This window comes from Mustela nivalis (assembly GCF_964662115.1).
Source record: "Mustela nivalis genome assembly, chromosome: 11".
NCBI classification, from domain to species: domain Eukaryota; kingdom Metazoa; phylum Chordata; class Mammalia; order Carnivora; family Mustelidae; genus Mustela; species Mustela nivalis.
The window spans coordinates 99,706,883-99,971,827 of record NC_139030.1 but is presented as its reverse complement, the minus strand read 5'-3'; the positions used below and the strand labels follow the sequence as shown (position 1 = coordinate 99,971,827).

At 36.3% G+C, this 264,945-nt stretch overlaps 2 protein-coding genes and 1 pseudogene across 26 annotated transcripts in view; 2 read left to right on the top strand and 1 right to left on the bottom strand.

Moving 5' to 3' along the window:
• Positions 1 to 24,289, top strand: part of CARF (calcium responsive transcription factor) — a 78,079-nt gene extending 53,790 nt beyond the window's left edge. For 3 of the 12 annotated variants that reach the window (XM_082688864.1, XM_082688867.1, XM_082688866.1), the window contains 4 exons: positions 755 to 818; positions 5,079 to 5,209; positions 5,589 to 5,961; positions 10,694 to 11,549. In XM_082688864.1, coding sequence (XP_082544990.1) covers positions 755 to 818; positions 5,079 to 5,209; positions 5,589 to 5,961; positions 10,694 to 10,839 — 714 coding nt within the window. In that variant the 3' untranslated portion in view covers positions 10,840 to 11,549. Of the gene's footprint in view, positions 1 to 754; positions 819 to 5,078; positions 5,210 to 5,588; positions 7,636 to 8,345; positions 11,550 to 22,671 lie in introns of those variants that run through there. The other 9 variants (XM_082688868.1, XM_082688869.1, XR_014300114.1 and 6 more) reach the window with 8 other exon arrangements.
• A 33,633-nt stretch (positions 24,290 to 57,922) lies between these two features.
• On the top strand, positions 57,923 to 264,726 carry NBEAL1 (neurobeachin like 1). 13 transcript variants are annotated; one of them, XM_082688842.1, is made up of 56 exons: positions 57,923 to 58,132; positions 59,154 to 59,437; positions 83,448 to 83,539; positions 88,198 to 88,359; positions 103,765 to 103,846; positions 104,393 to 104,520; positions 114,397 to 114,479; positions 119,867 to 119,952; positions 123,672 to 123,978; positions 125,392 to 125,498; positions 135,803 to 135,889; positions 137,946 to 138,029; positions 141,231 to 141,329; positions 141,417 to 141,997; positions 142,717 to 142,849; positions 143,464 to 143,583; positions 145,473 to 145,776; positions 148,124 to 148,209; positions 152,137 to 152,226; positions 155,053 to 155,221; positions 155,679 to 155,812; positions 156,249 to 156,408; positions 156,514 to 156,616; positions 157,162 to 157,318; positions 159,252 to 159,410; positions 161,508 to 161,667; positions 165,579 to 165,667; positions 167,693 to 168,268; positions 168,609 to 168,784; positions 169,502 to 169,655; positions 170,154 to 170,282; positions 174,739 to 175,044; positions 175,142 to 175,291; positions 180,076 to 180,233; positions 182,536 to 182,660; positions 187,632 to 187,758; positions 197,335 to 197,483; positions 198,305 to 198,438; positions 206,052 to 206,153; positions 207,605 to 207,700; positions 208,091 to 208,215; positions 210,303 to 210,443; positions 214,078 to 214,208; positions 216,705 to 216,814; positions 225,106 to 225,223; positions 227,640 to 227,737; positions 236,388 to 236,504; positions 239,640 to 239,729; positions 243,809 to 243,918; positions 245,317 to 245,489; positions 247,772 to 247,866; positions 249,648 to 249,764; positions 250,423 to 250,584; positions 252,146 to 252,294; positions 254,124 to 254,259; positions 256,713 to 264,726. In XM_082688842.1, exons 2-56 carry the CDS (start codon positions 59,387 to 59,389, stop codon positions 256,812 to 256,814), a joined length of 8,169 nt encoding a protein of 2,722 aa, XP_082544968.1. In that variant the 5' UTR covers positions 57,923 to 58,132; positions 59,154 to 59,386; the 3' UTR covers positions 256,815 to 264,726. The 13 variants fall into 13 exon arrangements, with proteins under 13 accessions (XP_082544968.1, XP_082544966.1, XP_082544958.1 ...); XM_082688837.1 differs by lacking the exon at positions 256,713 to 264,726 and adding an exon at positions 58,759 to 58,916 and having other exon boundaries at positions 57,930 to 58,132; positions 254,124 to 255,743; XM_082688840.1 differs by lacking the exon at positions 256,713 to 264,726 and having other exon boundaries at positions 57,923 to 58,041; positions 254,124 to 255,743.
• LOC309843458 (large ribosomal subunit protein eL8 pseudogene) lies at positions 97,229 to 100,794 on the bottom strand (annotated as a pseudogene). The gene is made up of 2 exons: positions 100,791 to 100,794; positions 97,229 to 97,984 (listed from the first exon to the last, which is right to left on the bottom strand). The product of its transcript is annotated as a large ribosomal subunit protein eL8 pseudogene (transcript).
• Positions 264,727 to 264,945: the final 219 nt, after the last annotated feature.

Here is a 264,945-nt window from a genome sequence, read left to right as displayed (position 1 = left end):
GGTGTTCATTCTGTATGCCGTCTATGGACATCAATTTTATCTCATTCTGTGAAACTCTAATTTCCCCCAGAATATTGGTCAGTTCTGTGAAAATTTTGCTTACTCTGAAGAGTATAATGTAATTATATAAAAACTACTAATTATAATACAGGAAGTAATTATAGCATTAAAACCTTTGTAGTGGGGCACCTGGGTGGCTCAGTCAGTTAAGGGTCCCGACTCTTGACTTCAGTTCAGGTCATGACTTTCTGCCTCTCCCTCTCCCCAGTACTTACATGTGCTCCCTCTTGCTCTCTAAAATAAATAAATAAATCTTTCAAAAAAAAAATCTCAGTAGCAATACCCTTTGCTTCCCAAATTTTTACTATTATGTCTTCTTACCTAAATAGATTCAGATTATAAGCTAGTGCTACTATTCTTTTTCATCTCTTAATTATTCACTATCTTAATTATTTTCCATCTCTTAATTATTCACTATCCAAAGTTCGGGAAGTAAAATGGATTTGGTTAGCAATAATCTTTGCCATCTGTACTTGCTATCCAAATTCTTGCTATCTGAACTTGGGAAGCTATTGTATTTGGATAGTGAAGTATACTCATGTTTTGAGAATGTAAACAATTGAAGAGTGTAATTACTGAATAAAACACAGTTACGCTATCACTGAATAAAATATGATAGTTGTATTGATATTTTAAAACATTTTTTAATATAAATGCTTTATTGTTTTTACTGAAATATATGTTCCCATTTTAGCTTCAGTGGACTGCAGATAATGGGCATATTCTCAGAGAGACTGTGACAGTTACATTTGCAGAAGGTAGGTTATTTTGAGTATCTTTAAATAAAATCAGTATTAAAACTGGAAGACACTGAAGATTATCTCATCTAATCAAAATTTTTTCATGGATAAAGAAACCATGGCCCAAAGAGACAGGAACAACTATGTTAGGATTTGTCGAAATAATTCTAGCTGTTTAAACATATATACTTACATGTTACTCACATATACTTCCTCATAAATGTTATTTAGCTGTAAAAAAGGATGACACATTCCCTTTTATAATGACATGGATGGACCTAGAGAGTACTATGCTAAGTAAAATAAATCAAACTTCTAATGAGAAAGACAAATACCATATGATTTCACTCATATGTGGACTCTGATGAACAAAACACGTGAATAAACAAGAAGCAGAATCAGACTTATAAATACAGAGAACTAGCTGATGGTTGCTGAAGGGGAGAGGTGGTGTGGGATGGGCAAAATGGGTGAAAGGAAGTAGGAGAAGGCTTCCAGTTATGGAATGAATAAGTCACAGGAATGAAAGGCGTAGGTCACCTGGGTGGCTCAGTTGGCTTAGAAACCTTTTTGGTTTCACTTCAGATCATGACCTCACGGTCATGAGATTGAGCTCTCCATGCTCAGTGGGGAGTCTGCTTAAAGATTCTCTCTCACTTCCTTCCCCTCTCAAATAATTTTTTTTTTTTTTTTAAGGCACAACATAGGGAATATAGTCAGTGATACACAATCACAATGTTTGGTGACAGTTTTGGTAGCTATACTTGTGGTGAGCATGGCATAAGATACAGGGAAGTTGAATCACTGTTACACACCTGGAACTAATGTAACATCGTGTGTCAACTGTATGCAAACAAAAGTGAAAAATAAGGGGTACCTGGCTGGCTTAGTTGGAAGAGCATATGACTCTTGATGTTGGGTTTGTGAGTTCAGGTCCCACAGTGGGTGTAGATCTAGACTACCAAAAATAAATAAATAAACTTAAAAAAAAATTTCTTCATATAATCAGCTTTTGTGCTTTATGATTAAATTTTGAGGTTGATACTAATACAGATCACTATAAAGCTAGGCTAATTCCAGTAATAATAACCTTAAGATACCTTGATCAGGAAATTTTTTCCATTTTACATGGTTTGCTTTTTCTCATATGCTGCTTCTCCTATGTTATCTTACTATTCCAAGCTGTCCTTGTGTGAGAATAGTGACAGAGACATGTAACTTAATCTAAGGAGTAGGGAAATAACGCTTGAGAAAGTGGCTTTTAAACTGAGAACTGGGGGCGCCTGGGTGGCTCAGTGGGTTAAGCCGCTGCCTTCGGCTCAGGTCATGATCTCAGGGTCCTGGGATCGAGTCCCACATCGGGCTCTCTGCTCAGCAGGGAGCCTGCTTCCTCCTCTCTCTCTCTGCCTGCCTCTCTGCCTACTTGTGATCTCCCTCTGTCAAATAAATAAATAAAATATTTAAAAATAAAAAAAAAAATAAACTGAGAACTGCAGAATGGATAGGAATTTGTCGATCCAAAGAATACCATGTTTGAAAGCTAAGCAACAAAGAGCTTGTCATGTTCAAGGAACTTAAGAAAGTTGGTGTGGTTTTAAGCATAGACAGTGCTTGGAGATAAAACTAGATATGCAGAATGGGCTTAGGAGGCCCTTTGAGCTGTCCAAATGAAAGGTGTGATAGTGATTTAGTCTCCATTTAGTGGCATTTATACTAGAATAGGACAGATTTTAATTGTTTTCAAAGGTTTTGGTTATTGATTGAATAGGTGTGGGGGGTAAAAGAATAGGAATGATCTGGGATGACTCCTGAGTTTCTTCCATGAGCAACTGATGGGTAGTGGCATTTACTGAGGTAGGCAATACTGGTTTAAGAATAGGATTTGGTAATGACAAGGGGAAAGAAAAAAAATTCACGAAATCAGGTTTGGAAAGCTTAGGTATCATAGCCATTTCAATTGAGTGGATTGGGAAGAAGCCACATTGGGATGGTTGAAGAGTGAATGAGTGGTGAATGAAGAAGTAGAGACAGTGTGCTAGGAAGAGAATACAGGGTTGAGGGAAGGTATTTTCAGATAGAAGAAATCTGAAGAGAGAGATGAAGATGAAGGTACTAGATAGCTTTGATGATGAGAAGTTGAGGAAATTTCTGATAATTTCTCTTTTCTCTTTAAAAGTGCTAAGAGTGAAAAAGATCTTAGGAAGTGTGACCAAGTTTAGACATTTGAAATCTTCTATAATGTAGAATGGGAGAGGGGCGCCTGGGTGGCAGATGCCGTAGAGCATTTGCCTTTGGCTTGGGTCGTGATCCTGGGGTCCTGGGATCAAGCCCCACATCAGGCTCCCTGCTTGGTGGGGAGCCTGCTTCTCCCTCTCCCACTCCCCCTGCTTGTGTTCCCTCTCTTACTATGTCTCTCTCTGTCAAGTAAATAAAAACTTTAAAATATATATAGAGAGAATGGGAGAAACCTTGTAAGGTTGTCAGGTACAGGTAGGTGAAGGTCCTGTTGAAGTTGGTGATCATAAATTGGTATTAGTAGTAACAGTAAGTTTCTTTTTCAGTGGCATTCAGCTTCGCACGTACAGGCACTGGAAGCCATTTTCATTCAGTGCTCAGATTGTACCAGGTTGTAACAAAAGTACAAAGAAGCAAGGGAGATTAGAGGATTTTCAGGATAGTGACTGAAGCTGTAACCGTGGGATTCGACTAAACTGGATGGGGAGAGAAGTTTATTAAGTGAGAAGTTGATGTATCTGAAGAAAACTGAGGAATCAAAGGCCTGGAGGTTCACCTGAGGTCGAGTAATTGTAGTGAAGTACTTAAGCAAAATCCCTGGAAGAATAAGAGGTTATGATCAAAGAATGGGATATCTGAAGTAGAGATTTTTAGATGTAGAAGAGTGGAGGGTATGATAGTAGTAGTGGGTGACTGCAGCAGAGTGAAGTACAAGGACAATTAGAAATGAAGATGCCAGAAAGTGAAGTCAGTCAGACAGAGAAAGACATATACCATGTGACTTCATTTATATGTAGAATCTGAAAACCAAAACAAATAAGCAAATGAAAAGCAGAAACAGACCCATAAATACAGAGAACAAACTGATGCTTGCCAGAGGTAGGGGAGTGGTGAGAGATGGGTGAAATGGGTGCAGGGCAGTGGGAGATACAGGTTTCGGGTTCTGGAAGGAGCAAGTCACAGGGATAAAAGGGAACATAATCAATGGTACTGTGATGGCCTCGTATGGTGGCAGAGAGTAGCTACACTTGGAATGAGCATAGCACAACGTATAAACTTGTGGAGTCATTATAGCTGAAACTGTTGTAACACTGTGTATCACCTATACCTTAATTTAAAAAAAAGAAGTAGCGAAGCCAAGAAATGTGAAAGTATTGTTTAATCTTCTCAACAGTCCCTTGAAGAAGATTCTCTTACTATCCTGATTTTACAGATGAAACTGGGGTTTACAAACCAAGTAGCATTTTGAAGGTTACAGAGAAAAGCGAGCCTAGTGCATAATTCCATCCCTGTCTCATGCCAGCGCCATTTTGAAAAACTGCTTAGTTCCAATATGGAAGCAATAAACAGTTGTTGATAATTGGTTTTTAATTGACTTAAAGAGATTAATTAATTTTAATTAAATTAAAATTAATATTAATATTTGGATTAATACATAGAAATTACTTGAGAGGGATTATATTCCCTAAGGACAATCACTTTAGCAATTGAGATAATAAGAAACCAGAGAGATTTTTACTCTTAGTCATTTATTCCAAAATGAGTTATTGGAAGAAATTTAGTGCTGCTATTTTGGAGGACCCACTTCCTGTCAGGCATTGTCCTAGGCATTAGGGCTACCAAAGATGAATTAAGTTTGGTCTCTGTGACTGAGAGGCTTCATAGGTTTCACACATCCAGAGAAGTTTACAGGTAGTCTAGCATCATAGCACGGAAAATGGGCTAGAGTAGAGCTACAAAACATAATCTTTCAAGGAAAAAACTACTGTTTCTAACATCACATCCTAGATATACTGAATTAAAATTAATGGAGGTTGAACCTCAGAATGTATATTTTCAAAAAGTTCCTGAGTGATTCTGATTCTACCAGGTCTGGAAACAGTGAACAAAAGAACTTCTTAAAGTCCTTTTCAAACCTTTGAATTTATTTCCTATTCTAATTGTAATAGTAAGTGTTGTAATAAAATGTAGTGTCATATAACATAGAAACCATAAACATTATTTTGTTATGATAGATGATTTTTTTATATATATATAACTTAGGAAATTCACCGGGGGAATCAATTAACACCAAAATGGAAACAAATCAGACAAGGGGTTCTTTGTCTCCAGAGCCGGCCCACTTGCTTTCTTCACTTTCCTCATTTCAACCAAAAATATTTACACAATTACAGGTAGGTATCCAGTGAAATAGACAAAACTGAAGCCCCTCCCTTTCTTCCTTAATCTCTCTTCTTCTAGGGATGTTACAGAATTATTATAGAATTATAATAATGATCACAGATGTTTTTATTATTAATTTCCTGATGTTTTTGTATCTTGATATAAGATCATTTAAATAATACATTTTTAAAAAGTTGGAATTGACTGTGCATGCAGTAAAATTTTAGTTGTACTACTTTTCCTTTGATTCTTGTTTCTATCCTTGATATTTGTTAGTAATTATATTCCTCTATTTTATTTCAATTATGTGTCAAAAGAATAATATATCCTATGAGAAAATTATACTTAGTAAATTTAAACATTTTGATGTAACTCTTTTCGGTTTAAAAGGGTTTGCAGTTGCAACCAAGATTCACTTCTCCTGATGGACCATCGGCTGTGATATCAGTAAATAACCACCCTTCCTCCAGTCCTTCAAGACTTCTGGATTCATTAGAAAGTACTGTACTGAATAATAATTCTCTGCTGCTTGGTCAAAGTCATAGTCTTCAAACAGATACATGCCTAACCCCAAACAGTAGCATTATTGCTTCTACCATGACTAGCCTTCCAGGACCAGATCAAAATCTGGCTGCAATGGACCAGCTGGTGGAAGTTGGAGATGTTGAGGATGCAGAGAATATGGAAGGAGGTGTTCACCGGATTCTGCTGGGAAATGGGCAGACCATCCCAATACAGATTATAGATAGCCACCCAGCTCTTAGTAAGTTAAAAGCAACTTGTGATTTTATTTTTAACCTTTTTGGACTATCATTACTGTTACACTACAGAAAAAAACAATCATTTCTACTCAGGGGTTTATAAAATATAAAGAAAGTGAAACTAACTAGAAAAAGGGAAAAATATCAAGAGCATAATAACTCCTAAGCTTTTTAATTTTTTCTTCTCCATCAAAATTGTTCTCTAATTACCTCAGTTTACATAGAAAATCTGTGGTGATACAAAATCAGAGGGTCATTGTAGAATGCATGAAAAAAATGAGAAACTTTATTCTTTCAAAGATTATGTATGTATGTATTATAGAGGGAGAGGGCATAGGCAGGGGGGAGGAGTGGAGAGAAAGAGAGAAGCAGACTCCCCACTGAGCAGAGAACTGAGTGGGGCTTAATCCCAGGACTCTGAGATGATGACCTGAGCCAAAGGCAGCCACATAAATGACGGAGCCACCTAGGTGCCCCATAAAATGAGAAACTTTAAAAGGAAAACTTACAGTGTAAAGGTTACTGTGGAAAAAATGTTACAAGGAAAAATGGAATGAAGTGGACAGATATAAATGTTAAAGATTTTGAGTTATAAACTTTAATGTTGAGTTCTATGGAAATGGAAATGGAACTAGTTAAGCCTTAGGGACTTGGGTTTAATCCAAGACCTTGTTAACTTTACTTTGTAACAAACCCAGTCAACCTACTCCTACTTGACCTACGTCACTCCCTTTCACATAGATTGTTTCGGATTGCGAACTTTTGTGGAGAAAGATATGCAGTTTGCTTTGAACAACCAAAATCTTCGTAGAAATCTTCATAGAAATCCTTAGAACATACAAAGTATTTACCCTAGATTCTTAGACTTCATTCTTCTGGGTAAGGAAAAGTGTAAGTTAGTTCCTTCCAGAAAAGAATCATTTTCTTAAAAGTAATAATTCCAAAAGATTTTAAATTTTAAATTTTTAAAAATTTTTGGAATTGTTACTTTTTTATTCTAAATTTTTTGGAATTGTTACTTTTAAGAAAATTTATCTGGAGAGCTGTGGTTCAGTAGTTGTCACTACTGAATAAGTTTAGTAGAAGTTTAGTAGAAAAGAGGGAAAGGAATATACGTGAATTAATCCTCAGAACTTCATGTAATAGTTGGTGGTGTCCCCATTCTACAGATAGGTTAGTCAAGGCTCAGAGAGGTTAAGTAATTACCTAGAAGTGATAGAGCAGGGATTTGAACCCAGATCTTCTGCCTTCAAAGTTTCTTTCCATTCTAACATGCTTCCTCCCTCTGTGTTGTACCAAGGTATTTCTGGGAGCTCTAATCAGATTGCTTTAAAGGAGACCCTCTTGGAATCTGAAATTGCATGATTTATCAAGTTAGATCATGATCTGAGGGACTACTTCACCTGAATATGAATCCTAAGGGTCACTCAAATCCATCTTCTACTGGTTTTCTTTATGGTGTGGGCTAAACTCCTTAACACATCCATATGTGACAAGCATTAGGGGTGTTAACACACTTGCCTGAGCAAATATTGGTCCCCTTAATCTTGGTTCCCTTTAGCAACTGAAAAACTGATATCCCTGAGAAAGAGACATCTCACCTGCCAGTTCAAGATAGTGTCGCTGGTATGCTGCATTCAGATTAATCTGGTCATAAGTACTTTAAAATCAGAATGGTAAGTGCCTTGTGCAGTGTTTCAGATAAGCAAACATACAGCTTGTACAGCTAAGTCAGAACTCTCCATGAAGAGGTGGCATATTTTTTTCTAAAGTACTCATGTAGTTGAGTTTCTTTAGGGAGGGAGTATTTGCCTTGATATATGGCTACATATGGAGGCCATAGTAGACTGGTAACAAATCTGTAAATTTGTAATACATATACCTACTGTTTGCAAAACATCATTTTCCAATAATAGGAGGCTTCCTGACTTTTGTTTACTCATAGTTTTAAAGGTAGTTAAATTTAAATATGAGATAGTCCTCATACTTTCATGAAATTATGGACTGCTTTTTTATCAAAGCATCTGTAGAGGAGAGGAACTCTGGTTTTCTTAGTCTTTTCTTGTTTTCATTACCAGAAGCATACTGAAGAAACTTTTTTTAAACTTCTCAACATTTAATTTTTTATTATTGTTCTTTTTCTTTAAATTTTTTTATTGAAGTTTAGTTGACATACAATAGTACATTAGTTTCAGGTATACACATCCTGAAAGAATTTATTATGAATGACTAAGATGTCAGAAGTACTGAGTTTTCAAATACACTGACTGTTTTTTAAAAAACGACTGTTTTTTGCTTTGCTTCTAAATTCATATAATTATAAGGATTCCAGTCTTGTAAGTTTACATTAACCTTTAGGGTTTTTCTTTTATGTTTGGTTTTAAAGTTGAAGAAAATCCAGAAGGTACCATTTCTCTGAGCCAAGTTAAGCAAGAACCCAAAGAACCAGCATTGTCTATGGAAGCAAAAAAAAATTTGGACTGTAAGAAATTATCTGCCACATAAATTATTGAAGCTTTTCAGAATTTATAACTTGGGTAACTTCTGATGTCATAAAAAAGAAGGTGAATATTGTCAAAGTGCAGTATTGTGATAGATGGACTAAAGACTAGTTCAATGAGCAACTTTGATTTAAAACTGATATGTTTGTTGCCAAGTCCATATTTTTGGAAGCTATTTTACTGCTGTCATTTTGTATAATTCTTATGCTTTTTGATTATCTAATGAGGCCAGTATTTCAAAAGATCATCTGAATTTATTCATGACAATATAGTCTGAACACAAATAGTTACATAACTCATCTCTTGAAAATATCTAATTTGGGTTCTGAAAAGACAAAAACAACAAAAAATTGTGTGTGTTTGTGTGTGTGTGTGTGAGAGAGAGAGAGAGATTATGTGTGTGTGTGTGTGTGTGTGTGTGACTGTGTGTTGACTTTTTATTTAAAAGTGATAAAAGAACTTACTGCCTCTTTAAAGTTGTGAAGAAATTCTTTACATTATAGCAGACAGGTGAGAGATTATTTGTAGTCTGTCACATTAGGGCAGATAAAACAGTCGTAGATTTGAATCATAACATGAAGCCCAGCATTCTCATTTGTGGAAACAGTAGTTGCATTTTGGCTTCTTCCATTATAATTTTTTATACTTCAGACTACAAACCAATAGCATACTAATGGTCATCTAATAGAAATTTAAAGTGTCTTGGTAAGTACTTATAATTTTAACTTGAATTAATCAGATAAAACACAGAAATAAATGTATATTGCATGGATTTATATAGTATTGTAGGTAAAGCACTACTTATGGATAGGAAAATGTAGAAATTGAGAGAATTCAGAAAAAATAACAGACTTTCCCTGGTGTTTACAGATGATTTGGGGGACTTTTTGGTATCAGCAGGGGATTTTTTTTTTTCCTATTTTGTATTGAAGATTCAGCTCTGGTTGGAAAACAATTTGAGTTGTATTTATTTTTCTATGCCAGAGTTCTTACTGAATTGGTGGTATTAGAATTTATGCTATTTCAAGGTAAGTATTTGTAGTTAAAAAATTAGTTCATATTTAACACTTTAAAACAGCCGATGTGTATGTATATTTACTTGTTGAGTAAGTATATTTACTCGAAATACTGAATAAGCACTGATCACTATATTCATTGTAAGCTTCTGTTTTCTGGAAGGTTGGCAAACTAGAAATGTCAATTATAAACTGTCAAGAAATCAACATAAAGGCTTTTTTTTACCCCAGGGACCATGTGTGGGTATATTTAAGCCTTTATTTTAAAATAATAAGGATTTCAAATGGATGTGAATATTTAATATTCAAAGGATATGAGATATAATATGAAATTTAACCTTAATATTTTACATGAATATGAGTCATTTTTAGCTTTTCTAAATCCAGTCTCCCATTCTTAATTCATTTTAATTGTCGCAGGTACATATGTATCTAAGTATAAAGCATTGTTATATTAGAAGTGAGTAGAACTTTAATAAAAACATCTTGCTCTTTAGATTTATACCCTATTTAATATAAAATGTATTATTTATGCCCCTATTTAATACAAAGTTAATATTTAATTACATATATGATTTTTAGTTAGAATAGCTAACTGTTCTAAGAACTGAAAATATTTGATGTCAGCATTTTAGAGGCAGGCTGCCAAATCTGATTATGTTACTCTAAGTTAAACACAGCTCTTAATTACCTCAAACCCAGATTCCTCTTAGTCTGTGTGTACTTAAAGGGTATAAGTCTAAATTTATATTGTAGTGTTACATTGTAGATAACATTCTTTTCATTTGTTATTTCCAGTTTATGGAAACTGTTTTCAAGATTTTAAGTAATCTTCACTTTTTATTAATGGCAATAGCTTATTAAATATTTTACCAATTTAACTATATTCCTTTGGAGACATTCTTTTCTTTTTTGATGTTGAGTTGTTAAGGAGAAATGCTTGTTAAGATACAAACTCTAGTGAATTACCTACGAGAATGAGAGATGTTAGAGGATTCAGACTTTGGCACTTAACAAAACACAGTTTTAACAAAACACAGTTAAAAAATATTTCTCTCACTTCATTCTATGTGAATGTCTCTCTGGTACCCATTTTTATTTTTGTTTTTATGAGGACAGAAAGTTACAGTGCATCCACCTCACAAACAAAAAGCAAAATTAAAAAAGAGCATGAAGGAAGGTTTCAGTCCCTAATTGTATACTCTTTTGGTTTTTAGGTAGAAACTGGAACTATCAATATTTTCATGTAAGTATTTCAATGAGTAGCTCTTTAAAAATAGTTTCTAAATTTTTAAAAATTCATGTGTCCTCTAAATGCATGTTCAGTCACAATATATCAGTATTGTATTTTAAAGGTGCTTAGCATCGCTTTTTTAAAAGTATGTTTACATATTTTAAATATTCAGTTATTTTTTAAATGCACAGGGTATTAAATACAAGTGCATAAAACTTTCAGTATCTATATTTCGCATTCTCCTAACAGCTCTACAGCAAACTTTGACATCTGCTCTTTTGTATGATGTATTGCAAGGTGTAATATATGTAGTAGTGAGTTGGACATTCGAAATAAACAGTTAGAAATTCATAATTACAGCTGAGCTTTTTTCATCATTGTAGTTTCCATGTTCCAAAGCCTCCCAGTGAACTTTATATATACTACAGTGAGTTGTAGATAAACACTGCCATGGTGGGCTTTTTCCTTCAATATTAATTTCTCCATAAGCAGTTAACATGCTTAAAAGAAAAAGCTTTTATACTAAGTACCTTGTCTTATCCAAGGTAAATGTTTTTTAAAAGTCGCAAAAACAATAGAAAATAGATTTGGGGAGCTGGTCCTGCATTGCAGTTTCTGATTTTGAGGCCCACCAGCTTGTGTTTCATTTTTATATCCTGTCAAAATACAGACTTAATCATGTGAGTATGTGAAAGATGTCATTTAATTTGTACCAGATTTTTAAAAAAGTTTTAAAATGTGTGTGTATATACATATATATATATTGTAACTTAATGTATAGTGTCCTTGTTATAATGTAATTTTTTTCATTAAAAATCCTGTGTTATTTTTTTCTTAAACTTGGTGGTAGTTTTCTTTTTATACTTTTTCTGGGGATAGTGGTAGTTTTGTTCCTCTTAAAGATGTTAAATAAACACTTTAATTACCTGCGAACTTTGGCTAGAAATTTATGGTCAATTTGGAACTTGAAAGTTTTCCAGCATAACTACCAGTAACTCCTGTTATCATTCCATTTAGGAACATATATGCATTTAGTACTCTCAGCTCAGCCAACCATCAACATTTTAATATAATGCATGTAATAAGGTATTAGTAATTCTTTTTCTCACATCTTGGCATTGTGATATCTTTAAGTACAGCTTTATATTTCTTGGTTAAAAAGGAGGGATCATCAGTGTTTTCCATTCTGGCTTTTCTCTTCTTTCTATTCCTTTTCTTTTCTTTCTTTCTTTCTTTTTTTTTTTTTTTCCGCTTTATTCCACCTGCTCTTTGTAGTACTATAGAAAATCTTACTGTCTCCAGAAGGGGTACTGTATTAACTGTTCCCTATGAGCTGATTTAGCTTCAGACATCTTAAATGGTGTATTGCTTTGGTATCTAAATGTCTGTTATTCTACTTAACTTAGTTGTAATGGCAAAGCCTTAGTGTGCTTTTGCCATATACACATTAACTATGAAAACTATTGTTAAATAATGCAAATATTTGTTGCTGACTGAAGTCTTAAAACTTTAGGAATAAAATCAGAATCTTAAAAAAACTCACTAGTGGATTCTAAATTTGATTCATGAGAAAAATAAATAAGTTGTATGGTTAATATTGAAAACCTCTGAAAATGTAATATGGGTATAATTGTGCAGAGGAAATGTTCAAGGGTAAAACTTGAAATCAATAAATAAGTTTGAGAATTCTAATGTACAGCATAGTAATTATAATCAATAATACCTCATTATAATATTCAAAGTTGCTCAGAGACTACATCTAAAAGGAAAGAATAGGGGGTAATAAAAGGGAACAAATAATTGTGTGACATGATAGTGATTTTTAGCTAACTCTATGGTGGTAATATATTGCAAAATATAAATTACCAAATCAACATATTGTATACCTTAAACTTAATATGTTAATCATATCTCAATTAGGAAAAAAAAAAGAATTCTGAAACCAGAGGACAGAGTAGGAGTCTGATATTAGAGTTTTTAAAAATATTTTTATTGAAGTATAATCGACATAAAATAAATTGCACATATTTAAAGTACATAATTTAGGAAGTTTTGATATATGTATACATCTATGAAACTATCACCACAATTAAGATAATGAACATATCCATCACCTCTAAATCCATTCCCTCTTCTTCTGTTTCCCATTCCTACCTCACCATCCCCAAACAACTACTGATATGCTTTCTCTCATGAGAGATCAGTTTGCTTTGGCTACAATTTTATAAAAATTATCTGGTATGAACATTTTTTATGACTCTTGTCACTCAGCATAGTTATTTTCAGATTAATCTGTGTCAGAATATATGAATAGCCTGTTCCTTTTTACTGCTGATATTCCATTGTATGGATATACCACAATTTGTCTATCCATTCACCTGTTGATGAATAGCTGGGTTGTTTGCAGTTCTTGGCTATTACAAATAAAGCTGCTATGAACATTTATATGAAAGTCTTTTTATGAATATATGCTTTCATTTCTCTTAAGTAAATAGTAGTGGAATACCTGGATTATGTGGTAGGTGTATATTTAACATTTTAGGAAACTCAAGTGATTTTTCTGAAGTGGTTATGCCACCTTACATTCTTGTCAGGTGTATATGAGAGTTCTAGCCAACACTTGGTAGGGGCTGGCTTTTATATTATAGACATTGTAATAGGTATATAGTAGTATCTCACTGTGGTTTTAATTTCCATTTCTGAGATGACCAATGCCGTTGAACATCTTTTCATGTGTTACATGCCATCTGTATATCTTCTTTAGTGGAGTGTCTGTTTGGATCTTTACCTCATTTTTTTTTTTAAACAACTTATAATCCCCAGAGGTTGGGCATTTTTTTTAAAGATTTTATTTATTTATTTGACAGAGATCACAAGTAGGCAGAGAGGGAGGAAGGGAAGCAGGCTCCCTGCTGAGCAGACAGCCCAATGCGGGCCTCGATCCCAGGACCCTGAGATCATGACCTGAGCCAAAGGCAGAGGCTTTAACCCAATGAGCCACCCAGGTGCCCCCTCTTTACCTCATTTTTAAATGGAATTGTTTTCTTATTATAGAGGTTTAGGAAGTATATTCTAGATACAAGTCCTTTTTTTGTTTTTAAAGATTTTATTCATTTATTTGATAGAGCATAGCAGCGGGAGTGGCAGGCAGAGGAAGAGGGAGAAGCAGGCTCCCCACTGAGCAGGAAGCTGGATGCAGGGCTGCATCCCAGGACCCTGGGATCATGACAGCTGCACCACCCAGGCACCCCATAAAGAGCAGTTCTTTTTTTTTTTTTTTTAATATTTTATTTATTTATTTAACAGACAGAGATCACAAGTAGGCAGAGAGGCAGGCAGAGAGAGAGGAGGAAGCAGGCTCCCTGCTGAGCAGAGAGCCAGATGCGGGGCTCGATCCCAGGACCCTGGGATCATGACCTGAGCCGAAGGCAGCGGCTCAACCCACTGAGCCACCCAGGCGCCCCTAAAGAGCAGTTCTTAATTGTGATTAAGTCCCAGTGTATCTTTTTTTTCCTTTGTGGATCATACTTTTGTGTAAGAGATCTTTGCCTAACCCAAGATTAGATTTTTCTCCAGGTTTTCTTCTCAGAAATTTTATAACTGAGTTTACATTTAGGTGCATCATCCATTTTGAGTCAATTTTTATATACATAGTACACGATCCTTTTTGCATATGAATACCCAATTGTTTCAGTACCATTTTATGAAGACTGTATTTCTCTATTGAATTAAATTTATACCCTTGATGAAAAAATTCATTGATCACGTATATTTGGGTGACTTTCTGGAATCTGTTCTTTTTCATTGATACATTGTCTATCTCAGTGGTCTCAAGCAGGGCAATTATGCCACTGGGGAACATTACACAAAGTCTGGAGACAGTTTCAGTAGTGATAGCTAGGGAGATACTACTGGTTTCTGATAGAAGCCAGAGCTTCTGCTCAACATTGTACACTGTATAGAACAGTTCCTACAATAAAGAATTGTCTGGTGCAAAATGTCTGTAGTACCAAGATTGGAAAAGTTGGGTCCATATTGATGCCAGTAGCACATTGTCTTGATTATTATAGCTTTAAGATAAGTTTTGAAGTCAGGTAATAGAGCCTTTGTTTTATTAAATTTTTTATTAAGAAATTTTTTTTTAAGATTTTACTTACTTGTCAGAGAGAGAGGGAGAGAGAGCATAGGCAGGGAGAGTGACAGGCAGAGAGAGAGGGAGAAGCAGGCTCCCCACTGAGCAAGGACCCCAATGCAGGGCTCAATTCCAGGACCCTGGGATCATGACCTGAGCTGAAGGCAGACACTCAACCTACCTACTAAGCCACCCAGGCTTCCTGGTAATGCAGTCTTTGAACCTTACTCTTCCTTTAAAATTTCTTCTGGCTCTTCTAAGTTCTTTGTTTTTCCATGTGAATTTTAGAATCTCATTCTCAATTTCTTTTTTTTTAAATGCCTGATAGGATTTTGACTGGGTTAATATAGAATATATAGATCAAGTTGGGGATTATTGAAATCTTAATATTGATACTTAATTTTTTCCTTGACAATATCTTAGAGTTTTCAGTGTATAGGTTTCACATATCTTTTGTCAGATTTATCACTAAGAACTTCTTTTTTTTTTTTTTTAAGATTTTATTTACTTGGGCGCCTGGGTGGCTCAGTGGGTTAAGCTGCTGCCTTCGGCTCAGGTCATGATCCCACGGTCCTGGGATCGAGTCCCGCGTCAGGCTCTCTGCTCAGCAGGGAGCCTGCTTCCTCCTCTCTCTCTCTGCCCGCCTCTCTGCCTACTTGTGATCTCTGTCTGTCAAATAAATAAATAAAATCTTTAAAAAAAAAAAGATTTTATTTACTTACTTGACAGGTCACAAGTAGGTAGAGAGACAGGCAGAGAGAGAGAGGGGAGGAAGCAGGCTCCCTGCTGAGCAGAGACCTTGATGGGCTGGATCCCAGGACCCTGTGATCCTGACCTGAGCCTAAGGCAGAGGCTTTAATCCACTGAGCCACCCAGGTGCTCCTCACTAAGAGCTTCTAAATGACATTTTTTTAATTTCAATTTCTTATTTTTGCATAATATGAAATACAATTGATATGCTTTATGGGTCTTTTATTTTGCAACCTTCTTTTTTTTTTTTTTAAAGATTTTATTTATTTATTTATTTATTTGACTGACAGAGATCACAAGTAGGCAGAGAGGCAGACAGAGAGAGACAGAGGGAAGCAGGCTCCCCGCTGAGCAGAGAGCCCGATGCGGGACTCGATCCCAGCACCCTGAGGTCATGACCTGAGCCGAAGGCAGCGGCTTAAACCACTGAGCCACCCAGGCGCCCCATTTTGCAACCTCCTTAAACATTTATTCTCATAGATTTTTCGTATACTCTATTAAATTTTTTTTCCGTAGACAATTAATGCTGTTTTACATCTTCCTTTCCAATCTGGATGCTTTGTATTTCTTTTTCAAAGCTGTTACACTGACTGGAATCTAAAGTACAGCTTTGATTAGAACTAGTTAGAGTAGACCTTGCCTTGTTTCTGATCTTAGGGGGAAAGCATTTAGTCTTTCACTATTATGAGGTTAACCATAATTTTAGAATATGGCTTACCAAATTGAATGAGAGTCATCCTGTTTTAGTGTGCTGAGAATTTTTGTTAGGAATGGATATTTGATTTTGTCCGGTGCTTTTTCTGCATATATTGAGATGATCATTTAGTTTTTCCTTTTTTAAGTCTCACAGTATGATAAAAGACTTTGACTGAATTTCAAAGGGTAAAACAGCCTTGCATCCTTGCATTCCTGGAATAAATCATACTTGTTCATCAAGATGCATTATCCTGTTTTATACATTGTTGGGTTTCAGTTGCATTTAATGTCACTATTGATATGGTCATGTTTGAGTCTTCCCTTCCATCTTGTTATTTGTTCAGTCTATACTTTGCTCCCTTTTCTTATTCTGCCTTTTGGTGCAATTGCCCTTTTTTAATGATTCAGCTTTACCTCCTTTATTGACTTATTAGCTGTAACTCTTGTTATTTTAATGATTACTTTAACATTTATACTGTACTATACCAGTCTACCTTCAAATACTACTCCATCATTTCACATATAGTATAAGAATTTTACAATAATATACTTAAGTTTTTCCACTTCTTTGTGCTATTGGGGTCACATATTTTATTTCTATGCATCTTGTAACTTCACAATACATTACTATTCATACTTTAAATAATCAAATAAAAAATTTATATTTTAAATATATATCTTATATATATTATTTTTATATATTTTCCTGCTTTTTTGCATTCCTGGTAACTTTTGATTGGATGTCAGACATAACTTCTGCCTTGTTGGGTGCTGGATATTTTTGTATTCCTATTCCTATTCTTGAGTTTTGTCCTAGGTCACAGTTAACTTTCTTAGAAACAGTTTGTACCTTTAATATCTTGCTTTCAAGCTTTGTAGTGTTAATATTGTCTCATTATTGAAGCAAATCCCTTCTGAGTGCTCTACACTGCTTTTGAATTAATGAGGTTTTCTACTCTGGCTGGTGGGAATAGGCACTCTTCTGAACCCTATGAGCCTCAGAGGGTTATTCTCCTTCTAGTCTCAAGTAATTTCTTTATACTCATGCACTGATCATTAAATACTCTGTCGAATGTTAGAGAGTGCTCTTTTGCAGAGCTCTGGAGTTTTCTGTGTAGCTCTTTTCCCCAGTACTTTATCCTATAACTCTAGTTGCTTTGGCCTTCCTTGATTGCAAGTTTCATGTCCTCCCTCTCAGAGGCTCTGCCTAATTTTCCACTCTGTGTGCCACAGCCTGGAAACTCTTCAGACAGCAGTCTGGGATGGCATAAGCCTCATCTCATTTGTTTTCCATCTCTCAGGGATCACTGTTCTCTCTTGCATAATGTCCAGTGTTTTGAGAATCATTGTTTCATATATTTTATCGAGTTTTATAGTTGTTTCAGGCAGAAGGGTGAATCTGATTGCTTGTACTCCATCTTGACTAGATATGGAAGTTCTCCAGACAGTGTTGACATCATGTCCCATTTAGGTTTCTGCAAGCGGTTGAATTGGGAGAGGACATAGAGGCTGTAAGGGAAGCATAAGGATAGATCGTGAGATGGAGTAAGGTACCTCAAATCTGGGTGAGACAAGTAGGTATCATGGTGGGATTTAGGGTATAGGATTGGTCCAAAGTAATTCTCCAGAACAGCCTGATTGTATAGGGACCACCTTTGATGGCATAGTTTCCAGTCCCCACTGCCATGGTTCCACCAATCATAATGACTCAGCCTTCTGTGTACCTGACAGAGTTGGGCCATGCAGGATATCAAAATGAATGATTTAAAATTTGTCTTAAAGGAACTTACTGTCTATTACAGACAATATATAACTTTATACAAGATAGAAAATGGTAAATTTGATCATAGGGATATGGATAAAATCATATAAGAATTAAGAAGAAGGGGCGCCTGGGTGGCTCGGTGGGTTAAGCCTCTGCCTTTGGCTCAGGTCATGATCTCAGGGTCCTAGGATGGAGCCCAAGTCGGGCTCTCTGCTCAGCGGGGAGCCTGCTTCTCCCTCTCTCTCTGCCTGCTGCTCTGCCTGTTTGTGATATCTTTCTCTCTGTCAAATAAATAAATAAAATCTTTAAATTAAAAAAAAAGATTTAAGAAGATGACATTACTTACAAGGAAGAGAACTGACAGTAAGCACCAGGTATTGTACTTGGTGCTTTGTATTGTTTGGTTAAAGCACTTGGCATTTTGCCTGGCAAAAAGTAAGTCATTCCTTATTTTTATAGCTAGGATCGGTGATAAAGAGCATGTGCTCTGAAGTTGGACAGTTAGATTTGAATACCACCTCCTCTTAATTACCTTTGTAACTTGGTCAAACTACTTAAACTTTCAGTTCTTCATATTTTTCTTTCTTCTGAAGAAATAGTAGTAGCTACCTAACTATTATAAGGATTTAATTAACTTTTGTTGAAATCTTGGAATCTGTGACATATCAGTCAATGTATGTTCATTTTTATAATTAATATTAATAATAAAATGTTAAGTCCTGAAAGGTAAGTGTGATCCTTATTTATTTTTTTTAAGTAAGCTCTACATCAAATGTGGAGCCCAACATGATGCTTGAATTCCTGACCCTGAGATCAAGACCTGAGCTGAAATCAAGAGTTGGAAGCTCAACCAGCTGACCCACCCAGGCACCCCATCTGTATTTTCAAGATGATGTATCTGTTAGAGAGCGTCTTGGGCTGCTTGCAACAGACACATGATTGTGGTGGCTTAACAAAATAAAGAGGTCTAACCTTTTTTATGGAACCAAATCTGAAGGCAGTCTCACCAGGGCTGGTATGGTGGTTCCCTGTGCCCACCAGGAACCGAGCCTCCCTTAATCTTTTTATATAACCATGTCTAACATGTGGCTATCATCTGTGTATTTGTTGCTTTTTTGTCCATGACAGTTGCTCTACTTGCAGCACGGATGAGAGTTCAGATTGTAAGAATGGAATGGGCAAAGGCCTATGCTGGGAGAATGAGCCAAAGGTCTTTTTTGGGAGACCCATCCGCAACTTCCACTTTTATCGGATTGGTTAGAAGAGTTACATAACCATCCCACTTATAAGGGCTGCTAAGAAACGTAGTTCTTTTGAAATCTGGATACCACCCCAAGAAAAATTGCATTTTAGTAAGACAGAATTCATTGACTAACATTTAGGCCACTAATGATGTCTCTCACAAATGGGAAAACTGAAATTCAGAAATTCAATTGTTTGAGGTTGTTAAAACAACTACAAAGTGATAAAGTTAATATTGATAGCAAGGTGTGTCCAGTACCATTCCACATTCCTTTTGCCACACGGTCCAGCAAACAAGTGATCTTTTCATTATAGGATCTTTAAGTTGGATCTTTCATGACATGGACATGAGATTAAAATGCAGATGTATAGAATTCAAGGAGCAAGTAGAGGGAATTATATGGCTCTTTTGGGGATACAAACACAACGTTCATTTTGATGAGAGTTTTAGGAGTCAATGAAGGAAAGAAGTTGGGGAAAAGACTGGAAAGGTGAGAGAAAGCTTAAATGGTAGAAATTATAGAAGGCCAGACAAAGAATTTTATATTTTGCTTAGTATGTGTTACATTTAAAGTCTTATTGAAATGATCCATTAAAGGGGCCCATTGACTCAAAAACCTTTTCTAGGGGTGCCTCGGTGGCTTGGTCGGTTGGGCATCTGCTTTTGGGTCATGATCCCTGGGTCCTGGGTTTGAGTCCCACAGCCCTGTATCTGCTCTGCTCAGCCAGGAGCCTGCTTCTCTCCACCTCTGCCGGCTGCTCTCCCTGCTTGTATACACCCTCTCTCTCTTTCTCTTTGTCAAATAAATAAAATCTTTAAAAATTAGAGCACTTAATCCTAAAATTTGGATGAAACTTAAAATTTTGCTGGTTTCTGAAGGTAGGTATAATGGGCAAATGGAAGTGCCAGAGTCATTTTTTGATTATCATAATAAAATTGTGTAACAAATTTCTGGCCTTGACTATTGTATCTATAATTACTTTATAGAAGCTGTTGGGTTTTTACATTTATGTTCTACAAAGACATTCAAAAATCTTAAAAATGGACATTCATTCATTCTGCAAAGCAGACATATTTCCTGCCCTTTTGGAGTTTACATTCCAGTAAAGGGAGAAAGATAATAAACAGTAATAAGTATATATAAACATAAGCACGTTGTATATGTTTATATGTAAGTATATGTACTTAAATGTATTATTGTATGTATACGATATGTTTATACATCAGGTTGACAAGTGAGAGAGTATAAAAGTGGAGCAGAGAAAAACATACAAAGTATGGTAAGAGTTGCAGTTTTTAAATAGGGCAGCCAGAATGGGCCTCATTGAGAAGGTACCTGCAAGCAAATTCTTCAAGACAATAAAGAGGGTCATACAGATCCCATGCAGAGCAGTTCAAATAAGAGGGAACTGCAGGATCAGGCAGTATTCGCTGTGCCTGAAGGTCAGAACAAGGCTAATGTGTTGGGAGTGGAGAGAGCAAGTCAGAGAGTCCTGGGAAATGAGGTCAGAGAGATAACAGGGGTCCGGTCACGTAGTGTCTTAAAATCCTGATACTGGCTTTTATTCTGAGCAGAAATGGAAAGCTGTTGCCAAACTTTGAGCAGAATGACAACATCATATGACACCCTTTAAGAGCATAATTTTGGGGATGCCTGGGGGGCTCAATTGGTTGAACATCCACTCTTTGATTTTGGCTCAGGTTGTGATCTCAGAGTCATGAGATCAAGCCCTGCATGGGCTTCCGTGCTCAGCGTGTAGTCTGCTCAAGGTTTTCATTCCCCTTCTCCCTCTGTTCCTCCCTGTACTCTTTCTCTTTCTCTCTCAAGTAAATAAATAAATAAATAAATAAATTTGGCCATTATATTAAGAACAAACTTTATAGTTTATCTCTCTCTCCCTACTCGATTAAAACTGTAGGGGCAAGGATCTTTGTCTTTTTTGGTTTGTTGATGTATGACAGTGGCAGATGCTGAGAAAATATTTTTGAGTGAACATCCAGCTTTTAGAGTTTTTTATTTTTTTATAAGGATAAAAAAATAAATGGGGAACAACCTAAAGAGAGTAGGGAAAGTTGTTGAGGAAGCTGCTGAAGATATATTTTTGAGTAGGAGAAAGGGGATCTAGTCCTTAAGGAAGGGGCTTAACTTTAGATAGTCCCATGGATACCTTATATGTGGATAGAGGACAAAGCAGACTGTATGGGTAGAGATGCTGGTAGGAGACTACAAGGGAGAGTCTGGGAATTCTCTTGATTGCTTCAATTTTCTGTGAAATAAGAAGCAAAGCCCTTAGGTAGCTGTGAAGGTGGGTGTGTGGGGGAAGCATGTTGAGAAGAAAAGCTATTATGAGAGTAATGAGGCAAGGGAAGTATAATATTAATGGGTCTACTTGACTAAGGGTTCATTTAAGGTTCATGTTCTTAAATTGAAAATCAGATTCGTCAACTTGTTTGTGTGTTTTTGTCCAATCATGATCAGCAGTGGCTGAGTATTGAGAACCAGACACTGTGTTACCTGCTGGCTGTATGAAAGGTTAGCAAGACCTAATCCTAGCCCTATAGAGACTCACAGTTTAGCGGCAGGCAGGTTGTTTGGTTTGGTTTGGTTTTTAAGATTGATTTATTTTAGAGAGCACGGGCGCAGGAGGAGGGGCAGAGGGAAAGGGAGAGAATCTCAAGCCGACTCTGCTGAGCTGGGAACCCTACCTAGGGCTGGATCTCACTACCCAGAGATCATGACCTGAGCGGAAATCAAGAGCCAGCCGCTTAACCAATTGAGCCACGTAGGCACCTTGTGGCAGACAGTTTTTTCATCAACTAGTCATAAAATGGTGTGATAAATACTTTCAATTCAAACAAAGGAAAAAGCGTTGTAAATCAAAGAAGTTCCAGCCTAGTGGACAATTGAGGTTATGGAGGAAATAACAGATTAGTCTAAGAAGGCGAAAGATTATGAAAGAATCACTTCTAAACTCTGACCTCCCACTGTCCAATCAAAAAGGTATTATGTATAAACTTTGTGTCATTCTAGTCAGATCCTCTGCCTTGCAACTCATCTTAAAATAGATCCCAGAGGGGCACCTGGGTGGCTCAGTGGGTTAAAGCCTCTGTCTTCAGCTCAGATCATCATCCTAGGGTCCACATTGGGCTCCCTGCTCGTCAGGGAGCCTGCTTCCTCCTCTCTCTCTCTCTCTCTGCTTCTCTGCCTACTTCTGATCTCTGTCAAATAAATAAATAAAATCTTTAAAAAAAAAAATAGATCCCAGAACTCATAAATACTGCACCACTAACTTCCCCTGTGAGATGCTAAGACTATCCAGATAGTATTCTCCCTTACTGCAATAAGCAAAAACCTCAGTTTTGCTTTATCAACAGGTTATTTTGGAGGTATTTTAAAGGAGCCAGCATTTGACGGTCTTGGAGTTCTAATCAAAACTGGTCATCTTGGGAACAGCATGCTTTTCTGAGGCGTTTTGAGCCTCCTGCACAGGGTCTCTCCTATGGCAGTGGTGAGGTAAGTTCATGTGGGTTTGAGCTCTGATTTCTAATTTTTTAATCAAATACTCCAGATGCTAAATTTAATTTGTTTTGTTTAGTTTGAGCGTGGTATGTCAGAATAAACTCTTTAAAAATCCATTGATTGGGGCGCCTGGGTGGCTCAGTGGGTTAAAGCCTCAGGTCATGATCCCAGGATCCTCGGATCAAGCCCTGCATCGGGCTCTCTGCTTAGCGGGAAGCCTGCTTCCTCCTCTCTTTCTGCCTGCCTCTCTGCCTACTTGTGATCTCTGTCTGTCAAAAAATAAATAATATATTTTTTAAAAAATAAAATAAAAATCCATTGATTGATCAGAAAAACTTTTACTTGGTAGAAATCTGCATTATTACTGTCAACACTACTGTTTGTCCTTGTCATTTCTTCGTTGCGGATCTATGAGAGGAAGTGCACACGGACGAAGATGGGTGCACACTTGCGGGTTCAGAAGGTTTCTCTTCAGACTGCCATCCTTTGGAAAAACTGTCTCAAGTCATTTATGAAAGTTTTATGAGAATTTTGCCCACTCTTTTTTGTTTTGTCCATGAAAGCCTGATTCTCTTTAGGAGGGAGTCCCCAAGATTCAAGACTCACATTTGGCTAAGTGTTGTCAGACTCATGGGTTTATCTTTAGTTTGGTTCTGCAGCCATTCTGGACTGGACTCCTGCATCTTAAATGTATTTATGCTAGAATCAAAATGTGTCTTGTTTGCTTTCTAAATGATAAAAAGAATTATTTGGAATTATAATTGGTTTATAATTACATATACATATATATAATTACATACAGTTATATAATTATAATTGGTTATAATCAGGGAAACTTTTGATATAAACAAAACTTTTCCATTTGGGGAGGTACTTTGAAGCAAAAAGAAAGCAATATCCCAAACACACACATTTTAAGGCAAGAGGAAAATTCCAAAATATATTGAAGGGATTGTGAAATTGCCTCCTTAAAAGATTCTTTGGCAAAGGCAAGAGAAAATTTTGAAAAATTTAAAACTGTCTTTTCTAAATCCTTTCAAATCACAATTTGACCATGATGTCCTTTATTCTTCTATTCCACTTCTTTGTCCCATGTTCCTCCATTTCCCTCTGTCCTGTCTCTCCTTCTGACTTTTTTTTCTTCCCTTCAAAATGCCCCATAAAGAGAGAGTTTTACTACTCTAAAAGAGAAAGATCACTTTAATATAAGAAATACCCCTCTCATTTTTATACTTAAGGTATTAACAATTATTGACATTTTTATCATATAAAATCAAATTATCAAGGGGCCTCAATTACAGTTTAAACCAGTGGTAATGACTGATTTCCCTCCCTCATCCTCTCTTGTGTGCATGTATGTCAAAATGGGTTTTCCTGCATCTAAACTTTCCCCTCGCTTTAATTAAGCAGAGATAATTAGTCTTTTATAGTGATAATTTTGTATTTGACTAAAGCTGGCCACTCTTATTTTTAATTTCTTTTTTTTTTTTTTAAAGATTTTATTTATTTGTCAGAGAGAGTGAGCGAGAGCGAGCACAGGCAGACAGAGTGGAAGGCAGAGTCAGACGGAGAAGCAGGCTCCCTGCGGAGCAAGGAGCCTGATGTGGGACTCAATCCCAGGACACTGGGATCATGACCCGAGCCGAAGGCAGCTGCTTAACCAACTGAGCCACCCAGGCGGCCCTTATTTTTAATTTCTATTCCTCTTCTTTTCCCTCCCTAGGGAAACATTAAAGATTAATTGATGAAAACAATTATTCTCTCATTACGTGTACAGTCCAGGAATGTCTAGTAAAGAATTTCTAAAATAGAAAAATCGTTAAACTGTGTTGTGCTTCTGTTTCTTCAAAATTGCTTTTAAGAGATATTTCTGGTTAAAACTACAGGAAAAGAGACACTTGGGTGGCTCTGTCACTTGAGCATAGACTCTTAATTTTGGCTCAGGTCATGATCTTAGGGTCATGAGACAGAACCCTACACTGGGCTCCGTGTTCAGCACAGAGTCTGCTTGTCTCCCTCTCTTTACTCCTCCCCGTGCTCGCTCATCCTCTCTCTCTCTGTGTCTCTTGCTCAAATAATAAATGAAGTCTTTAAAAACTGCAAGAAAAGAAGAAAAAAACCTTGATTCCAAAATGAAGGGCTTTGAGGCAGGATTTAAAAGAGTTTTTATAATTTCATTTATGAATACAAAGTTTATCTGTCATGCAGAAAATGTTCATAAGATATTCCTGATAGAGGAATCATTGGACAAATTAGAATGAGTTAATCACACTGGTTTAAAGGATTAAAAAACAATTATCTTCCTAACTTTAAAAAGTCACATTAATGAAAAAAAAAGTCACATTAATGCCAACAGGATATGCTAATTTATAGAAGAAAATTGAACATCTCATAATTTAAACTTTATATAATTTCTTGCATTGGATTTATGGGACAAATTATTTTCATTTCTACAAATTATTTATGCTTACAAAAATTTAGAATCATGATTAACTAGATAAAATTGTAATGATAGGTATCTTCTAAAAGTTTATAATCTTATTTCTACAATATCAAAATTCTTTTTTTTTTAAAAATATTTTATTTATTTATTTGACAGACAGTGATTCCAAGTAGGCAGAGAGGCAAAGAGAGAGAAAGGAGGAAACAGGCTCCCTGCTGAGCAGAGAGCCCGATGTAGGGCTCAATCCCTGGACCCTGGGATCATGACCCAAGCTGAAGGCAGAGGCTTTAACCCACTGAGCCACCAAGGCGCCCCTATAATATCAAAATTCTTAAAGACTTTATATTTGGGGCACCTGGGTGACTCAGTCAGTTAAGCATCTGCCTTTGGCTTGGGTCATGATCCCAGGGTCCTGGAATTGAGCCCTGACTTGGGGCTCCCTGCTCGGGACAGTCTGCTTCTCCATCTGCCTCTGCCCCCTAGCTTGCTTGTGCTCTCTTTCTCTCTCAAATAAACAAATAAAATCTTAAAAAAAAAAAAAAACACACTTCATATTTAACTAAAATGGTAATTTCTAGCTCCTTAGCTAACTTAAAGACCTTAAACAAAGGCTAAACTGAGTTAATTGATACATGATCTTTGAATACTTGGACAAACTCTAAAGAAAAAAAATGAGTGACATTGGTCACTGAACAGTTTTATTTTACTGCTATTCTTACATGTTTAAAAACAGATATCGATTGGGACTCCTGGCTGGCTTAGTTAGTAGAGCATTTGACTCTTGATCTCAGGTTTGCAAGTTTAAGCCCCACATTGGGCCTGGAGCTTACTTTAAAGAAATAAAAATAAAAGTAGATGCAGATATACAGGATGTGAAAATAATTTTGGAATTTATTTATTTATTTATTTTTAAAGTAATCTCCATACCCAGCGTGGAGCCCAGCTTGGGGCTTCAACCCATGACTCTGAGATCAAGACCTGAGCTGAGATCAAGAATCAGCCTCTGGTGGTGGGTATTAAGGAGGACACATATTGCATGGAGCACTGGGTTTGGTACATAAACAATGAATCTTGGAACACTGAAAAAGATTACCAAAAAAAAAAAAAAAAAAAGATACACTAGCAGGAAAAAAAAAAATCAGACACTTAACCAACTAAGCCACCCAGGCATCCCTGGATTTTGTTATATACATAATCTCCTTATAATTTATAAAGACAATATGACAAACATACTCATTAGAAAATGAACTAAACAATTCTTATTTTCTGTCTTCTAGTTTTGTCTAGGAAGAAATAAAAGTTGGTCATCTAGGTTAAATGGAGCAAGTAAGACTATATTCTGTATAATTACATGTAGGCAAAACCATGTGTATGGTTTGTTTCTCAAAGAAATTGTACTTAGTATAATATTTTGATAGAAGGCTGAAGTGGCCTTCTAAAAGCAGAGCTTCAGTGTTAACTCAGAGGCAGCATTCTGAAAGGATTGATGCCATCCTTGAAGATGTAATATATGCCTTATTCCAGAGAACTCTGTATGTTGCTGTGTTCCTGACATGGGTCCAGTCACCAAATAGCCCCGATGACATTCCCAGTGACACACTGAGAGATTTTATTCTTCCCATCCCTTGTAGGGATGGAGGTCCTGCTCCCCAAAGGGAGCATACTCTGGCCAGAGGGACCACAGTGTTTTTGTTCAACTATAAGATAAGGCTGCTGTTAGTGCACTTTGACATCCCTGTGTCTGGGCACCAACAGGTAAGAAGAGGCATCAGCATTGTGGCAGGGGTGATCAACCCGGTTCAGCAGGAAGACATAGGCAGGGGGACTGCAGGTGGAACCCCGACGATTCATTTGGACACCTTCTTGTATTTCCATGCCCCACTGTAACTGAATGGATGCATGCAGCAGTGTCAGCGTAAGAACAATAGCTCAGTCCCCTAAGGGGACTGCTGAGGTTCCCAATTTGAGTCCTACTGATGTGGGAAATGAGGGCAAAAGAAAAATTAAAGATCCCATTGACAAATCCTTGCAGTAGGCCAAGTGACATTCCTCTAGGAATTCAGCTGCCTCAATGTTAATATTTTGCTATGGGGAAAAGACCGTGTTAGCCTGACCCCCAGGATCCTGTAAGTCTAGTTTAACATACAAAAATTCCTTTGGAGGGGCGCCTGGGTGGCTCAGTGGTTTGGGCTGCTGCCTTTGGCTTGGGTCATGATCTCAGGGTCCTGGGATCGAGCCCCGCATCGGGCTCCCTGCTCCGCAGGAAGCCTGCTTCCCTCTCTCTCTCTCTCTGCCTGCCTCTCTGCCTACTTGTGATCTCCGTCTTTCAAATAAATAAATAAAATCTTTAAAAGAAAAGAAAATTAAAACATTAAAAAATAAAATTTAAAAAAAAAAAAATTCCTTTGGAAACTTCCTTTATCTCTCCACCCCAAGATACATGTTGGCAGTCAGATATACATCTGAAGGGTCTCACGACTAAGGTTTTATCAGACAGTAATAGATGACCTTTTCCTAGCAATAGCCCCCTCAGTGTCCTGGAAACCTTCCGATATTGCTTAGAGCCTTACACTATCCCTAACCCCCTCCCAACTTGAAAGTATAGAATCACCACTCCTCATGACCCCAGTGCTGCTTTTTCTGTGCATGGGTCCTGTCCCTATGATTTCATAAAACCACCTTTTTCACCAAAGATGTCTCAAGAATTCTTTCTTGGCCAATGGCCCTGAACCCTAACATCTTTCCTACATCAGTCCCACCAGTAAGCCCCCAAGACCTGGTGAGGTAATAGCTGAGGGTTAGTTAGAATAAGCATAAATGCCAGTTGTGACTCCAGAGATCCACCATAGTGTCAGAGGTTCCTTCTGAGTTTCCTCTCGGGAAGATGGACCCAGAAGAACCACGGAACACTGGCCCTCTGACCTGTAGGAAGAGAGAAGTCTGTTCAGCACAAGAGGTCGGCCATGACAGCTGTGAAAATGAGCCGCTGCGGATGGAGTAATTGACAAATGGTCCCAGCCACTATGCTCTGGATCTACCACCGTGCTTGTGCAGAAGATGTGCTTCCCGCAGGCTGCTCCCAGACAATGGCTGAGACGGCAAAAGTATGAAAATGATCCCATTTCTGTGAGAAGGAGGACTCTCTGACATGAGGTTTCCCCATCAGCCTTGCAGACTTTACTCAATACTAATGAGGCCCTTGCATTGAAGAACTGAAGTTGGACTCCCCGCAACCCAAGACTCATAAATATCTTACGTTTGCCCTTCTTCCTCAGAGACACCACTAAGGTCTGTCAAGGTGGTGTTCTCCTTACTGCAATAAGCAAATAATTAGTTTTTCTTTATCAATAGGTTATTGGTAGGGGCATTTTTAGGCAGGTAGCATTCAACAGATGAGAAGGAACCATCATTCAAAATTAGAGGGAAGAGCTTCACAGGTAGGCGGAATAGTAAATGCGAAGGCCTTGAGGTGGAAAAAGGGTATTAAAGGACAGAAAGGCCAGTGTGGTTTTAGCTTAGAAGCAATAGGGAAGGTGGTATGAGATGAGGTCAGTCAAGTACAGAAGGCCTTGGAGTCCATGGTAATTATGGTATCAATATCATTCAGAGTAAAACAAAACCCATTAGAGGGTTTTTAATGGAGGCGTGATTTACCTGGTTTATATGTTGTAGAGGAATGTGTTATGAAGGGACATGAATGGAAATGGGGCCAGCAATTCAATGATTGGAATAGCGCAGGTGAGACCTTAGGTCATTTAGCTCTAGAGCGATAGCAATACAGGAAGCAAAGAGAAATGGACAAATTCAGAAGATATTTTAGAGGTGACATCATCAGGACTTGCTGACTGGTTGGCAGTTGGGGAGGACATGTGGGGATGTGTGTGAAGGAAGGGAAGGAATGAAGAGTGACTCCAGCCAGGGTTTCACCCTTGAGCAACTGTGTGAATGGTAGTGAATTTTACTGAGTTGAGGAAAACTGAGGGGAGGAATAGATTCAGATGAGAAAAGCAAGAGCTCTTTTTTGAACCTGTCTGGTTTTGACTTCCAAATTGAAATATTAAGTAGGCACTTAGAGTTCTAAGTCTAGAGGTCAGGATTGGAGGTAAACATTGTTGTGATTGATGAACATACAGATGGTAATGAGAAACTAGAGAACAGAGACACCACCTGAGGAAAAAAATCCAGATAAAGAAGAGGATTGCCCAGGATCTAGCCCTGAGGCCTTCCAGCATTCAGGTTAGCTGGAGCAGGAAATACATGTAAGACATTAAAAGGAACACCAAGAATACTTAAAACTGGTAAATTGAGTCCACTTTGGAACCTGTGAGGAAAAATTGGGGCAGAAAGTATCTCAGATTACGTTAGTTGCTAATTAAAGCAATCTGTTCTACCCTTCAGTTAACAAATACGTATTCAGTGTATTATAACAGAGGTGTCCAAGAGACATTACAACATAAGGTGGTAAGTCCAGTCTGAATGGCCCTTAATAAACCATGTTTATATATAACACTCCCCTACAAGTGAGGCATGTCAGATTTTTAGACTTGATTGTAAAAATATTTCAGAAAAGTCTGTCTTTCTGCTTTGTAGTCTTTAATTTTTTTAATTTATTTTTTAACATCTTAATTTTATTTTCTTTTTTTCAGTGTTCCAAGATTCACTGTAGTCTTTTTTTAAAAGGATTTTATTTATTTATGAGACAGAGAACTGTTGCACAATGGGGGAGGGGCAAAGGGAGAGGGAGAAGCAGGCTCCCCACCGACCCCAAGATCATGACCATGATCAGAGCATAAGGCAGACACTCAACCAACTAAGCCATCCAGGTGCCCCTGTTTTCTAGTCTTTTTTCTTTCTTTCTTTGTTTTTTTTTTAAAGATTTTATTTATTTATTTGACAGACAAAGATCACAAGCAGGCAGAGAGGCATGCAGAGAGAAAGGAGGAAGCAGACTTCCTGCAGAGCAGAGAGCCTGATGTGGGGCTCGATCCCAGGACCCCGGCATTATGACCTGAGCCAAAGGCAGAGGCCCTAACCCACTGAGCCACCCGGGTGCCCCTTCTAGTCTTTTTAAAACTACCTTTAACTCTCAATTTTTATCTTTTTTATACATTATTAAACTTTTAATTTAATAAACATTAAACTTTTTTATTTAAGATTTTTATTTATTTATTTGATAGAGAGAGATCACAAGTAGGCAGAGAGGCAGGCAGAGAGAGAGGGGGAAGCAGGCTCCCCGCTGAGCGGAGAGCCCGATGTGGGGCTCCATCCCAGGACCCTGAGATCATGACCTGAGCCGAAGGCAGAGGCTTAAACCACTGAGCCACCCAGGCGCCCCTAAACATTAAACTTTTTAACTTATTTTGCTTTTGACTAAAATATGTTTAGGTGGCAGTAATAAATTCTGCCTTTAAAAAAGATGATTAGAATTATATAAATATATTAACTATCTTAAGAAGACACTTCTCAGTTCAGGCTGGATTAACATGTAAAAATACATTGTAATGCTTTGATATTCTTCTAGAAGGGTTTAACCAAATGATATAGGAAAAAAAATAACAACTAGCTTGTAGTAGCTATAAAAATACAATTTGTGGCTTTCAAAATAACAGCCTTCTGTATCAGTTGCGTAATAGTGATTATTTATTCATGGAGTCTTTTTATTTCCATGGAAACACAGATCATTTTAATTTTTAATTACACTAGAGTTTACAGTTCCATAGACTTTAACTCTGTAGTAGCAACTACAGAAGCTAGAGTTTTACCCATTTCCACTTTAAAAAATATGAAGGAGGAAGAGAGGGTTTTAAATGATCATGAAGTTCATTTAGTTACAACCTTTAGCTGCATAATTTCTCCTAAACATGCCCTGCAATTTGTTGTTCAATTAATTCTTCATTTTTTGTCTACACCCTTTGGCTAGAAGTGTTTTCACAGGAAATTACTGCAGTGTGAAATTCAGCAATGGGTGCTGCTAAGTAGTTTGTGAGATATCTAAAGTTGTGAAGTAGTAGAAACAGAAGACTATCTCTGCCACTTAAATCAGCTGAATTACCTTAGGGGAACCATTTCATTTTCCTGGCCCATGATTTCTTCCTCTGCAACCTGAAGACTGATTCTCTGAAATAGCATGACTATGTGGTGCCCAGGACTTGTGGCAACTATCCACATGGGCCTTACAAATATGGTCATAGTATTTCTCATGACGGGAGTATTTGTCAACAGGGACTGGATGCAGAACAGTAATAAAAAGTTATTAAACCAAACATTTGTTCACGAAGTGGATCTAATGAGGATTTTATAGATTGGAAATCTTTCTTTTAACCCCCTTTTTGTATCATTGCATTTCCTGATACATAAGTTTTACAGGTTCGGTTCCTGTTTGATCAAGGTAATTTTCAGAGTACAAACGTTTTTGCAGTCGTTCTAATTTATTACTAGTTGTTGTTACTCTCTTACTGTGCCTAATCTATAAATTAAAATTTATCATAGGTACATATAGGAAAAACATAGTTTGTTTGGGTTTAGTATTGTCCATGGTTTCAGGCATCCATTGAGGGTCTCGGAACATTTCTCCCACGGATAAGAGAGGACTGCAGTAATTTGTCCTCTTTAAACATAATTTGGATCATATACAGTTATAAATCCTGCTTTTTCAAAAAATGAACACTATATCGTATTGAAAGTTTCTTCACAATTGTTTTTAATTGATGCATAATATTGCATAGCATGTTTTTCACATCCATTTTATTCATCCCCAGATTGTTGAACATTTAGATATTTTCAATATTTTAATGCCAAATATTTTTTGTATAAAAGTCATTTTTTGCATCTCTATGTTTTTGACTTGGATTCCTACACATAAAATAACTGTTCAAACAACATAAGCATTTTTAAATTTCTTTTTTTTTTTTTAAGATTTTATTTATTTATTTGACAGAGAGAAATCACAAGCAGGCAGAGAGGCAGGCAGAGAGAGAGAGGAGGAAGCAGGCTCCCTGCTGAGCAGAGAGCAAGTGTGGGGCTTGACGTGGGGCTCGATCCCAGAACCCTGAGATTATGACCCGAGCCGAAGGCTTTAGCTTTAACCCACTGAGCCACCCAGGTGCCCCGAGGATGTGATTTAATGCACAATCAAAAACTACTTTGAATAGACAAACAGTATAACATTAATGGGAAAAAAATTGATAATATTAATAGAAGTAAAAATGCTTATGCTGGGGCGCCTGGGTGGCTCAGTGGGTTAAGCCGGGGTCTTCGGCTCAGGTCATGATCTCAGGGTCCTGGGATCCAGCTCTTCCCGCTCTTGCTCTGTCAAATAAATAAATAAAATCTTGAAAAAAAAAGTGATTAAGTCTCAAATGGAAGATCATGAGAGATGTTGATTTGTGATCAAGTGACTTCACAAAAGCAGTTCCTTATATTTTAATGTGAACAGAGACTCATTTGTTTAAAGATGGTAATGATGGGTACTGAATTTCAGGAGGGCCCACTAGTTGATAAAAACAATTTAGTGGGAAAGTATCACTTTTTTCTCTTCTCCTGTCTGTAATAGGACACATTGAGAAACATTTATACTTAAAAACTAGAATGTTAAACTGAAAAGAAGGAGCAAAATAATTCAGGTCACCACAGATGAACCAAGTAGTTAAAATTTCATAGATACAAAGCAAGTGGAGAAGATGCTATTTTGTGAAATATGGCATCAGCATTCACTATATTTATATAGTAATAAATTTTTTTTAAGTAGGCTCCATGCCCACAGTAGGACTTAAATTTAGGACTGAGATCAAGAGTCACATGCTCTATAGACTGAGCCAGCCAGGCATCCCATAATATATTTACTATTAAATATACTACCGAATACATTATAAAAATTGGCTACTATTGCATGAATTATAAAAATCTGCTCTAGACTCTGACTTCCTACATTAATCTTACCTTTACGTACTATTATATTTGGTTAATACTTTATAGTAATAATAATATTTACAACAATAAATATAACCTTCCCCAAGTTATATAGCATTCAGATTATCAGTAATGGTGAATCATAAAGTCATTGCTTATTTTGTTTGAGTAGGCAGGCAGTTAGGTTCTAGCAGGAGGCTCCAAACCCTGCTTCTAAGAGATCCTTGCCCTGAGTAATGAATATGCCACCCCCTAGTTAATTGCTGCTACTAAAAGATAAAAACCCAAACCCAAGAGTCAAAGCTCCCATACTTGCTCTTTCTTTTTCATGCTCACTCTCACTCTCTATCTTATTTTAATTCCAGTATAGTTAGCATACAAGTTTATATTATTTTCAGGTGTAAAATGTAGTAATTCAACAATTTTGTACATTACTCAGTGCTTATCATGATAAGTGTACCTTTTAATCCTCTTCGCCTATATTACCCATCCCCCTACTTCAGTCTCCTCTGGTAACCACCATTTTCTTCTCTATAGTTAACAGTCTGTTTCTTGATTTGTCTCTTTTTTCCCGTCTTTGATTGATTTGTTTCTTAAATTTCACATGAGTGAAATCATACGGTATTTGTCTTTCTCTGATTGACTTGTTTTGCATAGTGTTATACTCTCTAGTTCCATCCATGTTGTTGCAAATGACAAGATTTCATTCTTTTTGATGATTAATATTTCATTACACACACACACACACACACACACACACACACACACACACACACCACTTCTTTTTCCATTAATCTGTTGATAGACATCCGGGCTCTTTCCATATCTTGGCTATTGTAGACATTGCTGCTATAAATATCAGGGTGCATATATCCCTTCAAATCAGCATTTTTTGTATCCTTTGGGTAAATACCTAGTAGTGTGATTGCAGGATCATAGGATAGTTCTATTTTTAACTTTTTAAGGAATCTCCATACTGTTCTCCAGAGTGACTGCACCAGTTTGTGTTCCCATCAATAGTGCAAGAGGGTTTCCCTTTCTCTGTATCCTTGCCAACACCTGTTGTTTCTTGGGTTGTTGATTTTATCCCTTCTCACAGGTGTGAAGTGATCCCTCATTGTAGTTTTGATTTGCATTTTCCTGAAAATGAGTTAGGTTGAGCCTCTCTTCATGTGTCTTTTGGCCATTTGTCTATCTTCTTTGGAGAAATGTCTATTCATGCCTCCTACCCATTTTTAATTGGGTTTTTGTTTTTTTAGGTATTGAGTTACATAAGTCTTTATATATTTTGAACACTAACTCTTTATTGGATATGTAATTTGCTAATATCCTCTCCCATTCTGTAGGTTGCCTTTTCATTTTGTTGACTGTTTCCTTTGCTATGCAAAAGAAGCTCTTTATATAGTCACAACAGTTTTGTTTTGTTTGCTTTTGTGTCCCTTGTCTCAGGAGGCATATATAGAAAGATGTTGCTATGATTGATGTCAGAGAAATTACTGCCTTTGCTCTCTCTTCTAGGATTTTTATGGTTTCAGGTCTCACACTTAGGTCTTCAGTCATTTTGAGTTTATTTTTGTCTACGATGTAAGAAGGTGGTCGTGTTTCTTTTGCATGTAGCTGTCCAGTTTTTCCAACACCATTTGTTGAAGAGATTATCTTTTCCTCATTGGATATCCTTGCCTACTTTGTCAAAGATTAGTTGTGGTTTTATTTCTGGGTTTTCTATTCTGTTCCTTTAATCTATGTGCCTATTTGTGTGCCTGCCAGTACCATGCTGTTTTGATCACTACAGCTTTATAATATAACTTGAAATCTGGAATTGTGATGCTTTGAGCTTCAGTTTTCTTTTTCAAAATTGCTTTGGCTATTCAGGGTCTTTTGTGGTTCCATACAAATTTTAGGATTGTTCATTCTAGTTCTATAAGAAGTGCTGTTGGTATTTTGATAGGAATACTTTAAATCTGTAGATTGCCTTGGGTAGTAACGACATATTAACAGTATTTTTTCTTCCAATCCATGAGCATGGATTGTCTTTCCATTTCTTTGTGTTATCCTCAATTTCTTTCATCAGTGCTTTATAGTTTTCAGAGTACAGGTTTTTTACCTCTTTGGTTAGGTTTGTATCTAGGTACCTTATTATTTTTAGTGCAATTATAAATGGGATTATTTTCTTAATTTCTCTTTCTGCTGCTTCATTATTGGTGTATAGAAATGTGACATATTTCTGTACATTGATTTTGTATCTTGCAGTTTTACTGAAGTCATGTATCAGTTCTGGTAGTTCTTTTAGTGGAGTCTTTTGAGTTTTCTGTATATAGCATCATATCATCTGCAATAGTGAATGTTTTACTTCTTAATGATTTGGATGCCTTTTATTTCCTTCTGTTGTCTGATGGCTGTGCCTAGGATTTCCAGTCATATGTTGAATAAAATGGTGAGAATGGCTTCTTTGTCTTGTTGCTAACCATAGGGGGAAAGTTCTCATTTTTTCCTCCATTGAGTTGATATTAGCTGTTTTTCATATTCAACCTTTATTATGTTGAGGTATATTCGTTCTAAACCTACTTTGTTTAGGGTTTTTATAATGAATGGATATTGTATTTTGTCAAATGCTTTTTCTGCACTTATTGAAGTGATCATTTTTTTTATCCTTTTTCTTAATGATGTGCTGTATCTCACTGATTTATTTGGGAATATTGAACCACTGTTGCATCCCAGGAATAAATGCCATGTGATCATGGTGAATGATTATTTTAATGTTTTGTTAGTCTTGGTTTGCTAATATTTTGTTGAGGATATTTATGTCTATGTTCATTGGAGATACTGCCCTGAAGTTCTCTTTTTTTGTGGTGTCTTTATCTGGTTTTGGTATCGGGGTGATACTGTACTCAGAGAATGAGTTCGGAAGTTTTCTTTCCTCTTCTATTTTTTGCAATAATTTGAGAAGAATGGATATTAACTCTTCTTTAAATGTTTGGTAGAATTCGCTTGTGAAGGCATCTGCTCCTGAATTTTTTGTTTTGGGGGAGTTTTTTTGATTAATGATTTAATTTTAGTGTTGGTAATCAATGTGTTCAAATTTCCTATTTCTTCCTAATTCAGTTTTGGGAAGTTATCTGTTTTAAGGAATTTATCCATTTCTTCTAGATTGTCCCAATTTGTTGGCATATAATTTTTCATATTCTCTTATAATTATTTGTATTTCCTTGGTGTTGATTGTTATTTCTCCTTTCATTTGTGATTTTGTTCTCTCTCTCCTTCTCTTGAGCTCATCTGCTCTCACATCTAAAGAATGTACTTTCAGTTTAATAAACCTTCCTGCTTGTGTTGCTCCTTTGCTGTCCTGGGTCTGTCCTTGAGTTCTTCCTGGTGATGAGAAGAAGGATCTTCAGCAACATCTTTGGGATGGGTGGGGTGGAGGCCCCAGGGCCTGGGGTCTCTCAAGTTCACCTGGCAACAATTTAATTTATATTTAGTTTAGCTGGTTCAAAAATATGATAATAAATAACATTTATTGAGTGCCAGATGCTTTGTACTTATCAGTTAATCCTCACACCTGGCCTGGATTATTATCCTAATTCTATGGAAGAAAATCAAATAGGTAGACTAAGTACATTGCCCAAGATTATATATATCTAGGAAGCCAAGAAGCCAAGAATCCTATAGCCATATAGCTATATAATCCTTCCTATAGCTAGGAAGACAAGAATCAAAGATCTAAACTCAAGACCTTTTTACCCCAAAGTCTGTGTTAAAATCAGATTTAACTCTAAATTAAACAATTCATGAACCATCAGAATTCACCACATGGAAGAATATACTTCCTGCCAATCTAGAGTCTGTAAATTAAAAGATAAAGGACTGTAGGATATGCATTAATATATTAATGGGGGAACTAATATTTTTTCCAAAGTAGTATTAACACTTTAGTTTTATTTGCAACCTACCTTGATATTCAAAATATCTTGCAGGAAAATATTTAATTAAAAAGATATTATAAAGATTTGATAAACAGAGGGATGATATTTAAGTTTTCTTTCTTTATTTATTTTTAATATAAGTTCTGTACCCAAAATGGGGCTCAAATTCAAACCCCAAAATCAAGAGTTGCATGCTCTACCTAGTGAGCCAGCCAGACACCCTGAGGGCAATTTTTAAGGAACATTGGCACTGAACTACTGTCTTAGATTTTTTTTTTTTTAAGATTTTATTTATTTGTCAGAGAGAGAGAGAGAGTGAGCACAGGCAGACAGAATGGCAGGCAGAGGGAGAAGCAGGCTCCCTGCTGAGCAAGGAGCCCGATGTGGGACTCGATCCCAGGATGCCGGGATCATGACCTGAGCCGAAGGCAGCTGCTTAACGAACTGAGCCACCCAGGCATACCCTGTCATAGATTTTGTAAACCAAATAGTTCAAAGGATATTTAAGTTGGAAAGTACGCATTACATTCTGTAATTCATACACATTTGAAACTCTCTAGATTTTAGATCTTTTCTAGTTTGCCAAGAGTTTATGAGTAGATGTTGACTTTTGTCACATACCATATTTTTTGAGATCATTATATGATTTTCCTCCCTTAGTCTGAGACATTTGTGAAATGCATAGATTGTTTTTTTAAGTTTTCATTTTAATTAGTTAGTTATCATATAGTATTGTGTTAGTTTCAGATGTACAGTATAGTGATTCAACCCTTTCATATAATACTCTTTGTTTATGACTACAAGTATACTCCTTAATCTCCATCGTCTGTTTAACCCATTTTTCTACCTCTCCTCCCCTCTGGGAGGAAAGTTTGTTTTCTATATAAATTGGTGTTTAAATGATACATGTCATACATATCTTCTGGTCCATATGCACACATTTTCTCCAGCTACATAAAGATAGTTGGATCATTGGATTTACATATCTTTAGCTTTCCCAGATACTGCCAAACTGATTTGCAAACTGACTGTACCCATGTATATTCTCACTAATAGTGTATGATAATTGCAGTTTCATATCTTTTGTTGTCAGACTTCCTAATTTTTCAAAACTGATAAATATTTATTGTGTTTTAAATTGTGGCTTTAATTTTCATTTCCTTAAGTGCAAATGAGTTTGAGTACCTTTGCAGTATTTGTTCACCATTTATATTTCCCTTCCTGTGAATGGCCAATCCAAATATTTTGCCCATTTAAAAACTTAGTTTCTTCTCAAGAAACAAGGAAAGTCTCAAATACACAATCTAACCTTACACCTAAAAGAACTAGGGAAAGAATAGCAAAGAAAGCCTAAACCCAGAAGGAGAAGAGAATTAATAAAGATTAGAGCAGAAATCAATGAAATAGAAGCCAAAAGAACAGTAGAACAGATCAACGAAACTAGGAGCTGGTTCTTTAAAGGAATTAATAAGATCAAAACCCCCTGGCCAGACTTATCAAAAAAGAGAGAGAGAGGGAGAGAGAGAAAGAGAAAGGACCCAGATAAAATCATGAGTGAAACAAAAGAGATGACAATCAACACCGAAGAAATACAATTATAAGAACATATTATGAGCAAATATATGCCAACAAATTAGGCAATCTGGAAGAAATGCATGCTTCCCTAGAAAAGTATGAACTACCAAAACTGAATCAGGGAGAAATAGAAAACGTGAACAACCCATAGCCAGCAAGGAAATTAAAGTAGTAGTAAAAAAATCTCTCAATAGGGGTGTTGGGGGCGGGTAGGGATAGGGTGGCTAGGTTATGGACATTGGGGAGGGTATGTGTTATAGTGAGTGCTGTGAATTGTGTAAGACTGATGATTCAGAGACCTGTGCCCTGGGGCAAATAAGACATTATATGTTAGTTTAAAAAAAAAAAAAAAAGAAGAAGAAAAAAAAAATCTCTCAACAAACAAACAAGAGTCCAGGGCCAGATGCATCCCAGAGGAATTCTACCAAATGTTTAAAAAAGAATTAATACCCATTTTTCTGAAGCTGTTACAAAAAAAAAAAAAAAAGAAAAAGAAAAGAAAGAAAGGAAAGGAGAAATGGAAGGAAAGCTTCCAAATTCTTTCTAGGAAGCCAGGATTAACCTTCTTTCCAAAAGCAGATAAAGACCCCACAAAAAGGAGAATTGTAGGCCAATATCCCTGATGAACATGGATGCAAAAATTCTTACCAAGGTACTAGCCAATAAATCCAACAGTACATTAAAAGGAGTATTCCCCACAACCAAGTGGGATTTATTCCTGGCCTGCAAGGGTAGTTGAACATCTGCATATCAACCAATGTGATACAATACATAAATAAAAGAAAGGACAAGAACCATATGATCCTCTCAATAGATGCAGAAAAAAAAATTGATGAAATACAGCATCCTTTCTTTTTTTTTCTTTTTTAAAGATTTTATTTATTTATTTGACAGAGATCACAAATAGGCAGAGAGGCAGGCAGACAGAGAGAGGGGAGGAAGCAGGCTCCCCACTGAGCAGAGAGCCTGATGTGGGGCTCGATCCCAGGACCCTGAGATCCATGACCTGAGCCGAAGGCAGATGCTTAACCCACTGAGCCACCCAGGTGCCCCAAATGGTTGCTTTATGCCACCAAGTTTTACTAAGTTTTTTTTTAATGCATAGCATAATTGTATTTTGCTAAAAAATATACTTGCATCATTGAATACATTTGGAAAAATGGGGGGAAATGCACCCTGAGTTGTAATGGTTGTCTCTGGTTCACACATATTTCCAGAAAATGACACAAAGTTGCCTAAAAGGAAGAGAAATTTTACTCAAATTTTAAGATATCTGATGATCTTTCCAAATATTTATTTTTTATTTCATTTATTTAAACAAAAACAACAACAACAATTCATCCATTTCTTCCACCCCTCAACCCTGTCTCTGGCAACCATCAATCCATCCTCTGTATCTATGAGCTTGGTTTTTGCAGTGTTTGTCTTTCTCTTTCTTATTTCACTGAACATAATGCCTTTGAGGGGCACCACTAAGTTTTAAGGTGGTTTGTTATATAAGAATTGTAGAATAAAAAGACCATAGGAACCTTTCAAAAGAATGTTGTGATAAGTGCAACTTAATAGTTTTAAGTCTCTGGAGATAGTAAGAGAATCAAACAAGCCATGTTCAGTCATCCTGATGACATTGGGAATTAGGGTCTTATGGTAAACTGCAAGTTGTTCTCCCCAAATCCATCTCATAGTATTAGCTAGACATATGGATTCCTAATATGAAATAGAATTTTCCAGGATCCTTTCCAGCTAGATGTAGGTGTTGACTAAGGTCTTGCTCATGGAATATGAGAGGTGAGTGCAACTTCTATGTTATCTAGGAGGTCTTTCATTTCCACTTTCTATTCCTTTCTATAAGCTGATTAATGAGGACAGCATCCTGGGGGCTGGAAGAGCAGTGAGAAGGGGAGAACTAGGGTCCTTAAGTCTTTGTGGAATGAAGTTGCTTATTACCTGGGCAGTTTTCCTCCCTTAAGACTGTTACAAGAGAATGCTTTAAATTCCTATCTTACTTAATCTGCTGCATTTTGTGTCTGTGCTGGTCTACTCCACTCCCACCCCCACCCCTTAACTTAAACGGGTAGTTAAAAATAGGAGTGGAGAGACAGAAAGATAATAGGATTCCTAGGAGCACAGCCTAGGAAGCTGGCAAGATTGGAAATTATCAAGATATCACTTTATTTTTTTTAAAGATTTTATTTATTTATCAGAGAGAGAGAGAGAGAGCGAGCACAGGCAGACAGAATGGCAGGCAGAGGGAGAAGCAGGCTCCCTGACGAGCAAGGAGCCCGATGTGGGACTCGAACCCAGGACGCTGGGATCATGACCTGAGCTGAAGGCAGCTGCTTGACTAACTGAGCCACCCAGGTGTCCCTCAAAATATCACTTTATTTTTTTTAAGATTTTTATTTATTCATTTGACAGAGAACACAAGTACGCAGAGAGGCAGGCAGAGAGAGAGGAGGAAGCAGGCTCCCTGCTGAGCAGAGAGCCCCTTGCGGGGCTCGATCCCAGGACCTGGGATCATGACCCGAGCCGAAAGCAGAGGCTTTAACCCACTGAGCCACCCAGGTGCCCCTCAAGATATCACTTTAAAGCAAAATCTGTAAAGGGGGGATCGGGAAGCTAAAAGGGAAAGGAAGTTGCTGTCTTTTAGTAATCATATGCTGACTCAGCTGGTCAGTTATTGGTCACTCAGGTCTCTGGAATTTATAATCACTTTTATAACCTCTATTGTTTTTTGTTTGTTTGTTTGGTTGGTTTTTTCTTCTTCTTCTTCTTCTTTTTATTAAATTGATTTATTTATTTTCAGAAAAACAGTATTCATTATTTTTTCACCACACCCAGTACTCCATGCAATCCGAGCCCTCTAAAATACTCACCACCTGGTACCCCGACCTCCCACCCCCCCACCCCGCCACTTCAGACCCCTCAGTTTGTTTTTCAGAGTCCATAGTCTCTCATGACTCACCTCCCCTTCCAATTTCCCCCAACTCCCTTCTCCTAACACCCCTTGTCCTCCATGATATTTGTTATGCTCCACAAATAAGTGAAGCCATATGATAATTGACTCTCTCTGCTTGACTTATTTCACTCAGCATAATCTCTTCCAGTCCCATCCATGTTGCTACAGAAGTTGGGTATTCGTCCTTTCTGATGGAGGCATAATACTCCATAGTGTATATGGACCACATCTTCCTTATCCATTCGTCCGTTGAAGGGCATCTTGGTTCTTTCCACAGTTTGGCAACCGTGGCCATTAACCTCTATTGTTTTTTAATAGTTATTACAGCTGACTGATGAGAAATAAAATTCATAATGGATAAAATATTACACAAAATGTCCTAACTGGCTTTTAGAATTCTTGCCTTTTGTCCATATCCCAGTCAAGTGGAACAACTGCACCTCTCTCTCTAATGATAAACTATACATAAGGAGAAGTTTATCATTCTAACTATTTTGAAGTGTACAGTTCATTACCATTCAGTACATTCACACTGTTGTGCAACCATCACCACTATCCATCTCCAGAACTTTTTCATCATCTCTAGCTTTAACTCTATAACCATTAAAAATAATTCCCCATCCTACACCACCCTTAGTGGTCCTCTTTTTTTGGTAATAAATTATTAATAAAACATCAGAAAACCTTTAATAAGACTGAGTGGTTAACTGTAAACAGTAAGAAGATATAATTGGAAAAGTAGACTTTTGTATGCCATTTCTGTTTGTGAAATTATTCAGATGAGGATATATTCTCTACAGAGGCTGCTTGATTTCTCATCTGGAAACCTAAAAACTAAATTGAGACATTTTTTCTTTAATTTGCTACTCTCCCTCTTGATTTGTACTGAAATAAGCTTTTCTTTCATTTGTGCTTATTTCTTCAGGGCACTATTTTCCATCTGCTAATTCACAGCTGGAAACCATAATCTTCTTGATCTGCTAATGTGTTTCACCATGATGAATCATGTGAGAAACAAAAGCTAATGATCCTTTTGGAGATAAATATGAGAATATAATGCTCAGTAAACAAAGATCTTTCCCCTTAATTAAATCAATTACAATAAAATAGGTAAGGTGAAATAAGTAAAAATATATAACTTTTTTCAGAAATGTCTTTTAAAAACTGTGAAGCATTTCATATTTTAATCATTGTTGAGTTGACTGCCTTTAATATGTGTCAAACTATCAATTTAAGTAGGAACTACTCAATCTCGGATTTTTAAAAAATGTTACCTTTTTTTTTTAAGATTTTATTTATTTATTTATTTATTTATTTGATGGAGAGAGAGAGATAGCAAGAGAGGGAACACAAGCAGGGAAGCAGGAGAGGGAGAAGCAGACTGAACAGGGAGCCTGACATGGGGCTCTAACCCAGGACCCTGGGATATGACCTGAGCTGAAGGCAGAGCTTAATGACTGAGCCACTCAGGCACCCCATTCTTTTTGGTTACTATTAAAATTTTGTTGTAATATGGGAAAGTAAAGCCATATGAGTCGTAGTGCTTTACCTCTGACACTATAGATCTTATAACCTTAATTCCAAATAAGCTGATAATTATTAATGTACTTTATTACTCAAACAAAAAATAAAAGCCAATAAACCAAATGAATATACAAATCAAAAGAATTATCCAAAAAAACTGAAATCCAGTGCCAGATGTAGTTCCTAAGAATGCTACTAGATTAATGTCAGAAATATCACACGTTTTTTACTTACTATAAAGAATGTATGGGAAAAAAGTAATTGAGATGTATGGTTGTACCACATACACGGGATAGAGATTACATGGAGGTTTTTTTCTTTTCTATTTTAAGATTTTATTTTATTATTTTTAAAGAAGATTTTATTTATTTATTTGACAGAGAAAGGGATCACAAGTAGGCAGAGAGGCAGGCAGAGAGAGAGGGGGAAACAGGCTCCCCATTGAGCAGAGAGCCCGATGCGAGGCTTGATCCCTGAACCCTGAGATCATGACCCAAGTGGAAGGCAGAGGCTCAACCCACTGAGCAACCCAGGCACCCCAAGATTTTATTTTTAATTAATCTCTATGCCCAAAGCGGGGCTCAAACTTAACAACCCCAAGATCAAGAGTCAGCCAGGTGCCCCTTATTCTCTTTTAAATTCTTATTGTATTGATGTAAGAAAGAAATAATACTTGATATGTAACAACAGATCTCAGATATTGATTAACTTGTATTTGAATGAGAGCAATTGGGTTTCAAAAAAAGCTGCTTTCTTAGACAAAGAACCCTCTCCTAATCTCAAAATTTTCTTTTCTTCACATTTAAGTAAAAGGAAATAATAATTTAAAAAGAGAAAATGTTAATTTACAAGTAAAATTTTCCTGTAATTTCTTTTTTCTTCTTTTTTTTCTTTTTTCTTCTTGATTAAAGATTTTTTTCCCTCTACTGTACACTATGGAAGTCTTAACTTTCAATTAACTTCCCAGCTACCATAGAATGTTCATTATAGATGAAAGTGAAGTGGTTTTCTTTCATGTTTCAACTGAATTTTAATTACTGTATTCTGTGTGTTAAGAAGAGTTTAGGATTACATGTTGCCTTGGGAAAGATATCACAAGGTCTAGGACAACAAATGAAATTTTAATCTTCTGAGGGCCTTGCTTTAAAGCTCTCATTTGACTTGGAATGAAATCTCAATAATTGAATCAGCATTCAGGACCCAATGTGAACTAGTTGCAACCTTTATGTTCCCAACCTCATCTTCTTCCTTCTTCCACCCGAGTTAGACTGCTCAAGTAAATCATGATCTCTTCAAAATTCAGAGGAGAATTTCCTTAGGAAATTCTTGGGAGTCAATCCTTTTCAGACTTCTTTTTTTTTCCTTTTTCTGACATTCTTTCAAGATCTAGTTCGGGTACCACTTCCTTCCTTAATTGTAGTAATCACTTGGTGGTATCTCCCTGCACATATGTCCACTGAATGGCCCCACCCTTTAAGAATTCTCTTTATTCTAGGGACGCCTGGGTGGCTCAGTTGGTTGGGCAGCTGCCTTTGGCTCAGGTCATGATCCCAGCGTCCTGGGATTGAGTCCCACATCGGGCTCCTTGCTCAGTGGGGAGCCTGCTTCTCCCTCTGCCTCTGCCTGCCATTCTGTCTGCCTGTGCTCGCTCTCTCCCCCTGTCTCTCTCTTATAAATAAATAAAATCTTTAAAAAAAAAAAGAATTCTCTTTATTCTATTTATATTCCTTTCTCTGTCTTATGTTTCTGAACTGGCTCTTCCTTCTTAAGTGCTGAAGAGGTTGTTAGAGAGACATAGACCTACATAGAAAATAACATTGGTGTAAAATTCAGTTATAATTAATATATATGAATTTTGCATTTCTCTTTTGCTAGCCTGCTCTGTGACCTTGTGCCAGTTAAACTTCCTTGAACTACAGTTATCTAATCTGTAAAATGAAGAGAATTCCATTTGCTTTGCAATGTTAGTTTGAGAATTAGAGATAAAATATGTAAAGCACGTTGTATTATGTACATAGTAAACATTCAACAAACTACTATGTGTACTTGATTTTTGTCCCCATTCTAGTGGTAGCCACCAATAGGAAGCCCTGTTGAGTTAATTTCCACGGTTGATTTGCATCTACCTTTCCTCTTATGGGGATCCTGAAGGACATCTTTTATTTAATTATTTTTAAAGGGTTATTTGAGACAGACAGACGGAGAGAACACCCAGGTGGGAGGAGGAGCAGAGGGAGAGGGGGAGGGAGAGAAGCAGACTCCCCACTGAGCGTGGAGTCTGACATGCGCTTGATCTCACAACCCTGAGACTCTGACCTGAGCGGAAATCAAGAGTCAGACACTTACCTGACTGAGCCACCAAGGCCCCCCCGAAGGACATCTTACATGCTTAGGAAATCCGGGGAATCTGAGGTTCTCAGCTGGGGATGATTTTGCCTCCAGTTTTTCCCCCAAGATGTATGGCTTTGTCTGGGGACATTTTTGGTGGTTCCAGCTGAAAGATACTATTGGCATTTACTGGGTAAAGGCCAGGAATGCTGTTAAACAGTCCACAATGAGCAGTGCAAAAAAAAAAAATTAGTCCAGTCCAAATGTCATTCGTACTGAGGATGAGAAACCCTGCTTTAAACTCATCATCTTATGGACTCTGAAAAGGCAGCACAATATAGTCCAAAAAGTCCAAGATTAAGGAGTTTGGGGTTCTAGTTCTAGTTCCTGCACAAATGGTGCATTGCAGGACAAGTAATTTAACTTATTCTTCTATCCTCTGTTAGCTACCATGTAAATTAGCTTTAGAGCTACACTGTCCAATATGGCAGTCATTAGCCACAGGTGTCTATTTAACTTAAAATTAAGTAAAAGTAAAATTTCTCTGTTGTGCAGGTCACATTGCAGTTGTTCAGTAGCAGTGTATGGCTAATGGCAACTGCACTGAACAGCACAAATGTGGAAAACTTCCATCATTGCAAAAGTTTTTATTGAACAGTCCTGGTTTGGAGGCTTCACTACATTCAGAATCAAGCCTTGATTTTTCAATATTTAAAATGGAGATATAGAATGACATGATCTCTAAGGTAACTTTCAGTTCTCCAGTTTTGTGATTCTAATTTTTTTAAATTTTATTTTAAGTAAACTTTGTGCCATACGTGGGCTCAAACTCATGACCCCGAGGAGCACCTGGGTGGCTCAGTTGGTTGGGTGTCCAACTCTTGGTTTGGGATCAGGCTGTGATCTCAGGGTCCTGGGATCAAGCCCCGCATTGGGCTCCACACTTGGTGCAGAGTTTGCTTGTCCCTCTCCCTATGCTCCTCCCCCCGCCCCTTTCTCAAGTAAATAAAATCTTTTAAAAAACCTCACAACCCTGGGATAAAGAGCCACATGGTCTGCCAACTGAGCCAGCCAAGCACCCTTAGTTTTGTGACTCTGAAGGAGAATACATAAAATAATGTACCTTACTAAAAGAATGGTAGATGGGTGGCTAAGAGACTTTGGAATTACCTATATTCTAATCAGTGCAATCATAATTAGAGCATTTGTCTTTACATGTCTGACCCTGAAGCTTAAACAACTTTATGGTACCTACCACAAAGATAAGGACTAGACTTCCAGTTTCTGGTTCAGCATGTAAAGATCTTCAAAGACACGGGGCACCTGGGTGTCTCAGTTGTTACGTGTCAGCCTTCAGCTCAGGTCACGATCCTGGGGTCCTGGGATAGACCCCCACATCAGACTCCCTTCGTGGTTGGAGGCCTGCTTCTCTCTCTCCCACGCCCCCTGCTTGTGTTCCCTCTCTTGCTATGTCTCTCTCTGCCAAAGAAAGAAAGAAAGAAAGAAAGAAAGAAAGAAAGAAAGAAAGAGAATCTTTAAAAAAAAAAAAAAAGTCCTCACTCTATCCTAATACCAAGTAAAATGCCAAACAAACTGAAAACTCAGTTCTACTTAGCTCCATCAGAGATGTGAAGTCACAGGTCAAAACAGTACTCCCAAAACTGAAGAGACAGGTGAATATGAGATTTGCAAGTTATCAGAGCAGAAATCCTTCACAGAATCTTCACTAGGGACCCAGACTGTGATGCAAAAACTTAAACTATAATTGATGAACTGCTGGAGGCTCAAAGTGGGTAAGTCTGAGAGTTAAAAAATTTAGAGGGTCCCAGTCATGGGCAGGCAGCACAATTTCTAGGAGCTTGACGAAGTTCTCAGAGTAAATATTAGAGAAAAATCCCCTCATGCTTCCGGTACAGGACGAGGAAAAGGAACCATTTCAAGTAACCAGAGCATTCTGTTCTTTTTAACAAGACCTGACATCAAGAGAAGCTATTTTACCAGAGCTTTACTGATCAGGGGTCAGGAAAATACCCAATTCCAGCCCACTTGAGCCTTCCTTTCCCATTGAAGTGGGGGAAAAGCTGGGAAACACTCCTGAAGTTCACAGTTCACAAACACAGTCTCACTAAGAGACTGAGACCTAATCATAGGACTGTAGAAAGCTTCCCGTATCCTAACATCTTCCCACCTCACTACTGAAGGCCTATTCATTGCAGTTCGTTTTACATTGCACATCCTGTCTGGTTATCAAAAACTCATTAAGGCATACTTAAAGGCAGAAAACACAGTTTGAAGAGACAGAATAGGGATCAGAGCCAGACTCCTATATGGCAGGGATGTTGAGAATTATCATACAAGGAATTTAAGGCAATTATGGTTAATATGCTAATGGCTACAATAAATTAAACAGCATGCAAGAAGAGATGGATAGTGTACACCGAGAGATGGAAATTCTGAGATTCAAGAAAAAGTGCTACAGATCAAAAGCACTATCACAGGGGCGCCTGGGTGGCTCAGTGGGTTAAGCTCTGCCTTCGGCTCAGGTCATGATCTCAGGGTCCTGGGATGGAACTCCGCATCGGGCTCTCTGCTCAGCGGGGAGCCTGCTTCCCCTCTCTCTCTGCCTACTTGTGATCTCTCCCTCTTTCTCTGTCAAATAAATAAAATATTTTTTTTAAAAAAAGCACTATAACAGACATGAAGAATGACTTTATCAGTAGACACAGTTGAGAAAACACTCTTCAGGCTTGAGGATATGTTAACAGAAACTTCCAAAATGGAAACACAAACAGGAAAAAAACTGAGAAAATAAAAACAGAATAGCCAAGACCTGTGGAACAACTACAGAGAGTGCAGCATATGTATTGGGCAAACCAGAGGAGAAAAAAGGAACAGAAGACATATTTGAAGTGATAAAGTCTGAAAATTTCCCCGAAGGAAGGACAGACACCAAATCACAGTTCCAGGAATCTGAGAGAACACCAAGTAGGATAAATGCCCAAAAGAGCTACACCTAGACATATCATATTCAAATATTAGAATATCAAAGATATAAAAGGTAGAGAAAAAAAATTTTTTATGATTTTATTTACTTTTCAGAGCAAGCACAAGAAGCCAGGGGAGCAGCAGAAAGAGTGAAAACAAGAAGCTTAATGTGGGACTCGATCCCAGGACTCTGGGATCATGACCTGAGCTGAAGGCAAACGCTTAATCGACTGAGCCACCCAGGCTTCCCAAAGATAAGAGAAAAATCTTGAAAGAAGCTAAGGGGGGAAAGTACCTATTTATAGAGAAGCAAAGATAAAAATTATGTCTGACTACTTTTCAGAAATCATTTGAGCAAATAAAGAGTGGAGTGAATTATTTAAAGTACTGAGAGTAAAAACACCTACCTAGAATTCTGTACCTTGTGAAATTATCCTTCAAAAATGAAGGGGGTAAATACCCAGTAGTGCAATTGCAGGGTCATAGAGTAGCTCTATTTTTAATTTTTTGAGGAATCGCCACACTGTTTTCCAAAGTGGCTGCACCAACTTGCATTCCCACCAACAGTGTAAGAGGGTAGAGGGTTCCCCTTTCTCCACATGCTCTCCAATACTTGTTTCCTGTCTTGTTAATTTTGGCCATTCTAACTGGTGTAAAGTGGTAGTGAAAAGAAGGGCCATCAGTACCCCAATGTTCATAGCAGCAATGGCCACAGAGACAAGATGACCTACAACAAATGAATGGATAAAGAAGATATGGTCCATATATACAATGGAATTTTATGCCTCCATCAGAAAGGATGAATATCTAACTTTTGTATCAACATGGACAGGACTAGAGGAGATTATGCTGAGTGAAATAAGCCAAGCAGAGAGTCAATTATCATATGGTTTCACTTACTTGAGGAACATAAAGAATAACACGGAGGAGATTGGGAGAAGGAGAGGAGAAGTGAGTTGGGGGAAATCAGCAGGGGAGATGAACCATGAGAGACTATGGACTCTAAGAAACAAACTGAGGGTTTTAGAGGGGAGGCGGGTGGGGAGTTGGGTGAGCCTGGTGGTGGGTATTATGGAGGGAACGTATTGCATGGAGCACTGGGTGTGGCATAACAATGAATCTTGGAACACTGAAAAAATAAAATTTAAAAGAAATGAAGGGAGTAGAAATAAAGCCTTTCTTAGACAAAATACATAAATAATAAAAAAGAATTAAGGGAAATTCTTGCCTTCCAAGCAATGTCAATAGTTCTTCAGAGGAGCACCTGGGTGGCTTAGTCTACTAAGTGTCCCATTCTTGATTTTGGCTTGGGTCATGATCTCAGGGTTGTTAGCTTGAGCCCTGTGTCAGGTTCCAGGCTGGGTAGGGAGCATGCTTAAGGTGCCCCCGCCCCCGCTCTCCCCAGCTCACTCTCTGTCTCTCTTTAAAAAAAATTGTTTTTCAGAGAGAAGAAAAAAAGATACAGGTCAGCAACTCCAATCTATGTAAAGAGAAGAAGAACATCAGAGAAATAATAAGTGAAGATAAAACCTTTTATTTTTCAATGCTCTAACAATTATTTAAAATAATATCAATAATACATTCAATTATGTGTTTTTATATATATGCATTTACATGCTTATGTAGGTGAAATGAATGGCAGCAATGATACAGGGGATGGAGGGAGGAATTAGGAAATATTTTGTTATTATAAGGCTCTTGTAATATCTGTGAAACAGTATATGGTTATTTAAAAGTGGATTTGCTGAAGGGGTATGGGCACCCGAATGTTTATAGCAGCAATGTCCACAATAGCTAAACTATGGAAAGAACCTAGATGTCCATCAACAGATGAATGGATCAAGAAAATGTGGTATATATGTACAACGGAATACTATGCAGCCATCAAAAGAAATGAAATCTTGCCATTTGCGACGACGTGGATGGAACTAGAAGGTATTACACTGAGCAAATTAAGTCAATCAGAGAAAGACAATAGGTGAAAAAAAAATTTTTTGTGTGCTTGCCATTTATTTATTCATCCTTCCTTCCAGTGTTTTGTACCTTCGTAGGGGGCCAGGTCTTGTCCCAGGTGCTGCAGAGATGGTCAGTCATGGCTCCCCCGACCAAGACAGGGAGTTGACTAATATGGGAGACAAATCATTTAAAAGTGCCTTGTATGAATATGTCACAAGTGCTAGAGTAGAGGAAGAAATGGACTGGTCACTGTGACATTGTGGGACCGTCTGGCATTTTCTGGCTGGGCTGGGAAGCCTCTGCAGAAGGAGTGGCAGTTAGACAAAGTCAGAGATCCTGGATAGGGCTGGGGAGACAGTGTTCTGAGGCGGCATGTTCGCAGCCCTAGGGGGATGGGGGAGTCATGCAATTTGAAGAATTGAAAGAGGTTTGGTGTGGTTGGAGGGTGGGTGGGGCTTGAGACAGAGCTTTGAGGGAGATGAGGGAAGAGGAGGTGGGAGCGGTAGGTTGTGGCCGAGTTATAGAAGGCTGAGGGCGGTGGGGGCCCCAAGGGATGTAGACAGGTGAATGGTGGGCTTAGATTTGCACATTGCAAATAACAAACCAACTGCAGGGTCGAGAGTGGATTGGGCACTGGGAGCAGGGAGGTGACTAGGGAACCGATTGCTCTCCTGTAAGCGAGAGCTCGTGTTCACTTGGACTGGGAAGGTCTTGGTGCTGGTGGAGAGAGTAGATCTGAGAGCCATGTAGCAGGTGGAAGGGCTGGGCTGGTGACTGATGGGGCTGGAGAGAGTCATGAGGCCGTGGCAGTGAGGGACAGGGGAGAACCAAGACTGACTCACAGGTGGCTTAGGCATTTGGATGGATGAACAGAAGCCACAGGAAAGACTTGTGTGGGGAAGGTCAGGAGCTGGACTTGAACATGCCCTTGAAGAGCCCATGTGACATCCGGTTGGAGAGTTTGAGTGGACAGTTGGACATTTGGACCTGGAGTTCAGGAGTGAGAGAGACAGGGCTGGGCGGGGAACTCATCAGCGTTCACACAATGACCAAAGCCATGTGAGGCTGCAGAAGAGAGGGGGCCTCAGAAGATTCCTGAGGGCACGGCCGTTTAGGCAAGGGATAGGTGGTGGGGCCTGAGGGAGGGGCCTGCACCAGAGGCCAACAAGAAGGGGCTTGAGATGTCGAAGGGATATCAGCAGAGGAAGCACCCCGAGGGCCAAGGAAGACGAGCTTGCAGAAAGAGCAGGCAGGGATCACCAGTGGCGAATGCCACTGGGCTGTCACACAAGGCCAGAACTGAAATTGCCCACTGTGCTTCGTGACTGGCGAGGATGGTCTTCGAGGGAGCGCTGGGGCCAGGGCCACAGTGTGGTGGTCCAAGCCAGAGCGTGGCCAGAAGGGAAGGGGGAGTGAGAGCAGAGCCGTGAAGCAGGGTGAGGCTGGAGTCCGGACACCCTGTAGACAGCCGGGTCCCTGCCACCAGATAATCAGAGCCGATGGGAAGAAGGAGGACCTCTGGGACCCTCTCCGACTCATCTCTAAAATTACTCTCATTCAGCCCCAATTCATGCATCACCTCCTAAAACTTCTGCTTCCGGTCGTGATGGAATAACAAATCTGGACTAACCATCCTGCCATTCAAGCTTTCTCCAGGGGTGTTCGAAAATGTCCCCAGCCTTGTCGACGAGGAAGTGAAGGTGGCCGTGATCATATCTCTCTGATATGAGGAATTTGAGAGGGGGGATGCCATGGGGGAAGGGAAGGAAAAATGAAACAAGATGGGACTGGGAAGAGAGACAAACCATAAGAGACTCTTAATCTCAGGGAACACTATTTTAAAAGACAGAGATTGTCAAAGTGGGTCAAAAAAATAAGACTCAACTAGGTTGTCTATAAGAAGCAAACTTTAAATATAAAGACACATATAGGTGAAAAATAGATGGCAGAGAAAGATAAACCATCCTAACACTGATCAAAAGAAAGAAGGAATAGCTATATTAACCTCAGACAGAGCAGACTTCAGAGAAAGAAAATTTATCAGGGATAAAGAGGGGTATTACATAATGATAAAGGGGCCAATTATCCAAGAGGATATACAAATTCTTGGGGTGCCTGGGTGGTTCTGTCAGTAGGCACACGAGTCTTGATCACAGGTTTGTGAGGTCAAGTTCCATATTGGGCATGGAGCTTACTTTAAATAAATAAATTAACTAATTAAAAAATAAGCAAATTCTTGGGGTGCCTGGGTGGCTCAGTGGGTTGAGCCGCTGCCTTCGTCTCGGGTCATGATCTCAGGGTCCTGGGATCGAGTCCCACATCGGGCTCTCTGCTCAGCAGGGAGCCTGCTTCCCTCTCTCTCTCTCTTTCTGCCTCTCCATCTACTTGTAATTTCTCTTTTTCAAAAAAATAAATAAAATCTTTTTTTTAAAAAAGCAAATTATTTTTTTTTATTTAAAAAAATTCTTAATATGTATGTACTTAAGAAGAAAACATCAAATGTGAGGAAACACTGATAAAATTGCAAGGAGAAATAGATGAATCTGTTCCAATTATATAAAAAAAATGAACAAATCTTGCAGGCAGACATAAGGACAGAGTTGAATTCAATGTCACCATCAATCATACTGGATACAGTGGATGTCTATCAACTGCTTTACACAACAGCAGAACACATATTATTCTTAAGTTTACATGGTAAATGTGTCAAGATAGCTCCATTCTGTGACTAAACAGACCTTCACCCATTTAAAACAATAGAACTTAGGGGCAAAACTGGGAGCTTTTCACCTAAGTTCAGGAACAAGACAAGAATGTCCATTCTCACGAGTTTTATTGAACATAGTACTAGAAATCCTAGACACAGCCATCAGACAACAGAAAGAAATAAAAGACATCTAAATCATTATGGAAGAATTAAAATATTCACTATTGCAGATGACATGATACTATATATAGAAAACTCAAAAGACTCCATGGAATGAACTACTAGAACTGATGAATTAATTCAGTAAAGTTGCAAGATACAAAAGCAGGGGGGAGGGGCAGAGGAAGAAGCAGATCCCCCACTGAGCAGGGATCCTGACCTGGGGCTGGGTCCCCGGACCCTGAGATCATGACCAGAGCCGAAGGCAGATGCTCAACTGACTGAGCCACCTAGGTTCCCCTAAACAATACACTTCTAAATAATATATGGTTAAAGAAGAAATTCCATGAAAAGTTAAAACATATTTTGAACTAAATGAAAGTGTCAATACAACTTATTAAAACTTGTGAGGTGTGGGGGCGCCTGGGTGGCTCAGTCTGTTAAACATCTGCCATCTGCCTTTGGCTCAGGTCATGTCCCATCACGGAGACCACTTCTCCCTCTCCCCCTCATCCCTGCTCATTCTCTCTCTCTCTCTCTCTCTCTTTCTCTGTCAAATACATAACATCTTAAACCGCACACACGCAAACTTGTGAGGTGCGCAGCAAAGTCAGTGCTAGAGGGAAATTCATAGCCCTGAATGCATTAGAATAGAAGTAAAATCTAAAATCATTCATCTAAACTTTTAGGAAACTAGAAAAAGAATAGCAGGAACAAATAAGAAAAAATTAAAGCAGAAATCAATGAAATTGGGAACAGGGAACAATATTGAGACTCAATAAAACCAAAAACTGGTTTTAGGAAAAGATTAACAAAACCAACAAGGCTGTAGCCATGCTGACTGAAAAGGTATGGATTCAAGCGAAATGGGCAGGACAGAACTCATGAACGGGGAAGTTCAGAGCAATAACTTGTTTGTGTTTCCAGCTTTGCCCAAGTGAAACCTTGTTCTAACACAGTTGAGTATCTGCCTCAGTTGGCAGGTTGTCCATAATGGGAATGACTGTATGCAGGTTTTTACAAGATATCACTAACTATCAAGTTAATCTTACTAATTTTACTGGCTTTGAATTATGGCCAAAAAGCAATCCAAGATGGTAATTTACCTCTCTTCTTTTAAGCAAGAGTTTTCTTTTTTAAGATTTATTTATTTGTCAGAGAGAGCATAAGTAGGGAGAGCAGCTCGCAAAGGGAGAGAGAAAAGTAGGCTCCCTGTTGAGCAAGAAGCCTGATGTAGTGCTGGATCCCAGGACTCTGAGATCATGACCTAAGCCAAAGGCAGATGCTTAACCAACTGAGCCACCCAAGTGTCCCTATAATTTACTTCTTTATGTAATTATTTTTCTGGGATGATAATGCCCTGACTGATTTACATAAGTTATCCAATAGTCTTGGTAGATGTAATTTGCATTGTTAATTAATTTGGTAACAATCTAAGGTTATACACCTGAAGTGAACTGGGACTCCTAACCCTGTTATCAGATAAGAAACTATCTGAACTCAGAAACATCCAGTGGATTTAGGCAGACCCTTTTCAGTTCATGAGTATGCCTTTCGAAAATAAAGAGAATCCTCACTACAGTAGAGTAGGAAAGCTAGAAAGGGAGGTTAGAAGCCAGTGGGAGCCAGTACTATTCAACATCAGTTACCAGAAGAACTGTCAATTATAGACCTCAAAAGAAGAATCTTAAACAGGGGAGAATTATCAGTTACAGTCCCCAATAGGGAAAAAGGTACATTACATCTTCTGCAAGAAATCTACTACCCCTGCAACTTGGCCAGTGAGAAACCATCATTGTGCAGAACTCGTGCTTTTGTCCAATGGACTTTCATTCAGAGCAAACCCTCCCAACTTCCTCCCAACTTCCTCCTCCTCCATAAAATAAAGTTCCTCTCCTTTGTTTGTTGGATTTGCATATGGTTTTGCCTTAGAGTGCATGTTCTGAATTGCAATTCTGTTATTCCCAGATAAAGCCATTTTTTGCTGGCTTAAAAAAATTGTTTTTTAATAAATTTATTATTTGAGAGAAAGTGAAGGAGAGAGAGAGAGAGCACGAGTAGGGAGGGTAGGGGCACAGGGAGAAGCAGACTCCTTACCGAGCAGGGAGCCGGATTTGGGGCTTGATCCAGAACTCCGGGATCATGACCTGAGCCTAAGGGAACGGCTCAAATGACTGAGCCACCCAGGCACCCCTCTGGTTTTCTTTTTAAGGTTAACATCTTTTGTCAGGAAAATTAGGCCAGAAATATGATTTTAACATAAGGCCATGTTGTTTCAGAAGGCAACTAACAGTCTTAATAAGAAAATGTGTTCTCCAGATGGCAAATGTGTTTGCCTTGAGGTATATCTGAAGATAAAGAGGTTATAGCTTCATTAGTGGAGACACCTAAGTATTGGTTAAGGACCCACTCACAAAACTAAAGCTTATCCCCACTCCAGGGAGATGTCAGAAATCTCAGCAGTGGAAGACTTGTTTTCATCCTGCTGACATCTAGATGTCATCTAAATGCAACAGAATTTGACAGACTCACGAAGAGACTTAGAATGATACACAGACGTATGGCGAATTAGACTATTTCATTTTATAGTCTGCAAATATTTATTGGGCACTTATTATGTAGAAGACACTATTCAAGGACCTGAACATCTATACCAGTGAATAAAGTCCCTGTTTTTTAAAAATTTTAAAAAAGATTTTATTTATTTATTTGACAGAGATCAAAAGTAGGCAGAGAGGTAGGCAGAGAGAGGAGGAAGCAGGCTCCCCACCGGGCAAAGAGCCTGATGCGGGGCTCGATTCCAGGACCCTGTGATCAAGACCCCAGCCAAAGGCAGAGGCTTTAACCCACTGAGCCACCCAGGCACCCCAAGTCCCTGTCTTAATAGTGCTTACATTTTACTGGGGGGAATTCATAATAGACAAAGAAATTGTATGTCAGCTGTTAGGTGTTACAGTGACATATAGAGTAAGGGAGAAAAAGGGATGCTATTTTCCAAAGAAAAGGATGAGGGATGCTTTACTGATGTCTTAGAGTGTTTGGGCTGGTATAACAACTGCCACAGACTGGGTAGATTACAAACAATTTTTTTTTTTTTTTTTAAAGCTCTATAGGCTGGAAGTCCAAGATAGGGTGATTATGTGAATGCCATCTCCCAGATCTCAGACATCTCGTATTCTCACGCAGTGAGAAGGGCTAGGGAAGCTCTCTGAAATTGATTTCATAAGAAACTAATCCCATTCATAAGGACTCCTCCCTCAGCCCTATTTCCAAAGGCCCTACCTTCTAATACCATTACTTGGGGTGTTAGGATGTCAACAAATGAGTTTTGGAAGGACACAAACATTCAGACTATCCTAACGGAAAAGGTGATTCTTCAGCAGAGACGGGAAGATTGTGTGTGGACATTCGGGGAAGGAGCATTCCAGGCAGAGGGACTGCTTAAGTAAAATCACTGAAAATGGAGTAGCTTTGTGAATTTGAGGAGCAGCGAGGAAGCCATTGGTCTGGACTAAAATAAGGGAAGGCCAGAGTAGTTGGAGGAAGTTAGAGAGCGGAGTGTGGAAGGAAAACCTTGTTCACTGTTTTAAGTTGGATGGGAAACTACTGGAGAGTTTTTAGGAGAGGGGTGACATCTTCTTTCTAGGTTAAAAGGTCACTTTGCTTACTGGCGCTATTATAATAACCTCGAAAAGATTTAGTGGTACCTCACCCGGACTGCTAGTGGTGGTGGTATATAAAAAGTAAAGGAATGGGCGTGGCTGTGTTCTAACCAACTTTCCAACGCTAAAACTTGAATTTCGCCTGATTTTCAAATGTCACTAAATATGATTTTTAATCATTTTAAACTACATACCAAGCAAGACAGTCTGCAAAACCTAAAATATTTACTGTTTACAGTTTGCCAAATTTTGGTATAGATGAAACAAGATAGGACATGAGTTGGTAATCTTTGAAGATGGGTGATGGCGTGTGGAGTTTCCTTATACTAGTTTACGTTTGCATAGGGTTGACATTTTTCCTAATACAAGTTTTTACAACGTTTAGGTATACCAGAGGTGATTCATCGACGTGTCTTCCCATTCCATTTAGACTAATATCTCCTGAAAGTTGTCTGTGTCTGGGAAATGCAGCCTTTGCTTTTTGTTTTCATGAAAAAGCAAAAACCCTTTGAAGCCTTTAGTATTGTCAAAATCATCCCTTCGGATCGGACATTTCGCAACGTGGAAAGTAAAAAAGCACAAACGCGATTAGGGGAAAAGGACTTTTTGTTTTTGTTTTGTTTTCACATTACTAAACGCGCCCAAGACCGAGCCCCTTTTAACACAACATCAAGACGAAATCCCCTTTAGCGAGCGCTCCAGGATTCTCCGCCCCCGATGAATCCCGGAAATGACGCCGTCCGCCGAATGCTACCGTCCCCTGTAGTGGCGGGGCAAGAACGTCAGCACGTCCGTCAGCCTACACCGCCAGCCTGGGTACGACTCGCTGGAACGCCCCGGCTGGCGCCGGTCCCCGAAGCTTCGGGAGCGCGGTCGACTGCGACTGCGCAGGAATGCTGGGGCGGGTCTTCAAGTCACCCGCCCCCTTCCAGCCTGGGCAGCCAATGAGCAGCCTCTGCCCCGGGGCCGGGTAAATCCTTAGAGGCCGGAGCGATTAGCCGAGAGGACGGTCCCGCCCTTGGCTCCTCCAGGCCCTCGCTCCCCGCCTCGCGCCGTCCCCGCCCCGCCTCCCTCTCCCGCCCGCCTGTCCTGCTGCGAGGTGACACGGGGCTTCGGCTGGGGAAGGGGGCGAGGGAAGTAAGTTAGACGTCGGCCTGGCGGCCTTGGCGCACCCCCCCGACGTGAGCGCGGTGAGGGGAGCGGGTCTTGGGGACGACGGGGCTGTGCGGCAGACGTGGGAGGGCCCGGGGTGCGCCGTAGAGCCTGGGGCGGCTGCGAGGGGGCGAGGGGGACCCGGGTGTGTCCCAGGGCGGTCGGCCGGGCGTGGATAGCGGGTCGGAGGATGCCGCGCTCGCGTCGCCCCATTTCCAGAGCTGCTCCTCGCAGCTTGGCACACCTTAGGGTTGCCTCTGTTCTGGCTGGCTGGGATGCGAGGAGGCAATTTAAAGGTCCCTGAAAACCCGGGGAGGGTCTGTGCGGCTCCTTTCTTCTTCCGGGATGGAGAAGGTGTGAGGCCAGGTGGGCTGGTCAACTTTCACTCTCCCAGACTGTTAAAATAAACAGACCAGGAATTCTTCACCCTCCTCCCCACGCCCTGCCCTGCGACTGAACGACAAACATTCCCAACAAGTTTTGAGAAGCAGACTAGAAAATTCTAAGGGATTCTTTGTCTTGGAAATACAGCACTACTGAGTGTGGCTTTCTGTTTATAGAAAATAAACGAGTGGCAACGGGGTGCATTTTGGGTTGTGAGTACTCACCTTTCAGGATCTGCCCTAGGGAATTTTTTTTTTTTTTTAATTTATTTGACAGACAGATCACAAGTAGGCAGAGAGGCAGTCAGAGAGAGGAGGAAGCGGGCTCCCTGCTGAGCAGAGAGCCCGAGGCGGGGCTCGAGCCTGGGACCCTCGGATCTCGATCCCGGGACCCTGGGATCATGATCCTGGGACCCTGGGATCTTGACTTGGGCTGAAGGTAAAGGCTTTAACCCACTGAGCCACCCAGGCACCCCTGCCCTAGGGATGTTGGTGTGAAATATTGTGTTGGCCGCGATGTTTTCCTGAAGCACCAGTTTCTGTGAACTCAACTAGAAAAGCTTAGCTGGTTGTTTGCGGGAAGTGAAGTCAATCATCTATAGTTTTGATCAATCTACATTTTTAAAAATATGGTCTCTGTTTCTAGCAAACCTTTGCGTATTTTTCTCTTTCGCAGATTTATTTAATCGCCCAGCTCCCACTGATGAAGATAAGTTGGAGTAACTGCTTGAACTGAATTTTATTGGCCAGAAGACAGCCCATTTGTTTCACTTCTTTTTGTTTTCCCTGCTGCTTTGAGCTTTACTGTAACGGCTGAAAAACTTGGAGAATAAAGTGAACATGCTGTGGTCTTGAACACATTTTTTTTTTTTTTTGAGGAAAAATTAAAGTGCCAGAGTGAAAGCGAGAATGGCATCCAGAGAGAGGCTCTTTGAACTTTGGATGCTTTATTGTACAAAGGTAATTGCTTTCCTTTTTATTCCTAAGTTTTAAAATACTTTGTTATAAAATTTTGTGACTGGCCTTACTTTATTTAATGGAGTAGCATATTTTTATTCATAGTAGTGAGGTCAAATTTAAAAACATGGAGTTTTCTGTTTTCCCCATTTCCCGGGTTTGAACACATATACAATACTGACAAATTTTTAAATCCTATAGGTATGGTTTTGATATCTTTCTTTCTTTAACAGAGAGAGAGATCACAAGTAGGCAGAGAGGCAGGCAGAGAAAGCCGGGGAAGCAGGCTCCCTGCTGAGCAGAGAGCCCAATGTGGGGCTCAGTCCCCGGACCCTGAGATCATGACCTGAGCCGGAGGCAGAGGCTTAACCCACTGAGCCACCCAGGTGCCCCTGGTTTCGATATTTTTCTTAAGTGATCCCCAAATTATATGTGATATTATGACCTTAGGAGAAAAATAAAATATTTGCTTATGTGTTTTTCTTTTTCTCCCACAAATTGGAGGTGGGATAGAGATATTTTTATGAGAAGAGCATTTAGCATTTTTCCTATCATTAACCTTTTAATTGGCTTAAAAAAAAGATTATTCCTTATGAGAAAATGGTTATTGGTTTGAGGTGGTTACTATAAGTTTACTGCGATGATAGGACCTTCTGAGTGTTGTCTCATTTGAGTCACACAAAAATCCTGTGAGATGGGTTTTATAATTATCCCCTTTCACTGATATGAAAATTGATGCAGAGCTTAAACGGGCTATGAGAATCAGAACCACCTGAGTCAGGTCCATGCTTTTATCCATTATGACTCCTTAGTATATTTTATTTTTCCATTTTTTTAAAAGATTTTATTTATTTATTTGACAGATCACAAGTAGACAGAGAGGCAGGCAGAGAGGAGTAAGCAGGCTCCCTGCTGGGATTATGACCTGAGCTGAAGGCAGAGGCTTTAACCCACTGAGCCACCCAGGCACCCCTATTTTCTCATTTAAAAAGAAATTTTTGTGTTTGTCTTTATGTGAATTTTCACACCTTAGCTTTGATTTTGGTTTGTTGGGGTAGAAATATACTACTTAGAAACATGTTTTTCAAGAGAGGAGCTACATTAGTACTTTGAAGATATTGGCGACAGTTAGAGAAACATCTCTAATTTACTACTTGAGTTACTTTAAGTCTGGTGAAGTTCTCAGGTCTCAGCTTCTGTTTCTGCATTATCCCTCCTGGCTCCTTTTTTATTCAGCTTTTTAAAGAACAAGTTATTCTTTAACAAACAATCTCAGTTATCTCTAATACTAAATTTTAGAGATCACACTGGAATTTTCTTTGACTTCCTGGTTTGGCAGTTCTCAAAATTACTGAAGGACATCCACTTTGAAATGTTTGATATGGATTTTTAAAATAGCTTTTTAGTCTTGTGTAATTTAATGCCAGAAATGTCTTTTTAAAAATAGACCACTCTTCTAATAAAAAAGGAATTTAATTCACCACTTTTGAAAATAGTCACTAACATATGTCAGCCAAAAAATAAAATGCATTTTAGTGTGAATGTCTGGTGGTCCAAAAATGATTTATTTAAAAATACATTAAACTTAGTAGGTTTTACATTTTTAGGATGACAAAAGGTAAATGGCATTACATTGTCTTGTTCATTAATTATGTTGCTTGTAGGTGGAGTTCTCGTTTTGTCATTGTGCTTATTGAAAAGTTGGTATGGGCACCTGGCTGGTTCAGCTGGTAGAGTGTGCAGCTCATGATCTCGGGGTTGTGAGTTTGAGCCCCGCATTGGGTGTAGAGATTACTTAAAAATAAAATCTTTAAAAAAAAATAGTTTGTTGGCATACCCAGAGTTATATTCTTGATAACTTAATATAAATACGAATCTTCACTCTTTTATGAAGATGTCTAAGTAAACAATGAAGACCCTTCAATGGTCAAATTTTAGAGCCTATTTTTGGACAGGAAGATAAGTCACTCCCCCTTTTTTTTATAAATCCATTTTTATGTTTAAGATTTAAATCAGTTGTGTACATAATAAGATTTAAGATTTTTTCAACTATTTTCAAAAATTGTTATTAAAATAATGATTTAATGTTTTATCAGTTTACTTATAAGCTTGTAAGCTAGGTAACAACTTTGTTTTCTACCAACACCTTGAATTCAAATAGTTTCCAAGTATATATCCCAGGTTTAACACTTCTGCTCCCCTGTTGAGGAGGATTACCAAATGCCCAGGTCCTTATACCCTAGGCTTATTGTTCTCATTCTAGCATTTTGTCTTTCAAAACACCTGCCTTTTTTTCCCACCTAACTTTAAATACCATTTTTAACACCTCTAATGGGCCATCAGTCTTCTTCAGGATTGCACAGATCTTTTAACTTAGCTCCAACTTGGACTTCTCTGTGGGCTTGTAATTGAGAAGTCAAGTTTTGGTTCTGCTCCTTTTTATTTTGTGACCTTGAGCAAGACTTATCTCTTTGGTCTCATTTTCTCATATTTCATTTAAGAGTGTGTGTGTGTATAGGGAGAATGCTTGTTTAACTCATCCTTAAGATTTTCATTTGTTTTGACCTCGAAGTGAGGCGTATTTTGTCCTTATGCTTGTGGATTGTCATATAGACCTTTTTAAGTTCATCCTTAAGCTTTTCCTTATGGAAAATTTCAAGTGGACATAAATAAAGAAGATAATCTAATGAACACTTTTGTATCTGTCATCCTGTTTCGATTCATGTTCAGTAATGTTTTCAATAATCTACTGCCCCTGCATTGTTTTAAATCCTAGACAACATAATCTTATTTAATAAGTATTTAAAAGTATATCTATAAAACAAGAACTCTTCTTAAAAACAATCAGAATATGATAATTCTTTGAATCATCAAATACCTGGTCAGTATTCAAACTTTTCTGTGGTATCATAAATTTATTTTCCTGCTGTTTGTTTGATTCAAAGTATACACATCATATTTGTTGAAAATGTCTGTTAAATATTTTAACATGTCTGTTAAATATTTCTCCCTCACCATACTTTTTGTTCCTTCTATTTATTTGTTGACAAAACCAGCTTTTGACTTTAGCATTTTCCTCAGTCTGGATTTTGCTGGTTAAATCCTTGATTTTAATTGTTTTTCTCTCCTGGTGTCTGCAAACTAGCAGATCTAGAGACGTGGCTGATTGACATTCTATTTGGTGGGGGAAGCCTAGAATAATTTATGTGTCTCTGCTATCAGTGAGTTTTACCTACATGTATTGATTATTTCATTAGGAATTTGCAAAACTGTGATATTCCAATTCTGTCATTTATTGGCAGAACATACATAGACAAGTATTCCCTTGTCAGCTGTTTGACAGTTCCTTGAAGGGAAGGCAGGCAGAATAAATATTTGATTCTTTCTCTTTGTTTTAATAACTGGATTTATTAGCATCCCCCAAGGTGACCACTTATCTTTCTTAAGTATCAAGTTGATCTTTTTTTTTTTTTTCAAAGATTTTATTTATTTATTTGAAAGAGAGGGAGAGGGAGAGAGCACAAGCAGGGGGAGTGGCAGGCGGAGGGAGAGGGAGAAGCAGGCTCCCAGTTGATCAGGGAGCACAATGTGTGGGGTTCATCCCAGGATCCTGACCTGAGCCGAAGACAGACTCTTAACTGACCCAGGTGCCCCTCAAGTTCATCTTTAATGATTAAAATTTAAATATTGTTTACCATTTTGCTGCCCTAGTTAGTGTGCTATACATACCAAACATCGTATACATACCAGATAAAGAAGATGACTTTGAAAATTTTTTAAAGTCTGCTCTAGAGTGGTAAGGTTAGGACATCCTCCGTATTTGCCACAGTGATAACCTGCATAGGTATTCCACAGTTTATTAGTCATAGATCAATATTAAGATACTGTTCTAGGGTTTTTGTGTAATGCAATGTTTTAAAAGTTACCACTTAGAAATGTAAAATTTTAGTATGTGTTTAAATAGGGTAATGTCAGAAATAGTCCTTGGGTCATACTGTTTAGGTAGGCAAAAGAAAAGAGAATATATAAATATGTTTTCTATTAGTCTGGGTTTGGTTGTAAGCCTAAATGCTAGTGATTAAAGGCTTTCAAGTACAATTAAAATAAATTACTGGTTTCAGTTTTTAGCAGGTGGCTTCCCACATATTAAACTTGATATTTAAAAATTGGGGTAAAACACTTGGCTATTTGTTTTTCTCTTTTTTTTTTTTCTTTCTTTCTGCTTTTTTTTTTTTTTTTAAAGATTTTATTTATTTATTTGACACAGAGAGAGAGATCACAAGTAGGCAGAGAGGCAGGCAGGAGTGGTGGTAGGGGGAGCAGGCTCCCTGCTGAGCAGAGAGCCTGATGTGGGGCTTGATTCTAGGACCCTGAGATCATGACCTGAGCTGAAGGCAGAGGCTTAATCCACTGAGCCACCCAGGCGCCCGTTGGCTATTTTTTTTTCTAACCAAATTTTTCAGGTCTGATTTTTCGCTTTCTCCTTCTAGGAGTAGAAATTAATTGCATTGTTAGAAACATGCATCTTCTTAGTGGCTTATTTTTTAATGTCATGTAGTTATTATTACATAATATAGGAAGGATGATTTCTGAACACCCAGCATTCCTATGTTCTACAGATAATTTCACTAGATTATGTAGTCTGAACTTTTCTTACCTCCAAACGGTCATACCCACCCAGGATCAAGGATTTCATTAACAGTGCATTTCATATAGCTCTTATAAGTTAAACATTAATTTGAACAGGTTTAATCATGTATCTGTATTTTAGTTTAGTACTTAACTATTTCTTGTCTGCGCATGTTTTTCTTAAGTTTTAAAGACAAATTGATTTACATTTCAGTTCATATTATCTGTAGGAGGCACCATGTTATTCCCTGTATCCTTTGACTTTTTTTTTTACATAATGTGCTTATGGTAAGAGAGAGAGTGCTCAGAACAGTTTTCATCTCTATATTATCATACAACTTTTTGGAATTCATATATTATAACTAGCAAGATGTACACGTATCATAAAATCCTTCTCTCAACTCCCCTTGGATAGGCATTAGGATATATTTCTGTTTCACATTTAGCCTTTTGGGAGTGCTATAGCTGATCCCCAGAATACGCAAAAGAGAAACTGAGCTTCTCAAATTCTTAGATAGGATTAAGTTATTTTTGTTCCGTGTAGTGGAAAGTATCAAATGCATGAACTCACTAAAAAGATATAAGGTGACTCAAAAGCATCATGACATTTGAAATGTTGCAATGTGGGTTGAAAATTTATGGTCATTTGCTTTTTTTTTTTTTTTTGGATACTTATTTTACACTAAAAAGTTTTGTGAAGCTACAGAATTAGAGCCAAGATTTAGTCCTAGTTTTGCTTCTGAGCTTAAGGAAGGACCTGACAAGAGGGTTACATAATTTCTTCATCTTAACAGTTTTCTCATCTGTGAAATGGAAAGAAATAACTATTTTAGCATCTCAGAGCTGTTGAGAAAAGATGAATTGATTATATTAAATGCACTGTAAGGCTACGAAATATAAAATGTTATCTTTGTTAGTTTTGAAATACATGTATGAACTGGACAGTGAATCATTTCTTCCATTTTGCCTTTATTTAATATTACAGAACAATATTCAAATCTTTTTATCTAGTGATGAAGCAGTGCTCATCAGTGTCTTAATTTTTTTTTTTTTAAGATTTTATTTATTTATTTGACAGACAGAGATCACAAGTAGGCAGAGGGGCAGGCAGAGAGAGAAAGAAGCAGGCTCCCTGCTGAGTAGAGAACCCGATGTGGGGCTCAGTCCTAGGACCCTGGGATCAGGACCTGAGCTGAAGGCAGAGGCTTTAACCCACCGAGCCACCCAGGTGCCCCTCATCAGTGTCTTAATTTTTAATCTGTTTTTATTTTTCTTTCAAGCATAGTGCTTAATTATCCTAATATGAGATTTTTTTTTTTTTACTCTAAACCAAGTTTGTTTTGGACCTTGGTGATGCTCCATTTCCTGCTGTTGCCCTTTGTCCTGCTAAATCTGGAATATGACTGAAATAGATAGTTTTGCAATGAGCTCAGAGTAAACTTCCTTTTCAGAATAAAAGTTTTGCTTCATAAAGAAAATAGAACTTAGAGTTGTTTTATTCAGATAAAAAGGCAAGTAGCTCTTTTTTAAATGTAGATTTGGAAAAAATGGGATGAACATAAACTCTTCCAATGAGAAAATTTTAATTTAATTATAATCCAAAGTGAAGCTTTTAGTAAGATGCCTCAATATACATCAGCCCTTATAATTTAACCTATATTTAATAAGTCTCTGGTATGTGTAAAATAGAAAATGGCTCTTAATTTTCTGTGGCTTAATAATGACTTTGTATATAAGGGAAGTAAAGTTTGACTTGAAGCAAAACAAAAAAAAATGCTTAGCAGCTCAGTAGTAGTGGTTAACCTGTTTATGTTAGGGTTAGATGTGAAAGCAAGAAATGAATATTTTATATCAATAAACATGGAAGTAGCCTTTAGGAAAGGAATATTACCTTTGTGGTTTGACTTGAGGAGCTCATGCACCACTTGAAAAAGTTGTTAAGATGCATGAATATTTCTTACTTATTTTTTTGAGTATCAAAATTTGAACTTCCCTGGTAGAAAGTAGAATTGATAGCACTTAATTGTGTAGATAGGAGCATGAGTGAAAAATAATAGGCTAAAATAATTCTCAATTTTTTTCTTGGTAGATTCAGGTTTATTAGCAATTACTGAAGAGTTATATGGAAGTAAGAAGAGAAGAAGGTCATAGGGAGCCCTGGGGAACATGATCACTTAAGAAGAGAAGAAGAGTTTGTAAAGGGTTTATATAGGAGGAGGACCAGGAGTGAGCAGTTGCGTCAAGTAGAGGGCTTTTAGAAAGAGGGGACTAGTCAATATTGTCAAATTGAGTATGGCAATAAAGAAAAGCATTATGGAACATATATTGGAATGGATAGTTAAGAGATTATTGTTGGGGTGCCTGGGTGGCACAGACTCTTGGCTCAGGTAGTGATCTCAGTGTTGTGAGACTGAACCCCCCATGGGGGCTCTGTGCTCAGAGAGGAGTCTGCTTCCCTTCCTCTCCCTCTACCCCTCTCCTCGCCTCCCCATGCCTTCTCTCTCTCTCTCTCAAATAAATACTTTTTAAAAAAGAGATTATTATTGGCTCTAGCCAAGTAATTCTAAAACAAGTGGGAAAAATGTTAAAAATACAAATCCCCACTTCATTAATTTTTAAATTAAATGTAGCAGGCTTAAAATTACTGCCAGACTGCTGCTTTTAAGGTTTGAAAATGTTAATTTTGATTTTTGTACTTCTCTGGCCAAGGGACCTTTATTGCTGTCTGTACCACACTTTGCATGGCACTACTCTAGAATATCTGAAAAGTTTCAGATTGCCAAGAATCCATCTGTAATTTGAAAAATGTAGCTCTACAAATTGAAAAGTCACGGATATTTATTGGTAGCAGTGCAAATGTGACCACTGAAATTGAGTACTAGTTACAAGGTAGTCCACTTTAATATACTTAAATTAATTTGAAATAGAAATGTGAATACAAACTTCACAAACTTTTATATGAAACCTGTGGATCCAGAAATATTTCTAATAATCCCAGGGTTCTTGGACATGTTTTAGGAAACCTTGATCAGTATTGACACGTTGTTGCTACCTTACCTTTTCTATAGCTTCCTTTCCCTATTGCAAAATTACTTGGCAGGTTTATTACAAGGGGGTGAAATTTGGGATCAAGAATCTAGTCCACCACTTTCTGATTTCTTGGTTACAGTTATTCATATCTTTCCCATATACAAAATCTGTTTCATCTCCATTTTAAGAATTCCAGAAGTCTCATCCAATCATGGAATTAGTTGAAACCCAAGATCTTGTAATATGTATTAGTCTAGTTGTGGTTTTTATTGATACTGAGACCCGTGACCTCAGAAGATACTGTTGGTATCTGGCCCCGATCAACCCAACATACTGTGGTAACTGAAATAGGAATGCCACAATAAAGACTCTTGAAACAACAGAAAGAATGGGAGGCATATAGGAGCCTTTGGTCCACAGCGATTCTGAAAACTGGGCAAATGTGTCCTGGTCTCTTTACTTTCAGAGAAGGAATGTTCCCATGGTTCTGTTTGTGGGTGTAGTTGCACAGGCCACTGTTCTTTATTGCTCTTGGCTCCATATTCTTAGATGTTCTTTTGGTACATCTGAGGAGGGCACTGGAGACCATACTTTCTTATTACTGAACAACTCATCTGGCTTCCTGCGTACAGAAAGTCCCCTATAGAAAATGGGAAGTCCACTTTCTAATTCTTCTGCCTTCACTTATTTTCTCTTGTCTTAGAAACTACATTGTCTAGTAACTCCAGCATGATGTTCTGTAGTATTTGGAACAAAAGACGTATTTGTCTTCCCCTTCACTTTAGCGGGGAAAATGCTGGTGTTTCCTGTTAGGTTAGCTTCAGGCGTTGGGACTAAGACCTGATTTATGGTAGGTAAATGATAGATGTTTTACTTTATTCATTTTTTTTCTTAGGTATACTATTGATACTTCTAATGCAGGTTTGCTACTTTTACAATATATTATAAAACTACTTAGAATAGTTTTATGTGTGTACTTGTTAAGGTATGGATAATTAGACTATTCCTAAGTTCCAGAAAAATAGTAAAGTTGGAAAAAGTTATGAAAAAATCATAACTTACTTTAATCTTTGGTAGTTAGTGGTTGCCATTTTAAATATTCTCCTTTATTAGAATCATTATGAATTATAAGTAGGTACTTTTGGAATCAGGCACTGCACTTAATTCTTAGTAGTCCTTCATTTTAAAATAGGTAAAATATAATGCTTATAGATCAAAGTTTATTGCTCTGTAGCATATGAATTTAAGTGTTTGACCTACCTAACTTGCTTTTTCTGTTTATACCTAGAGGTTTTGACAAATTTTTGATTTATTTTATGAAAATGGTATTTATTTTTTCAGAAAATTTTATTCTGGTCATTCAAAATCTACTAAGATGTGGTAGCTATCTGAAATGACTGGCATCTGCCACAACTGTAAATCAGTTTCTTTGATGTGGTCAGAATTCAGACAAGAGTTAGCAACATTCATTTCCTCCTCATTTCCTTAGCTTTTACCAAAAAGAATGGAAGTCACCTTATTTCTTTTTCAATAAGGAAAATGAGGAGCTCTGCGCTTAAATATATTTAATATGTCCTATACTGTTTTTTTAAAACTTTTTTTTTTTTTTAGTAAAATGTGTGTGCATGGGCCAGCAGTGGTGCCTGGGGGGTTGGGGAGGAAGAGGGGCAGAGAGAGATGGAGAGAGACTCTTAAGCAAGCTCCACACCCAGCACCAAGCTCAACGTGGGGCTCAGTCTCACAACCCTGAGATTGGGACCTGAGCTTAAATCAAGAAACAGACACTTAACTGGTTGAGCTACTACACTGTCTTTTAAAATATTCAAAGTAATGTCTTCTTACCTATATCTAAGGCATATCAACATTTACTCTTTCTTTTTATTTTAAATTAAATTTTTTTGTTTTTTAATTAACAGTAATGTATTATTTGTTTCAGGCGTACAGCTCTGTGATTTATCAGTCTTACCCAACACCCAGCGTTTTACCACAACACATACCCTCGCCAGTGTCCCATCACTCAGCCACCCCATCCCCCATCCCCCTCCCCTCTGTAACCCTCAGTTTGTTTCCTAAGATTAAGAGGCTCTTATGGTTTGTCTCCCTCTCTGGTTTCATCTTGTTTTCCCCTATGGTTCTCTGTTTTGTTTCTTAAATTACAAATATCAGTGAGATAATATGATAATTGTCTTTCTCTGATTGATGTGTTTTGCTTACAGTAATACCCTCTAGTTCCATTGACCTTGTTGCAAATGGCAAGATTTCGTTTTTTGGTGGCTGAGTAGTATTCCATTGTAGATATATACCACATCTTCTATATCCATTTATCAGTTGATGGACATCTGGACTCTTTCCCTAGTTTGCCTATTGTGGACATTGCTGCTATAAATATTGGGGAACAGGTGCCCCTTTAGATCACTACCTTTCTATCTTTGGGGTAAATACCTGGTAGTGCAATTGCAGGAACCTCCATACTGTTTTCCAGAGTGGCTGTACCAGCTTGTATTCCCACCAACAGTGTAGGAGGGTTCCCTTTTCTCTGCATCCTTGCCAACATCTGTAGTTTCCTGATTTGTTAATTTTAGCTATTCTGACTGGTGTGAGGTGGTATCTCATTGTGGTTTTGATTGTATTTCCCTAATGCCGAGTGATGTTGAGCACTTTTTCAGGTGTCTTTTGGCCATTTGGATGTCTTCTTTGCAGAAACATCTGTTCATGTCTTCTGTCCATTTCTTGATTGGATTATTTGTTCTTTGGGTGTTTCAACATTTTAATTTATGTTTTGTGACTTAAATTCAAACTTAGAGTTGTCTATTCACATTGAACCAAAGCATTAACTGATTCATACATCTCTCAAAGTTTACAATTTGCCTCTAAAAAAAATTCAGTTTTGTTTGATATATTTATCAAATTACTTTTTATGACATTAAAACATTTGAATAGTAAGAAAGATAAGTACTATTTTAATTTATGATATCATTGTGAGGTGAATTTATACTTTTTTATTGAGCAATTTTGACTTAGGATTTTTGTCAAAATACAATATTTAAATAAGTTTAAATGAAAATTTCAATTTTCAAGTGACTGAGCTTCCTTTTAGGCATAAAAATACGTAAATTTTCTAATTTAGATTTATGTTCAAAGGAAAGTAGTGTTTTATGTTAGAATTAAAATTTTTTAAATTTAAGATACAATTAGTTATAGAAAATACAGACATGTTGAGAGTAAAAATTTCATTTTTCAGAGATATTTCAGTTAAAGTACTTTATGGGTGTCTATAAATTAATTACCTTTACTACTATGAATCATTAAGATACTAAATTTGAAAAACTTCAGCCTGACATGAAACTTCAACTTGAAGCTTTTAAGCTCCAATTAAAAAGTATCAGTGTTATATTTAGTTAATACATTCACAATGGTAGGCTTTTCTTAAAAGAATTCACTGTAGGTAGGGGTGCCTGATTGGCTCAGTTGTAAGAGTATGCAACTCTTGATCTCAGGGTCTTGAATTTGAGCTCCATGTTGGGTATAGAGATCATTAAATAAATAAATAAATTAATAAACTTAAGAAAACTTTAAAAAAACAAACAAACAGAATTCAGGGACTCCTAGGTGGCTCAGTCCATTTAGCATCTTTGGCTTAGGTCATGTTTCCAGAGTCCTGCATCAGGCTTCTTGCTTAGCAGGGAGTCTGCTTCTCCCTCTGCCTGCCGTTCCCCCTGCTTGTGTGCTCTCTGTCAAATAAATGAATGAATGAAATCTTAAAAGAAAAAAAAGATTTTATTTTTTATTTTTTTATTTTATTTATTTGACGTAGAGAGGCAATGGGAGAGAGAGAGAGAGGGAGCACAAGCAGGAGGAGCAACAGAGGGAGAGGGAGAAGCAGGCGCAGGATCTCCACTGAGCAGGGAGCCTGAAGTAGGGCTTGATCCCAGGACCCTGAGATCATGACCCGAGTGGAATGCAGACGCTTAAGGACTGAACCACCCAGGTGCCCCAAATAAATAAAATCTTAAAAAAAAAAAAAAAGGATTCACTGTAGTCCAATTCAACTAGTTATTGGGTGCTTACTGTATACAGATGGTATTTACTGTCATCTTATCCCTTAAATTGTGTATTTTTCTCTTTTTAAAAAATTTTAAACTAGCTTTTTTTAGAGCAGTTTTAGGTTCATAGCAAAATTGAACAGAAAGTACAGAGAGTTCGTTTGTATTTCCTGTCCTTACAGATGTACAGCCTTTCCTGCTTTTAGCATCCCATACCACAGCGGTACATTTGATCACTTGGCTGCCTTTCCAAAAACACCTGATGTCAGACATTTCTTTACCTGTCTACTGTGTGTGAAACTCCAAGGTGAACACAAAATTAATGCAGCAAGTCACCTTATACCTAACATTAAAACATTCCAGATGTTGGCTTTTCAAGTCTTGCTAAGTTGAGCCGAATTTTCTGCACTACGTTGATCAAACCTGGAACTTAATTATCTGAACAACAGGTTTGGTTTTTTTTCCCTTAATTTAAGAAATACAGGGACGCCTGGGTGACTTAGTTGAGCATCTGTCTCAGGTCATAATCCCAGGGTCCTGGGATCAGGCTCCTTGCTCAGTGGGGGGTCTGCTTCTCCCTCTGCCGGCTGCTCCCCTGATTGTTCTTTCTCTCTCTCCCTTTGACAAAGAGTAAGTACAATCTTAAAAAAAAAAAAAAAATTAAATAAATAAAATAAAAATAAAGATATACCTAAAGTAAAATTTGAAATCTTCTCTCTAGGGATTGGTGTATTCTACGCCTAATTTTTTTTTCTAGACCTCTGTTTGAATGTTGCTTTTTCATTTATGTTAAAATGACTTCCAAACCTTTTAAGATGTGACACATTTTCTTTTCATCAACATTTTGTCTCTTTTATCTATTTAATTGACTGACTTCATCTCCAAATAGTGAGTTTCCCATTTAGATTGGGGGCTTAGATGTGAGACCTTAGGGAAGATGAATGAAGTCATCATGGATTGCTTAAAGAGATAGCATTGGGTCAAGGTTTTAAAGAATGAATAGTAGTTTAATAGCCACAGAATATGTTCCAGGCTCATAGAAATCCTGACCAAAGGTATGAAGGAAAAGTGACCTTAGTTTAGACTTTACTTTTGGTAATAAATTAGTCTAGGTTGTTAGACCAACCCTTCTGAAAATCATTTACGATTCTGAATAAAATTAAGAAATATCTTAATGTCATTGAGAAGCTGGCAAGATGATGGTAAGGCATTATGAGGCTATATCTTAGTGAAAACAGGAACTTAGGTAGATGGAGAATAAAGCTACCTTTCCTGGCGAACTTGATCTTTTGTGTTTTTGTGGTCTTGTGGATGGAAGGAAGAAATCAAAGGTAAGGAACTAATCAGAGTGAGAAGTCTAATAGATTTTTCCATTATGACCCCTAAAAGAATATACCCGTGGGGTAAAGGTCAAGTGGAAACAAACCCACCTAACTCTTTGATCTTCACTTGGGGATTCCAGGAGAAAATGACTGTGTTAACATAGCCAAAAGGTAAAAGAGACCACCAGTTGATTCTTTCATGAATTTGCAAATCAAATTTCCCTTTCATTGTAGGGAAAGTCCAAAAGCCCTAGGTCTTGCAGACTAGTTTGCTTGGTAAAAGCAAACGCAAACTGAAGAAACTTCAGTTCAGATACCAAATATTTTTTCAAATTGCAACTTAATACTTTAATTCATGATGTGTGAATCAACCATACTAGACTCTCATTGCCTTGGGATTTCTTTCATATTTTCCAAGGGATTTGACAGATTCTCTAGTCTTTATTTGCACTGGTTGGCATATGGTAGGTAATTCTTTTGCATGTATTTCAGTTTCCTCTATTTGAGGGTATCTGCCATTATCAACTTTGTAAAGCCCTTAGCTGTTGCCTTGCCATAAAACATAAAATTGTGATTATTTCTACAGTAAGGAATAGGTATATCATTAATGTCAAATTATACCCTTGTGCTCTGTTTTCATGTCTTTTTTTTGTATACATGAAAACTTCATTTTATTGCATAATTATAATTTTTTGGCCAATTAAATTCAACATACAGTAATTTGTACATGAATCTAGTGAAAGGACAATATGAAACAGCTTTTACCAGGTTTGCACAGGCATTGACAAATAAGTCTTAATAGCAGCCTCTCTGGATAAGATGCGTTTTGATTTCAAAGATTTTGTTTTTTATTTTGTTTTAAAAACAAAACAACTTAGAATCAGAGAAATATGATATAAAAAGTGAACTAGCCATTTCAAAAAAAGAAACAGAGTATCTAGAAATAGGGGGGAAACCTAATAATAATTTTAACCTAATAAACTTGTTTAAGAACCAGTAAATGTGGTTGGTAAGAGTTTAGACAAAGAGAATTAGTTAATTGGAAGGGAGGTAAGTCCTTTCTACAGGATAAAGTAGGAGTCAAAGAAATGGAAGATAGGGAAGAAAGGTTAAGAGGTAGGAGGGCTAGTATGAAAAGGCTTAATCCATGTTTAATTGGACTCTGCAGTCAAATGCTCTGCCACTGAGCTGTACCTCCACTTTAATTGGACTCTGAAAAGGAAAGGAAAGGAAAAATGAAACAAATGTAATATTTGAAGAGATTACAGGTGAGAGCGTTCCAAGATTAATGAAAGTCCACTGAATTTCAAGCAGAATAATTAAAACTAATTCCATATCAAGATACATTGTAGGGAAACTGTAGTAGTTTTGCAGAAAACCAAAAAAAAAAAAAAAAAAAAAATCTTAAAAGCTGTCAGAGGAAAAAAAAAGATTATCTTAAAAGGGATGACAGATTAATAGCTGATTTTTCAGTAAGAATGACAGAAGGAAAAAGGTTGAAATTTTTAATCTATTACTTCTAACCAAATGAAATTTTTCCAAAGGGTAAAGTGAAATAAAGCCATGTTGACCAAAACAAAACAGTTGCGTTTACCAGGAAGATGTAATAATTTTAAATTTGTGTGTACCTCATAGTCTTAAAGCAAGCACAGAGAAATGAACATATGACAATTGTAAGGGTTTTTTTCTATTTAACTTGCCTTACTAATTAAGAAAAAAAGTCAGTACTAGATAGAAGGAATAGACGAGTCAGTAAAGATATACAGAAGACTCAAATAGAATTGATAAACTTGATGTTATGGATCTATGTAGAACACTATACCCAACAAACATTCCTTTCAAGCACACATTTACAAAAGTGATATAACAGACCTTAGAGCAAATTTCAACAAATTTCTAATGATCAATAGAGTATATTTAACAATGACAATGAAAGAAGATAACAATAGCGAAAAGATTAAAAAGGAATGTTTGGAAGCCATGAAATACCCCTTTTTTTTTTTTTTAAAGATTTATTTATTTGACAGACTGAGATCACAAGTAGGCAGAGAAGCAGGCAGAGAGAGAGAGGGAAACAGGCTCCCCACTGAGCAGAGAGGCCGATGTGGGACTCGATCCCAGGACCCTGAGATCATGACCTGAGCCGAAGGCTTAACCCACTGAGCCACCCAGGTGCCCCCATGAAATACCCTTTTAAATAAACTTTTGATTAGAAAACAAGCAATAAAAATTAGAATTTTGAGGGGCACCTGTGTGGCTCAATCAGGTGTCTGACTCCTGATTTTTGCCTCAGCTAATGATTTCAGGGTTGTGAGATGGAGACCCAAGCCTGCTCTCTTCCTCTCCCTCTGTCCCTCCTCCCCCCCAAAATAGATAAGTAAGAATTTGGGGGGACCTGAATGATACTGTATTTTAGAACTTTATGGGAAGTGGCTACACATTACTTAGGAAAATTTATTGCTTTAATACATCTATTTAGGGGCACCTGGGTAGCTCAGTCTGTTAAGCATCTGCCTTTGGCTCAGGTCATGATCCCAGGGTCCTGGGACTGAGTCCTGCATTGGGCTTCTTTCTCAGCAGGGATCCTGATTCTCCCTCTGCCTGGTGTTCCCCCTGCTTGTGTTTTCTCTGTCAAATAAATAAAACCTTAAAAAAAATACATATGTTTAAAAAAAGGCTAAAAATTAGTGAACTAGAAAGACATTTGTGGTCACCAGTCTTTAAGATCCTCACATCCTCTCTTACGTTGTACAGGGTTCTTTCATGACCATAGAATTTGGCAAAAGTGATGGTGTATCATTTCTGAAATTAGAAAAGACATTCTTGTTTTCATCTCAGTTATTCCTTTTTTTTCTTGGCTAATTGACTTGGTGAAGCCAGCTGCTGTGTTGTGTTCCGCCCAGTGGAGAGGCCCATGCTGTGAAGAACGGAAGCCTTGCCAGCCACCACATGAGTGAGGCTGAAAGTAGTTCTTCCAGCCCAGTCTAGCTTTGCTATGACTGTAGCCCTGCTTGACATCTTCATTATGATGAAGGCTCATGAGACATTCTGAGCTGGTTTTGAATTCGTCACCCAAAAAACTGATAAAATATTTGTTGTTTAAACTCCTGAATTTATTTAATTTGTTATGCAGAAATAGATTATTAATACACCACCCATTTCAAGAAGACAAGAATAAATAGAAAGAAGGTAGAGTGAGGGAAATTAAAAGTTTTTTAATGTGAAAATTCTCAAATTTATTGTTATTCAGTTTTTGCAAGAAATACACATATAAGAAGGCTGATATATATTAAGGAGTGTATTTAATTTTATTAAGTCACTATATAACATCTTGGGATGAATGGCATGAACTATATGTATATCATCTTAAGAATGTGGAGGTGAGATTGAGAGTATGTTATAGTAGTTTCTTTTGCAAGTCTGTTATTTCTGATTTTAATAGTCAATAACTCCCTTTTTAATTCTTTTTCTTTTTTTTAAATTAAATTTTTTTTTTCAGTGTTCCAGAGTTCATTGTTCATGTACCTCACCCAGTGCTCCATGCAGTACGTGCCCTCCTTAATAGCCACCATCAGGCTCACCCAACCCCCCATCCCCTCCAAAACCCTCAATTTGTTTCTCAGAGTCCACAGTCTCTCATGGTTTGTCTCCCCATCGGATTTCCCCCAACTCACTTCTCTCCTTCTCCCAGTATCCTCCATATTATTTCTTAATGCTCCACATGTAAGTGAAACCATATGATAGTTGACTCTCTGCTTGACTTATTTCACTCAGCATAATCTCCTCCAGTCCTGTCCATGTTGATACAAAAGTTGGGTATTTATCCTCTCTGATGGAGGCGTAATACTCCATTGTATATATGGACCATATCTTCTTTATCCATTCGTCTGTTGAAGGGCATCTTGGTTCTTTCCACAGTTTGGTGACTGTGGCTATTGCTGCTTTGAACATTGGGGTACAGATGGCCCTTCTTTTCACTACATCTGTATCTTTAGGGTAAATACCCAGTAGTGCAATTGCAGGGTCATAGGATAGCTATATTTTTAATTTCTTAAGGAATGCACCAACTTGCATTCCCACCAACAGTGTAAGAGGGTTCCCCTTCATCCACATCCTCTCCAACACTTGTTTATTGTCCTGTTGATTTTGGCCATTCTGACTGGTATAAGGTGGTATCTCTATGTGGTTTTGATATGGATCTCCCTGATTGCTAATGATGATGAACATTTTTTCATGTGTCAACCATTTGAATGTCTTCTTTGGAGAAGCGTCTGTTCATGTCTTCTGCCCTCCATTTTTTGACGTGATTATCTGTTCTGTGTGTGTTGAGTTTGAGGAGTTTTTATAGATCTTGGATGTCAGCCCTTTGTAGTGTCATCTGTGAATATCTTCTCCCATTACATGGGTTGCCTCTTTGTTTTGTTGACTGTTTCCTTTGCTGTGCAGAAACTTTTGATTTTGATTGAGTCCCAAAAGTTCATTTTTGCTTTTGTTTCCTTTGCCTTTGGGGACATGTCTTGAAAGAAGTTGGCTGTGGCTGATGTTGAAGAGATTAATTGTCAATGTTCTTCTCTAGGATTTTGATAGATTCCTGCCTCATGTTGAGTTCTTTTATCTATTTCGAGTTTACCTTTGTGTATGCAGTAAGAGAATGGTCGAGTTTCATTCTTCCATATAACTGTCCAGTTTTCCCAGCACCATTTATTGAAGAGATTGTCTTTTTTCCACTTTATATTTTTCCTGCTTTGTTGAAGATTATTTGACCATAGAGTTGAGGCTCTCTACTCTGTTCCACTGGTCTATCTGTCTGATTTTGTGCCAGTACCATGCAGTTTTGGTGATCACAGCTTTATAGTGAAGCTTGAAATCAGGCAATGTGATGCCCCCCGTTTTATTTTTCTTTTTCAATATTTCCTTAACAATTCGGGGTCTCCTCTGGTTCCATACAAATTTTAGGATTGTTTGTTCCAGCTCTTTGAAAAATGCTGTGGAACTTTGATCAGGATGGCATTGAAAGTATAGATTGCTCTAGGTAGTATGGACATTTTTTTTTTTTTTTAAAGATTTTATTTATTTATTTGAAAGACGGAGATCACAAGTAGGCAGAGAGGCAGGCAGAGAGAGAGAGAGAGAGAGGGAAACAGGCTTCCTGCGGAGCAGGGAGCCCGATGCGGGGCTCGATCCCAGGACCCTGAGATCATGACCCGAGCCAAAGGCAGCAGCCCAAACCACTGAGCCACCCAGGCGCCCCAGTATGGACATTTTAACAATGTTTATTCTTCCCACCCATGAACATGGAATGCTCTTCCATCTTTTTTCCCTCTTCTTCAGTTTCTTTCATGAGTGTTCTGTAGTTCCTCGAGTATAGATCCTTTACCTCTTTTTTTTTAAGATATCGTTTTAAGGACTCTCTACCCCCACTGTGGGGCTTGAACTCACAACCCCAAGATCAAGAGTTGTGTATTCTACCAACTGAGCCAGCTAGGCTTCACCTTTTTATTATTTCAATACTTTCTACAACTGCTTTACTTCTTACGCTGTTGTGCCTTTTATTTATTTATGCCTTTCTTCTATAGAACCATGAGCACTTTGAGGATAAGATTATAGGTGTTTTGTTTGTTTCTCTAGGTAAAATTGACTTAAGATTACATTTTAGTTGTCATCATAGCCATAGAGTCTAGTACTATTCTTTTTTTTTTTTTTAAAGATTTTATTTATTTATTTGACAGAGAGAGATCACAAGTAGGCAGAGAGGCAGGTGGGGGGGGGTGGAATGCAGGCTCCCCGCTGAACAGGGACCCTGATGCGGGGCTCTATCCAGGACCCTGAGATCATGACATGAGCTGAAGGCAGAGGCTTAACCCACTGAGCCACCCAGGTGCACCGAGTCTAGTACTGTTCTTGATTTATATGGTTAGTATGTACTTACTAAATGTTTTTTTGAGGTAGCTAGATTCTGTCAAGAAAAACTTGAGGACTGACCTGAAAGATGATTTATCCTTAATAATTGTGTTTCTATTGAGGGGAGATTTATCTTCTTTTGGTAGGAATTAGAAACTATATTATGAATGTAACTGACTTACATGAACTTTTATAAATGTAGCTCATATGTAAGTTGGGAACTGCCTAGTATTAGTTGAAATACATCTATGTATTTAAAAGTTTATAGTTTTAAAACTTGAAGGAATATTGCATTCCATTATTGCATGGAGGAAGTCAGGTGTTCCCCTACTTTTACCTGTAACCTTACCCCTTAAGAACTAGGTGAAATTGCTTGGATTTCCTAATTCCATTACCTACTAATGCTTTCCAACAGGGGAGTGGGTGTTAAGATAAAAGCCTTCTGTGCATTAATGTAATTTAAATAATCACATTTGGCTAGTGGCTACTGTATTAGACAGTGTTTAAACTTCATCCTGTGATAATGGGGGCCATTGAAGGTATTTGAACAGGAGGGAAGAAATGATTAGGTTTAAATTTAACAAATCCCATTAGTAACTGTGTATAGGGAGGAGAAATTAAAGCTATAAAGATCAGTAGAGGGTGCCTGGGTGGCTCAGTGGGTTAAGCAGCTGCCTTCGGCTCAGGTCATGATCTCGGTCCTGGGATCGAGTCCCGCATCGGGCTCTCTGCTCAGCAGGGAGCCTGCTTCCCTCTCTCTCTCTCTCTCTCTGCCTACTTGTGATCTCTGTCTGTCAAATAAATAAATAAAATCTTAAAAAAAAAAAAAAGATCAGTAGAGACCTATATAACAGTTCAAATGAAAGATTATTTTAAACAATGGCAGATGATTGAATGAATATTTGAGAGCAGAATCAGTAAAGTTGATTTTGTAGTTATTTTGTAAGTGCTTATTTTATTAACACTGAATCATGGCCAATTTAATAATGGTAACTGGCATGTTTTAAATAATCGCTAAATGACAGGCATTGTTGAATGCCTTGCATGTATTATCTTATTTAATGCTCTCAACACTCTATGAGGTAGGAAATAATATTATAGATGAAGAACGGATTGCAGAAATCAAGTAACCTGGCCAAAGTCACATAGATAATAAATGCAAAGAGATTTAAAAAGAAAAGAATACAATTAAAATCATTGGGCAAGGGGGATCATTTATATTTGTTGCATAGGGTATTCTGTTTTATGGGAGTTTCCTAATTTTGACACGTAGTGGGTTATAAAAATATTAATACTTAAGCATATACTTTGTGCGAGGAATTATTCTAAGTCCTTGACATGTATTAGATTATTTAATTTTTATAACAGCCCTGTAAGAAAGATACTTTAATTATATTCATTTTTATAGAGGAAAAAACTGATAGGATGATTTGTTCAAGAAACTGGCAAAGCAGGTATTAGAGTCCCTGTAATTTGGCCCCAGTGCTCCTGAGTACATAATACGTTTATGTGTTATGTTAATAGTGTACAAATGGTAAGATAGATTGTACTATGGTGTTTCAGTATACCAGACTCTTAACCATGAAAGTGACTAAATTTGAGATTTAATTAATATGGTTTCTGGGTTTGTGGAGATCTTTCCTTTTGTGGTTTTTGGCAGTAAAATGTAGATTCTCTAAGAATTTTATCAGGCTGTATAGGATGTGGCTGGTTTTTTGTGTTAAATTGTTTATGGCTTTGGGTTTGCTGACCCTGCTAACTCTTTTCCTCTATTTGCTCACTAAAGCTGTACTCGTATTTCAAAGATAGCATAGTGTAGTAGAAGGAGCACAGATGGATTCATGTATCTTGCATTTTAATCCCAGAACTATCAATTACTAACTGTGTGACTGGACAAGTTACATATTCTAGAACATCCCTTTTCTAACCTACAAAATGGGGAAATGAAACCTCTGGGTAGGTGTAAGGAGTAAATGGAATGATACGTATTTGAAAATGCCTGTTGTAGTACTTAGCACATAGCATATGCTCAAAAAACTACAACTGCTTTACTTTTTATTAAATGAAACATTTCCAGATTTAAGTATCATTTCTTTCAGTATAGTTGTTCGGCTTCCTAGGAGAACCTTGTACCTGCCAACCACTTGGTAACCCTGACCTTTAGACTGAACCAGATGCTGTAGAGTTCCTAAATAAACTATGAGGACAAATGCATTAATTCTTTATGGTGTTATGAGACTGTTTTGTGTCTAACTTTTACAGAGAGATAATCCTCTGCTTTATTAAAAATGATAGGGAAAACTCTAGCTATTTGTATTTCTGGATTCCTATTCTGAGTGGATAAATGAATAAATGAATCCTGTGCAAGTTGAAAATGAAAATAGCAAGTAATGGAACCCTTGAGAAAATTTCTCACATGAGAAATCTTTTTCGGAATTATTTCCATTTTATTTCTCAGTGATGATGTAGATAGTGGCAATTTACAATCTGATTTTGGAACAGTGTATTAATAGAAAAAAGCAAATACACAAAAGGTCAGCAGTCTCTGTACATTCTGGGAACATTCTTTTAGCAATTCTGATTTGTAGTGTAATGCTTTTATTTTAGGAAATAAATTACTTGAGTTCCCTTCTCAAGTGCAGTGCCTAACCAATAATATTTAATGACTAAGTAAAACTGAGAATTGTTGAAATTGACTGCAGTAAAGAAGAGTTAAGGAGAGGAAGAAAATAAATTTGAGCATCATTTTTAGTGATTTATATTTAAAAAGACATTTCTGAGGAAGCATTTTATTTCAAATAAGCTTTGAGATATAACTTACAGTCTGTGAAATGCACACATTTTAAGTGTGAAATTGCATGTTTTGATGCAGGCAAACATTGTGTAACTACTATATAAAAAAATAGAAAATTCCTGTCACCTAGGAAAGTTTCCTTTCTGTCCCTTTATAGTCAGTCCTCTGACAGTGATCTAATTTCTGTCACCATAGCCTGCTCTAGAACTTTGTATAGATGAAATCATACAGTGTATACACTTTAATGCCTGGCATTTCTTGCTGAGTCATGTTTTTAAAATTTCTGCTTGTCATTGTATCAACTTTTCATTTAGTGTTATTCCTGAATAGTAATCCACTGTATGAATATACAATACTTTCTTTGTCAGTGAACAGTTTGATGGAATTTTGGGCCGTCTCTAGCATTTGCCTATTAAAAATAAATCTTCTATGAGCATTTTTTACATTTTTGTAGTTCTGTGATTTTCCTTCTCTCATGGAAGGGCCATGTGACATGTCTATGTTTACCGTTAAAAGAAACTGTCAAAGGGGCACTTGGGTCACTCAGTGGGTTAAGCCTTTGCCTTCAGGCTCAGGTCATGATCTCTGGGTCTTGGGATCGGCACCCCGATTTTTAGGAGTTCTTTATATATTCTTGGTGTAAGTTCTTTGTCAGATACATGTATTAAGAATATTTTCAGGGGCGCCTGGGTGGCTCAGTGGTTAAGCCGCTGCCTTCGGCTCCAGTCATGATCTCAGGGTCCTGGGATCGAGCCTCGCATCGGGCTCTCTGCTCAGCGGGGAGCCTGCTTCCTCCTCTCTCTCTGCCTGCCTCTCTGCCTACTTGTGATCTCTGTCTGTCAAATAAATAAATAAAACCTTAAAAAAAAAAAAAGAATATTTTCAGCTTGTATATGGCATGCCTTTTCATTTCCTTAATGGTGTCTTTTGATGGATAGATGGTTTTTAATTTTGATTAAAACTTATTATTATCTTTTTGGTTTGTGATTTTTTTGTGTGCTCCCCAAGAAATCTACGTCTACCCCAAGGTTGCAAAGGTGTATCTCATAAAAGGTATATTATGTCTCCTATATTTTCTTTTAGAAGAGTTTTAATTTTTATGTTTAGGTTAATGATTTATATCTGATTTTTATTCATGTATCTTCTATTTCTCACGAATTCATTAAACACATATGTATTGAGCACCTGCTCGTTGCCAGGCACTGTCCATCAGTTAACGAAAAGAAGTCACTTGTGGGGGCGCCTGGGTGGCTCAGTGGGTTAAAGCCTCTGCCTTAGGCTCAGGTCATGTTCCAGGGTCCTGTGATTGAGTCCCACATGGGGCTCTCTGCTCAGCAGGGAGCCTGCTTCCTCCTCTCTCTGCCTGCCTCTCTGCCTACTTGTGATCTCTCTCTGTCAAATAAATAAATAAAATATTTACCAAAAAAAAAAAAAAAAAGAAGTCACTTGTGATAAGCCCTTAGAAAGGCCTTACACTTGTGAAGCCTATATTCTAGGGGTAATGACAGACAATAAATTAATAACTAAGTAAATGACATGGTATGATAGATGGTGAGAAAGCATTGCGGGGTGGGGAAAAGAATAGGATCAGGTAAAGGTTAGTAAGAAGATTTGCAGTTTTAAGAAAGGGTGGTAAAGTAGGCTTTTCTGAGAATGTTGTTTAAGGAATGACTTGAAGAAGGTGAGAGAGTTAGCCATGCATCTATCTGGGGGAAGAGTCTTCTGGGTTGAGAAAACAGCTACTAAAAGGAGTTGAGGTGGGAGTATGTCTGGCTGGTCTCAGTAACAGCCAGGAAGCCAGAGTAGTACAGGGTAATAGTGGATAAGGTCAGAGAGACAGGGGAGGGCAAATTGTTTAGAATCTTGTAGAACATTGTTAAGACTGTAGCTCTTTGTGTGAGTGACATGGGAAGCCATTTGAGGGTTCCCTGTACTTAATAGACATTTTATTATTTTTTTTTAAAGATTTAACTTATTTATTTGAGAGCGAGAAAGAGAACATGAGTGGCAGGGAGGGACTCAGGAAGAGGGAGAAGCAAACTCCCCGCTGGGCGGGGAAACTGATGTGGGCCTCCATCCCAGGACCCTGAGATCATGCTCTGAGCTGAAGGCAGACGCTTAACCTGACAGCCACCCCAGGCGCCCCTATACTTCATAGACATTTTAAAATAGCACATACGTTTTCATGAATATAACTTAAGAGATTTCATATTATTGCTTCATATCTGCTTATAGGAATGAAAGCATTTTTTTTTTTCAGATAGATATACTTAATCTTGGTTTTCTTATTTCAGAAAGATCCAGATTACCTGAAGCTCTGGTTGGACAATTTTGTTTCTAGCTATGAACAGTTCTTAGATGTTGACTTTGAAAAGCTGCCTACCAGGTATGTAGAAACAATTTCTTAACCTTAGATGAGTTTGTGAATTTGAGGCACAAAGAGTTCATTGAAGACCTGTTAGAAGAATGGCGATTATGTGACATGCAAAGTATTCCTGCATAACCCTGCTCTCATGGCAGACTTTATTAATTGATTATAGCAGGTTTTCCTGCTAATATGAAACTTGGCTCCTAGGAGTAGAGAGAACTAACTACTAGCAACTGGGTGTCCTGCAGTTCACTTCATTTCTAATGCTAACTACCTGGAGTTAGTGGCAGATCCCACAGATTAAGGGCAAAGTCCTCAATAAGACTGCCTTCGCTTCAGATACTAGTTGCAAGTCTTGGAAGCCACCCATAATCTCTGACCAACTGGATACAAATTTGAAAGCTTTCATGACTCAGGAATTAGTTCAGTAATTAGACTCACAGAATTCACTGAAAACACTATACTTAAAATTATGGTTTCATTATAGAGTAAGGTCTTAAAAAACATCTTGGAGGAGGTAAAGTATTCAGATTTTTCAAAGCTAGATTTAAAAATCATAAAATGGGGGGGAATTCAAATTTTGTGGAAAAGTGCAAGTGAAAGTATAAATCTTAGCTCCCATTGCTCTGTCTACTACCATCCTACATTACAGTTCCTAGGCCCATTTCCAAGAAAAAGTTTTCACCTTTTTCTCAGGCCATCTTGAAAACGTCATAGTTGTTACTCAGGTAAGAGAGGTTAGGTTGGCTGGGGTAAAAAGCTGGAGAAAAAAAGGAGACACTAGACTTTAGCCACAAAAGGAATCCATTTCTAGAGATATACTGAGATTGAAGGGGAGAAATGGGTGGTGATCGATGACGAGAAAGAGTATTTAGAGAATTATAAATCTTCAAGGAAGAAGTGTTTTCAGTTTGGGGATGGAGGTAGGCAGTAAGAGGGTGGGCCTGTGTGAACTGAGCCTAGAGAATCAGAAGCCAGATCATAAAATGCCATGTATGCATTGCTAATGGACTTACATTTTTTGTAACAGAAGATGCAAGGCTCTACTAAAGAATTTTCTGCATGGAAATGTCATGATGAATTTTGTTTTTTTAAAGTCCTTATGGTAGCATTAGGAGGTTGAACTGGAAATGTTTGAGACTGAAGGCAAGAAGCACAGTTAAGAGGCAATTTTAATAATTCAGAGAAGAAATCATTAGAGCTTTGGACCAAGGCATTGAACTTAAGATGTGCTTTAATGCTCAGAAAGCACTAGTGCTTCATTATTTATAAATACAGTTTTAGAATTCTTCATTAGATGATTTATAGTAGGTTTATAAAAGTTGAAAACTATTAAATCTTGAACTCAAAACAAGATTACATATTATTGGTTTCTACTCATAGACGTATTCTTGTGGTTTGTGCTTAGAAGTGCTTTTGTTTTAATAATTTGCAGCTCATTTAAAATCATGAGCCTAAGGATTTTATGAAGTCAGGATTTGGGCCTTTGACTACTTCGAATATTGAAATGAAGTCTTCTAAAGTTTGTAAGATGCACTTATTATACATATCTCCTTTCTTGGGAGGTCATATCTAAAAACATTATGTAGACTTACATTGCTACTATATTTAAAATAAGATAAAGAATGCCCGATGGGGCGCCTGGGTGGCTCAGTGGGTTAAGCCACTGCCTTCGGCTCAGGTCATGATCTCAGGGTCCTGGGATCGAGTCCCGCATCAGGCTCTCTGCTCCACAGGGAGCCTGCTTCCTCCTCTCTCTCTCTGCCTGCCTCTCTGCCTACTTGTAATCTCTCTCTGTCAAATAAAAAAATAAAATCTTAAAAAAAAAAAAAAAAGAATGCCCGAGCATTGCCTTTTTCATAACTTAGCTGGTTTATTTAAAATTTTATTTCATACCTGACAGAAAACTAAACTATGAATTTAGATTTTACTAATAGAAAACTTTTAGTTTTCCAAGTGAACATGATGTACAAGATGTGTAAAACTAGTCTATTCACCTTAAAGATAAGAAAGTCACAGATAATCCTCGTTTAAATTAAACTGACTTGGTAGAATTTCCAAGTTAGAGAATTCAAAATGCAAGGCAAGGAATGCTTTTCCCAGAATTTAAAGCCTTGGAATTTAAGCTGAACTTTTTTCTGTGTTAGATGGAGACAATAATGGGCAGCTGTTTAATACAGACATTTAGTAGCCAAACAGAGGAGTGAAACAGATTTCTGGGGATTGGGAAATTTCAGCAAAAGATGCTTAGAATTTGGGGGCGGTGAAGTCCTAATGATGGGAAAATGCTTCCAAATTCTTAAATCCTCATCACATTAGGAATATGGCCAAAACTTTCTCAACTTTATCTATGAGTCATGTTAATCAAAGCTCAATTTTATAATGAGTGTAAGTACAACAATAGATTTCTCTTTTAGGAGATAATTTTTTTTCTGTCTAGTAAAAAAAATTTTTAAAGATATTATTTATTTATTTGACAGAGAGAGAGATCACAAGTAGGCAGAGAGGCAGGCAGAGAGAGGGGAAAGCAGGCTCCCTGCTGAGCAGAGAGCCCAATGCGGGGCTCAGTCCTAAGACCCTGAGATCAGGACCCCAGCTGAAGGAAGAGGCTTAATCCACTGAGTCATCCCAGGTGCCCTTGTCTAGTAAAAATTTTTTTAATGCAAAAAAGAATGGGACAATGAAGGAAAAAGGGAAGAAATCCTTTAAGTAACTAGGATTGAATATTGGGAAATGTAATGTTTCTTTCTTGTTGACTTATGATTTTGGAAAAGTGAGTAGGAATAATTTAGCTTAGTCTTAAAAATCAGTTATATTTAAATTTAAATATTATTTAGAAGTTACTGTGGTTTTCCTCATCACCTCTTTTTAGCTCTTTAGCACGGAAAAATGTATATATAAAAATGAGAGTTTTTCTTATACCACCTATAAAAGAGAATGAAGGAATCCAAGTTATAAGTGAAGTGATTCCCAGACTAAAATGAAACATGTATTTTTGTGACATGGTTATAGAATTCTGCAGCCTTGGTAAGGTGCTTTATGATTTCTGTGTAATTAAAGTGATGTGTTTATTTTATAAAGCACTTTTTTGTTGTGGGATGATTCTAGAAAAGGCTAAAAACATTTGTCATACATAATTATATGACTACTGGTAAGGTGTTTCAAATTTTTCTGTCTACAGTGAATGAAGCTTTAAACTCAGGGTAAAAATAATAGTAAATCTTCATATTAACTGTTACCTGAAGAAGATACTGTTTAAAGTATGATTATCATTTAATCATAGGAGCTCTTCATGGTGCTCCTTTGCAATTAGGTATTTTTCTTAATAGGTTAGGAAAATTAGTATTCAGTGACTTTATGAAAAGATTCGTAGGCTTTAGTGATAGTATATTTAAAACATATTACATTTTTATAGTTCTTTACATATTTCATTGTTAAAAATGCACATTGACCTTTTGCTTTCAGAACCCTGTGAAATAGGGCAGATGATATTACAATGTTACAGATTAGGGTACTTCAGAGATTAAGTACCATACTTTATGGTACAGAGGTGGAACTTGGTACAAAGGTCTTCTCACATAGATTCTAGGGGAATCTCTCTAAGACAGAGTAGCCAGTCACATCTGGTCTTGGATTTGTCCTTAAAGATCCAGATGGTCGTCTTTTTTTTTTTTTTAAGATTTTATTTATATTTATTTGACAGACAGAGAGACAGTGAGAGGGGAAACACAAGCAGGGGCAGTGGGAGAGGGGGAGAAGAAGGCTTCTTGCAGAGCAGGGAGCCCCACATGGGGCTCAATCCCAGGACGCTGGGATCATGACCTGAGCGGAAGGCAGACGCTTAATGACTGAGCTCCCCCAGGCACCCCCTAGATGGTCTTCTTACCCAGAAACCTGTTGTCATAAAATATTTATGTATTACTTTAAAAAAATTTATTAATGTTCATGCTTAGGGTTCTCCATTCACCTTTCTCTTTTCCTTTTGCTGGTTAATTTCTCTCTCTCTTCTGACCACATGGCTTGGGAAGCCTATAGTAGGTGAATATTGTTTATTTAGTAAAGTAGTTGACAGATATTAAATTAGTTATAGGTACTCCATTTTTATTTGCTAGTTATTGTTCCTTTTAGAAATGGTATATACATTGGGGTGCTTGGGTGGCACAGTGGGTTAAAGCCTCTGCCTTCGGCTCAGGTCATGATCCCAGGATCCTGGGATCGAGCCCAGCATCGGGCTTTCTGCTCAGTGGAGCCTGCTTCTCCCTCTTTCTCTGCCTACTTGTAATCTCTCTCTCTCTGTGTCAAATAAATAAATAAAAATTAAAAAAAAAATAGAAATGGTATATACATATATATATACACACACATTTTATTTCTAAGTAGAAAGTAAATTAATTCTTAATATTTTCTTTGAAAATAGCACAATTGAAGATATTGAATAGATTCTCTCTCTAACTCTCCCTCTTTCAGTAAGCCTCTTCTGAAATGAGAGTAACTACTGTGCTCTACTAACCTTCTAAAGGATCACAGTGATCATCTGGTGGTGACTTGCAGAGAAGGCATAGAGCATCTGGAATAAAAGAGTTTCTTTAGGGTTTGAGGTGAAAATGCAATTCCTTTAACGTGTCAAAGATTTTAGTCCTGTATTTAATCAGCCTTCTTATTTTTCCCCCTTATAGGGTAGACGATGTGCCTCCAGGAATATCTCTCCTTCCTGATAACATTCTGCAGGTTTTAAGGATCCAGCTACTACAGTGTGTTCAGAAAATGGCAGATGGGTTAGAGGAACAACAGCAAGCTTTGTCAGTTTTGCTTGTCAAATTCTTCATTATTCTTTGCAGGTATCTGGTACAAACAATCTAGTTATATGCTTTTAAAAATTACCAAAATAACAATGCATTTGTCGATTATTAATGTTTGTTGTTCATATGGAGCCTTAAAGATGAGTGCGCCATTTTTTTTTTAAGAGTGTATTATTTTTATTTGAGAGAGAGGGAGAGAAAGAGAGAAGGAGCACAAGCAGGGGAAGAGCAGAGGGAGCAGGTGAAGCAGGCTCCCTGCTGATGGCAGAGCCCAACTCAGGGCTCCATCCCAGGACCCTGAGAATGGGGCCTGAGCCAAAGGCAGACGTTTAACCAACGGAGCCACCCAGGCATCCCTTGAGTGCACCCTTTATGAACGGCTTATGCTTTGTTATAATACTGGAAGGCTTTTTGTTTGTTTATTTAATATTTTACTTTATTTGAAGTACGTGCTGTGCTCAATTTTGGCCTCAAACTCAGGACCCTGAGATCAAGAGCTGAGCCAGCCAGGCGCCCTACTAGAAAGCCTTTTAGGTACCATACTTAGTTATAGAGAGACTCATCCAAAATTAAAAAAAAAAAAATTATTCTAAAGACAGTGACTGAAGTTTTTACCTAACCAAGATTTGTTGCACAAGTACTGTGTATTATCATTTGTGAAATGTATTTTTCTAATCGTTCATTTTATAATTTCACCAAAAAAAGTAGAATTCTTCTATAGCTTATATTTCCAGGTTTATAGATGATTAGGTCTGTGGCACTTAAATTTTGATGTGCATAAGTATCAACTGGGAAGCTTAATAGGAATACAGAGCTTGAGCCTTATGGAAATTCTGACTCCAAAGAGCTCAGGCATTCTGGTTTTTCATGAATTCCCTATTAACCTGCATATGCAAATTTAAGAACTGTTGGGTTAGGGGCATTTTATTCCTCTTTAAAGTCTATCTTCTTTTTGGAACCCATTTCCAATAATATATGCTATTTGATTTATAAGTATTTTAGAATTAGTAGACAAACAGGGACTTAAATTACTGTGCATTTATTTACCTTTCACATAATTGCTCATTGTATTTGATTGCAGGAATCATGGAAAGATTGAGCAATAATTGCTAAAATGTTTTCCCTGTAATTTAGGCTCTCCCAGAATTGTAGACATTTTTTTGATTTTGTGCTCTTTATTATCCTTAAGATTCAGAAAAATAATATAAGAATTAAAGGGTTGAGGGAAAGAGGGTTTATTGAGGCAATAAAACATGAGTTGGTTTGTTGATCTGTTATATTTTATCCTCTTAACTACTTAGTACAGTTTTATAGAAATCAGAAATCTATAGATAAATAACTGTCTTAAATTTAGTATGTTTAGGGGCTTCTGGTAGCTCCATTGGTTCTAAGTGTCTGCTTTCGGCTCAGATCATGATCCCAGGGTCCTGGGATCGAGCACTGCATGGGGCTCCCTCTCTAGCAGGGAGTCTACTTCTCCTTCTCCCTCTGCTTTTCCCACCACTCATGCTCTTTCTCTCTCTCTCTCTCACTCAAATAAATAGATGAAATCTTAAAAAAATAAATCCATGTTCAGCTCTTTTAAAAAAATTATTTATTTATTTATCTTAAAACAGAAAAAGAGAGAGCATAGGTGTGTGCATGCAACTTGGGGGAGGGGGAGAGGGGGAGAGAGAGAGAATCCCAAGCAGCCTCCGCTCAGCACGGAGCCTGATACAGGGCTTGATCTCATGACCTCGAGATCACGACCTGAGCTGAAATCAAGAATTGGAAGCCCAACTAAATGAGCCAAACACTGGAATATTCCAACACATCTTTTGGTTGAATTTTTTTTATTAGGAGATAATCTCATGATAAGTTTAAAGTTTATTTTATTTCAAATTTAATGTTTAATAGCTATCAATCACAGAATGTGTTTCTATTTTCAGAGACCTCATTTTTTAAAAAGAATTCTTTTAAAAAATTTTAATAAGTTTTATGTGGTATAGCAGTTTAGTTTTATATAAAAATTTGGAAAAAGTATAGAGTTTCTGTATGCTCTTTTTCCTTCCTCCATAGTTCCCCTATTATTAAGATCTTACATTAGGTTGGTACCTTTGTTACAATGATGAATAGGTATTGATACGTCATTAAAGTCTGTAGAGTACATTAGAGTTTACTGTGTTGTACAGTTCTATGAGTTTTGACAAATGCGTATTGTCATGTATCTACCTTTATAGTATCTTACAGAATAATTTCATCACCCTAAAAATGCCCCATGCTCCATCTATTCATTTCTCTCTGGTCATGCCCAACATTTGACAACCACTGATTTTTTTTTTTTATTATTATACCTATAGTGTTGCTTTTCCCAGGATGTTTCATATAGTGTGTACCATTTTCACACTGACTGCTTTCACTTAGAAGTAGATTTAAGGTTCTTCCATGTCTTTTAGTGTTTTTTTAAAATTTTCTTTTCTTTTTTTTTTTTTCTAATTAACATATAATGTATTATTGGCCCCAGGGGTTCAGGTCTTTGAATCATCAGGCTTACACACTTCACAGCCCTTGCCATAGCACATACCCTCTCCAATGTCCATAACCCAACCACCCTCTTCATACTCCCCTACTTCCAGCAACCCTCAGTTTGTTTTGTGAGATCAAGAGTCTCTTATGATTTGTCTCCCTCCCGATCCCATCTTGTTTCATTTTTTCCTTCCAAACCCCCCATGTTGCCTCTCAAATTCGTCATATCAGAGAGATCATATGATAATTGTCTTTCTCTGATTGACTTATTTTGCTCAGGCTAATACCCTCTAGTTCCATCCATGTTATAGCAAATGGCAAGATGTCTTTTCTTTTGATGGCTGCATAGTGTTCCATTGTATATATATACCACATCTTCTTTATCCATTCATCTGTTGATGGACATCTAGGTTCTTTCCATACTTTGGCTATTGTGGACATTGCTGCTATAAACGTTCGGGTTCTCATGCCCCTTCAGATCTCTACATTTGTATCTTTAGGGTAAATACCCAGTAATGCAATTGCTGGGTCATGGCATAGCTCTATTTTCAACTTTTTGAGGAACCTCCATGCCGTTTTCCAGAGTGGCTGCACCAGCTTGCATTCCCACCAACAGGGTAGGAGGGTTCCCCTTTCTCTGCATTCTCACCAGCATCTGTTTTTTCCTGACTTGTTAATTTTAGCCATTCTGACTGGTGTGAGGTGATATCTCATTGTGGTTTTGATTTGTATTTCCCTGATGCTGAGTGATGTGGAGTACTTTTACATGTGTCTGTTGGCCATCTGGATGTTTTCTTTGCAGAAATGTCTCTTCATGTCCTCTACCCATTTCTTGATTGGGTTATTTGTTCTTTGTATGTTGAGTTTGATAAGTTCTTTATAGATTTTGGATACTAGCCCTTTATCTGATATGTCATTCCCAAATATCTTCTCTCATTCTGTCAGTTGTCTTTTGGTTTTGTTGTCTGTTTCCTTTGCTGTGCAAAAGCTTTTGATCTTGATGAAGTCCCAATAGTTCATTTTTGCCCTTGCTTCCCTTGCCTTTGGCGATGTTTCTAGGAAGAAGTTGCTATAGCTGAGGTCGAAGAGGTTGCTGCCTGTGTTCTCCTCAAGGGTTTTGATGGATTCCTTTCTCACATTGAGGTCCTTCATCCATTTTGAGTCTTATTTTCATGTGTGGTGTAAGCAAATGGTCCAGTTTCATTTTTTTGCATGTGGCTGTCCAATTTTCCCAGCACCATTGGTTGAAGAGACTGTCTTTTTTCCATTGGGTGTTCTTACCTGCTTTGTCGAAGATTAGTTGATCATAGAGTTGAGGGTCCATTTGTGGGTTCTCTGTTCTGTTCCATTGATCTGTGTCTGTTTTTGTGCCAGTACCAGACTGTCTTAATGATGACAGCTTTGTGATAGAGCTTGAAGTCCAGAATTGTGATGCCACCAGATTTGGTTTTAATTTTCAACATTTCTCTGGCTACTTGGGGTCTTTTCTGGTTCCATACAAACTTTAGACTTATTTGTTCCATTTCTTTGAAGAAAGTTCCTGGTATTTAGATTGAGATTGCATTAAATGTATAGATTGCTCTAGGCAGCATAGACATTTTCACAATATTTGTTCTTCCAATCCATGAGCATGGAACATTTTTCCATTTCTTTGTATCTTCCTCAATTTCTTTCATGAGTATTTTATAGTTTTCTGAGTACAGATTCTTTGCCTCTTTGGTTAGGTTTATTCCTAAGTATCTTGTGGTTTTGGGTACAATTGTAAATGGGATCGATTCCTTAATTTCTCTTTCTTCTGTCTTGTGGTGTATAGAAATGCAACTGATTTCTATGCATTGATGTTATATCCTGATACTTTACTGAATTCCTGTACAAGTTCTAGCAGATTTGGAATGGAGTCTTGGCTTTCCCACATAAAGTATCATATCATCTGTCAAAAGTGATAATTTGACTTCTTCTTTGCTGATTTGGATACCTTTAATTGCTTTTGGTTGTCTGATTGCTGAGGCTCGGACTTCTAGTACTATGTTGAATAGCAGTGGTGATAGTGGACATCCCTGCCATGTTCCTGGCCTTAGCAGAAAAGCTCTCACTTTTTCTCAATTGAGGATGATATTTGAGGTGGGTTTTTCTTAGATATCTGGCTTTGATGATATTGAGGTGTGTACCCTCTATCCCAACACTTGGAAGAGTTTTGATCTAGAAAGGATGCTGTACTGTGTCAAATGGTTTTTCAGCATTTATTGAGAGTATCATATGGTTCTTATTCTTTCTTTTATTAGTGTATTGTATCACATTGATTTGCAATGTTGAACCAACCTTGCAGCCCAGGAATAAATCCCACTTGGTCATGATGAATAATCCTCTTAATGTACTGTTGGATCCTATTGGCTAGTATTTTGGTGAGAATTTCCCATCTGTGTAAATCAAGGATATTGGTCTGTAATTCTCATTTTTGATGGGGTCTTTGTCTGGTTTTGGGATCAAGGTTATGCTGACCTCATAAAATAAGTTAGGAAGTTTTCCTTCCATTTCTGTTTTTTGGAGCACTTTCAGGAGAATAGGAATTAATTCTTCTTTAAATGTTTGGTAGAATTCCCCTGGGATGCCATCTGGCCCTGGGCTCTTGTTTGTTGGGAGATTTTTGATGACTGCTTCAATCTCCTTACTGATTATGAGTCTGTTCAGGTTTTCTGTTTCTTCCTGGTTCAGTTGTGGTAGTTTATATGTCTCTAGAAATGCATCCATTTTTTCCAGATTGTCAAATTTGCTGGTGTATAGTTGCTTATTTTTTTTTTTAAGATTTTATTTATTTATATGACAGATAGAGATCACAAGTAGGCTGAGGGGGCAGACAGAGAGAGAGAGGAGGAAGCAGGCTCCCTGCAGAGCAGAGAGCCTGATGTGGGGCTCGATCCCGGAACCCTGGGATCATGACCGGAGCTGAAGGCAGAGGTTTAACCCACCCACCCCGGTGCCCCTGTATAGTTGCTTATAATATGTTCTTATAATTGATTGTATTTCTTTGGTGTTGGTTGTGATCTCTCCTCTTTCATTTGTGATTTTATTTATTTGGGTCCTTTTTCTTTTCTTTTTGATAAGTTTGGCCAGGGGTTTATCAAACTTACTAATTCTTTCAAAGAACCAGCTTCTAGTTCGTTGATTTGTTCTATTGTTTTTTTGGTTTCTATTTCATGGATTTCTGCTCTGATCTTTATGATTTCTCTTCTCCTGCTGTGTTTAGTCTTTCTTTGTTGTTTTTTTTCTCCAGCTCCTTTAGGTGTAGGGTTAAGTTGTTTATTTGAGACCTTTCTTGTTCTTAAGAAAGGCTTGTATTGCTATATATTTTCTCTCAGGACTGCCTTTGCGGTGTCCCACAGATTTTGAACCATTGTGTTTTCAATACCATTTGTTTCCATGAAGTTTTTCAATTCCTTTTTAAATTTCCTGTTTGACCCATTCATTCTTTTGAAGGATGCTCTTTAGCCTCTATGTATTTGGGTTCTTCCCACATTTCCTTTTGGGATTGGGTTCTAGCTTCAGAGCATTGTGGTCTGAAATATTCAGGGAATGATCCCAATCTTTTGATACCAGTTGAGACCTGATTTCTGACCCAGGATGTGATCTATTCTGGAGAATGTTCCATGGGCACTAAAGAAGAACATATATTCTGTTGCTTTGGATGGAATGTTCTGAATATATCTGTGATGTCCATCTGGTCCTGTGTGTCACTTAAGACCTTAATTTCCTTGTTGATCTTTTGCTTGCATGATCTGTCCATTTCAGTGAGGGGATTGTTACAGTCCCCTACTATTATTGTATTATTGTTGATTTGTTTCTTTGATTTTGTTATTAATTGGTTTATATAGTTGGCTGCTCCCATGTTAGGGGCATAGATATTTAAAATTGTTAGATCTTTGGTTGGACAGACCCTTTGAGTATGATATAGTGTCCTTTCTCATCTCTCATTATAGTCTTTGGCTGAAAACCTAATTGATCTGATAGAAGGATTGCCACCCCGCTTTATTTTGATGTCCATTGGCATGGTAAATTGTTTTCTACCCCCTCACTTTAAATCTGGAAGTGTATATTGGGTCTAAAATGAGTTTCTTGTAGACAGCATATTGATGGGTTTTGTTTTTTTAACCCATTATGATACGATGTATCTTTCAATTGTGGCATTTAGCCCATTTACATTCAGGGTAACTACTGAAAGATATGAATTTAGTGCCATTGTATTGCCTGTAAGGTGACTGTTACTGTATATTGTCTCTGTTCCTTTCTGATCTACTACTTGTAGGCTTTCTCTTTGTTTAGAGGACCACTTTCACTATTAACTGTAGGGCTGGTTTGGTGTTTACAAATTCTTTTAGTTTTTGTTGTCCTGCAAGCTTTTTATCTCTGCTTCTATTTTCAGTGATAGTCTAGCTGGATATAGTATTCTTGGTTGCATGTTCTTCTCATTTAGTGCTCTGAATATATTACGCCACTTCTTTCTGGCCTTCCAGGTCTCTGTGGATAAGTCTGCTTCCAGTCTAATATTTTTACCATTATGTGTTACATATTTCTTGTCTGAGGCTGCTTTCAGGATTTTCTCTTTGTCACTAAGACTTGTGAGTTTTACTATTAGATGACAGAGTGTGGACCTATTTTTACTGATTTTGAGGGGGTTCTGTGTGCCTCCTGCATTTTGATGCTTGTTCCCCTTGCCATGTTAGTGAAATTCTCCACTATAATTTGCTCCAATATACTTTTTGCCCCCCTCTCTCTTTCTTCTTCTTCTGGAATCCCAATTCTTCTAATATTGTTTCATCTTATGGTATCACTTATGTCTCAACTTCTCCCCTCATGTTCCAGTAGTTGTTTGTCTCTTTTTTCCTCAGTTTCTTTATTCTCCATCATTTGGTCTTCTATATCACTAATTCTCTCTTCTGCCTCATTTATCCTAGCAGTAAGAGCCTCCTTTTTTTTTTTTTTCTTTAAAGATTTTATGTAATTTTTTTGACAGAGATCACAAGGAGGCAGAGAGGCAAGCAGAGAGAGAGGAAGGTAAGCAGGCTCCCTGCTGAGCAGAGAACCCAATGTGGGGCTCGATCCTAGGACCCTGGGAACATACCTGAGCCAAAGGCAGAGGCTTTAACCCACTGAGCCACCTAGATGCCCCAAGAGCCTCCAATTTTTTTTTTTTTAAGATTTATTTATTTATTTGACAGATCACAAGCAGGCAGAGAAGCAGGCAGAGAGAGTGGAGGAAACAGGCTCCCTGCTGAGTGGAGAGCCTGATGCAGAACTCGATCCCAGGACCCTGGGGCTATGACCTGAGCCAAAGGCTGAGACTTTAACCCACTAAGCCACTCAGGTGCCCTGAGCCTCCAATTTTTATTGCACCTCATTTATAGCTTTTTTGATTTCAGCTTGGTTATATTTTAGTTTTTTTATTTCTCCAGGTTACTTCTAGTTTTGGGCAATTATCCATATGGCTACTGTAAACATTTGTGTAGATTTTTCCATGGGCATTAGTTTTCAACTTGTTTGTGTAAATACTTTCACTCTGTCAGCACCTCCTCCCTTTCCCTGAGGCAGCACAATCTGGTTTATTCTCCCAGTTATTTTCCTTGGAGCCTAAGGGGGGGGGGGGTCTTCATGCCCTGTCGCTACTTCTTTAGGGAATGTGGGTGTAAACCCAGGATTGGGGGCTTGTCTGCTCGCCCCCTCACCCATCCAGTATCTTAGATTCCTGCCCTCTAGCACAGCCTCTTTCTGCTCTTCTTTCATCTTTAGCTAAAAAACCAAGTTCTTTGTGCTGTCTCTTACCTGTCTTACCTGTGCCCTATCCTCCAGCTTGTATTTAAGTCCTTGTCATGCCCCCCCACCCCCCACTGTCAGCTTCCCCTCTGTCAAGTCATGTATTTTGTAAGGAACAGTGACTTGGGGAAAGATGGGAAGGACAAAATATCAATTTCCGCTGGTCCTTAGGTGTGTGAAGTGTTTATGCAGAGAAAAAAAATAAATAGAAAAATAATCCTGTTATGAACATGAATGTATAGATATGTCTGGTGAAGGTTCTTTGGGGTACATATCCAAAAGTGGACATGCTGGGTCATATGCTAACTGGAATCTTAAATTTTTGAGGAATTGCCATACTGTTTTTCATAGCAGTGTCTGGAACCTGTTACATTCCCATTGGCAGTGCTCAGATTTTTTTTTTTCCAATTTATTTGACAGACAGAGATCACAAGTAGGCAGAGAGGCAGGCAGAGAGAGAGGAAGGAAAGCAGGCTCCCTGCTGAGCAGAGAGCCCAATGGGGGCATGGTCCCAGGACCCTGGGATCATGACCTGAGCCGAAAGCAGAGGCTTTAACCCACTGAGCCACCCAGGTGCCCCCCCCCCTTTTTTTTTTAAGAGAAAATTCAACAGTGTCCATTCAGCTCAGTTTGGTGGCCACTTCTTTAGCCTTTGCCTTTTCAAGCTTGGTGATGCGAGCCACAGATTTCAGGCCCAGGATATTGCCTCCCCAGTAGCAGCAGATCTCATCGTATCTGTCATTATAATTGGTCCTGATGGCTTGCACCAGATTTGCCAGGGCTCTTTTGTCTTCCAAGGTGATCTGTGTGAAGGCGACAGTGGTGCAGGTCTTTCTGTGGACCAGACACCCCAGCCTTGCCTTCCTCTTGGTAATGCATTAGGGAACCCTCATATGATGACACAGAGCAAGCAGGAAAACCACTAGCTCAGTGGGATCCATCTCATGTGCAGCCACTACCAGCTGAGCCTTCTTGTTTTCCACCAGGGTGGTGACAGTGTTAACCCTGGCTTGGAGGATAGGCGGCCCCTTAGTGGGGACATCCACTTTGCCTACAGCTTTCTTCTCAGGCAGGGTCAACATTCTCTGATTCTTCTGCTGCTTTGTCTCTGGTCTGTGCTTATGGGCCAGCTTAAGCAGTTGAGTTGCTGTCTGGTGGTCCAAGGCCTAGGTGAACTGGTTAATCGCAGGAGGCACTTTTAAACATTTATAGAGTAGTCCTTTGTTGCTACAGCCAGATGTAACAGGGCCATCCTTGCCAATACATGTTGTTTTCTGTTTGGGTTTTAAAATTTTTTGTTTTTGTTTTTGTTTTTTTGGAAGGGGAGGGGAAAAAGGAGAGGAAGAAAGAGAATCTTAAGCAGGGTCCATGCCCAGTGTGGAGCCTGACGTGGGGATTGATCTCCTGTCCTGAGCCAAAATCAAGAGTCGGACACTTAACCACCTAATCCTTTCAGGCACCCTGGGGCTTTTTTGTTTTTGTTTTTTTATAGTATCATCCCAATGGGTGTGAGGGTGTACCTCATTATAATTTCAAGTTGCATTTCTCTAGTGATTTTTGATGTTGAGCATCTTTTCATGTGTTTATTGGCCATTCATATAGTAGTTCTTTGGAGAATTGTCTATTCAAGTCTTTTGCCATTTTTGAATTGGGTTGATTTTTTGAATGTTGAGATTTAGGAACGCTATATATTCTGAATATTAATCCCTTGTCAGATACATGATTTGTAAGTTTTGTGAGTTGCCTTTTTGCTCTATTAATAGTGTCTTTTGATGCATAAATTTTAAATTTTCATGAAATCCAATTCATCTGTTTTTACTTTTGTTACCTATACCTCTGTATCCTATCCAAGAAATCAAATCTACTGTCATGAAGCTCTTGTACTTTATTTTGTTCTAAGAGTTTTGTTGTTTTAGGTCTTACATTTAGTTTCTTGATCCATTTGAGTTAGTATTTGTATATGGTGTCAAGGTTCCAGTTTTATTCTTTTGCTTGTGGGTATCCAGTTTTCCCAACATCACTTTTTTGGGAAAAGTCTTTCCTTTCCCCGTCGGATTACATCGGGATCCTTGTCAAAAGCATACATGTGAGGATTTATTTCAGGGCTTTTTTTTTTTAAGATTTTATTTATTTATTTGACAGACAGAGATCACAAGTAGGCAGAGAGGCAGGCAGAGAGAGAGAGGGGGGAGAAGCAGGCCTCCTGCTGAGCAGGGAGCCCGATGCGGGGCTCGATCCCAGGACTTTGGGATCGTGACCTAAGCCGAAGGCAGAGGCTTTAACCCACTGAGCCACCCAGGCGCCCCTATTTCAGGGCTATTTTATTCTATTTGTCTTTATGCCTTTCTTTATGCCACTGTCACTGTTTGATTATTTATGCTTTGTACTAAGAAAAAAAATTAAAAAGTGTGAGTCTTCCAGTTTGGTCTTCTGATTTTGCTATATGGGGGTACCTTGGGATTCCATATGGATTTTTAGGAAGGGTTTTTCTGTTTCTGCAAAAAACATTAGGATTTTGATAAGGATTGCATTGAATCTGTAGATTGTTTTGGGTAGTTTTGATGTTTTAATGGTAAGATGTCCTCTGCTCTGTGAACATGACATGTGTTTATGTTTATCTCTTTTAAAGTAATCTTGCAGCAATTTTTTTTGTTGTCATTTTACAAGTCTTTCTCTTCCTTGGTTAAATTAATTCCTAAGTATTTTATTCTTAATGCTATTGTAAATGAAACTGTCTTCATGATAATACTTTTTCATTATTTATTGTTTATGTATTAGAATGTACTGGATTTTTATGTGGTGATTTTTTTATCCTAATATTTTGCTGAATTCATTTATTAATTCTCATGGTTTGTGTTTAATCTTTAGCATTTTCTTCATATAAGATTATATCAGATGCAAACAGATAATTTTACCTCCTCTTTTCCAGTTTATGTGCTTTTTCTTGCCTAATAGCTTTGGTTGGAACTTTCAGTACTATGTTGAATAGAGGCAGTCAAAGTGACCATCTTTGCCTTATACCTGTTCTTAGAGGAAAAGCTTTCAGTCTTTCACGGTAGAGTATGATTCTGCTGTAGAATTTTTATGTATGGCTTTTTGTTGAGGTACTTCATCCACGACCATTTAAGTTCCCTTAAAGTTACTTCAGCCAGAGAGCAAGGGGCTCCCAACAGTGGGACAAGGTGCACTAACAATGGCTGCCCATCTCTTTGTCTGCATTTCTGTATCAGAAGCAACAGTCAGTGATCAGAGCACAAATTCCTGATATTTGAAGGACAAGGTCCTTTTGCCCACCCTGGTTCCTTTAACTTGTTAGCTGGAGGTTCTGGGAAGATGTGCAGAGCTGCCTACCACATGAATGGTTGTTACTATGCTAATAATAGCTGAAATTTACCAAAATTAATGAACATTATCTGCAGTTTACTGTCCCATAGCTTCCCCTGGAATTGGCAGCATTCAGCAGACTTCAGAGTTCCAGAATAAGTTTTGCCCAGCACAGTTGTTTTCTAGGTGTGGAGACAGATTCCTGGTGCTTCCTTTTCTGCCATCTTCCTAGACTCCTCCATAGGGTCTATGAATTTTATCTCTCCTGTACTTTTTCTTTTCCCAAAGAAGTCATGCCAGTCTGACTTCTTATATTAAAAACTGTTAATTTTTTTTAAACTAGTCAACTTTATTCATTTACTTTTTTATATATTTGTTTAAAATTTTTAAATTAACATATAGGGGTGCCTGGGTGGCTCATTCGGTTAAGTGGCTGCCTTCAACTTGGGTCATGATCCCAGAGTCTTGGGATCAAGCCCCACATCTGGCTCCCTGCTCAGCTGGGAGCCTGCTTCTTCCTCTTCCTCCGCTGGTGGCTCTGCTACTTGCAATCTCTCTCTGTCTCTCTGTCAAATAAATAAATAGAATCTTAAAAAATTAACATATAATGTATTATTTGTTTCAGGGGTACAGGTGTGTTATTTCTGTTGTCTTTTGGGTTCTTTTAACATCTTTTGTATTTTATTTTATTTTTTAATTTAAATTCAGTTAATACATAGTGTATTAGTAGTTTCAGAGGTAGAGTTCAGTGATTCATCAGTCTTACATAACACCCAGTGCTCATCACATCACGTACCCTCCTTTAATGACCATCACCCAGTTACCCCATCCCCTACCCATCCCCTCCATCAGCCTCAGTTGTTTCTTCTGATTAAGAGTCTCTTAAGGTTTGTCTCCTTCTCTGATTTCATCTTGTTTCCCCCCCCCTTCCTCTATGATCCTCTGTTTTATTTGTTAAATTACACATATGAGTGAGATCATATATTGTCTTTCTCTGATTGACTTATTTTGCTTAGCATAACACCCTCTAGTTCTATCCATGTCATTGCAAATGGGCCTCTGCTGTATTTTAGATAAATAGTATTTTTTATGTCACAGTGTCTCAGAAGTGAAAATTAATAGACTGTTTTATTATGCTAAGAAGAAGATTGATGATGTTAGATGCAGGAAATGCTAGCATTATGTGTCCTGCCTTGTCTTGTAAAAATGAGATAACAATGAGGACTACGACCACATTGTAATTAAACATCACTTATTGAGCCACTCATTACTTTAAACAAGATATATACTACACATATGGAAAACCCAAAAGACTCCACCCCCAAACTACTAGAATTCATACAGCAATTCAGTAATGTGGCAGGATTCAAAGTCAATGTATAGAAATCAGTGGCTTTCTTATACCCTAACAATGAAAATACAGAAAGGGACATTAGAGAATTAATTCCATTTACTATAGCACCAAGAACGATAAGATACCTGGGAATAAACCTAACCAAAGAGGTAAAGGATCTGTACTTGAGGAACTACAGAACACTCATGAAAGAAATTGAAGAAGACACAAAAAGATGGAAGACCATTCCATGCTCTTGGGTCGGAAGAATAAACATTGTTAAAATGTCTCTACTGCCTAGAGCAATCTATACTTTTAATGCCATTCCGATCAAAATTCCACCGGTATTTTTCAAAGAGCTGGAGCAAATAATCTTAAAATTTGTATGAAATCAGAAGAGACCCTGAATCACTAAGGAAATGTTGAAAAACAAAAATAAAACTGGGGGAATTATGTTACCTGATTTCAAGCTTTACTATAAAGCTGTGATCACCAAGACAGCATGGTACTGGCATAAAAGCAGACACATAGACCAGTGGAACAGAGTAGAGAGCCCAGATATGGACCCTCAACTCTATGGTCAAATAATCTTCGACAAAACAGGAAAAAATATACGGTGGAAAAAGGACAGTCTCTTCAATAAATGGTGCTGGGAAAACTGGACAGCTATATGTAGAAGAATGAAACTCGACCATTCTCTTACACCGTACTCAAAGATAAACTCAAAATGGATAAAAGACCTCAACATGAGACAGGAATCCATCAGAATCCTAGAGAAGAACATAGGCATTAATCTCTTCGATATCAGCCACAGCAACTTCTTTCATGATATGTCTCCAAAGGCAAAGGAAACAAAAGCGAAAATGAACTTTTGGGACTTCATCAAAATCAAAAGCTTCTGCTCAGCAAAGGAAACAGTCAACAAAACAAAGAGGCAACCCACGGAAAGGGAGAAGATGTTTGCAAATGACAGTACAGACAAAAGGTTGATATCCAGGATCTATAAAGAACTCCTCAAACTCAACACACACAAAACAGATAATCATATAAAAAAATGGGCAGAAGATATGAACAGACACTTCTCCACTGAAGACATACAAATGGCTATCAGACACATGAAAAAATGTTCATCATCACTAATCATCGGGGAGATTAAAATTAAAACCACATTGAGATATCACCTTACACCAGTTAGAATGACCAAGATTAACAAGACAGGAAACAACATGTGTTGGAGGGGATGTGGAGAAAGGGGAACCCTCTTACATTGTTGGTGGGAATGCAAGTTGGTGCAGCCACTTTGGAGAACAGTGTGGAGATTCCTCAAGAAATTAAAAATAGAGCTTCCCTATGATCCTGCCATTGCACTCCTGGGTATTTACCCCAAAGATACAGATGTAGTGAAAAGAAGGGCCATCTGTACCCCAATGTTTGTAGCAGCAATGGCCAGGGTCTCCAAACTGTGGAAAGAACCAAGATGTCCTTCAACGGATGAATGGATAAGGAAGATGTGGTCCATATACACTATGGAGTATTATGCCTCTATCAGAAATGATGAATACCCAACTTTTGTAGCAACATGGACGGGACTGGAAGAGATTATGCTGAGTGAAATAAGTCAAACAGAGAGAGTCAATTATCATATGGTTTCACTTATTTGTGGAGCATAACAAATAACATGGAGGACAAGGGGAAATGGAAAGTAGAAGGAAGTCGAGGGACATTGGTAGGGGAGGTGAACCCTGAGAGACTATGGACTCTGAAAAACAATCTGAGGGTTTTGAAGGGGCTGGGGGTGGGAGGTTGGGGGCACCAGGTGGTGGGTATTAGAGAGGGCACGGATTGCAAGGAGCACTGGCGTGTGGTGCAAAAACAATGAATATTGTTACGCTGAAAAGAAATTAAAAATTAAAAAATATATATATAGACTATGCTCTCATGGTGAATGTATGTACAGATGCTGGCTTTTCTATCAAGGCCTTTCAGTATAGTTGAGAAATATGTCTAGATAAGGGAACTGTAATTTCAAAGAGCAAAATGAAAATTCTGAAACTATACATATGCTATAATGGCAATAATATGTGCAAAACCAAACTAAGAATCTGCATACAAAAATAAAACAAACCTGAAAAGAAATAATCCAGAATGTAAATAGTTGTGAATACTTGGGTTGTGAGACTAGTTCTGAATTTTGTTTCTCCTTTGTTTCTACTTTGTGATATTTTTTACTTTTTCTATAATAAATAATTGCTAATCAGCATGTACTTCTTAAGCATTCTGTTTAGAGTAGCTAAATGGTGCTTGAGGTGTGTTTCACATTCTTAGTGGAAAGCAGTTATGTAATATATTGATTTTAAGTTTTAATAAACATCATTTATATTTCCTTTACCAGCATGTATTTTCAAAATTCATCCTGAATAGATGAACATACATTTTTGGCACTATTCATATAATAAATATTCTTTTTTTCCTCACAGAAATTTATCTAATGTGGAAGAAATTGGGACTTGTTCATATATTAATCATGTCATTACTATGACAACACTCTATATTCAGCAGGTAGGTGACTTAATATATTCCTTTTGTTGCTTTACTGAGGGTAACTAGGTTTTACTTTTTAAAATATTATCGTAAAGTTAAATGTTCTTAGAGGAGGTAATCAAGAAATGAATTAAAATTTCCATTAGGTACTATATATTTCAGAAATCTTAAACATATTATCTAAGAAAATTAATTATTAATATATTTTATTTTAATTAAAAATGAAAGTGTTTTATAAACAGCTTTTTATAATGACATAATTTGTCAATTTATGTATATTATATATATCATATGTTATTTATCATCAAATATTCCTCTTATTGAAAACATATTCTGTTTTGCTATCCATTCAAAACTCTTCTTAGGCCATATTTAAAATTTGAAGTATTATGTGCAGTCCAGTCCATATGATTAACTGATGCTTTAAACTCCATTGGAACTTAGGTTTATTTGAATAAAAATGATTTATTAGATAATTAATAAAACATGTTGCCTTTAAATGATGTAGGTATGTTACGCAGTTTAATATTTCTGACTATAATTTTTTTAAAATTTTACTCCCAGTTAAAAAGCAAAAAGAAAGAGAAGGAATTGGCAGATCAGACATCTATTGAAGAATTTGTAATCCATGCATTGGCATTTTGTGAGAGTTTATATGATCCATATCGGAATTGGAGGCATAGAATTTCAGGGTATGTCTTATAAATCATAATGTTCACTTATAACCTGAATGTCGGGGCCCCTGGGTGGCTAGGTGGGTTAGGCCTCTTCCTTTGCCTGAGGTCATGATCTCAGGGTCCTGGGATCGAGCCCCACATCGGGCTCTCTGCTCAGTGGGGAGCCTGCTTCCCCCCAACCACCGTTGCCTGCCTCTCTGCCTACTTGTGATCTGTCAAAATAAATAAACTCTTAAAAAAGAAAAACACCTGAATGTCATAAATATATGTAATTCTTCAATGCAGGTCTTATTCCCTGTGAAAGAAGTATGTAAGGTGTGTATAAGATCCTTATCTTTATCTTTGAGATATAGAACCATGTTAGAAGTAATGAAATTTCCTATAAACTCTTGTTTTGGAATTCTAATAATCTGATAGGAAAATTTCAAAGCACAGTAACATCAAGTAGAGTGTACATATTTTTCAAGAAAGTTCTCTGTTTTTTTAAGCTCATTTCATGGGATGAAAATGATTTTAACAATATTTTGTCTCTTAATTGTGAAGCTTGTGTTTACTACGGTCTGGTCAGGAAAACGGAAATCATACCAGGTATTTTATAAGATATAATAGAAGGAAATTGTTAAATAGGTATAGAGGACTCAAAGAGCCAGTAGGGATACTGATGTAATACAGAGATAGTGACTTCAGGAAGCAGCTACTTCCCTGGGGATATGGGACAAAAGGAAGAAACTGGAGTTACCCGAGCTAAAAGTTTGGAGAAGAGCTCCTACAGTTGGGTCTCAGCCCTGTGTTGAAAGAGCATTGCTTAGTTGTGCGGGTATCACTGAGCAGCCGTGAGTAGGCTGGTGCTGGAATTACCAAAAATAACCTGAAGACAAAGAACCAGCTGTGAATGCTACAGTTAAGAACAGTTGGCTGATAAGAAAAGAAGGAATAAGAAATCAGTTTCTTTTTCACCCTTAGCCTTCCAGTCTCCGTTTAGTATGCACTATTGGTGAATCCCAACAGTGGAGTACCTGGAAAAAGAGAAGTATAGTTTGCAGAGTGCTTGTCACAGCATCACAAAGCAGATAGAATATAGGATGATGGGTTTGCAGCTTAGTGACAGTAGTATAAATACCAGTTTAGGGCTCACAGAGAAGAGTTTTGAACTCATATCTTTATTACCAGTGGACACAGAATAGGAAGAGTGGTATCATCAACTATAGTCAGGCTACTTTTTTAGGTCTCCCAAATCTGCTATGTTTTCAATCTCAAGATTTTTTGAGATTGGAAAATCTTGTTTTCAATTTTTCCATTTTCATTTTTAATTTAATCAACCTCCTTATACCAGCACACTTCCTGCAACTTGTCGCTACTAAAATGTTTGGTGTTTATAGGCTTATTAGGGTCCTATACCCTCACTTTGAGTTGCCACCATTAGATAATGGTGAAGAAGTGATTAACTGAGAGAACATTTATGTAAACTATATGGTGGTACTTTGTTCTGTGTAGTGATATTTTATTGAAATAACACATCCTATAGTTAAAGTAAGAAATAAAAAGTAGATATAAGAGGAATAATTACTGTAGTTATTAAATATAACAATCCTGGGGCACCTGGGTGGCTCAGTGGGTTAAGTCTCTGCCTTCGGCTCAGGTCATGATCTCAGGGTCCTGGGATCGAGCCCCACATCGGGCTCTCTGCTCAGCAGAGAGCCTGCTTCCTCCTCTCTCTCTGCCTGTCTCTCTCTCTCTCTGCCTGTCTCTTTGCCTACTTGTGATCTCTCTCTGTCAAATAAATAAATAAAATCTTAAAAAAAAATAACAATCCTATCTACTTATATTTACACGGTCTTTCCTTTATATGTTGAAAGAAGTTGTCTTTATTAGGTTTCATCATAGAAACAGAACCAGTAGGGGGTGTGTGCGTGTGCTCGGGTGTGTGCATGTGCTTGCGTGTGCACGCATGCATGTACACGCATAAAATGAGTTTTATTATAAGCAGTTGCTTCATGTGATTTTAGAGGCAGACCAGTCCAAATCTGCAATGTGGGCTCTCAGGTGTATGACCCAGGAAAGCCAAAGTACAGTTACAGTCTGAAAGCTGGCAGATAGAAAGCCAACGTTCTAGTTCTGGTCCAAATGTAGTCAGGCTGGAGACCCAGAACTGATGATGCAGATGAAGTCCAAAGACAGTCTGGTGGAGAACTCCCCCTTGCTTAGAGAGGCCAGTTTTTTTGTTCTGCTCAGTCTTTCCACTGACTAATTGAGCCATTTAGTATAGGGTAATCTCCTTGATCCATATTTGAGCAATTTGAATGTTGTAAATTATTTTTTTAAAGGTTTTATTTGATAGTGAGAGAGGGAACATAGCAAGAGGAGTAAGAGAGGTAGAAGCAGGCTTCCCGCTGAGCAGGGACCCCGATGTGGGGCTCCATCTCAGGATCCCAGGATCATGGCCTAAGCTGAAGGCGGATGCTTAATGACTGAGCCACCCAGGTGCCCCTGTATTTGACCAATTTAAATGTTAATCTCATCCAAAAACACCCTCCCAAGCTGACACATTAAATTAACCATCACATTGTCCTAATAATTTTCTTGACTGTTCATTAATGGGAAGTAAGTCATGACTTCTGAATGCTTCCTTGAATGCTTCCTTTTCTCCCCTTCCCCACCAGAGGAACAATATTGTGTTCAAAGAAATATTGCAATTTGAACCAGGGTTAAAAGGTGCTATCTAACAGGAGTCCTGCTTTAAAGAATAGATAAAAATAGTTTGTACTTATTATGTCAAAATACCAACATAAGCTGTACCTAGCTTTTGCTTACAGTGCACTTATGTTTTTGGAAATTCATGACTCTCAAATTTGTGTCAAGTAAACAGTTCTATTACCATTTACTTAGTATTGAATACTTCTTTTCTATTGAGCTTTAATATGTCTCTTTTCCCAGAGAGAAAGTGCTTTGAATTTTCCTTGACAAAGATGTTTTATCTGTCAGGATAAGACAGATGATGTTACAATAACAAACAAAGGGTTAGAATAACAAAGTTCTATTTCTTGTTCATGCTGTCTGCCATCTTTGGCAGGAAGCCCTCAGTGATCATAGTCCCTCAAGATCCTAAGCTAACAGAGGAGCAAGCATCTAAGGCTTTGCCAATTACCACTTGAGAAAAAAGAAAGCTCTGAAATGTCTCACATTAGCAATTTAATGCTCTCGGCTGGTCATGACACATCTTATTTTCATTCAGAACTCATTGGTCAGGATTAGTCCCACATCCCCATCTACTGCAGTGAAACCAAGAAGTTAGTTCTACTTTGACTAGAAGGGGTAGACATGGGAATCATTGGCAGACTGCACTGTCACTGCCTTTTGCCTCTGCTTGAGCACTGCTCATGACTCTTTGAAGATTGAAAGAGGCACATAACAGTGTTCATTTGTAGCCTTTCTACTCATTTATCACTATGGTTCTCAAAAAATCAGTGTTCAATTTTTTTTTTTTTTCCAGAAAGACTTATAATATACAGAGGGGAGGGGTTCCTTCTTGGCTGCTGCTTTCCTCATTGCTGCCAGCACATAGCTTAACTTCTCTTTCCTCTTGGCACGGATGTGTGTTTGCACAATTTTCTTGATGAACTTGAGGGCGCCCTTGCCCTTAGAGACCTTGAATACTCCATGTCACACTGCTCATATGGGGTGAAGCCACACACCTCTTGGATCATGTCCCGCACGAACTTGGTGTGCCTTAGGTTGCTCACATTCTTTGTCATCTTGTGGCCCTTGTTGGGGCCCATTGGCCATAGGTAGTGGAGAGCCTTAGCTTCTTCTCCTCCGTGGCTCCCTTGGTGGAAGCTAGTGTTCTCTCTATTTTTACATTGATGCTAGGGATTTCTTAAGGAAATTATATCTCTTCCTTTCATTCTTGCTACTTCCCCATCCTCTACCTTAGATCTGTCAGTAATGGCAAATCTAAGAAAATGTTTTAAGTTTTGAAATAATGACAGATAGTTTTTCTTTATAGATAGCAAGACGTATACAGAAAGAGGAACATGAGATCAGTCTGAAAATGACAGAGGAGAAGCTTTTGAAGGAATCTTAATAAGAACAAAATGAATTTAAAATTGGGGGAATGAGAGAAGATATAAAAAAGTCGATCTGACAACAAATTAAAACAAATAAAATTGGTAAATGAAAGCAAAAAACAACTTTTGAGAACCAAAAGCAAGAAGATATTGAAATGCTATGGTATAGAAAGAGAATTCTGCATAAATAAAGTAATAGGAAGAGGAACAAAGTAATGGATGAGTGGTGGCATTTCCTAACTGTGTCCAATATACATACCAGGAATTAGGCCGGAAGCTGTCCCCATATCTCTACAGGGCATAACAAATTTTGCTCTTAATAGTAGGAACTGCTTCAGAGGTAAACAGTATAGCAAGGGTTCAGACTTGGGTTTCTTTGACTTTGATAGGGAAATGAAGCATACTACAAATAAATCATGGAATTAGGAAAAATCTATAGCTCATGGGAGACCTATACAGGGGAGCTATAGCAATAACTTATATACTGATCTAATTCTGAAGTTAAGTGGAAACATGAAATGTATTTTCTTATGTATTATTTATGTTTGTTGCTTACTAAAACAACTAAAACAGATTAGAACGAATGTAAATTAGCATTATTCCAAATGCAGAGCCATTTAAAAGTATGTTTCTTAGGGTGCCTGGGTGGCTTAGTTGGTTAAGTGTCCCAACTCTTGGTTTTGCCTCAGGTCGTGATCGTAGTACAGTCCTGGGATCTGTCCCTGCACTCTGTTGTCCGTGTATGGTGGAGTCTGCTTGAGGATTCTTTCTCCCTCTGACCCTCCCCCTGCTAGCGTGCTGTTGCTCTCTCTCAAATAAATCTTTAAAAAAAAAAAAGATGAAATATATGGATTTTTTCATCTCTCCAGATGTAATTTGATTTAAGGAATAGATTTGATTAATCTATTAGCTCAATTTTGATTCTGTTTGTAGCATCTTACATATTTAGAAAGATTTTCTCAAGTGGAACTAAAATATATGTAGGGAAAGAATTCTTTCCTGAAAAGGCCTTATCATTCAAGAATTTATTTAAAAATATATTTATTGAGTTTCTACTTTGTGCAGTATAAGTACAGTAGGACTTACTACCTGCCCAAAGAGAAAAACAATTTAATTAGACTAAATTATGCCCTGGGGCTCCTTCTGGCCAAATCTGGGACAATGTATTTATGAAAATAAATAATTGCCATAAAGAACTATAAACAGGGCCACCTAGCTGGCTCAATCAATAGAGCATATAACTCTTGATCTTGGACTCATGAATTTGTGCTCCACACTAGGTGTAGAGTTCACTTAAAAAAAAAAAAAAAAGAATTATAAACCATTGGCGGGGGGGGGTGGGAATTAATGAGTCCATACCAGTGATAGATGATAGCTAGGCAGGTGGGTGGGTGGGTGGATGATAGGTAGGTAGGGAGGTAAATAGATAAAGGGAAAAGAGGATCCTTGCTTATAGTAGAAGGCTAAGTGCCAATTAGTAAATGTATAGGGATTGTTGGAAGAAAATCTGCATTTTACACAAATTATAAGAAAGATGTGGATCAGGATGGTAAATCTAGGGAAAGTTTTGGTAAAGAACATGATTTTTGCATGGTTTTCAAATGTTTCGCCACAGATTATTCATTGCAAAGGAAAAATTAGTAGTTATTTTGTATAGTACTGAATAGTACATTGACTGGATGATCAAAATTAGCATCAGTGACGAGCAGATGGACATCTGTGCCTCCAACTGTGATGCTCTTAGAGGGACATATCATTGCTTTTATAGTATTCCTCCAAGAATGCATAATCTGAATCTAATTATATAGAAACATCAAGCAAACCCAAAATAAAGAATATTTTAATGAATAAAAGGAAGGAGTGTGGGACAGTATTCTTCAAAAATGTCCTAAAGGCTGTAGAAATGTTTCAGATTGAGAGAGGACAAAGAGACATGACAGCCAGATGAAATATCTGGACAGGAAGCTGTACTGAGAGGGGGAGAAAATGCTGCAAAGGATACTAATGGGTCAGTTAACAAAATGGGATTACAAATGGTAGATAAATGTTTTATTTTAATATTAAATGTATTAAAATTTAGAACTATACTGTTATTGTGTAAGACCATATCAGGTATTCACTAAAGTATTTAGAAGTAATATACCAAAATATACATAATTTCCCTTTAAATGTTCTGGAAAGTGCTATTTGTGTGAATGCATATATATATAAATATGTGTCCTTTGTATAATAGGGAAAGGTGAACAAAAGATAAAGGATTTGGGTAAAATTTTCATGATGAATGTGGGAGAGATATATTTGAAGTTACACAATTTTTATTTTTGCAACTTTTGCAAGAGCTTGAATTTATTTCCAGATTAAAACCTTAAGAGAAATAGTTATGTCTTAGGCATGATGGCAACATAAAAAAGAAGTACAAAGTAATTGACCAAGGGACACGAACTTAGAAAACTAAGATGCAAACATGTTTTACAACCCTCAGAAATTGGTATGTGTTAGCCTCTGCTAGGTGCCACGTGCTTGACCCAAATATCAAATAATAATTTAACAAGAAAATACACTGTGATTTAAAAATAAGACTAAATTCATTTTTAGCTATTCTGTCTTAACCTGTTGCAAATGTGTAGTACAAAGTACTTATGATTCATTGTTTGTGTTACATATAATGATTTTTACCCCTTTTATTCATGTTAGTATATTAAATTTCACTATAACAATAATGATAATTAAAACATTTTTTTAATTTTACTTTTTTAAGATTTTATTTATCTATTAGAGAAAGAGAGAGAAAGAGAGACCTGAAGCAGGGAGAGGGAGTAGACCCTTGCTGACCCAGGGAGCCTGATGTCGGACTAAATCTCAGGACTCTAAGATCATGACCTGCACCAAAGGCAGATTCTTTTTTTTTTTTTTTTAATTTTTTCAATTTATTTATTTTCAGAAAAACAGTATTCATTATTTTTGCACCATACCCAGTGCTCCATGCAATCCGTGCCCTCTATAATACCCACCACTTGGTACCCCAACCTCCCACACCCCTGCCACTTCAAACCCCTCAGTTTGTTTTTCAGAGTCCATAGTCTCTTGTGATTCACCTCCCCTTCCAATTTACCCCAACTCCCTTCTCCTAACACCCCTTGTCCTCCGTGATATTTGTTATGCTCCACAAATAAGTGAAACCATATGATAATTGACTCTCTCTGCTTGACTTATTTCACTCAGCATAATCTCTTCCAGTCCCGTCCATGTTGCTACAAAAGTTGGGTATTCATCCTTTCTGATGGAGGCATAATACTCCATAGTGTATATGGACCACATCTTCCTTATCCATTCGTTCGTTGAAGGGCATCTTGGTTCTTTCCATAGTTTGGCGACCGTGGCCATTGCTGCTATAAACATTGGGGTACAGATGGCCCCTCTTTTCACAACATCTGTATCCTTGGGGTAAATACCCAAGAGTGCAATTCAAAGGCAGATTCTTAACCAACTGAGCTACCCCAGAACCCAGGAATTTTTTTAAATCACTTTTTTAAAGATTTTATTAGAGAGACCACAAGCAGGGGGAGCGGCAGAGGGAAAGGAAGAAGCAGGTTCCCTGTTCAGCAGGAAGCCCCACTGGGGCTTGATCCCAGAACCCTAGGATCATGACATGAGCCATCTGCCAAAGGCACCCAGGTGCTCCATAATCGAAATTATTTATGTTCATATGTTATATCTAATATAGGGCCTTTAGAATAAGTCATTATTCACAAATTGCAGGAGTACATATTCATTATATTACTAAAGTAAGAATGTATATTGTTTGTAGTACAGGATATTTGGATAGGATATATCCAATCTGTTAGTTCATACTATAACTTATAATAAATATGCCAAATATAAACAATGTAAGTAATATTATGGAAAGACCTAACTAAAAGCTAAATCATCATTTTAATTTTTTAAAAAATTTTTATAAACATATAATGTATTTTTATCCCCAGGGGTACAGGTCTGTGAATTGCCAGGCTTATACACTTAACAGCACTCACCATAGCACATACCTTTCCCAATGTCCATAACCCCACCCCCCTCTTCTGACCCCCCTCCCCCCAAATTGTCATTTTAAAATTAATTTTTCTACCACATTAATTTTTTAAAGGCATGACTGAATTTTTAATTCGAAACTCTAGTAATATTTGCATTATCTTAAAGACATAAGGAAAATCTCAGTACTGGTTTTAATTAAATAGAAAGATCCAATAATATTCTAGGATATTATGTTTGAATTTAAGATAAACACAAAATATGATAATTCTTCTGCCTTCTCCACAATGGAAATAGACACAGATTTGGGGGCACCTGGGTGGCTCAGTTGGGTTAAGTATATGCCTTCAACTTAGGTCATGATCCCACTGGGGTCCTGGGATCAAGTACCACATGAGGCTCCCTGCTCAGTGGGGAACCTGGTTTTCCCTCTGCCTGCCGCTCGCCATGCTTGTGTGCACACACTTTCTCCATGTCAAATAAATAAAATCTTAAAAAAAAAAAAAAAAAAGAGGGAGTAGGCGGAGATTTGGAAAGCATTGTAGCAAATGCTGCCTAATACAATTTCTAGTGAATCTGAATATTAGATCTGGATTTTAGTACTCTTTATTCTGTCATTATTGACCAGCTGTGTCTATCTTATTTGACTTATTATGTCGCCAATGGACTTTTCTTTCTAGCTTTAAGAAAACAATTTTAATATCTCAATTATGGTTGTCAAAAAGAAGTCCTCTTAATCTGTTGCTTTATCAGTAGATCATATTTAGACATATAGAAGTTCTTTGTGGCTGTTTTTCAAATACTTTCCTTTTTTGTTGGGTTTACATAATAACATTAAGAGTTTTTTTCAGGGTATGAAAAAAGTGTCTCAGTTCCTTGTTTTTTGTTTAGTTTACTGCAGTCCGCTAGTCAGATGTATCATTTTAACAGTAGCTTTTATTTCCCAATCCCCCATGCTCATTTAAGAGACTCATTTTGTGTTGAAATGGAATGATCTTGGTAAAAGCACATGATAACTTGTGTGCCTTACCAAAGACTATCGAAATATTTCAGCTATCAGAACTACTGGAATTGTCATTAAAAACCAAAATAATTCCCGGGTACCTGGGTGGCTCAGTCAGTTAAGCATCTCCCTTTGGCTCAGGTCATGATTTCAGGGTTCTGGGATCGAGCCCTGCATCTGGTCCCTGCTCAGCAGGGAGCTTGCTTTTCCCTCTCCTTCAGCCCTTCCCTCCCCTCCAGACCCACTCATGCTTGCTCTGCTTTCACTCTGTCAAATAAAAAATAAAATCCTTAAAAAAAAATAATCCCAGCCCATACTAGATCTACATTAATTTAAAATGGAAGAAGGCAGTGGAATAGGTTCTTTGTATTCAGATAAAGTTTCAGAAAGTGGCAGAGTGGTGTGATTTCTGATCAGTTTTATTTGCCCTGTGATAATAAGTTACAGACTTAGGTGTCAAATTAGCAGTATTGCTGAAAAACTATTTTTACAGATTGGAAATTTTTAAATGCCTAGCTCCTTTTTCTGTTTCTAGTTGTTTGGTGACTTAACCTGGCTTCTTGTTTCACCATTAAGCATTTAGAATTTTTTTTCTTAATTCAAAAGAAGAAATCTCTCATTGGTGAGCATTTAAATTGTAGGCCAGACTTTGTTTTTAAAATTATCTCAATCCTAGAGGTGTATTGTTCAGTATATACATAAAGTAATACATTAAATTTATTTTATAGTTGTTTCTGTAATTATGCCATCTCTACTCACCATGGTTATAATTTGGTATTAACTTCTTTTTAATGACAGACGAATCCTTAGTACTGTGGAAAAGAGCAGACAGAAATATAAACCAGCTTCTCTCACAGTGGAATTTGTCCCTTTCTTTTATCGTAAGTATCGATCCTAATTTCTCATTGATTTTGATGTTATTCTGATTATTCTTTATATTCTTATTCTGATTCTACTTGATTCATCTTTGTGTATTTGTAAACTAAAGATTATAAGAACCTATCACTGGAGTACTTGATTCATACTTTGCTATGATTATTGTTCTTCCTCTAGTTTATTGTTCTGAAAGTGTTTTTATTTTGAGAAGAGCTTAATATTGTAATGACTGTAGTATAGGCCTTCTGAATTTTTACTGAAATAAATGTAAGAGTAGCATGGGGGCCCAGCTTGTGCATGGCCGCTGCCGGGGAGCCCGAGGCCAGGGCCTCCTGCCCAGGCACTACAGAGCTGGGCTGTGAGCTGGTGGTGGACTCATGGATGAGGCCTCCCTTTTGCCAGTTGGGGCTCAATAGAGCTGAGTGCAGCCTGGGCCCAGGCCACATTTGGGATAGGGGGCTAACAGGCCCCCTCTCCCCACAGGTGGATGGCGTAGGGGTGATGGTGATGGACACCCTAGAGGAAGAGAGCTTTGCACTGTCCTTTTCCACCTCTGATACAGAATTTGATGCTGTGGTTGGATTTTATTATCATGGATGAAGAATTCCCGTTATTAAAGGAAATTTTTATAGACAGGCACTCCCACCTGTTTGTAATGAGTATATGTCTTTGGTAGAAAAGTATATTGAAGAACATCTGCTAGAGCAGATTCCTGGATTTAACATGTGACTCGCACAGCGTCTTTCTAGCACTGCGAAGATGAAGTAGCTCGTGATATATTGGACATGCTGTTCATGTTTACAGCTTTTCTGGCTTTTTAAAAGGAATGTTTCTGGGTTATAGAGCAGAAAAAGAAGGCTGGGGACTGGGTTTAAGGAGCAATTTAGTAGTGACTTTGTGATGCAACTCATCTTTATCAGCTTCCCAGACAGATCTGAGGCCCTAGGGCACATCTCTAGGCAGGGTGATCATTGTGGGTGTGCCAGCCCATTAGACTGGGGGAGGCTAAAGCTAACGGGACAGAAGAATACATCTTACAAAGAATGACTCTGTTTTGCAACTGTTCATTAATGTTAAGTTATTGTTGGGTTGAAAAGAAAATTACCTGACCCTCCTGGGACCTGTTTCTCCCGTAACACCTTTTTGTATTCAGTGACCGTGTTACTCCTCCCTGTAGTAGACACCTTTCTCAGGACTTTTGAGTCACGCTCAAAGGCCAGCATTCCTCCTGGGGGCCTCTTCCCCATTGTACATGTTGGTGTCAGTGTTTTTCACCATCACCAACCTTCTTTGGCCCAACAGGCTTTGCATGTCCCAACAGGCATTTTGTACACTCTGGTTTTTATATGTATCAGAATTTTAATCCTGCAGTCTCATTGGGGTTTTTGACTGGGAGTATTTATCCAGGCCATTAAGGCAGCTGATCATCCTGAAATTTCTGAAGCTTCTCCTGTAACAGTTAGTCTTGGCTAAAGAATCAAGTGAGGGAGGTGGGCCTTTACTCAAAAGCTACATGTGAAGATAAGTTTGTAGTCTTATATTTACAATCCTTGTGTCACTGTCTTCTGCTGGTCCTGATGTAGTTCCACTGTTAATTGAACTCATTGTAAGCATTTTGAAAAAAAATGTTTTTATAGATGAATACTCAGGCTAATGTAGTAGATGTAATCTTAGAACTTCAATGATCACCCACTTGAAGATCAAATTAATATATGCTGTGTGCTTTTTAGTTATTAGTACTATGAAAGCAAAAATGCTTTCTGCCTTGGTGTTTCTATGTTAATAAGCACCAGTAAATGTATACTTCTGCTGGAGGTAAGTTAAAAGGTATCCTTTTCTTATAGCACGTTAAGTGTTTGTGTAGGTTTGCTAAAACCCTTGCTGTATAAACAGGTTCATTAGGTTTTCTGTTGAGGTAAGGAATTCCTTCTTCCTGTCAAAATCTACCAAGATGGTTTCCATGGGTATAGCCAGGTCAGCATGAGTAGGATACAGCAAACAGCTTTACTGTTCATCTATTTGCTTTGATTCAGTTCAGTGTTTGAAAGAACATTACTGACCAGAAAACATGATGTCATATCTCCAGAAAGAAGAACATAGTTGTTGAATTCCTGACCAGACCCACACTTGTATTTGGGCTTTGTTACCGGAGACTGGTTTCCCAGACTTGCTTTTTTTTTTTTTTTTTTTAAGATTTTTATTTATTTGTCAGAGAGAGAGCGCGCGCGAGAGCGAGCACAGGCAGACAGAGTGGAAGGCAGAGTCAGAGAAAGAAACAGGCTCCCCGCAGAGCAAGGAACCCGATGTGGGACTCGATCCCAAGACGCTGGGATCCTGACCTGAGCCGAAGGCAGCTGCTTAACCAACTGAGCCACCCAGGCGTCCCCCAGACTTGCTTTTAAGTAAGCTCCTGGGTCGGTTTAAGTTTTACTGCATAAACAATAAAATGGCTGTTCAACCGGGGTGGGGCCACTCTAGCTGAATAGGCCCTTTACAGAGACTGTGGATTCTGAGAAAAAAACTGCTGAGGGTTTTGCAAGAGAGGGTTTGGGTGGGGGGGAAAGGTGAGCCTGGTGGTGGGTATTAAGGAGGGCATGTATTGCATGGAGCATTGGGTGTGGTGCATGAACAGTGAATCTTGGAACACTGAAAAAATTAAATAAAAAAATTAAAAATTAAATAATCAAACTAAAAAAAACTTAGAAGAGATTTGGCTATTATAGGTGTGATCTATGTGGATTTAATTTTCTTTCTTAAAAAATGGTTATGCCATAGTCAAGAATATGGAAAATATTGCAGAATATATACAAGGAATACCTTGTGTTTCCTACTCTCATTTGTCAGATCTTGCCGTAACATTTGGCCATATTTGCTTTAGTTCTCTTTTCTTTTTTTCCTAAGAATTTAAAACAAAACAGAAATAGCTCTTTTTTTTTTTTTTTTTGCTTTTGTCGATTGGAAATTAATATATACACATTAAAGGTATGATTTTTTAAAAGAGAGAGAGAAATAGTGCTTTGTTTGAGTGCCTGGTGAAGATGATTGCAGTGCCCACTCTGTTTGACCACCAGTAGTAATATTGGCTTCAGCTAGATAATCAAAATAGGCTGATTTCTGGATTCTATTTTTTTGTTCCACATAGCTGCCCTTATGATATTACCACACTATATTGATTGTTGTGACTTTATGCTAAATCTTGAAATCATGAAGTCCTCTAACTTTGTTTTTCTTCAAAAATTTTTTGGCTGTTCTGGACCCTTTACATTTTTATATGCATTTTAGAAACCAGTTTTTAAATGTTTTTTTACAAAAACGCCTGCTGATATATTTGTTTGGGATTGTATTGCATCTAAGAACTGTTTTAGGAGAATTGACATCTTGAGAATACTGAGACTTCTAGTGCATGAATCTGATAATCTCATTATTTGTTACTTATTTCTTCAATCAATATTTTATAGTTTGCAGAATATAGATTGTGCACATATTTTGATAGTTTATCCCAAAGAAGTTATCACAGGTACTTAGAAATGTGAAGTCTTTAAAATAAACTATTGTAGGGGCGCCTGGGTGGCTCAGTGGGTTAAGCCGCTGCCTTCGGCTCGGGTCATGATCTCAGGGTCCTAGGATCGAGTCCCGCATCGGGCTCTCTGCTCAGCAGGGAGCCTGCTTCTCTCTCTCTCTCTGCCTGCCTCTCCGACTACTTGTGATTTCTCTCTGTCAAATAAATAAATAAAATCTTTAAATAAATAAATAAATAAATAAACTATTGTAGATTTTATAAAAGGTGAGTTTCATTTTCATTTCCTATCTTTAATAATGACATTTCCCTTTTTACCCATAGTAATATTCCTTGCCTTACCTTGATAATATTTCTTGACTGTTTTGTCATATAATGACATAGCCCCTCCAGCATTCTTATGATTAACGGTTTACATGGTATATCTTTTTATATCCTGTACATATTTTCTGTGTGTCTCCTGTGGCTGATTAGAACTCTGTCTTCTTGCAGCTCTGTGTAAAATCTCACAGTTACTCAGCTTAAAACTTCTTGATAGGTTTTTTCCTGCCTAGTGGGATTTCACAGTATCATATAAGATTGATACTTTGACTCAAAGTGAGTCCTACTAATATTTCTGGAGTGCTTTCTCTTTATACCTTCCACTCCTGTACTGCATGCCTAGGCCTTCTCAAACGTTTCATCTGCCTCCTAACTCAGCAAAGAGTCATCTTCCTTTAGGTTTTCCCTTTTCTGTGCAGTTGTTCTGAGTGTATGTACAGCAGGAAGCTGAGATAATCATTGAGCTTATTTGTTTCTCTTGAGAGAAGGAAAGTTTCTAGAGTGCATTAATTTCTACCTATATTGTCTAATTTTTTAGTTATTTCTAGGAGGAGGCCATGGATAGTGACAGTTATTCCAGCATAGCTGGAATCATTTAATTTTTTAAATGTAGTTTTCTGTCAGTGTATTTACCTCAAAGCTGTTTGTTTTTGGTAATGTTTATTATGTATAAAATTGAAATAATTCTGTTGTTACACCTTGTCTATGATATATACAAAAAATATTCATTACTGGGTTATTAAACTATCAAAATGAAGAGGAAAATCATAAAAGTTTATCAGTAAAGAACTGGTTAAGTAAATTAAGGTACATCATTGTATTGGTCATAAAAATGAATAAGGAAGATAAAATATGTAAGATACCCAGTATATATTAGTGTTAAAAACAGAAAACATGATGCAGTGGTATATATACTTTTTTTTTTTTTAAGGTGTGGGGAGCATGGTATATTGAGGAATAGGTTTGGGGGAGACTTACTTTTGGTCACAGTTGTTTCATGCTGTTTTAATTATTCTTTGTCATGTGCATGTATAACCTTTTGAAAACAATAAAATACTTTATAATATTAAAAGAAAGGTTATTTTTGGTACCAGAACTTTAGAATGTTTGCCTTGGAATAAACCCAGGAAATCTTTTCATCCAATTATTCCAATTTTATAGTTGAATAATTATTGTCAATTATACTAATAAGAGGAAGTAGTAGTAGCAAAAAAACACATCTAATTTAATGTCAGATTTCAGTTAGCTTCTAGCCTTGTCACTTAGCAGCTCTGTAACTTTAAGACCTTTTACTTGCTCATTTATAAATAAGGGCAAAACATCCTCACATGGAGTATTATGAGAATTAAATGAGATAACATAACTAATCTAAACTACTACCTGGTAGATGGTTTCTGTTTTCCTTTATTATGAGAAAATGCGTATCAACCTTGCCTTTTAAGGAATTTTAGCCTTTTAATAGTTTTTAATGTTTCAGTGTCAGACATTCCTTAGAGATAAGTCATACTGTGAAGGAGAAATCTTACTTGTTTTATTTGTGTATTATATTCACAGAGTGTTTTCAGGAAAGTGAACATCTCAAGGAAAGTCTCAAGTGTTGCTTATTGCACCTCTTTGGAGCCATTGTGGCCGGTGGGCAGGTGAGGAAAGTGTTGAAAGTTAATATTTAAAAAAATAGTTAACAGTGCAAAAAGTTTTCCGTGGATTTTTTTTTTTTTTTTTTTAATTTATTTGACAGAGAGAGATCACAAGTAGGCAGAGAGGCAGGCAGAGAGAGGGAGAAGCAGGCTCCCTGCTGAGCAGAGGGCCCAATGTGGGGCTTGATCCCAGGACCCTGGGATTATGACCTGAGCCAAAGGCAGATGCCTAACCCACTGAGGCACCCAGGCACCCCGATTTCCGTGGATTATTTAATTTATTCTTTGATCTTTTATAACTTCATGAACCACACAGATATTTTTCCGAGTTTATAGCTTGTTTAAAACTAATCTTTTATTTAAAACGTCTTTAAAAACCTAATAATATTAGCACTAACAATAAAATTGCTAAATAAATAACCATATTTAACAATATTTTATTGTAAGTTCTTAGTTGTGTTGACTTTAGCTACTAGTTCTTACCTTAAATAAATAAAATCACCGCTTGTTATGCTACATGATGAAATCAAGCTCAAAATTAAGTATATCTGAGTTAACCACTCTTCTGTCTATGTAATTTCTAAATGCATATATACAAGGTTTATGTGCTTTTTTTTTTTTTCAACAAACCCAACCAGCTTTTTATTACTCATAAGAAAGAAATTTTAGTAATACTTACTTCTTTATTTTTGAAGGTGAGTATCTTAAAAGTTGTCTGTGGTAAACTTTGAGTATAAGTACTCATTGAAATAGAATTATAGTTCAGAAAGAACTTCCTCTATGTTTTCTTTAAGTACATAGTTTAGATCAGAAGTTTCTAACACCTTTTGTCCTGCATAAAGCCCTTTGTTGGAATATTTCAAATGCATGCAATAAAATACATAAGATTGGAAAAGAAACTAGTTATGCTAAAATGCAGGTACTAAAATATTAAAATAAATTTGTAACATAGTATTGTGTTTTTATAACACACTAAAGAGATAGAGCAGCAAGTCTAGTAATAAATGTGATTTCATAAAAAAGACAAACATGATGTTTCAAGACATTGCAACAACTATAAAAGATGGAAATATATAGGATTTCTTTTGGTTAACAAAATTTCCGATATTGCTAATAATAGTATTTGGGTTTCCTAGAAGCCTACCTTTCTTTTTCCTCTTCACTCTAGTAGAAGTCTTTTTTTGTGAGGGGGATAATGACTAGAATCTTACTTTTCAGTTTGTTTGTTTTGTCACCTTCCTTTATTAGTTGATAATCTTCTTTTGCATCAGTATCTACTCACTTCCATCATTTCTCTGCTACTAAAAATAAGAATTAACAAGTATACATGAATAAAATTGGAAATGACGTTGTTTTTGACTAGTGGAGAAGCTGGTTGGATCCCGTTACCATTTTGAACACACAGAGACTTGTTTTTGTTAGTGCCTAGGGGTTATCAAGCCTTGAGAGACCTCCCGTAATTAAAACTCAAATAGAAATCAAGAGACCTTCAGTAATTAAAACTCACACAGAAATCAAGTAGATACTTGAAGCCCAATTTATTATTTTATATAGTAAAAATACTCAAAATCCTTATAATCAGGTTATATAGCTGTACTTGTAGCTATTTTGAGGTCAGAAGTTTATTTATTGAATATAGAGTAAGTACAGGGATATTTAGAGAAATGTTTAGATGAATTGAATATTTAAAGGTGTAAATGGCAGGAAAATTGAATGGTATTGGCAAATTCTAAGTCCTTTCACTCCTAAATGGCAGGAAAATTGAAGTCCTGTGACTGGTCTCCTTTCTCCAAGCATCATGCCTGGACTTCCCGTTGACATAGGTGTTGTTTTGCATTATGTTAAGAGGATAAGCTTTAGAGACAGACTGACAGAGGTTTGAATCCCATGTCTGTCTCTCGTAGTGTGACCTTGGATAAACTATTTACGTGTGTTTTAGTTTCTTTCTTTACATGTGTTTTAGTTTCTTTATAATAAGAAAACAGTAACAATTACAAGATAGTCATAAGGACCAAATGACACATGATTTATGTAAAGTGCTTATAAGCGCTCAGTAAGTCACAGATCTATCAGATTTGTGATTCCCATAATTAGTGGTAAATACTAAAACTAGAACAGCTTAAGTTAGAATTTTTACCTTTTTCCTTCATAAAAAAATAAAGTAGCAGGAAGTAGTCCAGAGTTAATCTGGTGGCTCTGGGATCTTCAGAGGATCCAGGTTCCTTCTGAATGTCAACTTGTTATTATTTCTTTTGCTACATGATTAGCTTCTAGAGTTCTAACCATTTGCATTTGCACTTTGGGCACAAAAATGGAGGGGGAGATGAGGAGGGAGACTAATGGCACTGGCCAGCTATCTTTAAAGGAGACGCTGAAAGCTGACACTCATCTTTTTTAATCTCATTTGGCAAACTCCATGAGATAACTGCAAACAAGGGAAATACATCCAAATAGTAACTTCGATTAAAAAAAAAACAAACAAAACTTGCTTCCTCGGCCTCTTTGGCCACAAGGGAGGTTAGGAAATGTAATCTTTATTTCTGCTAACCTCCTGTCCACCAAAACATCAGGGATGCTTTTAATAAGGAAGTGGAGGAAAATGGATGTTGGGTGCTCTGTGGACAGTTTCTTCCATTGTAGCCCTTGTTACCGCTATTATTTATTATATTGATAATAATAAGCTCTAATGGCCTAAGTGCTGTTACTTTCAGTTGATTTTGCATCATTATGTTTGGATTCATTCTATATCAATTTAACAGTTTTAGGCAATATATATTATTTCTAAGTTTAATGGATCACCTTGAATAGCTACCAGTTATTTAGAATTTCAGAAATGTTTGTAGAACCAGAGTCAAGCCAGTCCTCTTATATCTCTATGTCATTTGGGATGAATTTGCTATAACCAACATAAAACCCTAGAGGAGCTCAGCCAAATTGAGAATTTTGGATTTTTTTGTTTGTTTGTTTGCATTAGAAATCTAGATGTAGGCAGTTCTGGGCTGGTACAGCAGCTCCATGGTATTGGCAAGGACTAAGTCCTTTCACATTCCTCTTCTTGCTCTCTTTAGCCTGTTACTTTAGTTCTTGGGTTTGTTTCTTCATGACTTAAAGGTGGTTCCAAACATGGTATCTGCATTCCAGGCAGGCAAAAGATGAAAAGGCCAAGAACAAAGGGTCCTTCTGTTTTTATCTGTCAAGTTGTATTTCCTTCATAGTCTACTAGCATATATTCTTGACCAGAACTATGACCCATGGCTACCCCAAGCTGTAAGGGAGGGTGGTAAACAAGTTTTCTATGTAGGCAGATTGCTACCGGAATAAAAATGAAAATCTAGTAATCTAGCAAGGAAATGAAAACTTAATATGCATAAAAACTAGCAATGTCTATCAGGTATGTGCTTAAAATTTTTTATGTTGATTTATTAAAAGAAAAAGTCTGCAGGGTCTCCTGGGTGGCTCATTCATTAAGCGTCTGCCTTCAGCTTGGGTCATGATCCTGGGGTCCCGGGATTGAGCCCTGCATCAGGCTCCCTGCTCAGCGGGAAGCCTGCTTTTGCCTCTCCCACTCCCCCTGCTTGAGTTCCCTCTCTCGCCGTCTGTCAAATAAATAAAATCCTTTAAAAAAGAAAAGAAAGTCTGCAGATTTATTAAACTTTAGTTTTACAAACATCCAGAACTTCAGTTTGGTTTGGGTTTCATGTTTATTATCTTTCATGTTTCAGAGGAATGCTTTGCAAGCAATTTCTCCAGCCACCATGGAAGTTCTCATGAGAGTTTTGGCAGATTGTGATTCCTGGGAGGATGGAAATCCTGAAGAAGTGGGTAGGAAGATAGAACTTACTCTGAAGTGCCTTACAGAAGTGGTCCATATCCTTCTCACTAGCAGCTCTGATCAACGTCAGGTGGAAACCAGCACTATTTTAGAGAACTATTTTAAATTGCTAAATTCAGATCATTCAGCTTTACCTAATCAAAGGAGATCCAGACAGTGGGAAAGCCGGTTCATAGCTCTGCAGATCAAAATGTTGAGTAAGTATTACATAAAATTTATATTACTCCATTTTCTCTGAGTCTGTTTTTTTAGACTTATTTGAAATTCAAGGCTATCATATAGAAGTATTGATTGTTTAATTCACCTATTATGTAACTTGAGATTATGACTTTAAAATAATTAACATGGAATCAATTTGTTTGTAGCATCTTTGCTTTAACGAAATTGAGCCTCTATTGTTTTTTGAAAGTGTATTCCATTAAAAGCATCACTGTTAAAAAGAAAGTCAGCTATTATTTTCAAATTCTAAGAAAAGTAAGTTTCTAGGTGATGGCATTTGTGCTGTCTAACTTATGGCAAGAGTAACATATGGCAATATTATGTGTCCTTCTATAAATCTCTGTAGATGTCACTTTAACATTTATCCTTTGTTCAGAGGGTCTCTATTTGGTTTTTCTCAGAGCCTCTATGTATGTGTGTCTTGTTTCTCTGCCCTCTCTTTGTTTTGTTGGTTTTTCTCTGTAAGCACTTTCATCAGTATATGTGATTTCTTACTGCATTCCTGTTAGATTGATAGTACAAGTATTATTAATTGAGTTTCTTTTCATAGAAATAAAATATTTTCATTACAGCTGTACTAGGAAATTTGGATAAGAAGTTTTTTATATTCTACAACCTAGACATAACCGACATTAATGGTTTATTATACAGCTCTAGAGACTTAAAAACATGGTTGTACGAGGGTGTGTGTGGTATCCAACTTAAAAATATTGGACATCAAAATCTTGGTGAAACTTGATCAGTGCACAACAAGAGACTTTGTTTCTGTAAGAAAATAAGATTCCTTTTATCTAGTTTCTGTTCTCTTTTAAAACATGTTTTATAATTGTATAAATTATAACTTTCTAAGAAAGTTTGAGTCTCTATTGAATGGACTTCTTATTTATTAAGGACTATTGTATTTACTTATGCCAGTTATCCCTTGATTTCTGAATGACAGTATCTGTTCAGTAGGAAACAAGATCAAACCATCATCATGAATGGATTGAATCCCTAAGTCTTATTTTCTGGCCACATGCTAATTTTATACTGTATAAATGAGACTGTTGCAGAATATAACTAACTAGGTGTTGCTTATTAATAGCGAGTTGGAAACCACAGTTAGTTATACTTGAGCATTATAATGGAAGAATAACTGTAATCTTTGGGAAATATATATCACTCTTATGTAGAAAAACAAATATTTTTAATAATAAACTATAAAAATATTCATTTTTCTTAATAAGTAATAAGTAGTTTTTTTTTCCAATCTCCATCCCTATTTCTTCCAATTCATTTTACATCTGTTTGTCACTGAAAAGCCTAAATTAAAAATATGGCCAGAGGGAAATGTTTCTGTGATCCCAAATTTTCCACTATATAAATCGATGATTTTGTTTTTATTTTCCTAGATACCATCACAGCCATGTTAGATTGCACCGATAGGCCTGTTCTTCAGGCCATTTTTCTTAATAGTAATTGCTTTGAACATCTCATACGACTGCTGCAGAATTGCAAGGTATTTTTCTATTATTATTGTCTTTCACTTTAAAAAGCTATTATTTTGTTTATGCTTTGATTCAAATTTAAACATATTACTAATTTTCTTTTTTTGATTATGGTAAAATATAAAATTTACCATCTTAACTATATTTAAGTGTATCAATCAGTGGTACTGAAAACATTCACACTGTTGTGCAGCTGTCACCACCTTCCATTCTCTATAACCCTCTACGTCTTATGGAACTGAAACTCTATACACATTAAACAGTTCCTCATTCTCCCCTCTCCCCAACCCCTGGCTACCTCCATTAAACTTTCTGTCTCTATGATTTGTAGTTACTCTAAATACCTCATGTAAGTACAGTCACATAGTATTTCTATTTTTGTGACTGACTTATTTCCCTTAGCATTATGGCCTCAAGATTCATCCATGTTGTGGCATATTGCAGAATTTTCCTTTTTTAGGCTGAACAATATTCCACTGTGCCTATATACCACATTTTGTTTTCCTAGTCATGTGTTAATGGACTTTTGTATTGATTATACCTTTTGGCTATTTTGGATAATGCTGCTGTGATCCTGAATATACCCATATCTCTTTAAGTCCCTGCTTTTGTTCTTTTGGATATATTCCAGAAGTGAGATTGCTGGATCATATAGTCATTAAATTTTTAGTATTTTAAGGAACCACCTCACTGTTCTCCGCAATGGTTGTGCCATTTTACATTCCTGTGAACAATGCACAAGGGTTATAATTTTTTACTCTCTCCTTGACAGTTACTTTCTTCTTTCTGATGATCTCTAATTCTAATGGGTATGAAGTGGTATCTCATTGTGATTTTAATTTGCCCTTAATGATTAGTTATACTGAGCATCTTTTCATATGCTTATTTGCTATTTGTATAGGTTCTTTGGAGAAATGTCTATGCAAGTTCTTTGTGCATTTTTTAATTGGGTTGTTTGTTTTTGTTGTTGAGTTTTAAAGTCTTTTGTTGTACATTGTTAAAGTTTGGTGTGAGCATTTGATGTATATAATTTTGTGCTTTTGTTTCATGTAAGATGATTTTGTTTGCATTTTCCTGTGTATGATTTAAATACCTATATAATATTAAGTAGATGTGCCATAATGTACCTATTTCCTGTAGCAGATACTCAACTTAATTTCCAACTTTTTTGCTGTTACATAGCTCCTTCAAGTTCATAGACTAGAATTCTATTTCTAGTAGAATTTCTAGGTCAAAGGGCATAATGTGCTTTTTTAAAGTTAGGGAACATTGTATAGAAACAATTTGTAAATAATTGGGGATTATGGAAAAGTAAGAAAATAGAAATACTGTTAATGTTCTTGGTATATACTGCCAATTTGCTATTATTTTTCTTTTTTATTAGTTTACACTTATAGCAGTTTTGTGTGTATGTAATAATATCTGATTATTATATTTTCATAAATTTCAAGATGGTATCAGAAATTATTTAGAGTGCTTCTTGAAAAGCCTTTGAAAATGGAACTACTTCAAAGAGCTTTTACTTTTCTGTTTGAGGTATTCTTTTCATGGAATCTGTGCTGAAAAAACTAGGGTTTGATCCTGATTTTGTGCAGATATCCCAAAAGGAGGATTTTAATATCAGCCCCTCAAATTTTTCCACAGTGTTAGGAGAGAGATAAATGAAAGCATTTATGTCACTATGTTGTTCTTAGCTTTCAGTGAAAAGTTAAGAAATGTCATTTTAAAAATAAGGAATATAAAACCAAAAAAACAATAGAGCAAATCAACGAAACTAGGAGCTGGTTCTTTGAAAGAATTAATAAAATTGATAAACCCCTGGCCAGACTCATCAAAAAGAAAAGAGAAAGGACCCCAATAAATAAAATCATGAATGAAAGAGGAGAGATCACAACTAACACCAAAGAAATACAAACTATTATAAGAACATACTATGAGCAACTCTACTCCAACAAATTTGACAATCTGGAAGAAATGGATGCATTCCTAGAAACCTATAAACTACCACAACTGAACCAGGAAGAAATAAAAAGCCTGAACAGATCCATAACCAGTAAGGAGATTGAAACAGTCATTAAAAATCTCCAAACAAACAAAATCCCAGGGCCAGACGGCTTCCCCGGGGGAATTCTACCAAACATTTAAAGAAGAACTAATTCCTATTCTCCTGAAACTGTTCCAAGAAATAGAAATGGAAGGAAAACTTCCCAACTCATTTTATGAGGCCAGCATCACCTTGATCCCAAAACCAGACAAGGATCCCATCAAAAAAGAGAGCCATAGACCAATATCCTTGATGAACACAGATGTGAAAATTCTCACCAAAATACTAGCCAATAGGATTCAACAGTACATTAAAAGGATTATTCACCACGACCAAGTGGGATTTATTCCAGGGCTGCAAGGTTGGTTCAACATCCGCAAATCAGTCAATGTGATACAACACATCAATAAAAGAAAGAACAAGAACCATATGATACTCTCAATAGATGCTGAAAAAGCATTTGACAAAGTACAGCATCCCTTCTTGATCAAAACTCTTCAAAGTGTAGGGATAGAGGGCACATACCTCAATATCATCAAAGCCATCTATGAAAAGCCCACCGCAAATATCATTCTCAATGGAGAAAAACTGAAAGCTTTTCCGCTAAGGTCAGGAACACGGCAGGGATGTCCATTATCACCACTGCTATTCAACATTGTACTAGAAGTCCTAGCCTCAGCAATCAGACAACAAAAGGAAATTAAAGGCATCCAAATTGGCAAAGAAGAAGTCAAATTATCACTCTTCGCAGATGATATGATATGATATGATATGATATGATACTATATGTGGAAAAGACTCCACTCCAAAACTGCTAGAACTTGTACAGGAATTCAGTAAAGTGTCAGGATATAAAATCAATGCACAGAAATCAGTTGCATTTCTCTACACCAACAACAAGACAGAAGAAAGAGAAATTAAGGAGTCAATCCCATTTACAATTGCACCCCAAACCATAAGATACCTAGGAATAAACCTAACCAAAGAGGCACAGAATCTATACTCAGCAAACTATAAAGTACTCATGAAAGAAATTGAGGAAGACACAAAGAAATGGAAAAATGTTCCATGCTCCTGGATTGGAAGAATAAATATTGTGAAAATGTCTATGCTACCTAAAGCAATCTACACATTTAATGCAATCCCTATCAAAGTACCATCCATCTTTTTCAAAGAAATGGAACAAATAATTCTAAAATTTATATGGAACCAGAAAATACCTCGAATAGCCAAAGGGATATTGAAAAAGAAAGCCAAAATTGGTGGCATCACAATTCCGGACTTCAAGCTCTATTACAAAGCTGTCATCATCAAGACAGCATGGTACTGGCACAAAAACAGACACATAGATCAATGGAACAGAATAGAGAGCCCAGAAATAGACCCTCAACTCTATGGTCAACTAATCTTCGACAATGCAGGAAAGAATGTCCAATGGAAGAAAGACAGCCTCTTCAACAAATGGTGTTGGGAAAATAGGACAGCCACATGCAGAAAAATGAAATTGGACCATTTCCTTACACCACACATGAAAATAGACTCAAAATGGATGAAGAACCTCAATGTGCGAAAGGAATCCATCAAAATCCTTGAGGAGAACACAGGCAGCAACCTTTTCGACCTCAGCCGCAGCAACATCTTCCTAGGAACATCGCCAAAGGCAAGGGAAGCAAGGGCAAAAATGAACTATTGGGATTTCATCAAGATCAAAATCTTTTGCACAGCAAAGGAAACAGTCAACAAAAAAGACAACTGACAGAATGGGAGAAGATATTTGCAAATGACATATCAGATAAAGGACTAGTGTCCAAAATCTATAAAGAACTTAGCAAACTCAACACCCAAAGAACAAATAATACAATCAAGAAATGGGCAGAGGACATGAACAGACATTTCTGCAAAGAAGACATCCAGATGGCCAACAGACACATGAAAAAGTGCTCCATGTCACTTGGCATCAGGGAAATACAAATCAAAACCACAATGAGATATCACCTCACACCAGTCAGAATGGCTAAAATCAACAAGTCAGGAAATGACAGATGCTGGTGAGGTTGCGGAGAAAGGGGAACCCTCCTACACTGTTGGTGGGAATGCAGGCTGGTGCAACCACTCTGGAAAACAGCATGGAGGTTCCTCAAAATGTTGAAAATAGAACTGCCCTATGACTCAGCAATTGCACTACTGGGTATTTACCCTAAAGATACAAACGTAGTGATCCAAAGGGGCACGTGCACGCGAATGTTTATAGCAGCAATGTCCACAATAGCCAAAGTATGGAAAGAACCTAGATGTCCATCAACAGATGAACGGATCAAGAAGATGTGGTATATATACACAATGGAATACTATGCAGCCATCAAAAGAAATGAAATCTTGCCATTTGCGACAACATGGATGGAACTAGAGTGTATCATGCTTAGCGAAATAAGTCAAGCAGAGAAAGACAACTATCATATGATCTCCCTGATATGAGGAAGTGGTGATGCAACATGGGGGCTTAAGTGGGTAGGAGAAGAATCAATGAAACAAGATGGGATTGGGAGGGAGACAAACCATAAGTGACTCTTAATCTCACAAAACAAACTGAGGGTTGCTGGGGAGAGGGGGGTTGGGAGGAGGGGGGTGGGGTTATGGACATTGGGGAGGGTATGTGCTTTGGTGAGTGCTGTGAAGTGTGTAAACCTGGCGATTCACAGACCTGTACCCCTGGGGATAAAAATATATGTTTATAAAAAATAAAAAATTAAAAAAAAAATAAGGAATATATATTGATGATGTAAATTGTGATGAACATTTATAGAGTCAATGAAAGTACTAAACTACCACTAGAGAGTGAACAAGCCTCCCCCCATCCCTTAAACTTGTTCTTAGGAAAGAAATCCTAGGGAGATGAAAACAGCATAAGAAAACTTAATAAAACCTTTTGTTTGTTGTTAAAAAGTATATATATATATATATATATATATCAGTTACAAAGGCAGCTTCATCAAGACAAAACCTCCCATGTATAAGAGAACCTGCCAGTCACACATTGTAGAAGGGTAAACCACTGGGATAAAATGTAGTTCTGCCAAAATTGATTAGTGCTTTTCTTCAATATGTGAAACTCAGGTATTTTTTAAAATGTCATATCATGGTCAACAATATCTTTTTAAAAAGTACAAAGCTTTTTAGCATAGCAGTCATGATGTTGAGCTAATATTTACTCTTTCTACTGTTGTATAGGCCAGAGTTTCTTGTAATTTAGATCTGGAGACTTGCTGACAGTCCTTGTGTTTTAAAATTTAATTATTTGATAGCACTTACCACATTTTGTTTTGAGACAGGAAATGCTAGAGTAGAAACCCATTTCAGAGGGGAAGGCTAGGCTTTGGGACCATTCCCAGCCTTCTCTGCTGGAGGTAGTGTCCTAGGCAGGATATTCTAGTCAGTATCACTATAAACTCATCACTAACCATTATGGTTATGGAGTCCTAACAACATGGAAGAACCTTTGAAGTAAATTGCCCAGTCCTTTCATTATACAAATGAAGAAATATGTCCTAAGAGACTAAATGATTAGCGCAAGGTTAATATGTTTCATGATGGAGGCAGGATTTCTTACCCAGGTATTCTGACCCTGGGTTCACTGGTTGTAAAAGTTTTGTTGTACTGGTACTTAAGATCAATAGGAAAATGTTTTCTGTATATTAAATATAGGAGGAGTACAGGTTTTATTGATGAATATACTTGATAGGGATAGGTTAATAGGATTCTTAAATATATAAAAATGGAATCTTATGAAAACTTTTTTTTTTTAACTTATTTCACAGACAGAGATCACAAATAGGCAGAGAGAAAGGAGGAAGCAGGCTCTCTACTCAGCAGAGAGCCTAATGTGGGGCTAGATCCCAGGACCCAGGACCCTGGGATCATGACCTGAGCCGAAGGCAGAGGCTTTAACCCACTGAGCCACCCAGGCACCCCAAAAACTTTGTTCCTAAATGTTTTACAGGGTGCTACAGATGATTGTGATAGACTTCTGTTTAAATTATTTTGTTAGTAAGGAATAAAGAATTTATTTTGTTTTAGAAAGTAATACAGAATAGAATCAAGACAACTGTTGTTTAAATATTCAGACCCAGAGGAAACATTGTCAACTAAAGCTTATTAAACAAACATTTTGTGAATTACATGGAAAACTTCAGGCTGACTGCTGTAGTTTCTATGCTTTGTTTTTTATGAGATTCGCCAGCCAGTTTATGCATTAATTTCCTTCAGTATTTATGTGAGGACCTTTGGCTTGTCAAAATGAGTTTCATCATACTGTGACGTACTTAGAATATAATTCAGTGGAATCATACATTTAACTTTCCTGATAGCTATGATGAATGTTAAACATTTGAGAGTTGTTTTTTTGTCACCATATTGTATTTTGGAAGGGGCATATCCTTTAAATTATTGTAAAATTATTTTTAGAAGCTTTCCAAGGTTATTTGGAGTAATGAGAAGAAAATAACAGCAAATTTCTAGTAGCAAAGAGAAGAATTCAAAACCATAACATTTACTTTAGCACTCTGCTTGGAGTTTTTTTGTTTTTTGGTTTTTTTTTTAATGAAAATATAATGTATTATTAGCCCCAGGGTTACAGGTCTGTGAATCGCCAGGTTTACACACTTACAGCAGTTACCATATCACATACCCTTCCCAATGTCCATAACGCCCCCCACCCTCTCCCCCCACCCCACAACCCTCAGTTTGTTTTGTGACATTTAGAGTCTCTTGTTTGTCTCCCTCCTGATCCCATCTTGTTTCATTTATTCTTTTCCTATCCCCCAAACCCCCCATGTTGCATCTCTACTTCCTCATATCAGGGTGATCATATGATAGTTGTCTTTCTCTGATTGATTTATTTCGCTAAGTATAGTACTCTCTAGTTCCATCCACATCATCGCAAATGGCAAGATTTCATTTCTTTTGAAGGCCACATAGTATTCCATTGTATATATATATACCACATCTTTTTTATCCATTCATCTGTTGATGGACATCTAGGTTCTTTCCATAGTTCGGCTGTTGTGGACATTGCTGATATAAACATTTGGGTGCACGTGCCCCTTCAGATCACATTTATATCTTTAGGGTAAATACCCCGTAGTGCAATTTCTGCTTGGAGTTTTAATCAGTTTTTTTATAGGTCTTTTTTTTTTTTTTTAAAGATTTTATTTATTTATTTGACAGACAGAGATCACAAGTAGGCAGAGTGGGAGGCAGAGAGAGAGAGGAGGAAGCAGGCTCCCTGCTGAGCAGAGAGCCCGATGTGGGGCTGGATCCCAGGAACCTGGGATCATGACCTGAGCCGAAGGCAGAGGCTTTGACCCACTGAGCCACCCAGGCACCCCAGGTTTTAATCAGTTTTTTAAAAATACATACATTGTGATGTATTCTAAATGTGTAAAGTTCTATTTGAGGACTTGAGTCATAAGATTCTGGAAAGTTATTGATACTGTTGTCTTGTCTACATTCCTTAATTTGTTTTCTTCACTTTCTTCCTTTTCTTCTCCACATCTACCTTTAAAAATCAACTACCAGAAAAAATTTATCATTAAGGCAGTCTTAGTAGGAATGATAATTTATGAAAGGAGCAACTAAGGGATGCTTTGTGAAAAAGAATGTTGGGAGTGGATACATAGAATGATATAGTTGAAAGGTTGATTTTGGGAGTTGTACTTGCCTGGATTCATACACATTGCCTTATTTGAACAAGTTTCTTTTTATTTTTTTAAAGTTCTAGAGCAATGATTAATAATAGATTTTAATGGAGGAAAATGAAATCAAACACATATTTTCTTAATCTTTTAATAAAACATGTCTGTATATATAAATATTTAAATTTTAAAACTGTGGCAAAATACCCATAACAATATTTCCATATATATTCTTCTTTTTTTTTTTTAGATTTTGTTTATTTGACCTAGAGAGAGAGAGACAGCGAGGGAGGGAATAGAAGAAAGGGGAGAGGGAGAAGAAGGTTTCTTGCTGAGCTGGGAGTCCAACACAGGGCTTGATCCCAGGACCCTGGGATCATGACCTCAGCCAAAGGCAGACACTTAACGACTCAGCCACCCAGGCACCTTTTCCAAGGATATACTTTTCTTTACAAAATTGGAATACCAGTGAATATTTTTGTATTCTCTTTTAAATGTATTATATCACCAGTCTTTCCCATATATTTTTCAAAAACATTGTTTTTAACGACTGCAAATATTACAAACCAGCATTTCTCAAAGTATGGGGTCCCCAAGATCATTTTAGGGAATCTGTAGTCTAATTTTAACATTTCAGTTTGAGGCTAGATTTTTTTCATAAACTTGAATCAAAACAACATCATCATAACAGTCTGAATGCAAAGTAGGTATTAGAGTTCATCTGTTTTCTATCAAGTCAGACTTTTTAAAGAGATTACAGAAATGTAAAAGCAGTGCCATTCTCACTAATGTAATTTATTAAAAAATAAAAGTTTTTTTATAAAGATGTGTTATGTCATCATATAATAGGTTTATTGTTTTTGAATGACTAAACAAATATTATTTTAATGTCTTGATTTTCATTTCTCATATGGTAAATATTAAGAGTTGTAACCCCATATAAACAGAAGTTCTTTGGTGTTCTCAATAATTTTTAAGACTATTAAGTGGTCCTGAGACCAAAAAGTTTAAGGACTTGCCTTTCAGTGTATGGTTGAATCATAATTTATTTAATTATCTCACTATTTAATGATATTTGGGTGGTTTCTTCATGTTATTGTAAATAAAGCTGAAGTGAGCATCTTGGTTCTAAAATCTTCATTTGAGTTTCTGACCACTTTTAGGTAGATGTTTAGAAATACAGTTACTGACAAGAGGTAATTTTGAAATTCTTGATACGGGTTACTTTCTGGAAAGCCTTTACTCATTTTTGCTCTCATCAGTTTTTAGCATTCCTGTGTTCTTACACCAGATAATATGGAGTATTACTATTTTAAAAATTTGGGTTGACCAGTCAGTTAAGCATCTCCCTTCAGCTCAGGTCATGATCCCAGGGTCCTAGGATGGAGCCCTCCATCAGGCGCTCTGCTCAGCGGGGAGCCTGCTTCTCCCTCTCTCTTTGCCCCTCCACCCTGCTTGTGTTCTCTGTCTCTCAAATAAGTGAATAAAATCTTTAAAAGTAAATTTTGTTGTTAATAATAAGAGCTTCCATTTATTAAATTCTTATTACGTGCTAGATACTGTGTTAATAACCTAGCGTGGATTATCTCATTTAATCCACGCCTCTATTTCATGAGTTACTCTTTTCCCTTTTGGGAAAGTAAACTTAGAGAAGTTTTTCTTAAAACCAACAGCTAATAATTAGCAGAACTACAATTCATATCCATGTTTCTATTCCAAAGCCTGTGTTGTATACACTATTTTTAGGTTAAGCTTTATATATGTTCTGTATATCATATCATACCTTATCTTTATTTTATTTTATATCGCATTATTTCAGTATATTACTGGACTTTTGTTTTCTATTTTTTGAAATGATAGAACTTCCTTCTTAGGATGCTCTTGTTAAATTCCTTTATACATCTTTTTTTCCCTTTCTACTTCCATTTGAACTTTCTTTTTATCTAAAATGTGCCTGAGATCTTTGCGAATGCTAGTTTTATACACTTACACCAAAATATTAGATTCCCTTAGCAATCTCCATGTATGTCAGAGATAATCCTAATCCCCTTTTGTGTAGAAACTAATATAAATTATACTCAACTCTTGATAATTTTGGAAAATACCTATCTCCTTTGTCAAAGCACATTAATGTACTTGAGACTGAGAAGTATTTTCAGAAAGAACTCTTTAAAGTTAAAGAGCATTTTACAAACATACTTGACTACAGAATCCTTATTGTACATTATTTACTACAGTATCTTTAATCTGTCTCAATAGCAAATTTCCTTTTTTGTGAGACATTTATTTTCTGCTGATTCTTTAAGAATTTAGAAATGTTAACTAATCTCCTTGTTGCTATTATTTTTTATTTTAGTATGAGTTCCAAGAGAGAAATAACTAACAATTAATTATATGGTGTATGAACTAATGTTAGTTTGTAACCCAAAAAGTTGATTGTCGGTTTAAAAGAGATATACTTCACCAGTGGGTTCTTGAATTTATTTTCAAGAAACATGGAAATCCACTTAAACTTCCATTTCTGCTTATAGGTAACTATTTAATGTTCTTTCTCCATTATTCTTGTCTCTGTTTTTAACAGCTGTTTTTAAATGCTAACAATAAGGTGGCAGACAAGAACGAGAAAGACCTTGCCAACAAATTACTGACAGAAATAAATGAGGACCAGGTATCTAAAAAACCTGCATCTTGTTTCAGCTGAAGTCCAAAATCAGTCAATGGGAACAACTATTCCTGTACTTTTCTTCTTATGTCTTAAAATACACAAACACTATCTAATTCTAATCTTCATTAGTTATTTTTGAAAATTGTTAAAAATTAAAAATAAAATTTTTTTCATCTAAAAGATAAATATGTTGAAATCTTGGTGGTTGATATAAAAGATCAACAGTATTCCATCTGTATATGTGTGCATCCATTTCAGTTTAAGGAGACACAGAGTACAGGAATGGGATCCCAATATCAATGCTGTCCACGTGGTGGTGACTTCATATTTTGGGAGCTTCTTTCTCTAAGCATTGCGGTGTATTGGGACCTTAGGCTTTGTTTGTGAGTTTGTATGGTCAATTTTAATATCTTGATTCTTTGCTTCTTTTTGACAAGTAATGATTATAATTCAGTGGACATCCAAATCCTGGAGGAAGGGGAGAAGATGCTTAACACTTTGAATCTTAATTTAGCATAAAACTTAACTGTTTTCCTTTCTTAAAGTCACCTCTATATGGATATAGAGGAGAAATAAGCAGTTTTTGTTGCCTTTCAGCATTAAGTAATTCAGTTTTGAAGATCTACCGATTAAAAATGCTTTGGTTTTTTTCCTTTTCCAAAATGTTTTGAGAGAGCTTACATGATATCTTTTATTATTATTTTAATAATGAGATTTGTAAATAGAGCTGTATTATAAAGAGACATGAAAATCTATTATTTTCTGTTCAGGATATAAAATACCGACTATAGAGTACTATTTTAGATTTCTCTATGTTAGTTTTAAGGCCTTCTTATTTAGATTAATTAAAATATTTAAAATGATATTGATAAGAGGTTTATATTAATATTCCTAATTGTAGATACTACTGATGTCTAGTAGTCTTGAACAAAGTGTAGGAAAGATCTTATTCATATGAAATTCTTTATACAGAATGATTAATGTAAACTATGTATATGTAGTAATATTTAATAACATCAACAAAATTCAAGATACTGGCTTATATAACTTGCCTAAAAGTGGTAGAGCTTAGCTTAAAATGACAAAAATCTAATGAGTCCCCTTTTACTCAAATCATTTTTAGTGGGAAGGAGAAAGGAAAATTCTATTCATGGAATAACTAGTTTTAAGTCATAGTAATATATTCCCAAAGGCAGATTTGGGGGACTATGAGTTTTTATAACTTTCTGCTTCTCCTGCTATGCTTTCATGGTTGATTAAACCTAATGATATAAGTCGTGTTCAGTTTTTTAATGTTATTAATGTTAGCTTTTGTTTTCACTTTTTTTCCCTCTAAATGTACAGCCCTGAAATTTAACACATCTCTTTATGATGAAGCTTAAACAGAAATTCACAAAATGAAGCTGAAGCTGGTTTTTATTTTTTAATTATTTTTTACAGCTTTTGACATTAAGGGCTGCCTTCTCAAAAATGTAATAATGATTATAGATATTTCATTTTCTATTCTGCCTCAAATTTTGCATTTTATGTTAAAAATAGATATGCCTTATGTTTACAAGTATGATCAGTGAATAAACATACCATTTCAATTATAATGCAGGGCTTGTAAATCAAATAGACAACACCATTTTAAACATCTTATTATACATGCTAATGAAATTTCAAACTAGGAAGTTAGTATATTTCTGAAGGGAAATTAAAATATGATAGAATTTTCAATGATAGACTTCCCTTCCTTCCTCTGGAGATTGTCCATTATTTTTTAAAGCATGTATTAAGCTTGGTGTTCTTTTTGGTTTTTGTTTTTTTTCCAAAACATTTCAAAGTAATGAGTGAATTTAACTTTATCCTTCTTGACACATGGCTTATTTTCTGTCAGGTAGGTAACTTTTTTTGCAGGTATGTCTCAGAAATCTGTTCTATTGGAAAAAGAATGTATTGCATGTTAAGTAATTATTTTTTCAGGTTTTCAGAACAAAGGTTTCCTAACAGAATACAAATCTCAAACACATTATTAATTTCTTACCCTTTTTTTTTTCTCTCTCTCTCTCTCTGGTAGGTGTTTCAGGGACAGTTGGATTGTTTGGCTATATCAGCCATTCAGGCTTTGACAGCAGTAATGAACAAATCTCCAGCTGCTAAGGTGAAACATGCATCCTCAATCTCTAAAATGTTATTTTATTTTATTTTTATTAACATATAATGTATTATTAGCCCCAGGGATACAGGTCTGTGAATTGCCAGGTTTACACACTTCACAGCACTCACCATAGCACATACCCTCCCCAATGTCCATAACCTCACCACCATCTCCCTACCGCCCTCCCACAACCCTCAGTTTGTTTTGTGAGATTAGGAGTCTCTTACGGTTTGTCTCCCTCCCGATTCCATCTTGTTTCATAAGATGTTGTTTTAGATAAACTAATTTTCACTGTATAATTCCCAAAGTAATGTATGAAAGTATGTATATAATACCTGTGGCTCTACACCTGAAGTGAAAAAGTCACAAACTATTTCAGTGTCAGAATCATTTTGCTAATAATTTTAGAGTAAAATACCTATGGGCACTACTTTGGGATTATACGATAGAACAGTCAACTAGTAGAGATTTACAGTGTCAGTCAACAAAGGTAGCACTGGTGTTGAAATGATCATTTTAGGTGATTCAATTGTTAGTGTGTCTAAGAATTACATTTTATATCATAGTTTTTCTTCACTAATAAAATAATTACTCTTTCACTATTTCTCAGTTTATGACTGCCTAGGTTGTGACAATTGTGAACATTTTCTACATGTGAACAGCCTTATCAGTTTGGGACTTGTTTTTCCAGATGGCCTTGGAAATTCTTTTTTGTTACTCTCAGGATTTTCTTTCTGTCTCATTCACGACCACTGACTTTGTCCTGCTGTTCACTCATGCTCGTTTTGTGCTAGTAATTGTCTCATTGAGTAGTTTTAAGGATTGGTGAGATCATCTGTGTAAAGTGGTAAACATAGTGCCAGGCATATGGTAAATGCTTAATAATTATCAGTGTCTATCATCATCATCATTATTCTTACTATTACCATTTTACCTTCTCTCTACCACCTCTAATATATTTCATGTTTTGCCTTTTTTTTTCGTGTTTTGCCTTTCTAATGGCAGACATGAGTGAACTATTCATTGTTCCCTAAGCCGTGCCTTCAGTAGTAGTCCTTGCTTTCCACTGGTTTTTTCTTAGGAATCTAACAATTGCTCTATAGTTGTTGCTATATATAACTCATGGCTGGATGCCTACCAGATAGGCTTTTACAACTTTTATAGGCTGGCTTGGGAATCAAATCCCATTTATAATAGTTGCTTTAAGAAAAAAAATCATTTTAAGTTCTTAGTAATTGGTTTATGAGTATAATGGATTGGCTTCACTGTATTATGATATTCAGACCTGGATTGATGCTCAAATCTAATTAAAATATAAATTTTTTTATTATATTATCCTTTGCATGGTTTGAAATTCAAAATGTTATTTTTAAAATACTCTTTTTTTGGGGTATCTGTGTGTTTCAGTCACTTAAGCATCAGACTCTTGACCTCAGCTCAGGCCTTGATTTCAGGTTATGAGATTGACCCCCACGTCTAGCTCCATGCTCAGCATGGAGTCGTCTTTAAAGTCTCTCTCACCCTTTCCCCCAGCTCCTCTGCCCACTCATGCTTTCTCTCTTTCTTTTTCTTTTTCTCTTCCTAAATAAATAAAATAAATAGAATATTTTACAAAAACCTCTTTTAAAAAATGATTGGTGGGCGCCTGGGTGGCTCAGTGGGTTAAAGCCTCTGCCTTCAGCTCAGGTCATGATCCCAGGGTCCTGGGATCGAGACCCGCATCGGGCTCTCTGCTCAGCGGGGAGCCTGCTTCCTCCTCTCTCTGCTTGCCTCTCTGCCTACTTGTAATCTCTGTTCTGCCTATTTGCAATCTGTCACATAAATAAATAAAATCTTTAAAAGAAAATGATTGGTATTCTTTCTTTTAAGTTTTTATTTAAATTTCAGATAGTTAGCATACAGTGTAATACTAGTTTCAGGTGTGCAATGTAGTGTTCAACAATTCCGTATAATACTCAGTGCTCATCACAAGTATACTTCTTCTTCTTTTTTAAGATTTTATCTATTTGACAGAGAGAGACCATTAGTTTGTTCTCTGTAGTTAAGACGTTGTTTCTTGCTTTGCCCCCTCCCCCTCTCCTTTTTTTTTTTTTTTTCCTTTTTTGCCTTTGGCCTGTTTGTCTTGTTTCTTAAATACCACATATAAATGAAATCATATGATATTTGCCTTTCTCTAACGGACTTATTTCTCTTAACATAATACTCTCTAGGTCCATGTGTGTCATTGCAAACGACAAGATTTCATTCTTTTTTTATAGCTGAGTAATATTACATCATGTATATATTTATATGTTTGTCTCTCTGTATCGATCTATCTGTACACACACACACTCTCACACTACATCTTCTTTACCCATTCATCAGTTGATGGACACTTCGGCTTTTTCCATAATTTGGCCATTGTAGCTAATACTGCTATAAACATAGGGCTACTGTATCCCTTTGAATTAGTATTTAAAACTGCGTTTTGAAAAAAGATTTTCTTCCTGCCCTTGGCTCACAGTCAACTAGTTCCCCTCTCCAGAGATAACCAGTTACCCATTTTGTTTGAATTTTTTGATTTTATAATAAGTGTATAAATTTATACCTGAGTTACTGGACCAATTTAGTATTACTAGCTTTTTTGGTTATCTTTTAATTTTACTTTATAGTTTTGTGTGCCCACAAGTTCAAAAATATATAGGACTTAGACCTTACTAAAATGAACTTGATATTCCAGATAAGACAGTCCATTTAGATACAAAAAGCAGAGAGAAAACTACCTATTTTGTTCTGGTCACCACTCAATATTGTGAGAACTCGTTAGTCTACTGAGACTGCTGTCTGACTCCTGTTATCACTAGAGTCTCCTCATTTTTTCTTCAGTTTTGTTTTTACTTCACGTATTACTGTGTGATTACAAATCAAGTGAGGAAAGGAAGTAATTGTACCCTAATCTGAAATTAATATAATAATTTTACAATATATAATTATTGCTTATTTCATTTATTTTACATTTTGGTGGATTATGGTCACATCGTATTTCAGGAGGTATGTGGAATCCATTTTAAGATGAAGAAGTGATGTAAGAAGCAAATATTGAACTCAGTCTTTTCAATATTAAGTTAATTAAACAGGTGTTACTCAGCTTTTTAAATATTCCAACAAATTCAGTCTTTGGAAATGTGCTTTGTTGGATTTATTTCCCTTTTTCCCTTCCTCTAGGAAGTATTTAAAGAAAGAATTGGTTATACACATATGTTTGAGGTTTTAAAATCCCTGGGTCAGCCACCACTGGAACTACTTAAAGAACTCATGAATATGGTGAGTTTTTTAGCTTTGTTAAACAAGTAACATTATCTCCATTTCCAAGGTGGCTACTAACCTTTTGTCTTTTATGTTACTTTATAGGCTGTAGAGGGTGACCACACTTCAGTTGGGATTTTGGGCATTAGCAATGTCCATCCTCTCTTGCTTCTTATCCAGTGGCTTCCAGAGCTAGAATCCCATGATCTGCAAATCTTCATCTCTGATTGGCTGAAAAGAATTTGTTGTATTAATAGGCAGAGCCGAACTATTTGTGTCAATGCAAACATGGGGATTCACATCATCGAAACCCTTGATTCCCATTCTTCCCTCCACCGAACTTGTGCTGAGAACTTGATTGCACTTCATGGTTCCTTGGGGAGTCAGTCAGTGAGCTCAGAAGAAATCCGCCGACTGCTAAGATTGCTGAGAGTGGATGAACCTGAGTATATTCACCCCTATACCACTCCCGTGACTCGAGCAATTCTGACAATGGCCCGTAAACAAAGTCTGGAAAGCGCACTGCAGTATTTTAACTTGTCACATAGTATGGCAGGAATTTCTGTGCCTTCCATACAGAAGTGGCCAGGGTCTGCCTTTTCTTTCAATGCTTGGTTTTGCTTAGATCAGGATCAGTTGACTCTTGGCAACGCTAACAAAGGAGGAAAAAGGAAACAATTGTACAGGTACTGTACAAGTTATGGAATATAAATGAATACTGTCATAACAGTATATGCTCTAATTCCCAAATAGGAAAAAGCTTTTTAAGCTTTTTAAATGCAGAACAGTTTATCTGAAGCCTCTTTATCCTTTGGGTGTACACAGTTTAATTATAAGTGTTTTATTGCTTTCTTGATATTGATTACATAGCTCAAATATTTTGCCGGTTCTTATGCTAGTTTGGGAAGAAAGTTCCTTCTTAAAAGTATTGTAAAAGTAGAGAAAAAGGAATAACAAATTTTAAAATGAATGGTGATCTTTGTGATCCATTGAAGAATCTGTGTATTTATATGAAGGATCAGAAAACCTTTGTGTATGTATATCCAAACTTAAGTTACTTCAGTAACTAATAATTTTTAATATGCCTTGTGATTTTTAAAGACTTTCATTTATGCTTTCTGAATCCTGTTTGAAAGAATTTTGAAGATTTGCAAGTTTATCATTTTACTGAAATTTTAATGGAATTCCACTCAATATGGATACCTTTTATAATTTACTAAACCATTAAGCCCAAAAAAGATTTAAGAATTATCTTTCAAGCAAGACTGGACTGATACTTGGCAATAGAATGTAAGCCACAGCATTACTGATAAAGATATTCATGATAACATGGTTTTGTGTGTTTCAGTGATGATAAAGCTGAACAACTGATTTCAAAAGTTCTGATAATATATATTTTTGATAGCTTCTTTACAGGAAGTGGCATGGGTTTTGAAGCTTTTATTACCCATTCAGGTATGTTGGTTGTGGCAGTGTGCACAAAAAGAGAATATGCTACAGTTATGCTTCCCGACCACAGTTTCTGTGATTCCCTCTGGGTAAGGTTTCAGGACATCACATTTAACTTTCTGGTTCGTTGCTTTAAAAACACATTTGGTGCATGTACATCAGGATTTGTCTTCTTTTTGAGAGTTGATTAATTTTTACTTTAAAATTCTATGAATGTTCAAGTTTATAAGGAAGTTAATATTACTTTCCTCATCATTATAAATTCAGCAGGAGTAAGTTTTCTCCTAAAAAGTTAAAAGGAAATGTTATCATTCCTTTCAAGTTTTCTAGAATCAGATTTGATTTTGAAATTAATTTAAAATGAGAACATACGTTATTGAAAACATTGCATTTCCGTTGCATAAGGTATAAATTGCTTCTTATTAGAAAAATTAATTGTAAAGAATATTCAGACTTGGGAAATGCAGAGAAGATACTCTGTTACAATTATGTGTAAATTTCTAGAACAGATTAAATGTCTTTATAGTACTACAGAAAAAATTGTCATTCACTTTAAGAACAAAATTTTAACCAGCATTTAATTATCTTAAACTCAATGTTCTACTGTTCACACAAACTAGTTATAAAGTAATACTCTGAAACAGTTGTCATTTCAAAGATTTAATGTAATTTTAGTCTTTAAATGTATATTTTACTTTATTAGCACAACATAACCATTGTTCACATGCCTGGAAAAAGACCCTTTGGTCAGAGCCTTGTCTTTATCTATGACAATGGACAGCAGAAGGTCTCTGCCCCTCTCAGATTTCCTGCCATGAACGAAGTAAGCACATCTAACTTACTCTTTTTTTTTTTTTTTTAATTTAAATTCACTTAATTAACATATAGTGTATTACTGGTTTCAGAGGTAGAGTTCAGTGATTCATCAGTCTTACATAATTGACAGTGTTCATTACATCACATGCCCTCACCCACTTACCCCATCGCTCCCTCCTTCCTCCCCCTCCAGCTACCCTCAGTTTGTTTCCTATGATTAAGAGTCTCTTATGGTTTGTCCCCCTCTCTGGTTTCATCTTGTTTTATTTTTTCTCTCTTCCCTATGAGCCTCTTTTGTTTCTCAAATTCCTCATATCAGGTAGGTCATACAATAATTGTCTTCTCTGATTGACTTATTTCGCTTAGCATAATACCCTCTAGTTCCATTCACGTCGTTGCCAATGGCAAGGTTTCATTTTTTCTTGATGGCTGCACAGTATTCCACTCTATATGTATATAAAACACATCTTTATCCATTCATCTGTTGATAGACATCTGGGCTCTTTCCATAGTTTGGCTACTGTGGACACTGCTGCTATACACATTGGGGTACATGTTTCCCAACAGATCACTGCATTTGTATCTTTGTGGTAAATACCCACTAGTTCAGTTGCTGGGTCATAGGGTAGCTCTGTTTTCAACTTTTTGAGGAATCTCCATACTGTTTTCCAGAGTGGCTGCACCACCTTGCATTCCCACCAACAGTATAAGAGTGTTTCCTTTTCTCTGTATCTAACCTACCCTTTATGGGACCCATTGATTGAGAACTTTTATAAAATTTCAGTTTAATGTAGAAGGTTCTGTTTATTTTAAATATGTGCCCATGAATTTTAAAGTGTTTTCTATATTCTAAGATATAGTAAGTTAATATTTAATAATATTAGTCTATTATTATTAGAGGAAGTCAGGCTTAAAATAGGAAAGCCAGAGAAATTGAGTAGAGCAGAGCAAAGGGTCATTAAGTAAAGCTCTCCAAGGGACGCCTGGCTGGCTCAGTTAGAAGAGCTTGGGACTCTTGACCCCATGTTGGATGTAAAGTTTCCTTAAAAATAAAATCTATAAATAAATAATAAAGCCCACCAAGTATACAAAATACTTAGAGACTCTTTTGTTGGACTCATTTCTATTCCACTGAATTTGAATTAATAATGAAGAAACTTTAAACCTTTACATATTATATTGTAGTCAAATATAAGATGGAATTTATTTACTGAGATAATTCTTAACATTAGTGTAAATGTTTTTTGAGAATTCTTAGATGATTTTGAAAGAGCCTTTATTGAAGATAACGAAATTTATTATTTCCCAAGTTCTTCTAGGATTCTAGTAATTTCTTTTCTTTTTTTTAAAGATTTTATTTATTTGACAGAGATCACAAATTGGCAGAGGTAGGCAGAGAGAGGGGGAAGCAATGAGGGACTTGATCCTAGAACCTTGGGATCATGATGTGAGCTGAAGGCAGAGGCTTAACCCACTGAGCCACCCAGGTGCCCTGGATTCTAGTAATTTCTAGTTGAAGTTCATCCTGATGCTCATTATAGGATAACCTGTAATTGTATTATTATGCTAATGTGTAGTTTTTTAAATAAATTTTAAAGGGAGAAAAGTAGTAATTTCCTCTATTTTAGAATATAGTAAAATAGTGGAAGTTTTTAAAAATACTCATTGAAACGTGAGTTATAAAAGTAATGCATCGAAATCCCGTAGGCCGAAAGTAATATCTATAATGACTTTGTGTATATGCACACGCACACACATTATGATCCAATAAAATTAAAACTTCCAGTTTTATCTTCCATCTATTTGTTTTCTTTATTTTATGTACTATTTTATTTTCAATATCAAGATAGAGATGTAATTAAAATTATGTGATTTATTTTGTTTCTTAATTTATAGCCTTTTATTTCCTGCTGCATTGGTTCAGCTGGGCAAAGAACCACCACTCCTCCACCTTCCCAAATCCCAGATCCACCTTTTTCTTCCCCCATTACCCCTCATCGGACATCATTTGGCGGAATTCTGTCGTCAGCCTCCTGGGGAGGAACACTTGAAAAATCAAAATTGATTACCAAATTGATATCAGCTGGAACCCAAGATAGTGAATGGGGCTGCCCCACATCTCTGGAGGGTCAGCTAGGGTCTGTTATCATCTTCTTTGAAGCACTACAGCCTCCTCAGGTGAAGGCATTGTATTTAGCAGGTGAGCATGTATAGTCATACTATTTAAACTTAAATAGTCTTTTTGTTGCCTACATATATTTTGAACAATATATTTGATCTGAAGAGTGTATTAGTATTCGTAATGAAAGCTGAAAGGGAAGAAGAAGCCTACTACATTCCATGCCCCCTCCCTCCAACTTGATTAGAATATTATTGACATACAACAGGTAAGTTTAGAAAATACAATGTAATGATTTGATACACATATATATTACAAAATGATTACCAAAATAAGGTTAGTTAGGACCTCCATCCCTCACATAATTACAATGTTTTACATGTGTGGTGATAACATTTAAGATCTACTCTCTTAATAACTTCTTGGGGTAAAATATAGTGTAGTTAATTATAGTACACCATAGTTTTTTTGGTAGGCATAAGTAAAGCAAATGTTTAGGAAATTTTTAAAAAATTTTATTTATTTGACAGAGAGAGATCATAAGCAGATAGAGAGGCAGGCAGAGAGAGGGGGAAGCAGGCTCCCTGCTGAGCAGAGAGCCCAACATGGGGCTCAATCCCAGGACCCTGAGATCATGACCTGAGCCAAAGGCAGAGGCTTAACCACTGAGCCACCCACGTGTCCTAGGAAATTTTTTAAACATCATCCATAATAATGTCTGTATTAGTCTGTTAGGAGTGCTGTAACTACATACCACAGACTTGGGTGGCTTATACACTATTTCCTTACAATTCTGAGTGTTACAATTCCAAGATCAAATTTCCTTCAGGCTTGGTTTGTTGAGAACTCTCCCTGGCCTGTGGATGGCTACCTTCTCACCATGTACTCACATGGCATCCATCTTCACTTGGTGTATGTACAAAGAGAAAGATATCTATTCCTCTTCTTATAAGGGGCCCTTTTGACGTCACTTAACCTTAGTTACCCTAAAGACCTCCAAATATAGTCATAAAGGGGGTTAGAGCTTCAACATATGAGTTTGTGGGGGGAACATTTTTCAGTATATAATATTGCCAATACTTTTGACAGATTTTAATATATCAGTGAAACAAAATATAAACCTGTATTTATAAGAAATCATATGACTGATTCTAAAATCATGTGAGTCTTGTTCTAAAACTTGTCATTTTTATAATTTATTATTAATATACCTGAAGAAGTGAGAACAGAAGAATTAGGAGACCTTGGATAAGATTATAAGCTAATTTTGTTTTGGCTTTTTCCTTTCCTTTTGGCTGTGATTTTAAAGATACACACTGATGGTTATTATTGGATCATAACTATTTTCAAAATTCAAAACCTCTAAGTATTCATATATATTAACTGCAGAAGAGCTATTTTATGTAAAAATGTCTTTTTTAGGTAACATAGGAGTTTTGAGGTGATTGGGACTGCCCAAACTTTGAAAGTTTATATTAGAATCTTATTACTTTAAAACTCGCCAAAGTATATGAAAGTGCTCTATAATCTAAATAAACTTAAAGTTACTGAGTCATTTAGTGTAGTCATTATAGCTTATATAGTTTGGATTTTATTTTCATAATTTTTCCAACTTATAATTCTACTCTTATAATAATTATTTGTTGTATAGTCTTCATAATGATTTGAATGGCTGCATAATAGTTCATTGAATCCATATTGCATGATTTACTTAGGTTGTTTATAATTTTTAATTTGATATAAACTTCAGGTATTAAATGAGATGAACTATTTGTACTTTTGGTGTTTTTCCTTATTTGGGTGGGTTTACTTATGATAAATTCCTAGGATAAATATTCGGAGTGTTAGAATTTTGGCCGGGGGTGGGGGGGGCTCTCAGTAATGTTGCCTAATCAGTTTCCAAAAGGTGCATACAAATTCACAGTGCATACTACTAAAATGTAGGTAATGCTAGTTTCACCACAGGCTCATTAAGATGGAATGATCAGTACTGTTTCCTCCATTTTTGGGGGGAAGATGGAACCTTGTTGTAATTTGTGTTTCTTTGATTTTTTTAGTAAGTCCTCTTATTTTACTGTTCGATTTCTATGTTATCTATTCACAGTATTGGTTGATTGTTTCGCTCTTCCGTCACATAAATTTAAATTACATTAGATAAATTAATAGGTAAATTTAGTTATATTTGATATTAGTTTTTAATATCATATAAAATTTCCTTTCTGTATTGGAGATCTAACCACCCCCCAGCTTTTCTAGGTTTTAGACAAACTACAGGTGGTATAAAAATAAAGTTCATTTTGGCTAGTACGTTTTAACTGTGTTAAGTGGCTTGAAACGACTTAATTTTAAATTTTATTCTAATTACACAAACCAAGGTGGCCATATATATTCAGTGATGTTTGTGTATATGTGTATAAATAATTTTCAGGTCCAAACTGTTTAAGCCCTTGGAAATTTCAGGAGTCTGACATGGGTGACCTGCCGGCTAACATCCTTCTTCACTACACCGCAAAGGTGAGTGTAAATGCATGGCGTGTGTCTAGTTGTGATTATCCTGTGGGCTACAATTCCTTTCTTGTTCCTTTTGTCATTTCAATGAATAATTAAGGACAGACTTGAATTTCCATTAAAAAATTATTAATTTTTGAAAGAAGAGGAAAAGCAATAAAATTAAAGTGCACTTCTCAACTAGGATTCAAATGTTAATCATTATGTCATCCCAGTAGTATGGGTGGGAATCGGGGTGGGAATTTTTACTAATGAATTGACATCAGTAAATGAAACCGTTTAAACTTTTTGTTATCCCACTTCTTTGGAAGGAGAGATTAAACAAAATTATGCTCAACATATTTTTGTTTATTTTTTAAAGTAATGCAAGAAAACAAACCCCCAAAAATGGAATGTTTATTTCAGAAGGAGGAAAAAGAAACTACGTGTATGCATAGCATGTGTTGTCCTTTTTCCTTCCAAGAGCCACCTGGTGACAGTGATTAAGGTCAACAAGGGCTGAGGGAAAGATCAAATGTAGAACTGGGAGGAAGAAAAAAAAGTGGCATAAACAATATTAGTTGTCTTTGTTATACTAAATGTTACGTTGACCCAGAAAGTGCTTTTTGTGAGATTATACACTGTAGAACTTTTTTTCTAGTTGAGCCAGCTAGTACCTGGTCATAATTTAATATTTTGAATACTTATTTATTATATTTGGCCTAATAAAATTTACCTATCATTTGTATTCCCCTAACTTTTTTTTTTTTTAAGATTTTATTATTTATTTATTTAACAGACAGAGATCACAGGTAGGCAGAGAGGCAGGCAGAGAGAGAGGGGGAAAGCAGGCTCCCTGCCGAGCAGAGAGCCCGATGGGGCTCGATCCCAGGACTCTGGGACCATGACCTGAGCCGAAGGCAGAGGCCTTAACCCACTGAGCCACCCAGGCACCCCTTCCACCCCAGGAAAATTATGAATAATTTTTGTACTATATGATTCATTCAAATTTTCCCAGGTTTTCCCAAAAATACTTTGTTTAGCCTTTTCAAAACTTAAATCTGGATCAAGGTTCATGCATTGCATTGGCTATAATGTCTCTTGGGCCTCCTTTTTTTTAGTGTTTGCCTTTTGTAACATTAACTTTTTTCCAAAGATATGTTTGTCTGCTGAACTAGGCTTTATTTTCTTGGCAAGAACTATATCATATACTTATTTTTACTCAATTATAAGTAGATAGGAAATAATTGAATTTAATCTCACTAATGTATTTGGTAGCATGTTCTAGACATGTGATAGCTAATGGAATCTTTTTGGCAGTATGGTTTTCATATTCTTTTTTCAGATTTAAACTTGATAACGTTAGGTTGAATTTTTACAATTGGAACTTCCAACAGTAAAAAATCTGTAATTAGAAAATAGCCATTCTTGTTTTTCATCTCACTTACTAACAAATGCTAGTCTGGGAGGAGCTGCTCTAGAGGATTTTTCAGACAGTCAACAGTTCTTCATTTTTGTACTCATTTGTAGGAGGTGTCAAACCATCCATTGTTGGTAATTTTTTGAGTGTCTTCTCCGAGCCAAGAATTGTGCGGAACTTTCAGGATATAAAGATGAATAAAGTGTCTGACTTTAAGAAGCTTATAACCTAACGTGAAGTAAATATGTAAAAAAAAAAGTGCTATATAATTTTATGAGCATTTTTCATTTTAGTTACCATTTATTGACTATTTACACTATATCAAGCATTATGCTAAATGTTTTACATGTATTGTTTCACTTACCCTTTACAAAAATCCAAGGGTTATATGATATTACTTGTGTCTTTTATAAGTGCTAGTTTTCTTAGGCTCAGTAAAGACAAGTAACTTGCCTAGCCGCATAATTGTAGTGAGTGGTAGTGCTGGATATAGAACTCAGCCTATTTAATGCATATCCTTAACCTATACAATATTTTTGTGTTGGAATTAGGTACAAAATACAGTGAGCAACAAAGGAGAGTGGTTGGTTCTTTCAGAAGGCTAGAAGATGATAGAAAAGATGGTTTGATTTCTGTTTTAAAAAGCAGAGTTGAGGGGCGCCTGGGTGTCTCAGTGGGTTAAGCCACTGCCTTTGGCTCAGGTTATGATCTCGGGGTCCTGGGATCGAGTCCCGCATCGGGCGCTCTGCTCAGCAGGGAGCCTGCTTCCCTTCCTCTCTCTCTCTGCCTGCCTCTCTGCCTACTTGTGATGTCTCTCTGTCAAATAAATAAAAATCTTAAAAAAAAAAAAAAAAACAGAGTTGAGGAGGCATGTGCCAGGCCTAACAAGCAGCACCTTCAAAGGCACATACTGTAAAACTGGGATCTACATATATTTGGGTTTAGGGCACTTAGTAAGCAGGCACTAAGAAGAGAAGATGGCAGGAAATTAAATTAGAGGGCACGTGGAGGCCAGATGATAGCAAGGCTAACTAGGCAGTGCACAGGATTTTGAGGAGAAGAACAAAATATAATTAGGTTTGCATTTTAGAAAAAAGGTCTGAAGCTGCACTGTGAAAGTTAGATTGGAGGGATAGCAGATGGGAGGCAGTCATGCCATAAGGAGTTTTACTGTGTGAGGACAAGTCGTAGATACACGATACCCAAACAAAGGTTTGTAATGGGAGAAAAACATTTCTGTCTTGAGATTAATATAGTTTACATTGGGTTAACTGTAAACTCGATTTACATTTGTTTTATTAAAGCATATTTTCTCAGTTGCTTTAAGAAGAAAATAACTAATACATCATTTGTGCTACAATTTATAGGGTTTGGGGGTTTTTTTTTGTTTGTTTTCGGGGGGGGGGTTTGGAATGGTGATTGGATTCAAGGATACTTCATTATCTGCAAATTCACAGATTGAACATGAAGTTGTGTGCTTTATAATTCTTTATGGAAGTTAATAAATTTGACAATACAAGAACATGGAAGAAAATAGTGTCTTATGTCTGTGACTGGATTTTTATAAATTGTTTTGTGATTTCTGTATCACATTTTAACCATGTATTTTATATGTATCAATGAAATTATGCCTAGTGAAATACTGATCGGAATAAAACACAGAACTTTTTTTTTTTTTAAGATTTTATTTATTTTACAGATGCAGGTCACAAGTAGGCAGAGAGGCAGGCAGAAGGGGGGTGGGGAAGCAGGCTCCCTGCTGAGCAGAGAGCCCGATGCAGGGCTCCATCCCAGGACCCTGGGATTATGACCTGAGCCGAAGGCAGAGGCTTTAACCCACTGAGGCACCCAGGTGCTCCCAGAACACTGAACTTTTTAAAAAGCCAAAAATCTGTTTGCATATAATTGGCTTAAAACTTCTCTATTTTTAGTTGTTTTAACTTCACAGAATTTAAAAAAATTATTAATTGAAGTATAGATGACACACAGTGTTACATTAGTTTCAGGTGTACAACATAGTGATTTGACAAGTCTACGTTACGCTGTGCTCACAAGTATAACTGCCCTCTGTCACTGCACATCACTGATGCACACCACTGACTGTATCTCCTTTGCTTTACTTTTTATCCCTGTCACTTTCTCATTCCGTAACTGGAAGCCTTTATTTTCCACTCCCCTTCACCTGGTTTGCCCATGGCCCTCTCCTCCCCTCCCCTGTGGCAACTATCACTTCGTTCTTAAAAGAGAAAAAATTTTAAACTATGGTGACTGGTGAGTAAGTTGCTGCTATAGCTCATCTGTCAAATGGTATGCAGCAGTGACCTGCTTTTGATGAGTGAATGCTTTAGAGTCTGGTCCCTGATTCTTTTAAAGGACAATTAGAATAGTAATACTAAACTTCATATTGTAAGCATCTTATCCTTGACTATAATATATACTCTTTTAAATTATGGTGAAATGTTTCACTTATAGTTAAAATTATGTTTTGTCCTCATTGTGCTTAGCTGTTTGCCATATTTTCCTTTTATTCTTAGGCCTGCAAAAATTCAATCTGTCTTGATTTATCTACTAATTGTTTGCATGGAAGATTAACAGGAAACAAAGTAGTGAACTGGGATATTAAGGTAAGTTAATGATGAGCTACATAATATGTAAGTTTACTGATCCTTTTAAAGAGTTTATCTTTTAAGCACCACTGGATTGATCTGAATAATAAATCCCGGTAAAAATTTTTGCTGGCAACATAAACTGTTTGAAGTATAAACAGATAGGTAGTTGAATGATTAATTTGCTTGAAACTTAGTTACCTCCTTAAACCATGTCATGAATTTAACAGTTTCCTTCAGAAGAAGAATACTGCCTTGGTTCATTGCTCCACTTTTAAGGTATTTAATCCCTAAATCTGTGTGGTAGATTTCAACCCCTCCTAACCTCTCAGGGACTTCATTGATTATCATTTTTCTTCTGTGTTACATACTTCTGTCTGTGGTCTCCTATTTGTTAGCTTTGAACACAGATCTTTTCCTCCATGTGACTAAAGATGAGAGACTTTACCTCTTCCCCGCATCCCTCTCTAGCTATCATGACTTGTCTGTCTTCTTGATGTGCCTCATATGTGTGTGTCAGTTGGACATAATGTCTTCGGTTCTATCTAAGAGACCTCTTTATTTTCTAAGACTGAGTTAACCGCTTTTGTCATGAGTACCTGTAACACTTTATCATTTCACTTATTGTCAATAGTGACTTGCTTGATATTTGCTCGCTTTGATTCTCCAGTAGTCCTTAAGAACTTTGAAAGGACGTACCACTAGTGCATTTTACAAGGATATGCGGTAATGTTGTTTACTAAATTGTTAAATTAATAAAGGTTATTTAGATTAATGTCAAGTTAACTTGACTTTAGAATTAATGTCAAGTTAACTTGACTTTAGAAAGTCAAGTCAGAGATACCCTATTTCTAAAATATAGCATTCCCTTGCAAGTTACCTTACATAGAAATTATAGCCTAAGTAAAATTAAAAATATAAAAGATAGTTATAAGGCAACTTGCTGGTTAATTGACAAAAAAAATCATATATATATATATATATATATATATACACACACATATATACATATATATATGTGTGTATTTTTTTAAAGGAATTTATTTATTTATCATAGTGAGAGACAGAGAAAGCACAAGCACAGGAAGGGCAGAGGGAGAGGGACAAACAGATTCCCAGCAGGGAGCCCAGTGTGAGGCTGGATCCCAGGAACCTGAGATAATGACCGAGCCAAAGTCAGATGCTTAACCAACTGAGCCACCCAGGTGCCCCTCTTTTATTTTCTTTTAAACACACTTATGTATTGAAGAGCATGCACATTCAAACAGGGGGAGGGGCTCAGGGAGAGGCAGAAAGAGAATCCTCAAACTGAGCTGAAATCAAGAGTTGGGTGCTCAACGGACTGAGCCAGACAGGAGTCCCCCAGATCCCTTTCATCTTGTAGTCCATTAACACTGATTGAATACACTTACTGTTTCAGTGGAACAGAGGTAATTAGAATAATTCTGCCAGTGTAAAAATGAATCTATCAGTTAATGTTAGTCTTGTGTTATTCTTGTGGTATAAAGCATTTTTCTCTTTGACTTTGAGATGAAACCACTTAATTTTACCTGTTAAAATAGTAAGATTTATGACATTTGTCCATTCATAAGTTGACTTTTGCTGTGACTTATAAGATTGGCCTTATAAGGCTAGTTGCATATCTTATTTATATATAGAAAGCGGATTATTTTTGCTGTACATTATACTTGAAAATCAAAGTAGTTTTTGGTGCCTTTGAGTTATAACTATGGGAAATCAAATGGAATAGAATTAATAAGAGAGTTCATTGTGTTTTTTTCCTTCAGAAAATTATATTTTACTTTTTTGTTTGTTAGTTTGAAGAGCTATTTTTACTAGTGTCAGAGATAGAACTTAGTGATTCATCAGTTGCATATAACACCAAGCTCTCATTCTATCAATGCCCTCCTTAATGCTCATCACCCAATTACCCCATTCCCCCACCCAGCACCCCTCCTGCAACCCTCAGTCTGTTTCCTAGAGTTCAGTGTCTCTTACATTCATTGTATTTTTATACTGCAACAAAATCAAACACAAAAATAGTTAAATGACAACTGAGAAAAAAATACTTGCCATCCAAAAAGTTAATTTGCTTGCTATTACCTTAAAAATCAATATGAAAAACAGGCAAAAAGTATGAAGAGGGTTCTTTAATAAATGAAACTCAGTCTAGGTGGCAGATCAGAACATTTTAGCAGTTAATGTTGGCTAACCTTGGGTAGTACCCGGTTTGTAAGACACTATGCACTCATTTATTAACTTAATCCTGGTAACGACTTTACAAAGTGGGAATTATTAATAGCCTTATTTTACAGATGAAAAAATGGAGACCAGAGAGATTAGTAACTTGTTAAAGAATATGGACTGTATTTTGTTAAGCTATGCAAAATAGTCACATTGAACTTTGGTTGAAACCACCCACTTCACTTTTTTCTTAAGTAAAAGGAGAGGAGTCAGTGATATTTCTACCACCAAATGTATTTTTTTCTTAATTTATTTTGTTGTTCATTATACTTAATTGCCTTTGACAGTTGTTTCCTCTTATTTCACTCGTGTTATATTATAAAGTCTACTTAATGGGGTCAAATTTAGATTGCCTGTGTTTGGAATCCCTAAACTTTGGAAAACAAAGGTGCAGTAAAAATGGTCAGGCATAGTCTCAAGTATCGACTATGGTGACCGCATGGCTATTCTTGAAAGCAGCTGCCCAAACAAGGGTTCCTTTAGCTTCAACATTGTCTGAAAGTTTAGCAAATTATAACTTCATACATGCTTGTGTGAATATTAAATGACAGAATTGTGCTTGTTTTATAAAATTATAAAATTGTAATTGTCTTTTTTCAGGACATCATAAACTGCATAGGTGGATTAAATGTATTGTTTCCTCTGTTGGAACAAATCAGCCACTTGGGTGAAGGACAGATTTCTGAAGGAATGAATGAAAGCACAGTTTCTGAATTGATAACACCTGTAGAAGGAGATTGGGTTGTACTGACCTCCACGAAGGCATCAGGTATTGAGATAAAATTAATACAAGATAATCATTGAGAGATTTGGTTATTAATTGAAAAATAGATAAAAATGTCTTACCACCATTAGGAAGAAACTTAACCATTTGTAGCTGAAGCAGCCCACTCCTAATTTTACTAATGTAATTCAAAAAGTTCATAATACCTTAGTCAAAAAAATTAAGAAGTTGGTTTTACTCTTGACTATCCTTAATTTGTACTATTAGTGGAAATATGATAGAACTGCTAAATTTATGGTAATGAAAATACTTGCATGTGTATGTAGGTATGTGATATGCACTCACTGCTTTTCTCTGACACTTGCATTCTGCAAGTGACCTTGGAAGCAAATTGCTCAACCAAATTTCTTATTTGTTACAACACGTACTATAACATAGAAAATGTGATGTAAAAGTGATTAGAGTAATTATGATAATTAAAGACATGTTCACAATTCCTCAGAGTCAAGATTAGAAAGGAATTTAATTGCAACATTTATCTTGATTGTGAAGCACTTTATTCAAAGACATCCTATCAACCAGGACAATCTTACTCACTCCCATGGAGTTGCCACTCTTGGTGCCTTGCTGCAGAAGGTGAGCTTATTCAACATTCGAAGATATGGCCAATGATTGTAATTAGCAATTTGTCTTTAGGGATTTTCTTCTTACTAAGTAAAATGTTTTTTTAAAAACACTTTTGTGGTTGCATATTAGTGGACATATTTTTATTTCACAGGCAGATTTTTAAAACCTACTCTGAATCACCTTTTTACAAGAATTACTCAACTAACAGTATATAATCTTTGATATGTAGGACTTTGTTTATATTGGTATTTGGGATATTTGATAAATCTAAGACTTTTGGGAAAATATGTTCTAATGTACCTTGGTAAATTAAAGTTTAAGTTTATATTTTTGTAACAAAGATTCTCATATTTAGATGTTCTAAATTAATCATTTGAAATTAAATGTAGCTTAATGATAATTATTAAACTGAAATTTACAGGACCCTCATCTGTTTGGATTTCAGGTGCCAAGCTCCTTGATGGATGTTAATGTACTGATGGCAGTTCAGTTATTAATTGAACAGGTGTCATTAGAGAAAAATATGCAGCTCCTGCAGCAAATGTATCAATATTTACTCTTTGACTTCCGTATTTGGAACCGTGGAGATTTTCCCTTTCGAATTGGTGAGAACAGTCGTTGGATCAAATTTTACGTTTGTTTTAGAAATTTATAACCACCTGTGAGGTTTTATTTTAGTTATTCATTTAAGAGTGAACTTTGTATTTTAGGTCATATACAGTATCTTTCCACCATCATCAAAGACAGCAGAAGAGTTTTCCGAAAGAAATATGGTGTGCAGTTTCTCCTAGATACACTTAGGATTTATTATGGGTATGATGTCCTTGCTCCTTCTCAGTTTGATGTTGTTTTCTGCCTGCTGCTTGCTTGGAATGTCTAGATTATTTATTTTCCAGAAATTCTAATATCCTTTAACTTCAGAAAGATGATGCAGAGGTTAAGATGATGAACAATGGATCACGTAGATTGGGTTTGAATCTTGTGTTTCATTAATTGTCTGTCTGTAGTCAACTTACTCAACTTTTCTGTGCTTAAGTTTTCTTGTCAGTGACAAAGAGATAATAAATCTGTGACATCCTATCCATTTTCAGGATTAAACTAAATGTATTAATAACATGTAAAGCACTTAAAACTGTGTCTGTTACCTAGTGTTGTTTAAATATAAGCTGTTTTAACTATATCTTTGTCATCGAAACCCAAGGTTTTCCTTAAAAGGAAAAAGAAAACAAAGATACCATGAATTCTAATAGTTACATGGAAACATCTTTTTTTAAACTAAGAATTTTTTTGTATAAAAAAAGCACTAAAATGTAAAACATTTTAAATTTCAATTCTTGCACTTTTACTTTCTCTTTCAGGAGTGATTGTAAATACAGTGAGCTGTCTCTAGATGACATTCGAACAATAAGGACTTCTTTGTATGGACTGATTAAATATTTTCTGTGCAAAGGTGGAACTCATGAAGAGATACAGAGTATTATGGGTTACATAGCCGCTATCAATGAAGAAGAACAGGTATTTTGCTCAAGAAAAATCTGTTTTTTCTTCTTCACTCTTAAGTTGCTATATCATCTTCTTTTGAAATTACACATATATTAAAAATATTTTAACAAGATGGAATTGGGAGGGAGACAAACCATAAGTGACTCTTAATCTCACAAAACAAACTGAGGGTTGCTGGGGGGAGGGGGTTGGGAGAAGGGGTAGGATTATGGACATTGGGGAGGGTGTGTGCTTTGGTGAGTGCTGTGAAGTGTGTAAACCTGGTGATTCACAGACCTGTACCCCTGGGGATAAAAATATATGTTTATAAAAAATAAAAAATTAAAAAAATATATTTTAAAAGTAAGATGTTTATTATGTAAAATATAGTATTTTGCAGTTAAAGAAGTAAATTTTTATTTCCCAACTGAAAGTTAAATAAAATAATAGATGGTGATGCAATAAAATATTCTAGTTAGCTAAAAAGTAGTATCTGAAAATAGTTGTTTGGCAGTTCTGAAGCCTTTTTTCATAGGTCACATAATGTATATTTACCTGTCATCAAAGATACTGGGCAGATTTCTGACATGAATTTTAACACAGGTTCTGAAAAATTTTGCATAAAGAATAAATTATATTTCTATTTTTATATACTTTTACGTACATTTCTCATTTATACCTCAGAGCTACCCTTTAAGAAAATAGTTCTCAATTTATGGTTCCTGACCAGATTTACCTGTCATAAATGCACACTTACTGAACCATGCCTTCCAGGTAGTTATGATGCATGGTAAAATTTGAGGACCACTGATGTTAAGTATACAGACTAGGAATCAGTCTTCCCACTTGTGCATTTGGAAGTACTTTTCAGATAGATTAGTGACTTAAAAAGTTATACAGCTGACAAACATGGGAACAGAACACAGGTATATTTACTGCTATTTCTCTGCTCTTTCTGTATACCACTCTCAGCACCAAACTTGAGTATCCTTAAATTATGCTGATTCAAATATTTTGTGCTCTATAATGAAGTATTTGTTGTGTACTCAGAGATTACATGACTTCAAAATTGATTTATATAAATGAGTTAACTTAATCTATTTCCCCATAAAGTTAGACTACTTCAGAAGCTTCTTTTGGGGCATCTGAGTGGCTCAGTCGATTAAGCATCTGCCTTCGGCTCAGGTCATGATCCCAGGGTCCTGGGATCAAGCCCCACGTCAGGCTCCTTGTGCAGCAGAGAGCCTGCTTCTCCCTGTCTCTTTGCTGCTCCCCCTGCTTTTGCTCTTTCTCTGTCAAATAAATACATAAAATACTGAAAAGAAGAAGCAGCAGCAGCAGCAGCAGAAGAAGAAGAAGAAGAAGCTTTTTATTTAGAGTAACCAGTAGTCTTATTTCATGATAGCTGTGTTGTCACCCACTGTGATTCATTGCCAGTGATATTTTCTTGGTCAGTTCAGTCAATGAGGTATTTATTGAATGCTAATTATACACACAGAGTAATAGTAGATACTATAGGTATGTTATAATGAATGAATTAGCATTCTTTTAACCTAAAGAAACAAGGGTGGATAAGAGAGGTTTATAAATAATTATGAAACAAACAAACAAACAAAAAGAGACTATGACAACAGCTATAAGAGAGAAACAAAGTCCTATGAGGTTTTCATAGAAGAGTACTACTGTTGAGAAGACCAGGGAAGGTTTTATGGAAGACATGGTTTTTTATGTGGCTACAGCATTATACATATGGCCCAGCAGGTGAATATTCATATTGAGAGGATCTACAAAAGGAAATAAGCCAAAAGCAGAATGGAGGTAAAAGGCATGGCTATTTCAGAAGACATCAGATCATTGAGTTAAGCACTAAAACATTGGGGTATATAGGATTTAGTTTAAATATGACTTTATTTGTACTTCCATATATAAGTGTGGTTGTTTGTTTTGTGTTGTTTAATTTTAAAAGCTCTTTGGAATTTTGGATATGCTCTTCAGTCTCCTCCGTACCAGCCCAACTAGAGGTCAGCTTTTCTTGTTGCTGTTTGAACCAGGAAATGCTGACATACTTTATGCCTTGCTGTTAAATCAGAAGTACTCTGACAGACTAAGAGAAATCGTTTTTAAGGTACAAACATTTCTTAAGCATCTTTATATTTGGGGACATTTCTGAGTATATGAATTTACTTGTAAATATCCATTTTATGAATGTAAATTCTTTTTTCACGTCTACTTTAATTTTAAGTTGTTGTAGGGTTGCCTGGCTGACTCAGTAGGTTAAGTGTCCAGCTCTTGATCTTAGTTCAGGTCTCAGTCTCAGGATCATGGGTTCAAGTCCTGTGTTGGGCTCCATGTTGGGTGTGAAGCATACATTAAAAATTAATTAATTAATTCTTCAGTTTGTTTTGATATATATTTCTCCTATTTTGAACATTTAGAAACTAATTGTATTATAATCTGATCAGTTATTTAGTGGAAAATCCACTTTGTTATATCAATCTCAGTATAAAACCTCTTATTTCCCTTTTTTGCCTTCTTTTAAAAAACATTTTTTTATTTGAGTATAATTGATATGTAATGTTACAGTAGCTTCAGGTGTACAATGTAGTGATTCTGCAAGTTTATGCATTATGCTGTGCTCACCACAAGTGCAGGAACCATCTGTCAATATACAACCTTATTATAATACCATTGACTATGTTTCCTTTGCTCTACCTTTTATTCCTGTGATTACTCATTTCATAACTAGAGGTGTGTACCTCCCACTCTCTTTCACTAATTTTGTCTCATTTCTCTTTTGACTTACCATGGGTCTGTGTGGCAGGTCAGACATTTTAGCAGTTAATTATAATAACCAACCTTATGTAGCACCCACTATTTATCAGGCAGTATACATTCTTCATATATTAGCTAACTTAGTCCTTGCAAAAACTTTACGAAGTTGATATTATTAGTCCCATTTTACAGATAAACTGAGGCCAGAGAGGTTAGTAACTTGTCAAAGGATAATGAATATATTTTGTTAAGCTATCCAAAGTAGTCACTTTGAGCTTTAGTTGAAGCCATCCACCTCACCTTTTTTGTTAAAAATAAAAGAGTTAGTCGGGATACCTGGGTGGCTCAGTGGGTTAAGCCTCTGCCTTCAGCTCAGGTCATGATCTCAAGGTCCTGGGATCAAGTCCCGCATCGGGCTCTCTGGTCACCAGGGAGCTTGCTTCTCTCTACCCGCCCACCTGCTTCTCTACCTACTTGTGATCTCTGTCTATGAATAAATAAAAATCTTAAAAAAAAAAAAAAGAGTCATATTTCTACTTCTCATGATTTATTCTGTTCATTATGCCTGATCGCCTATGACATTTGTTTCCTCTTGTTTCATTAGTGTTACATTATAAAGTTTACATATGGGGTCAAGTTTGGATTGCCTCTGTTTGGAATCCCTAAACTTTGGAAAACAAAAGTGCAATAAAAATTACCTGGCGTAGTCTCTCATGAGTATTAATTATGGTGACCCCTGTGGCTGCTTTTTAAAGTATCTGCCCAAACAAATGTTCCTTTATGGAGATTAAATGTTATTTGTTTAAAAATGGCCTTATATGGATTATTCATCATATTATTCTGCCAAAATTACCCTTTCCATAGGGTTTCAGTATGTCACTTTTAAAACATTGATCTCACTTTAAAAAGTATGGAATTACTAACTCATTCTCCCATTTTGGCATATGGATGTGTTGCTTCACAAGATGTTTCCTTGTTCTTGACAATTATTTTGATAACTCTTATATAAATGTTACATAAATGTTCGATAAATCACTAGATGTATCTGGAATATCTTTTTGCTCTTTCACAACATACTTTTGTTTTTCATGGAGGCTGCAGGGTTTGTTTCTATCTAAGCCTTAGCCATTAAAAAGGAAGTTTTATTTCTTTGATCTGCAACACATGTAAACACGGGAAACACATGTAAACACATGTAAACTACAGGTTTATATATATTAATTATTTAAATACAAATGCATTTTAGTTCAATCTTCTTAAATCCATTTTTTAATAAGAGTATGATATGGAATATTCCTCCCTGTTACTGCTGGGTTTGTTTGTTACACTTAAGGAAAAAATGATTCTCCAAAATCATGCTTGTACAGTAACATTATATTTAATATTAACTTAAGTGACAGACTGTTCTTAGTTCTCTGTATTGAGAAGAATATATTACTGTTGTGACCAGGTTATGGAACAAATGTTGAAATGCACAAATGTTTATGAACGAAGTAAACAACGTATTCGGCTCAGAGAAGTTGGCTATTCAGGATTGGGACTCCTTCTTAATGAAGCACCCATTAATACCTCTCTCATTAAAAGCCTCACCAATCAAATTATAAATACAGGTATGATTAAGGCTGATAATACTGATATATTTAAGAAATGTTCTTCATAGTAGCATAATTCTATTTGATGGTTCTCAACTGTTTTTTTCTAAAGAGTTTTTTTTACCCTTCCTCAGGTTACTTTTTAACTATTTATTATTTGATTCAGCAGGGCTTTTATTGGGTACTATTTTTTATTTACCTTTTTTGTTTTTGTCTCTCCAGGGCATAGTAGTACCTTACTTGGTAGGCCTTCAATAATTATTGATTCATTGATTAGTAAATAATAGGGTCCTCTCTAATAAGAAAAGGATTCTAGAGAAAATAAAGAAAACATGTTTTTTTTTTCTTTAGGGAGCTTAGATCCTTAATTTCAGATATTCTTTTAGATATTCTTTCTTGTTTCTCTTTTTTTTTAAATAAAACTTTTTTAGTACTTACTATAAACTGTAGTGTTTATGTCAGATGCTAAGGGTTCAAAAGGTATAAGTTTAGGTTCTTTGTTTTGAATGGTTTATCTTCTCATTGATAAGTATATAAGATATAGGACATTTACATAAAAAGATAAATAATAGTACAAGATCAAAACAGTATGGATGGTGTGTTCAGGCAACTAAAAGAAAAGAACAGTTATTTAGGGCTTACTCAGGAGACTGTCAAATATTCTTTTTTTTTTTTTTTTTAAGATTTTATTTATTTATTTGAGAGAGAGACAGTGAGAGAGAGCATGAGCAAGGAGAAAGTCAGAGGGAGAAGCAGACTCCCCGTGGGAGCTGGGAGCCTGATGCGGGACTCGATCCCAGGACTCCGGGATCATGACCTGAGCCGAAGGCAGTCGTCCAACCAACTGAGCCACCCAGGGGTCCCAAGACTGTCAAATATTCTAAATCTATTTTGTTCATAAAATTTTTAAACATCTGTAATTCTTACTTTATTTTTTTAAAGATTTATTTATTTTAGAGAGAGTGCATGTGGGGAAGGGTAAGGAAGAAGGAAAGAAAGAGTCTTCAAACATACTCCCCGACACAGGGCTTGATCCCAGGACTCCGAGATAATGACCTGTGGTGAAATCAGGAGTTAGCTGGTTAATTGGCGAAGGCACCTTGGAGCCCCTCTATAATCCTTATTTTAAATGAGACAGTTATTTCAGTACTTATATAACTATTTCCCACAGTTCAGTGTTCGAGAAAGAATTTGAAAAAGAAGAGGATAGCTGGAAGCATCACAGTTCTTGATTTCAAACTATACTACAAAGTTACAGTAATCCAAACAGTATGGTACTAGCATAAAAACACACATAGACCAGTGGAACAGAATTGAAAGTCCAGAAATAAAACCATGTATATCTGGTCAACTAATATTTGACAAGGGATCCAAGAATACTCAGTATGGGAAAAATAGTCTATTCAATGAATGGTGTTAGGAAAAGATACTCATATGCAAAAGAATGAAAATGGGCCCTTATCTTACACCACTCACAAAAATTAACTTGAAATGAATTAAAGATTTAAATGTAAGCCCTGAATTATATAACTCCTAGAAGAAAACACGAGGAGGAGGAGGAGAAGTACTTACATTTGTCTTGGCAATGACACCAGAAACACAAGCAGTAAAAGCAAAAATAAACAAGTGGGACTTTATCCAACTAAAAAGCTTCTCCACAGGAAGAAAAAGCATAAACAAAGTGAAAAGGCAGTCTATAGGGTGGAAGAAAATACTAGTGAATCAAATATCTGAGAGGGGATTAATTATCTAAAATATGTAAGGAAATCCTACAACATAGCAACAAAAATCCAATTAAAAAATAAACAAGGTACTAGACACATCACTGGAAGCAAGGGAAACAAAAGCAAAAATGAACTATTGGGACTTCATCAAGATGAAAAACCTCTGTATAGCAAGGGAAACAATCAACAAAACTAAAAGGCGGCCTATGAAATAGAAGAACATACTTGCAAATGAGGGTTAGTATCCAAAATCTGTAAGGAACTTAATAAATTCAACACCCAAAAAACCAAATAATCCAGTTAAGAAATGGGCAGAAGACATGAATAGGTATTTCTCGAAAGAAGACATCCAGATGGCTAAAAGGTACTCAACATCACTCATCATCAGGGAAAGACAAATCAAAACCATAATGAGATACCACCTCACACCTGTCCGAATGGCTAAAATTAACAATACAGGAAACAGCAAGGCTGCAGAGAAACAGGAATCCTTTTGCATTGTTGGTGGGAAGGCAAACAGGTGCAGCCACTCCGGAGAACAGTATGGCCAATTCCTAAAAAAGCTAAAATTTTATAAATTCCTACTTAGGAATGTATGGCAGTTCCTAAAAAAACTACCTTATGATCCAACAATCATACTTCTAGGTATTTACCCAAGGGATACAGAAATAAAGATTTGAAGGGGTACATGAATCCCAGGCTTATAGCATTAATATCAACAATAGCCAAACCATGGAAGGAGCCCCAAAGCCCATCAACTGATGAATGGATAAAGAAGATAGTGGAATACTAGTCAACCATCAAAAAATGAAATTTTGCCATTTGCGATGACGTGGTTGGAGCCAGAGTTTATTACGCTAAGTGAAATAAGTCCATCAGAGAAAGACAAATACCATATGATTTCACTCATATGCGAATTTAGTGGGAAAAAATGGATGAACTTTCAGGAGGGGGAAAGAAAAGAGATGGGAAAACATCATGAGAGACTCTTCGATTAAAAGACAAACTGAGGGTTGATGGAGGGTGATGGATATTAAGGAGGCCACATGTTATGATGAGCACTGGGTGTTGCATGTAAATGATGAACCACTGAAATCAACTGAAACCAGTATTGAACTGTATGTCAACTAACTAAAATTAAAAAAAAAAAAAAGAGCAAAGGGCATGAAAAGACATATTTGCAAAGAAGATGTACAAATAACCAGTAGGTAATTGACAAGGTGCTCCACATCTCTAATCATAAGGGAAGTGTAAATCAAAACCACAGGAGATAACACTTCACACCTGAAAAGGTGGCTGTTTCCAAAAGGACAGTAACAAGTGGTGGTGAAGATATGGCGAAAGGGAAACCCTTGTGCATTGTTGCTGGGAATGCAAATTAGATGGCCACTGGGGAAAACAGTATGGAGGTTCCTCCAAAAATTAAAAATAGAACTGTCATAAATGCCAGCAATCCATCTTCTAGATACATATCCAAAGAAAATGAAATCAGTATCTTGAAGAGTTTTCTGCGTCCCCATGTTCATTGCAGCATCATTTATAATAGCCAAGACATGCACAACCTGACTGTCTGCTGATGGGTGAGTGGACAATGATGAGGTGTTTTGTATGAATATTATTCAGCCATTTGTAACAGAAGAACCTGCAGGGCATTATTCTGCTAAGTGAAATAAGTCAGAGAAGGACACATATTCTGTGGTCTCACTTATAGGTGAAATTCAAAAAACCAACCTCCTAGAAACAGTAGATTGGTAGTTGCCGGGGCTGGAGGCAGAGGGCAAATGAGTGAAGGTGGCCAAAGAGTACAAGCTTCCACTTATAAGATGAATAAGTTCTGGGGATCTAAAGTGCAACCTGGTGACTATAGTAAATAATACTATGCATTTGGAAGTTGCTTAAAGAGCAGATCTTAAACGTTTTCACCACTAAAGGAAAATAGTTACTATGTGAAGTGATGGATATTAACTAACCTTATTGTGGTAATTATTTTGTGGTATATAAGTATATCAGGTTATCATGTTGTAAATTAAATTTATATGCTGTTTTATGGCAGTTATATCGCCATAAAGCTAGAAAAAAAATAAAGGATATCTTGTTGTCAGCGAGAAAAATAAAAATGAAACAATTATTATCTGTCACTCACGGATAGTCTCTTTGACTATCTCTGGAATTTAATTTTAAATTTTTATTTTTTTCCCACCATAGATCCTGCTATTAATTTCAAAGATCTGTTGTCTGTGGTATATATATCTCACAGAACACATATAAATGTCAGAGTGGTTATCTGCAGAAAGGTTAGTAAACTTTTAAGATGTACTTTAAAAATGACAGTATTATTATACTGTGAATAATTCTGATGAATAATTTTATATTCATGATGAATATATTAATGAATAAATTTATACTGAGTATTTTACACTGAGTGTACATTTTAATTTCTGTTATTTTATAAGTGATACAATTTTATAAATAAGTAATTTTCTTTTTTGGGGTGAATTAACTTCATTGTAATTAAAATATCAGCATAAAAATGTGTTCTTAGCTTTACATGGTCTCCTGGAAATATTTCCTTTCCACAGTAAAAAAAAAAATTAGTACCAGAGAATAGTTTTTTGTCAGGAAATTTCAACGATTATGACCATTTCTAATTCATATATCATATTTTAGAATTTCTAAATCTTGAACTTTGTGGAAAAGCAACAGTGACTTGCCTTCCATGCATGCCTTTAACTGAGTCAAGAAATAGTTATCCCGTGTGCTGCTTTCTGATTTTGGCCTTCTCTCTCTTCCACTAGTAGTCACTGATCTACTATTTAATTTGCTTCCTTGCTTTTCTTTTTACTTTTACTCCCTAATTATGTTATTGTATTTTTCCATCTGTAAGTCTGAATATATATCTTTTTCTTTAACAGCTATGTATAGTTTTTATTCTGTGGCTATTGTATAAAGTATTACCTGATTCCCTATTCATGGGTGTTTAGGTTGTCTCCTGTTTTTCTGTGTAAAACTTCTGTTAAGAACTTTTTTACATATATTTTTACCTGGTTTTGATAGTACATCTATGAGACATTATCCATGAAATGGAATTGCTCTGTCAGAGTGTACTCGTATTCCACATTTTGATGGATTCTGGCATGGCATTCTTGAAGCAGGTCATAGAGATTGATTCTTTCCTTTCAGTTTGAAAACAGCTTTCAATGCAGCCTCATTTTTATCCATTACACGCATATAAAGTAGCCATAAAATAAGTCTTATTTTATGGAAATTTTAAAATCATGAAAATTTCTTCCCTAAGAAAAAAATGGATATTCTGCATCAGTAGAGTAATGGTAGCTCACCGACAGCATTAGTGAGGAAAGGAACTTCACATCATTGTGACTCATTGTGACATGTTGCTTTTTGTATCAGCATCAGCATGAATTTGAGCCACTGATTCTGAAGTCCCTACCAACATTATTCATCTCCTATGACACTTGCCAGGGTTAGAGACAAATGAGATTTTCTAAATCCTGGGAGCAAAAATTATTTTCATCTACATAGAGTTTACTGGCTTTGTGATAAAAATGTTTGAAAGATCTTATCTGGGTATCTGACAGTGTTTAAGAATTTGTTGTTATCCAAAAAATGTGGAATCAGTTGTACTGTAGAGATCATACATATTGGCATGTCAGTGTCTCTTCTGTAATTTCAGTTTCTTTTTACAGCTAAATAGTGGCATCCATCTTGTTAGAATTAGTGTTTGTACAATAAGAGTTAATGGAAAAAATATGTTTTTGAAAAAGCAACCATTAACTTTGCCTGGAAAAAAAAATGAGCCAAGGAAACATTCTTGGGATATCTAGATTCTATTAAAGTGTCAGTGTGTCATCTTTACTACTCCCTTAACCCTAGGGCCAGAACAGGGCCTGGTACATAGTATGTATTCAGTATTTGCTTAACAAATGTAGTAGGCTCATGGCAAATATTTAGTTGAGAGGATATAGCTTTATTACATTTTATGTATGCTTCATTCTATTATATTTTCTTTCTGACCAAATTAATAACATGAATATGTTGACATGTGGAGGATCATTTTTCCCTTTTTTATCTTTCAGCAAATATTTAAGTGCTATGTACAACGAGTAATATGCAGATTAGTTAAAAACACAGTATGTACCCTACAGATAGTTTGTAATCCAGTTAAGAACATAATCTTGTGAAAGTTTATCTTCCCACAGCTTCTCATTAAATTACTTTGTCACTAAAATAACTGAAAAGGAATTGTGTTTGATGTGAAGTACTGTGTATTTTTTGATGAATTTATATTCCTAATCTTGCAGATTTTACAGATTTTGCTGTCCCAGCCAGATGCAGCACATCAGATATCTCAACAAGTGGGTTGGCAAGACACTTTAGTTAGGCTTTTTTTAAAAACCAATTTTGAAAATGGCAATACTCTTCATAAGCACAGTAGGGCTGTTTCAGTAAAAGACAGTGACAAAAATTTATCAGCTGAAGATACTAAGAAGAACTTTGATGAAAAGATTGATGAGGAAAAAATCAACTCTTTTGCCTCAGCCAATGTGTCTTCAGATCAGTGGAGTTTAGAGGATGGACACTCTCTAGACTCCAGCACCCCATTATTTCAAGAAGATAGTTCTGTGGGAGAATTATCTTTCAGATCAGAGAATCAAGAAGAATTCTGGGATAATAACCCTTCACATCTGAGTTTAGATCTTAGTGGAATAGACTCGTGTGAACTGAGCGACAGTGGAAGTCACATGCCGGACAGCCTGCCCAGCACGCCCTCCCCGATAGAATCTACCAAATCATTTTCCGTGCAGTCTGACAAAGAGAGCGGCGTCATAAATGATCCTGGGTTTGGCGATGACTTCTCTTTACTTGAAAGCCAAGAGGTAAAATTCCTTATGTGTCCAAATGCTGTTTTTATTTTCACATGTCTGTTACACACTTCTAATCCTGTGTAATTGTTAACAATTCCATATTCTATTCATGTTCTGAGTCTCATGATCTAAGATTTTTGGAAGCCTGGAAGTCACTGAATTGTATCTTGAGAAAAGCAGGTGTTTTAGTCATTCTCGTATCTCTAGAGCATACTTAGCAAAGTTTCGGGTTCATCAAGACACTTATAAAATATTGTTAAATGATTACAGTCAGTATATGTGATGGTTCTTTCTATGTGCTTTTAACACCACCTCCTTCCAATGATTTAATATTAGTTCATCTTTTTTCTAGAGATGTGAGGAGGAGCTTCTTCAATTACTGACAAATATTTTGAACTATGTAATGTGTAGGGGATTAGAAAAGTCTGATGATAGTACTTGGATTGAACGGGGACAAGTGTTTTCAGCACTAAGTAAACCGGGAATATCCAGTGAACTACTTCGACCATCAGATGAAATAAAATTAATGTAAGCATTCAGTTGGTGATTTCCTCTTTCCTTTGGAGTGGATGGGAGTCTAAAATAATCCTTTTTATTGAACATTTATTCAGGATTCAGTGGGCTTAGTGAGAGAAAAGGAAAAACTTCATGCTCGGCCCCTTTTCCTCTCTGTTGCCATTTTAATGGAATCTAGAGAGAAATCCAAAGGTGTGAGGAGATTTAAATCTTTAGTTTGGTCTTCAGTAATATATAATCCTTATTGTTTAAATTAGTTTTTGTAACATGTAAACATTTCGTGTATTGTGTTCTGCAGTCTTGTCCGTGTTTGAGAGTTTCCATGCTGAGGGAACCAAGTAATGTTTTCATAAAAATTACTTCTGTAAAGCACTTAGAGTTCTCTGCAGGGCTAGATCTTCTGCAAGACCTATAAGGCTTTTTTTTTTCTTACCTTCACAGTTTCCAACTTTAAACTTTTAAGTACCTACTAGAGACTGGAATTTGAATTATTTAAATAGCTTTTTTATAATTAAACAGATAACTTTTACTTTGCCTTTTATATTAAGTTTATTAAAGATAGATATTTTAGAGATTAAAAAGCTGCTTCATTGTTATTAAATATCTTCTGATCCTTTCCAGTGATAGTATATCTTTAAAGACATAATAATGAATAACTGGATTTCTTTTCATGTTTTACTATTTTTCTAAACTTAAAATGATTTTAAGAGGATTTTGTTTTGCACTTAGTTTGCTACAGAACATGTTAGAATGGACAGTCACAGAAAACAGAGAATCAAAAATGAATCCTGTAACTGCTGAAAATGCCTTCCGACTCATCTTGATCATACAGGACTTTCTGCAGTCAGAGGGGCTTGTTAATTCAAACATGTGGACTGAGAAGGTGCAGTAATAACTCCTTGATATTATTTTTCTGGTAGGCAAGGACTTTATTCAACAAAAAATTTGTGCCCTCTTTTTTTTTTTTTAAAGATTTTATTTATTTATTTGACAGAGATCACAGGTTGGCAGAGAAGCAGGCAGAGAGAGAAAGGGGTGTGGGTGAAGCAGGCTCCCTGCTGAGCAGAGAGCCCGATGCTGGGCTTGATCCCAGGACCCTGAGATCATGACCTGAGCTGAAGGCAGAGGCTTAACCCACTGAGCCACCCAGGTGCCCCTGTACCCTCTCTGTTTAGAGCATTAATATTTAATCAGATACAGTGAACATGGATAAAAAGTGATAGTTAACTTTGTTAGCTATTACTACAATAGTTCTTTTGGCTTTTATCAATTGAATATTAAGCTAGTTTTGAAATATTTATGATGTGTATTACTTTGGGGAAAACTCATCAGTAGATTTTTAAGACAATGTTTTTTTTTCTCAATTTTTCCCTTGGGATAGCTTTTAGACAATCTGATGCTGCTCTTCGATGGTCTGTCTGTTTGGTATTCTGAAAGTCAAGTATGGGCAAAACTTTCTCGAATCCAAGTCCAGTTGCTTCTAGGATTCATTGGAAGGGGGAATTTGCAGGTTTGTCAGTTTTTTTGCATTATTTTCTATACTTTGCATGCAGCATAGGAGTTATTTGTGTACTAACTAAATGATAATAAATTTTCAGTATTTTTATTTTTTTAATAGGTCCCAAAAATATCCATGATTTCCCTGGAGTCAGAAAGAGGCTTCAGAGGCAGCTGATTGATTGTTTCTTCCGGATGTGTATGACTCAGTGTAATTTTAAGTTTTCCTTTTAAAGGATTTATACTTAGCCCTTTTTATTTTCTTTTGATAATTGGAATTTTAAGTACTTGGTAGGGGTGGGTATGGTTTCTAATATATATAAACTTGCCATAATGATGAGAATAGAGATTAAAATTCTATAAGGTTGCTATATTTTTTAAAGGCCATAGTTTTCAATAGGTTTTTTTTTTCTAATTGTAGAAGTAACATGTACTCATGGAAAATACACACACAAAAAAAGAGAAGAAAATAAATCCATCATCCCATAGCCCGAGAAGAAATAACTATCAGTATTTTTATATGTGTATATTTTTTTCAGATGATTGAAATTTTCGCATATTTTGATAATATGATAATGTGACTAGTACTATGTTACTATTTAAAAATAGGGGTTTTTTTTTCTTAATCACAAAAGTGACATATTCATTGTAGAAACATGGAAAATGCAGAAAAGCTAAATAAATAAGAAGATGTGCTTTCTGATACATGGATGGTGGAAGCTTGACTTGTGCAGCCATTCAAATGCAACTGGAAAATACATGAATTTTAGGTACTTTAAAAAAATGATCACACTCTTATATTCAGATAATAATCCAAAATGCCAGACATTTGTACACATAGATGTTCATGGTAGTATTCTATTTTTCTCTACCTAGAAGTAAGATGAGGATAGCTTTTGGGGCTTTTTCAGTAATACTAGCTTCATGGCTGTCAAAGCAGTAGCAACCAGTATGCCAGATAGTTATTTTAGATGTGAGGACTCTTTTTTTTTTTTTCCTTTCCCACTTCTAGTCACCCTCAGTGTTTATCTTCGATGAAATTTCCATAAATAAAATATCTGTTTAATTTGTCCACCATTAAATATCCAGTGTCTGTCCCATAGTAGGGCTCTATAAATACTTGTTAAATAAAGATTCAAGTGGGCATATGCACCCCCATGTTTATAACAGCAGTGTTTTTAATAGTCACATGTGGAAAGAGCTCAGATGTGCATCAACAGATGAATGGATAAAGATGATGTGGTATATATGTATGTATAATACGCACACACGCACATGCACAGACACAATGGAATATTACTCAGCCATCAAAAAGAATGAAGTCTTGCCATTTGCTATGAGGTGGATGGAACTAAATGGTATTATGCTAAGTGAAATATGTCAATCAGAGAAAGACAAATACCATATGATTTCACTTATATAAGAAATTTAAGAAACAAAACAGAAACAGGGGAGGGGAAGGAAAAATAAGATGATAATAGAGAGGGAGGCGAACCATAAGAGATTCTTAATTATAAGAAACAAACTGAGGGTTGCTGGAGGGGACTTGGCGGGGGGATGGAGCAATTGGGTGATGGGCATTAAGGAGGGCACTTGAAGTGATGAACGCTGGGTGTTGTATGCAACTGATGAATCACTAGATTCTGACTCTGAAACTAATTAATAATACACTATATGGTAATTAAATTGAACTTAAATTTTAAAAAACATGAAGGCAAAACATAGAGCACATAACCTATAGGTAAGATACCTTATTTACCAGTAGTTAGTAACCTAAAACATTTTTTACTAGCTGGTTGTTTAATTTTTTCCTCTTGGGAATAAAAACATAAAAGGCTGGGAAAGCAACTTCTTCCCTTAAAGGGGTTATAATAGAGCTTCTTTGCCAATCTGGCTACAAACTTGTTTTGTTTCACTCATACTTATTAGTTAATTGCCTGTATATAAGTATTATATTGCCATAAATGTTAGCATTTCCTCACTTCTAAAGCAGGATTAGGTGGTTGTTGATTTATTTAGTGCAGCATATGGTCTCCATTTTGTCCCTAGTTAACTCATCCAGTGATGAGAATATGAAATCATCTGGAGGAGCTTTTTAAAAATACCTTTGTGGGTCATCATTCTTAGTAATTATATCAGAATGGAGGAACTAAGGCATTGGTATTTTTTGTAATTTCTCAGGTGACCCTAATCTAGTACTCTTTATAGCGGAGGTGGGGGGGGTCATATGTATCACACTACTTATGTAGTGTGTGTGTGTGTGTGTGTCCAAAATTAAGACAGTGGTTAAATAAATTATCTTGTATTCATTACAAGTATCTTTATAATTTTAAATAAATACATAAGTATATGGTTTATTTGATAATAAGTTAAAAACAAAGCACTAGATATTTAACTTTAATTAAAATAAACAGTATTTTGAAAAACTCACAGCAAAAAAGCTCAGAATTGCTAGTATTGGAATTTCCTGTATGATGAGATTTTATATCCTTTTTTTCTTATATTTGTTGTTCTCTATTAGAATTAAGTTGTTTTAGTCACATCCAAAGACTAAAATGAAGGATTTGCAAAAGTCTGAGGAGAGGATAAAAGTTTCACCAGTCGAAGCTTAAGTTAAAAGTAGAAAAGTTAAAGTCTTGAGCCGTCGTAGATATTGTTTCCTCCAGTGCTATTTGCCTTTTTAAGGCTTGTGTGGAAAGACTGCTTAAGGTCTCTTACTGCCTCGGCCTGCAAAGACCTGTGCATACAGCTCAGACTGCCTTGAAACAAGTACAATCATAAAGTGATGTCAGATTCTGATAACTTCCCTCTTGTCTCTTGCTTTTCTTCATTTTGAAAGTAATAAGATCCAACATTGTAATATATAGTGTTAAGTGAGAAGGAGATAGTTTATATCATTTGTCTTACCATGGTTATATGGCTTAGATCTAGTCTGGACAGAAGGAGACCCCATTTATGACTTAATTTACCTTCCTTTGTTAAGGTTAAGGACAATGTTTAATGGGAATATGGAGCATTCCTTTGCCTGGACTTATTAGTACATGTATTTTCCTTGGGAAGTTTAAGGGTAGCAAACTTTTTTTGTCAAGGACTCAGTCTCTCTTGTACCTATGCTTTATGTATCATAATGCTTTGATTCCAAATAACAGAAGCATCAACCCAAACTGACTGAGTTTAGGAGATTTATTGGCTCATATAATAGCAAATTCTGTAGTTCAGTTTAAGGCATGATTTAATCAAGGATTCTGTTCCATTTATTTGCTGTTTTCACAGCACTCCTTTCGCTCATGAGTCAGCTTATCTTAAGCTGGCTGCCCTTGTCACAAAATGTCTGCCAATAGCATTTGGTGCTACATGCTTCCTCATTTATATCAGATAAAAAGAGTATTTCTGGAGCACCTGCGTGGTCCAGTTGGTGATGTGTCTGCCTTTGGCTCAGGTCATGATCTCAGAGTTCTGGGATAGAGCCCCTGCTCAGCGGGGAGTCTTCTTCTCCCTCTCCCTTTGCCCCATCCTGGCCCCCTCCCCACTCATGCTCTCTCTCAAATAAATAAATAGAATCTTCAAGAAAGAGGGAGAGAGTCCTTCTCTCCACTGTCACTGTTGGTAGACAGTTCTTCATGGATCTCTAGTGTTTCTCTGTATCTTATAAATAGAGGCACTAGATGTCTTCATTATGAACTATCTTTTTGAGGGCGCAGATATAGTCAACAACTTTGGAAGACCAAGATTCTGTCTCCCTCCAGAGCAAAAGGCACGTTTATTTACTGCCCAGTATAATAAAGATAGTGTCTCCCTCCAAGGCAAAGTTCAGGCTAATTTACTGCCTGGTATAGAAGATTTAGGTTCCTTATGTTTGGGGTTCCTCCCCTATACTGCAGCCACTGGTGTGCATCCATCATCTAGGCCTGTTCATCTCTCCCCATGGGATAGCAGTTCAGGACACTGATATTCTGGCGGTTGGGATTGCTGTAGGTCTTTGTCTCTGAACCAGGAGTCTCGTGTCTTCTGCTAGCATCTAAGAAACTGTGGCAGGCTAATTTGTTAACTTGGAGGTTAGGCAAAATCTGAAACCCTTCACAGTGCTTGACAGTTATTATGTGAAAGTTCTGAACTTGAACTGATAAGGCCACCCCCAAATGAATCCCTGTGACTCAAACAGCGACATGAGTTGACTGAAAGATTAGTTACCTGAGCCACTCACTGTGGAAGGTGGTTGGATATTCTGTTTGGTTTATATTATTTAAGACCTATTGTTGGAGCTAGAGATGGAATCGTTCCCCTATCCTTGCAGACTTTAAGTTGTAGAATGGATGTTGGGGTGATTAATTATCCACTCCACCTTTTCTGTATGTTCTGCTTTTGTAATTATGATTTTGAAAAAAAAAAAAAACACTTTAGGAAGAGCCAGAGAACTTTGCTAAATGTCTGCTTTATTCTGTACTTTCCCACCTATATTGTTTCCTCAGGTTTGTGCAATGGCGTCAGCTAAGCTAAACACCCTTCTTCAAACCAAAGTGATTGAAAATCAGGATGAAGCGTGTTACATTTTAGGGAAGCTGGAACATGTTCTAAGTCAGTCAATTAAGGAACAGACTGAAATCTATTCATTTCTGATTCCCCTGGTCCGTACCCTGGTTTCCAAAATCTATGAACTTCTCTTCATGAACTTGCACCTGCCTTCTTTACCTTTTACCAATGGTAGCTCTTCATTTTTTGAAGATTTTCAAGAATATTGCAGTTCAAATGAATGGCAAGTTTACATCGAAAAATATGTAAGTTTTAATCTATTTTGAGTGATATTTTTCTAAGTTGTCATTTTTCTAGAAGTCTCTGTTAAATTTTCTGTGTATATTTCTGTATATTTACAAGATCGTGCCTTACATGAAGCAGTATGAAACCCATACATTTTATGAGGGTCATGAGGACATGGCAGTTTATTGGAAGAATTGTTATGAAGCCTTAATGGTGAATATGCATAAGCGAGACCGGGAAGGAGGAGAAAGCAAGCTTAAGTTTCAGGTGAAAATTATTAAATGTTTTCCGTATCTAGTTTTTCATGTTGATTTCAAACATTTAATATTCAGATAAGAGTAAACACGTCTGAACTCTGAAAACAAATGGTATTTCCTGTTGTTTGAAAATTATTTCAGAATTGAGGGTGGTGGGTAGCTCATTTGGTTAAGCATCTGCCTTCGGCTCTAGTCGTGATGGGTCAATTCCCACATCTGGCTCCCTGCTCAGCGAGGTGTCTGCTTCTCCCTTTGCCTCTCCCCTGCTTGTGATCTCTCTCTCTCTGGTAAATAAATAAAATCTTTAAAATATTTTAGAAGTGAAAGAAAAAGATTAGTCAGTAACAACTAAAAAGTTAATGTCAAAATGTTCTATGCATAGTTAATATGTAAAAAGTCTGTTAAGCTGGTAGTACATATCTCTAAGGAGGCTGGGCATATATCAGTGCTTACAGAATATTTATAGCACTAAATACTTGCTTTAGAAAAGAAGGAAGACCTCAAATTAATAATTTAAGTTTCTATCTTAAACTAGAGAAAGAAAACTAATCTAAACTAGTTTCAAATAAGAAAATAAGAGCAGAAATCAATGAAATTGAAAGCAGGAAGACAGTAGAGAAAATTAAAACTAAAATCTAGTTCTTTAGAATGTCAATAAAATTGGGGTGCCTGGGTGGTGCAGTTGGTTAAGCATCTGATTCTTGGTTTCAGCTCTGTTTGTGATCTCAGGGTTGTAAAGTTGAGCCCTGAGTGAGGCTCTGCTCTCAGTGTGTAGTCTTGGGACTCTTTCCCTTTCCCTCTGCTCCTCCCCTGCACTCACTCACACTCTCTGTCTCTCGAATAAATACTAAAATAAATACATAAATCTTTTGGAAAATGTCAATAAAATTAATAAACTTCTAGCCAGATTGACAAGGCAAAAAAAGAAAGTGGAAAATTATTATTACCAGGAATATTGCATATCACCACTGACCCCTCATATACCAACATGATAATAAGAGACTGCCACCAAACAATCTGTTCACATAAATAAGATGACTTAAGTGGATCAATTTCTTGATACATGTAAATTTCTAAAACTAATTCCATAATAAATTGATAGCCTGGATAATCTTTTCTATTAAAGAAATTTAGTTTATACTTTAAAAACCTTCTGAGGTGCCTGGGCATCTACCTTCAGCTCAGATCATGATCCCAGGGTCCTGGGATCGAGTCCCAAATTGGGCTTTCTGCTCAGCGGGGAGTTTGCCTTTCCCTCTGCTTGTGCTTTCTCTTTCTCTTTTTCTCTCTCCCTCTGTCTGTCTCTCTCTCTCTCCAATAAATAAATAAGTAAATAAGTAAACAAATACCTTCCAAAAAGGAAAATTCCAGGCCTAAGTGGATCCAGCAATATATAAAAAAAATAATACATTATACCAGGTGATTTATCCTGGGAATGCAAGATTGCTTCAGCATTTGATAATTAATCAATATAATGATAGTGGACCAAATTCATATTTGTTAAAATGAAACTAATGATCATATCCATAGATGTAGAGAAAGCATTTGACAAAATTCAACATCCATTTTATGTTCAAAGCTGTCAGCAAACTAGAAATAGAAAAGAATCTCTATAAAAATCCTACAGCCAGCTTCATATTTAAAGATGAAAAACTGGGTGCATCTGGGTGGTACAGTCAGTTAAGCATCTGCCTCTTGGTTTTCACTCAGGTCATGATCTCAGGGTCGTAGGATCAAGCCCCAGGTCAGACTCAGCACAGAGTCTGCTTGATTCTCTCTCCCTCTGACCCTCCTGCCCCTTGCACTCTTGCTTCCTTTCTCTCATTCTCTCTCTCAACTAAATAAATCTGTAGGGGGAAAAGATGGAAAACTGAGTGCTTTTCTTATAAGAAGAGAACTAGGTGAGAACATCTACTCTCACCGGTCCTCTAGTCACTGTTCTACTGTAAGTCCTAGCAAATGCATTAAGAATAGAAACAGAGGGGCGCCTGGGTGGCTCAGTCTATGGTGACTCTTGGGTTTCCTCTGAGGTCGTGAGCTCAGGGGTCAATGGTATTGAGCCCCATGACAGCTCAGCACAGAGTCTGCTTGAGATTTTCCTGTCCCTCTCCTCCACCCCTTCCCCTGGTTGCACCATGCTTTCTCTCTCTCAAGTAAATATAAATTTTTTTAAAAGAATAGAAAAAGAAATAAAAGTCATTTACCTTGAGAAGGAAGAAATAAAACTACTTGCAGATATTACGATTATATGGATAATTTGAATGAATTTACCAAAAATCTCTTGTTTTTTTTTTATTTTTATTTTATTTTTTATTTTATTATTTTTTAAAGATTTTATTTATTTATTTGTCAGAGAGAGAGCGAGCGAGAGCGAGCACAGGCAGACAGAGTGGAAGGCAGAGTCAGAGGGAGAAGCAGGCTCCCTGCGGAGCAAGGAGCCCGATGTGGGACTCGATCCCAGGACGCTGGGATCATGACCTGAGCCGAAGGCAGCTGCTTAACCAACTGAGCCACCCAGGCGTCCCAAAAATCTCTTGTGATTAATGAGTTTAACAGCATTTCAGGACATAAGATCAATGCACAAAATTTAATCATATTTCTGTATACTAACAATGAACTACTGGAAACTGAAATTTTGAAAAAGTACGGTCTACAATAGCTCTAAAAAGAATAAAATACTCATATCAATCTAACAAAATCTGTACAGGATCTAAAAACAAACATGATGAAACAAAGATGACCAAATAAAAATACATTTATTCCATAAAATGATATAAAAAGAAACCTTTGTAATCCACCACTATTAACATTTTGGTATATATCCTTCCTGATTTTTATGTGTATATGTGGTTAAACCAAAATGACAGTTTTATTTGTTTGTTTGTTTGTTTGCTACTCCTTTTCTTGAAATGTACTGTGAGGGCACCTGGGTGACCTTCAGCCCAAGTCATGATCTCAGGGGTCCTGGGATTGATTCCTGCTTCCCGCTCCTTGCTTGGTGGGAAGCCTGCTGCTCCCCCTGCTTGTGCTTGCTCGTGCTCTTTTGGTCTCTCTCTCTCTCTCTCTCTCTGACAAATAAAGTCCTTTTTTTTTTTTAAACTGTTGCACTGTCCTCATAGTTCTGTCAATTTCTATTCCAGTCAATACTTTCTCTGCAACTTTACCCTTAGCTTTTCTAGGGAAACCTAACCTTAAAATATTCTTCTTGCTTAAACTTCACCCACCATGAAATGGATGTTTAATTATTATGAAGCTATCATGACTTCAGTTTTCTTAGCAAGGATCTGTGGTAAATATTTGATAATACCAAATCATTGATTTCCTAAAGGTCTAGTAACAATTATAGTAATAACAGCTACATTTCACTGAGAGCTCACTACTTTTCTGGCACTGTATTAAGCACTTTAAATCTTAATCTTTTTTGATGACAATTATTGTCAGCTTCATCTTAGAGTTGAGGATACTGGGCCTCAGAGAATTAAGTAGCTAAGATTTGTACCCAGACCTAACTCCAGAGTTACTTTTTTTTTTTAAGGTTTTATTTATTTGAGAGAAAGAGAGCATACACACACAAGCCTAGGGCAGGGACAGAGGGAAAGGGAGACTCAGACTCTTCACTGAGCCCGATGCAAGGCTGATCTCAGGACCCCAAGATCAAGATCATGACCTGAGCCAAAGCAGGCATTTAACCAGTTGAGCCCAAAGAGTTATATTCTTAACCACGCTCTGCTGTACTACCTCTTTAAAGATATGTTATAGGCAAACAGTGAATCATGGAACACTACAGCAAAAACTAATGATCTACTGTATGATGACTAACATTACATAATTTTAAAAATAATAAAAAGTAAATAAAAGATGTCTTTTAAATCCATGTCTTTAACTGTTTTCAGTGTAATTCAGTATTGATTTTTGAAACAAATTAATACTGTTAATTTAATTCCTGATAGATGAATATCAATGTGAGTCAGATAAGTCAGTCTTACCGTTTGTCTTTTTGAAAACTGTAAAACTCGGGGCGCCTGGGTGGCTCAGTCGGTTGGGTGTCTGCCTTCGGCTTGGGTCATGGTCCCGGGATCCTGGGATCAAGCCCCATATCGGGCTCCCTGCTGAGCTCTCTGCTTCTCCCTCTCCTCCCCACTTGTGCTTTCCATTACTATCACTGTCACTCTCTCTCTCTCAAATAAAATTTTTTAGAAAACTATAAAACTTGAATTTCAGGGCTTAACGTTATATCCTGATAGAACCCATTATTAGGGTCTATAGTATCCTGAAAACTGGACTAAGTGTGTGAATATATTTGCTAATAACTAGGATGTTACTCAGAGAGCAGCAGTCCAAATGATGAAATTTTTCATTGTGACAGATTTGCCCCTGTAGATTTCTTTTGTCTTTGGCATTTCTTTTCCAGTCCCCAGTATTAGTATGGATGTAGTTACTCTTCCTTCTGCTGTATTTTAAGCATGACTCTCATTCCATTGCCTTAAAAACCAAAGGATCCCAAAGGAAGATCATTTTATTTGACTGTATGACAATAATTCTGAGTTTCTGTAAAAAATCCTGTACTGAGGTACATTACACTTTTGAAGTTCTTCACATGTTTAATTTTTTAAGTTTTACAAAATACAGATAAACTATAGTTAGAATCATATGCTTCATTAAAGAAAGTTATTCTGATGGAACAAAAATGTACTGTTGGTTACCAGCTTCTTTCTGTTACTGCATGGTTTTTTTGGGTCGTTTTAAAAATTCTTTAAATAAATGATTCAATGCTATTATTTATTGCTGTTTCAGGAATTTTTTGTGGAACCATTTAATAGAAAAGCACGGCAAGAGAACTTGAGGTATAATAATACACTTAAACAACTTAGCAGCCAACAGTTAATCACTCTGAGACGCTGGAAGGCAGTACAGCTCTACCTCACATCTGAAAGGGGACCTTGGGCTAAAAGGTAGGAGGATATTATTTATCAAATAACCCTTTCTTCTTTAGAACTCCTGCCTAGAACTTTTGAGCCATTGACCTCTCCAATCTGATTTTTAAAACATTCAATTTTTAAAAATTGTGTTTAATTAATATGGTTTTCTTTTTGTGAATTACAGGTCTGGAATGTTTAGAGCTTTGTATATATGTTTTTCACATGGAGTTACTTCCCTGCCTTTTACCCTGTCATGTAGAATTTAAGTCTTGAATCTGTCTTCCTAATACTGCCTCTTTGAGCTAGTTAGTGATGTTATGTGTTTCACTGTTTTACAATTTACTTGATTCTAAGTCACATACGTTTTGCTGAATTACATATATATAAAAAAATAATGTAATATGTAATATATATGTATAATACACGCCTTTTATTGTGGTAAAATACACATAATACAAACTTTACCATTTTAGCCATTTAAAAATATCCAATTTAGTGACATTAAGTACATTCATAGTATGTAACTGTCTAGCTTCAGAACATTTTCATTACTGCAAAAAGAAACCCTGGACCTGTTAGGCAATCATTCTCTATTCTTTTACCCAGCTCCTGGCAACCACCAATCCATTTTCTTTCTCAATGAAATTGTGTATTCTTGATACTTTATATAAATAGAGTCATATAATATGTGGCCTTAATCCTTTCACTTATCATTATGTTTTCATTGTATTGTAGCATGTATCAGTGCTTCCTTTTTAATGGCCATATAATATTCCTTTGTGTGGATATTCCACATTTTGTCTCCTCATTCATCAAATGACAGACATTTGGGTTTTCCATATGGCTATTATAAATAGTACTGCTATGAACATTTGTGAACAAGTGTTTGTGTCAGTATTTTTTTAAATTTCTTATTTTTAAGATTTTATTTATTTGAGAGAAAAGAGATCATGAATGGGGTCTGGGGCAGAGGGAGAAGCAGGCTCCACCCTGAGCAGGGAGCCTGATGCAGGGCCAGGACTCCAGGATCATGACCTGAGCTAAAGGCATTTGCTTAACCAATTGAGCCACCCAGGTACCCCTCAACATTTGTTTTTTAATTCCTTTAAGAAAGTATACACATACAAATAAAATTACTAGGTCATGAGATAATCCAGTGTCTAACTTACCGAGAAATTGCCAGTTGTCCACAGCATTATTTAACATTCCCACCAGCATTGTTTGCTGGTTCTAGTTTCTCCACAGCCTTACCAGTACTTGTAAAAATTTTCCAATTTTTTAAATTATGACTGTCCTTGTGGATGTCAAGTGGTATCATGTGATTTTTTATTTGTATTTCCTAATGACCAGTGACATTGAGTATCTTTTCATGCACTTGCTGGCCATTTGTATATCTTTCTGAAGAAATGTCTATTCAAGTTCTTTGCCCATTTTCAAATGAGATTGTTTGACATTTTATGGTTGAATTGTAAGAGTTCTTTTTCTCAATAATAGACCCTTACCAGATATGTGATTTGTAAATATGTAGGTTATCTTTTCACTTTTTTTTTTTTTTTAAGATTTTATTTATTTATTTGACAGACAGAGATCACAAGTAGGCAGAGAGGCAGGCAGAGAGAGAGGAGGAAGCAGGCTCCTGCTGAGCCCGATGTGGGGCTCGATCCCAGGACCCTGGGATCATGACCTGAGCCGAAAGCAGAGGCTTTAACCCACCCACTGAGCCACCCAGGCGCCCCTCTTTTCACTTTCTTGATAGTTGCCTTTGGTATACGAATTTTTTTAAATTTCAAAGTCCAATTTATCTCTTTTTTTTTTCCTTTTGTTGTTTGTTTTTGATATATCTAAGAAACCATTCCCAAATCCAGGTAACAAGATTTGCTCCTGACTTTTCTTCTAAGGGTTTTAGCTCTTATATTTAGATCAATTATATTCTCGTTATTTGTAGTAAGATTATTTTACTTTGAATACTGTATTAGAATAAATTCATTGTATAGCTAATTAAGAACTTCCATTGAGCAGTTAAAGAGTAAAAGATACCAGGCTATAAGTGTGAAGATTTATGTTCAATTCTTATTTCTGATACCTGCAAACAACTTGGCATCTCAGGCAAATAATTTAGCCTGTCTTAGGTTCTTCATGTAAAAACTGCAGCTGTGCATATCCACACTGGTTTTCTTTCAGGGTTCTTTGGGTCAAACGAGATAATGAATGTGTTTTTATAAAATGGTGCTAAACAAATGCAAAATTCCTGATACTTTCTAACTCTATTTCAATAAACCAATCTTTGTAACTTCAAGCTAAGTAATTTTACTTGTTTACTTATGAATATTCATAGGAAGCAAAGTCCAATTCACTGGAAACTAGCTAATGTAGAAAATTACTCCCGCATGAGACTTAAATTGGTGCCAAATTATAACTTCAAAACTCATGAAGACGCTAGTGCATTGAGAGATAATCTAGGTGAGTTCTGATGCTTGTTCAATTATTTGTTATCTTAGTGAGGGTATTGTGGGTTGGTATTGTTTTTGTTAATTGTTTCAGAATTGCTTACTCAGGAATGAAGTGTGCCATTTTGTTTTCAAAATGTTAAGATACTATTTACAAAGCTTTGTTGTACAGAAATTAGTTGATACTTAAAGGGTTGTAAAGGTTAAATTCTGTTACCTTTGGCCTAAATCTAAGATGAATTACTGTATTAATTGTAATTTTTCAAAGAAAAACATAATTATAATCCTAAAATGATACTGTAGTTTATGTGCAATGTACTATCTCTTGTATCCATTGTGGTATATTGAGACAGTGTTTCTTTTCCCTTAGACTGCTTACCTTGATTGAGGCTACTGTTAGATATATTTAGAATTCTTAGCAATGCTTTTGATCTTTGTTTTATAACCTATTCTTTTTAAACCTTTAGTGTCTTAGATGGGCCAATGCCTTTTTCTAGAGAAAAGTACAAAAACACATAGCTTAGCAATATTTCGAAACAGATTTCAAAGAGTCTCTACAACTCTTTAGGAAACCCCGCCTTTCTAACCATCTGAGTTCATATCTCCCTTTTTGAAGACAGATCTGTGAAATACCCAAAATATTGACTCTCGAGTTATTGGCAGTCATATGTGTACTAAGTTGCTTTATCATAGCCACCTTGTGTTCAGTGACTAAGTTTTAGATGAAATTCAAGTACTAGTTTTTAAGTCTTTTTAAAGTTGCCTTAATATATTGGCCAATACAGTTGATGCCATAAATTAATCCAGTGTGCTATCTGTGATGCCTGGCATTTACAGTCTTATATCCTAAAATAAATCAGATACAGTAACTCATTTCCTTTAATGCAAAATAATGGCCCAACCCTACCCATGAAAGAAACTCTAATAAGAGTATCTTATATATGATGTCGCTTGCATACAGCTTGTTCTCCCTGTACGGATCTTGAGACAATTATACTTTCTCTACTCCTTGAAATTTTACTACACTTATCACTCAGCAAATATCTTTGGTGAATGACTTGAATCTAGTAATTCTTAAAGAATAGTGTTCTCTATTGTTTTCTTCTTTTTTGTGTGAAGAAATCCTTCCCAGGAAATTTCCTGTTCCTCTTCCTCTCCTCACCCCTTTATACTGGTACACAGATACAATTTTATGCCCCTTCTTCTTGGTTTTAAATAAATCTAGGAAACCTCATGTTCTTTCTTTTATTCATTTCTCAGTTTTCCTCCTTACCTAATTTTCAAATATACCCCAAGTATAATGGTGACAAAAAGATAGTTCAGAAGAAACAAAAATTCATAGTGTGATCAATCTCTAAAGCTCTTTAAAGTTTTCAAAGTATCCTTCAGAAGTAATTGTAAAATGTTCTACCTATTCCTTATTTTTGTCTGTAAGTATTTTCATTAGCTGCCAGAATTCATAGTATTTTAAAAATATTTTATTTTGTTTTGTTTAACATAACCCAATACTGCTGTGCAAGCATCCCATTGCAAACGTGCAGACCAGTTTTTATATTGTGGACTGAACGACAAAATTAACTTTTATCTGTAGCATTTTTGATGAGAAATTCATTGTGAATTAAACAAGTGATTTGTGAAGTATCTTTTGAAACACAACCACCTACAAATTATGGAATTTAAATAGTTAGTGGGACATCTGGGTGAGTAGCTTACTGGGTTAAGCCTCTGCCTTTGGCTCAGGTCATGGTCTCAGGGTCCTGGATCAAGCCCCACATCAGGCTCTCTGCTCAGCAGGGAGCCTGCTTCGCCTTCTTTCTCTCTGTCAAATAAATAAATAAAATATTTTTAAAAAAATATTTGGTTTTAGAGAAAAAAAAGGTTTTGTATGTTTTTTTGTTGTTTGGTTTGGGTTTTAGAGCAATTTTTTTGCCCTTACTTCATTAGAAATACTCTTCCCTGAGTATTTGCAACAACTTATTTTTAGTCCTTACACCATTTCTATTATCTCTGAACTTAGGTAGTAATCCTCCTGTATAAGTATTTATATTTTTTTAGCGCTGGTGCTTAACCTCCTACTTTTTTTATTTGTCTATTTGTTTGTTTGTTTTTTTTTACCAATTTTGAGTCTTCTTTTCTTGGTCACCTTTTAAATGATGGTGTTCCCTGGTCCATACCATTTTGCCTTTTACTTACGCTTTCTGTGAAGTGGTGATTTCGTGACCTTAGCAGTGTATATGAAATGATGCTTTCTCACCTGTATTTCTAATTCTTACCGCCTTTTGAACTTTAGACCAAGGTTTCCAATTGCGTGTCTGCCTGTTGAGATACCTCTTCCACAGACACCTCCATATAAAAGTTCTGAAACTGAATTCGTTATCTTGCTCACTTGTCTACCCCTCAACCCTAGACTCTGCTTTTCTTGTATCTTGGTTGTAGTTTTATTTTCTCCATCTATTAGTTTCTCAAAGTCATTAATATTAACCATGAATCTATCCTTATCCCTCCTAATCCCCTACACGTAATAGGTATAATGTCCTGTTAATTCTCCCTTACACATCTTTTGAATGTTTTTTCTTATTCTCATTGCCTTTGCTGTTGCCATGGCTTAGCTTAGTGCTACCTTTTCCTAAAATTAACAGTAGTTTCCCAGCTGGCCTCTTTGCCTGACATGTTTTCCATCCTCGTTTTATTCACCAATCTTTCTTTAAAAAAAAAAAAAAATTATTTGAGAGGCAGAGAGCACAAGCAAAGGGGAGGAGTAGGCTCCCCAGTGAACAGGGAGCTTGCCCTGGGCTCCAACCCAGGACCCTGGGATCACGACCTGAGCCAAAGGCAGAGGCGTTAACCCAATGAGCCACCCAGGTGCCCCTCATTCACCAATCTTATCAAATTTTGAACTTACACCCTTAATGGAGTAACGTCATTCATCTACATAAAGTCTGTTTTCTGTTTGTGTTGGATTATCTAGATTCCTTATTTTCAGTTTTATTGCATATTCTGATGTGCTTTGTTTAAGTGTTTAACAATAAATTTTGGCATACAAAATAAATTAGGCTACGTGAAGAAACATGTTCAGAAAAAATAGTAAATTGTCCTAGGAAAAGTGTGAGCCAGTACTTCCCTAGGTATAAACAAAGGTGTGATCAAAGCAGATTTACATAGATGTAAAATGTACAAAATGCATTTGTACATTATGTTGACTCATTTTTTATGTCTGAGCAATGATACCATTTGAAAAACTAAGGGAGGATTTGTCATCTTTATAATGTTTTGTTACTTAGGGTTTTTTTGTTTTGTTTTATTTTCTTCTTTTTCATTAGGGAGGGGTGGAAGGGCAGAGGAACAGAGAGAATCTTCACAAGGCTTCACTAGTATGAATTACTTTTATTTCCCACAACTGAAATATCTTTACTCAAAGTTACATACATAAATTTTCCCAGTCCTACCTATAAATTATGCAGTTATTTTTATTACTATTCTTATGTTACTCAGGTAATTGAGAAGTAGCTGTATAATAGTGATAGCTGCTGTTTATCTTATACTTATTGTGATGTGATGTGTCCCCATTTCACAGTTAAGAATACAGATTCAGAGGAGTCACCTGGTTAATAAGTGGTAGAACAGAATCTGGATTTAAGTTTACCACTTCACAGCCTTCATTCATCCCATTATACTAGCCCTGCCTTCTTATAAAATGTATAGTTTATAAAATGTATTGCATTTATTGCATATATTTGTATCCAGAATTACTTATTAAATTTCATGTGCACCAGGAAAAAAAAAAACAACTTTAGCTCTTGGGTTATGTATTCTCTTCCAATTAAAGATAATTTGTCATCTTCTTTCTTAATGTTTCCTTAGTACAAATACAAAGTAAGAATAGTTCTATTAAGTTAATACAGTGAGAATAATTCTTTCTATGACATATTGGCATACTTTAGAACTAAAGAGATACTTGGCCCATGTTGAAATATAAATAATACAATCATTAAAATAGATAACATATTTTTAAAACATTTATTCCTTTTATTATACATGTAATAGTTTTTAAGATCACAAATAATCATGTATAAAAACTTTTCTGTAGTAAACTGAGGTTTTTTCCCTCAGATTTATTTAAGAGAGGGGTGCCTAGGTGGCTCAGTCATTGGGCAGCTGTCTTCGGCTAGGGTCGTGATCCCAGGGTCCTGGGATCAAGCCCTGCATTGGGCTCCCTGCTTGGCAGGAAGCCCGCTTCTCCCTCTCCCACTCCCCTTGCTTGTGTTCCCTCTCTCGCTATGTCTCTGTTAAAAAAATAAATGAAATCTTAAAAAAAAAAAAAGATTTATTTGAGAGAGAGCACATGAGTGCAGGGGCGGGGGCAGAGGTGTGAGGAGCAGGGGGAGAGAGAGAGAATCCCAAGTATACTCACCTCTGGGCACAGAGAGCCCCACACAGTGCTCGATCCCACAACCCCACCTGAGCCTAAACCAAGAGCTGACGCAAAACCAACTGAGTAACCCAGAGACCCTGTACATTGCTTTTTTATCTTAGAAAATGTTAAGTCCTTCTTAGTTTTTTCCCAGTTTTATTAAGATATAATTGACATACAGTACTGTGTAAGGTGTAGAGCTTAATGACTTGAGATATGCACATATTGCAAAATGATCAGGGCAGTGTACAGTTAACATCCATCACATCATTACAAAATTTTTTTTCCTTATGATGAGACCTTTTAGGCTCTCTCGTAGCAACTTTCAGCTATGCCATATAGCATTGTTAACTGGTCCTCATGCCCATTATATGCTCAATACTTTATTATCTTACAACTGGAAGTTTATACCTTTTCACTCCTTCACCCAATTCCCCTGCCATTCTCCTTTACTTAAAATAATGTAATACTTACATTATTATTATTATGTAATTAATAGTCAGGAATTATAGAAGGACTGTAATAAGATTTTTTTTTACTGGTTTAATGGATATTTTGTATTTATTTAAACAGGTATCCAACACTCACAGCCTTCCAGTGACTCATTGCTTTTGGAAGTAGTGAAACAAGTAAAAGTTAGCAATATGGAGGAGGATAAATTAGATCTTCCTGAAGACGACTTAACAGCCAGAGCAAATATGTATGTATAAGGATTTGAAAGAATTAAAAATTATTTTGTTCTGAAAAATGGGCCTATAAAATTGTGGAAGGTATTTGCTTATAATCCTAAGTACATTGACCCTGAATAATAAAAGTTTGAACTGCATGGGTCCACATATATACAATTTTTTTTCAGTAAATACAGTATAGTACTATAAATGTATTTTCTGAATAATTTACTTAAAAACATTTTCTTTTCTCTAGCTTGCTTTATTGTAAGAATACAATATGTATTATTGACTGTGTATATTATTGGTAAGGCTTCTGGTCAACAGTAGGCAATCAATAGTTAAATTTTTAGGGAGTCAGATTTATTCATGGATTTTTGACTACACAGGGTTCAGTGCCACTAACCCCTGCATTATTCAAGGGTCAACTGTATTTCCAGCATCGATCTGTTACTGCTATGTCAGCTGTTAAGTGGCTATCAGTATTAACAGAAAATATATTAATTTCCTTAACTCTCCTTTGTGTTATTATTGTCATCAATATAGGCTTTCATATGTTTTAACCTCAATAATAGTTTATTTTTTACTATATTTTTAAATTTAAATTCAGTTAATTAACATATAGCATATTATTAGTTTCGAGGTAGAGTTCAGTGATCTGTCAGTCTTATATGATATACAGTGCTCATTCCATCACATGCTCTCCTTAATGGCCCATCACCTAGTTGCACCATCCCCCCCTTCACCTCCCCTCCAGCAACCCTCCATTTGTTTCCTATAATTAAGAGTCTTACAGTTTGTCTCCCTCTCTGATTGTCTTGTTTTATTTTTCCCTCCCTTCCCCCATGATCCTCTGTTTAGTTTCTTAAATTCCACATATGAGTGAGATCATACGTTGTCTTTCTCTGATTTACTTACTTCACCTAGCATAATACCTTCTAGTTCTATCCACATCGTCACAAATAGCAAGATTCCATTTCTTGATGGCTGAGTAGTATTCCATTCTCTATCTATACACCACATCTTCTTTATCCACTCATCAGTTGTTGGACATTTGAGTTCTTATTAGTTTGGCTATTGAGGACATTGCTGCTATAAACATGGGGTGCAGGTGCCCCTTCAGGTCACTATATTTATATCATTGGATAAAAGTGCAGTTGCTGGGTTGTAGGGTAGCTCCATTTTCAGCTTTTTGAGGAACCTCCATACAGTTTTCCGGAGTGACTACACCAGCTTGCATTCCCACGAAGTGTCAGAGGGTTCCCTTTTCTCCACATCCCTGCCAACATCTGTTGTTTCCTGACTTGTTAATTTTAGCCATTCTGACTGGTGTGAGGTGGTATCTCATTGTGTGTGTTTTTTTTTTTTTTTTGAGATTTTATTTATTTGACAGACAGAGATCACAAATAGGCAGAGAGAGAGGAGGAAGCAGGCTCCCCACTGAGCAGAGAGCCTGATGCGGGGTTCGATCTGAGGACCCTGGGATCATGACCTGAGCCGAAGGCAGAGGCGCACACTGAGCCACCCAGGCGCCCCTCTCATTGTGGTTTTGATTTGTATTTCCCTGATGCCAAGTGATGTGGAGCATTTCTTCATGGATCTGTTGGCCTTTTGTATGTCTTCTTTGGAGAAATATCTGTTCGCGTCTTCTGGCCATTTCTTGATTAGTTCTTTGGGTGTTGAGTTTGGTAAGTTCTTTATAGAATTTTGATAGTAGCCCTTTATCTGATAAAGACATTTATCTGATAAGACATTTGCAAATATCTTCTCCCATTCTGTTGGTTGTCTTCGGATTTTGTTTCCTTTGCTGGGCAAAAGTTTTTTATCTTGATGAAATCCCAATTTTCATTTTTGCCTTTATTCCCCTTCCCTTTGGAGACCTGTCTAGGTCACAGAGGTAGCTGCCTGTGTTTTCCTCTAGGATTCTCATGGATTCCTGTCTTACATTACTTCTTTCTTCCATTTTGAATTTATTTCTGTTTATTGTGTAAGAAAGTGACCCAGTGTCATTCTTCTGCATGTGGCTGTCCAATTTTCCAACACCATTTGTTGAAGAGACTTTTTTCCATTGGATATTCTTTCCTACTTTGTCAAAGATTAGTTGACCATAGAGTTGAGGGTCCATTTCTGGGTTCTCTCTTCTATTTCACTGATCTATGTGTCTGTTTTTGTGCCAGTACCATATTGTCTTGATGACTATAGCTCTGTAATAGAGCTTAAAGTCAGAATTGTGATGTCACCAGCTTTTTTTTCTTTTCCAACATTCCTTTGGCTATTTGGGGTCTTTTCTGATTCCATACAAATTTTAGAATCATTTGTTCCACCTCTGTGAAAAAAGTTGATGGTATTTTGATAGGTACCTTGAATATATAGGTGGCATAAACATTTTAATAGTCTTTCCTCCAATCCATGAGCATGGAATTTTTTCCATTTCTTTGTGTCTTCCTCAATTTCATGAGTACTTTATAGTTCTCTGAGTACAGATTCTTTTATTCTTTGGTGAGGTTTATTCCTAGATATCTTGTGATTTTTGGGTATAATTGTAAATGTTTGGTAGGACTCCCCTAGGAAGCCATCCGGCCTTGGACTCTTTTTTGTTGGGAGATTTTTGATTACTCCTTCAATTTCCTTTCTGGTTATGGGTCTGTTTAGGTTTTCTGTTTCTTCCAGTTTCAGTTTTGGTAGTTTACGTCTCTAGGGATGCATCCATTTTTTCTAGATTGTCTAATTTCTTGGCATACAGTTGCTCATAGTATATTCTTTTAATTGTCTTTATTGTTGGTTGTGATCTCTCATCTTGCATTCATGATTTTATTTATCTGGGTCCTGTCTTGTCTCTTTTTGATAAGTCTGGCCAGGGGGTTATCAGTCTTATTAATTCTTTCAAAGAACCAGCTCCTAGTTTCGTTGATCTGATATACGGTTCTTTTCATTGATTTCAGCTCTAATCTTTATTCTCTTCTCCTGATGGGTTTAGGCTTTATTTGCTCTTCTTTCTCCAGCTCCTACAGGTATAAGTTAGGTTGTGTATTTGAGACCTTTCTTGTTTCTTGAGAAAAGCTTATATTGCTCTATACTTCCCTCTTAGGACTGCTTTTGCTGCATCCCAAAGATTTTGAACAGTTGTGTTTTCATTTTCATTTGTTTCCGTGAATTTTTTAAATTCTTCAATTTTCTGGCTGATCCATTCATTGTTTAGTAAGATGCTCTTTAGCCTTTATGTATTTGAGTTCTTTCCAAATTTCTTCTTGTAACTGAGTTGAAGTTTCAAAGCATTGTGGTCTCAAAGTGTGCAGGGAATAATCTCAGTCTTTTGGTACCAGTTGAGACCTGATTTGCGACCCAATGTATGGTTTTTTCTGGAGAATGTTCTGTATGCACTCGAGAAGATGTGTATTCTGTTGCTTTAGGATGGAATGCTCTGGTCCAATGTGTCATATAAAGTCCTTCTTTCCTTGTTGATCTTCTGCTTAGGTGATCTGTCCCTTGCGGTAAGTAAGTAAGTAATTGCTGTAAGTTAGTCCCTCACTATTATTGTATTTCTTTAATTTTGTTATTAATTGGCTTACATAATTGTCTGCTCCCATGTTAGGGGCGTAAGTATTTAAAATTATTAGATCTTCTTGTTAAACAGACCCTTTAATTATGATACAGTGCCCTTCCTCACCACTTAGTACAGTCTTTGGGTTAAAATCTAATTTGTCTGGTACAAGGATTGCCTCCCCAGCTTTCTCTTGATGTCCATTAGCATGATAAATGGTTTTCCACCCCACACTTTCAGTCTGGGGTTGTCTTTGGGTCTAAAATGAGTCTCTTGCAGATAGCATATCAATGGATCTTGCTTTTTTATCCAATTTGATACCCAGTGTCTTTTGACTGGAAGCATTTAGCCTATTTACATTTAGAGTAACTATTGAAAGATAGGAATTTAGTGCCATTGTATTACCTGTACAGTCAGTGTTCCTGTATATTGTCTCTGTTTCTGGTCTGTGTTACTTTTGGGGTCTCTTTTCTCTTAAAGGATCCACTTTAATATTTGTCGCAGGGCTGGTTTAGTTTCTGTTCGTCCTGGAAGTGTTTTATCTCCTATTTTGAATGATAGCCTTGTCGGACAAAGTATTCTTGGATGTGTATTTTTCTCCTTTAGCACCCTGAATATATCATGCCAGTCCTTTCTGGCCTGCCAGGTCTCTGTGGATAGGACTGCTGACAGTCTAATGTTTCTGCCCTTGTAGGTTTGTTTGTTTGTTTGTTTAAATTTTTAATTTATTTGGACTCATCTTTTTTTTTTATTATGTTCGATTAGCCACTGGTTAGTACACCATTAGATTTTAACATAGTGTTCAGTGATTCAATAGTTGTGTATAACACCCAGCACTCTACCCTTGTAGTTTACGGACCTTTTGTCCTGAACTGCTTTCAGGGTTCCTTTTTGTCTCTTAAGTTTTGCAAGCTACACTACTATATGTTCAGATGTGGACCTATTTTATTGATTTAGAAGGGGGATTCTCTGTGCCTCCTGGACTTCAATGTGTTTCCTTCCCCAGATAGGGACGTTCTCCACTATAATTTGTTCCAATATACCTTCTGCCGCCCCCCCCCAATCTTTTGTCTTCTTCTGGGATCCCTATTATTCTAATATTGTTTTGCTTTATCACTTATCTCTCAAATTCTCCTCCGTGATCATGTAGTTTTCTTATTTCTCTTTTTCTCAGCTTCTCTCCATCGCTTGGTCTTCTATATCACTAATTCTCCCTTCTGTCTCATTTATCTTAGTAGTTAGAGCCTCCATTTTTAATTGTATCTCATTAATAGCCTTTTTTATTTCAAGTTGGTTAGATTTAATTATTTCATTTTTTTCAGAAAGGGATTTTCTAGTGTCTTCTGTGCTCTTTTCAAGCATATCTTGTATCTTTATAATTTTTATTCTGAGCTCTCGTTCCGACATCTTACTCATGCCCATACTGATTAGGTCCTTGGCAGTCATTACTGCCTCTTGTTCTCTTTTTTGAGGTGAGTTTTTCCATCTTGTCATTCTTATAGAAAGTGATCACTTTTCTATTTGTAGAATTGCAGCAGTTCTCTTAGATCTCTGGTTGAGTTCACAGGTGTTCAGAATGATTTGGTAGTTGTCTAGCTGAATTTGCGGGACCAGACAAAACAAGTACTCCTACTCCTCTGCCATCTTGGACTCCTCTCCCAACAATATAGTTTAATAGTTACTGTTTTAGGCATTTATCTAAATTAGTTAAAGGAAAATAATTACCATGCTTATATACTTTGTTTCTTTGTGCACATTCAGAGTACATCTGGTGTCATCTCCTTTCAGCCTGAAGGATTTGTGTTGTTTTCTTATAAGGAAGGTCTGATAGCCACATATTCTCTCAGTCTTTGTTATCTGTGGAAGTCTTTATTTTTGCCTCCATTTTTGGCTTCTTCTTAAAAACTAGAGTTCTATTTTTTTGAAAATTAAGATTCATATAAAATTTACTAGGTTAAAGTGTACTGTTCCACAGGTTTTAGTATATTCACAGTGTGAACATTACCACTAATTCCAGAACATTTCCATCAGTCTGAAAGGAAATCTTATCCTTTTCAGTAGTCACTCCCAATTTTCCCCTTTATACATCCCCTGGAAACTACTGATCTGCTTTCTGTCTCTATTGGATTTGCCTGTTTTTAACATTTAATTTGTTTCTTAAAATATGTGTCCTTTTGTGTCCATCTCATTTCATTCAAGATAATGATTCAAGGTTCATTCATGAGGAGCATGTAACTGTACTTCATTCCTTTTTAGTTGAATAATATTCCATCATATGGCTATACCACTTTTGTTTATTCATCAATTGATGAACTTATAGTTATTTCTACTTTTTGGCTATTAAAAATAATACTTCATGAGTATTCATATACAAATCTTTGTGTCAACATACATTTTCACTTATATCGGGTATATACCTAGGAATGAATTTGTTAGTCATATAGTAATTCTGTGTTTATTTAAGGAATTACAAAATTATTTCCACAATGACTATACCGTTTAACATTCCCCCAAGTAATGTATGGGGATTTAAATTTCTCCACGTCTACCCCAGTGTTTGTTCTTTTATATGTTTACTTATTATACTATCCTATATGATTTGAAATGGTACCTTGTAATTTTAATTTGCATTTTCCTAATCACTGTTGATGCTGAGCATCTTTTCATGTATATATTTACTATTTATATATTTTTTGGACAAATATTTATGCAAATCCTTTCCTCACTTTTTAATTGGGGTATTTTTTAATTATTAAGTTATAATAGTTTATTTTAGGAGTAAATGTCCTATCAGATGTATGAATTAAAAAATGTTCTTCCGTTGAATGTGTTTTCCTTCATTTTATTGATTCACAGAAGTTTTACATTTTCTAAGAGTTTTATATATTGTCTCTTACATTTAGGTCTTTGATCCATTTTTAGTTAATTTGTGTATGTGGTATGACATGGGAGTCCACATTCATTCTTTTTTATGTGATTATCCAGTTGCCTGGGAACCATTATTTTTTTTTTAAAGGGTAGTTTTTGCTGGATATACAGTTCTTAGTGGACAAGTTTTTTTTTCCTTTCAGCGTTTTGAATATGTCATCCCACTACCTTTTAGTGTCCTGTATTATTGTGGTTTTTTGTCCTTACCTTTCAACACCTTGGCTTTATGTCCATGATATCTTTGGATATTCATGAGATCTTCCTGGATGTGTAGATTATTACTACTACTACTACTACTACTATTGTTGTTGTTGTTGCTGTTACTATTATTGTTATTTAGGAAGTTGTCAGGCATTATTTCTTCAAATATATGTTTCACCCTTTTTCCTCTGTCTTCTCCTTCTGGGCGTTTCTTTACACACATTTTTTTCTCCCATGATGGTAATAACGCTTTGAGGTGTTTTCATCCTGCTTTTTTTTTCTTTGTGTGCTTCAGATTGGACAGTTTGTTTTAAACTGTCTTCAAGAGTCTTGGGTCTGTCTTCTGCAAGTTCAAATACGCTATTATGTCCTTCTGGTGAATTTTTCTTGTAGTTATGCTTTTTGATTGGACAGTTTTCCATGTGGTTCTTTTTTTTTTACAGATATGTATGTATTTTACAGGTATTTTACAGATATGTTCTCTTTTTTTAATTATTTTTTTATTTTTTTATAAACATATAATGTATTATTAGCCCCAAGGGTACAGGTCTGTGAATCTCCAGGTTTACACACTTCACAGCACTCATCATAGCACATACCCTCCCCAATGTCCATAACCCAACCACCCTCTCCCTACCCCCCTTCACCTGGCAACCCTCAGTTTGTTTTGTGAGATTAAGAGTCTCTTATGGTTTGTCTCCCTCCAGATCCCATCTTGTTTCATTTATTCTTTTCCAACTACCCCCCCAAACTCCCCACGTTGCATCTCCACTTCCTCATATCAGGGAGATCATATGATAGTTGTCTTTCTCCGATTGACTTATTTTGCTAAGCATAATACCCTCTAGTTCCATCCACATCGTCACAAATGGCAAGATTTCATTTCTTTTGATGGCCGCATAGTATTCCATTGTCTATATATACCACATCTTCTTTATCCATTCATCTGTTGATAGACATCTAGTTTTTTTCCATAATTTGGCTACTGTGGACATGTAATTTCTGTCTCTTAATTGACAGTCTCTATTTGACTAGGCTTTGTTGCCATAATGCACTTTAGTTCTTTAAATATAGTTTCCTTTACTTGTTTTAATGTATTTATGATAGCTACTTTACAGTCTTTGTGTACTAAGTTGAACATGTGGTCCCCAAAGATAGTTTCTTTTTATTGCTTTTGTCTTTATAGCCCATCCTTTACCTTTTCTTTGTATGTCTCATAATTTTCTTGAAATCTGTGCATTTTAGATAATAAATTGTAACCACTTGGGTTTCCTATACCCTTCCTTGATGGTGGTTATTGTGGTGATATTTTTGTTTAGTGATTTTCCTGGACTAATTCTGTAGAGTATGTCTTACCTGCTGTGTGTTGCTACTGATATCTGTATTCATTGGGTTTTTGTCTCACTTTGTTTTGTTTTTAGACAAAAAGTCTCTTTTTAAAAAAAAAAACTGGCCTTTTAGTTAGTTAATATAGCTTGGTGGTCAGCCAATAATCATTTAGTTGATTATATTTAAGTCCCTTGTTCCAAAAGACTGCCATTCTTGGCCAGTAGAATTATGTGTGCTTTAGGGGAATGTGTTCAAATTTTGTGATTTACACATCTGCCCTTTTACTTTCTATTGTAAAGATTCACCTTCAGCCAAAAATGAGTAGCTAAGACCCCAATATATAATTTATTCTGAACATCACTTTTTTTCTGGATTATAAAATACACATGCCATATATTTCTTTGGAACTTATTTTAGTAGTATTACAAATTGACCAGGTTCAATAGTATAGTTTGTTAGCATAAATAAGTTCATATAATTTTAATAATTTTTAAGATTTCCTTGATAATTTTCAAGGAATTGGGTAAGGTTAGTTATATAGGGTGCTATCTTTGGTATATTATTAATCAACCTTTTAATAGGGATTTTATTTTCTCACTTTAATGACTAGTAAATCCAGTGAATATTCAGTCTCATTAATTACAAACTAAAAAACCAAAACCTTTCTTTCATAAAATATAAATAACCTTCAGATTATTTACTCCTTTAGGTCACTTATTTCTCTATTTCATCACTATAAATATTGGAATTTCACTTTTAGGAAAAACATCCTTGATTTTTATTTACTTATTTTTTTTTTAAAGCTTAGCTTTAAGTCATGGGCTGCAATATCACCAGTTAGGTTGGTGATACTTGATACTTCAGGATACTTCCTCCTGGAACTCCACTGGGGGGAAAAATTAGACTTAGTCATTGCTATCCTGGAAATAGGGCAGATGTGAAATATCTAGGACCAGGAAGCACCTGACTTGAAAGATTTACTTGAATGGCATTCTGTAAGTGGTAGGAGTTCCTACTTCTTTATCTGGCAGTCAGAACTCACCTAAGCCATCAGAAGACTCACCCTTCCCAGTTATCTTGTCCACAAAAATAAAGTGAAGCAGTTTTCTTGATACAAGGTGACTTCACTCTAAGTAAGGTATTGCAGTAGTATCATCCCCAGTCCCACGGTCAGGAGACATTACCTAGATTTAGTTACTCTTAAGAAGTTTCATTTTACAGTTTGAGAATCAGTTACAATTAATGCTTCTGATAATTATTTATAAAACATCACTAATGATGCAGTCCTTTATTCACAGATTCATAAGTTCTCAATTCATGCCTCCCAAATATAACTAAAATCCCAAATTGCTGCATGTTTGAATTGTTCTCTGCCAGTAGTCTTAAAGATTCACTATGTTTTGTTTTAATGGGTCACATACAATTAAAATGTAAAACTTTTTTTTGGAAACTGGGTTATTGGGCAATAACATTTGGACAGCATTTCAGTAATTTAATATGCAGTAAAATATTTTTTTAAGTAATGCAATTATGCTTTCTTAATACTCTTTTCCATTTACACAGAATACATTGTTCAGTGGTTTTGTTTGGTTTATACTTGTTTTTACAGTGATGAGAAGGAAGAACAGGATCAAAAAGAAAAATTGGTGTTGTCAGAAGACTGTGAACTCATTACAATAATTGATGTCATTCCTGGCAGATTAGAAATCACTACTCAACACGTTTACTTCTATGATTGCAGCATTGATAAAGAAGATGGTGAGGAGTTCTGGGGGAATAGTTTCTGTTGTTCAATAGTTAAGTATCCAGTTTATCAAGTATTAATGAGAAGAAAATAATAAGATAGGACTGGAATTGTGGTCTATCATCTAAAAGGAGAAATACAAAATCAATATGGGATTCAATTTATTATTCAACAGTGTATTAAAAGGAATGCTGTTTTATTAATGTTTTTAATGGTTTTGATGAAAGGAGATTGCTGTAAAGTTTTTGTAAAATGCAATCTTAATTTTATTTGTACATTTATTTCCATCACTTTCTCACCTAGTCCTTTGAAAAGAAAAAGGATATTTAAATCTAAAATGCCAATATAAAGAGAAAAGGAAAAAATGTTTTTGAGATATAATAATCAGGATTATTCTCTGTTCTCATGAGAAGGAAGGGGAACAGCTATAGAATTTTTTTAAAGTTTAAAACCATTTACAGGCTCCTGGGTGGCTCAGACACTTAAACATCCTACTGTTGATTTCACTTAGGTCATGATCTCAGGGTTTTGAGATTGAGCCCGAGCCACTTTCGTGCTGGGTGTGGAGACTGCTTAAGATTCTCTCTCTCTCCCCCTTCTTTTGCAAGCCCCCACCCCCTGCATGCATGTTGAACGCTCGCTCGCTCGCTCTCTCTCAAAAAAGTAAATGTAAGAAGCCATTTAAACATCCACTAAATTTAACAAATGATTTCTGTGAAACAAATTTAATTCCTTTTCCTTAAGTGCTACTTTTATCAGGAACTAGGAGATATTTTCTGCATAACATGAGGAACTTCATATGGTACCTTGGTCACAAGATTTCTTCTGTTTTTAGGAGTAGGCTTTGATTTCAAGTGGCCTCATTCTCAAATTCGAGAGATTCACCTGCGGCGTTATAATTTAAGGAGGTCAGCTCTTGAGATTTTTCATGTTGACCAATCCAACTACTTTCTCAATTTCAATAAAGAGGTATGTAAGATGCTTCCTTTTTGGAAGTCCCAGAGTATTAGCTTGAAGTAATTTTCTGGTTGGTGAGCTATAATGAAACTTTGGACTCTACTCATCTGTGAAGTCAAAATACTAGAGGAAAAAACATGTGCCTTGGGAGCTAAGTAGTAAATTAATTTTGGGGGAATTTATGTTTGAGTATTTTTTAGGGTGCTTGTTTTCAGTTTTTAATCTATGAGTAAATAAATCAGTAAAATACTGGGTGTCAGCCAATAGGTACCTCACGTAATATCCAGTTGTAAAATAATATGCAATATATATGATGATAGGATTGATGAAATTGGGTTCAGTTCAGTTAAATAATAATGAGACAGGTATTTCTTCTGGGAATAGAGTAAATTCTGGAATAGTGTAAGTAGTTAAGAGATTATCCTTGAAGCCTGATTATCTGGATCAAGATACTAGCTATTTATCTTCAGCACGTTACTTGGGATGCTTGCCCCCAACCTTCCTTCCCTCTGTTACTCGCTTTGGGTGACACTTGCATCAGTTTCTGATAGGTCTCCTGTCTTGCCTAGCTCTCTCTTCATTTTCTGTCACAGGCATCTCTCCTAATAAAATCCTTGAATATTCAGTTCCATTTTCTTTATCTGCTTCGGAGATGATCTGGATTAGCACAGTCAGTAACTAAGTTTCTGTTCATTTGTGGGATCCAGGTTTACTTACATATGATTTTGTTCAGAGGTTTCAAGGGCATTTCTGTGTATTTACAAAAGGATACTTTTTTTACTATTAAAAATAAAATTTCCCAGTGGGAATATACAAAGCTTGTGTTTTTTAGGAAGCTATGTCATATAATTAAACCAACCATACTCCTGTTGAATACTGTACATTTATTTGTATAACTTTATTTATAGTTTTTAAAGCACATTTATATATGGTTCTAACCTTTATAGCAACCTTCAGATTCACTGTGGCAAGTTCTGTTACTCCTTTTTTAATAGGTGAGGAAACTGAAGTTCAAAAACAAATTTATGACTTTATTTGTATAGCCTTGAGGAATTCAGAAAACTGTAAGGGTAGAGATTGTGTTTAATGTATAAATGAGACTCAGTAAAGTAATTGATTTGCGAGTATGATTAGTAAATGACAGGACTGAGTTGGAATTGGACTCCAGCTTATTTTCTGATTCAGTATCTGCTGATCATTCCATTATATCCTATAACTTCTTCAAAAAAATATATAACTTGGAGGAGGAGTCAAGATGGCGGAGAAGTAGCAAGCTGAGACTGCTTCAGCTAGCCGGAGATCAGCTAGATAGCTTATCTAAAGATTGCAAACACCTGAAAATCCATCGGCAGATCGAAGAGAAGAAGAACAGCAATTCTGGAAACAGAAAATCAACCACTTTCTGAAAGGTAGGACCGGCGGAGAAGTGAATCAAAAGCGACGGGAAGAGAGACCCTGGGGGGAGGGGCCGGCTCCCGGCAAGCGGCGGAGCAACAGCGCACAAAATCAGGACTTTTAAAAGTCTGTTCCGCTGAGGGACATCGCTCAGCGGGGTCAGCGTGGCCTCAGGTCCCGCAGGGTCACAGAAGGATCGGGGGTGTCTGAGTGTCGCAGAGCTTGCAGGTATTGGAACGGGAAAGCCGGCTACAGAGACAGAACCGACAGTAAGCTCGCAGCTCAGGGTGACCTTGAACCGGTCGCAGGCTCGGTGAGCTCGGAGCGCGGCCGGAGGTCAGGCAGACGGGAGTAACTGGGCGCTGTTCTCTGAGGGTGCACTGAGGAGTGGGGCCCTGGGCTCTCAGCTCCTCCGGCCCGAGACGAGGAGGCCGCCACTTGTATTCCCGTCCTCCGGAACTCTACGGAAAGCGCTCAGGGAACGAAAGCTCCTGAAAGCAAACCCGAGCGGATTACTCACCCCGGCCCCGGGTAAGGGCGGTGTAATTCCGCCTGGGGCAAAGACACTTGAGAATCACTACAACAGGCCCCTCCCCCAGAAGATCAACAAGAAATCCAGCCGAGACCAAGTTCACCTACCAAGGAGTGCGGTTTCAATACCAAGGAGAGCAGCAGAATTCCAGAGGAGGAGAAAGCCAAGCACGGAACTCGTGGCTTTTTTCCTGTGATTTTTTTTAGTCTTGCAGTTAATTTAATTTTTTCTTTTTCTTTCTTTTTTTTTTTTTTTTCTTCTCGCCTTCGGGTAAAATTTTTTTTTTTTTAACTGTTACCTTTTTCTTTTTTAACGATTTTTTACTAGTTTATCTAATATATATATTTTTTCTTTTTTACATTTTTCTTAGGTGTTTTCTTTTTTAAAAAAATCTTTTCTTTTTTTTTTCTTTTTTCTTTTTTTTTTCTTTCTTCCTTTTTGAACCTCTTTTTATCCCCTTTCTCCCCACTCACGATTTTGGATCTCTTCTAATTTGGTTAAAGCATATTTTCCTGGGGTTGTTGCCACCCTTTTAGTATTTTACTTGCCCCTTCATTTACTCTTATCTGGACAAAATGACAAGACGTAAAAAGCTACTGGACCACGAGGGGAGAATTCGAGAGATAAGTGACACTATAAGACGAAACAACATTAGAATAATTGGGATTCCAGAAGAAGAAGAAAGAGAGAGGGGAGCAGAAGGTATACTGGAGAGAATTATTGGGGAGAATTTCCCCAAAATGGCAAAGGGAATGAGCATCAAAATTCAGGAGGTTCAGAGAACGCCCCTCAAAATCAATAAAAATAGGCCCATACCCCGTCACCTAATAGTAAAATTTACAAGTCTCAGTGACAAAGAGAAAATCCTGAAAGCAGCCCGGGAAAAGAAGTCTGTAACATACAATGGTAAAAATATTAGATTGGCAGCTGACTTATCCACAGAGACCTGGCAGGCCAGAAAGAGCTGGCATGATATTTTCAGAGCACTAAACGAGAAAAACATGCAGCCAAGAATACTATATCCAGCTAGGCTATCATTGAAAATAGAAGGAGAGATTAAAAGCTTCCAGGACAAACAAAAACTGAAAGAATTTGCAAATACCAAACCAGCTCTACAGGAAATATTGAAAGGGGTCCTCTAAGCAAAGAGAGAGCCTACAAGTGGTAGATCAGAAAGGAACAGAGACCATATACAGTAACAGTCACCTTACAGGCAATACAATGGCACTAAATTCATATCTCTCAATAGTTACCCTGAATGTGAATGGGCTAAATACCCCTGTCAAAAGACACAGGGTATCAGAATGGATAAAAAAACAAAACCCATCTATATGTTGCCTCCAAGAAACTCATTTTAAGCCCGAAGACACCTCCAGATTTAAAGTGAGGGGGTGGAAAAGAATTTACCATGCTAATGGACATCAGAAGAAAGCAGGAGTGGCAATCCTTATATCAGATCAATAAGATTTTAAGCCAAAGACTATAATAAGAGATGAGGAAGGACACTATATCATACTCAAAGGGTCTGTCCAACAAGAAGATTTAACAATTTTAAATATCTATGCCCCCAACGTGGGAGCAGCCAACTATATAAACCAATTAATAACAAAATCAAAGAAACACATCAACAACAATACAATAATAGTAGGGGACTTTAACACTCCCCTCACTGAAATGGACAGGTCATTCAAGCAAAAGATCAGCAAGGAAATAAAGGCCTTAAACGACACACTGGACCAGATGGACATCACGGATATATTCAGAATATTTCATCCCAAAGCAACAGAATACACATTCTTCTCTAGTGCACATGGAACATTCTCCAGAATAGATCACATCCTCGGTCCTAAATCAGGACTCAACCGGTATCAAAAAATTGGGATCATTCCCTGCATATTTTCAGACCACAATGCTCTAAAGCTAGAACTCAACCACAAAAGGAAGTTTGGAAAGAACCCAAATACATGGAGACTAAATAGTATCCTTCTAAAGAATGAATGGGTCAACCGGGAAATTAAAGAAGAATTGAAAAAAATCATGGAAACAAATGATAATGAAAATACAACAGTTCAAAATCTGTGGGACACAACAAAGGCAGTCCTGAGAGGAAAATATATAGCGGTACAAGCCTTTCTCAAGAAACAAGAAAGGTCTCAGGTACACAACCTAACCCTACACCTAAAGGAGCTGGAGAAAGAACAAGAAAGAAACCCTAAGCCCAGCAGGAGAAGAGAAATCATAAAGATCAGAGCAGAAATCAATGAAATAGAAACCAAAAAAACAATAGAACAAATCAACGAAACTAGGAGCTGGTTCTTTGAAAGAATTAATAAAATTGATAAACCCCTGACCAGACTTATCAAAAAGAAAAGAGAAAGGACCTAAATAAATAAAATCATGAATGAAAGAGGAGAGATCACAACTAACACCAAAGAAATACAAACTATTATAAGAACATACTATGAGCAACTCTACTCCAACAAATTTGACAATCTGGAAGAAATGGATGCATTCCTAGAAACATATAATCTACCACAACTGAACCAGGAAGAAATAGAAAGCCTGAACAGACCCATAACTAGTAAGGAGATTGAAACAGTCATTAAAAATCTCCAAACAAACAAAAGCCCAGGGCCAGACGGCTTCCCGGGGGAATTCTACCAAACATTTAAAGAAGAACTAATTCCTATTCTCCTGAAACTGTTCCAAAAAATAGAAATGGAAGGAAAACTTCCAAACTCATTTTATGAGGCCAGCATCACCTTGATCCCAAAACCAGACAAGGATCCCACCAAAAAAGAGAGCTATAGACCGATATCCTTGATGAACACAGATGCGAAAATACTCAACAAAATACTAGCCAAGAGGATTCAACAGTACATTAAAAAGATTATTCACCACGACCAAGTGGGATTTATTCCAGGGCTGCAAGGTTGGTTCAACATCCGCAAATCAGTCAATGTGATACAACACATCAATAAAAGAAAGAACAAGAACCATATGATACTCTCAATAGATGCTGAAAAAGCATTTGACAAAGTACAGCATCCCTTCCTGATCAAAACTCTTCAAAGTGTAGGGATAGAGGGCACATACCTCAATATCATCAAAGCCATCTATGAAAAACCCACCGCAAATATCATTCTCAATGGAGAAAAACTGAAAGCTTTTCCGCTAAGGTCAGGAACACGGCAGGGATGTCCATTATCACCACTGCTATTCAACATAGTACTAGAAGTCCTAGCCTCAGCAATCAGACAACAAAAGGAAATTAAAGGCATTTAAATCGGCAAAGAAGAAGTCAAATTATCACTCTTCGCAGATGATATGATACTCTATGTGGAAAACCCAAAAGACTCCACTCCAAAACTGCTAGAACTTATACAGGAATTCAGTAAAGTGTCAGGATATAAAATCAATGCACAGAAATCAGTTGCATTTCTCTACACCAACAGCAAGACAGAAGAAAGAGATATTAAGGAGTCAATCCCATTTACAATTGCATCCAAAACCATAAGATACCTAGGAATAAACCTAACCAAAGAGGCACAGAATCTATACTCAGAAAACTATAAAGTACTCATGAAAGAAATTGAGGAAGACACAAAGAAATGGAAAAATGTTCCATGCTCCTGGATTGGAAGAACAAATATTGTGAAAATGTCTATGCTACCTAAAGCAATCTACACATTTAATGCAATTCCTGTCAAAGTACCATCCATCTTTTTCAAAGAAATGGAACAAATAATGCTAAAATTTATATGGAACCAGAAAAGACCTCGAATAGCCAAAGGGATATTGAAAAAGAAAGCCAACGTTGGTGGCATCACAATTCCGGACTTCAAGCTCTATTACAAAGCGGTCATCATCAAGACAGCATGGTACTGGCACAAAAACAGACACATAGATCAATGGAACAGAATAGAGAGCCCAGAAATAGACCCTCAACTCTATGGTCAACTAATCTTCGACAAAGCAGGAAAGAATGTCCAATGGAAAAAAGACAGCCTCTTCAATAAATGGTGCTGGGAAAATTGGACAGCCACATGCAGAAAAATGAAATTGGACCATTTCCTTACACCACACACAAAAATAGACTCAAAATGGATGAAGGACCTCAATGTGCGAAAGGAATCCATCAAAATACTTGAGGAGAACACGGGCAGCAACCTCTTCGACCTCTGCCGCAGCAACATCTTCCTAGGAACAACGCAAAAGACAAGGGAAGCAAGGGAAAAAATGAACTATTGGGATTTCATCAAGATCAAAAGCTTTTGCACAGCAAAGGAAACAGTTAACAAAATCAAAAGACAACTGACAGAATGGGAGAAGATATTTGCAAACGACATATCAGATAAAGGACTAGTGTCCAGAATCTATAAAGAACTTTGCAAACTCAACCCAAAGAACAAATAATCCAATCAAGAAATGAGCAGAAGACATGAACAGACATTTCTGCAAAGAAGACATCCAGATGGCCAACAGACACATGAAAAAGTGCTCCATATCACTCGGCATCAGGGTAATACAATTCAAAACCACAATGAGATATCACCTCACACCAGTCAGAATGGCTAAAATCAACAAGTCAGGAAATGACAGATGCTGGCGAGGATGCGGAGAAAGGGGAACCCTCCTACACTGTTGGTGGGAATGCAAGCTGGTGCAGCCACTCTGGAAAACAGCATGGAGGTTCCTCAGAATGTTGAAAATAGAACTGCCCTATGACCCAGCAATTGCACTATTGGGTATTTACCCTAAAGATACAAACGTAGTGATCCAAAGGGGCACGTGCACCCAAATGTTTATAGCAGCAATGTCCACAATAGCCAAAGTATGGAAAGAACCTAGATGTCCATCAACAGATGAACGGATCAAGAAGATGTGGTATATATACACAATGGAATACTATGCAGCCATCAAAAGAAATGAAATCTTGCCATTTGCAACAACATGGATGGAACTAGAGCGTATCATGCTTAGCGAAATAAGTCAAGCAGAGAAAGACAACTATCATATGATCTCCCTGATATGAGGAAGTGGTGATGCAACATGGAGGCTTAAGTGGGTAGGAGAAGAATAAATGAAACAAGATGGGATTGGGAGGGAGACAACCCATAAGTGACTCTTAATCTCACAAAACAAACTGAGGGTTGCTGGGGGGAGGGGGTTTGGGAGAAGGGGGTGGGATTATGGACATTGGGGAGGGTATGTGATTTGGTGAGTGCTGTGAAGTGTGTAAACCTGGTGATTCACAGACCTGTACCCCTGGGGATAAAAATATATGTTTATAAAAAATAAAAAATTAAAAAAATATATATAACTTGACTTCATCAAACCTAGTAGAGTAGTTAAAGCCATAATCCTCTATTAAAGAAAAATGTCCAGAAGAGGCAGATTTGTAGAGGCAGGAAGTAGATTAGTGGTTATAAGGGAATGAGAGGGAGTAAGAATTGGGGGGTTGATGACTAATCAGTATGAAGTTTCTTTCAAGGATGACGAAAATGTTCCAGAGTTAGATAGTGTTTATGGTTGCACAGCTCTTTGAATATATATTTTTTTAAAAGCCCACTGAATTATCTACTCCAAAAGGGTAAATTTTGTGGTATGTGAAATGTATTTCAATAAAGCAGTTACAAAAGTCGCAATCCCAATTTCTCTTAATCAATTTTTAAACTGTAAATACTATTTTTTATAGGTTAGAAACAAAGTATATAGTAGACTGTTGTCACTTCATTCTCCAATTAGTTCTGGTACCAGATCACCACAGGAATTATTCAAAGCATCTGGGTTGACACAGGTAGGAAATTTCAACACTGTTGTAATGTTCATATTATATTTCAGGCTTTTGCCTAAAACTTCCTCTTCTGATTATTTTATTTTGGTTATTACAACCATTCTTCCATTCAAATTGATCTTTTGAATTATCTTTGAAACTTTCTGTTTCACTAACACTGTGTCCTGTCTTTCAGCTCCCATACGATTTGGTTCATGGGGTATATCTTACAAATTCTTCTATTTTAATAATTTTACTTTTTAAAATATAACAGGTGGCCTTGCTGGGTTTTTCTTTTTCTCTTCTTTAATATTTTGTTTATTTATTTGACACAGAGAGACAATACAAGCTTGAGAGCTTGAGAGGCAATACAGCATGGGGTGTGGGAGAGAGAGAAGCCGGCTTCCCGCTGATCAGGTTGCCTACTACAGGCCTCAATCCCAGGACCGTGGGGTCATGACCTGAGTCAAAGGCAGATACTTAACCACCATGCCACCCAGGCACCCCTTGTTGGGTTTTTCTAATAATAAAATTTATCTATGCATGAGGTAAAATGTGGGAAAATATAAAAGACGCCATGGGGGAAAAAGGAAAAAAAAAATCAGTTTATCTATTAGCCAAATCTGATTAATGCTCTTGTATATTTTGTTCTCACCTATATCCCAGTATATTTTGAATTTCTACTACCAATAGCTAAGGAAAGGCCGCTGTTTTTTTGTTTTCCAGAACTGTCAATAGTCGGCTGATTTAGGTCTCTAAATTAGGTCTCCCTCTTTCATATGCTTTAGCATATAGTAATTATATGCTATAATTACTCAAGTGTAATTATAATTGGGCTTTCTATTAAATCTGATTCATTTCTCACCATTCCCTTAAATGTATTATTTGCTTAAGGCAAACAGTAAACTTAAAAGTGAATGTAATCTGTCAGCAAAATTCTCGAGCATACCCATACTGTGTAGAGTAATTAATAGGCTAGTGATTAAAAGAAAATGGTGATTATGTTTTTCTTTAGGAAGTTATCTACTGTAGCAAAATCTCAAGGCAGTTCTCTGAGAATAGTTGGATAATATTTATTTAAAATTTACAGATCATTTTAGTACATTAGGATGCTTTTCTTTAATATGTGGACTTCTGAAAATATCAGTTTATAACAAAATTTTCCATGTTGGACTGTCCTAAAATTGACATTTTTGAGATATTTAAATAACTTAATTGGAAAAAAGAATTCTTTTGCATTTTTTGACTATAATAAAAATTTATGTTTGATTTTCTCTTCCTTTTCTAAAGACCAGTTTTTAAAGGAAAGAAATTTAGGAAAAGTTGATTGATTTAAGCCTTTTTTGAAGTCCCATTCCTTTTATTAGTAAGATGATGAAGATAATGGGAACAAAAGATTATGTTAGTACTATCGGTAATAGTTACTAACTTTTAAAAATTAAGTGAGTTCTGATTTTGCTTTTTGTACTATCTAGAAATGGGTGAACAGAGAGATATCAAATTTTGACTACCTCATTCAAATAAATACAATGGCAGGACGAACCTATAATGACCTTGCGCAGTATCCTGTGGTAAGTTTTATAGAAATCTCATAAATATGGGGTTACCTTTCAGTTTTATAATACACGAAAAATGTATGTGTATGATGATTATTTGTCATCTTTAAAAAAGAAACAAAAAACGGTTTCTGCCTTGTGTATATTTTCTACCTGCTATCTTCAAAACGTATATAAACATGTAGAGTATTTAAATAATAAAAGCTTTTTTTTTTTCTACTTCATTGAAAATATTCCAGTGGAATTATAGGAAATACTGCTTCTAGTTATGAAACTGAAGATGAATAAACATTTGAAACAGGGAAAAATATTTTTAAAGACTAACCCTTTTTGTCTTTAGATAAGCATTTGATATTACGTCTCTGGAAAGGAATGTCTAAATTGTAAATTGTGGCTCTTTTTTAGTTTCCCTGGATTTTACAAGATTATACTTCAGAAGAATTGGACCTTAATAACCCATCTGTATTTCGAGATCTTTCCAAACCAATTGGGGTAGTTAATGACAAAAATGCCAAAGCCATGCGAGAAAAGTAAGTGCATTTTTTCCTTTTTGAAAGATACCCATCACTTTTGATGGTATTTTCAATTTGCATTGATTTCTAATATGGCCAACCAAGTGTTACTTTTCTTAAATGCACAACTATTTTTGGTAATCAGTCTGATAATCCCTTCACTGTATCTTCTTGAAAATATATGATTATCCCTCAAGTATCTTACCTATATTCAGTTAATTTCACTTCTGTGACAATTTAAATTGATTTTGTTTAGAGTTCTTTTCACCTTTTATGTGTGCTGAAAGGTAATTTTTCTTCCCAGACATTTTAGCGTTATTAACCTCCTACTCAACATGAAAAAATACCTTTAATTTAATACAGTACTTTGGTAGATATAAAATTAATACTAACCTATGATTCACAAATAATGTGAATAAAGTATACCAAAATGTGTAGAAAATTGCTATCTTTTAATAAGGAAAGGAATTTTGATAATTCTGTATATTTATGATCTATCCTGTGAATGTCTTACAATGTTTTTCCTCAAAGCAAGCTGCTGACAGGTAAAAGAATAATCTAATTTTAATTTCCCTTTTTCTCCATGTGAAATTGTGGATGAATTGTTAAAGCTTTTAAAAATACTGTTCCAATTTTAATAGTGTATGTTTTTGCATACATGGCAATGACTTTGACTTGAAAGCTTTTTATTCTCCTGAATATTAATGATTTCTGTGTAAAAGGAAATTGGCCTCAACTCGATGAATTAATTACTGTTTTGGTTTGAAAAGTTTAGTGTTTATTTCCTCCAAAAAACTCTTTTTTTTTTTTTTTACAATGTAGAAATTTTTTTCTTTTCTTTCTTTTTTTTTTCTTTTGCAGATCAAGTTAAAGCTGAAAAAAAAAATTTTTTTAATTTATTTATTTACTGGGGCACCTGGGTGGCTCAGTGGGTTAAGCTGCTGCCTTTGGCTCAGGTCATGATCTCAGGGTCCTGGGATCGAGCCCCACATCAGACTCTCTGCTCAGCAGGGAGCCTGCTTTCTCCTCTCTCTCTGCCTGCCTCTCTGCCTGCTTGTCATCTCTCTCTGTCAAATAAGTAAATAAAATCTTAAAAAAAAATTTTTATTTATTTACTTATTTGACAGAGATCACAAGTAGGCAGAGGCAGGCAGAGAGAGAGGCAGGCTCCCCACTGAGCAGAGAGCCCGATGCGGGGCTTGATTCGAGGATCATGACCTGAGCTGAAGGCAGAGGCTTTAACCCACTGAGCCACCCAGGCGCCCCCAAAAACTCTTCTTATTCAGATTTTGTACCCACTAATTCAGATGTCAATATTCAAACCACCACTCAAAACAATTACATATTGGTAGTGCTTATAGAATTAACTATATATATATCCTTTCCTTTTTATCTACTTTAGGTCTTCCTATCCATCATCTTCCTTCCTAGACAACCTTCTTTTTCCTTTAATTAATAGACATTCATTTCCACAATTCTTGACTGATCCTCCATATTTTCTTCCATTATCTTGTCCACAAAAGGATGTCTCATTATCACATTGCTTATGGTAGCAGAAAAATCAATTAATCCTTTATATCCAAAACTAAAGAAATGGTTAAATTGTCATACATTCGTATATGTTACTGTTATAAATACCAGGTGCTGTTAAAAAGTAGACTATTCAGTCATTTGGAAAGACAAATAGAAAACTGCTAAATGAAAAAATAGGTGGTGAACAATATATTATGTATAGCACTTTTACATTGAAATACATTTGTGTACTAACTTATACATTAAGGGTGACAGATTTTCATCAAAATGTTAATGTTAATTATCTTTGTGCTTGATTTTAAGTTTCTCCTTTTTTGGTACTCTGTATTTTCTAATTTATCTACAGTGAATATGTATTATTGCATAATATGAAACACAGTATTACTGTTTCTAGTGATAAAGTATTAATGAATAGTTTTTTTCATTTATTAATTGGTATGATGATATGAATATGTAAATAATGAATATTAATAAGGACTTCTTAAAAACTATGTTTTTAGCAATGCACTACAACCTTATGTCCTAATTTAATATTACTATTATGGTTATAAAAGTTTAGTTTCTCTTTTTAGATATGAAAATTTTGAGGATCCCATGGGAACTATTGATAAATTTCATTATGGTACTCACTATTCAAATTCTGCTGGGGTTATGCACTATCTTATTCGTACAGAACCATTCACCACCCTCCACATCCAGCTTCAGAGTGGAAGGTATGTTTTGGGTAAATAAGCTATTTTCTTAAGACTACATGTTAGCATTGAAAACTCCTTTGTGTCATGTAACCAGGCCTTATCAGTTTCAGTCTCCTCTATTAGATTTTATTTCATTTAATAGCCTCTAAATAAAAACAGCCAAACTAGTTTGAGAATAAGTCACTCCAACTGACTTACACAAATGACCTTTAAGGAGAATTCCTTTTTACGGCTATCTAGCTCTGTAGTTTTGTGATTCTTACTGGTTTTAGGTACCTGCCAGAGACTGAGAGTTTGAACTGATTTAGACCTAGATCCATGACATCTGCCAGAGATTTAAACCTAACCAATGCCTATGTGGTCCTCTTTAAAATATTATTAAAGAATAAAAATGAGGAGGAATGAGGGGCTCTTACATAACGCACACAGGTCTATGATTCCATTGTATTATCATATTACCTCTCAGAATTATAATATATTATGTTCACACTTTCCTGATAATCTTATGAATCCTCGGTTTTCCAATGTATCCTCTCTATAGCTTCCTACTTACTTACATTTTATCTCTGTATTGCCTTATTCTTTAACATTACTATTTCACCTTTCCTGTGCACCCAGTCGAGCACTGTAAACATTGCCTATTCTGTTCTCCGTGCATATAGTTTCTATCTCTCAAAATTAACCTTACTCCTATCTTTAGTGCAATAAGCCTTGGCTTTCAAGAAGAGACTCTGTCCCTGTGATCACATTAACCATCTCCAAATGTTACATACACATGATAGCAGGTAGTTTTCTCCCCATTAAGGTATAATTGGGTCTTTTCAGCTTTTAATGATTTTAACAATTAGTGATTTTATAGTTTTTTTTTTTTTTAAAGATTTTTTATTTATTTATTTGACAGAGAGAAATCACAAGTAGATGGAGAGGCAGGCAGAGAGAGAGAGAGAGAGGGAAGCAGGCTCCCTGCTGAGCAGAGAGCCCGATGCGGGACTCGATCCCAGGACCCTGAGATCATGACCTGAGCCGAAGGCAGCGGCTTAACCCACTGAGCCACCCAGGCGCCCCCAATTAGTGATTTTACTACAAGGCTTCAGAAATAGACTCTCTGCTTCAAAAGACTCCATCAAGAATGGAAGAGGACAACCCATTCAGGGGAGGAAAATATTTGTAGGTTGTAAATCTGTTGAGGGACTTGAAGTCTACAATACAATAACCTTTACAGTGCAATGATAGATAACCCAATTAAAAACTGAACAAAGGATCTGAATGGACATTTCTCCAAAGAAGAATACAAATGTCCAAGAAACATATGAAAAGATGCTGAATATCCTTAGTCATCAGAAAAATTCAAATCAAAACCAAATTGAGATAACCTTTTTACACCTCCAAGGATGGCTATAATAAAAAAGACAGGTAATACTAGTGTTGATGAGCATGGTGAGAAGCTAGAACCCTTATGTACTGCCTGTGGAAATGAAAAATGCTGTAGCCTCTGTCTGTGGAAAACAGTTTGGCAGTTCTTCAAAGTTCTTCAAAGGGTTAAACATAAAATTATCCTGACCTAGTAATTCCATTCTTAGCTATTTTCAAATAATTGAAAACATATGTTCACACAAAAACTTATATACAGGTGTACATAGCAGCATTATTTGTAATAGCCAAAAAGTAAAAACAGCCCGAAGGTTGTTTGTCTGTCGTGATAAAGGAATAAATAAAATGTGGTATATCCATACAATGGAATATTACTTGGCCATGAGTAGATAAAAGGAATGAAAGATACATGTTGTAACATGAATGATCCTCGAAAACAGTATGCTAAATGTAATAAGCCAGACATAAAAAGCCACATGCTGGGATGCCTGGGTGGCTCAGTTGGTTAAGCAGCTGCCTTCGGCTCAGGTCATGATCCCAGCGTCCTGGGATCGAGTCCCACATTGGGCTCCTTGCTTGGCGGGGAGCCTGCTTCTCCCTCTGCCTCTGCCTGCCATTCTGTCTGCCTGTGCTTGCTCTCGCTTCTCTCTCTATGACAAATAAATAAAATAAAAATCTTAAAAAAAAAAAAAAGCCACATGCTGTATGATTTACATGCAGTGTCCCATAGAGACAGAAAGTAGATTTGCAGTTGCCAGAGTTGAGGTAGGGTGGATAGAGAGTAACTGCTAATAGATACAAGGTTTCTTTAGGAGTGATGGAAATGTTCAAAATTAATTGTGGTGATTGTTGCACAACTCATGAATATATTGAAAACCATTGAATTGTGAATTGTATGTGAATTATATCTCAGTAAAGCAGTTCTCCCAAACAAAAAATTCTGCCATTAAAACTATATCTCCTTGAATTAGGATACAATTAGACTTTATTGATGACCCAATCATTGACCGTAATTAAATTCAGAATTCTGCTAATTTCAGCTCCACCTCAAACCAAGATTGGTAGGTATTACTAAATAAATCCAGGAAAACAATATGAAAGGAGATTAAACGGGCGTTTATGCTTTTTGTGAATAGAAAATATGTAAAAACAGTATAATAAAATCATAGCATGACTACTTGAGCTTCTTTCAACTACCATAGGCCTGTGATGGAACTTAAAAATAAAATCTGATAATAGTATATGCAAATAAAATATAAAAATATTTTTAAATATAAAATTTTTATATATAAGTATATATATTTAGTATATCATATATTTATATATTAATATTTAATATATATTATAAAAAGAGCCCTTTCCCTAACTCACCCTCTGGTTTTTAGAAGAGTTTGTATAGAGGATTAAATCAGCAGCTCTCCTATGCATCTGTTAACCATGTATATTAATCATGATATTTAAATTCTGTGAATCTAAAATATCCAAATAATATTTATTCACTCTCAGTAATGAATTTTACTCAGCAAAAATTAGGCCTTTCTTTAAAAGTCTCTTAGGTTTACATTTAATTACTTAAAAATTTTCTCCAGTGTGATTTGGTTTTCAGCTCTTCTAACTAAAATGATACTAGTGATTAACATTAAAGTGAGGGGTGCCTGGTTGGCTCCATCATTTGAGTGTCTGCCTTCCGCTTGGGTCATGTTCCCAGGTCCTGGGATTGAGCCCCGCATGGGGTTCCCTGCTCAGCTGGGAGCCTGCTTCTTCCTCTCCCTCTGCCCTCACTGTCCCCTATTGCCACTCACTCCACTCTCACACTCTCTCTCTCTCAAATAAATAAATAAAAACTTCAAAAAAAAGTTGTATTTAGTTCCTAGCAACAAAATATGAAAGATTATCATATGAATGTATCATATTATCTTAAGTACGAAAAACAAATTGTATTTTTATTTAATTTAATTTAAAAGATTTTATTTATTTGACAGAGAGAGGGGCAGCACAAACGGGGAGTAGGAGAGGGAGCAGTAGGCTCCCCGCTGAATAGGGAACCTGATGGGGGGCCCGATCCCCCTGGGATCATGACCTGAGCCAAAGGCAGACACTTAAACTGACTGAGCCACCTAAGTGCCTCCCAAATTGTGCTTTTAGACATTAAGAGAAAGGTGAATGAAAAAGAAGCTCTAACCATTAGGAGCCTGAAGGGAGTGTAAGGCTTGTTTCATGGCTATTGTTGCTCTCACAGAAGTTTACTCATTGTTCTCTGTCAATCTCCATCCACATGCAGGTTTGACTGTGCAGATCGACAGTTCCATTCCATCCCTGCAACCTGGCAGGCTCTCATGGACAATGCATATGATGTGAAGGAGCTTATTCCTGAATTCTTCTATTTCCCAGAGTTTTTGGAAAATCAAAATCGTAAGAAATGAGAGATTAAAAATTTTGACTCAATGGGTCCCAGTGAAGGATCCTGAAAAATACCTTTCAGGAAATTTTTGTGATATTCTGTAGATTACTTAAGGTTCATTCTGTCTGTTATTCATAGATAGGGTTTGACTGATGCCTGGATGTAGTCTTACTTTTCCAGGGAAGTGCTGTGGTGAACCAGGATAAAGAAGTCATATTTGAATTGGTGAGAGAATTTATCAGAGTATTGGGTTTTCTAGAACCCAATGCAAAAATGCAAAAATGGCCATATGCTATTTCAGCCATATAGCTAGCCACTTCGGCTAAAAGTGTTTGAGTTAGGGATGGGAAAGAAAATAAAAGTATGTGAGTTAGATAAGATGAGGATTTAAACCAGGGGTTTGCAGACTGTAGGTCATGGGTCAGATCCACAGGGTAGACTCATTTGTTTATAAATAAAATTTTGTTGGAACACAGCCAAGCCAGTTCATCTACAGGTAGATTGTGGCTGCTTTCATAGAATAACAGCTTATTTGAGTAGTTACAACAGAGACCATTGGGCTCACACAACAACAAATATTTATTCTTTGACACTTAATGGAAAAAGTTGGCTGACTCCTGGTTTAGAGCAGAAGAGAGGAGGCAAATTGAAATTAATGACAAGTTATAAGTTACTACAATATTTGAAAAATCATATTATGTTTTGAAGTAGAGCATTATGGAGCCAAAGACAGTCTTTAAAAATATCCAAATACTTCCTCTATGAAGGAATTTTAGATTTCCTTTTAAGCACAGTAAGAAAAGGAGAAGATTGTTACTACTGGGGTTCTTAAGGAAAATTACAGTTTCAAAGGACCATTACCAACTTCCTTTTCTTCCCCTAGTATGAAGTGTTAATGTTTGACCCTTTGCTTCTGCAGTAGAGTTGTTTGCCACACTAGGGAGAACATATCCAGGGCTTTGTGTCCTCTGATCATGCACTCTGGGACATGCTGTTGGAGGCGGGGCATCTGATTTCTCAGTGTAAGGTATTTAAAGTTGGTCCCTTGCAGAAAATCAAATCAATCTATCGATGGACTCTGATTCTAGAGTCTGAGCCAGAGGACTGGACCTGCCAAAACAGGATATCCGGGCTAGGAGGATGAGCAGATTAAATTTGGACACAGAAGTTAAGATACTCTTAGCTTGACAATTTCTGATGTTCACTAGAGCAAGTTGCTGTCTTGAACTACTGTCTTGCTGGCTTCCTTTTCTAATTGTATATTGCTTCTTTGTTCGAAATGAGTTGGGTGTGAGAAAGCAAAGAGCATTTCTTAGAATGTCAATAAATTTTAATATTAATTAGTAAAACAAATATTAGTAAAACTAACTCAAAATTGTGCAAGAAAATTTTAGTATTTTCCGCAGTGTAAACCCTAAGGTATGATAGTATCCAGGTAGCTTAACGACATCATCAAAGCCAAGTTCTTCCTGTATTTTCATTCTGCTGTTCCAAGTGTTTGGGCTTTGTCCTTGGCTAGTCCCTCTCATGGTTACAAATGACTGAAGCATTTCTAGTCTTCATAGGCAGATACAATAGTGTCTTAGAAGTGAATTGTTAATTCTTTTTGTCATTTCTTAAAAGTGAGAAATCCTTTCTTGTAACCTCTCCTTATTGTGCTTATACCAGTCAGCCTGCTACAGGCATAAAATAAGGCACAAGGATGGATACTTGAATAAAATCAAGGTTCTGTTACCAAATAAGGAGGGATGGCTAGCAGGTTGGCAACAATGTCTGTTACACAGTAGTTGGGTTAGCAAAGTCACAGGCCCTGTGCATCCTGTCATTTTATGACATTCAAACCTCTTTCCAGCTTTGGGACACACTGATATTTTAGGGTAGATTCTTTTATGAAGATCTTTTATGTGAACACTTGTCTCTTTCCATGCTATATAAACAAGAAAACCTCATCTTTGGGATAGTTTTGTCAAAGTACTATATTTTAACTATATGAGAAAATCTTTATGTCAGTATTACTTAGAAGAGGGCTATACAAATACATATTTTTTATTATGACAAATACAACACTTCCTTTGAGTGTATTTAAAGTATAAGTTACAGCAAAAAGCACTAAGGAGCTGTATTTTGTAAATTAACCATTACAGGGACTATATTAATTATTTTTAATGTCAGAATACTGAATATTGCATTTTTGTTTAGATTAAGGTTTTGGCCATATCTATAGTATACCCTGCTTCTCAACCAAAAATCAGTTGTTAATCTGATTTGCTTTATAATAACTAATTTAGAAGTATTTTATTTTCATTTACCTGTTTAATCAACTGGTAAAATACATTTCAATATGAAAAGAATTATTTTTACATGTTCAGTAAATTTAGATCAAGAAGGGAACTTGATTCTCACCTATTAGAGAAGAAGTCTCAGTTTTGCCAAGAATTGTATATCTGTTTTACTTGATTTATTTAAATCTAAAATTATTTGATGCATTTATCTTTTACTTGTCTTAGAATTTAACTTGGGCTGTCTGCAAGTTTCCAAAGAAGTAGTAAATGACGTCATTCTCCCCAAATGGGCTAAGTCAGCTGAAGATTTCATCTATAAACATAGGAAAGCTCTGGTAAGATTTTGTTGTTTAGTTATTAGGTTACTAAGATACTAAGATAGAGATGCATCTGTTCTCTAGAGAATAGATTAATGTATATCTAGCTGTTATTTTTTTAGATTAATTTGTCATCTGTTGTATACTATTGTGGAGAGTATAATATAATTTATTTTGAGGTTCTGAATCTTCTGATACAGTAAGAATACGGTATAGTCCTGTGGCTATATAGCAAAAAAAAAAAAAAAATATATATATATATATATATATATGTGTGTGTATGTGTGTTTATATATATTTAGTTCTATAAGATAACCACCTGTTGTATTTTAAGCTATTCCAGCCACCAAGCTGATGTCATTTGGTGTTTTGCATTTGTTTTAGATCTAACAAGGATGAGGGACTCCTAGGTGGCTCAGTTGGTTAAGTGTCCAACTTGGTTTCAGCTCAAGTCATGATCTTAGGGTCTTGGGAGCAAGCCCTTTGTTAAGCTGCATACTCAGTGTGGAGATCGCTTGAGATTCTCTCTCTTCCTCCTCTTTTCTCCTCCCCCAGCTTGTGCTTGTGCTCTCTTTCTCTCCTTCTCTCTCAAATAAATAAATAAAATCTTAAAAAAAAAAAAAAAAGGATGAGTACATTCTTGTTTTCTCTGAAGAATTTCAGTAAGTTTTTAATATGACTGCTAAATCCTCAATTCCACCTTTAAAAAAATGTTAGTTTTTAGCTGAATTTCTAGTTTGGGATTTAAAGAGTTGTGAGAGTTAAGCACTGGTATTATGTCATTTTGTAAATGATGCTTTTTTTCCCCCCCACAATAGTCCACTTAGTTCTCTGTCTAAACTGAAATGTCTCAGAGTCTGAAGCTAATTAGGCCAATACTTGGAAACATTCCATGTCATTAGTATATAGTATGTCAGTTTCATAAAAATCAGAATTAGATCATAATATTTGTAAGCAATAGCACTATGCATGAATAAGGAATTGGGAAAAAAATTAAGCAACTCAGAAAAAAATCTGTTACTTATTGGCTAGCCAGGACCTTCTCAGATGCATTCCTCTGTATCTATGATATGAAGTTGGGGTCTAGGATTTTAGGAAGATATGCTCCTTGTATTAATATATTAGAAGCCTCTGTTTCAGTTATATATTGCTGTGCAATAACCTATCCAAAATTTAGTGGCTTAAAATACAGTCATTTTATTATCTCTCACAGTTCTGTGAGTTAACTGGTCTCAACTGAAAAGTTCTCATCTAGCTTGAAAAGTTCTCATCTTGCAAGGTTCTCATGCCCTTGCAGTCATAGCAGCTGAGATGGAGTCATATGCATTGAGAGACACTGGGATGCTGGGCTTTTCTTCTTTCCCATGTAATCTCAGGATATCTCCTATTCATGTGGTCGCTCTAGCTAGGTAGGCAGACATGCACCTGTCTATGGCTCAGGAAGGAGTACAAAATTGGAAGCTTCCATGCTTTCTTAAGGCTTAAGGCTGTGAATGGTCACCGCACTTCTGTCACCTTGTCAGAGTCAGACAGTAATAGGATCAGTGCAGATTCAAGAGGAGGGAAGGTAATCTCCATCTCTTAATGGTGGGAGGGGAAAAAGAATTTGCAACCATCTTTAATCCCACACACAGTCTGCTCTCTGATTACAAATTATTTGCATTCCTTCTACATGCAAAATGTATGTACTTCCTCTCAAGATCCTCCCAAAATCTCATGTCAGCAACCTTTAAGTCAGGAATCTGCAAACTTCTTTTCTGTAGAGGACTAGATAGTAAATATTTTCGCTGGCTTTAAGGTCTGTGTTGAAATTCTGCCACTGCAATGCAAAAGAAAATGGATGTGGCTTTTTTGTACTACTCTACAAATCTGGAGCTAGTAAAATTTGGGCCACAAGCCGTAACTAGTTAACTGATCCCTGCATTAGGCATGAGGTCTGAAGTCCGGAATCTTGTTAGTAATCTAAATCAAATGGATGTGGGCATAAAACTATTCAGGTTTGTCTGTTCTTGCATCTGAAGACTGTAGAGTAAAGAGACAGGCTCTCTGTCCCTGCGTAACAACAGTGGTGTGACAAAGACAGAAGAACCATCATAGACATTCTCATTTAAAAGAGAAATTAGAAGGGGTGCCTGGCTAGCTCAGTCCCTAGAGCATGTGACTCTTGATCTATCCGCTTATGTGTTTGAGCCCCACATTGGGCGTAGAATTTAATTTAAAAAGGTGGAAGAGATTATGCTGAGTGAAATAAGTCAAGCAGAGAGAGTCAATTATCATATGGTTTCACTTATTTGTGGAGCATAACAAAAAGCATGGAGGACATGAGGAGTTAGAGAGGAGAAGGGAGTTGGGGTAAATTGGAAGGGGAGGTGAATCATGAGAGACTATGGACTCTGAAAAACAATCTGAGGGGTTTGAAGTGGCGGGGGGTGGGAGGTTGGGGTACCAGGTGGTGGGTATTATAGAGGGCACGGATTGCATGGAGCACTAGGTGCGGTGCAAAAATAATGATACTGTTATGCTGAAAATAAATAAATTTTAAAAAAATGGTGGACGAGAAAAACAAGAGATACCTAGCAGAAACTGGATTACAACAATTCAGAATTCCAGCAGGGACTTGTTTTCAGTTCCTTTATTAGGGCCCAGTCCTTTTCCCTCAGAGTGGTTCCCCATGGCTATTTTGTTTTACCCTTTGGCTCTTAGCTTCCTGCTTTGAGTCATTCTTTTACATTAAAAAAACATATATACTTTCTTTATTTTACATTTAAAAAAAAAATGTTTCCATGAGTATCTTTGTCAGCCCCTTACTTAACCACAGTAAATTGGAAGCCAAAGATCTCATCTTTTTTGAACAGTTTCTGCCTCTTTCAGTCTGAACTAATAACAGTATATTTTAAAATTTTACGGGTTTCAGGGCGCTTGGGTGGCTCAGTCAAAGCATCTGCCTTCATCTCAGGTCATGATCCCAAGGCCCTGGGATCAAGCCCCGCATTAGGCTCTATGCTCAGTAGAGAGCCTGCTTCTTCCTCTCCCTTTCCCTGAAACCACTTTGCCTTTGTGCTCTCTGTCTCTCTGTCAGGTAAATAAATAAAATCTTTAAAAAAGTAAAATAGAGACACCTGGATGGCTCAGTCAGTTGAGCTGCTGCCTTCAGCTTGGGCATGATCCTGGGGTCCTGGGATTGAATCCCACATCAGGCTCCCTGCTCTGTGGGGAGCCTGCTTCTCCCTCTTCCTCTGCCTGCCTCTCTCCCTGCTTGTGCTGTCTCTCTGTCAAATAAATAAATAAAACCTAAAAAAAAAAAAGACTTAAAAAAATAAAATTTTATAAATTTCTTATGCATCATCTTTATTGGATAATAACCATTTCACATTACTTTAGAAAACAGTGGGTCCAGTGGAAGGCTGCTGTGGGAAAATTAAGATTCTTAAGATGTTCTATTTTCTATTCTCACCAAAGTATAGGCAATAGGATCCAACAGTACATTAAAAAGATTGTTCACCACAACCAAGTGGGATTTATTCCTGGGCTACAAGGTTGGTTGAACATCAGCAGATCAATCAGTGTGATACATTAATAAAAGAAAGAACAAGAGCCATATGATAAATTCTCAGTAGATGCTGAAAAAGCATTTGATGAAGTACAGCATCCTTTTTTGATCAAAACTCTAAAGGGAATAGGTAGTAGGTATAGAGGATACATACCTCAATATCATAAAAGCCATGTATGAAAAACCCACAGCGAATATCATTCTCAATGAGGAAAAACTGAGAGCTTTTCTCAGAAAGTCTGTAACACAGCAGGGATGTCCACTATCACCACTGCTATTCAACATAGTACTAGAAATCCTAGCCTCAGCAGTCAGACAACAAAAAGAAATAAAAGGTATCCGAATCTGCAAAGAAGTCAAACTCTCACTCTTTGCAGATAATATGATACTTTATGTGGAAAACCCAAAGAATCCACCCTAAAACTGCTAGAACTCATACAGGAATTCAGTAATGTGTCAGGACATAAAATCAGTGCACAGAAGTCAGTTGCATTTCTATACACCAACAGCAAGACAGAAGAAAGAGAAATTAAGGAATCAATCAAACTTATTTGTTTATTTATTTTAAGATTATTTATTTATTTGACAGAGGAGGAAAGGTCACAGGTAAGCAGAGAGGCAGGCAGAGAGAGAGGGGGGAGCAGGTTCCCCACTGAGCAGAGAGCCCGATGTGGGGCTCGATCCCAGGACCATGAAATCGACCTGAGCTGAAGGCAGAGGCTTAACCCACTGGGCCACCCAGGTGCCCCTCAATCAAATTTATAATTGCACCCAAAACCATAAGATACCTGGGAATAAACCTAACCAAAGAGGCAAAAAATCTATACTAAGAAAACTATAAAGTACTCATGAAAGAAATTGTGAGGAAGACACAGAGAAATGGAAAAACACTCCATGCTCATGGATTGGAAGAACAAATATTTTAAAATGTCTGTGCCACCTAGAGCAATCTACATATTTAATGCAATCCCTATCAAAATACCATCAATTTTTTTAAAAGAAATGGAACAAAGAATCCTAAAATTTGTATGGAACCAGAAAAGACCCCAAATAAGCGAGAGGAATGTTGAAAAAGAAAGCCAAAGTTGGTGCCATCACAATTCCAGACTTCAAGCTCTATTACAAAGAGCTTGAATCATTAAGACAATATGGTACTGGCACAAAAACAGACACATAGATCAGTGGAACAGAATTAAGAGCCCAGAAATTGACCCTCAACTCTGTGGTCAACTATCTTTGACAAAGCAGGAGGAATGTCCAGTGGAAAAAAGACAGTCTCTTCAACAAATGGTGTTGGGAAAATTGGACAGTCACATGCAGAAAAATGAAACTGGGCCATTTCCTTACATCATCCCAAAAAAAGACTCCAAATGGATGAAAGACCCCAATGTGAGACAGGAATCCATCAAAATTCTTAAGGGGAACACAGCAACTTCTTCCTAGAAACATCGCCAAAGGTGAGGGAAACAAGGGCAAAAATGAACTATTGGGACTTCAAAAGATCAAAAGCTTTGCACAGCAAAGGAAACAGTCAACAAAACCAAAAGGAAACTGACAGAATGGGAGAAGATATTTGCAAATGACATATCAGATAAAGGGCTAGTATCCAAAATCTATAAAGAACTTATCAAACTCAACACCCAAAGAACAAATAATCCAATCAAGAAATGGGCAGAAGACATGAATGGACAGTTCTGCAAAGAAGACATCCAAATGGCCAAGAGACACATGAAAAAGTGCTCTACATCACCCAGCATCAGAGAAATACAAATCAAAACCACAGTGACATACCACCTCAAACCAGTCAGAATGGTTAAAATTAACCAGTCAGGAAATGACAGATGTTGGTGAGGATACGGAGAAAGGGGAACTCTCCTATGTTGTTGGTGGGAATGCAAGCTGGTGCAGTCATTCTGGAAAACAGTATGGTGGTTCCACAAAAAGTTGGAAATAGAGCTACCCTAGGACCCAGCAATCCTACTATTGGGTATTTAACCTAAAGATACAAATGCAGTGATCCAAAGGGGCATGTGCACTCCAGTGTTTATAGCAGCAGTGTCCACAATAGCCAAACTATGGAAAGAGCCTAGATGAATGGATAAAGAAAATGTGGTGTGTGTGTGTATATACACACACACACACACCTATACACATACATATATACAGTGGAATACTGTGCAGCCATCAAGAAAAAATGAGATCTTGCCATTTGCAATGATGTGGATGGAACTAGAGGGTATTATGCTAAGGGAAATAAGTCAATCAGAGAAAGACAAATATCTTATGATCTCTCTGATATGAGGAATTTGAGAGGCAAGGCAGGGGTGGGGGGAGGGAGGGAAAAATGAAACAAGGTGGGACTAGAGAGGGAGAAAAACCATAAGAGACTCTTAATCTTGGGAAACAAACTGAGGGTTGCTGGAGGGGGTGGGGGGAGGAATAGGCTGGCTGGGTGGTGGACATTGGGGAGGGTATGTGCTATGGTGAGTGCTGTGAACTGTGTAAGACTGATGATTTAACACACCTGTACCCCGAAACAAATAATATATGTTAATTACTTTTAAACTTTAAAAAAAAAGTGTTCTATTTTCTAGTTGAGTGGGTCTGTGCAGCACAGCCTTAAATCTTTGAAGTCTCAAGCACATTGCTTCATAGCCATAGTCTTGAACTAAACTTTCACCTAAGGCTGTATTTTACTGGTGACTCTCTTGATTTGATCACTGACCTTGGCCATTTCTCAATTAAAGATTGTGCTCTCTAGTATTCAGGGAATGAAATAATTTTAATTGGAACCCAGCAAGACCTGCTCCTTTATATTTTTTTTAATTATGCTTAAAACCTGATTTTTTTTTTTTTCCGGATTTTATCTACTTATTTGAGAGAGAGAGACAGATAGCCTGAGCAGGGAGGAGAGGAAGAAACAGGCTCCCCGCTGAGGAGGGAGCCCCATGCAGAACTCCATTCCACCTCCCTGGGATCGTGACCTGAGCTGAAGGAAGACCATGAACCCACTGAGCCACTCAGGCATCCCATGAATAGTTATTTTTTTAAATTCATCTTACTCCTTCCACACTTTGTCACAGGCAGCTAAAAAGACCAATTAGCATGAAAGTCTCCATCCCCAGATAACACCTAGGATCTATAATGAACTCCTCAAACTCAACACACACAAAACAGATAATCATATAAAAAAAATGGGCAGAAGGTATGAACAGACACTTCTCCAATGAAGACATAAATGGCTATCAGACACATGAAAAAATGTTCATCATCACTAGCCATCAGGGAGATTCAAATTAAAACCACATTGAGATACCACCTTACACCAGTTAGAATGGCCAAAATTAGCAAGACAGGAAACAACATGTGTTGGAGAGGATGTGGAAAAAGGGGAACCCTCTTACACTGTTGGTGAGAATGCAAGTTGGTGCAACCTCTTTGGAGAACAGTGTGGATATTCCTTAAGAGATTAAAAATAGAGCTTCCCTATGACCCTGCAATTGCACTCCTGGGTATTTACCCCAAAGATACAGATGTAGTGAAAAGAAGGGCCATCTGTACCCCAATGTTTATAGCAGCAATGACCACGGTCACCAAACTGTGGAAAGAACCAAGATGCCCTTCAACAGACGAATGGATAAGGAAGATGTGGTCCATATACACTATGGAGTATTATGCCTCCATCAGAAAGGACAAATATCCACCTTTTGTAGCAACATGGATGGGACTGGAAGAGATTATGCTGAGTGAAATAAGTCAAGCAGAGAGAGTCAATTATCATATGGTTTCACTTATTTCTGGAGCATAACAAAAAACATGGAGGACATGGGGAGTTAGAAGGGTGTTGGGGTAAATTGGAAGGGGAGGTGAGTCATGAGAGACTATGGACTCTGAAAAACAATCTGAGGGGTTTGAAGTGGCGGGGGGGTGGGAGGTCGGGGTACCAGGTGGTGGGTATTATAGAGGGCACGGATTGCATGGAGCACTGGGTGTGGAGAAAAAATAATGATACTGCTCTGCTGAAAATAAATAAATGAAAAAAGAAAAAAAACACCCAGGTGCTCATAACAACAAATGCGCTCCTTAATCCCCATCATCTATTTAGCCCATTTCCCCCACCCACTGTATGGAAGTGTTGAAAAAACTATGTTGTACACAAAAATCTAATATTACAAAAAAATCTATCCCCAAATTCATGATGGAAATAAACTTGAGCCCCCTTTTCTCCTGTCTCAGTAACAATTTCCATACTGTCTTTCAAAGCGTAACTAACAGGCTTCAGGAGGTCCTTCAAGCCTCTGCCTGCCACACAGTCCACCTTCTTAGTGGGGTGGTATCAGATTGGCTAGGTTGGAGGGAGAGATTTTCAGCCACCTTTAATCAACACCAACTGGTTTGTTTCTCTGAATTGAATTTCTGGAAAACTATTTCAATGGAAATTTCACAGCAAATATATATTCATAGCCATCATTAAGTTTTTCATTGTTGATATTTAGGCTATTGAGTTATTTTCTTACCCATTAGTTAAGAAGTATATATGTTATTAAATATTAATAAATATGTCTACATTATACTAGATTGAATATATTCAAAATATGGGATAGATACTAATTAAATGTTTTAACATGATTTTGGAATAATTTTATTTTCAGTGATAAGATTTGTGTGTGGAAATTGTTAATTTTCTCTTACTTTTTTAAAGGACCAGTGATTACATTGTAGTTGGAAGGTATCTCTATATTATTTGTTCTTTTTCTAGGAGTCTGAATATGTTTCTGCTCATCTTCATGAATGGATAGATCTGATTTTTGGCTACAAACAGAGGGGGCCAGCTGCAGTGGAAGCACTGAATGTTTTCTATTACTGTAGTTATGAAGGTATAAGCCTATATACTTTTTATCTTACATCCCATTGATGGAAAGTATTTTTTAATATTTGTTTATATGTGATATTTTGGTCATGAGAAAGACTACATTTTAAAATTGTTTTAATGATTTTTTCTATTTGAAATATTAAGAGACTGATGTGTGTGTGTTTTTTTTTAAATAGTAGTTAAGAGTATGTATGCAAATCTTCACTTTGCACAGTTGAGGAAACTGTCAACAAAACAAAAAAGCAGCCTACTCAGTGGGAAAAGGTATTTGCAAGTGATATATCCAATACGGGGTTAATATACAAAATATATGAAGAATTTGTATTACTCAACACCAAAGAAAAGAATCTGATTTTTAAAATGGTCAGAGAACCTGAAGAGACGTTTTTCCAAAGAAGACATACAGATGCTAATAGACACATGAAAAGATGTTCAGCATCATTCATCATCAGGGAAATGCAAATCAAAACCATAGTTTAAAAAACAAACAAACAGTGAGAAATTATCTTATGCCTGTCAGAATGGCTACAATAATAAAAACAAGAAATAACAAGTGTTAGCAAGGATATGGAGAAAAAAGAACCTTTGTGCATTTGTGCATCCACTGTGAAAAACAGTATGGAGGTTTTTCAAAAAATTAAAAATAGAAGTCTGCTATGATCAGTAATCCCACTACTGGATATTTGCCCAAAGAATATGAAAACGCTAATTTGAAAAGCTCTGTACCCTTATGTTTATGGCGCCATTATTTACAGTAGCCAAGATATGGAAGCAACTAGTGTCCATTGATAGATGAATAGATAAGATGTGAAATATATATATATATATATACACACACACACACACAAACATATACAATGGAACATTACTCTGCCATAGAAAAGAATGTGATCTTGTCATTTGTAACAATATAGATGGATCTAGAGGGTGTAATGTTAAGAGATGTAAGTCAGAGAAAGACAAATACCATATGATGTCACTCATATGTGGAATTTAAGAAAAAAAAGAAATGAGTTAAGGGGGAAAAAAAAAATACAAACCCAGAAAGAGAGTCTTAACTCTAGAGAACAAACTGATGGTTACCAGAGGGGAGAAGATGGAAGGAGGAGTTAAAGGAGTGCCCTTGTCCTGATGAGCAACAGGTGATGTATGGAATTGATGAATTACTGTGTTGTACACCTAAAACTAGTATTACACTTTATGTTAACTGGAACATAAGTAAAACTTAAAAAAAAAAAAAAAAGCTGTTAGAATTTAAAAATGATTTGTTCTAAAAAACACAAAACGAACAAAGTAAAAGACAAAAAGACAGACTCTTGAAATACAGAGAACAAACTCAGTGGTTGCCAGAGGGGAGATCGGTGCAGGGAAGAGTGAAAGGGGATAAAACAATAAGTATATGTGCATATCTACTTAGAAATGTCAGTTATTGGTGGCATAAAAGTTTTAGATTACTTGCCGTAAGTGTCCTATTCAATCAGGTCATCAAATAAATACTCAAGTGTTGATTGTTAGCAGATTTTGAAAGAATATCTTTAGTATTATAAGTAACAAACTCTTCAAATGTTTAAAAAAAAAAGGTGACATCATTCTAATGTTTAGCTTGGAATCAAGAACATTTTCTGAAGGGTTTAAAAGCCTTAAGAAGTAGTTTTCTCTAATTTTTCAGTAGTAAAGATTGTGAATAGTGTGAATTTATGTGAACTTGAACAGAGTCCACATGCCTTTTGGTAAATAAACAAGCATGTATTTGTGTTGCCATATTCATCTGGTAATAGTTTTGTAGAGAGCTAGTATGCATGGTAGTTATGAGCATAGGCTTTGAAATCCGACTTCCCTAGTTTGGCCACTTACCAGCCATATCAAGTACAGTTGGGTATTATCACCTATGCCAGTATTTGTTAGATAAGCAGTAACTTATAGTAGTATTTTGTGTGATTATTATACCTGGTTCAGCTTGATTATCATGAAGAAAACAATTAGATGTACTGTGAGATAGTTTGTATGTTTTCAAGAAAAATTTTTATGCACTACCAGTTAACTTTTGCTTAAAATAGTTTTGTTCTAAATCATGGATAGAATTTATTTTATACATATTTAATGTTTGGAGTTGCTGTTTTTTAAAAATTTGCCTCTTGGGGTGCCGGGATGGCTCAGTGGATTAGTGTCCAGCTTTTCATTTCAGCTCAGGTCATGATCTCAGGCTTGTGGGATTAAGGCCTGAGTTGGGCTCTATAAAATAAATAAATAAAATCTTATAAAATATTAAAAATTACCTTCCTCACAATATTCTTTCAAATTGAAGAACAGAATGATATTTTGTTGAAAATACACTATTCAGTTTCATATATTAATCAATATTTGTGACTTCCTGATTTGTTTTCACTCTGTAGTGAGTTGACTACTTCTCCTTGTTTTAGGAGCTGTGGATCTGGATGCCTTAACAGATGAGAAGGAAAGAAAAGCCTTAGAAGGGATGATTAATAATTTTGGGCAAACACCTTGTCAACTGTTAAAGGTATCATTAAAGTTATTGATTATTTAAAAAATGTTATTGATTACATAGGAAGTCTAAAACTTAATTGCTAAGGAGTACTACCAGCATTTTCAAATATTTTAATTATTTAAACCTGTATCTCTCAGAATTATCTAGAATTTAAGAAAAATTATACTGTCACTTAAAAAATAAATAGATTGTGGCGCCTGGGTGGCTCAGTGGTTTAAAGCCTCTGCCTTCGGCTCCGGTCATGATCCCAAGGGTGCTAGGATTGAGCCCCACATCGGGCTCTCTGCTCGGCGGGGAGCCTGCTTCCTCCTCTCTCTCTCTCCGCCTGCTTCTCTGCCTACTTGTGATCTCTGTCAAATAAATAATAAATAAATAAAATTTTAAAAAGTAAATAGATTTAAGTGATGATTCCTATTTTGAAATAACAAAATATCGAAGTCAAAATCCACATATATAGTCAATAACTTAAATCACAGAGGAGTTTTATTTTTACTCAGAAAGCCAATCACTTCATTTTGTTTAAACAACTAAAATGTTACTGCAACAGGATTTGGATTCATAACCATCCAACTTAGAAGTGTTTCTACCATGCCGTGTCACCTCTGAATTAATAGCTGTAAACTCCTTTATTGAATTCAGACCACTTTCCATGTTCTGTGGGCTGTTATTTATATCTTAATAATGACATTTCCTGCCTTAGTTGCCTCACTTTATTATGTTACAGGCGGCAACTGTTCCTAATTATTTTATATGTTTCTTGCATATAGTATTTGTGTAGTAAATATTTATAAATTGAATCTCCACAAGTGCTACAGCAAGAATGTATCTAAATTGTGGCCTATAAATATGTTGAGCTTTTGTTAATTCAGTTATCAGACTAAGGTTTGTAATTGCTACTGTTCCTTAGCAGAGTTTGTTTAAAGCCGCCAACGTTCGCTCTTTTCACAGAATAGTCATATTTAAAATCAATGCTTTATATCTATCTGCTGTTAGAATGCAAAAGTAACAGAATAAAACAGAACACTTCATTGAGCTTTGAAGTAGATTCTATAATATTTTTATACCAGCTTTAAACTTTTCTTTTTTTCATAAGAGTAGTGCTAATTAGTTTTTATCACCATAAAAAATTACAAAAAAAAGTCAGCCTTTAAAAAAATAAGTCAGCCTTTGATCTTTTTCTTAATTCTTTATTTAAATTCAATTTCATTAACATATAGTGTATTATTAGTTTTAGGGGTAGAATTTAGTGACTCATCAGTTGCATGTAATACCCAGTGCTCATTATATCACGTGACCTCCTTAATGCCCATCACCCAGTTACCTCATTCCCCCACTCACCTCCCCTCCATCAATCCTCAGTTTGTTCCCAGTAGTTATGTCTCTTACGGTTTGCTTCCTTCTGTTTTTATCATGTTTTATTTTTCCTTCCCTTCCTCTATGTTCATTTGCCTTGTTTCTTAAGTTCCATGTATGAGTAAGATCATATAATAATTATCTTTCTCTGATTGACATATTTTGCTTAGCATAATAACCTCTAGTTCCATCCATGTCATTGCAAATGGCAAGACTTCTTTTCTGATGGCTGAGTAGGATTCTGTTCTCTATATATATACCACATCTTCTTTATCCATTCATCAGTTGATGGACATCTTGGCTTCTTTCCATAGTCTGGCTATTGTGGACATTGCTGCTATAAACACTGGGGTACAGATACCCCTTCAGATCACTACATTTGTATCTTTGAGGTAAATACCTAGTAGTGCAATTGCTGAGTTATAGGGTAACTCCATTTTCAACTTTTTGAGGAGCCTCTGTATTGTTTTCCAGAGTGACTGCACCAGTTTGCATTCCCACCAACACCTTTTTCCGCATCCTCACCAACACCTGTTGTTTCCTGACTTAATTAATTAATTTTAGCCATTCTGACTGATGTGAGGTGGTATCTCATTGTGGTTTTGATTTGTATTTCCCTTATGCCAGGTGATGTGTCTGTTGGCCATTTTTATGTCTTCTTTGGAGAAATAGCTGTTCATGTCTCCTGCCCATTTCTTGATTAGATTAGTTGTTCTTTGTGTGTTGAGATGGTAAGTTCTTTATAGATTTTTGTACTAACCCTTTATCTGATAAGACATTTGCAAATATCTTCTCCCATTCTGTTGGTTGTCTTGGTTTTGTTTCCTTTGTTGTGCAAAGCTTTTTGTCTTGATGAAGTCCCAATTTTCATTTTTGCCTTTGTTCCCTACCCTATGGAGACCTCTATCTAGTAAGATGTTGCTGTGGCCGAGGTCACAGAGGTTGCTGCCTGTTTTCTTCTCTAGGATTCTCATGGATTCCTATCTTACATTTCGTTCTTTTTCCATTTTAATTTATTTCTGTGTGTGGTGTAACAAAGTGGTCCAGTTTTATTCTTCTGCATGTGGCTGTACAATTTTCCAACACCATTTGTTAAACAGACTTTCTTTTTTCCATTGGATATTCTTTCCTACTTTGTCAAAGATTAGTTAACAATAGAGTTGAGGGTTCTCTCTTCTGTTCCACTGAGCTGTGTGTCTATTTTGGGGCCAGTACCATACTGTTTTGATGATTATAGCTTTGTAATAGAGCTTGAAGTTCAGAATTGTGATGTCACTAGCTTTGGTTTTCGTTTTCAACATTCCTTTGGCTATTTGGGGTCTTTTCTGGTTCCAAATTTTAGAATCATTTGTTCTACCTCTGTGAAAAAAGTTGATGGTATTTTGATAGCTACATTGAGTGTATAGGTTGCTCTAGGTAGCATAGACAATCCATGGGCATGGAACATTTTTCCATTTTATTTTTGTCTTTCCTAAATTGCTTTCATAAGTGTTCTATAGTTTTCAGAGTACAAATCTTTTACCTCTTTGGTTAGGTTTATTCCTTGGTATGTTACAGTTCTTGGTGCAATTGTGAATAAGATTGATATCCTTGATTTTTCTTTCTACTGCTTCACTGTTAGTCTGTAGAAATACCACAGACTTCTGTGTGTTGATTTTTATATCTTGGAATTTTCTGAATTCCTATATCAGTTCTAGCAACGTTTTGGTGGAGTCTTTCAGGTTTTCCACATAGAGTATCATGTCATCTGCAAATAGTCAAAGTGTGACTTCTTCCTTACTGATTTGGATGCCTTTAATTTCTTTTTATTTTCCGATTGCCGAGGCTAGGACTTCCAGTACCATGTTGAACAACAGTGATGAAAGTGGACATTTCCTTTTGTGTTCCTGGCCATAAAAGAAAAGCTCTCTGTTTTTCCCATTGTGAATGATAGTCACTGTGGGTCTTTCGTGTATGGCCTTTATTATGTTGAGATATGTTCCCTCTATCCCTACATTGTGGAGGATTTTTAATCAAGAAAAGATTGTATATTTTGTCAAATGTTTTTTCTGCATATATTGAGAGGCTTGTGTGGTTCTTATCCTTTATTTTATTAATACAGTATATCATGTTCATTGATTTGCAGATGTTGAACCACTTGTGCAGCCCAGGAATAAATTCCACTTGGTCATGATGAATTATTCTTTTAATGTACTACTGGATCCTGTTAGCTAGTCTCTTGTTGAGAATTTTTGCATCCATGTTCATCAGGATATTGGCCTTTGGTTCTCCTTTTTGGTGGGGTCTTTGGTTTAGGGATCAAGGTAATACTGGCCTCAGAGAATGAGTTTGGAAATTTTTCTTTCATTTCTAATTTTTGGAAGTTTCAGAAGAAGAATTATTAAGTCTTCAAATGTTTGGTAGAATTCCCCTGAGCAAACCATCCGGCCCTGGACTTTTGTTTGTTGGGAGATTTTTGATTACTGATTCAATTTCTTTGCAGGTTATAGGTCTGTTAGGTTTTATATTTACTCCTGTTTCAGTTTTGATAGTTTGTATATTTCTAGGAATTTATCCATGTCTCAGATTGCCTAATTTGTTGGCATATAATTGATCATAATATTCTCTTATAATTGTTTGTGTTTCTTTGGCGTTGGTTGTGATCTCTCCTCTTTCATTCATGATTGTATTTATTTGGGTCCTGTCTCTTTTCTTTTTGATAAGTCTGGCCAGGGATTTATCAATCTTCTTCTTTCAAAGAACCAGCTCCTAGTTTCATTGATCTGTTCTACTGTTCTTTTGGCTTCTATTTCATTGATTTCTGTTCTGATCTTTATTTATTCTCTTCTCCTGGTAGATTTAGGCTTTATTTGCTGTTCCTTCTCTAGCTTCTTTTTGATGTAAGGTTAGGCTGTGTATCTGAGCCTTTTCTTGCTTCTTGAGGAAGGCCTGTATTGTTATATATTGAGGTATACCTATATTGGTATATACTTCATTCTGGACCACCTTTGCTGTATCCCAAAGGTTGTGAACTATCATGTTTTCATTTTCATTTGCTTCCCTATATTTTTTTAAATTCTTCTTTAATTTCTTCTGGACCCATTCATTCTTTAGTATGATGCTCTTTAACCTCCATGTATTTGTGGCCCTTTCAAATTTTTTTCTTGTGGTTGACTTCAAGCTTAATAGCATTGTGGTCTGAAAATAGCATAGTATGATCTCAGTCTTTTTTGTACTGGTCAAGTCCTGATTTGTGACTCAGTATGTGATCTATTCTGGAGAATGTTCCATGTGCATTCTAAAAAAAGTGTGTATTCTGCTGCTTTAGGATGAAATGCTCTGAATATATCTGTGAAGTCCATCTGGTCCAGTGTGTCATTTAAAGCCCTTGTTTCCTTGTTAATCTTCGGCTTAGATGATCTGTTCATTGCTGTGAGTGGGGTGTTAAAGTCCCCTACTGTTATTGTATTGTTATCAATGACTTTCCTTAAGGTTGTTATTAATTGATTTATATATTTGGCTGCTTCCAAGTTAGGGGCATAAGTATTTACAAATGTTAGATCTTCTGGTTGAATCGATTCCTTATTTTGATATAGTGTCCTTTTCCATCTCATATTGCAGTCTTTAATTTGAAGCATAGTTTGTCTGATATAAGGATGGTCACTTCAGCTTTCTTTTGATGTCCCTTAGCATAATAAATGGTGGAGATACCCTCACTTTCAATCTGGAGGTGTCCTTGGTCTGAAATTAGTCTCTTTTAAGCAGCATATCCATAGGTCTTATTTTTCTGTCCATTCTTATACCCTATGTCTTTTGATTATTTAGTCCATTTACATTCAGAGTAATTACTGAAAGATACGAATTTAGTATTACTGTATTACTTGTAAAATCACTATTCCTGTAGATTGTCTACGTTCTTTTCTGGTCATTGTTACTTTTGGTATCTCTTTTGCTCATATGGGCCCCCTTTCATCAGGGTTGCTTTACTGTTCACTGTTCCTTTAGTTTTTATTTGTCTTGGAAGCTGTTTATCTCTCCTTCTCTTCTGAATTACAGCCTTACTGGATAAAGTATTCTTGGGTGCATATTTTTCCCATTTAGCTCATTGAATACATTATGCCAGTCCTTTCTGACCTACCAGGTCTCTATGACAGGTCAGCTGCCAGCCTTACATGTCTGCTGTTGTAGGTTAAGGACCTCTTGTCCCAAGCTGCTTTCAGGATTTTCTCTTTATCTTTGTAATTTGTAAGTTTCACTATTAACATGTCATGGTGTTGACCTATTTTTGTTGCTTTTGTAGGGAGTTCTCTGTGCCTCTTGGACTTGAGTGTATGTTTCCTTCCCCATGTTCAGAAAGTTCTCTGCCATGATTTGTTCAAATAAACCTTCTGTCCCCATTTTGCCTGCTCTTCTTCTGGGACTCCTATAATATGGATATTATTTCACTTTTTGGAATTGCTGAGTTCCCTAAGTCTACCTTCATGCTTTAATAGTTTTATTCCCCTCTCCTTTTCACATTCATTACTTTCTATAATTCTATCTTCCGTATCACTGATTCACTCTTCTGCTTTGTTCATGCTTGTTTTTATGGCCTCTACTTGGGTCTGTATCTCAGTTATAGGGTTTTTAATTTTAAACTGACTAGATTTTAGTTTTTATCTCTATAATAAAGGATTCTCTAGGGTCTTCTCTACTTTTTTCATGCCCAGCTAGCATCTTTATAATTGTCGTTTTAAATTCTAGTTCAGACATTTTACGTATATCTGTATTGATTAAATTCCTGACTGTGAATACTACCCCACCTTCTTTCTTTTGGGGTGAATTTCTCTGTCTTGTCATTTTGTCCAGAAAAGAAAAGAAAAAGAAAAACAACAATATCAACAGAAAAGAACTAAATCCTGGATGTGTTTTAGTCTGCTTGTTAAAAGAAACTAGATCCCAGGCATGTGGGTGGTTCATTTGGTTAAGCATCTGTCTTCAGCTCAGGTCATGATTCCAGGACCCTGGGATTGAGTCCCACATCAGGCTCTTGCTCACTGGGGAGTCTGCTTCTCTTTCTGCCCTTCCCCCTTACTCATGATCTCTCTTGTACTCTTTCTCTCAAATAAATATTAAAAAGAAAATAAACTAGATCCCAAAATAAGAAAATTATACACACACACACAATGAAAAGAAACAAAAAATAAAACATCTATATAGTGTTTATGAAAGTAAACATTTAAAAAAGAATTGGAAAAAAATAGGAAAATAACAAAAAATGATAATGAAAAACTAAAGAATAAAAATACAAAGAATATTAGCTACTGTTTTCCCCTAGAGCTGAAGTTTTTCAGCCCTTTATGATCAGTAGACTTGGTACAGGAGAGTTGTTTGTGCTGGTCTTCTGGGAGAGGGGCCCCATTATGCTCATTCTCAGGTGGACTTGCTGTAGTGGAAATGTACCTGCATTGCAAGGGAGGCAGGGGCTAGTGTAAGCGGCTGCAGACTCCACTAGGTGGCTCTCTTTTGCTCCCTGAGGACTTCAGCACTGACAGGCAGGATGAATATGGCAGGACTCTGTTTTCTAGCCCCCCAAGCTGAAAATGTGTGCCCCCCACTCTTCAGTGAGCCCTCACAGAAAAGCACTCATTCACTCTTGTCTCCCGCATTTCTGTCAGAACTCTGTGTTCACCCTCTCCACGTCCAAGCTTTTTTATCCCTAGCATCTGACTGAATTTCAAAATTCCAAAGTTTAGGGACTCCCACGGTTTGGACCCGCCCTATTCCTCCCAGAGATGGTCTTGCCCCGCTTCTGCCATTTGGGAAACCTGTCTCAGGAAAGCAGTCGCTTGATCACGCAGGGGATCAGCTTATGGCAACACAGAGCAGAAAGCTGGCACTTAGACTCACTGTTGTCAGCTGGCTTCTACGCTCCTGTACCTGGGAACTCTCCCACCCTTAGGTGCCACCCGTTCTTCTTGTGACCCCAGGGATCCTCAGATCATGCTGTCACACCTGGGATTCTGCCCCACTTCACCATCTGAGCACCTTTAAGCCAGGCATGTCCCTCACTGCAGGAGCAGTCTTCCAAAAGTTCTGATTTTGCACTCAGCTGCTTATGATGCTTTGTGGTAGCCTCCTTAAGTAGGCCCCTCCCCATGGCTGTATCCTCCACGCTCACACTGGATGCAAGTCTCTGTACCTCCTACCTTCCAAACAGTGGTTGCTTTTCTACTTTTAGACTTACAGCATTTCTTTTCTCAGATCTCCAGTTGATTTCTTGGGTGTTCAGAATGATTTGATAACTATCTAGTTGTATTTGAGGGCTGAGACAAACTTAAATCCCTCTAGACTCCTCCACCATCTTAACTTCCAGACAGCCTTTGATTTAAAATAAAGTGAATTGTACTCATATGGATTGAGAGCTAAATATCGAAGTACTTATAGCTGTCATATTATTTTCTGTCATTTAATATTTTGTGATATAGAAAAATCCCCTTTAGATGGAATTCTGTTCTATATTTTAATTATGCTTTTTGCTTATTAATTTGATTTGCCATTTACTTCTAATTTAATAAAGGTAACACTGTTCTGTGTTGCTGACATTAAAGTTAAGGAAGAATATTTTATTTGAAAATGATTGCAGCAATATTTATAATTTGATTTTGATAGTATTGACATTTTGATTTTTATTTCAGGAAATAAGGATTTACCCATATGAATTTTGACTTTTGAATGATTCATTTAATTTTACCAAATATTTATTAAGCATCTATCACACTCAATACACTATTCTAGGTATCGAAAATTCAAAAATGAGTAAGATTTGTTTTCTGGTTTTAAAATACCTTTGCCTAAGGGTACCTGACTAGCTCAGTCAGTGGAGTGTGCACCTCTTGATCTCGGGATTGTGCGTTCAAGCCCCATATTGAGTGTAGAGATTACTTAAAAATTACTTAAAAATTATTTTAAAAATCTTTAAAAAGATACCCTTTGCCTAGTTGGAAAAGATAGATCATAAACAACTACATGATCCAACACAGAAATAATTACTAAATAAAATACTAAACAAAACAGTGTGCTAGTAAAAATAATAAAAGAATTGTCAATTCTGGCTTAGAAATTCAAGACGGACATCAGTAAGAAAAACTTTAAAGTAGAAGTAGGGTTTCTCTAGAAATGAGCAGCATAAAAACTCTGCTGAAGGAGTAGTCTGAACAGTGGCCTAGAATTTGTCAACAGTTCATGGTGTGTAATCCATTGTAGCAAGAGCCCAGTATGTGTGCAGGAATACAGTGAGAGATGTCTTAATATAGTTATGGAGTTATTTTTTCTTAAAATTATTTTGAAGGAACCACATCCTCCTAGATTGTCAGCAGAAGAAGCAGTGCAGAAGCAGACCAAAACAGACACTTCAACCCTAAATGTATTTCAACATCTCTCCGAACTCAAGTCATTCTTTATAGAGGTAATATCCAACTTGGTAATATCAAAGTATTTTCTCTGTGAATTCTATACACCAATCAGTGCTCCTTTTATTCTCAAAAGGAGGGGAGTCATAATATTTAATCCAAAATAGTAAGTAATATTGCAATAATATATTCTTGGTTTTTAAAACAATCTTGCTGAAAGTTTTTGTTTGCTGCTGAGTGGTAGTGAGACCTATTTTTCTTGGCTTGCTGTCTTCTACTTCACATTTTCCAGACAACGAAGAATAAATAATTTGATTTAAATTGCTTTTCGTGACAGCTGAAATGATACATAGAGTGTAAAATAACTCCTAATTATAATGTCTGCTCATTTATAAAATATGTCCCAATAAGTCAGATTGTTAATTGCTAATATCAGAAGGAATAATCAAGTAAAACAGGATAGTTGTTACTATAATTGAAAGAGTACTTTAAATTCAATTGTTTATATACGTGCTGAATTTTTGTTCACAGTGTAAATATGAAATGCATTTGTACCTATGAATTTGGTTAAGACATTATTCTTGGCAAGAAGAAAAATGATGATAAAAAGTTATTAAGAATAGTTTGGAAATGTGTGAAAAAAGCAGTAGTTCTCACACAATACAATAGACATTGGAAAACTTTTCTTAAAGGGCCAGATAATAAATATTTTCAACTCTGTAGTCAAAAGGTAAAATCAAGAATGTTATATAGGTACTTATGTAACCACTTAAAATACAACCATTTTAAAATGTAAAAACCATTCTTTGCTTACCCACAGCCTATAAAATGGGTGGTAGGTTGGACTTGTACCATAGGCCATTTGTCAAATCCTGCCTTAGAACATCATTATAATGTGTTTCTTAGGTTCACTAGCATGGGAAATCATTATAGAATTTTTAAATAATTTGGTGTTAAAAAATTTTATAAAGTTTCTATTATAGTTAGCTTTATATTGGGTTTTATTCAAATGAATCATGTTGTACTAAACTCTATAGTACTTTAAATGTTTTCCCATGGTAAAAACGCTTCATAATTAATTCTTGCCCCTCCTTTCCTAGAGTCATGTTTAGTGAGATATGGTTATTTAGTGTTTAACAATACAAACTCTCCAGAATCAGTTGTTTTCCCAGAGTATCTAAGTCAGTTGCCTGGAACTTGGCATACATAGAAACAGTGCTTAGAAATGATGACTATTTTGGGGCCCCTGTCTGACTAAGTCAGTAAAGTATGTGACTCTTGATCTTGGGATCATGAGTTCAAGACCCATGTTAGACATAGAGCTTAACTTTTAAAAAGAAAGAAAAAAGAAAAGATGACTAATTCCTGGATGTGTTCTGGGACCCTAAGACCATCCTCAGGTTTGATGATTTGCTGGAAGGACTCAGGGTATTCAACATATAGTTGTACTCAACTAAAATTTATTACAGTGAAAGGATACAAAACAACATCAGCAAAGGACAAAGGCACATGGGGTAGAGTATAGAGGAAATCAGGGGCAAGTATCCAAGAATCCTCTCCTAGGACAGTCACATAGGACATGCTTATTTTTCCCAGTAATGAAATGTGAAAACACGTGTTTGTCTACCAGGGAAGCTCATTAGAGACTCAACACTCAGGGTTTTTATTAGGGGCTGGTCACATGTGCCTTGTCCATGCCAAAATTCCAGGTTCCCAGGAGAAAATAGGGTCTTCAGCATAAACCTTGTTGTTTGCACAATTAATCTATGAAAAACAAGCTGCTTTTATCCTTGAGGACAAGTTTTGTATCAGTGTAAGGAGCTCTGACCACCAAGTTCCCAGATGCAAGCCAGGGGCCAACCTTAAAGGCAGGCCGTTCTAAGGAGACTGTTTCGAGCCTGCTATGATAACTTTTCACTGCACATAGACAACCCATTATTGAACACATAATCTGATGCACATGTTATACTATATTATACAATGGTGATAAAATTATTTCATCATGTCTAATAATTTGTGACCTTGTTTTTATAGAATAATACATTCCAAGTTCCATCTGCAGATCCAGTGACATTTGAACCCTTTGAACCCAACATATCACAGGGTAGTTATCCCCAGGACCAGTATCTGGAGCAGGACAAAGAATGCAATAAATATCCTTGGGTGCTAGTAATTTGTTAATCCCTGTTCATCATTGTAGGGGGAGCTATTTCCCACCTCATTCCTATGAAAAGAGAAGGCCTGTCTGTAGTTATCTCTTCCTAGTTGCTAAAATGGTAAAGAAAACAGAGGTAGCAGTGAAAGCAAAGGCCTAATAAATGGATTTCTTCAAACACCATGTTCATTTATGCTATGCAAATGTAAGTTGTTCTCATGATTCACAGAGTGAAGAGAAGAGATAGGGACTAATTTTGTATGGTTTATAATTCTTTATTTAATTCATGTAAGTATCTTAGAATAATACCTGACATATAGCATATACCCAATAATGTTAGGTTATAATTTATCTAATAAATGTGAAGTATAATTTATGAACTACTGTTACATCAAAAAACTTAGTTCAAATCACTCTTCTCTTTCATGTTGTAATGAGATAATGGCAGATATTTTCTAAGGACTTGATTTTCTGGTACTATTGTTCCATCATTCAGGATTTTCTCACTTAATGGGATAGATCTATGTTTTGAAAGTTAAACCCAAAAAGAACTTCTATAAAAATATAACCACTTATTGTATTTGACTTGGCAATATGCTCTTATATGGTCTACATTTTCTACTTTATATTCATGCCACATGGCAAGGGAAAAGGAAAGATTTGAAATCATTGGCTATGTTAAATGGTTGATGCTCCTTGAAATCTGCATTTCTCTTTCACAGCAGAGTAAAATACAAGAAAATTAAGGGTTTTAGAAGTTTGAAGTATGCCACTCAACAAACATGGTACAAAGTTCCTTTCCTACATTTTTTAGGCTTTTTAAAAAAGTATTATTTGACACACACTGTTACATTAGTTTCAAGTGTACAGCATAATGATTCTCCTTTTCTACATTTTAATTAAATGGTACGTTTTGATAGAGTAAAATGCTGTCTCACAGGGTTCATTCTTGTTTAAAGAAATAGAAGTTTTCAGTAACTTAAACCTAATAAAGATAAGCAGAACTAGCCACTAAGCCTCTGTCTTTATTCTATAGGGAATTAGTGATGGCGTCCCACTAATAAAGGCCGTTGTCCCCAAAAATCAGTCTCGTTCTTTTATGTCTCAAGGCAGTCCTGAGTTATTGGTAAGTTGGCTTTTTTTTTTTTCACACTGCTACATCAAAATACATTATAAAAAACTTACAAAAAATACATTACAAAATACTTACAAAATACATTACAGAAAACTTACCAAAAAAATGGAGAAAATGAATTTTTAAAGACTTCTTAAAAATTATAAAGAAGATTTTTATGAAATTATTTTGATCAAATATGAAAATGTATTTTCTGAGGACACCTGAGAGGCACCGTCCGTTAAGCATTCAGCTCTTGGTTTCATCTCAGGTCATGATCTCAGGGTCCTACGGTGGAGCCTAACCTAGGGCTCCATGCTCAGCATGGAGTCTGCTTGAGAGTCTCTCTCTCTCTCCCTCTGCCCCTCCTGCTCATGCTCTCTCTAAAATAAACAAATAAATCTTTTTAAAATACATCTCTTCTAGATACACAGCTTTTATTTCAATTACTTAACTGTAATTCCTTTTTTTTATTTCAATAAATATGTCTCAATTTATTACTTGCTTTTGGTCTGTTTTTAGAACCAGAAATAGTTGTTTTGGTTTTTTTTTTAACTTTTCATTTAAATTCCAGTTAGTTAACATACAGTGTAATACTAGGTTCAGGTATACAATACAGTGATTCAGCACTTCCATACGTCACCTGGTGCTCATCACAACAGGTGCCCTCCTTAACAGCCGCCCCCCCTTACCTGTTTAACCCATCTCCCCTCCCATCCCCCTTCTGGTAAAAGTGTGTTTCTTGGTTTGCCTCTCTCTCTCTGTCTTTTTCCTATTTGCTCATTTGTTTTCTTTATTAAATTCTACATGTGAGTAAAATCATATGGTATTTGTTTTTGACTGACTAATTTTGCTTAGCATAATACTCTCTAGCTCCATCCATGTCATTGCAAATAGCAAGATTTTATTCCTTTTTATGGCTGAGTAGTATTCCATTATGTATAGATAGACAGGCAGACCACATCTTTAGCCATTGATCAGTTGATAGACACTTGGGCTGTTTCCATAATTTGGCTATTGTAGTAATGCTATAAATATTGGGGTATGTGTATCCCTTTAAATTAGTGCTGGACAGGGTGCCTGGGTGGCTCAGTCAGTTAAGCGGCTGCCTTCTGCTCAGGTCATAATCCCAGGGTCCTGGGATCAAGCCCCATATCAGTCTCCAGGCTAGACCGGGAGCCTGCTTCTCCCTCTCCCTGCTGCTCTGCCTACTTGTGTTCTATCTCTCTGTCAAATAAAAATCTTTAAAAAAAATTTTTTTAAACCAAATTAAAATAAAATAAAAATAAATTAGTGTTGGTTATTGGTCATTCAAATTCTATTTCTTCCTGTTTCAGCTTTGGCAATTTATGTGTTTTGGGGACATGTGTTTCTGTGTGTTACGTGTTTCTTTCAGGTTGTGCAATTTGTTGGCATAATATTCTCTTATAATTGTATTTCTGTGGTGTTGGTGGTTATTCTTTCCCCTCTCATTTATGATTTTATTTGGGTACTTCCTTTCTCTCTCTCTCTCTCTCTCTCTTTTTTTTTTAAGATTTATTTATTATTTTAGAGCAAGTGAGAAAGGGAGGGATCGAGGGAAAGGGAGAGCCTCTCCAGCAGACTCCCCACTGAGTGGGGAGCCTGATATGGGGCTTGATCTCACAACCCTGAGGTCACGACCCGGGCCCAAACCAAGGGTTGGAGATTTAACAGAGTGAACCACCCAGGCACACCTCTTTTCTTTCGATTGAGTCTACAGGTTTATCAGTTGTATTATTTTTTTCAAATGACTAGCTCCTGGTTTCATTGATCTGTTGTATTATTAGTAGTAGTATTAGTAGTATTAGGAGTTTATCATTTATTACTTTAGGCTTCATTTGCTGTTCTTTTTCTAGCTCCTTTAGGTATAAGGTTAGATTATTTGAGATTTTCCTTGCTTTTTGAGGTAGGCCTCTATTGCTATATACTTCCCTCTTAGGACCACTTTTGCTGCATCCCAAAGGCAGACTGTTGTGTTTTCATTTTCATTTCTTTCTATATATTTTATTTCTTTTATTTCTTGGTTGACCCATTTATTGTTTAAGTGCCTGCTATTTAACCCCATGTATTTGTGGTCTTTGCAGATTTTTTCATTGAAGTTGACTTCTAGTTTCATAGCGTTATTCAAGTTAACTGTAATTCTAAAGTTTATTTGGAATAATAAATATCTGAAAATACCAGAAAATTTTGTACAAGAAAAAAATACAATATAATATCATCTATTATAATATATTATAAGGCAGTAAAAGAATGAAAATGAGAAGTAATACAAAATTGATTAAAGTATATACACTCAGAACGTGTTAGTGAGTGCTTTATATGAATTTTGTAATTTAATCCACCAACAATCCTGTGAGATAGGCACTATTATTATTTCTCTTGTACAGATGAGAAATTAAAACTCAAATATAATTTGCTCATAGTTGCAGAGCTAGCAAGCAAGGGATCTGGGCCGCAGGTACATGGACTATCTTATTCACATTCGGTCATATACAAATTATAAGACAGGAGTATAGCACAGGGAACAGTAGAGATTCCAGAATTAAACCTATTTTTCTAAGTATGTATATTGTGTGTTTGCTTATGAAAGGAAGTCTAGAAAGACATACTCCAAAAAAAGTGCCTTTCAGTGGTAGAATTCTTGTCATTTTCACCTTTAATACCTGTATTTCTTTAAGTTATATCTTCTTTGTAATCTGTTTTATAATGGGGGGGCTTTTCATTATTCACTATAAGGGACACCTGGGTGGCTCAATTGCTTAAGCCTCTGACTCTTGATTTTGGCTCAGGTCATGATCTCAGGGTTGTGAGATAAAGTCCTGTGTTAGGCTCGGTGCTCAGAGGGGAGTCCGCTTGGGATTCTCTCTCTCACTCTGCCCCTCTTCCCTGTGCTCACCTATTCTCTCGGTCTTTCAAATAAATAAATCTTAAAAAAAAAAAAAGAATATTCACTATGACTATCACTAAGAGAGAGCTTCTTAATTTCTTTTAATAACTTTTAATTTCTTCCAAATGCCAACTAATAGATGTTAGTAAACTTTGAGAAATGAGGAGAAAAATTATCTCACAAAAGAAAGATACAGAGGCCCTTGGGTGGCTCAGTGGTTAAGCATCTGACTTGGGCTCAGGTCATGACCTTAGGGTCCTGGGATTGAGCCCCACAGTGGGCTCCCCACTCGGGGGGGGGAGTCTGTCCCCCTCTCTTTGCCCCTCCCTTGAACATGCTCTTTCTCCCTCTGTGTCTCTCAAATAAATAAAAATCTTAAAAAAAGGAGAGATAATTGAACAACTTTTCTGGCCATGAGATATAAGATAAACTAAAAGATAAGAATAAACAGATTTTTCCATTTTAAGACTTTATTAATTATTATTATTATTTTTTTAAAGATTTATTTATTTATTTATTTATTTGACAAACAGAGGTCACAAGTAGGCAGAGAGGCAGGCAGAGAGAGAGGAGGAAGCAGGCTCTCCGCTGAGCAGAGAGCCTGATGCGGGGCTCGATCCCAGGACCCTGGGATTATGACCTGAGCTGAAGGCAGAGGCTTTAACCCACTGAGCCACCCAGGCGCCCCTTTATTAATTATTATTATTAAGGCTTTATGCAGGGCACTTAGTTGGCTCAGTCAGTAGAGTATGTGATTTCAGGCTTGTGAGTTTGAGCCCCACTTTGGGTATAGAGATTACCTAAAAATAAAATATTTTTTTTTTTTTTTAAAGATTTTATTTTTACTTGACAGAGAGAGAGATCACAAGTAGGCAGAGAGGCAGGCAGAGAGAGGAGGAAGCAGGCTCCCTGCTGAGCAGAGAGCCCGATGCGGGACTCGATCCCAGGACCCTGAGATCATGACCCGAGCCGAGGGCAGCGGCTTAATCCACTGAGCCACCCAGGCGCCCCCTAAAAATAAAATCTTAAAGAGAAAAAGAATTAATGAGTTTTTGTGCTTTAAGTACACAATCCCACATTATTCCTTAAATGGTAAATGCTAACATCATATGAACATTCCATTATTTTGTGCTGCTTTCTTTAATCTTTTATTTCATTTTTGTCTTCATATGTTCTTTACCAGATAACAGTAAACATGAATTACATTGTTGGAACCCATGGATGGCTGCCTTATGACAGAAACATTTCCAATTACTTTACATTCATCAAAGATCAAACTGTAACAAATCCAAAGTAAGTAAATGAATATTTAAAGCAAAACAGGTGCACCTGGTACCTTATTGCTGGGAAAAACAACTAAATTGATTGGTGTCATTTTGAAAGTAATATAGTAGACATGTAGATTTTCTTCCCTTTTTCCCTCTTCCTGGCTTCAGGATAAAATAATTTTTATAATACCATTATAGAAACAGAAATTAGGATACCTGGGTGACTCAGTCAGTTAAGCGTCTGCCTTCAGCTCAGGTCATGATCCCAGAGTCGTGGAAGTGAGTCTTGAATCAGGCTTCTTGCTCTGCCTGCCACTCCCCATGCTTGTGGCACTCTCTCTCTCTCGCTCTCTTGCTCTCTGACAAATAAATAAAATCTTTAAAAAAAGTAATTATTAGTAGTTTTTAGGCTTGATTGTATTTTTATTGTATAATTTTACTTATAAATAAGCCTTGTATATTTTATATAAGAATTTATTATTTACCTTAGTTAATTTTTTATTTTGTTTAATTTTACTTTATTATTTCTTTTAGATTTTTTAAAATTTATTTATTACCTTAGTTAACTTTTTAAATATCCAAAGGTTACATCTTAAATTCAAGTAATGTTTTCCTTACTCCGAGTTGTATTAGCTGTATGTTTATTAGGAGTGATGTCTTTTTTCCTTCTTATCCCATGTAGGACTTAGTACTGTTGTGCTTGGCACAAAGCATACCCTCAGCAAATTAATACTGAATAATAAAGTTCTAGAGCTGAACTTTCAGAATTGGCCCTCATTCTCTGTGTATACACTGAGGTGTAATAACTTCTTTTTTTATGTTCAGTTAGCCAACATATAGTACATCATTAGTTTTTGGTGTAGTATTCAAGGATTCATTGGTTGTTTATAATTTCATTGTGTCTCTGCAAAATCTAGATTGGCTGACCTCACAGGTATTTATTTCACAGGAAAGCAGATAAAAACCCATATTCTTGCTTTCGTTTGAGTGAGAAATTATCTTTATGAGTATTGTTAGGTACACATTTATCTGCCTGTGGAGTAGATTCCTGGTTTCAGTTGATTTCCAACTTTCCTCATCCTGTCATATCCTTATCTTGTCCTTTATAGTTTGATACTACCATTTACAGAATTGACAGTCTTCCTAACCTGGCTTTGAAAGGCAAGACTTAAATCTTTTCCACACCTTCACCAGTCTCAACTTCTTTAGCTTAACCCTTGAGACTATTTGTTATGTACCATCTTATGTAATAAAAAATATGAATACTATTAATATATTTTCTGAAAGTTGTTTTTCATTTATGGACATTTCAAATTGAATGGTTGAACAGATTGTTTTTCTTTTTCAGAGAGATTTAAAAAATAATTGGTATCAGCCTAAGTGATCTTTTAAGGAAAAGTCTAATATTTCATTGTGTTTACAGAACTCAGCGTATCATGAATGGTCCTTTTGCTCCAGGGCTGGAGATTACTTCTAAGCTATTCATAGTATCACATGATGCGAAGTTGCTTTTCAGTGCTGGACACTGGGATAATAGCATTCAAGTGATGTCGCTTACAAAAGGCAAAATTATTTCACACAATATTAGACACATGGGTAAGTATTAACTTTTTTTCCCCAAAAAAGAAAAGTTTCACTTTCTTCTAACTACAAAAGTAGTACATGTTCCTATAGAAAGCATTAAAATTTACCTTCGAAGCTAAGTAAACTTTTTGATAGAGCAGTTAAGAACATTATGGTTTCTTTAAGAGTATTTATGCATTTGGGATACACTAAATACTATATAAACTAAATACAGCTTTATAGTATCTGAACAATGTTAGGCTAAGTCTTTTTTTTAAAAAATTAGTTGAAAACTGGTGCCTGGGTGACTCAGTTGGTTGAACACCCAACTCTTGGTTTCTGCTCAGGTCATGATGCCAGGATAGTAGGATGGAGCCCCACATTGACTCTGCAACTCAGCAGGGAGTCTGCTTGAGATTCTCTCCCTCTACCGCATCTCTCTCTCAAAATACATAAATCTTTTAAAAATAAAAATAAATAAAAATTAGTTAATACAAATAAGAATTTTAAGACAAAATGGTTAAAAAAAAATCTGTCATTGTTGAATAAGACATCACCTGCCCTATGAGTTAAGTATGGAGGAGGTAAATTACTGAAGGTAGTTTAACCTGGTGCTTCTTAGTGTTCCAGCCTTCAGTAAAAGAATAAAATATTGTGGGAGTGCCTGGGTGGCTCAGTAGGTTAAGTGTCCAACTCTTGATTTTGGCTCAGTTTGCGATCTCAGGGATGTAAGATTGGCCCGTGTCTGGCTCTGCACTGGGCTCTACACTGGGCATGGAACCTGTTAAAGATTCTCTTTCTCTCTGCCCCTCAGTCCCTCCCTCTCTCCACACTCGCTGTCTCTAAAAACAAAAGACCATGTAGATTTTCCCCTAGTATACCTATTAGGAAAGGGAAATGGTCTACTACTAATTCTATACAGGTGACTCCTGAGATGACACTTAGCTCAGGTTTTTACTGTTTAGTAAAAAAATGTATTTCATACTGAGAATTTGCAATGTAATATGTACTAATTTGGTTAGAGGTACATATTCCATAGGATTGCAGTGCTTAATAGGAGTAGAAGGTGAATGCGAATGAGAGAGTAAGAGAGCAGAGAAGCATATCAGAACTTCCTGGGAATGCATTCCAAGCCACCTCACCCACTGCCTGGACTCCAGCAGTCGTTTCCCTGCCCCGTGTATACTCTTCACTCTCAAAGCTCTCCTACTTGAGTTTAACACTGCTTCTTTTTTTTTTCCCCCCCATTTTTTAAAAATTTCTTTTCAGTGTTCTAAAATTCATTGTTTATGCACCTCACCTAGTGCTCCATGCAATACGTGCCCTCCGTAGTACCCACTACTGGGCTCACCCAACCTCCCACTCCCCTCTCCTCCAAAACCTTCAGTTTGTCTCTCAGAGTTCACAGTCTCATGGTTCATCTGTCTCCCCCTCCGATTTCCCCCAACTCATTTCTCCTCTCCATCTCCCCATGTCCTCCGTGTCATTCCTTATGTTCCACAAGTAAGTGAAACCATAGGATAATTGACTTTTTCTGCTTGGCTTATTTCACTCAACATAATCTCGTCCAGTCCCATCCATGTTGATACAAAAGTTGGGTATTCATCCTTTCTGATGGAGGCATAATATTCCATTGTATATGTGAACTGTATCTTCTTTATCCATTCATCTGTTGAAGGACATCTTGGTTCTTTCCACATTTTGGCAACTGTGGCCATTGCTGCTATGAACATTGGGGTACAGGTGGCCCTTCTTTTCACTACATTTGTATCTTTGAGGTAAATACCCAGTAGTAACACTGCTTCTTTCCTGAGGTGCCTGGCTGGCTCAATTGGTAGAGCACGTGACTCTCGATCTCAGGGTTGTAAGTGTGAGCCCCACATTAGGTACAGAGATTACTTAAAAATAAAATCTTTAACATTCTTTTTTTTTTTTAAGATTTAATTTATTTATTTTAGAAAGGAGAAGTTGGGGAGGAAGAGGGGCAAAGGGAGAGAGAGAATCCCAAGCAAGCTCCACTCTTAGCACAGAGTCCAACTCAGAGCCTGATATCACAACTCTGAGATCACAACTTGAGCCAAAAATTTAGAGTCAGGGCGTCTACACCCAGGTGGCCTAAAAATAAAATCTTTAAAAAAAAAAAAAATACTGCTTCTTTCCTGTGTCACCCTTTCTCAGTGCTTTTCTGTTGCCATTCTCACACTTCTCCTGCTAAAACAACTAATTTAGTAATAGAATACAAATTAAAATTGCTCTTAGAGCTTTATTCAGAAAAACCACACCATTTCATCTTTGTAATTCCTTTTTTCTTACAGATATTGTGACTTGTTTAGCTACAGATTACTGTGGAATACATTTGATTTCTGGTTCCAGAGATACTACATGTATGATATGGCAAATAACACAACAGGTAGTTACACTGTATCTTCCTTTCTGGTATTATACTCTTCATAATGTTCCTTCAAGAAAGTGTCCTTTTTCTTTATGGCTTTTAGGTTTTCTACTTTGGTTAACAGTCTTTCTTCTCCAAATTTGTTAAAATAATTACCTAAAATTTTTCTTGTAATATTTTTCTTTATTTTTTTTACATTTGAGTCTTTAATCCATTGATAATTAACTTTTCTATAAGTTTAATATAGAGGAAGAGTATAGATATATGCTCTGTATATAATTATAAAACAAATACCATGGCAACTACTCAAACATTCTGTATCTATATATAGAAAGTAATATACAAACAAAACATGCTAAACACGAGTGAAGACAACAACTCAAGTATAGAGAGATCTCTGAGATAAAATTGTGTTATTAGAAGAATATAAGAATATTAATTCAGTAAAACATGAAGGACCTCAAAGATGAAATTATACAGTGGCATAATAAGATGAAAAGGAGGGGCACCTAGGTAGCTTAGTTGGTTTAACATCTGCCTTCAGCTCAGGTCATGATCACAGGGTCCTGGTATCAAGCCCCACATCAGGATCCCTGCTTGGTGGGGATTCTGCTTCTCCCTCTCCCTCTGCCCCCGCGCATACTCTCTTGCTCACTCTCTCTCAAATTAAAAAATTAAATTAAAAAAAAAAAGATGGAGGGGTCCCTGGGTGGCTCAGGTGGTTAAGCATCTGCCTTCTGCTCAGGTCATGATCCCAGGGTCCTGGGATCGAGTCCCGCATCAGGCTTCCTGCTCGCCAGGGAGTCTGCTTCTCCCTCTACTGCTCCCCTGCTTGTGTTCTTTCATTTTCTTTCTCTCTCTTTCTCTCTCAAATAAATAAATGAAATCTTAAAAAAAAAAAAAAAAAAAAAGATGGAAAGGATTGTCACCTGGGTAGCTCAGTCGGCTTAGGAACTGACTCTTGATTTCAGCTCAGGTCATGGTGTGGGTTGTGCAATGGAGCCCTGCATCCAGATCCACGCTCAGTGGGGCTCTGCTTCTCTCCGCCTCTCTCTGCCCCTCCCGCCCACTCACTTGTGTGTGTGCGCTTGCTCTCGCTCTCGCTCGCTCGCTCTCTAAATAAATAAATAAATAAATAAATAAATAAAAAGATGAAAAGGGTGACTGCGGAAGAATCAAACCAATACTAAAACCAGTACCATTACAAATATAATAAGTAAACTCAAAAGTAGAAACAGCAAGCAACAATCAATGTGGCTGAATATCAAATTACTAATATGAAATATTTAAAATAATGAAGTTCTATAAAATAGGTCACAGAGATACAGTATAGGGACCATAGCTAATATATTATAATAACGTTGTGTGGTGACAGGTGATAACTACATTTACCATGGTCAGTATTAACATAATTTACAGAACTGTTGAGTCATTGTTGTATACCTGACATTTTAAGTCAACAAAAAAAAAGAAAGAAAAGTATTCAGAGAAAGAATCTGAAGTTTATTTGTAGTACAGGAAGAGCAAATCTGTGGATGAAAAGGACAAATAATACACCTGTTAGAATTGATCCAATGCAGTCAACTTGGAAATTATTCAGATTAAGTGTTGAGCTTCAAAAGACAGAATAATTTGAGAATCCAAGGAGGAACACAAGAATGAGTCTTGTTATGAATAGATGCTGTGCTAAGAACTAGTTGCAATATTACTTTGTGATTAGACAATTTAAATATAGTATAAACCTTTTTGTAGAAAATAGCCTACTAGAAAATTAACATTTGCTTCTCTTTCGACCTTAGGGAGGTGTTCCTGTGGGCTTAGCATCTAAACCCTTTCAGATTCTGTATGGACACACCGATGAGGTATTGAGTGTTGGCATCAGCACTGAACTAGATATGGCAGTGTCAGGATCAAGGGTAAGATTTCACCTTTAAGAAATGCTCACTTTTTTCAGGGTGCCTGGGTGGCTCAGTCAGTTAAGCATCCGACTCTTGATTTTGGCTCAGCTCATGATCTCAGGGTCATGGGATTGAACCCCACCCTGGGCTCTATACTCAGTGGGGAGTCTGAGATTCTCTCTCCCTCTCCCTCTGCCCCCCCCCCGTCCCTCACTCTCTCTCTAAAGATAAATAAATAAATCTTAAAAAAAAAAAGAAAGAAATGCTAATTTTTTTCTACAAATTGAGAAGGAATATTATATTTAATTATTTTCATGCTTGCTTTGGAGGCACATATGTTAAAATTGGAATGACAAATTTTCTTCTAGGGGGACTAGTAAAAGTATAGGAATTCTTTATTGTTTGTGTAGGACTTTGCAGAAGTAGCATAACACAGAAGAAACTTAAAGAGACTGGATTCTACTTTGGTATTTTACTGGTCTTATTAGTTACAGAAAGAGAGCGTCTGATGAAATAAAATACTATTTCAAATTTCAAGATTGAAATTTTTCCTAAGATAACATGAGTCCTTGGTAGAATAATCATTTTCTGAGTTCATTTCCTGTATTTATTTATCTGGCCTTCTTTTTTGTTGTTCTGTTTCTCTTTTTTATACTCTACTATTTTCTGTATGTAGGATGGCACTGTGATTATACATACCATTCAGAAAGGTCAATACATGAGGACTTTACGGCCACCTTCTGAGAGTTCTGTGCTCCTGACTGTTCCTAATTTGGCTATATCTTGGGAAGGACATATTGTTATCTATTCCAGCATTGAAGAAAAGACCAATCTCAAGGTATATAACAGTTACGTGCAGGAGGGCTAGACTATCTATAAGCCTGTCATTTTCTTTCCATGTTATACTGTATATATGAGGCATTTTGATGAACATCATATTTTGAAAAGGATATGTTCCTTTCATCTTTTAATTTGTTTATTCCTTCCCATTAGATGGACCCCATCACAATGTTGGCCTCATGTTCATATTTTGTTTTAGGGATTTCTATTGACCTATATAATACATGATTACAAAAAGAATTTCTGGTTATGTGGGACTTCAGAAGCTTCAGTGGAAATTATAACCAAATTAAATTCTTTTTGCACAGGTTGGGTATAAAGGAGCCATAAATTATATTCCTTTTCTTTCCATGATCAAGTTTTTTAAAAAATTAGAGCACTGATGGGGTGCCTGGGTGGCTCAGTTGGTTAAGGTCATGATCCTGGGGTTTGGGGATTGAGCCCCAAGTTGGGCCCCCTGCTCAAGGAGTCTGCTTGTCCCTCTCCTTCTGCCTCTCACCAGGCTTATGCGCTCGCTCTCTCTCTCTCTCTCTTTCTCTCTCAAACAAATAAAATATTTAAAAAAAATTTTTTTTTAAATAATAAAATTTAGAGAACCGGGTCCTAGGTGGCTTTAGTTGGTTAAACATCCAACTCTTGATTTCAGATCAGGTCATGATTTCAGGGTCGTGAGATTGAACACTGCATTGGATTCCCCACTGAGTGGGGAGTCTGCTTGGGATTCTGTCTCTCTCTCTCTCTCTTTCTCCCGCCCCTCCCCCACTTCCATGCCCATATACACATACATTCTTTCTTTCTTTCTCTTTATCTCTCTCAAAAAAAAATATTTTTTAAAATTTTTAAATTTTATTGGTAGAGCATGAGACTCTTGATCCCCGGGTTATGAGTTCAAGCCATACACTGGGCTTTTATTATTTTATTTTAATAAAAATGGGCTTTTTAATTTTATTTTAAAATAAATTTATTTTTAAAAAATAAATTATTTTTAAAAACTGTAGCTTTAAAAAAAGTTAGAGTCTTTTTGTTCTGTGTTAAAAATGTGGGGCTTAAAAAATGTCTTGTGGGATTTTTTTAGGCTGATTGAGATTTTAATTCTTTTGGAGGGATGAGAGTACCTGTTTAATATTTATTTACTTGGCAATTACTTATTTAAATATTTTCTTAAAATATACAGCTACTTTTCATTTAAAATCACAGTAATAATATTGTCTACACACTTTTTCTTTAAACATAACTAACTGTAGGGGCTCCTGGGTGGCTCAGTTGCTTGAGTGGCTGCCTTCTGCTAAGGTTGTGATCCCAGGTTCCTGCTCGGTGGGAAGCCTGCTTCTCCCTTTCCCACTCTCTCTGCCTGTGTTCCCTCCCTTGCTGTGTTTCTCTCTGTCAAATAAATAAATAAAACTTTTCAAATAATAAAAATGAAAAATAAGCATAACTATATGTTTATTTCAAAATTTTAAATCCAGTAGTCATTCTGTTATAGTCACAGTTTTAATTGCCGGTATTAAAACCCCATTTTCATTTGAGATCATTAACTTTTCTTCATCTAATCTTTACAGGATAAGAATGCATTACATCTGTTTTCCATAAATGGCAAGTATCTAGGGTCCCAAGTCCTGACAGAACAAGTATCAGATATATGTATCACTGGAGAACATATTATCACGGGCAGCTTACAAGGCTTCCTGTCCATAAGAAATCTCCACAGGTAAATAATAAGATTCTTTGAAGTCTCACTTAAGAAAAGGTGGTAATAGGGGCACCTCACTGGAGCATGCAACTCTTGATCTTGGGGTTGTGTGTTCGAATCCCATGTTTTAGGTAGAGATTACTTAATAATAAAATCTTTAAAAAAGAAGGAAAGAGGGATGCCCAGGTGGTTCAGTGGGTTAAAGCCTATTCCTTCGGCTCAGGTCATGATCTCAGGGTCCTGGGATCGAGCCCTGCATCGGGCTCTCTGCTCGGTAGAGAGCCTACTTCCTGCCTGCTTCTCTGCCTACTTATGATCTCTCTCTCTGTCAAATAAATAAATAAAATATTTTTTTAAAAAAAGAAGAAGGGAAGAAAAAAAGGAAGAAAAGGTAGGGAAGAAAAAAAGAAAGAAAAGGTAGTAATACTTGCAGCCTAGAGTAGAAATCAGCAATTACAGATTTCTAATTTTTTGTAAAGTTTATCATTTATTGTGAACGTGTCATTTTTAACAACTCTGAAAAAAATTGGGGAAGCTAAATTATTTCTGGATTAGTAAATGAAATATAGATGTATGTTTTAAAAATGTAGGAAACTTTATGTTATGTGTATTTTAGCATAGTAAAATTTTTTTTAAAAAGCCAGGAAAAGAATTTTCATCGTGCCAAGCCTGGATTATAGATTTGTAAATTTGTTCAGTTATAGTTTGAATTTTTACAAACTACAGCTAGGTCTTAAAAATTGTTTTTAATTGTGGTAAAACAAACTAAAGTATTTTTAAGGCTAATGTATCTGTTCATGATTGTATATTATGTGTATGTAAAATTGGTGGGGAGTCTTATTATTTAAAGCACTGAAGGAAAAGGATGTTTAAATAGTGGATATGTTTTTAAGTTTTATATTCTTCATATTTACTAACATACATACAAAGCACTATTACTCCTTGTATTCCCAAATATATCCTTTCCTCCATTTTTAAAAAATTTATTATGGTTTATATTTACATTTATATTCCTGAGACTATCTTGGCCCCTCCCAAATCGTTTTTACAAATCATTTCCTGATCCCAGGGTGTTCTCTCTTCCCACATTCATATCAGAATCACTTCTGTACCAACATCCTTTCTCCATTTTTGTAATTCTCTTCTTACTTTTGTCATTCTTTCTCCAGCAATAAAGCACCGAGTCCCTATTTGAATCATAGCTTTCCAACATTTTCTTTTACAGTATTGTTAAGAGAATCCCAGATCAGTAGTGAGGGGAAAAAAAAGAGAATCCCAGATCAGAAAAATGAATGAGATCTTTTAGCAGGTTGGTCCAAACATAGTGTGTACATCAGAGGATTCTTTATTCTTTAATCCTAAAAGCTATGGACATTTTCCATAATTGAGTATTATGTTATGTTTTTATATAATTCTGTTTTTAAATATTACATATTATTTTATTATGTTTTATCTTATATGTTTATATATTACATTTTCTAAGACAAGGCGAATAGAACAGTTTCATCAACCTTACCCCCCAACATGCACACGAACACTTTTTGAACTTTTTCCTTTTTATTCTACTTTAACTTTTTAATCAACAAGGTAAAAATCATTTCGTGAGAGATCATATATATGGTTAGAAGAAAAACAGATGTTGAGACTAGGAAAAAAAACAGTATGTATTTTAAGTAATGCTGTAATGTGGGCCCTTGTGTGAGTCATTCAGGCTTTCTGAATCTAAGTTACACATCTGTAAAATTAGAATGCAGAATCAGTGATCATTAGGTTATCTCTCAGGTATAAGATTCTCTGAATCTATTATGTATCTGTGTAATTATGTGTGTGTTTTATTTCTCTTTTAGTTTGAATCTCAGCATGAACCCATTAGCCATGCGAATGCCTATCCACTGTGTTTGTGTCACCAAAGAATACAGCCATATTCTTGTAGGATTAGAAGATGGCAAATTGATTGTAGTGGGTGTTGGGAAGCCAGCTGAGGTAAAACACAGCATCAAGAACTTCTTTTCCCATACTGTGGGGGATTCCTTTGGTTCTCCTTTGTTCCAGCTGAATCAGAAGTCTCCATTATGGATGAACAAACTAAAAACCAAATTTGATTTTTCAAAGGGTAGTAAATGAAAAGGTCATAAATCTAATACTCAAGAGTGATGTTTATATTGTGAAATAAGTGAAAGTACATATTTGGCGGTTTCTATCACTGTATGAATAAGGAAGTGCTTTTATTATCTATCTTTCCAAATCTAGATTCAAGACACTACTTGGATTTCTAATACATAAAAGCCTTTATAAAAAATGAAATACAGACTCCAACAATAAAACTATATACTTTACTTTCAACAAGAACACCAGAATTAGCAGAACAAATATGCTTAATTCTCAGTGAGTTTCTTGTACTTAACTATAGATTTGCCAGTGGCTTATCAATCACTGAATATTCAGACACCATAAATCTGGTATTGTTCCTTCGAAAACTTAGTGGCTATATTCCAAGTAATTTAGTGATTCTTCTAGAAAATTTCTTTTATTATATAGAGTCAAATTAAGCATTATAAATTTGTACTGATTGCATCAGTCTCTTCTGAGAAATCTAAAATAATGGCAAATCTTGGAATCACTTCAAGAGAAGACACTAGTGAATAACACACTGTCACTGGTTTTAGTAAATCTACCACGGATCATGGGGGCCTTTTTGTTTTATATATATTTTAAGGTTTTGTTAGTTCTTTTACTCTTTTTCAAGATATTATTGTAACAAAACAGAGGTCTTATTAAATTGATATTGTCATTTACCTTTCGTTTAACAATCCCCCAAACAATCTCAGCAAGTCCATATCTTGGTATTCACTTATATTTAAAACATTTTAAGCACTTTTTCTTACTGAGTATGCTTCACTTTTTTATTTTACTGATTTTTTTTAAGTGAAGTGACCATTATGTGCACACATTTTCTTCTAAAAATTGATTGGGGAAAAAAACCCCTAAATAGCTTCATTTCATAGGCCTCAGTCAGTGTTTTGTACTATTTACTAAATAAGTTTTTTGTCTTCACTGAAAGATTTTTGTAGTCTACAACACAGAGAATCTGAATTATGTGTAGATTTTGAATAGGAGTATTTATCATTTTATATCTTTGGATGTATCCGCTGAAGTATAGTTCTACGTTAGTATATAATTGAATACTTAGAATCTTGCATAACTGAAATATAATTGTGTATGACAGTATCAAAATTAAATCAAGATTTAGGTATGAAAAGATTTTTATTTCAATATCTGAATTTATCTAAAAGATCAAAATCTTGATTAATGTGTATTTTAAGTCATCAGTTTTATATGTTACATTCTCAGTACAAAATTTGTATTTATAAATGAAGTGGTAATGTGGTAATAGAGTAATGGAAACAATGTTTCTGGAAATACACCTAGAAATGAAAATGTAAAACAAGCATCCCAAAGTGTCTTTGCATGAGCCTTGATTTTTTTTTATCCCTTCAATAAGTGTCCCTTAGAGAAGGATAACCATTGAAAAAGGGTGGCAGATGAATCACCATTAAGAAGTAGGTTGCACTTGGCAAAGTAATTCTGACATCATAATCATATGCTTAGACTGAGAAATGTTTCCCACATGGGTTCTTTTTTTGCCCTACCTAGAAGTTTAAGCACTTTTAGAAGGGAATTTATTCACCAGTTGAATTAATATTTAATAATTATTATATTCTGAGAAGTATGGCAGGTGGTAAAAATTTAATGATGGATAAAATAGTGATTCTTCAGAGAACTGATGCTGTTCTTGTTTTCTAAATCACATTTTATCATTCTCTTGTTAAATATTATTTTTTGAAATTCTTATATATCAAAATATACTAAAGTTATTTTCTTTTCATCCAAACATTATTTTACTTTCTTCTTATCCCTGTGATAAGCATTAATATTACTTAAATACAAGAGGAGAAGATACTCAATTTATGTGTCTTATTAAAGTATAATTTTGGAAGATTATTTTAATATAGTAAAATATACCTTTGTTAATTAAAAAAATTTTTTATTATGTTCATTTGGCCAACATTTAACACATCATTAGTTTTTGATGTAGTGTTCAAGAATTCATTAGTTGCATATAACACCTGGTTTTGTTAATTTATAAAGAAAGGGACTCTGGTAATTTGGACAAACTGGGACACTTAATTTTATAAAATTTAGAATTAACATTAGTATTAGACCTTTCTTAGTTGAAAGACAACCAATGTAGAGAAGCCTTTCTTTAATTATTATTAATCACGAATCACTAAAATGTTAATTATTCTGTTAACAAAACTACGTTCTGCATTCTATAGAATCGGTGTCTTGTATATCAATTTCGTTTCTTTTTTTTTTCTTTCTTTCTTTTTTCTTAATAACATCTATTCTTTGTTTCTCTGAATTACTTTAAACAGATGCGTTCAGGTCAGCTTTCTCGAAAATTGTGGGGATCTAGCAAGCGACTCAGCCAGATTTCAGCTGGAGAAACTGAATATAATACTCAAGATTTCAAGTGATTACTATTTCCATCTTCTGTCATGGATAAATGAAACTTGATTTATTACTTTGGCACTTTAACCACATCTCTCAACTCTCTGAAATATATCTGGGCTTTTATCACTGAAAATTACTGAGGGATTACCAAAATTCAGTATGCTATGTGTATATAAAGACATTGGTTGTATTATTATCCACTTTAAAAATTTCTGGTTAACATTGAATCCAGTCTTATTGACTAATTCTTGATCTACACCAAGGATTTGAGAGAATACAATTGAATTAGGTTTGTGGTTCATTCCTGACAATCATTAGATCCATTGAGGAAGAAAACTTCCAAAAATGAAGAAGTTGTATATAATTCCATTATTATCCTAACCAGCAAAATGTAAGGTATTTCTAAGAAGAGTACAGATGATCGGACAGTTGAGAGAAATGGCTTTTAATGTATTCTTTATTTAATCATTTTTCTATTTACTGACTACCATATTTAAAAATTCATCAGTTTATTTATGGAACTTCTGATTAGGGTAATATTTTAAAGGCATCTGTTGCACACTTGGATTTTCAAAACTCAATGTAAATTCCAGGTTTTCATGATAAGTTGAATATAAGACAGTTGAAACCGGTACATTGGGTCATTCCACTACTACTTAGCATATTACTAATGAGAACTTACTGAAATACATTATTATGCTTAAATAATAAAGGTTAAGTAGGAATAAGAGAAGAGATCTATTTTGCAGATACATTTCATTAGTAGTATAATGAAGGAAAAATGCTGATTATGATTTTGACAGGTGGACCCTTTAAGTAGCATTTGCAACACAATTTATATTTGCAAAGTTCAAAATTTCTTGGCTTATTCCTTACTAAGCAAATACTGTGTCTTTCCCCATAATTAGAAGTGTTAGCAATGATACCCAAATACATTAATATTTTTACCTATAACTTCCATGTGATTGATAAATGAATTGAAAAGATTTGTATCACTTAAACTTGTCATGTAGATACAGTAATTTTAAAAAAACATTTCTATTTCATGTTATGTATAACTTTTAAGATAATTAATTTTATTATAATAGTTAAGTATTACATATGCTTAATATTCAGTATTTTAAAGTAAAAAGCTGATAGATTTATTTTGGAATTCAAAGAGATTGTTAAACCTAGTGCTTTTATAAGGTCATCTTTGGAGTTAAGTCAGAGAGCTTTTTCAACTATAAGTGTCCTTAATCTGAGATTCCATGGGTTTGGGAGAATTTATGAATCCTCTGAAATTGTATGGAAATTCTGCGTGTTAACTGCATTTTTTTCAGGAGTGCATGTGTGGCTTTCATAAAGGGGTCTGTGATCAGAAGAGAAAAAAAGACTTCTCACAATAATAGTTTCTTATAATGTTCCTTTTTATTCCACAAATCATAGATTTCCTTACATCTAGTTGTCTTCTCAATGGCATCTTTAAGAAACTTTCCCTCTGTAATTCTTCTCTTGGGTTGTCCACAGTATTTAATACCATTTTCTTTAATCCTATGAGTGAGTAAAACAATTAAGAGAAGTACAAGTTTCAGTTTAGGGAAGCTTTTTGAATAGATATGATCTGTTTGAGTCAGGACTAATAACTTACAAAAGAATTTTCATTCCAATTATTTAAAATCCCCTGCTCTGTTCAGTAAAAGAAAACAATACCACCAACAAAAAAACGGTTATGTTTTAGGTAAGAAGCACTGAAATAAACCAATGCAGCAAGTGTAAAATAGAGCATATATAAATGTGAAAATTTCCATTTTAAGGACTTAAGAAATTTCTGATGAAAATGTCTCAAAACAAGTCAATAGAGATAATTACTTATTGAGATTTGTTGCTTCTATTTATTTCATTCAGTTTTTTATATTACATTTTTTAGGAGGTTTCAGGTCATCAGAACCAACATGATTGACTTTTGATATTTTAAATGTTGATTTTTTTTTTAAACTGTTCTGAATCAAAATGTTAGAGATTTTTCTTTTGCTTACTCATCTGGAGATTTTGGTATAAGGATGTCTTCTTTATTTTTAAGGTTACTTAATGTTGGTTTTGGAATTATTTTGGATGAATGCTTACAAAAATTACAAAGAAGTTTAACTTTTCAGGGCAAAATCCCCAAATTTATGGTGTTTTATTTTGCTGCTCTTTTTTTTTTTTTTTAAGATTTTATTTATTTATTTTGACAGAGAGAGATCACAAGTAGGCAGAGAGGCAGGCAGAGAGAGAGAGGAGGAAGCAGGCTCCCTGCTGAGCAGAGAGCCCGATGTGGGGCTCGATCCCAGGACCCTGAGATCATGACCTGAGCCGAAGGCAGCGGCTTAACCCACTGAGCCACCCAGGCGCCCCATTTTGCTGCTCTTTAGATGGAAGAACCAAACAAGCAGTATTCATTTTATAGCACAAATAGAAGACCCTTCGTTCAAAGTAAAATAAATATCCTACCTAGACTAACAGTAGATGCTCAGAACTGTGGAATGCTTCCTTATATTAGTTTTTCCAAAAAGTAAAAACCAAAAATGTAATATTTTCAGGAAAACCTAAGAATACTAATACTAGTCTAGGGGAATGGAACTTGTGTTTAGCTATTAAAGTAAGCAAATATAGTAAAAGATAAACCTCTATATGAAAAATATAGACCTCTTCTAAACAGTGTAGCCCACTGAATTAAAAATGACTAGATAGAATCACTGGAAAGATATACTTTGGGGGATTCTGGTATATTTAATGTTACCCATAGAAGATATTTCTATTTATATAATGCGATAAATGAACAATGGTATGATTAGAATAGAGTAACAGGTGATTTTAGTTCATCATATAATATCTCAACTTAGCTGCTATGAAGTTTGTTATCTAAGGAAATTTTCATCTGCTTTTGCTTCTTGACACTGGTGGTGAGGGAAATCATCAACGAAATCAATGAAAGATCTCAGCATCCTGGTGATAGAGATTTATACTAGGATAATGATTTTACTCTTAGAAAATGAGGTCTCAGATATTAAAACATACAATAACTTTTCATTTAGAGAATAAAGAACCAATTTTTCACTCTCCAATTAGTATTCCATGATGCTTAGATAAAATTGGACGAGAAAAGAAAAAATAGATCAGGGCATGAAAATTAGAAAAGTATATGATGAAACTAAAGCTTGCCCAGTTGGCTTAAAATCTTTTAAGCCTGTGAAGCTCATGTCAGCTATTAATACGTTTCTACCTGTTAGTTTCCATTAGGTAACAGCAATTTTTTTTTAGGTCACATCCTTTCTGTAGGAAAGAAAATGCCAGGCATTCATGTCATTAGCAAGGAATGTCAGTGAGGCTTCCTTTTTTTCTCTATATAAGGCATATAACAACTATCCTTAAAGAACTGGTATTGAAAATCAGTTTTATGCATTTGAAGGAGTAAATGTACTCTCATAATTAATTAGAATTTAGATTTGAAAGTTGAATCTTAACCTAAGATTTTTTATATTTTACTTGAATAAGAGTAGGCCAAGGAAATTTTAACTTGAGGGGCACTCGGGTGGCTCAGTTATTAAGCGTCTGCCTTCGGCTCAGGTCATGTTCCCAGAGTCCTGGACTGGAGCCCCATAACAGAGGCTCCCTGCTGGGGGGGGGGGGCGGGGGGCGGGGGACTGCTTCTCCTCCCATTCCCCCTGCTTGTGTTCCCTCCGTTGCTATCTCTCTCTGTCAATTGAATAAATGAAATCTTTTAAAAAAAATTTTTAACTCGAATATCAGATTTTTATTTAATGATGATAGACACATGGCCTTTTAAGTATATTTTTATTGTTATTACTAAAGAAATCACTAATGGAAATCTTTTAGTTAAATTTAAAAAGGTTAGCTCCTTTTATATATTTACATTTATAAAATGAGTAGCATTGTCTTTATCACCCTTCAAGTGAAAAGATACAAGTGCATGAACTCTATTAAATATAAATATTAAATAATATATATTACATGTACTATCATAGGATGTGTGTGTGAACGAGTGAAGGTTGGTCTTTTCAAATACATCAATACAATTGTCTTCATAAATAAGTTCCTACACCTGTCTGTGGGATAAAAGTTTTAACTGATATAATGAATTTATGTTCTTTTTCTTTTCTAAATCTTATCTCTTGCTTTCCTCTATCATCCAGACTCCTAGCTTGTCCTAATTACTGTTAATCAGCTGACTCTGTTCTTTCCCAGTAAGTAGTCAATCGTAAATATTTTTATCACTCCCAACAAATATCCATTCCCAATATTCTTTTTGCCTAATTCCTTTATCATATACAACCAACATTTGCTTTGCTTAAGATTTGACTCCACCCAGAACATTGTTCTGAAGAACTTTCCTATATCTTGGTGGTGCTTTTTCTCATGACATTATTGCAACAACCATATAGTATTATTAGCCATCATTTCAATATTATTAAAATGCCAGCCACAGCTTCTTTAATTTGAATCTAGAATTTTCTTAAGCCAGTGTTTCTTAATTGAGATTGCAGATCAGACTTGTCTGTGAAGTTCTATAAATATACAGAAGTCTAGGCACTACTCTGGACTTTCTGAATCTCTTAGTATAAAAAAATTATACCTCAGGATTTTTAAGTCTTAAAATATTTTACACTATAGACATTATAGTCAGGGGCGCCTGGGTGGCTTAGTTGTGAAGTGTCTGCCTTCAGCTCTGGTGTCATGATCCCAGAGTCCTGGAATCAAGCCCCACATGGCATTGGGCTCCCTGCAGAGCCTGTTCTCCCTCTCCCCACTCCCCTAGCTTGTGTTCCCTCTCTTGCTGTCTCTGTCTCTCTCTCTCTCTCTCTCTGTCAAATAAATAAGTAAAATCTTAAAAAAAAAAAAGAAAGAAAAAAAATTAGATCTGTTTATTTTTATAAGTCAGATTGCTTATTCACAGGCCTATATGAAAATAGGTTTAATCATTATCTTTGGAGACATTTTTCTTTTTCCTTTTTTTTTTTTTTTTAAGATTTTATTTATTTATTTATTTAACAGAGAGATACACAGCAAGAGAAGGAACACAAGCAGGGGGAGTGGGAGAGGGAGCAGCAAGCTTCCCGCAGAGCAGGGAGCCCAATGCGGGGCTCCATCCCAAGACCCTGGGATCATGACCTGAGCAGAAGGCAGATGCTTAACCACTGAGCCACCCAGGCACCCCTTGGAGATATTTTTCTAAAATTTGTTCAGAATGGCTTTCTTGCCTTTGTTTTGCTTGCCACCGAACCAGTCAAATTTCCTTTTCAGTTATTATTATAACTTTCTTCAGACCTTTCACATTTGAATATTATAACTAAAATTTGCTTCCAAAAAGTGTGTGTTTGCTTTTATTAGTTCCTAGTGACTGTCAGTGAATATTTTGTGTATGTGAATTATTTAACACTTTAAAGTATTAATAAAAAGCACGAGTTACCAAATGCTAGGTTTAAAAATAGAATTAGGTCTCTCATAGCCTTGAAGGTAGTAATCATTAGAATTTTTCTAATTAAAAAGCACTGGATATATTCCCTAAGTACTTCTGATGACTTCTCAGTATGGAAAAAATCTTTAAATTTTTCATATAAAAAGTCCTAATATTACAGAAAATAAAGCATTAACATTTAAGATATTTAGGCCTATATTGGAAATGATGCTGTTTTCTATGTTAAAAATATAAAGCCATCCTTAAAATATATATATAATCTCCATCCTAGCTATAGGAGTTGTATGATTTTCTTCAGTATAAGAAACCTGTCTAAATAAGCGGCTATCACATACTTTTAGCTAGAGTACATAATTCATCAGACATATCTTAGATTATCTCACTGGCATTTGTTGTCACATGTGGTTGATTTCTAAACATATTACAGGATTTAGACCTATGAAGCTAATGGCTGTAGTGAAAAATGAAAGGACAGAGATACAACTGTATTTACTTTTGTCTTAATGCCTATAATCTTATAAACTGAAAATTCAAGGGAAAAGAACAAATAGAAAGTCACTAATACAACATTTGTTTTCTGTGGTATAGATTTTTAATGTTTCCTTTGAAAGTTATTTTACAAATATTACCATAATACTAAAAACAGCACAGTTCTGTCATTGAATTACTCATTCATTTTTCAAAGTTAACTGTTAGTGGAGTTTTGGGTGTTTTGTGTGTGTTTTTCCACTTATAATATGATGGCTGTCTCATTTAAAATCTATAACTATTTTTGAATGTACAAAATGATTAGCTATTTGTAATATTATAATGTAGCACTGTAATTTAAGAATAGAAGGTTAGGATTTAGGTAGGGTTGAAAAAGAAAATTATATTTTTTTGATTAAAATATAAACTTTTTAAAGAGTTTTATTCCAATTGGACCTTTTAAAATTTTATTTTGGTAATAATATATTTCAAAATAATAAGTATTAAAACCGGAGGTTCTCTGGTAGCCAGGGTACTAAGTAGTTAAAGTTAAAATGCTGTTTTTGATGTCCCTTCCTTTGGAAACATTTCCTACACTATCCAAGCAATGCGTTTTTAAGATTTAATGGGCTCAAAAACAAATAAATTTAGTGGGCTCAACCTATAAATTCAACAAATGCCTGTCTTGCATTTTGAAGGAAAAAGCTTACCTGTGATTGGCATTATTTTGCTCTTCAGAATGTTAAAATCATAGTAATCATAAACACTTTAGAAGTGGTTCTGGTAAGGAGATACCAGTTGTTAGACCTAACTGAAAAAATTCAGCCTCTTAATTTCTTATATAGGGATTAAAGAAAATAACTTTATTTTTTCCTTTGGGATTTTGATTGCTTTTAAAAGTAGCATAGTTTCTACCTTCTTCTAAAATTATGACATATTACAACAGATCTTGCTGTCAAAGATCTTTTACAGTTTAGACTTTTTTTTCCCCCCTCTTCTAACATGTTACTTCTCTCTGTGATTCAAAAATACTCCCATCAAAAATACTTGTGGATACTTTGTCTCATAATTAGCTTTACTTTACATAAGAAGAATTGTTAGAAAACTGTATGGCTGGTCTGTTTTCTTCAGAAACTCTTCAAGAGTATGGCGTTCCTTCCCTCAGTGGTTAGCTTTTATATACTTAGAGCAAAAAATTTAGCAAAAAATAATCAGAGATTTAGCTAGACATTGTCTATCAGATGCACTGCTATGAAAAGGAATCCATTAAGACAGAAAAATATCAACCACATATGATTTGTCTCTTATGTTGGTTTTTCTGGGACCCAGATGAAATAGGAACGTTTCAGTGTTTTCATAGAGGGTGACAGTGACTTGAATGCATGTGAGTGCACATAGTCAGAGGAGGACAGCTGAAAATTCAGAATTACTTGTTTTAAAGAAAAATACTTGCAAATTGTGCTGCTACTTAAATATTTAAGGAATTCAAACAGTTGTGTAGTTATCATTAAGCAGTCCTTCTCATTTATTCTACTGGAATTGACCATGAAAAAGAGAATTTTAAGCCTTATTTATAACTAATTATTGACTGTGCAAACTGTGACTCAGTGAATATTTGTATGCCAAAAAACGGTCTTAAAGTTGAGAAAATTTTTAATAAAGATGTGTAAATAATTTTGATTAGTCTTCTCATTATAATGAAGTTACTGTTAATTTGGTGCAATACATTCTTTCCTTCCTCATCTTTTTAAGGTTGAATATATAAGATGTATGTTTTGTTTTGTTACATTGTGTTTGAAAATTTTTCAGTGTGTGTATATGAGCTAATATTTGATTTGTTTCTGTATAGCATGATTGAAGATAATTGAGAATTTTGCACTTTTTTTAGTCCTTTGGAAATTTGTATTCTAACAGTTTTTAAGAATATACATTTATTTTGTACATAATACATTAGCTTTGTATATGAAAATGGGTTCAAATCAAATAAAAAAATTATGTTACTTTCTTCAGTTGATTTGTAATTCTCACATCATAGTCTGATTAGAATTTAGCCTTGGTTAAATTATTTGAGTGAGCAAGAGATTAAATACAGCTTTTGTTAAGCAACAAATTGATCACTGCTTTCATATGAGAATTTCTTCTGCAGTCCTGTGTGTACAAGATAAATGTTAGGTTAATTGACCAGTTTTTGTTATATATAACAACAGATATTATGCCTTTGGTTTTAA

Coding starts and splice junctions, on each gene's coding strand:
- NBEAL1 (XM_082688840.1), top strand. CDS start 59,387: ATGGCATCCAGAGAGAGGCTCTTTGAACTTTGGATGCTTTATTGTACA. Junction 148,210..152,136: donor TTCTTCACTACACCGCAAAG/GTGAGTGTAAAT, acceptor TTTTATTCTTAG/GCCTGCAAAAATTCAATCTG. Junction 214,209..216,704: donor GTTTTTGGAAAATCAAAATC/GTAAGAAATGAG, acceptor TACTTGTCTTAG/AATTTAACTTGGGCTGTCTG.